Source organism: Panthera tigris, chromosome A1 (genome assembly GCF_018350195.1).
Source record: "Panthera tigris isolate Pti1 chromosome A1, P.tigris_Pti1_mat1.1, whole genome shotgun sequence".
NCBI classification, from domain to species: domain Eukaryota; kingdom Metazoa; phylum Chordata; class Mammalia; order Carnivora; family Felidae; genus Panthera; species Panthera tigris.
The window spans coordinates 1,298,807-1,521,359 of record NC_056660.1 but is presented as its reverse complement, the minus strand read 5'-3'; the positions used below and the strand labels follow the sequence as shown (position 1 = coordinate 1,521,359).

At 44.5% G+C, this 222,553-nt stretch overlaps 1 protein-coding gene across 6 annotated transcripts; it reads left to right on the top strand.

Annotated features, from left to right (window-relative positions):
• Positions 1 to 18,512: 18,512 nt before the first annotated feature.
• CRYL1 (crystallin lambda 1) lies at positions 18,513 to 150,986 on the top strand. 6 transcript variants are annotated; one of them, XM_042977609.1, is made up of 8 exons: positions 18,513 to 18,560; positions 37,566 to 37,673; positions 53,496 to 53,622; positions 117,726 to 117,887; positions 125,031 to 125,225; positions 142,307 to 142,412; positions 149,994 to 150,100; positions 150,480 to 150,986. In XM_042977609.1, the coding sequence occupies exons 2-8, from the start codon at positions 37,591 to 37,593 to the stop codon at positions 150,591 to 150,593; spliced, it is 894 nt and encodes a 297-aa protein (XP_042833543.1). In that variant the 5' UTR covers positions 18,513 to 18,560; positions 37,566 to 37,590; the 3' UTR covers positions 150,594 to 150,986. The 6 variants fall into 6 exon arrangements, with proteins under 6 accessions (XP_042833543.1, XP_042833315.1, XP_042833453.1 ...); XM_042977381.1 differs by lacking the exon at positions 18,513 to 18,560 and adding an exon at positions 18,991 to 19,120; XM_042977424.1 differs by lacking the exon at positions 18,513 to 18,560 and adding an exon at positions 32,372 to 32,591.
• The last annotated feature ends 71,567 nt before the right edge of the window (positions 150,987 to 222,553 follow it).

Below are 222,553 nucleotides of genomic sequence, written 5' to 3'. Positions count from 1 at the left end.
CATTTTGCCTCCAACCCCTCAGGTGGTATCACCATCGTCACCATCATCATCATACTAATGTATCATTGTAAGCTTCTGGACATGGGGGCCATGCCTTATATTTCTTGGCATCCTCCATGGATGTGTAGAATAAATTTGATTTTCATCTTAGCTTTTTCAACTATAAAAAGAAAATTGAAAGGTTTTTAAAAATATTCAAATAAAAAATTTTACTTGTAGGGGATTGCAGACAACTGAAAATTTCTGGACCTGAACATTCTTTTTTTTTTTTTAATTCTTTTTTTTTTTTTTTACACCCAAGCTAGTTAGCATATAGTGCAACGATGATTTCAGAAGTAGATTCCTTAATGCCCCTTACCCATAGCCCATCCCGCCTCCCACAACCCTTCAGTGACCCTCTGTTTTTTCTCTATATTTAAGAGTATCTCATGTTTTGTCTCCCTTCCTGTTTTTATATTATTTTTGCTTCCCTTCCCTTATGTTCATCTGTTTTGTCTCTTAAAGTCCTCATATGAGTGAAGTCATATGGTATTTGTCTTTCTCTGACTAATTTCGCTTAGCATAATACCCTCCAGTTCCATCCACGTAGTTGCAAGTGGCAAGATTTCATTCTTTTTGATTGCCAAGTAATACTCCATGGCATATATATCTGATATCACATCTTCTTTATCCATTCATCCGTCGATGGACATTTGGGCTCTTTCCATACTTTGGCTACTGTTGATAGTGTTGCTATAAACATGGGGGTGCCTGTGTCCCTTCGGAACAGCACCCCTGTATCCCTTGGATAAATACCTAGTAGTGCAATTACTGGGTCATAGGTTAGTTCTATTTTTAGTTTTTTGAGGAACCTCCATCCTGTTTTCCAGAGTGGCTGCACCAGCTTGCATTGCCACCAACAATGCAAAAGAGATCCTCTTTCTCCGCATCCTCGCCAACATCTGCTATTGCCTAAGTTGTTAATGTTAGCCATTCTGACAGGTGTGAGGTGATATCTCATTGTGGTTTTGATTTGTATTTCCCTGATGATGAGTGATGTGGAGCATTTTTTCATGTTTTGGTTGGCCATCTGGATATCTTCTTTGGAGAAGTATCTATTCATGTCTTTTGCCCATTTCTTCACTGGATTTTTTGTTTTTCGGTGTTGAGAAGTTCTTTATAAAATTTGGATACTAGCCCTTTATCTGTTATGTCGTTTGCAAATATCTTCTCCCATTCTGTCAGTTGTCTTATAGGTTTGCTGATTGTTTCCTTCACTGTGCAGAAGCTTTTTATTTTGATGAGGTCCCGATTGTTTATTTTTGCTTTTGTTTCCCTTGCCTCTGAAGATATGTCGAGTAAGAAGTTGCTGTGGCCCAGGTCAAAGAGGTTTTTGCCTGCTTTCACCCTGAGGATTTTGATGGCTTCCTGTCTTACATTTAGGCCTTTCATCCATTTTGAGTTTAGTTTTGTGCATGGTGTAAGAAAGTGGTCCAGGTTCATTCTTCTGCATGTTGCTGTCCAGTTTTCCCAGCACCACTTGCTGAAGAGACTGTCTTTATTCCATTGGATATTCTTTCCTGCTTTGTCAAAGATTAGTTGGCCATATGTTTGTGGGTCCATTTCTGGGTTCTCTATTCTGTTCTATTGATGTGTCTGTTTTTATACCATACTGTCTTGCTGATTACAGCTTTGTAATACAGCTTGAAGTCTGGAATTGTGATGCCTCCAGCTTTGGTTTTCTTTTTCAAGATTGCTTTGGCTATTTGGGTCTTTTCTGGTTCCATAAAAATGTTAGGATTGTTTGTTCTAGCTCTGTGAAGAATGCTGTTGCTATTTTGATAGGTATTGCATTGAATATGTAGATTGCTTTGGGTAGTATTGACATTTTAACAATATTTGTCCTTCGTATCCAGGAGCATGGAATATTCTTCCATTTTTTTGTGACTTCTTCAATTTTTTTCATAAGCTTTCTTTAGTTTTCAATGTAAATTTGATGATATTCTTATGGGGGCTCACTTGTATGTAACAAGTTTTTCTCTTGCTGCTTTCAAGATTCTCTCCTTGTCTTTAACTTTTAGCATTTTAATTGTATTTTGTCTTGGTGTGTGTCTCTTTGGATTCCTCTTATTTAGAACTCTTTGGGCTTTCTGAATCTGAATGTCCATTTCTTTCCTCAGGTAAGGAAGTTTTCAACCATTATTTCTTCAGTTTTCTTCCCCTTCCTCTCTATTCTCCTTCTGGAATTCCTCTAATGTATAGGAATGTAGCCTGCTTGGTGTTGTCTCATAAGTCCCTTACACTATCTTTACGCTTTGTTCATCCTTTTTTTTTTTTTTTTCTTTTTGCTCCTCTGATTGGGTAAGTTCCCCTGCCTTGTCTTTGAGTTCACTGATCCTTTCTTCTGCTTCACCTAGTCTACTGTTGAACCCCTCTAGGGTATTTTTTTCAGTTCAGCTACTGTATTCTTCCATACTGTGACTTCTGTTTGGAACTTTATTATATTTTCTATTTCTTCAACACGAAGTTCTCACTGTGTTCATTCATTCTCCCAGGTTCAATGAGCATCTTTATGGACATTATTTTGAACTTTTTATCAGGTATTACTTATCTCTGTCTCATTAATGCTTTTGTTCTGACATTTTATCTTTTTCTTCCTCTGGAACATATTCCTGTATCTTCATTTTGCTTGACCTTCTGTGTTGGTTTCAATCAATTAGTTGAAACAGCCACTCTTTCCATCTTGAAAGGTAGGCTTTGTGTAGGAGCTACAAGTTATTGTTCAACCCTGCTCTGTTTGATCTTGGTTGTCTCTCAAACCTTCATGATTTTCCAAGAAACCCATTATATTCTTAACAGCCCAGTATTTGAGGGTGTGCCAAGACCAGTCAGTGTCCTCAAGGTGGGGAGGTCTCAATAGGTACCTAGATTCAGGCTGATTGGAAGCCAGACACTCAGGCAGCAGCTTTTTTTTTTTAATTTTTTTTTCAACGTTTTTTATTTATTTTTGGGACAGACAGAGACAGAGCATGAACGGGGGAGGGGCAGAGAGAGAGGGAGACACAGAATCGGAAACAGGCTCCAGGCTCCGAGCCATCAGCCCAGAGCCCGACGCGGGGCTCGAACTCACGGACCGCAAGATCGTGACCTGGCTGAAGTCGGACGCTTAACCGACTGCGCCACCCAGGCACCCCAGGCAGCAGCTTTTAAAGAATGCAAATATATACGGTCCTGTGGGACTGCAAGCATAAACCTGACTGGGTTTCAGAGCCAGATGATCTGGGGGGGTGTCTCCTGGGTGGCAGTCACAATAATCGGGACTCTGGATGAATGGACAAGCTCCTTCTGGGAGATACCAATGAGCTATAGTGGGACAGAGGGAGAATGTAAAGATGATGTCCCCTGGCCTGTGTCCCCCAGGAGCAACGCCATAGTCTCTAGATGTGTGCCAAACAGGAAGCCTGTCCCTAACTTCAGGCCCCATGACTAGCAAGCAGTTTCTTTTTCACAGAAAGCCTGGGGTATGTTTCAATCTGCTGTTCATTCAGCTTCCTGTGGCCAGCCTGCCAAGAACAGTGTCTCCGATTATTATAGTCCCTTGGGACCCAGGAATGGAAAGCCTTCGTGTCACCAGATCCAGGCAATCCAGGGGTATCCCTGGGGCAGCAGCCTTAAATATTGGGGCACCAGATAGTGGCCACGTATAAGAGTTTCCCTCTAAGAGTTGCTGGTGCTCTGGTTACGGCAAAGGGAGAATAGGAAGAATGTGCCCACTTTCTAGGGTCTCAAGAAAAGTTAGACCGCCCTTAAATGTGTGTTTAACTAGATGCCTGTGCCTCAGCTAGAAGGCTACTTTCCTTTTTTTTTTTTTTTTTAATGTTTATTTTTGAGAGAGAGAGAGAGAAAGAGAGAGAGAGAATGGGGGAGGGGTGGGGGGGGGAGCATGAGCAGGAGAGGGGCAGAGAAAGGGAGACACAGAATCCGAAGCAGGCTCCAGACTCTGAGTTGTCAGCCCAGAGCACAATGCGAGGCTCAAACTCATGAACCATGAGATCATGACCTGAGTCAAAGTCAGATGCTTAACCCACACAGCCACCCAGGCGCCCCAGGCTACTTTCACAGAAGGACTGAGCTCCTGGGTCTGCTGTTTCTTGCTGTTTAAAAGCTCTTTCTCCATTGGCTAAAGTCCCATGGAACCTGAGAGCATAAACTTGGATCCTGTGTGATATAGAGATGTCCCCTGGCAGCAGCCATAAAAATCAGGGCACTAGTCAAAGGTATAGGCTCCTTTCTGGAATGCCAGTGAACTGAAAAGAGGCCGAAGGAGAGTGCAAAGATTGTGTCCACTGGCCTCTGATCCCTGAGAGGCCCTCTGTAGGCCCCTGTAAGTGCACCAACCCAAAAGCTTGCCCTGCGGGCCAGAGCTCCTGGATGCACAAATAGGCCTCTTTCTCAGAAAGACTGGTGTCGTTCTGTTATCTGTGCAGTGCCCTGTGAGCGGTAGTCTGCCATGAAGTGTCTCTGTAATTGTTACAGTCCCATGGGACCGATGAACGCAAGGCCCCCTTGGCCTCCAGAGCCAGGCAGATCGACGGGTGTCCCCTGGGTGGCGGCTGTAAAAATGAGGTCTCCACATGTGAGTTAGAAAAGGGGGAAGAAAGGAAAAGAAAAAGAAGAAGGAGGAAAAAGAAGATTAAAGGCGCCTCCCGGCTGTCTCAAAGCAGAGGGAGAATGTGCAAGGTGGTGCTCACCGGCGTCTGGCCCTGGAGAGTATCCAGCAGGCCTCTGCTCCGCAGGCCGATGCTTTACAATGAAGAAATAGGTCTGTTTCACATGGAGTCTGGGCACTTTTCAAAGGGCTGCTTTTGTGTTGGGCCCGGGGACGGGTAAGTCTGTGGGTGGGCCTTTAAGGGCTGTTCCTCAGTTCCCACAGGCCTGTGGATCTCCCGGGCAAAGGCCTCATTCGTCTTCAAGGCCAGATGCTTTGGGGATTCATCTCTAAGGTGCTGGTTTTAAAAGTCAGGGTGCCCAGTGTGGGTGAAAACCCATCACTCCTCAGGGGAGTTCCCTCCCGATTGTGGGTAGCTACACAGGGGAGGGATTGACGGCACAGAAGTCTCTGAGCCTTTCTATCCACTTCGATGTGGTTTCTGTCGTGTTTGCCTGATGTGAAGGGGTCACTCCATCGGTTTTTAGGGTTTTTTCGGAGGAAATGGTTCCACACGTAGCTATAGATCCAGTATGTCCGTGAGCGGAGGTAAATTCGGGATGTTCCTACATCGCCATCTTGAACCAGAACCTCAAATATTATTTTATATTAACGCAAATATGGATATATTGTAAAACAGAATGTAAATGATTATACTTCCTTAAGAAAGCACTCCAAACTCCAATGAAACATTAGGTTTGGAGGAGGTGTCTTCTCTGACCCAAGGAAGCGTCTTCATTCTCTGCCATGGGGGTTCTTTGGTGAGAACAGTGGAGACATGTTGGTCATAGAAAGCTTACCTGCCTGAGTTAGGGATCCCGGCTTCTGCTTCCAGCACTGCTACGGAGCTGGTGTGTAACTCTGGGCAAGTCCCCATCTTGTCCCTTGTAAAAGGAGGAGTCGGCCTTGGCCTCTCCTAGCACTAACTGCTTCTGGGCTCCGATCTCATCCGGCTTCTTTTCACATGTCACAAGGATGACTCTGTTTCAGCTTGTTATTGCCAGCTAGTTGGACCGACGTTCACTTTGAAAGGAATTTTCACTAGTGTTGAGAAGAACTTCTTAAGTATTAATCTATATCTTTCTTCGGGTTCAAAAGTAAAATTCCCCTTTATACAGACCTCTCACTTTCAAGAACCAGTAGAGCGCCCTAGATTTAGGGTAATAAATCTGTATTCAGTGTTACAGGTGATTACTGATTAAACAGGGGAGTGGGGCAGAGAAAGAGAAGAAGTGGAAAAATACTGTCAGAAACACTGAAACAACTTTTACGGATGGAAACTGGTAAAAGGTGACCCGAAGTCCACTCTGCTGCCTACGTAGTCTTGCCTGTGCCTGGAACGAAGTGGGGCCACATGGAAGGGTTTCTTTAGAAACCAGCACACTCCTGCCCTTTCATGAGTCCCAGACACTGTGCTGTTGTTACAGCCGTGGCCTTCGTGCCCCATGAAAGCCGACTTCTAAAAGGGCCATTTGTGCAGGATATGTGCAAAGTAAATTTCCATCACTTTGGCTTTCCTTTCTCTGCTTTCAGAACTTGCTTATGAAAAGCCTGATTTCCTAGTATAACATGTCAATTTTTCCTACTTGCTTGGATCAGTAATCCAATCAGTTTCATAATAACAGATGTGAATCTAGCTTTTCCACTCAAAAGTAGGATCAGTGAAGGCTGGAATATGTTTTGAAAAAAACCCGATAACCCTCATGCAATCCAAAGTAAACTCCTAAGTCATTCATCATCCAGAACCACACACACACACACACACACACACACACACACACACCAGGAACACTCAAGTAACCAAACTTTCAGAATATTTTACAAAGATATTTGGTGACACGAAACAGTGAAACTAAGTGCATTCTCTTGTCAGCATCATATATTTTTATTGATCTGCATCTGCTATATATGGTATCTACCTATAACATGTTCATTCATTCATTCATTCATTCATAGGGGTTTCACAAACGGATAAGCCAGAAATAAAGCATTTCTGGCAGAAGGAAGATGATGTATAAGCTGCACTGTCTAGTAGGGCAACAATTAGCCACAGGTGACTATTTAAGATGAAATTTAAACTAAAATGAAAAGAAAAACGGAAAAAAATAAAGTAATTAAAATAAAATCAAAATGAAAATTCAGGGGTGCCTGGGTGGCTCAGTCGGTTAAGCATCCGACTCTTGATTTCAGCTCAGGTCATGATCTTACAGTCCATGAGATCCAGCCCCACGGTGGGCTCTGTGCTGACAGTGCAGAGCCTGCTTGGGATTCTCTCTCTCCGTCTCTCTGGCCCTCCCCCAGTCGTGCTTGCTCTCGTGCACACAAGCTCTCTCACTCTCTCAAAATAAATAAACACACATTTAAAAAATAAAAACGAAATGCAGTTCCTTAATCTCACTAACCACCCTTCGAGGACTCAACAGCCAGACACGGCTGGTGACTGCTGTGTTGGAGAGGACACAGGGAGACCATTCCAGCATCACAGGAAGTTCTATTAGACAGCACCGGGAGGGTGGAGAGAATATTAAAATCACCTGATTGCACCATTTAAAAATAATTTTGAATAAACTCTATTTGCTCGTGAGCCCCAAGCATGGTCCAAAGAACATTAGTGACCTGATAGTGTTTTCTAAACTCTTTTAACTATCTATACAGATATACAATATATAATACATACACAACACAGAACACTGAGGAACGAATTTGTTTCATTGACACGTGCTCTGCAAAACTCTCCTTAGGAAGAACTAGAGGTCCCTTCACTGACACATGTTAGTCTTCCCATTCCTTTGGTTTGTGTTTGGGTGAGTTTAATGCCACCGGAAAGTGAGAGTGGCTTAGAAAGATGGGAGGTTTTGTCTTTCCGAGGTGGCTTGTATATAAAATTGCTGAACTGTGCCAAAAGGCCAAGAGAATCTTTCTTTTTCATGCAAATGTGGCTCTATCCCTAACGACTTTGACCCTGAGGCCCCAACAAAGAAAATCAAGGGTCACTTGGGGTGGAGATCTTAATTGTCCTGTTTGCTTAAGGCTGCATGCTTGTTGATTTAAGCTCTTGTGCTTGGCATGCTTTTCAAATCAAGGATCTCCACCACCCATTCTCTTGTTCTGCTTCCTACCACTCCAGAATCCTACGGCTAGACAAAGATAAAGTCCATGAGTGACATCTTCTCTGAGTGAGTTCAGAAATCATTTGGAGAGAAGCCACATTTAATTATAACAGTGATGAAATCCTTAGTTTCTGACAAGGAGCTACAATCTATTAGGACACAGTTATATTCAAGCACATGAATTTCCCTAGACAATATTATTCTCATCACAACCTCTGCCACATATGGTTGTATAGGTTGTGCATTGCACAAGCGAGACACATCCAAGGAAGTGTTATTTACATTATGGATATCATAGATTTGGTACGTATAACAATGATAAAAACAATTTTCCAGAAGAGGGCAGTAAAGTATCTTATCTCAAAATCAATACAGTATGATTATTTTCAGCAGATGGGAAATATAAGTGTCTTGAGGAAGAAGTGCTTGTTGAAAATGCATGCAAAGGCATGATTTTGATTATCACTTGCTCTAGGTCCTGTATAAAATCAAATCTCTGTTATTAGTGAAAGTGAACCAGTGCAGTTTAACAGGTAAAGAAAAGCAAAAAGAATTATCAATGTTAGGTACTGAAGTTCCAGCTTCCAAAATGCGGACTCTTTGTTAAAATAATAATATCAAGATGGGGGCGCCTGGGTGGCTCAGTGGGTTGAGCGTCCGACTTCAGCTCAGGTCACGATCTCGTGGTCCGTGAGTTCGAGCCCCGCGTCGGGCTCTGGGCGGATGGCTCAGAGCCTGGAGCCTGCTTCCGATTCTGTGTCTCCCTCTCTCTCTGCCCCTCCCCCGTTCATGCTCTGTCTCTCTCTGTCTCAAAAATAAATAAACATTAAAAATATTTAAAAAAAATAATATCAAGATGAGACACCTGGGTGACTCAGTCGGTTAGGCATCTGACTTGATTTTTGGCTCAGGTCATGATCTCATGGTTGGTGAGATCAAACCCCACATTGGGCTCTGTGCTGATAGCATGGAGCCTGCTTGAAATTTCTCTCTCTCTACCTGTCTCTACCCGTCTCCTGCTCATGTTCTCTCTCTCAAAATAAATAAACATTAAAAAAATAGTATCAAGGGGCGCCTGGGTGGCTCAGTCGGTGAAGCGTCCGACTTCAGCTCAGGCCACGATCTCGCGGTCCGCGAGTTCGCCCCGCGTCGGGCTCTGGGCTGACGGCTCGGAGCCTGGAGCCTGCTTCCGATTCTGTGTCTCCCTCTCTCTCTGCCCCTCCCCCGTTCATGCTCTGTCTCTCCCTGTCTCAGAAATAAATAAACCTTAAAAAAAATTAAAAAAAATAGTATCAATATATTATATGAGGTATATAGTATAAATAATATACACCTCCTGGGAGTGTGGGTACAAATATGATTCATGTAAATAAATAGGAACTCTTCCATTTTGAGGAACATCTGTCTCCCCAAAAGTGTCCCCTACATATACAGTCTTTAGTCTTTGGTTCTGCAAAAGAAAATTAACCAAAACTATTGTGATACTAAGGAGGAAAAGGCAGCACAGGAAAAAAAGTTCCTGATTCACTTTGTGGTGTGTTTAAATCCTTTTGCTGTCATTCAGAACTATGGTCTTTTTGGGTAACAGTGAATGATCACGAAACCCCTATTTCTTGTGGAGCAGTTTTATCGTGAACTGTGAGATCACCCAGGTACCCCTAAAAAAGAACAGGAAAGAAAATGGGGAGAATGATGTGTTTTTTCTCTTGCTTTTGGAAATAGGCAGAAGAGAGCTTTTAGAAGCATAATTAAAGAGTATACCTATTAAGTGCTTAGTAAGGAAAACTGGGGCATAGTCCTTAACCTGAAGAAGGTTACAATTTAGCAGAAGACTAAACATTAAGCATCACTTAACACAGTGGATTGTACAATAAAAAACAGAGTGAATGAATGACTAAAAGTTACTGTAATGCTCACAGTAAGCTTAGTTTGCTCAGAGAAAAGAGCAGTCATCCCTCACAGGGGGAAGCAGTCATAACTTCAAAAGGAAGTGGGCACTGGCTTTGTAAAAGAAAAAGAAATTTTGGATAATTTGGATAATTTGGGGGGTCCTTATCTGTCTTGTTCACCATTGCCTCCAATACCATAGAACTGACCTAATACAGTAACCACCGACTACCTGTGGCTATTTAATGTAAGTTAGAATGAACCAAAATTAAATGAAATGTAGATTTCCTCAGCCACATTAGCCAAGTGTCCTTGTGTGACTAGTGACTACCATATTGGACAGTGAAGATATTGAACATTTCTACTGCTACAGAAAGTTCTGCTGGACAGTACTGAGTCACAATAGTGACTGGCACGTAGGATGTGCTCAGTATTTAATGAACGAGGTGAAATAAATGAAAGTTGCTGAACTTGCCTCTTAGAGCCTCTTGTTTTCTCATCTTACAGGTGAAGAAAACAACAATTAAAAGATTGTGAGGATCGAGTGAGACAATGAAGCGAAATTACTCCATGCACTAGGAGAACAACACTAATGTGAATTTTCGTAATTCAAGCTTCCTGGAACTGTGGGTACAATGGGATTATGTAGATAGGAAGGACTCAAATTTCACTGGCACTTGCCCTTGCCTACCTAATACACATGGGTTCTCTCATGAGGCCCCTCCTGATGTCTCAGAGCCCCTCGCTGGCCATTCCTGCCAGTGACCACTAGCTTGACAATATTGATAACGGAGACACGGGTCTGTCTCCAGAAGCATTCAGATTCACAATTAAAGAAAAATCTACAGGTCAAACAACAACAATAATAAGTTTGTGAGTTAGATTCACCCAATATCAAAGTGTTTACGATCCCCCAGAAGCCTGCTTGATTATCCAGTCTTCATGGAGTTTTGCATCTTCCACACCAACTGGGAGGCATGTTCCTTTCCCCAAGACCTCTTGTTCTCCAGCTTTGCCAGTGGGCACCAAAGGACACCTGCATGTAGCCCTCCGCCCCACGGAGTCCTTACAAACACAGTCCCGTCAGCTTCTGCCTGCCTGCGTCCTTTCTTGCCAAGATCCAGACAGATGGTAAAAGAAGGGTCACCAGGCTGAGTCCTTCATGCCCCCATTCCTACCTCAGGCTCCCTTTCACAAGCCTCCTTGATGTCCCTTTTTACCTACGCAAATTATTCACAGAAGTAGGTATTTACAGGCTGCAGACTCCATCAGTTAATCGGACGCAGCCAGGCCAATTGGCTTCAGTAACAGTTCATCTCACCAGGGTCTCCCCTGTTTTGTGCAGTGAAGTGTGTCTAGTCCCTAGGCTGAGGCCCCTATCCTTCCCCACAACTTCTTGGAGGGTACAGTAGATGGCTGTTAACTCATTTCTTTGGATTCTCATCTTGGGCTTGGATTCTCGTCTTGCCTTCATTTCCAGTTGTGCTGATTTGTGTGAGTTTAATGACTTTCAGCTGCCTGGACCCGGCCCTGACTGTCCTGAACTGGGGAGGCAGCCTAGACCCCAGTTCAAGGCCTGCATCATGTGTACAAGGTCTTGACACTTTGACCTGGCCTTTTCTGTCTATCTCTGCTTCCTTTAGACTGGAGGACTGGGGCTGTGGCAGGCACTTCTTTTTCCTTCAAGCATTCTGTGATCAAGGAGGTTTGCACCTGTCTCTATCTCAAAGTCAATCCTTAGGATCTGAGGCTTTATCTTCTGGAAGTATCCTAGTTTTCCACCATTGATAGGAGTTTTTGGGTTGTTTTAGAATACAGAAAAGATGATCCAAATATTTACTTTTTTTTTTGACATTTAAAAACCTCTCTTTAATTGGTATTAGTCCAAAGATCAATAAAGTCATAGAAAATCTAAAAACATTACCAACTATCTTGATGTTGATATTTATACATTACACCCTAAAACTGAAGAATAAACATTCTTTACAAGTGCACATGGCATGTTTACTAATATAGACAATATTCTTGGCATATAACAAGCCATAATAAATTTATAAGGTTTGAAGCCATATAGAAGCCATATAAAGTGTTCTCTTAACACGATGGAATTAAATTAGAAGTCCATAACAATAAGGGATCTAGAAAATCCCCAAATATTGGAAATTAATTGACATACTTCTAAGTACTCCATGGATCAAAAAAGGATTACAAGAAAATTAGAATGAATATATATATTTCAAATATATAAAAATATACATATTTCAAGTTTGATCAGGTTCTACTTTTAGGTACCTTTTTGCCCTCGGTTTCTTTTTTCTTTTTTTGTCTTTTATTTTTTTAATTTATTTTTTAATTTACATCCAAATTAGTTAGCATAGAGTGCAACAATGATTTCAGGAGTAGATTCCATAGTGCCCCTACCCATTTAGCCCATCCCCCCTCCCACACCCCCTCCAGTAACCCTCAGTTTGTTCTCCATATTTATGAGTCTCTTATGCTTTGTCCCCCTCCCTGTTTTTATATTACTTTTGTTTCCCTTCCCTTATGTTCATCTGTTTTGTCTCTTAAAGTCCTCATATGAGTGAAGTCATATGGTATTTGTCTTTCTCTGACTAACTTCACTTAGCATAATACCCTCTAGTTCCATCCACGTAGTTGCAAATGGCAAGATCTCATTCTTTTTGATTGCCGAGTAATACTCCATGGCATATATATCTGATATCACATCTTCTTTATCCATTCATCTGTCGATGGACATTTGGGCTCTTTCCATACTATGGCTACTGTTGATAGTGTTGCTATAAACATGGGGGTGCATGTGTCCCTTCGAAACAGCACACCTGTATCCTGTGGATAAATGCCTAGTAGTGCAATTGCTGGTCGTAGGGTAGTTCTATTTTTAGTTTTTTGAGGAACCTCCATCCTGTTTTCCATAGTGGCTGCACCAGCTTGCATTCCCACCAAATGTTCACTTTTTATTTCTTAAACTTCTTAGATCTTGACAGCCAGTTTGCTTGTCTTTAAAAAAAAATACATCAAAATTTTAAACACTTAAAAAAATTTTTTTTAATGTTTATTGATTTTTGAGACAGAAAGAGACAGAGAATGAGCAGGGAAGGGCAGAGAGAGAGGGAGACACAGAATCCAAAGCAGGCTCCAGGCTTTGAGCTGTCAGCACAGAGCCTAACACGGGGCTTGAACTCACAAACTGTGGAATCATGACCTGAGCTGAAGTCAGAGGCTTAACCAACTGAGTCCCCCAGCTGCCCCTGGGATTTTTCTTCTCATAAATTTGAGATTAATTTGCTTTTCTTTTTCTAGTTTCTTAGGGTGGAATTTTTAATCACAGATTTGAATTCTTCTCTTCTAATATTGACATTTAATGGTATATTAAGAACTGAACAGTTGTATCTCATAATTTAATTTTTAATTTTTATTTACTTTAAAATTCACATACAATTCTGAGAGTTTTGTCAAATGAATAGAGTATGCTCTGGATTCAGAACAGTTCTATCTCCCCTATCCCTCAATTCCCTCTTGATGCTCCTTTTCATTCGACCCCTCACCATCCCCCACACCCTGGCAATCACGGATCTATTCTCTATCCCAATCGGTTTGCCATTTCCAGAATTTCAAATAAATAGAAGTACACAGCATACAGTCTTTTGAGTCTGGCTTCTGTTGTTTAGCATACTTTATTTGGATTTATCTACATTGTGGACATTAATAGTCATTCCTTTTTATTGCTGAGTTTGTTCCTTTTATTGTCCATTGTATAGATGTATCACAGATCATTTTTCTATTTACCAGTTGAAAGGTTATTTACAGTTGGGTTATTTGCAGTTATTTACAGTTTGCGGATTTGAACAAAGCAGACACACATGTTTGCCTATAGGTTTTCATGTGAACTGAGTATTCATTTCATTTGGGTAAATACCTCAGAATAGGAATTCTGGCACTTTGTGGAAACTGGCAGAAATTCTACATAAGAATTTATGTATGCTATGCATATGTTTAAGTTTATAGGACGCTGTCAAACTTTTTCTAAATGGGTTGTACCGTTTTGCATTCCCACTGGCAAATATATGAGAGTCTCAGTTGTTCCATATCTTCACCAGCACCTGGAGTTGTCAGTTTCCTTATCTATCTATTTTAATTTTAGCCATTCTATTAAGTATGTGTTGGTTCCTCACTACAGTTTTGATGAGCACTTCCCTAATGACTAGTGATATTTGCATCTTGTCATGTGCTTATTTGCCAGCCATACATCTTCTTTCATGAAATGTCTTTTTAAATCTTTAGGCCATTTAAAAAAGCTGTGATAAAGTATACACAACATAAAACTTATCACTTTAACTATTTTTAAAAAACGTTTGTTTATTTTTGAGAGAGAGAGAGAAGTGCAAATATGGAAGGGACAGAGAGAGAGGAAGACACAGAATCTAAAGCAGCTTCAGGCTCTGAGCTGTCAGCACAGAGACGGGCTTGGGGCTCGAACCCAGGAGCTGTGAGATCATGACCTAAGCCGAGGTCAGATGCTTAACCTACTGAGCCATCCAGGAGCTTCTCACTTTAACCATTAAAAAAAATTTTTTTTAATTTTTTTTAAAGTTTATTTATTTTTGAGACAGAGAGAGACAGAGCATGAACGGGGGAGGGTCAGAGAGAGGGAGACACAGAATCCGAAATAGGCTCCAGGCTCCGAGCTGTCAGCACAGGGCCCAACGCGGGGCTCGAACTCACGGACCACGAGATCATGACCTGAGCCGAAGTCGGCCGCTCAACCGACTGAGCCTCAACCAGGCGCCCCTAAAAAATTTTTCAAAAAAATATTTATTCATTTTTGATAGTGAGAGAGACAGAGCATGAGCAGGGGAGGGGCAGAGAGAGAGGGAGACACAGAATCCAAGGTAGGCTCCAGGTTCGGAGCTGTCAGCACAGGGCCTGACGCGGGGCTCGAACTCACAGACTGAGAGATCATGACCTGAGCTAAAGTAGGACGCTTAACCTACTGAGCCACCCAGGCACCCCTCACTTTAACCATTTTTAAAGTGTACATTCAAGGGCACCTGGGTGGCTCGGTTGGTTGAGTGACTTTGGCTCAGGTCACAATCTCACGGTTTGTGAGTTTGAGCCTCACATCAGGCTCGCTGCTGTCAGCAGAGAGCCTGCTTTGGATCCTCTGTCCCCCTCTTTCTGCCCCTCCCCCGCCTTGTGCTGTCTCAAAAATAAATAAACATTAAAAAAAATAAAGTGCATATTCAGTAGTGTTAAGTACATTTATGTTGTTGTGCATCCACTCTCCAGAACTCTTCATTTTGCACAATTGAAACTATTCCATCAAACAAAAAAGTTTAAAAACTTAAAAAAATATATTGTGCTAAAATATACATAACATAAAATGTATCATACCATTTTAAAGTGTCCCGTTCTGTAACATCAACTATATTCCCATCGTTGTACAACCATCACCTCCATCCATCTCCAGAACTTTTTCATCTTCTCAAACTGAGATCATCCCCATTAAACAACAGCTCCTCACTTCCCCCCTCCAGGAAGCTCCTGGAAACCAAAATTTTATTTTGTCTCTATGAATTTGACAACTCTAGTTACCTCATATATGTGGAATCATAAAATATTTCTTCTTTGTGACTTAGTTCTCTTAGCATAAAATCTTCAAGGTTCATCCATGTTGTAGTGTGTCTCAGAATTTCCTTCCTTTTTAAGGCTGAATAATATTCCATTGCACGTGTATGCTATATTTTGCTCACCTATTCATCTATTGATGGGCACTTAGATTGCTTCCACATTTTGGCTATTGTGAATAACGATGCTGTGAGCTCATAGCCATACAAATATCTGTTTAATACCTACTTTCAATTCTTCTGTGTATATACCTAGAAGTAGGATTTCTGGATCATATGAAATTCTGTTTTTTAACTTTTGAGGAAGTGCCATGCTGTTTTCTTCAGTGGTTGCACCAGTTTACATTCCCACCAGCAATGCATATGGATTCTAATTTCTCCACATCCCCACCAACACTTGTTATTTTTTTTTAAGTTTATTTTGAGAGAGAGAGAGAGAGAGAGAGGGAGAGAGAGGAGTGGGGGAGGGGCATAGAGGGGGGGGGACAGAGGATCTGAAGCAGGCTCTGTGCTGATAGCAGAGAGCCTGATGCAGAGCTTGAACTCATGCACCATGAGATCGTGACCTGAGCTGAAGTCGGACTTAACCTACTGAGCCACCCAGGCACCCCCCCTCTCTTTTTCTTTCTTTCTTTCTTTCTTTCTTTCTTTCTTTCTTTCTTTCTTTCTTTCTTCCTCTTTCTTTCTTTCTTCCTTCCTTTTTCTTTTTCTTTCTTTCTTTCTTTCTTTCTCTCTCTCTCTCTCTCTCTCTCTCTTTCTTTCTTTCTCTCTCTCTTTCAATAGTCATCCTGATTGGGTGTGACGTGGTATCTCATTGTGGTTTTGTGATTATTGATATCAAACATCTTTTCATGTACTTTTTGGCCATTTGTATATCTTCTTTGGAGAGATGTCTATCCATAAGTCTTTTGCCTTATGGTTTTTGAATTGGTTTGAATTTTGTCTCTTTTTAAACTTAAAAAAAATGATTATTGAGTTGGAGAACTCTTTATATATTTTTTACGTGAGGCCTGTAACAGATGCCTAATTTGAAAATATTTCCCCCCAGTTTGTGGCTTGTCTTTTCATTCTCTTGATACTGTTTGGAAAAAGCAGAAACTCTTAATTTTGATGAAGTCTAATTCATCAACTTTTTCTTTTGCCTGTTAACACTTTTTGTGGCATATCCAGAAATCTCTAACTCAAGGTCACAACGTTCTCTCCTATATTTCCTGTTAGCTGTTTTGTAGTTTTAGGTTTTGCATGTAGGGCTGTGATGTATTTGGAGTTAGTTGTTGTGTATATGGCGAGGGGCTATTATTGTCACTACCTTATCCACTTGTTCCAGCTCCATGTGTCGAAAAGACTATCCTTTGCCATCGAATTGCCTTTGTACCTTTATTGAAAGTCAGCAGACTGTGTACATTTATGGACTCTGGGATCACAAACCAAGACTCCCTCTTGTCTAATGTCTTAGAACATTCTCCCTGGATTTTGGCAGCAGTGGTGTGTGTGGGGGTTTCCTTCTGTTTATTGAAGGCAGGAGATTAAGTCTGGTTTCTGTTCCTCCGTCTCAGCCAGAAGTAGAAGCCCTCTGTACCATAATCTTTAAAACTGTCTCTTTGATAGTCATCATGTTTTTAATATCTATTTTAACATTAAGAATATAATATTTCCATATTTTTAAATTCTATTTCTATGCTGAAATAAATAATTTTGTCTTTGTGTCTACTGGTATTTTTTTTTATTAAAAATATATTTTTTTCACATTTATTTATTTTTGAGAGAGAGAGGCAGAGAGAGAGACACAGAATGCAAAGCAGGCTCCAGGTTCCACGCCGTCAGCACAGAGGCTGACTCGGGGCTCAACACCACGAACCGTGAGACTATGACCTGAGCCGAAACCAAGAGTCGTACTCTTAATCAACCGAGCCACCCAGGCACCCCTTCACTTGTATTTCTGTGTAACAGACATCTAGACTGGAATTTGCTAAGCCAAAGTACATACCTTTTAAATTCTGGCGCGTCTAGAACCGGGAGGGGTCTGAGATTGTCACCGTATTGCAAACTAACAGGTCAGCTTGCCGCACTTTTGTGGAAGCTGCCCAAGACACAAGACTCACGGATGAGACATACAAGACCTTACTACCCACCGCAAAAGCAGTAGCCAGAGCGTCAGCATGGTAGCACCAGTGCTTGGAGCCCCATTTCCAACAGGGTCACGGGGAGGGCCAGATGACCCCAGCATCTGCAAAGGGCCGAGGGACCAGCACTTTTTCAGCACAGGGCACAGCACACAAGCCAGTCCCCTTCCAGCCCAGAGATGAGCAGTTACGGGGTACTCACTCGGCGGGAGCCTTGGCCTACTAGCTGCCTGTGTGCGCAGCTGCAGAAAGCACTTAGCATCAGGAGATGGAGACGTCTTACAGTCTATTCTGGTCAGTAAGGAAGTGCAGCAATGCTCAGGGCTCATGGCTGGCTGCTCTCCCGGCAGCATTTCTATCCAGAAAGGCTGTGTCCGTATAAGCCCGCCCTCGGTTGTGTATTAAAGAGTTGTATGTCGGAAACACGTCACTGCCAACATGGGTATCTTATCAATCTTTGTAATTTTAGACAATGGATCCGTAAAAGGTGAGTTATCTTTCTTGTGTTAACTTTTCATTTACCGTCCCTTGAGTTGCGCACCTGTTTCAAATGTCCATTGACGGTTTGTGAAATTATTCTTTAAAGCCTACTTCTCCCTGTGACATTCCTCCTTCCGCGCTCTGAGTGGGGAAAACAAAGGAGGAGCTCCGTTGCTCGTCCGCGTTGCACACGTTTTCCGCTTTCTAATCATCTTGAACTGGATGGCTGGTATTCCCCTTCAGCTTGCGCTGTGTGGACACGAACTGTCTGGCCACGTATGATGATCCACCCTCTTGGTCTGCTCGTCCCTGGGATCCGAAAAGAGCCGGGTGTCAGGCACTGGGACATCTCCTTCCTGTCACACACAAACAGACTCTGCCTCTTGAAGGAGGAAATACAGTTCAACCCGGCCCCACTCCTGACAGTCCCCTTAGCACAGTGCAGTGGAATTAAACACGGCTTCCAGGTTCACAGATTATTAATACATTTGGAGCTTTCCTTTTCCGCTTTCCCGAGACTCCCGGGTCTCAATTCTCATCTGTGGAGAAAGGCAGCGAGGATCTTTCTAGAAACGAATCATGAGCGTGAACTCAGCAATAACCACTCTCATCATAAACGCCTGAGCTGGTATGTATTGAAGAGGTGCTGATATTTTCAGACAAGAAATTCTAGCAGTTTCTTTGGGGTCCTTTAGCGGTCAAGCCTTGCGCCAGCACGGAAGTGTCCCCTTCTACGTACACTGATTTTGGGGTGCGCATTTGGAAACTAAAGTATGGGAAAATGAATTACTGCAGTCCGCAGGGTCGGGTCTTCGCGCTTTCCCTCCGGCGTTGCCCTCCGGCCGGTCCTCCTGCGGACCTGCCCCGCCCGCGCCCCTTAGCACGGGGTCGGCGCCTGGGTGTCCGGGTGGAGGTTCCGCCTGCCACGCGCACCCAATGGGGGCCGAGGCGGCGGGCCCGCCTCCCGGCCCTCCCGCAGCCTATCGGGACCCGCGTGCCCGCCCCCGACTCGAGCGCCCAGCCAATGGGCGCGGGTCACGCCCCGCCCGGCGCGGGGATCTGGCGCCGCGCGCGGCGTCCGGGAGCCCCGTAGCCCACTGCTCTTCGCACTTGCGGTGCGGCTCCCGGGCCACCCGGGCGTCGGGCCATGGCGTCCCCAGCGGCAGGCGTGGTGGTGATCGTTGGCAGGTAAACGGCCCCGACCCGCCGCCCACTTGCCACGGCGCTGGGGGAGACCCGGACCCCGCGGTGCGCCCGAGCATGGGGCCCGCCCGTCGTCGCCGCGGCTTGGGCGCCCAGGTCGCCGTCACCTTCCAGAGCTGGAAGCGGCGTGGTGGAACGCCGGCCTCCAGCCCTCGAGGGCGCAGTGCGTCCTTGCAGCCCTCCACGCAAGCGGCCGGGCGGGGAGAGTCGCCCGGTAGCGGCGTGGCTTTGCAGGTTGAAGCGCCCTGTAGAGTGCTATTTTGTTTCACTTCGGGCTGATGTGCAAGGTTCGGGAAGCTGACGGCGCAGGCTGCGGTGGAAATGCGGTTTGTGGGATTAGTTGGATGATGCCAGGCCTCCCGGCTAATACAAATAGACGTGCTGGGCGTTAGATATGGACGAAATGGAAGTCTGGGAAAGATTCTGCAGGACTGTATTCTTAACTTCCCATTTTACGGATGAGAAAATGGACATTAAGCAGTTTGCCCCTGGTCGCAGTTAAGTGACAGACATGGGACTGCCCCAGCAAAGAGGTCCATTAGCACACCTGTGGACAGGGCTGCCTGCAGGGCGTAGGAATGTGCATGTTTTTGTCCCCAGGGGTGTCTCTGGGCGGCAGCAGGTGTTTGGCGAATACACGGGGCAATTCATTCCTGATGGCTGATTCGTGGGGAAAGCGCCGAGGAACCCTGGAGGCCAAAGACTTTTCTAGGGTGTGTCAGTTTAACAGCCTAAATTCTATGCAAATTTTTGTTTGTGCCCCAGCCGCTCTTTTAAACTCCTGCTATTTTCATTAAAAAAAAAAAAAAAAAAAAGCATTTTTGTGTACCTTTGCTTTGATAGGGTATCATAGCAATCTGTAGGCCTGGTAATACTTGCTGTTTATAACTAGAAGCACCTTTTTAGGGGTGACTTTGTGTCTGTTTTTGCCGCCGAGGTGTTGGCATACCTGACCCTCCCCTCAGCGACAATTGCAGTGTCAGGGTTTTTCCCTTTAGAACCAATTGGAAGAAGGAATCAGGATGCTTTTTGCCAGCTTCCTTTTGCTCACAGCTGTGGAATTCACTGAGCCTTTGGCCTTTACAGGCACGCGAATGTGTGGCTGCCCTGTGAGGGAATATAAAAATATATTTTCAAAGTGTCCTCTGTACTGGATACAGTGACCATGCTTGCTTTGCGTTTCAGTTGTCCAGGGTCAAGGGCTAGAGTTTTGTGTCTCTCACAGCATGCTTTGGAGTGGGGTTCTGCTGGCGCCTAATAAATGCTAAGTGAAGCTTGGAATTGATGGTGCTCCGACCTGGCTCTGGTTCTTGGGTGAGGGAGCACAGTCTCTCAAGAAGGAGCAGGGATTGGCGAGTCCGTTTATTTCTGCTTTCCTTGAGGGAGTTTGACAAGGAATTAAATAGAGTTGGCAAACTTTAATGACCACAGGAATTAGCACAGGGTAGGAAGCCCTTCCTGTCTGTCCCTACACCATCAGCACCTCAAAACACACCCATCTCTGCTTCTAGAGTAGTGCTGTTCCCCTCCCCTGCATTCCTCTCTGTTCCCTCCCTCTCTCCCCTCCTCACCGCTCCTCTCCCTTCCTCCCCCTTCCTCGCCCCCTCCTCTTTTCCTCTCTTTCCCAGCCCCCTGGGTGATTCCGAGGAACATCCGTTTATTTACCAAATGGGGCTGGGAATGTAAGTGAATTCGCTAAAACCTGGTTGAGTTTCATTCTTGGATTTCGACAGACAAAAGTGTCCGTATTTCAATTTCAGGGACATGTTGGACCATTGTTTTTCCATCTTTTCCTAGTAAGTACCAGACTCGTTGAAAGTCGCTGCTAGAAATATAGTCCCTATTTAATTCTTTTCCATTCATTTTTTTTTTTTTTTCCTGAAGGCCACTCATCCTCATGGCTTTTTCCTGCAAGCATCCGGGGCGGGTCCCTTCAGAATGGTGGGCTTGACCCAACAGGAGTGTGCTTTTGAAGAATTAAGAAAGAGAAAAAAAAAAAAAAAAGCCTCTTGTATCTAGGGCTGTGGGAACATACAGAAGGGAAATATGGTAATGGCAGCTTTAAAAAATGGGGTAAAAGTGGGAGTCCTGAACACATTTGACTGGTGTTCTCCACCAGTATGTTAGCCCTAGAAGCCTGCAGAGGAACTTACCTCTACGTAATACGGTGTTTCTAAATAACTGAAATGTGAATTCTGTATCCGTATACATACTGCATTGTGTTTACCCACATGTTAGGCCCTGAGCTTGTTCAAATAGGAACCAATCTGGGGGAGAAATGTCCCTGGTGCCTCCTGTGCCTCTTTACTGAGCACAGTGCTTCAGGACTGAGTGCAGGGGCCCATCTGCTTCAGGAAAAGTTCTGCTTCCCCTTTGGGTGGAAACTGTATCATCGCCAGCTGTATATCCATCATGCCTGGTCCTAGTAGACAGATGTTTGAGCTTTTATAACAGAGATTGCATTTTTTTTTTTTTTTTTTTTTTTTTTTACTGAAAAAAAAGCCTGAAGGGCTTGCTAGGATGCTAAGATGTTGGTTTTTTTTTTTTCCTGTTTTTTTTTTTTAATTGAAGTAAAATTGGTATATAACCTTATATGGAATTCAGGTGTACAACATTATAATTTGATATTTGTATACACTACAGAGTGATCACCACCACGAATCTAGTTATCATTCATCAGCCATACAATTGAACCCCTTCCCCAATTTTTCCCGTTGGAACCCCTTCCCCTCTGGTAACCACCAGTCTGTTTTCTGTATCTATGAGTTTGGATCAGTTGAGTTTAGTTTGTTTTTCAGATTCTACATAACAGTGCAATCATACGGTATTTGTCTTTGTCTGACTTCTTTCACTTACTATAATACCTTCAAGATCCATCCATGTTGTCACAAATGACAAGATATTCCTTTTTTTTTTTTAAATGTTTATTTATTTTTGAGAGGGAGACAGAGTGCGAGCGGGGGAGAGGGAGAGGGAGACACAGAATCCGAGGCAGGCTCCAGGCTCCGAGCTGTCAGCACAGAGCCTGATGTGGGGCTCGAACCCACAAACCACGAGATCATGACCTGAGCCAAAGTTGGATGCTTAACTGACTGAGCCACCCAGACACCCCATAAGATATTCCTTTTTAAAGCTGAGTAGTATTCCATCGTCTGTGTGTGTGTGTGTGTGTGTGTGTGTGTGTGTGTGTGTTTATACACCATGTCTATCCATTCATTCATAGGTGAACACTTAGGTTGTTTTCATATCTTGGCTGTTGTAAGTAGTGCTTCAATGAACGTAGGGGTGCATATATCCTTTCAAATTAGTGTTTTTGTATTCTCTGGTAAATAACCAAAAATGAAACTGCTGGATTGTATGGTATTTCTATTTTTAATTTTTTGAGTAGTCTCGATACAGTTTTCCATAATGGCTGTACCAGTTTACAGTCTCATTAGCAGTGCACACAGGTTCCCTTCACACCCTCGCCAACACTTGATGTTTCCTGAGTTTTTGAGTTTAGCCATTCTGACAGGTTTGAGGTGTTACCTCACCGTGGTTTTAATTTGCATTTCCCTGATTGTGATATTGAACTTCTTCTCACATGTCTGTTGGCCATTTGTATGTTTTCTTTGGGAAAAAATATATTTAGATCCTCTGGGTTGTTTTTTGTTATTGAGTTGTAGTTCCTTATATGTTTTGGATATTAACCCCTTATTGGATATGTCATTTGCAAAGGTCTTCTCGCATTCACCTTTTCATTTTCTTGATGGTTTCCTTTGCTATGCAGATGCTTTTTAGTTTTCTGTGGTCCTATTTGTTTATTTAAAAAAATTTTTTTTAATGTTTTTATTTATTTTTGAAGGAGAGAGAGAGACAGAGCATGAGCAGGGGAGGAGCAGAGAGAGGGAGACACAGAATCCGAAACAGGCTCCAGGCTCTAAGCTGTCAGCACAGAGCTGGATGTGGGGCTCGAACCCACGAACTGTGAGATCATGACCTGAGCTGAAGTCAGACATTTAACTGACTGAGCCACCCAGGCGCCCCCCTCCTTACTCTTTTCAATCTCTTCTTTTTTTTTTTTTTTAATGTTTATTTTTGAGAGAGCAGGACAGAGCGCCAGCAGGGGAGGGGCAGAGAGAGAGGGAGACACAGAATCCGAAGCAGGCTCCAGCAGCCCAGAGCCAGACTCAGAGCTCAGTGTGGGGCTCCCTAAGGGGCTCAACTCACCAAGGGTGGGATTATGACCTGAGCTGAAGTCAGACACTTAACTGACTGAGCCACGCAGGCGCCCCTCCATTTGTTTATTTTTGCTTTTGTTTCCCTTGCCTTTGGTGCCAGATCAAAAAAATATTGCTAAGACATGTGTCAGGGAGCTTACCACCTATGTTTTCTTCTAGGAGTTTTATAGTTTCAGGTCTTAAGTTCAAGTCTTTAATTCATTTTGACTTTTGAGATATTTTTTGTGCATGTATAAGATAGTGGTCCATTTTCATTCTTTTGCATGACTGTCCATTTTTCCCAGTACTATCTGTTGAAGAGGCTATCCTTTCCCAATTGTATATTCTTGTTTCCTTTGTCAAAATTAACTGACCAGATATGTGTAGGTTTATTTATGGACTCTATTCTGTTCTGCTGATCTGTTTGTCCGTTTTTACACTAATACCGTAGCGTTTCAATTACTATACTTTTGTAGTATAGGTTGAAACCAGGGCATGATACCTTCAGCTTTGTTCTTCTTTCTCAAGATCCTTTGAGCTTTTTTTGACTTATTTTGAATTATTTGTTATAGTTCTGTGATAAATGCCATTAGGATTTCGATAGGATTGCATTTGGGTAGTATGGACATTTATTTATTTATTTATTTATTTACGTATTTATTTATTTGTGTTTATTTTTGAGAGAGACAGAGCATGAGTGGGGTAGGGGCAGAGAGAGAGAGGGAGACATAGAATCTGAAGCAGGCTCTAGGCTTTGAGCTGTCAGCACAGAGCCTGACGTGGGGCTCGAACCAATAAGCTGTGATATCATGACCTGAGTGAAGTCAGATGCTTAACTGACTGAGCCGCCCAGGTGCCCCAGTATGGATATTTTAACAATGTTAATTCTTTCAATCCATGAGCATGGAATATGTTTACATTCATTTATACCTTTAATTTCTTTCATCAGTGTGTTAAAGTTTTATGTCTTAAAGTGTACAGGTCTTTTACCCCCCTTGGTTAAATTTATTCTTGTACACTTTGAAGTCTCTTTTGTCTGATACAAGTATAGCTATGCAGCTTTGGTTTCCATTTGCATAGAATATCTTTTCTTTTTCATCCCTTCATTTTCAGTCTGTGTGTGTCCTCATATCTGAAGTGAGTCTGTTGTAGACAACATATAGACCTTATTTTTTATCTGTTCAGCCACTCTTTTGATTGGAGAATTTAGTCCATTTACATTTAAAGTAATTATTGATAGGTATGAGCTTATGGCCATTTGTCAGTTGTTTTATGGCTGTTTTTGTACTTCCTTTCTGTTCTTTTCTTCTTCTCTTACTCTCTTCCCTTGTAGTTGAGTGATTTTCCTTAGTGTTTTGTTTAGATTCCTTTCTCATTGTCTTTGTGTGTCTGGTGTAGATTTTTGCCTGTGGTTACTTTGAGGTTCATGTAACAACTCTCTATATAACAGTATACTTTAAGTTTATAGAGTCTTATATTTGAATTCATTCTAGAAACTGTACGTTTTTACCCCCTCACACGTTCTGTTTTTGATGTCATATTTTACATCTTCTTATTTTATTTATTTCTTAATAATTATTAAAAGTTAATTGTACCACTTTTGTGTTTTACTCTTCATATTAGTTTTATAAGCAGTTAATCTACTGTGTTTACAATATACTTGCATTTACCAGTGAGATCTTTACTTTCCTATGTTTTCTTGTTACTTGGTAGACCCTTTTCTATTCAGCTTTAAGAAGTCCCTTGAACATTTCTTGTAAGGCTGGTTTAGTGGTGATGAACTTGGTTAGTTTTTGTTTATCTGGAAAATTCTTTTCTTTCTTTCTTTCTTTCTTTCTTTCTTTCTTTCTTTCTTTCTTTCTTCCAAGTTTATTTGAGGGGGAAGGGGCAGAGAGAGGGGGAGAGAGAGAATCAACTCAGGGCTTGATCTCACAAACTGTGAAATCATAACTTGAGCTGAAATCAAGAGTTGGATGCTTGACCAACTGAGCCATCCAGGCACCCCTCTCCTTCAATTCTGAATCATAACCTTGCCAGGTAGAGTATTCTTGGTTGGAATTTTGTTTTTTTCCTTTCAGTATTTTGAATATACCTTGCCACTCCCTTCTGGCCTGCAAACGTTGTGCTGAAAAATAAGGTCATAATCTTATGGGGTTTCCTGTGTATCTACCAAGTTGTTTTCTTCTTGTGCTTTTAATAGTCTCTGTCTTTAATTTTTGACATCTTAATTATAATGTATCTTGGTGTGGTGTCTTTGGGTTCATCTTTTTTATAAATTTTTTTTAATGTGTATTTATTTTTGAGAGAGAGAGAGACAGACAGAGTGTGACCAAGGGAGGGGCAGAGAGAGAGGGAAGCACAGAATCTGAAGTAGGCTCCAGCTCTGAGCTGTCAGCACAGAGCCCAGTGTGGGGCTCTGAACTCACGAGTGGTGAGATTGTAACCTGAGCCAACTGAGCCCTGGGTGCCCCTGTCTTTGGGTTTATGTTATTTGGAATATGTTTTGCTTCTTGGAGCTGGCTGTCTGTTTCCTTCCCCAGTCTAGGAAGTTTTCAGCCATTATTTCTTCAGATAAGTTTTCTACCCATTGATCTCTCTTTTCTCCTTTTGGGACTGTTATAATGTGGATATTATTCCACTTGATATTGTCCCATAGATCAACAGCTATCTTTGCTTTTTGAAATTTTTTCTTTTTGTTGCGCTGAACGGGAGAGTTCCACTGCCTTGTCTTCCAGGTTGCTGATCATTTCTTCTGCTTCATCTAGTCTGCTGTTGAACCCCTCTAGGGTATTTTTCAGTTTATCTATTATGTTCTTCAATTCTGTGACTTCTCTTTGGAACTTTTTTATGTTTTCTGCCTCTTTGTTGAAGTTTTCACTATGTTCATCCATTCTCCTGAGTTCAGTGTACATCTTTATGACCACTACTTTGAACTCATTATCAGGTAGATTAGTTATCTTTATTTCATTAAGGTCTTTTCTGAGGTGGTGTCACATGCTTTCATTTGGAACGTATTTCTCTGTCTTCTTATATTGCTTGATTTTGTGTATTTGTTTCTTTGTATTCTGTGAAACAGCTACTTCTCCCAGTCTTGAAAAGTTGGCCTTGTGTTGGAGATGAACCTTATAGTTCAGCCTTGCTCTAGCTTGTTGTTTATCGGAACTTTGTGAAAGCACCCTGCTTTGTTCTCCATAGGTTGCAGTTGTTGAGAGTATGCCAAGACCTGTCAGTGTTTCAAAAGGAGGGATCTCCGACAGTGCCTCGTTTTAGGCTGATTGTAAGCCAGATCCTCAAGCAACAGCTTCTAAGGTGCATAAAAATATATAGTCTTATATATATAATTGTAAACCCTGATGACTTCCAGACCAGGTGATCTGGAGGTGACCCCTGGGCAATAGTTGCAAAAATCGTGGCTTTAGACAGGTGTGTAAACTCCTTTCTGGGCAGTATCAGCAAACAGTGGCTGGGTCAAGGTAGAGCACTAATATGGTGTCTCCCTGCCCATGTTCCCAGGGGGCACTGCTTTGGCCTCTGATTATGTGGCAAGCCTAAAGCCTGCCTTTTAGACTGAAGCTTCAGAACACGAAAACAGGCCTTGTCACATGAAGACTGGGAGTGTGTTTCTGCCTTCTGTTGTGCAGTGCCCGGGGTTGATGGCCTGCCAGGGAGTGTTTGATTGTTTCCGACCTGTGGGGCCCAGAAACACAATCCCCTCTGGCCACCAGAGCCAGGCAGGCCTCCTGTGTGGGCTGTGGGTGCCTGTTGGCCGTGGCAGGGCAGGCCAAGCCAGTATTTTGTAGAGGTGGGGATGGGGCACTCCCACCTAAGATAGTAGGCTGGGGGGTGTATAAAACTGGTGCTTGCTAAAGCTGGCACCAACAAGGCAGAAGGAGAACACAAAAATGGCACCCACAAGCGCTTCCATCTCCCGAGAGAGTCCCAACAAGTTCCTGCCTCTCCTCAGATGCTTTAAGATTAACAAGTGAGGGGCACCTCGGGGCTCAGTTGGTTGAGTGTCCAACTCTTGATTTTGGCTCAGGTCATGATCTTGTGGTTCATGGGATTGAGCCCTGCCTAGGGCTCTGTGCTGGTAGTGTGGAGCCTGCTTGGTATTCTGTCTCTCTTCTCTCTCTCTGCCCTTCTCCCCTGCTCACACTCCCCATCTCTCCCAAAATGAATAAAGAAGCTCAAAAAAGAAAAGATTAACAAGTGAGTCTCCTTTGCATATGCTAGGTGCCTTTCAAATTGTTGCTTTTGCGCTAGGCCCCAGGGTCTGTGGGCCCTTTAAGAGTGGATTATTTAAAAAAAATTTTTTTTAATGTTTATTTATTTTTGAGAGACAGAGAGAGACACAGCATAAGTGGGGTAGGGGCAGAGAGAGAGAAGGAGACACAGAATCCGAAGCAGGCTCCAGGCTCTGAGCTGTCAGCACAGAGCCCAACACAGGGCTCAAACTCACAAGCCGTGAGATCATGACCTGAGCCGAAGTCAGATGCTTAACCGACTGAGCCACCCAGGCACTCCAAGAGTGGATTTTAAAAAAATTATTTATTTTTTAAATTTACATCCAAGTTAGTTAGCATATAGTGCAACAATGATTTCAGGAGCAAATTCCTTAATGCCCCTTACCCATTTAGCCCATCTCCCCTCCCACAAGCCCTCCAGCAATCCTCTGTTTGTTCTCTATATTTAAGAGTCTCTTATGTTTTGTCCCCCGTCCTGTTTTTATAATATTTTGCTTCCCTTCCCTTACGTTCATCTGTTTTGTAGCTTAAATTCCTCACATGAGTGAAGTCATATGATACTTGTCTTTCTCTGACTGATTTCGCTTAGCATAATATTCTCTGGTTCCATCCACATAGTTGCAAATGGCAAGATTTCATTCTTTTTGATTGTTCTGTTTGTTATGGAACCAGGCTGGAATGCCAGTGGAAAAACCAAGCGTCACTCGGAGATCTTGGTGGATTGGAGTTTTATTTAACACCGAATGCAAGTGGGGAGGGTAATCTATAGTCATCAGCTTCCATATCTGTGGGGGTTTTCACGCAGGCAGCAAACAAAGGAAGAAGAACCCGGAGGAGGGGTCTCTAAGCTAGAGACCAGAGTCTGTTTTTGCCCCATAGGCCATCTTTGGCGTACTGTGTTCACTTCTCCAACATGTTGATTGCTTCATTCTTTTAATACTCCATTGTCTACATACCACATCTTCTTTTTTTTTTAATATTAAATTTATTGTCAAATTGGTTTCCATACAACACCCAGTGCTCATCCCAGCAGGTGCCCTCCTCAATACCCATCACCCCCCCCCCCCCCCTCCCCCCCCCCCCCCCATCAACCCTCAGTTTGTTCTCAGTTTCTAAGAGTCTCTTATGTTTTGGCTCCCTCCCTCTCTAACCTCTTTTTTTTTTTCCTTCCCCTCCTCCATGGTCTTCTGTTAAGTTTCTCAGGATCCACATAAGAGTGAAAACATATGGTATCTGCCTTTCTCTGTATGACTACTTTCACTTAGGATAACACTCTCCAGTTCCATCCACGTTGCTACAAAAGGCCATATTTCATTCTTTCTCATTGCCACGTAGTATTCCATTGTGTATATAAACCACAATTTCTTTATCCATTCATCAGTTGATGGACATTTAGGTTCTTTCCATAATTTGGCTATTGTTGAGAGTGCTGCTATAAACATTGGGGTACAAGTGCCCCTATGCATCAGCACTCCCGTATCCCTTGGGTAAATTCCTAGCAGTGCTATTGCTAGGTCATAAGGTAGATCTATTTTTAATTTTTTGAGGAACCTCCACACTGTTTTCCAGAGCGGCTGCACCACTTTGCATTCCCACTAGCAGTGCAAGAGGGTTCCCGTTTCTCTACATCCTCGCCAGCATCTGTAGTCTCCTGATTTGTTCATTTTAGCCACTCTGACTGGCGGGAGGTGGTATCTCAGTGTGGTTTTGATTTCACATCTTCTTTATCCATTCATCCATCGATGGACATTTGGGCTCTTTCCATACTTTGGCTATTGTTGGTAGTGCGGTTATAAACATGGGGGTGCCTGTGTCCCTTCGAAACAGCACACCTGTATCCCGTGGGTAAATGCCTAGTAGTGCAATTGCTGGGTTGTAGGGTAGTTCTATTTTTAGTTTTTTGAGGAATGTCCATACTGTTTTCCAGAGTGGCTGCACCAGCTTCCATTCCCAAGTTTGATAAGTTCTTTATAGATTTTGGATACTAACCCTTTATCTGATATGTTGTTTGCAAATATCTTCTCCCATTCCATCGGTTGCCTTTTAGTTTTGCTGATTGTTTCCTTCACTGTGCAGAAGCTTTTTATCTTGATGATGTCCCAATAGTTCATTTTTGGTTTTGTTTCCCTTGCCTCTGGAGATGTGTCAAGTAAGAAGTTGCTGTGGCCAATGTCAAAGAGGTTTTTGCCTGCTTTCTCCTCGAGGATTCTGATGGCTTCCTGTCTTACATTTAGGTCTTTATCCATTTTGAGTTTATTTTTATGTATGGTGTAAGAAAGTGGTCCAAGTTCATTCTTCTGCATGTTGCTGTCCAGTTTTCACCATTTGCTGAGGAGACTGTCTTCATTCCATTGACTATTCTTTGCTGCTTTGTCAAAGTTTAGTTGGCCATATGCTTGTGGGTCCATTTCTGGGTTCTCTATTCTGTTCCATTGATCTGTGTGTCTGTTTTTGTGCCAGTACCATACTGTCTTGATGATTACAGCTTTGTAATACAGTTTGAAGTCTGGGATTGTGATGCTTCCAGCTTTGGTTTTCTTTTTCAGGATTGCTTTGGCTATTCGGGGTCTTTTCTGGTTCCATACAAATTTTAGGACTGTTTGTTTAGTTCTATGAAGACTACTGGTGTTATTTTGGTAGGGATTGCAAGAGTGGATTTCTTGTTACCTATAGCCCTATGGTTCTCCTGGAATTAAGCCCTTTGATTGTCAAGATCAAACACTTTGGGGGGCTTGTTTCTCTGGTGTAGTTCTTTAGGGTTGGGGTGCCTAATGTGGGACACAAATCCCTTGGTCATTGGGAACAAAATCTGTATTATGATGAGACTATGGGTGTAACAGAATAAATGTCTACCTGCGGTAGTTTTTTTGAAGGACTAATTCGGAATTATGAGTTGAGAAGCTTTTAAGCATATCAGAATAGACAGAATGGTAGGGACCCATTGCATGGTCCTCAGGTGTCTAGGAGTTCAGAAAAAGTTAATAGGATGTTACAGGCTGTAAGGGCAGGAAGCTAATTGTATTTGGGTCCAAGGTAAAGTCGTACTGGGAACTAGAGAGCTGGCAGAACTCTCATTCTGGGCTGTGCAGTCTGATCCCCACCGTCCATGATCTCTGATCAGCCACGTTAGCCTGCTGTGTAGATTCCCTCCACCTGCACCTGCTCGCGTCCCCCGTCTCCTCTGCTTCTTTTTCTTGCACACTGCTGCCAACCCCAGTGTTACAATCTTTCAGCTCCAGGACCTGTTACTTATAGTTTCTATATTTTAGGTCCAATTTTCAGGAGAGGAAATCTGATCGGATTAAGTCCTCTGTGCAGGTGATACTACTGACAGCATAGGGTGCTGGTAGGCTAGTTGATTGGCTGCTTCGGGTCAGATGTCCATGTCACGTCCAATCATGAACGAGTGTGCGTGAAGGAGCAGGGGTGCCAGCAGGCTCCCGGGAGTTGACTTCCTGCTCTTGGTGCTTCCTCTGGAGGACTATGGACAATACAGGCCAGGAAACTATTATAATAAGGAGAAATTGGCGTGGGCTTACTATCTACTGTATGGAATATAATTTTTCCCCCAATTTTATGAAAATTCTCAAATACACAGAAAAGTAGAAATTATGGAAAAAAGGATACACTGATAACCACTTTTCTATTCAACAAATGTTTAAAAGTTTCCTGTAGTTGCTTCATCTGTATATTTTATTTAGCCAATGCTGAATATTAGAGAGTTAACGTTTACTTTTTTGCTAATATAAAATTTTTTTAATGTTTATACATTTCTGAGAGAGAGAGAGAGAGAGAGACAGAGTGTGAGTGGGGGAGGGGCAGAGAGAGAGAGGGAGACACAGAATCTGAAGCAGGCTCCGGGCTCCGAGCTGTCGGCACAGAGCCTGACAGGGGGCTGGAACCCATGAACCGTGAGATCATGACCTGAGTCAAAGTCAGATGCTCAACTGACTGAGCCACCCAGGCGCCGTACTTTTTTGCTGATATAAATTCTACTTTAAATGAGTGTGTGTGTGTTGACCACATTAACATAACCTAAGATAAATTCTGGAAGTAAAATTCCCAGCTCAAATACTAGAAACACCCAATTTTGATACAGGCTGTGAGAGTGCCTCCAGATGCTTTGCACCAGTTTTTTTTCCCCCTCAGTGGTTTGTGATTGTCCATTTCCCCATAACTTCACCAGCACTAAGCACGGTCGGTTTTTTAAATTTCTGCCATTCTGGTATATATTTTATTTGCTATTGTGGGAGTAAAGTACTAGAAAATGTTTTCAAGTTAGCTTGTACACATACTTTATATAGCTTTCCCTTCCTCTTGTGTTTGGTGTGTTTATCTCTTACTGCTGGGCTTATAGGAACTTTTGTATATTTATTTGTTATAAATATTGCTTCTTTTTGGACATTTGTATTATGTTGAGGGCTTTTTTTGGGGGGGTCATAAACAGAGTTATTAAGATCAGTTAATATTTATTTGGCAACCAAATCCTCCATGAGGACCATGGTGGCTTAGATTATTGTAAAAATGTCTTTTTTTTCCCTTTATTTTGAGGGAAAGCGTGCACAAGCAGGGTAGGGACAGAGAGAGGAGAGAGAGAGAGAGAGAGAGAGGAGAGAGAGAGAGAGGAGAGAGAGGAGAGAGAGGAGAGAGAGAGAAAATCCCAAGCAGGCTCCGTAGTGTCAGAGCAAGCCCTACGTGGGGCTCGAACTCTGAACTGTGAGATCATGACTTGAGCCGAAGTCAAGCGTTGGGCACCACCCAGGTGCCCCATAGAGACGGTTTTGATAGAAAGGTTGAAAGCTGCTTACTGCTCCGGAGCGAATGCTGCCCCAGCCCCGAGTGCATTTGGAGAGGAAGCAGCCCTCTGGGGCACGTGACCTCTCGAGGACTGTGGTGGTTTCGTAGTTGGGGGTGGAACTGGGTGTCCAGACACCAAGCAGCTGCCGAGATAAATGACTGAATTGTGATACCAGGCAATCGTTGAAGCCACTGTGAGCCACAAGTGCAAGCCACGTATGTAATGCCATTTTCCAGGAGCTACATTGAGAAAAAGGTGAAATGAATTTCAGTCTGTCTTATTTAAGGTATTTTTCTCAGCGCTGATGTTTCAACAAGTAATTGGTACAGAGTATTACTGGTGAGAGCGTTTACGTTCTTTCCTGGGAGGCACAGACTTCAAAACCCAGCGCGTCTTCTCTGCCGGCAGCGCGGCCCCCGTGGCCCCGGCCGCTTTCCCGGCCCGCGTGGCCGGGGCGGGTTGCGGCCGCGGTGGGACCTGGGGGAGTGGAGACAGCCCGGCTCCAGAAGGCTCCAGAAGGTTCCTTCCGCCCCTTTCTTGCGCCTCACCTGCCGCGCCGGCTCGTCCAGGAGGCGCTTCCAACTCCGTCTGGAAAAGGCGAGTCGGGTTGTGCGGGCGGGTTCGCTTCGTGAGATGCGTCTTGTGTGCTCGTCCGCGGAAGGTCTTTTCCGTAAGGGCAGCCGGAGCGCTTCGGCCTTGGGTTGGAAGCCGGCCGGCAGCCCTCGTCCTCGCGCCTGCGCGCTGCACGGCCTTCGAGCCTCGCCGAGGCCTGAGCTCCTTGGCGTCCGCGCCCGTCCTCTCCTCGCGGCCGAATTCGCCGCGTGCGGGCGCAGGACGCGGGGGCCTTAGCCGAGGGAGGGGTCTGCGGCCCACGCGGCCTGGAGGCCCCGTGGAGCTCCCACCCCCGCGGGCGGCAGCCCGGCCGGCGGGGGGCGAAGGTTTCAGGCGGGCGAGTCGCTCCGGAGGGTTGTGTAGTTTCTCAAACCGCAGAGGGCACAGAAAGAGCGCTCTCGGCCTGAAAAATACGTTTCTGAAGCGTGGCGTCCGTGCAGCGAGTGCAGCAGTCATTCGGGCACGGAGTGGACGCGCGCTGTGAACGCTGCCGCGGGAGTATCCCTGCTAGACCTGGGCTGCAAGCAGGCCTTCCTTTCTGGCTGAATAAATCACCGCATACCGCAAACATTGTGATACTGGCAGTGGGACGAGGAGTTTAAGGCCAGTGGCTGGTCCCGTGGGATCATGTGCACGAACGTTACTTGGCCTTTTAACTTCCTGCCTTGCAGCTCTGGAGAGAGCGAGAGAGCGAGAACACGTCTGTAAGGAAGAGAAGGAAGTCTTTTCTGGAGAGCGCGAGCGCGAGCGTGTGTCTGTAAAGAAGAGAAGTCTTTATGCAGGGACGGTCTCCTTCAGACTCTGGCTTGTGGCGGATAATCTCGGGCGACAGCTCTGTTAATAGAACTTCCTGCAAAGAGGGAAATGTTCTACTTACGCCCTTGCTGTCCAGGCCGGTGGCCACTGTCACAGGTGGCTGTTGAATACTTGAGATGTGACCTGATTTTTAAAATTTATTTCAGTTCAATTAATTTAAATAGCAGCATGTGGCTAGAGTCGACCGTATTCGTGCAGGTCTAGAGCATTGAGGGCTTAATAAAACTTTATATATACATAATATGTAAATTTTACATTAGTTATAAAAGATTTTAATATTGCAGAAGAATACGGAGTAAAATCCGTATAATCCTGCGCCCTTTCCAGAAGTTGAGCACAGGTCGTTTTAGTTGTTTCCGCTGCGTTTTTCAACCAATGCCTTTGCATAATATACCTTGTAACAAGATAGGAGCCCCTCTCAGTCGCCCTTTGTGTGTGTTAAGGGCTCAGCTCAAGTGAGCGTTGCGCGAGGGCTTTGAAGCCTGGATAGCACTTGTGTGGCATTAACAGGATTTTCAGGTCAATTGGAGGCAAGCCGCGCTCTTCCCTTCCATCGCTTGGGCCCAAGCCCCACAGAAGGGGGGCTTTGTGGCTGTGTGGGGCACTCCCTGGACTCAGAGTCGGAACTGTAGATGAGCTGAATTAGGAGGCGGAGCGGGGGGAGACCCAGTAGGGACGATAACGTCTCGGAGCCCATCCTTGGCCTCGACTGTTCTTCTAGCCCCGCTCCCGCCAAGCAGCTCACGTGGGCGCCGCGGTGAAACAACACCACGTCTGAGACCAGCGCGTCCCACTGCGTGTTCTGCCCACTTGCAAGCTAGTAATTCAGCGTGTTGCTCTTTCCTGAACGCTGGCAGAGGACACGAGACTCACGGGTCAGAGACAGAGAGCTTTCTTAATCGTAGCAGGGCAGGCGGTGTGAGCTTCCTGCTTACCATTTGTCCCCTTGCCGTGGGGGTGGATGTGCACCTCCCAGGTGCGTGCCTGCACATTCAGTGAGCGTGTTCCAGTGTGGGAACGTGGAGCTTGGGGAAGCCACTGTTTATAGGAAGGGGTAAGCGAGCCTGCTGTTGTCTTCAAGGGACGCATTTTCCTCCCCTTGAGGTGGTGGCTCACCGCGTAGGAACTCCGGAAATGGTCGGGCGAGGAACAGCCAGGCCGTACGTTCTTGGCACGCCTGGCGAGGCTGCAAGTGCTCGCAGAGAAGTGCCCCCACCGCTTCATGCTCTGCTTTGTCCACACGCCCCTTCGGGACCCTCTAAAATGGGAAATACGTTGCTGCTGACATTTGCACCGCATTTTAAAAAGCTTCTCGTTTAGAGGAAACCCAGAGAGGGTTGTTGATTTGTTTTTAAATTGTATAGAGTAGAAATTGTAAGGACAGTTTGTGGACGGGATGCAACTTGCGTTTGACATTCTAAGTGGCATTGGAAGATCTCAAGGCTGGAAGAAAAATGGAGCGTAGTCCAGCTGCCTATCCGATATTTGGTGCTAAGTGGTTACCTGCCTCTGTTCAGACACCCTCAGTTCCAAGGCTTTTCCACTTGCTTGATCACTGGGGCTGCCTTTTCCTGAGTAACATTAAGCAAGTGTCAGGATGACCGAAGCGGTGGCAATAGGTACGGTGGCCTCAGAGCTCAGTGCTGGGTTGTCTGCGGGAAATCCCACTCTACAGCATGTAAACATGGTATTTCTTCCAGCCTAATAGTATCCCCAACTTGACCGCATTTCTCCTTTCAGTAACTGCCACATTTTCCCTTAAATCTCAATGAAATCGTCTATTGTGTCTCTAATTCCTTTGTCCCCATCCATATTCTTTATATTATGGAAAAGTTTCAAATCATATTAAAGTTGGGAGAATAGTACAGTGAAAACTTGTGTACCCCTTCTACCCCAGTTTCAACAATTATTAACACAGGGCTAATCTAGTTTCATTTATATTCCCTTCTGTAGATTAATTTGAAACAAATCCCAGACATTGTGTCCTTTCACCTACAGATATGGCAGCGTATATACCTAAAGGATCAGGGCTACAGTTGACCCTTGAACAATGCAGGGATCAAGGGTGCCAGACTTCCCCACACAGTTGGAAATCCGTGTATAACTTTGATTCCCCCCAAAGCAAAAGCCTTATTGATAATATGAACAGTCAACTGACACATATTTTTTATGTGATACATATTAAATACTGTGTTCTTGCAATAAAGTAAGCTAGAGAAGAGATGCTAAGAAAATCATAAGGAAGAGAAATATATTTACAGTACTGTACTGTAAAAAATCTGCATATGAGTGGACACGCATAGATCAAACCCTTGTTCAGGGGTCAACTGTATTTATTTTTTTAATTATTATTTTTTAATGTTTATTTTTGACAGAGAGAGATAGAGCGTGAGCAGGGGACAGAGAGAGAGGGAGACACAGAATCTGAAGCAGGCTCCAGGCTCTGAGCTGTCAGCACAGAGCCCGACACGGGGCTCAAACTCCTGAGCTGAAGTCGGATGCTTAACTGACTGAGCCACCCAGGCACCCCCAAGGATCAACTGTATTTTAAAAATATAGAACTGTGATACCACCATCATGTATAAAACATTAACAGAATTCCTTGCTATCATCACATAATGTCTTTAGATATCCAGTCAGCATTCAAAATTTACCTGATTACCTAAAAACTTTTTGATACTTGGTTTGAGGGTCCAAGTAAGGCCCACACGTTATATTTATAGTTGATATACCCTTCTTTCAATCTATAGGTTTCTCCATCCCTCTTTTTTTTTTTTTTTTTTTTTAATTTTCTTGCAGTTTCCTTGTTGAAGAACACAGTCATTTGTCCTGTGAAATTTCCTACATTCTGGATTTTGCTGCATGTATCCATGTGGCATCCTTTAATGTACTTGTTCCCCTGTCCCTCCATTTCTAGAACTGGTAGTTAGATCTAGAGGCTCATTTCTCTTAAACGCAGGCAGGCTTTCTTCCGTACCGGTATGTCAGAACTGCTCTTATCACTGTCCCCACCCCCATTCATCTTGCTAACCCCAGTGGCCAGCCCTCAGTTTCGATGTCACCTGGCACCTAATATATGCTCAAATGCTGGTGGTGGTAGCAGTTAGTATTTTCCCCCATCTTCCTCAAATAAGTAACATCTCTGTTCTTCACATTAAGTGACTTGCCTAAAACAGTGGTCAAATGGGGGTTCACATAGGAGCCTTTTGCCTCACGACACCCTACCACCACTTTACTACTGTAATTTCTTTTTAATGTTTATCTTTGCGAGAGAGAGAGAGAGAGAGAGAGAGAGAGAGAGAGAGAGACCGAGCATGAGCAGGGGAAGGGCAGAGAGAGAGGGAGACAGAATCCGAAGCAGGCTCCGGGCTCCGAGCTGTCAGCACAGAACCAGACGCGGGGCCAGAACTCACGGACAGCAAGATCACCACCTGAGCCGCGGTCGGATGCTTGACCGACTGAGCCACCCCAGGTGCCCTGCACTACTGTAATGTTCGTTTCAGCGTGTGAACTAATGGTGACTGCCTGACATCTGGCAGTGCGCCAGGCATAATATTAATGCCGACACTGGAGTTGAGAATTCAGGGGCTCCTATACAGAGATACAACATTTTCAATGAATACAGCTATCAAAATGTGTAACTATTCTTAAGTATTTTAGAACAGGGTGCTGTATAATTTTAAAAATTTCATTCTGGGTTGGGGATGAAAAACTGTTCCATTAAGTTAACTGGAAGCCTTTCTTACTTTCTTTCTCTTTAGTGGACTCATCGGGCGAAGCTGGGCTATGTTGTTTGCCAGTGGAGGCTTCAGGGTGAAACTCTATGATATTGAACAACAGCAGGTAACAAATGCCTTGGAAAACATCAGGTACGTTAGCTGGCACCTTCTGGGAGGACTTGGCACGGCTCTTTTGCTCTCAGGAGGTCTTGGTTATCATACACTTGTGATTTTATTCTCCCCTTTGGTGGCGGTTCCAGTGCCTTGGAGCTGGTAAAGAGACCCGCAGTGGCTGAGATGTAAATTAAGACCGAAGAAGGAGCTCAGATGATGAGCAAAGGACCCTTAGGGTTGTAAAGATGTGTGATGGGAGTGGAGTCGGTGAACAGGCATCTGAGGCTTCCAGCCGGAGTGAGTGAGTGAGCTTACCTCGCTGTGTCCCACGGGGCTGGACGTCTGGGTCTCCCTGTGGTCCCCGGGCAGACAGTGGTGGCTCGCAGCACGCGGTAGCCAGAGCTGCGTGGGCATTGCGTTTTAGGAACAGGAGGTCCCGAGGTGTGTTTCGACCTATTGATCTAATGATGCCAGGACTCAAATGAACCGTGATAACTGATAGTTAAAGGCCTCAGAGTAGGTGAACTTACATAGGCTGAGTGCTAAGCTCGGGGGAGGGCTAAGTTTTGGGAATAATCACAGGGGGCAGGATAAAAACAGGAACCAAAGGAAAAAGGCCAAGAATGAGGGAGGTCAAAGATAGAGGCTCCAAACGAATGCAATGTTCCGGAAGATGAAAGGGCCCTAATTCGTGACCTCTTCACCCAACATGACCATCACCGAACACAGTTTTGACCGTCTCACACATGGTGTCGTTCAGGCAGGTATTCTCCTTCTTGGGGGATATCCGCGAACGTGCAACCTGAAGTTGTAGTCGTGTAACAAGACTGTGCTTACTTTATAGTTTATTTTTTGAAAAGACTAATATACATGGCTGCTATTTAATATTATTGGTGCCTGATTAGATTGAACTTTTAAAAGCCAGTTTGTAAGAGTTTCGCATCAAAAAAACCAAAATAATTTATTGCTGTTAGTAGTCTTATGAAAGAAAAGCACATCTGAATTCTTGCATATGTAAAACTTAAAAAGTGTACACACGGTCCTTTTCTCAATAGCAGTAGCTTTGTTTTTGTAACCCATCTACACATGACTCTGAGTTCACTTAAACATGCGGAACTGGTTGTACTTCTTTGGCAGGAAGTAGAGATCTCAGGGTGTCTTGTGACTGACTACCTTTCTCTTCTGGAATTATTACTAGCAAATAGCAGCAGGAAAATCAGGTTGAATGGTGTCATGCTGCCCTCCGAGGGAAGACTACATTTCTCGTCTTATCACCTAAGTAAAGCCAGCTGCTTCCCTTACTTACGCAAGATTTTCAGATGCTCCTTTCCTGGACACAGGGACCAGGTTAAGAGCATTGAGTCCAAACCTTATGTTTGCATATACCTTGGTCAGTAGAAGAGTTGTGAGTTTCAGTGCTTTTTCAGTCAAAAAAGGATTACTGCTGCTGCTTTCGGTAAGTCAACTGTGTCACTCGCACGCAGAGGCTGTTAGCTCACGTCAACAGCACTGGGTGTCTGGCTGTGGTCCTAGTACGTTCAGGAACCGAGACTAGAACGTCCCTGGCCACGTCTGAGGCACAAGTGTAAGGAGAGCCAACTTGACGCTTTTCGTCAAGAAGTATAAACAATGCGTCTTCCCGATTGGGTTGCGTTGACTGATGGGTCAAAATAGTTTGTGCCCACCATGCCCCCTTTTATGCCACTGGTTTATGTTCTTCATTCATCACACTAGGTTGTGAGCTCCACGGGGACTGAGAGTACGCAGTACACTCACAGTGCCTTCATTATTGAAGTGGTCTGTGATCTCTGCTAGCCGTGACGGCCGCAGAAGGAAGCCGCACGCACACCTCTTGACCCCAGAGACGGGCACCAGCTCAGTAATCGTTTTAAGTGAGTCACGGGAGCCTTTTCTAGAGTCTCAGAAAGTACTTCTTGCCGTGTCTTTTGTACACTCTCTCCCTACCATCTGTCCAACCCTTGCTGTTTGCCTCACTTCCCATGGTCCCATCCTTCCAAACATCGTATAGTGGGAAATACATGGTTGAAATCTTACCACTTCTGCATGAAAATTCTATGTTAGACTTATTAGACACTAATCTTAAACGAGTATAAATTGTACATCTTGATTCTGAAATTGTAAAAATTAACTTAAACTGGTGCAGTTGATTTTTTTTTTTTTAATTACAACATTAGAAGATGAAAGGAATTATCACGACTCATGCCATACCAAGAGATCATGGAGAATTAAAAAAAAAATTAAAAAGATGTCACGCAAGACTAATTGTTTTCTAAGAGTGGTAAAATGAGAAACTTAAAACTTATTTAAATCTCAAAATAGAAAGGTAGCTTGACCTTAGAAAAACCTCGTTAGCTGCTGCTTTACCACTGCTGCTGCTTTACCAAAAGCTTTTTGGTTTCCATTGTATGCCTGATGTTCGGCATGTGTTAGGTCTCAAGAATCTGAGACTGAATGTATTTTAAGAGAAAAACAATAATCAGGTAAAAGTTATAATATGGACTCCTAGATCAGGACATGACTTTCTGAAATTTGGATCCAGCATCATTTCCATGTAGTGACAGGCCATTCTCACCATCACCAGACCAGGGCTACCTGGCATGAGCCATATTGATATCTCAGGGACCACCTCCACTCTGAGGCAGAGGACAAACTGCCTTGTTTTACATGAGTCCCAATCTGAAATCACTATCGTATTTTGATAAACCCTCTCTTTACAATTTCTGTATTGCCGTCTCTTTACTACCTGTAGATGGTCATTCTCGTATGCAAATCCCCCCAAAATGAATCTGCTTTCTACACAGATTAGGATTTAATAAACCACCAGAAGTGATCCCTGAAACCAGGTAGCTGCCCTGTACTCCTGCCTCCTGAGTAACTGAACTCCTTTTCTCTGAACTGAGGCGTTTCTAATAACTGGGTTCCTGGGGATGTGTTTAAATTGCTACCCCGACCCCTACACTTGCTTAAACATCTTGAATTCAGTTTTGAGCTGGATTCCTCTGGATTGATCTGTTCTGGTTTGAAAGGAACTTTTAGTTTTCCTGTATGGCTTTTGGCTAGAATAGCTGAGTATAATCACAAAATGCCCATAAACTGCTTCTATCCCTGTCTGCACACTTCCTTGTATTGTGACTTTGCTGCTCCCGCTGCCCGACTCTGGGTTTGGCCACAGACTTTCACTGGCCAGTGGGACAGAGAGCAAATGCGATGCAAGCAGAGGCCTGGAAAGCTCCTGTGCTTTGAGAACTTACCCTCACTTGCTGCTGGGAACCCTTCCTGCCGTCCTTCGTCCTGTCGGTCAGTTCAGTCTGGCCCCCTAGAGACACGTGGCCCAGCCGTCAGCCGGCACTAGCCAACACCAGCACCGACCCCTAGATAGATGAGTGAAGCCATCCTCGACCAACAGCCCCTAGCTAACCTGCCACATGACTGCAGCGTCACGCGTGAGCTGAGCTGACTGCAGCCAGAATTACTGATTCCCAGGATTGTGACAGTAGATTGGTAGATTACCAACATACCAAACCTTGGCCAGGTTCCTGTGCTTAGATTGCTGCCCTCTACCGATTCTAGGTTCTGAGGGGTTCTGGTTTTGTCTTTTTACAGCTTTTACAAGGGAATTCTGCTTCTATGGGAAGTGATGGAAAACTATCAGTCCCTTCGCTGTCTTACGGGAACGTACCATGAATGAACCTCTGTTGGGAAACAGCGTGCCCATTTGTTTATGTATTGTCTATGTCTGTTTTCACTCTACAACAAGTAGTTGCAACAGAGACCGAATGACCCACGAAGCCTAAAATATTGACTATCCTTTCACTCCCACCAAGGGAAATGGATCAGCAGTGTATGAGTAATAATTAACATGCCATGAGATTTCAGGAGAAGTCGAGCAGGCCTAGCTGAACTGATAGCACACGCTCTATTATCAGGTGAGATTTGAACATAGATTTTGTAGGTAAAACTCCAAGGCTGGGGAAAATATATGTCAGGCTGAAAAAAAATCAATTCTATTTCTATACATTGGCAACACATAGTTTGAAAACAGTAAAAAATTTGCTACAGAAAATGTAAGCAAACTAGGGATAAATATAAAAAGATTGTGAAATACATTCATGGAGAATTTTAAAAAAATGTTATTGAAGGACAGTTAATAAAAAGTAAATGGAGAGACATCTATCCTAGCAACAACCTGTCTTTGGTGGTTTAATTGAAACCCTCCTAGAAGTGGGGGACAGGGAGTGGGTTGACTACACCGAACTGCATGGAAAAGTTCAGAAGGGATCTGAGGTCCTGATGCTAAAAGTTCACACCAGTGGGCTATGGGTTCAGCCAGGTCATTCAACTTGACTTATCTATGTGTTCACAGATCATGCTGTCACTTGGCTGTCATTCGGACAGTTCAAATGATTGCTTCATTTCAATTATTTATTTCCCTTCCCAAACAGAAGTCGTGTTGCTTTATCTGATTTGTAAAAGGTATATATGCTAATTGTACATTCAGAACATTGGGGAGAAATAAGAATATTTCGACTGTCTCTGAATGGTAGGAATAAGAGTGAGTGTTGTTGAACATTTTGAGGACACACGCTTACACCTTGATCTGGCACGCTTCTGTGCATGTGGACACGCACGTATTAACAGTGAAAGTAGGGCTGTGAAGGCTTATTTGGTATTGGGAATGGACTCAAGAATGGTATGAATTCTGCTTTGTCTGCTCGTCCCCCTGTGAGGTTTCCAACAGTGACAAACAAAGGAAAGTACACGTGTTAACTGAGCCAAGGCTTGACACTCAAGTGTAAACTTTGGTGAAATCGACAGTACTTGAGGCTTACGTGGGTCCTCTGCTCCCCTGAGTATCTCCCCGCCCACCAAGTCCCAATGTCACCACCAGCCCGAGGGAAGAGAACTTCAGGGTGCCCAGGTGAGGGGGGAGAAGTGGGTGCAGTGACAGGGCCAGTGGAGGCAATCGGAGCCCCAGCTGTCCTGCGGGGTGAATGGGGAGAGTTCTCTTTCTTTCTGTAGTACATTTAACTTACATACTCGCTGAGAGGTCTTCAGATTCAGGTGTGCAAGGGGGTTGGGCTGGTAACCCAGGGGAGAGAGTAAAGTAGCAAAGAGGTGGATCCTTCGGCAAATTGGACCTAGTCTTTGGTGGAAGGTATTCAGGACTTAAAAACGCTGTGCTGTTGGGGCGCCTGGGTGGCTCAGTCGGTTAAGCATCCGACTTCGTCTCAGGTCATGATCTCGCGGTCCGTGAGTTCGAGCCCCACATCGGGCTCTGTGCTGACAGCCCAGAGCCTGGAGCCTGCTTCAGATTCTGTGTCTCCCCCTCTCTTTGCCCCTCCCCTGCTCATGCTCTCTCTCTCTCTCAAAAATAAATAAAAACATTAAAAAAATTAAAAAAAAAACCACTGTGCTGTCAAGCAAAAAAGGTCTGGGGCCACTCCTTAATAAATTTTTTTTGTATTCTATCCTTTTATGTCCCATTTCAAAAACATTAGGAATGATTTTTAGGGTCGACCTAGTATCCCACTGCGGAAGATGAGCTGTGCTGTTGGACATGTGTTCCTCCGTTCTCATATTGCAGTTAACTTAATACAAGAATTTTGTAGAGCTTCAACTTGATCTGCCCGCATGTAGTTAGCATGGTCCCTGGGGCACTCAGGAAGTCCAAGGTGGGCCTCCGTGCCAGGGCGGCAGAGCCTGGTTAGAGGACAGGAAGTGGCAGTGCCATGTCTAAGCATCCATGTCTGCTCGTCTCCTTTCTTGGACTCTTCAGTTTGTGCGGAAAAGAATCTGCCAGTTTCCATCTGGCATTGTTGTTCCTGATCAAAGGAAAGTGCCTGGAGGTGCGTGTGTACGTGTGTGTGTCGGGGGGGGGGGGCGGTTCTAAAGTTTGTGCGCTTTATCTTAACTCCCTGTTTTCAGCAGCATGGCGTCTCTCTCGGCCTCTACCGTGTCTCGTGAGTTCTACGAGTGGGGAGAGGAGGAGATTCATTAGCTCCCAGGCTCTTCTGACCTTCAGTACTCTTTGGCTCTTGCTCCTTACTCAGCCATCTGTCCTGTCTGGTGTGTGCAGATTCTGACCTTCGCCCGGTCTCTTGGGAGACTTGCTTCTCATTGGCTTTCCTTTCCCCACACTTAAATCTCAGCTCTCTCTACCCCATCAAGTCACTTACCCTACCACTTTGGTGTTCTTTTCCGTGTCCCACAAAATTAGATCTTTTGTCCATTGTAACTTCGTGATGTCTTTGACTTTGTGGGCTTTTATGTGTGTATCTGTGTCCGTATCTATACCGTCTGTATTGTCATCTATGTCTATATATCTGTCTATGTCTATAGATCTGTATGTATATATCTATACATATAAAAGTTTATTTATTTTGAGACAGAGGGACACTGAAAGAGTGAGTGGCTAGGGGCAGACAGAGGGACAGACAGAATCCCAAGCAGGCTCCACACCGTCAGGACAAAGCCCAATGTAGGGCTCCATCTTGAGATCATGACCTGAGATCATGATCATCAAACCTTGAGATCATGACCTGAGCCGACAAGAGTCAGATAAGTACTTAACTGATTGGGCCACCCGGGCACCCCATATAGTTTTTAAAGATTCCTTTAGTTTGGTTTTATTGAGGTTTTTGGAGGGAGCAGAGGTAAATGTGTGTTTTATCCAGTGTGTGTAATTAGAAGTCCAAGGCCTAGGTTATGACATGAATCAACTGGGACGACACTGGCTAAAATGATTTTCTAACTCCTTCTACAGAATCTACAAGCCTTTTAGTCCCTTAATCAATTTATTTCTGAGTTCTGGTTCATACGGAGTTTAGTTCTTGCATGAATTCTGCCCTCTTTTACCTTCTAGAAGAATCAAGTTCAAACACAATTTTAATGCCACAGTAATCACTTAAAAAGAAAATATATTGTTTCTATTTTTAATTATGGCAAAAAAGTAACAAAATTTACTTTTTTAAAAACCATTTTAACTGTGTATAGTTCAGTAGTGTTAAGTACATTCACATTGTTGTGCACCAAATCTCCAGAACTTTTCCTCCTCTGACGTTGAAACTCTGTACCCATTGAACAACAACTTCCCATTTTCCCTCCTCCCAGCCCCTGGCAACCACTATTTTACTTTTTTTTTCTGTGAATTTGGATACTTTAGACGTTTCACATAAGTGGAATCCTATATCTGTGTTTTTGTGACTGGTTTATTTCACTTAGCATTATGTCCTTAAGATTCATCCATATTGTAGCATGTGAAAGGATTTCCTTCCTTTTAAAGGCTGAATAATATTCCATTGTATGTACACACCACATTTTGTTTATCCTTTCATCCACTGGTGGACATTTGAATTGCTTCTACCTTTTGGCTCTTGTGAATAATGCTGCTGTAAACATGGATGTACAGATATCTCTTTTAAGTCCCTGCTTTCATTTCCTCCGAATATATACCCAGAAGGGGGATTGCTGGGTCATTCCATTTTTAATTTTTTTAGGAAGCACTATAATGTTTTCCATAGCAGCTGCACATGTTATAATCTCACTGGTAGTATACAAGGGTTCCCACTTCTCCATTGTCTTTTATCTTTTTTAATTAATAAATGCTCCTCTTGAATAGAACTTCAAAAATATAAATATGAAAAAATTAAAACCACCCATATTTTGCCGTACAGTGATAATTGTTAACACTTCGTTTTCTCCAGTTTTAAATAAAAATTTAACTTCATTGAAGTTACGATGGAAATATTTTGACTTCTGGTGCTAGGTTGACCTCTAGAGGTAGAACTGGTATGCTACAGCCACTTACTAAAGTGCTTTGAACAAAGTGCATGCTTATTTGCAACATTCTGGCATGTGTCAGGCTGCTGAAAACCCCACTGAGAGCCCTGTCTTTTCCAGCTGTTTATGTGTTAAGTTCTTCCAAAGTATTCAATGTAAAACTAGAATAACGGGGATAAAACATTGCCAATGGCTGGTTTTGATTTGTGGGCATAGTTCTTGAACTTGAAGACAATGTAAGGGATTGTCTGAGTATGTCTAAAAGCTCCTCCAATGTCTTATCTGGTTTGCTCTTGGGGTCCTGGAGTTTGCAGCCATCCAGGGGGTTAACGTGTGACCAGGTCTCTCCCCTCATGCTCCTGTCTTTTCCAGGGGCGGAAAGGGCCTTGAGGCCAAATCACTTATATGGATTCTTCACTCTGAGTCTAATCTGCATGAGGCCATTGGTGTGGCTATTCTGGCTCCTGCCTTCTGTCTCTTTTTCCTTCCTTTCTTCATAGGGGTGTCCCTGGGAATTCTACAGAACAGTAGCTCATCTAAGCGACAGGAGCCACTCTTGTAGTCCCATCTATTTGATCTAATCTGACTCCTCACATTGGGAAGAAAGGACAAAAGTTTGCTTTGGCTTACTCATGCTTAAAGCAGGTGGTTTTGAGCACGTGAGCCTCTCAAACATAATTCTCTAAATGATGAAATGGGTAATCATTATGTTTTCAGGGTTTCGCATTTAAAAATCCCATCTGAGTTCAACAGAAGAGGTTGGTGGATAAAAGAACTTCAGTGTTTTGTTTACTTAAAAAATGAAAAGCACATATGTCAGGATTGGTGGTTTTTAATTCTCAGAAATGTGGGGATGTTTATTATTATTTCCACTTTTTTTTACTTTAAAAAATAAGTTACAAAAAGAAAGTCTTTCCAGAAAAAGAACAGGGGCACTGTATTTTATTTGTCACTTGTTCCTCTGTGACAGCAAGTACATTTAAATGAAATGATTTTTTGTTGTTTGGTAGCTGTAAACAGTTTTTCAGAGATATGAACGTTTTTATTCTGGTTATATTTATGGGCAACGTAGTTAATGTTTATCAGTGTTATTGGTTTCTAGGCTTAGCCACTGCTGCAGGTCTAATTTATATAAATCATATAGTTTAAAACCAAGCAGTTTAGATATGGTATAATTTTCTTCATCCTATCTGTCAAATTTCTGAACAAAATAGATGCGAGGCCCTTTCAGTTTATAAGGATTGAGGCATCCAGATTATATCTGTTGGTGGATATTTATTGCAAGGCTCTTCAAGGAAGCAAGGGATACTGGGAACTATCTCTGCAGCTCCATCACTGTTGCACAAATGGGACATTGTTCAGGACATTGTCAGAGCTTCTGACAGTCAGACAACAGCTCTGGTAACTTTCAGCAGTTCTGGGGAGGATTGTTTCATAGCAGGTCCTTGTCTGAGGTCCTGCCTTTCTAAAACTCACCATTGCAGTGACTCTACTGTGGGCTCCACCGACCTTTGACCAACTTACTCCCTGGGTCTTCATTCAAACCGCCATGAGGGATGAGTTGATGGATGGGCCATGTACCGGTGGCACAGGCACCCAGGGGGCTGAACTCTGGAGCCGGGCCGTAGGTCAGCCTGGCACACCTGTTGGTAACGACATCCTGGAAGGAGATGGTAGGTTTGCTAGGTACACCGGGGCTCCCCGAAGGGACGATGGGAGCCCGGTAGTCTAAGTTCAAGCTCAGCAGACTGGGCCTCGGGCGTTAGCAGCATTCACGAGGGAGGGAGTGGATGCAAACTCTTCCTGTTTTCTCCAGTATATTGTTGACCTTCGATTTTCAAAATTTAAGCCAATGCACTGTGCCCATTAGTTCTACAAATAATAATTCCCACCAGACAGGGTTGTGTGTGTGTGTGTGTGTGTGTGTGTGTGTGTGTGTCTGTGTGCCATCGTGGTCTAGTAGGAGGAGTGAGGAAGAGGCAGTGGTTCCTATTCCGTGTGCTTTTGCGAGAAGGAGTCAGAAGACCGGCTTCCATCCCACATGCTGCTAGCACTTTATATCTTTGAGTGATGTAGCCAGTTTGGGCCTCAGTTTCTGAAGTATCAGAGGGAATAAGCTAGATTAAATAAAACAGAAACGTTCTTTGCGTTTTGATGCGTTTCAGAAGTATATTGTTATTTTTAAGCCTAAACTTGTTGGATTCAGGTGAATTTAGGTATTATTTATATATGTGTAAATATAGAATATTCTTATAATAACATATACATACTATTTTGTATATAAATAATATAAACATGTATATGTTTTTCCAAATGGGTAAAACTGGGAAACAGAAGAGTAGGCCTTAGCAGTGGTAACTCAAAAACATCAGTATTGTTTTTCTTTTCTATACATATGAACAAGAACCATGATGTAATCAGTTAGTGATTATGTGTTATAAATTATGTGTATAGTAGAGATCATATTCACATTGAATAACTTATTGCTGAAATGATATGGTCAGTATTTCTCCTTTCTCATGAAGTATGTAAAATGTGCCTAATACCTAAGAATATTAAATCTAAAAGAAACAGTCTAGGGTTTAGTTTCTGGCAATATGGCAACGTAAGCATCCTAGAAACCCTTTTCACTTCAAAATACTTACAAGTATTGAGTAAATGTATAGTTTATAATGCATAGCTGAGCTGGCAAGAGAGTAATGGAAATTCTCAGAGGCCAGATTGGGAGCACAGATCCCAAGAGATATGTGAGAGGCACGGCTGCTCTAAGTAAGCTACTTGCCAGTCTTGCTTTGGTTCTAGCAGCAAACCTTAGTCTGAGCAAGATGGGGATCAGATTGGAGACCCCCACGTGAAGCTGGTTTCCAGAGGTCTACATTGTTGCTGAGAGGAGTAGGAAACTAACCCACATGTGGGGGCTTGTCTCTCTTGGCCATGGTTCTGGGTGGAGGGGAGAAAGCGTTTCTCTGAGGATTTACAGCCACAGACAAGCTCTCTGAGTCGGAGCCTGAATTCATCTTCCCGTGTGGACTTAAACATTCCAGTCCAACAGTTCACATTGGTCCCTTGGTTAGTGGTGCCTTCAGTGCCTGCCCGAAGCAAATACGTCCCATCTCCAGGATAATGTACCTTAAACAAAGGCTCAGAGAATTCCCGCAGGGCTCAGTGGACATCTGCTCACAACTAAAAATCCCCAACACACAAGAGACGAGGTTTTTTATGAGCATAGTAACCCGGAAGTCAGATCTGAAGATACTGTCTGGCATGCAGTTCGGGAGACAGAGGTAATATGTGACAAGAGTAGTTAAGAAATATGGAGGATACAGAGAGAGTGTCTAACATAGATCTCCTTAGAGGTCTGAAAGGGTTAAGGAGAATAGGGAAAAACAATTTATGAAGATGTAATGATTGAGACTTCATTTCAGTTGAAGACATGGACCCTCATATTCTGGAAGAACAGAGTGTCCTAAGCAGGAGAAATAGGAAGGGTATCTATATCTACATACCTCACAGTGAAACTGTAAAACACCAAGGAACATCAGAAAAGTCTTACAGGCAGTGAGAGAGTGAAAGGAGAGACTGCCCACGAAGGAACGACGATTGACAACAGCTTTTCAACAGCCAGTGGATTTCTGAATATGGTGGAATAACGTCTGCAAAGTACAGAGAGCCAAGCATAACCTAGTTATCTGATGTGAGGCAGCTTTAATGGGCAAGTGCTCTCTGTTCTGTAAGCACAGTTTTGGACAGTAATTGTACAGGAATTCTACCTACATTACATATTCTATTCTAAAAGGTTTTTTTAAGTTTATATATTTTTGAGAGAGAGAGAGAGAGAGAGAGAGAGAGAGCAAGAAAGGAGGGGCAGAGAGAGAAGGAGACAGAATCCCAAGCAGGCTTCACCCTGTCAGTGCAGAGCCCTATGCAGGGCTCGAACCCACAAACCGTGAGATCATGACCTGAGCCAAAATCAAGAGTCTGACGCTTAACAGACTGAGCCACCCAGGTGCCCCTTGTTTGTTTCTGTTTTTGTTGTTTTGTTAATAAGTGTGGTAGTCAGAACACTGCTTCTCCCAGGTCCTCATCCCTGGAACCTGGGAATGTGTTACCTTACGTGGCAAAGAAGACCAGATGTGATTAAGTTCAGGGTATGCATGTGGGAGATTATCCAGATTGGTTCAGTGTAATCACGAGGCTCGTTCTTAGGAAAAAATAGTCAGGAGAGTCAAAGAAGGAGGTGCGATGACAGAGCAGAGGTTGGTAGTGAGATTGCAGGCTGTGAAATGGAAGAGGGCCACAAAGCCAAGGAAAGAGGTGAGGGGGGGTGTGCTCTAGGAACTAGAAGACGCATGGAACAGATTCACTTCTAGAGCTTCCAGAAGGAACTCAGCCTTGCTGATGTTTCGACGTTAGTCTACTTGAGATTTGCAGCCTTGTGGTACTTTGATGTTAGTCTACTTGAGATTTCTGACCCCTGGACTGTAAGGTAATAAATTTGTATTGTTTAAGCCACTAAGTTTGTGGTAATTTGTCACAGAAGCGACAAGAAACAAATACATCAGCTTTATCGAGATAGAATTTATATACCACACACCTGACTCTTTTAAAGTATACAGTAAATGGTTTTAGTGTATTTACAGACTTATGTAACTCTAAAACTTCCGAAAAATGGAACAGAAACATGAAGTGAAAAATAAATGATCTTTGGATCACATGGTGCTCTCCTCACTGTTGTTGTTTGAATGAAGAACACAGACTGTTCAGGGAGGTTTGGGGACACTACTGGTACATGGTCACAGGAGCAGGAGCCTCTAGAACGGGTAAATATTTACTTTTCCTTATCTTAGTAGGGTAACTTTTTCTGGTAACTCTTTATACGTTTCCCTCGATGGCGTGTAAGGTACTATTTTCTGGCATTTAAGTCCGTTTTCTTGATGTTAGCTTATCAAACTTACAAATCATAGATTTCTAACCTGTTGCTAAGAAGACACCACGCGCTATTCTATACAACGAATACAAATTTCTTGAACTGGCTAAGAAACAGACCTTGTTTTGTATATTTTCAGTAACTTTATAAACCTCTACTTCAAGGAATGTGTTGCATGTAGAAATACTTTCGAATGCCTGCTAATTGGGGGGGGGGGGTGGTCGGGGTTATTCAGTTCCCAACATTGAGTTGTTCCGAGGGGCGCCTTCCGCATGTGTGTCCTTAGGATCCTGCAGAATAAGGTAGCCATTTTCTGGCCCAATTTTAAGGTAGATTTTTTAAAGCTGATATATTACAGACCTTCCAAATTATCTGTATGCCAATCATCTCGGATTCTCCCTCTCCTTGAAACAGATTCGGGTTCAGATCCCAGGTGTGGTGATGGCCCGCCATGGCATTTTTCTGTTTGCTGACCCAGAAGCAGGAGAGACTTTGAATCTGCCGGATCATTGGTTGACTCATTTACCTTTGCCAGGAAGCTTCTTTTTGTTAATTAAAATAAAGAAATCTGTTTGCATTTCAGCGTATCTTTTTTTCCTCCCAGTAACAGTAGCAATTTGGTCCTCAATTTGTAGTTAAAACAAAATACAGGTGCATAGCTTTAAGAAAGAAAAAAAAGACAAAACAACAGAAGCACAGCCCCTGACGTCTGGAGCTGGCGGGTCCTCACGGGTAGGCCGTGGCGCTCTCCTGTTGGACATAAGGAGTCTCAAGAACACCCACCTCAGACAAGGTCACTCTTAGACCATGAGAGAACGAGACACAGCAAGACCACGTTTTAAATTTGTCTGAGCACAGACAAGAACGAGGGCACCGTGCAAAACCACAGATGCTGAGTCTTGGCTAAAATGAACGACTGTTACTTCTTTGCCCATTACAGCTTTGTCTTCCATTTAGTCTGCCCTGCAGATATTTATGTTTGTGGAGACACTCAGTCCTCACGTTGCCTTCGCTGAGTTCACAGCATCCAATCCGGTGAACTCAGACCCTCAGATCCTCTTCCGAATCCCCCGAGCCAAGCTCACGTCTGCTCTAGGTGCCCTCAGACACCCTTGCTGATACCCCACGGCTCCCCCTGGTGTGCACTCTCCCTCACTGCAGTGAGCGATGAACCTGAGCCGCCCCACTGTACGTGTGTTCCTGGTGCTCTTTGGCTGAAGACGCTGACAGCGTAAAGATAAAAACCATGATACGAAGCGATGTAAAAATTGTTTGACTCACTGGGAAAACTCACAGAAGTTTTTGGAAAGCATAAATGTTGTTCCTTACTGTGTGTGTTTGTATATGTTCTCTGTCTTTATTTAATATATCACGAATTATAAGCCAGACTGACTGCATAATTTATGAGGCTAAATGAAAATGTGGGGCCCTTTGCTTGATAGTCATTAAGAATTTTGAGACCGTGAGGGGCGCTTGGGTGGCTCAGTCTGTTAAGCATCTGACTTTGCTGCAGGTCACGGCCTCACGGTTCGGTCCGGGAGTTTGAGTCCACCACGGGGCGGGCTCAGGCCCTGCTTCAGGCAAGCTCAAGCCCCGTTGTGGGTGAACCCTGCTCCTGTCTCTCCCTCTCCCTCTCTGTCTGTCCCTCATGGGATTCTCTTTCTCCTCCCTGCCCCTTGCTCACTCGTGCTCTCTCTCTCTCTCAAAAAAAAAACCACAAACAAAAGAATTTTGAGACCGTGACGGCAGGGCATCAGACCCAGCCCAGGGCCCTTCTGAGCGCCCGTCTCTGTGACGCACAGGCCGCACCCCACGAAGCCAGCTGGTCCTGATTATGAGATACGTTCTTTCAGCCCCGTCCCCCAGGACTGAAAGAAGCGGGCGGAGAAGTAGTCTCCAGTCTTACCTCCTGTTGGCCTCGCCCCATCTCTTAAAAAAATAAAAATAAAAATAAAGGAATTGTAAAATGTACGTAACATAAAGTCTACTATCTTAATAATTTCTGAGTGTACAGTTCAGCGGTATTAAGCGCATTCTCACTGTGCAGCCGTCCGTCACCAAAAGGCCATCTTGCACAACTGAAACTCTGTGTCCCCGAAACCACGGTCACCCTCACCCAGCCCTGGCAGCCTCCATTCTACTTCTGCTCTGTGAGTTTGACTGTCCTGGGCACCACGTATAAGTGGGATCATACAGCATTCGTCTTTTTGTGACTGGCGTATTTCACTTAGCCTAACGTCCTCAAGGTCCATCCCTGTGGTTGCTGTGACAGGATTTCCGTTTTAAGGCTGAATTGCACTGATTGAATTCTGCTGTATGCACACGCCACATTTGTTTATCCATTCACCCAGGTGTGGACTTTTTGGGTTCCCATCTTTTGGTTATTGTAAACCATGGAACATGGGTGCACAAATGCGCGTTTGAGTACCTGCTTTCATTCGGTGGGGGGGGGGGGGGGTAATAACCAGAAATGGAATTGCTGGATCATTTGGTAGTTCTGTTTTTAACTTTTTGAGAAGTCCTCAAACTGCCACTGTGGCTGGCCCTTTCACATTTCCACAGGTTTTCAATTTCTCCACGTCCTCACTAACTCTTGGTTTACTTATTCAGATTCTAATGGGTGTGAAGGGGTAGATCGCTGTGGTTTTGATTTGCATTTCCCTACTAGTTAGTGATGTTTACCTTTGTTTTAATTAAAAAAAAATTTTAAATGTTTATTTTTGAGAGCGAGCAAGAGAGGGTGCGAAAAGGGAAGGGGCAGAGAGAGAGGGAGACACAGAATCGGAAGCAGGCTCCAGGTTCTGAGCCGTCAGCACAGAGCCCATCGTGGGGCTCGAACTCATGGACTGCGAGATCGTGACCTGAGCCGAAGTCGGACGCTTAACCGACCGAGCCACCCAGGCGCCCCTTTGTCTTAATTTTTTTAAAGTTTATTTATTTATTTTGAGAGAGCGCACGAGCAGGGTAAGGGCAGAGAGAGAGAGAGAGAGAAAGAATCCCATGAACCTTGAGATCGTGACCTGAGCCCAAATCAAGACTCGGACAGATGCTTAACCTACTTAGCCACCCAGGCGCCCTACCATTGCCTTTAATTTGCTCTTGAATACTCACAGGGTCACTCTTCTTTCTAGAAAAGAGATGACGTTTCTGGAGCAGTCGGGCTCTCTGAAAGGCTCTCTGGGTGCCCAAGACCAGCTGTCACTCATCAGCGGCTGTTTGAACATCCAGGAGGCAGTAGAGGGCGCCCTGCACATTCAGGTGAGTTAAGGGTCCTGCACTCAGGTCCGTAAGCTCTTGGGATGGTGTTCCAGTCCCCTTGGAAGAGCAGGGGAAGATAAAGGGCAGAGTGGGCATCATGTACCTGAAGGTCGGGGTACCTGAAGGTCGGGGTTCTGTTTTATGTGCTAGGAAACATTGTTTCAAATCATCTCCTATACAGTCTCTCTTCAAACTACTGCGTTCAGAGGAGAATCTTGAGCAGAAATACGGTTTTCTGGACAGCTAACACGTCTCTTTTTGTTTTATGTTCTTATTGAATGAGAGATCATATTCTTGTTCTGATACATAATACAGTAAAAGCTTAAAGAAATCACCTAGAATAAACCTTTTCATTTCTTGTAATATTTGCATTTAGCTTTTCCAGCGACTTCACTTTAAAAAAGAACTCCGGAAAGAACTGTTGACACAGCAGAGAAAGCTCCAGGCGAGGCTGGGGGACAGCCTCAGGGGCTGTGCGGGCAGGTTGGTGCCTGGCGGGTCAGGACCCATCCCTCCTGGAGCTCCTGTGTCTGTGGACGGCTTCTGCACCTCTTTAAGAACCGCGATGTATAAATTTGTCTTTTAAACATGTTACACTTAGTGCCGTAAGGTTTAAGCAGGTTTACCTGAACTAGCATCACTCCTGATCTCCCTCCTGGATGTTTTGTGTTCTGAGGCTGGCACATTTCCATTTATTCCATGTTGCACATTGCATTTTGTTTCTGTAACGACATTCTAGCTGAGAATTTGGGAGCAGACCGGAAAGACAGTGTGTTTTATGGTCAGCTGCTACTTTTGAGATTGAAGTCAAAGACAGGAAATCTAGGTTCTCCATCTTTGTAGCACTAAAATTTTTCTAATTCATTTAACAAATGCGTGTTGGGGTGCCTGGGTGGGTCAGTCAGTTAAGTGTCTGACTTTTTTTTTTTTTAGTTTTTTTTAATGTTTATTTATTTTTGAGCGAAAGAGACAGAGTGTGAGCAGGGAAGGGACAGAGAGAGAGGGAGAAACAAAATCTGAAGCAGACTCCAGGCTCTGAGCTGTCAGTCCAGAGCCTGGGGGGGGGGGGGGCTCCAACCCATGAACTACGAATTCATGACCTGAGCTGAAGGCAAGTCGGACGCTTAACTCACTGAGCCACCCAGGTGCCCCTAAGCATCTGACTCTTGATCTTGGCTCCGGACATGATCTCATGGTTCATGAATTTAAGTACTGTGTCAGGCTCTGTGCTGTCAGCTTGGGATTCTCTCTCCCTCTCTCAAAATAAATAAACATTAAAAAAACCACAAATGAGTGTCGAACGGAACATAGGAAGAGCACTATTTGCCAATTCCGTATCTCTTTTGAGTATTTTCATCTCTGTCTCTCATTTGGTGAAGCTTGTATCAAACTGGGGAGTCTTACGTGGGATCGGAGGGGTCCTTTAAGGAGCTTTCGAGTGCTGTCTGTTCCCACCCTTACTGCGATGCTGGGTGCTGTGAGGGTGGGGGATTCACCGTCTGAGGAGCACGGTGTGGGCTCAGCAGAGAAGGTTCTTGACGCACATCTCGTTTCTAAGGAGAGTATGTGCTTCTTATGCTGATCCTACCGGAGGAGGAGAATCAATTTACATTTTGTGGCTTCTGACACGAAAGGCCTGTGGGAGCTTCCTGCCGTGGAGGTGGTGGTTGAGGACACACACTGTAAGTCAAGCGGACTCCGCACTGAGCAGCTGCGTGCCCTTGTGAGTCTCTTCAGGTCAAAGCTGCGCTTCTTCATCCGTACAATTGACGTAATAGCCAGGGCACCGGGTGCTTGTGAAGAGAGCCGTCCGTGTTCACACCTGAGGTCACTGCCATGGAAGTCAAGTCTCCATGTTTCCAATGAGAAGATGAAAACAGTCCTTTCTGGGGTCAGTTCGATGTATAATATTGACATGATCCATAATAAAGTATTATAATTACGTATATAATGTGATCTTAAATAGGCATATCTAACACATTGCTGAAATATTTCTTTCACATTTTTTCAAAAAAAAGCCATTTCTGTTGAAACTCTTAACAAGTGTTTCAGGGCTCCCGGGTAGCTCAGTCGGTTAAACATTTGACTCTTGATCTCGGCTCAGGTCACGATCTCACAGTTCACAAGTTCGAGCCCTGCATCGGGCTCTGTGCTGACAGCTCAGATTGTGTCTCCCTCTCTCTCTGCCCCTCCCCTGCTCACACTCTGTCTCTCTCAGAAATAAATAAACATTGGGAAAAAAAAAAAAGTATCTCTGACTCCAGAGTATCTGACACAGATACTGTGTCTCCCTCTCTCTGACCCTCCCCTGTTCATGCTTTGTCTCTCTCTGCCTCAAAAAATAAATAAACGTTAAAAAAAATTAAAAAAAAATGTTTATTTATTTTAGAGAGAGAGAGTGCAAGCAGGGGAGGGGCAGAGAGAGAAGGAGACACAGAATCTGAAGCAGGCTCCAGGCTCTGAGCTATTAACACAGAGTCTGACATGGGGCTTGAACTCACAGACTGAGATCATGACCTGAGCCAAAGTCGGACACTTAACTGACTGAGCCACCCAGGTGCCTCGAGACTTTATTATTTTTACTAAATTAATTGATTTATTTTGAGAGAAAGAGACAGAGAGAGTGAATGGGGGAGAGGCAGAGAGAGAGGGAAAGAGAAAATCCCATGCAGGCTCTGTGCTGTCAGCAAGGAGCCTGACATGGGGACTCGATCCCATGAACCGTGAGATCATGACGCGAGCCAAAACCAAAGGTTGGATGCTTAACCAACTGAGCCACTCAGGCGCCCCTTGAGTCTGTTTTCTAAACAGTTTTCCACAGCACATCTCCTTTGCTTTCCTGAGATGTTGCTGTGCATCACATATGATATGGCATTGGAAGGTTTATATCCAGCCTTGACTACCAATTCTCAAAACTTTCTCTGGTGGTATAGTTGTTTCTCAACATAACAACTGTGTTGCTCTTTGTGTGTTAAAGTCATCTTTATAAAGTTTATTTACAAATTTTCCTGCGGTAGCAATTGTGAAGTCATACCCCAGGAATAATTAAAACATCTATGTTAAATTTCTTTGTCTCCTGGTCCCATTTTGAAAAATAGATTTTATCAGATGATCTCTAGGCTAGCGTGATTGAATTAGTTCAGATCAATGTGTCTTCCCCAAACAGTATATTATTTTTCAAAAAAAAAAAAAAAAAAAAAGGATAGTACTGCATAATAGGAGAACTTTACGATGACTTGAATGTAAGGTGAGTCTTCCTCTTATGGGATAGTTTTTGGGGAATATTCTGGGTTATAATGCACGTAAAATTTTTAGTCACAGCACTTAACACAGAAAATGCTTAAAAAGTTTATAAAATAAATAATTTTCTGTTGTGACCATTTGTATACAATTTTGATAGTAAACAAATGATGTGGGGAAACATGTTGTTCTATGCACAGTATTGCAAGTTGCTCTTTAAGGTCTGTCTGCAGATTGAATACATGTGACATTTACATACTGAGCAGCATTTGTTGTGCAGAACAACACTGAGTCAGTCAGTGTAAGGAAAGGAATATAGAGAAAGGTGATGTAAACTCTAGTAACTAGATTTATTTCCTATCAGAGATTATGTTCTTTGGAAATTCCTTGTACTTCTAGTTCTATGAAGAGTAATAGGGAGGAGCCCAGATCTGAGCCAGGAGGGTTTGGGAAGGTTTGATGAAGGTAGGATATGAGCCTGCTTTGGCCTTTGACAAGTGGATTTTGGGGAACGGGTGGGGACAGTGTCTCAGAAAGAAATGATCGGATGATGGGGCACCTGGGTGGCTCAGTCGGTTGGGTGTCCGACTTCGGCTCAGGTCGTGATCTCACGGCTTGAGAGTTTCAGCCCCGCATGGGGCTCTGTGCTGACAGCTCAGAGCCTGGAGCCTGCTTTGGATTCTGGGTCTCCCTCTCTCTCTGCCCCTCCCCCCCCACTCATGCTCTGACTCTCAAAAATAATAAATAAATATTAAAAAAAAAATGGGGAATGAAAGAATGAGGATGAGCGGTGCCAGTGAGTGTATTTTAGGCAACCAGAGTGGAATGGTGAGGCTGTCACAGGGCGTTTGGAGCGGTGGGAGAGGGCTGGGAGTGGAAACCAAGTGGGGAGTGCTTGAATGCCAGCCTGAAGACTTACTTAGAGGAAATGAATTAACATTTGTAAGATGCTTGGAGTAACGCATGGCATATAGGAGCGCTATTTAAGTGTTCTCTGAAAGAAATCAAGAGTTTGGGTTTTATTCTGTATCCTGATTAGAATCCTCCAAGGAAGGCGTTTAGTAGGACAGTGAAGCTAGTCAGAAGGAAGAATGGGTAAGAAAACAAAAATCAAGATTGCATTTTTTTGTCTGTTGCTTTGACTGTCTTGAGCGTGTTTACACAATTTCTTTGTATGACCCAGGGCAAACTCGATTTTGCAAATTTTGCAACTAATGCTTATTAATTTCATCTTCTGTTTATCAAACAAGTCAATAACCCTCCCAAATCAAAACCTGCCTCGTGTTCTATCATGTGTTTGTTAAATTACATGAGATTTCTAACAATCTAAGGATGTTAAAAATATGTTTTAAAGAGTAAAGAAAGAATGAAGGGAGTTTAGGAAAATCCTGTGTCGGTCCATTGTTCCAAAATGTCTTAACGTTTTGGTGTATTTGTATTTCCTTCCATTTCTTCTAGGTCTTTCCTCTCTTTCTCTAACATACTTAACATTATACCATAAATAGAATTTTGTATCATGACTTTTGTTTAAAACTTAGAACACTTCTTGCTGTGTGCTTTGCCCAAAATTGTATCGGATTTAAGTATGGTTTTTGGATTTAACATAATTGTTATGTTCATCATGTGATATCTGATCTGAGAGAACCTTCCATCTAAGAATGTTATTAAAGCTGCAGTACCAAAGCTCCATCTGTCAGGTGTCTGCTCTTCACCAGGCCTCCTGGCCCTGCCTCATCTTGGTGCCCGTGGACTTCTTGCTAGCTGTGCCCTTATCAGCTCTTACAATTCTGTTTTCCAGTTTATAAAAGGAAAGGTTCGCATCGTAGAAATATTAATCCGGGCCATTTGGAGACATTTTCTTACAAAAGGAAAATTATCATTACCTTTGGGAATTGTTCAAAAGCAGGAGACAGAGTTTGTGAATTAACAAATGAACAAAACACACTGCTTGCCACACGGTTGTTTAACTACAAACAGTCCTACTGTAGGATTTACTGAGTCCCCAAGGGTCAGAGTCCCAGGAATGTGAGTGTAACTCTCTATGGTGGATTGTCTTCTACCCAAACCCCAGAGGGTAGGAGCACGGGTCAGAAAGTTCCTTAATTGTCTGCTGAAATGTGGGAGCAGGCGAGAATGAAACCTGAATTACTAGAACTTAGTGCAATTTGGAAATCAAATCTTGCCTAGCAAGAAAATCTACTGTGCTGGAAAAGTAAGTTTATTCTGAAAAGCCTGTCTAAAGCTTTGACTGACTCTGAAAGAGCCTTAGTGCTGTGATATAGAGCCTTTATCTGATTTCTGGAATTTAAGACTTGAGATTGAAGTAGCCGGTAGGAGCCATGGGAATGGCTTATAGAATTAGGGAGTTTAAATGGAATTTACTTATACAAAATCAGGACAATTGCTGAAACCCTAGAAGTAAAAATTTCATCATCTGTGTAGATGAGCAGAATTTGCATCTGAACTTTACCTTTAAAATTTAGAAGATGCGAGTCATTTTGATGAGGACTTTCAGACACCGTCAGGAATTACAGGATGCACTATTCATAAAAACTAACATCACTTTTAAATGTGTATATTTTCTTAAAGGATGGAAACTTTTTGGACATTAGGTCTTGGTTCACCGAGACTCTGCGTAATCATTTCGGTAGGGACGGGGCTGTGGGTACGGGGCTGGGGTGCTTGCGTAGCAAAGGGCACACGGGCAGCCAACACTGAGAACATACGGGAGTATACACAGAAACTTAAATCGTACCTTTTCTGTTCCATGTGTGTTTTTTTCTTAATTTTTTAATGTTTGTTTATTTTTGAGAGTGAGAGAGACAGCTTGAGCAGGGGAGGGGCGGAGAGAGAGAGGGAGACAACAGAATCCGAAGCAGGCTCCAGGCCCCAAGCTGTCAGCACAGACCCACAAACCGTGAGATCATGCTCTGAGCTGCAGTCAGAGGTTTAACTGACTGAGCCACCAAGGCACCCCTCCGTGTGTTTTTTTAAAGAAAAATTTATAAGATCAAGTTTACGCAACTATAGCTTACATACGATAAAATTCACCATTTTTAGTGATCAGTTCTTGTGTTTTGACAAATGCGTATAATCGTGTAGTCACCATCACATTCAGACTTGAGAACGTTTCCATTACCACCCAGAGTGCCCTCCTTCCCCTGTTCTCAGTCTCCTCCCTCCCCTTAGGCCCTAGCAAACAGTCATCTGTTTTTGTTTTTGTTTTTGTTTTTTTTCTTACCGTTTTGCCTTTTCCATAATATTCCAAATATTTTGTTTTGTTTCTTAAATTCCACATAAGAGTTATCATATGGTATTTGTTTTTCTCTGACTTGTTTTGCTTAGCATAATATTCTGTAACTCCATCCACGTCATTGCAAATGGCAAGATTTCATCTTTTTTAGGGCTGAGTAATATTCCATTGTATGCATATACCCTGTCCTCTTTATCCATTCATCAGCCAATGGACACTTGGGCTTTTTCCATAATTTGGCTATTGTAGATAATGCTGCTATAAACATTGGGGTGCATGTATTCCATTGAATTAGTATTTTTGTATTCTTTGGGTAAATACATAGTAGTGTGATTGTTGAACTGTAGGGTGCTTCCATTTTAATTTTTGAGGACGCTCCACACTGTTTTCCAAGGTGGCTGTACCAGTTCGCATTCCCACCAACAATGCAGGATGGTTCTCCTTTTGCATTCTTGCCAACCCTTGTTTCTTATGTTGTTGATTTTAGCCACTCTGACAGGTATGAGGGTGTCTACACTCATGGTAGTTTTGATTTGTATTTCCCTGATGACCAGTGATCTTGAGCACCTCTTCACGTGTCTGTAGGTCATTTGGATGTCTTCTCTATTCATATCTTCTGCCCGTTTTTGATTGTTTGTTTTTTGGGTGTGAGTTTTACAAGTTCTTTCTAGATTTTGGATACTAACCCTTTATCAGATCCATCATTTGCAAATATCCTCTCTCATTCCATTGGTTGCCTTTTAGTTTTGTTGATTGTTTCCTTTGCCGCGTGGAAACTTGTTACTTTGACTTAGTCCCCAAGCGTATTTTTGTTTTCCTTGCCTCAGGAGACATCAAGAAAAAATTTGCCGTGGCCTGATGTCAGAGAAATCACTGCCTGTGCTCTCTTCAAGAATTTTTATGGTTTCAGGTGTCACATTTAGGTCTGTAATCCATTTTGAGTTTATTCTTGTGTGGTGAAAGAGAATGTTCCAGTTTCATTCTTTTGCATGTGGCTGTCCAGTTTTCCCAACACCGTTTGTTGAAGAGACAGTGTTTTTCCCATTGCATATCCTTTCCTGCTTTGTCGAAATTAATTGACCATATAACCATGGGTTCATGTCTGTGTTTTATATTCTGTTCCATTGATGTATGTGTCTGTTTTTGGGCCAATTCCATACTGTCTTGGTCACTACAGCTCTGTAATATGGCTTGAAATCTGGAATTGTGATGCCTCCAGCTTTGCTTTTCTTTTTCAAGATTGCTTTGGCTCTTCGGGGTCTTTTCTGGTTCCATACAAATGTTAGGATTGTTTGTTCTAGCTCTGTGAAAAATGCCATTGGTGTTTTGATAGGGATTGCATTACATGTGTAGATTGCTTTGAGTCATATAGACATTTTAATAATATTTCTTCTTCCTGTCCATGAGCAAAGAATGTCTTTCCATTGCTTGTGTTGTCTTCAGTTTCTTCCATCAGAGTTTTATAGTTTTCAGAGTATAGTTCTTTACCTTTTTGGTTAGGTTTATTCCTAGGCATCTTATTATTTTTGGTGTATTTGTAAATGGGATTAATTCCTTAATTTGTCTTTCTGCTGCTTCATTATGGGTGTATAGAAAGAAATGCAGCAGATATCTGTATGTTGATTTTGTGACCTGTGACTTTACTGAATTCACTTTTCAGTTCTAGTAGTTTCTTGGTGGAGTCTTTTAGGTGTTCTGTACAGAGTATTATGTCATGTGCAAATAACGAAAGTTTTACTTCTTTGCCAGTTTGGATGCCTTTTATTTCTTTTTGTTGTCTGATTGCTGTGGCCAGGACTTCCAGTACTATGTTGAAGAAAAGTGGTGCTGGGTTTCCTGGGTGGCTCAGTTAAGTGACCCTTGATTGTGGCTCAGGTCATGATCTCGCAGGCCATGAGACTGAGTCCCTCATTGGGCTCCATGCTGGGAGTCCAGATCTCTCTCTCCCTCTCTCTTTCTCCCTCTGCCCCTCCCCTACTCACATGTGTGCCTGCACTCAAAATAAATTAAATGAATGAATGAATGAATGAATGTTTAAAAAAAAGTGGCAAGAGTGGACATTCCTGTCTTGGTCCTGACTGTAGAGGAAAAGCTGTCAGTTTTTCCCCATTTAGGATATTAGCTGTGGGTTTTTCATATATGGGTTTTATTGTGTTGAGGTATATTTCCTCTAAGCCTACCTTGTTGAGGATTTTTATCATGCATGGATGTACTTTGTCAAATGCTTTTCTGCATCTATTGAAATAATCATATGGTTCTTAGTCTTTCTCTTATTAATGTAATGTATCATGTTGACTGATTTGCAAATGTTGAACCACCCTTGCAACCCAGGAATAAATCCCATTTGATCGTCCTGGATGGTCTTTTAAATGTATTGTTGGATTTAGTTTGCTGGTGTTTTGTTGAGGACTTTTGCATCTGTATTCATTAGAGATATTGGCTTACAGTTCTCTTTTTTAGTGCTGTCTTTATCTGATGTTGGTATCAGGGTAATGCTGACCTCATAGAACGAGTTTGGAAGTTTTCCTTCCTTTTCTATGTTTTGGAATAGTTTGAGAAGAGTACTTATTAACTCTACTTTAAATGTTTGGTAGAACTCACCTGTGAAGCCATCTGGTCCAGGACTTTTGTTTGTTGGGAGGTTTTGATTACTGACTCAATTTCTTTGCCGGTTATCGGTCTATTCAAATTTTCTATTTTTTCTTGTTTCAGTTTTGGTAATTTATATGTTTCTGGGAATTTATCCATTTCTTCTAGGTCGTCCAATTTGTCGGCATCTAGTTTTTCATAATTTCTTGTAATTGTATTTCTGTGGTCTTGGTTGTTACTTGTTTTCTCTCATTTGTGACTTTATTTGGGTCCTTTTTTTTCTTTTTGATAAGTCTGGCTAGAGGTTTATCAATTTTATTAATTTTGTAAAAATCAGCTCCTGGTTTCATTGATCTGTTATTTATATCATTTATTTCTGCTTTGATCCTTATTATTTCCTTCCTTCTGCTAGTTTTAGGTTCTGTTTGTTCTTTTTCTAGCCTCTTTAGGTTAAGCATAGGTTATTTATTTGAAATTTTTCTTATTTCTTGAGGTAGGCCTGTATTGTTATAAGCTTCTCTCTTAGAATTGCTTTTGCTGCATCCCAAAGATTTTGGACCCTTGTACTTTCATTTGCATGCACTTTTTTATTTCTTATTTTGTGTCCTGGTTGACCCATTCATTGTTTAGTAGCATTTTATGGAACCTCCGTGTATTTGTGGCCTTCAGGTTTTTTCTTGTGGGTAACTTCCAGTTCCATAGTGTTGTGGTCAGAAAAGGTGCAGGGTATGACTTTGATCTTCTTGAATTGGTTGAGGCCTGTGTTGTAGCCTAATGTGTGACCTCTTATTCCACGTGCACTTGATAATAATTTGTGTTCTGCTGTTTTAGGTTGGAATGTTCTGAATATCTCTGTTAAATCCATCTGTTCCAGTATGTTATTCAAAGCCGTTGTTCCCTTGGTGATTTTCTGTTGAGATGATCTGTCCATTGATGTAAGTGGGGTGTTAAAGCCCCCTACTATTATTGTAGTATTATCAATGAGTTCCTTTATGTTTCTTATTGTTTTACGTATTTGGGTGCTTCATGTTGGGTGCATAAATATTTACAATTGTTACATCTTATTTTGGGTCGTTCCCTTTATTGTTTTATAATGCCCTTCTTTGTCTCTTGTTACAGTATTTGTTTTAAAGTCTAGTTTGTCCCATGTAAGTATTGCTACTCCAGCTTCCTTTTGACATCCATTTATATTATAGATGTTTCTCTATCCCTTCTCTTTTAATCTGCAGGTATTTTTAGGTCTAAAATGAGTCTGTCTGTCTTGATTGATTGATTGATTGAGAGTGCAAGGAGGGGAGGGGCAGAGAGAGAGAGAGAGAGAGAGAGAGAGAGAGATCCGAAGTGGGCTTTGTGCTAACAGCAGCGAGCCCAGTGTGGGGCTTGAACCCATGAACTGTGAGATCATGACCTGAGCTGAAGTTGGATGTTCAACTGACTGAGCCACCCAGGTGCCCCTAAAGCAAGTCTTTTGTAGGCAGCATATAGATGGGTCTTTTAAAAATCATTATTATCCATTCTGACACCCTATGTCTTTTGATTGGAGCATTTAGTCCGGTTTGAATTATACATTCAAAGTAATTATTGATATTTGTATTTGTTGCTTTGTAGTTGTTTCTGGAGATTTTCTCTGATCCTTTGTTATCTTTCTTTCATGGTATGCTGATTTTCTTTAGTGATATGTTTGGATTTCTTTTTCTTTATTCTTTGCATACTTATCAATAGGTTTGATTTGTGGTTACTATTAGGTTTGTATATAGCATCTTCTACATATAACAGTCTGTATAAAATTGATGGTTGTTTAAGCTTCAACCCATTCTTTACACCTGCCCTCTCCACGTTTCAGCTGTATGGTGTCATATTTTATATCCTTTTGTGAGTTCCTTGACTGATTTCTTTTTTAGTTTATTTTTTTATTTATTTGTATTTGTTTAAAAAAAATTTTAAGTTTATTTATGTATTTAGAGAGAGAGAGAGAACAGGGGCGGGGCAGAGAGAGAGAGAGAGAGAGAGAGAGAGAGAGAGAGAATCCCACCAGGCTCCGCACTGCTAGCACAGAGCCTGATTCAGGGGTTGGAACTCATGAATTGAGATCATGACCTGAGCTGAAACCAAGATCTGATGCTTAACTGACTGAACCACCTAGACGCCCCTGATTTCTTTTTTATTTTAAGTTTACTCATTTATTTTGAGAGAGAGAGAGACAGACAGAGAGTGGTGGAGGGGCAGAGAGAGAGAATTCCAAGCAGGCTTTTGCTGTCAGTGTGGAGCCCTGCTCAGGGCTTGAACCCACGAACTGTGAGGTCATGACTTGAGCTGAAATGAGGAGTTGGGCGCTTAACCAACTGAGCCATCCAGGCACTCCCTTAACTGATTTCTTATAGAAACATTCATTTTTCTGCTTTTGTGTTTCCTATGTTCATACTGTCACTTTGGTTTTTCTTTTCCATTCACAGAGTCCCCTTCAGTATTTCTTGTGGGACTGGTTTAATGGTCGTGAACTCCTTTAATTTTTGTTTATCTGTGAAGCTTTTTATTTCTCCTATTTTGAATAGCCTGGAGGATAGAGCATTCTTGGCTGCAGATTTTTCCCACCCAGCACTTTGAATATATCATGACAGTCCTTTCTGCCTTGGAGAGTTTCTGCTAAAAAATCTGCTTATGGGTTTTCACTTATAAGTAACTGTCTTCTTTTGTATGCGTGCTTTTAAGATTTTTTCCTTATCACTATATTTTGCCAGTTTAATTATAATATGTCTTGGTGTGGATCTATTTTTGTTGATTTTGTTGGGGGTTTCTCTGTGCCTCCTGGGTCTGAATATCTGCTTCATTCCCCAAATTAGGAAAGTTTTCATGTATTATTTCTTCAAATAAATTTTCTGCCGCCTTTTCTCTTTCTTTTTCTACTGGGATTCCTATAATACAAATGTTATTACGTTTGATGGAGTCACTGAGTTTCCTAAGTCTATTCTCATTTTGTAGGATTTTTCTTTCTCTCTTTTGTTCAGCTTTATTGTTTTCCATTACTTTGTCTTCTAGGTCATTAAATCTTTCCTCTGCTTTTCTTCTAGTCTGCAGTTGATTGCATCATCTAATCTCATTTATTACACTCTTCATCTGTGAATGATTCTTTTTTAACTCTTTTTATCCCTGTTGTAAGGGTCTCCCTGTTGTCTTCAATTTTTTTGCTCAAGCCCAGTGAGTATCCTTATGATCGATGCTTTAAATTCTCCATCAGGCATGTTACTTACATCCGTTTTGCTTAGATCTCTGCCTATGGCCTTGTCTTGGTTTTTCATTTGGGCTAAGTTCCTCTGTCTTCTCATTTTGAGAGAAGTCTAAGTTTCTGCCTGCTTCTGTATGTTAGAAAGTCCAGTTATGTCTCCTGCTCCTGAAAGTAATAGAAGAAGAGGTCATGTGCCCAGGGCCTGGCCCTTCAGGGAGTGCCTCTAGTGTGTGCTGTGTGCATTCTGCTGTTATGTTCTGGCTGGTCTATCCTTCAGACTGGTTGTCTGCAAAGGCTCTCCTTGCCTTCTGTGGGCAGTGTTTGGTCTCTGGCCTGAATGTGGTGAGTTTTAACTAGTTGTGTTCTGGACTACTTATAAAATGAGCAAGTCACCACCTCCGCTGTACCAAGGTCCTGTAACACTCTCTAGTTGGGAGACACGGTGTGGTCTTGGGTTTGTGCTGGTCTTCTGCGGGAGGGACTCACTGTGCTGGGATTGAGGCAAACATGACTGAGAAGGGCAGTCTCACCAGAGTGTGTGTGTGGGGTGGGGGGAAGTGGGGGTGGGGCTTGGTATAAGCAAGTTAGGCAGCCATTGTCCATGCTGTCTGTTTCTTGCAGGTGGCTCTGTGTTTATACTGAGGGGTAGGGGAGAGAAAGTGCACTGGCCAGCTAATTTGTTCATGGAGAGGTCTTTCTCTGAATGCTGCCTCTCCGGGGCATGCTTTGAGAAGGACAAATAATCTCCCCACTGTGCTGTTCAGATCACTGTTTCCATGCTGTATGTCCCTGGGTTGTTGGCCTGCTTCCTCTCCAAGAGCAGTCACATTGCTTCTGGACTCTTCTGGAGCCTGGCCCATTGGCACTTAGAACTCCAGGCTTTAAGGCCCTCTACTTGCAAGAACTGATGAAATTCAGCTCCTTTTGCTTTCCAAGCCAATGGCTATGGGGAAATATTCTCCTCGTATGTTCCCTTGTATACTCCTCTTTCTCTCTTGCCCTTTTCTTCAGTCATGGCTGCCTTCCCTCGACAACACTTATGATCCGTTTCTCCCGTAAGCCTCATCTCCACACTTCCTGCCTTCTTCAATGTGCCCTCTTGTCTATCTTTAGTTGTGGAGTTCATTTCGCCAACATTCAGGTTGATTTCTGGGGTATTTAGGATGATTTGATAGTTACCTAGTTGTATTTGTGGGATGAGGCCAGCCTCGGGTCTTCTTCCTCCATTGTTTTCTTCCCCCCTCCCCTCCATTTGTTCCATTTGGTTTTTGTTCTCCTCTGCCACCATCCTTTTAGCTGCCTTTTGGATTGAGTATTTTTTATCATTCCATTTTATTTCCATGATCGGCTCTTGATTTATAACTCTCGAAAATCTATTTTGGTGATCACCACAGGATTTATGATATTCTTTTAAAATTAGCCTTCCTGTGCCGTGTAAGGACCTTACAATAACATGTACTCCCAGTTCCTTCCATCTTTTGTGTAATAGCTATAGATTCTTCTTTTGCACATGCCGAAACCACGACTACAGTGCCGCCACTTTCTCTTCATACATTCAACTGACATTTAGAGCAATTAAATTAAACCTTGTACTTATCTTCATTTCCGCTATTCCAGCATTATTCCTTTTCTTGTGTCTATAAATCCAGATTTCTCCTGGACTCATGTACCTTTTGTCTGAAAGACTTCCTTTAAGGTTCCTTAGAGCACAAGTCTGCTGGTAAAGAATTCTCTCAGCTTTTTCAGAGAAAGACTTCATTTTCTCTCCCATTTTTAAAGTAACTTTTTTTCTTGGTATAGAATTTTGTGTTGACAGTTTTTCTTTAGTTCTTTAAATATGTCACTTCATAATCTTCTGGCTTGCATAGTTTCTGACAAGTCTGCTTTATTTCTTTGTATGTATGCTTATTTCTCTGTATGTAATAAGTCTTTTTTCTTTGCCTCACATTAATATTTTTCATATCTTTGGTTTTTAGCAGCTCGAATATGAGGTGTCTAGGAGTGTGTGTGTGTGTGTGTGTGTGTGTGTGTGTGTGTGTATTTGCTATCTTTCCTATTTGGTGTTCTGAGCTTCTTGGATCTTTTTTTTTTTTTTTTTTTTTTTTTTTTTTTTTTTTTTTTTTAATTTTTTTTTTTCAACGTTTTTTATTTATTTTTGGGACAGAGAGAGACAGAGCATGAACGGGGGAGGGGCAGAGAGAGAGGGAGACACAGAATCGGAAACAGGCTCCAGGCTCCGAGCCATCAGCCCAGAGCCTGACGCGGGGCTCGAACTCATGGACCGCGAGATCGTGACCTGGCTGAAGTCGGATGCTTAACCGACTGCGCCACCCAGGCGCCCCCTGAGCTTCTTGGATCTATGAGTTTCTGTTCATTTTGGAAATATCTTGGTCATTTTCTCTTCAACTTTTTTTGCCCCCTTCTCTCTCCTTCTGGAATTATAATTACGTGTATGTTAAAGTACTTCATACTGTTCCACACCTTTTGGATGCTCTGTTCTGTGCCCTCCCCGCCCCCCCCCCCCCCGCCAACTTGTGTGTGTGTGTGTGTGTGTGTGTGTGTGTGTGTTTTAGTTTGGGTAATTTTTACTGACCTTTCATTTCATGGAATATTTTTCATCATTGTAGAGTGTTCTAATGATACTATCTGTATTAGTTACCTATTGTGTCACAAATTACCCCAAAACTGACTAGCTTAAAACAACAATAAACCAATATTATCTTGGGAGTACCTTGGTTGAGTGATTCTTCCTTAGGGCTTCTCTTGATGTTTCAGTTAAGACTTTGGCCAGGGTTGCTATTATCTAAGACTTGGTGAAGCTGGAAGGTTCATTTTCAAGATGCATCGTTCACATAGTTTTGCAAATTAATTGCCAGGAGACTGTGGTTCCTTCCCCTGTAGACCTCTCTATAGGTTTGCTTGAATGTTCTCATGAGCTGACATTTGGCTTCCCCAGATGAGTGATCTCTGAGATGGTGAAAGCTGCAATAACTTTTATGACCTAACCTAAGAAGCCACATATAGTCATTTTTATAGTATCCTATAGGTACACAGGTCAGGCCTATTAGTGTGGGTGGGGACTACATTAGGGCATGCATACAAGGAAGCAGGGATCTTTGGGGGCTGTCTTAGAGGCTGGCTACTACACTGTCAAAGGCAGCTTTTATTTTTGTCATTGTCATTTTCATTTCTTGCATTTCTGTTACTCTTTTCTTTTTAACCTTCCAGCTCCCTGCTGAAAGTCCTCGTTTGTTCACTTAGCCATTAGAGCATTTAACATATTGAATCATAGTTACTTTAAGTTCCCTGTCTGCTAGTTCAAATATGTGGATTATCTCTGAGTCTAATTCTGTTGATTGCTTTGTCTCTTGACAAAGTGTAGTTTCCCTTGCCTTTTTGTGTTTCTTGTAATTTTTCACTGAATGTTGACATTGTGTGCAGGAAATGAGAAATTGAGATCAAGCACTATTTATGCCTAGAAGTGGATATGCCCTTTTTCTGCTAAATTGTTGGTAGAAATGGAGTCAATCTAGTGAAGAATTTATTTCCGTGGTTACTTTCAGTTCACCACCAGCCCTCACATTCCTCCAGCATCGTCTTGTGCTTGGGGGCAGCTGGGTTGTTCCAGAGTGGTTTGCAGTGTTCTTGCTCTACTCTCAGCTTTTAACCTTTTGCCCGTCCCAGCTCCATAGAGGGGATTTTACTTCCTGCCCTTGCCCCTCCCCCAGAGGTGGACTGCTGTCATTTGTTCAGCTTCGGTCGTAGGCAGGCTTTGTGTACCTCGATTTCTGGGGTAGAGCTTTCTCACTGATCCCACCCCTCCTCACCATGGCAGCCAGATTCTACCTTGTATGTTTGCTGAGTCTTACACAGGAGGGTTTTCTGCTCCTTCCTCAGCAGAACTTCTCAACTATGCTGCTGCTGACATTTGGGGCTGGATAATTCTTTGTTTGGTGGCCGTTTTATACATTGTAGAATATTTAGCCGCATCCCTGACCTTTACCCACAAGATGCCAGTAGCATCCTCCCTCCAGTTTTGATAAGCAGAAGTGTCTCTTGACGTTGTCAAATAACCCCTGGATGAGAACCACTATTCTAATGGCACGGAGATAGAATCCTTGACCTAGGATACTTCTTCATTCCTCCTTCAGGGTGGACAGTTTTTTCTTTCTACCGATTGCCCCCCGATTGCAGTAGGCCTTTAGAGTTTACTCTCCCTTACCCAGAATTCCCTGTGGCTTAAGGCTTTTATTCTGTAAGGGAATCAGGGCTGGTGGGCTTTGTAGCTTTTTCTGCAGCAGCAGACGCTTCCCCCTTCCAGGCCTGCACCATTGAGGAAGCGTCTCTCTGCTCTCCTACCTGTTCCCAGTCTTTCTTGGGAGGACCTGGTATAGGATCACAAAGAACCTATGAGTGGATATGACCTCTGCTTTGTGTCTGCGTTTCCTGGTGGTTTTTATACCCGAATGCTAGCTCACACTTAGCCTTCAGCAATTTGTTAAACATTTGAGCTGACTTCTTACCTACTTGTGTGGTGCCTACTGTCTTCCTCCCATGCTCTGCCACAGGTGACCTAATCTCCAGTTTCTCCTCGGAAGGGTGAGGCTTTCCTTGGATTTCAGGCTGTTTCATTACCTTGTAATCTCAGCTAGGTTCAAGAAAAGTTATGATTTTATAATTTATCTGGCTTTTTCTTGCTTTTAGGGTGGAAGCAAAGTTCTACCCTGCTTTCACATCCTAGGCAGAAGTGGAAACCCATAGCTTCTTTATTATCCTTATTTTTATAGACAGAAACATAACGTTTGTATTTAAAATAGAAAAAGCATTTATTTGAACATTTTACTGTTGTCCTAAGAGTTTAAACATGGTTCCTGCTCGTTGGAAAATAATGAGAACCATAAAGATGGATATAAAGTAAAAAGTGAAATTTCTTTTTCCTTCATCGCCCAATCCTTAGGGATGAACATTGTGACTCTGGAGTCCTCCAAGAATTCTTGTAATCCTATATTACAGACTTAACATTTTAATAATAGGAATCCATTATAATATAGTGTTCTACAACTTGGATTTTGTACTTAATAATATATTATGACCATTTTTTCCATGTCCTTACATGCTGATCTGCCTAACAACGTATTTTCAGTAGCTTGGGAAATCATTTGTGAGTACACTGTTCAATTATTAGCTAAATAATATGTTTTCACAGTTGAACACATTGAAATTATCTTTACAGTTTGAAGAAGAGAAAAAAAGGGAAATAGATATACTTAGTATTTTGTTGGTCTCTAAAAGTTTGTATGCTCATAAAGCATACTGTAATACCAGGGTCAGCAAATTCTTTATATAAAAGGCCAGGTAATAAATATTTTAGGCTCTGAGGGCTGGGTAAAGCCTCTATTGCATATTTAATAGTTCTTCAAAAAAGTAAAAAACAATTTGGCTTGTGGGCCATGGAAAAATAAGCCATGGACTGAATTTGACCCAAGAGTCACAGTTCGCTGACCCTGGCTCTAATGTGTTGGAAATGCTTTCTTTCTCCACCATTCTCTCCACTCTGCCATACCCCTTGACACCCTTCCCTAATCCACCACGTTGAGTATTGCTTGGTTGCTGGAAGTATAAGCTCTGAAATTCAGATGTCGGCTCTACCACTGAATAGTGAAACTTCTCTGTCCTTCAGTTTTACCCACTGCACGATTGGGATAACAGTGCCTACCTCATTGTGACTTGCGAGAATTATGCTGTTACTCGGCAGATGGTATCTTGAGAACCTGTTACATGCCTGGCACTGTTTAGGGCTAGGAAGTCCTTGGCCTCATGAAGCTTACAGTCCAGTGGGAGATTCTGTGTTGATCAGGATACTTTTGGTTGCAGGTGACAGAAAACACAGTTTAAAATGGCTTAGGGAAAAAGTAAGTTTTTTGTTTGTTGTTGTTGCTTTTTTTTGGTTTGTGTTTTGGCTTATGTAATTGAAAATTACAGACCTAGGCCTGGCTTCAGCTATACCTGGATTCAGTACTGGTCTACCTGGAATCTCTTTCCATTTCATGGCTCTGCTTTTCTCTCAGGGATGTTCGCACTGTGAGGTGGACAGAATGCCACTGGCAACTCCAAATCTTCATTCTCTTGGCTCATTAAGCCCGCTAGGGAGGGGTTTTTCCTTCTAATGACCACAGAGGAGTCCTGGGATTGACTGTACACTCCAACTTGTCTTGTGCTGCCATCCCTGTAGCCCAGAGGATAGAAGACTTTGGTTGGCCAGGGTGAGTCTGATGCCCATCTCTGGGAACAGGGTTAGCCCCACTTGAACTTTCTAGACTGAATTAGAAGGGGAAGCTGGGTAATAAGCAAAAATATGTTCACTAGCGACCTCCAATGTATGTAAACCCTACAACTGTATAATTATTAACTATAGTAATTGCAACAAAGGTAAGTGCTGTGATGGTGTTCAGTGGGATGGTCCGATCCTGCTGGGTGGTAGTCAGGGAAAGAGACTTCGGCCTGAGCTGAGAAGGAAGTGAAGCCATTAACTAGGCAAAAGGACTAGGGTGGGTGTGGTAGGATAAGGAGAAAAACATGTGCCAAGGACCTCTGGTGGGTGATTCCATGAGAAGTCTTGTATGCTTAGAATGGAAAGAGGGAGAAGGAAGTAAGAGAACTGGGAGATAGCGCCTGAGAGGTGTGTTTAAGGTTTGATCTTTATGTGAAAGTCATATTAAATGAGATTGAATGAGATAATAAACACAGGTTTTTAGAACAGAGCCAAACCTAATAATGTGGCCTTTCAATAATCTGACTAATTATCTACGAAAACACTGCTGGCATAGATACTACCCCTTCTTTTGTAAACATGTACTTAAATTTATGTGTTTATTTATACTTATTCTTAAAAATTGAGATAAAATCCACATAACATAAAACTAACCATTTAAAACATACAATTCAATGGCATTGAGTATGTTCATAGTGTTGTGCAACCATCACCTCTGTCTATGTCCAAAGCATCTCATCACTCCTGAAGGAGACCCCACATCTGTTATCAGTCACTCTTCAGTCTCTCCTTCTTCCCAGCCCTGGCTACCACAAATCTGCTTTCTGACCCTACTCTGAATATCTCATATAAATGGAATCATGTAATGTGGGACCTTTGTGTTTGGCTTCTTTCTTTTAGCATAATGTTTTTTGCGGTTCACCCAAGTTGTAGCATGATTCAGTTCTTCATTTCTTTTTATGGCTGACAAATATTCATTCTGTGTATATATACCACATTTTGTTTATTCATTTATCCACTGATGGACCTTGAGTTGTCTCCACCTTTTGGCTCTTGTGAATAGTGCTGCCATGAACATTCAGGTAGCAGTGTTTGTTTGAATCCTGTTGTGTTCAGCTGAATATTCCTGCAAGTTAGTTACTTTGGGTATTCTTGGAAGTGGAATTGCTGCTCATATGACAATTCTGTTTAACTTTTTAAAAAACTGCCAACAGCTTTTCCCAGCAGCTGCACCATTTTGCATTCCCACCAGCAATGTGTGAGCACTTCAGTTTCTCCACGTCCTTGCCAACACTTGTTAGTTTCCTTTTTTTTTTTTCTTTTATAGCCATCCTAGTGGGTCTGTAGTGGTGTCTCTTTGTGGTTTTGATTTGCATTTCCCTAATGACTAGTGATATTGAATGTTCTTTTCATGTGCTTGTTGGCCATTTGTGTATCTTTGAAGAATTATCTATTCAGAATCTTTGCCCATAAAAAATGTTGGTTGTTGAGTTGTAAGAGTTTTTTTATGTATTCTGGATATTAGACATTGTTCATATGTATATGATTTATAAATATTTTCTTCTAGCCTGTAGGTTGTCTTTTCATTTTCTTGACAGTTTTTTGATGCATAAAGTTTTTAATTTTCAAGAGTTCCAGTTTCTGTATTTTTTTTCTTTTGTTGATTGTACTTTTGGTGCTATATCTAAGAATCCATAGCCAAATCCAAGGTTGTGAAGGTTTACCGCTCTGTTCTTATGAATGTTTTATATTTTTAGCTCTTCTGTTTAGGTCTTTGATCCATCTTGAGTTAACTTTTGTATAAGGTGTGAGGATGGGTTTAACTTAGTGTTTTTTTGCATGTGGATATCCAGTTTTCTCAGTGCTGTCAGGAGACTCTCCTTTCTTCCCTGAACGTCTTGGCGCTCTTGTGGGCACTCAGTTGACCATAGATGCATGAATGATAGCCTCATTTAAAATAAAGTAACTCTGGGGCGCCTGGGTGGCTCAGTCGGTTAAGTGTCCGACTTCAGCTCAGGTCATGATCTCACGGTCCAAGAGTTCGAGTCCCATGTTGGGCTCTCTGCTGACAGCTCAGAGCCTGGAGCCTGCTTTGGATTCTGTGTCTCCCTCTCTCTCTGATCCTCCCCCATTCATGCTCTGTCTCTCTCTGTCTCAAAAATAAATAAACATTTAAAAAAATTAAAAATAAAATAAAATAAAATAAATTAACTGTAAGGAAGTAAACCTACAACATTAATTGGCATGCAATTTTATTAGTTTATTTCATAGGTCTTTACACTTTAAGGGTAAGAACATTACTAGGGTTGAATATGTTGTGGTAAATCAGAAAATGCACTAATTAGTAAGGAGGAAACAGTGAGCAAAGCACTTTAACCTCCTCCGGATCCTCAGTTTGCTCACTTGTATAATAGGAGGTTTGGACTTAAATGGTCTCCAGGACCTGTCCCAGCTCTCTAATGTGCTTTTCTTTGATAAATATTTACTGACTGAGTTGTGGGCCAGGTGTTGTGCAAGGGGCTGGGGACACAGCTGTGAGCAAGACAGGTGAGGACTTGTGGCCACTTGGAAAAACAACCCATGGTCTTTAGGCTTTGTCTCTACAAAAGAAGATAATCGATCCCTAAACAAAGCTTACTAGGTAAATAGATGAAAGGATAGTGATTAGGGTTGCAGTCTGAAAACTCTGAGCATGGAGTAGAGGAGTCCGAGTGCCGTCACATCCCGTGGTTCCGTGTGTGTGGGAGGAGAAGGGGTTGCTGTGGGCTGATAGCGGAGAGCCTCGTGGCACACTGGACCGGCCAACAAAGCATCCTTGTGTTCTGATACTTGTTTTTCTGTTGGCCTAGTAATTAGCCTAATACTTTGATCATACTCAGACCTATTCTCTTGAGAGATTCATTTTTGCAAAACACTTCAGGATGGATCTGTGACCTCTTTTAGCTTTGAAGATTTCTTTATTATGTGTTAAATCATGTAATCTATAGACCAGTGCATCTCAGCCAGGGGATATTTGGCAATGTGCGGCGGCACTTTCTTGTCCCCGTGACAGGTAGTGGTGCACCATTGTCCTTTAAGGAGGGAAGGGATAAGGATGATGAATGGCCTGCACAACGAAGAAACGTCCTGAACACAGTGCTAGCGGGGCCTCTGCTGAGAGGCATCCCGTGGACGAAGGATACTCACCACCCACAGGAGGCAAAATGTAATATGTTACATTATCCTATGTGATATCTACCATACAGCGGCAGCAGGTAAGTTGCTTTCTCATTGACGTATGGTAGCGTTTCATAGCTACTTTTTAGGAATCGTACATCTGGAAGGACAGGAGTACTCTTATTTTGGCTACAGGATCCCTGCGTTAAGCCCAAGTCAAGTTAAAAGGAGTGATTCTGCTTGGAAAGAAATGGTGCAGCAAACCCAGTGTAAAACCTCAACTCTTCCTCTCTTTCACAATAATCTGATGATAAGAAACCAAATATGGTATTCTTCATGGAAACGGTTAAATTTTGGTTGTAAAACTATGTACTTTGGTCTGGTAAATGTTTTGGGAAAGGACTAATTTCCTTCTTCGAATGAAAAATATAAAAATATAAGAACTTTTATAACCATTTGACTTTTTAGGAAGGCTATTCCGTCCTACAGGGATTGGTGATCATGCCTATAGAGTAACTTTGCTTTGTTATTTTTAGACAAATCCATAACAGGGAAGAAGAGAACCATCATTCTTTACGTTACTAAATAATGTAATTTAATTAGAACATCACACACAAAGCACAAAATACCTTTCCCACCCTACCCTCCTCTGAGTTCTTTACGTGAAATTTTCATCCTATGAGGTCATTTTAGTTACTGGGTAAAGACTTAACTTTTAGCCATTGTCCTTTCGGTGTTAATAAGAGGGAAATAAATATACCACTTCTTTGACCCTCCTGAATTTTGTTCCCTCCAGGTTTAGAAGCGAGTAGTTAACCCAATGTCTGATTAACAGAGACCTTAGTTGGCGGGATGTGTGCTAGGAGCGAGGAGTGCATTGTTATGGCCAGAAGGCAGAGAAGGTGGTGTGGGCCCAAATTGTGTGCAGAGGGCTCGGGAGTTGGGACATCAACTGTTATAGGTAATGGATGGGAGGTGTCCGAGGTCTATCATAGCAAAAGCCGCTTTGGGGGAAGGTTCATTTGTCTGTCGTGCCTCGTAGCTTTGGAAGTAAAGTAGGGTTACTTTGGGCTTGCGTTGTGCTGCGGCGGTAGGCCTATAGGGGAGGTGGTGGTGGAAAGAGAGCCATTTGTTGGCCGCTCCCGGCTCCTGGAGCAGTAGCGTCTCGGAACCTTGCCAGGCACCTGCCGGGGCCCAAGTGCCGGGTCCTAAGGAGTGTGTCCTTCCCATGGTCTAGGTACGAGCCTGTTTCACAAAGCCACGGGCCATTTGGAAGTACGCTGCTTCAGTGTCTTTACTTGCCAGGTACGAGAGACATTCTGTCCTCCTCTTCTTACTTTGGGCCACAACTCTTGCTTTTCTCACAGTTCACTCCTGTCATGTTCCGGTAGTGTGCCCGTCGAGCTGGGCCCGAGGTCCCGTGTTTTGTTCTAGTGTACCTGTGTCGTCTTTACTTACTATTATTTTTTAAAGTTGATTTATTTTTGAGAGAGAGCACAAGCAGGGGAGGGGCAGAGAGAGAAGGAGAGAGAGAGAGAATCCCAAGCAGGTTGTGCACTGCCAGCATGGAGCCCGACACCGGGCTTGAGCCCACGAACCGCGAGATCATGACCTGAGTTGGATGTTTGACTGAGCCATCCAGGCACCCTGGTTTACTTATTATTATTTTTGTAGTGTTTATTTATTTATTTTGAGAGAGACAGAGCATGAGTGAGGGAGGGGCAGAGAGAGAGGGAGACACAGAATCCAAAACGGGCTCCAGGCTCCGAGCTGTCAGCACAGAGCCTGACGTGGGGCTCGAACCCACGAACCGTGAGATCATGACCTCCGCCGAAGTTGGACGCTCAACCGACTGAGCCACCCAGGCGCCCCTCGTATGAATAGCTTTAAAGATGCAACATGAGCAAGGAATGAAAACTGTTATCGTCTGCATTCGAGAGTCCAGCAAGTTTTACTCTTAATCTGAAATTATGTCTCTGGCTTCTTCCAGTGACCAAATAGGATTTGAGAAAGTGATTAATTAAAACATAGGAAGACTGAAATGAAGAAATAGAAGGGGAGGGCATCTTCACTGCATTCACTCTGGTTGTGGCAGGGACTGCAAGTGACCAGCCTTATACATCGGTCCCCCATAGTGTCCAAGAAAGTTCAGGTGTTGGCGCGGTTCGTGGGCCCACAGGCCCCTGTGGTGATGAGTGAGCCCGTGGCCTCAACTGTGTGCCAGACACTGAGGGCTCTGTAAGGTCATTAGGAAGATATTCCACGGTCATCTTGGACCTTTAAATTATGGACTTGAGTATGAAGTTAAATGTGCTGGGGCAGAGTGTTAAAAGGCTCTAGACTTTGACGTTAGCCACCAGGTGTTGGCCTTAGCTTAGTGTCAGTCTGAATTTCCACACCACCTTCCGATTTGGGACGTCAGCATTTTTTCCTTCACACCAGATGGTACAGAGTGAATTTTTTTCAGAGTTAACACTTACCTTCTTTTCTGATGTCTTTAAGTCTGGGAGGCTGGGTCGAGCTGTGTTACGACTTGGAGTTAGGTTTAGGGTGTTACTGCTAGTGTGGACCTGACTCGTAAGGAGTGCACAGTGAGGTGACGTGTTTTGTTGGAGCGGTACGGGGAAGACGCAGTTAGTTGTTGGTGACGGATGGCTGTGGCCTGTGACTTACCGATGAGCTAGGTGATGATGGGAAAGCACGTGGCCTAGCGCCATCCACTGCTGTATCCAGGGGGCAGCGCCAGCACACCCGTCTCATTTCTGAACGGAGTCTCCTAGGGGAGAGAGGTAGGCGAGTGCTCGCGTGGGCTGTGGTGGGGGCGCGCCTCACGGGGGATTGCGTGTTGCAGGTTCCACAACAAAGCATTTGGTGAGGAAGGGCTGATAAATTGCTGTCGAAGGCTGTGCTTTGTCCCCAAGTCTGTGCACGCCAGCGTTCCTTCCAGGGTGCTTTAGCACACGAGCCATCCCGGTAAAAGGTGTTACTTGTAAATCCTAACGATATTTGAATACTAGAAAGGGGAAAACCTGCCTAATTTAATTATCCCGGTACGCATTTGTTACATTTTTGTGTTACCCTCCAGTCTTCTTTCATGTATAATTTTTATAGGGTAATTATAGTGTCTGTATATATATACTGTTTCATGTTCTGCCTATATTAATCAACATCTAACACTTTTCTGTTTATTAGAGTCTGCAGTTTTTCTGGTCGCTGTGTAAGAATCCATTGAGTGGCTCCATCAACTAAATCAAATACCATTTATCCATTTACGTTAAAGTAATTACCGCTAGGGAAAGACTTACCCTTCATACTATTTTGTTGTTTCCTGTGTGTCTTCTAGTTATTTTATCTCTTTTCCCTCTCTTGCTGTCTTCCTCTTTTGTTCCCTTGACTTTGTTCATTTGTTTTGCTTTTTGCTTTGACTCCTTTCTCATTTTCTTGTGTGCGTCTTCTTTGTAGGTAGTTTCTTCCTGGTTACCATGAGGAGTTACATAAAACATAGAAATTTATTTTAAACTGTAACAACTTAGTTCAACTGTATACAAAAACTACTCCTATGCATGTCCCTCCCGCTTTATGTTATTGGTGTCACAAATTACATAGTTTTGTGTTTTTTTACATTAACATAGTTTTGCAGTTATAGCTATTTTTTACGCTTTTTATCTTTTAAATTCTGGACCAGAATTAAAAATGGGCAATGCACCCCCATTATGGTGTTCAGGACTCTCTATTTTTCTACATATTTACCTTTACCAGAAAGCTTTATATTTAAAAAAGTTTTTTGTAATGTTTGTTTATTTTTGAGACAATGCGAGAGACAGAGTGCAAGCAGTGGAGGGGCAGACAGACGGAGACACAGAATCTGAAGCGGGCTCCAGGCTCTAGGCTCTGAGCTGTCAGCACAGAGCCCGACGCGGGGCTCAAACTCATGAACCGTGAGATCATGACCTGAGCCGAACTCAGATGCTCAACCGACTGAGCCACCCAGGCGCCCCACCAGAAAGCTTTATATTTTTAGAAATACTCTTGTTGCTATTTAGCATTTCAATTTGAAGGATTTCCTTTAGCAACTCTTAATGATGAAGTCCCTCAGCTTTTGCTTTTCTAGGAAGGTTTTTATTTCTCCTTCATTTTTGAAGGACAGTTTTACCAGGTGCAGTATTTTTAGTTGTCAACTTTTTCTTTTCACCACTTTGTTGTTTTTTTTTTTAATATTTTTATTTATTTTTGAGACAGAGAGAGACAGAGCATGAGCAGGGGAGGGGCAGAGAGAGAGGGAGACACAGAATCCAAAGCAGGCTCCAGGCCCTGAGCTGTCAGCACAGATCCTGACACGGGGCTGGAACTCACAGACTGTGTGATCATGACCTGAGCTGAAGTCGGACGCTTAACCAACTGAGCCACCCAGGTGCCCCTCTTTTCACCACTTTGAGTAGATTGCTCCACTACCTTCTGGCCTGTAACATTTTGGCTGAGAAATCTGCTGATAATTTCGTGGGAGCTCCCTTGAATGTGACGAGTACTTTCTCTTGCTGCTTTCAAGATTCTTTCTTTGTCCTTGACTTGACAGTTTGATGATGGGTCTTGGTGTAGGCTTCTTTGGCTTCCTCCTTGTTGGAGTCTTTTGAACTTTTTGAATGTGGATGTACATTTCTTCCTCAGATTTTGGAAGTTTGTGGCCATTATTTCTTCACATAAGCTGTCTACCTCATTCTTTCTCTGTTCTCCTTCTGAGACTCCCATAACACACGTATTGATTTAGTCAATGGTATCCCATAATTTTCTTAGCTTTCTTCACTTTTCTTTGCTCTTTTTCCTTTTTATTCCTCTGACTTAATAATTTCAAGTGGCTTGTCTTTGAGTTTGCTGATTCTTCTGATTGGTCAAGTCTGCTGCTGATCCACTGTACTAAATATTTTAATTCAGTTATTATATTCTTCAGCCCCCGAATTTGTTTGTCTCTCTCTGTTGACATTTTTATTTTGTTCATGCATTGTTTTCTTATTTTATTTAGTTGTCTGTGTTCTCTTGTAGCACACTGAGCTTCTTAAGATAGTTATTTTGAATTATTTTTAGGTAATTCATAGATCTTTGTTTCTTTAGTGTTGGTTTCTGGAAATTTATTTTGTTCCTTTAATATAATATATAAATTAAGTGTTATTCAATATAAATTAAGTGTTATTCAGAAAACAATGATCTTATTGCTAGTTCTAGTACTTTGCTGTTGGTCAGTCACTCCTGTATATCATTCTCTACTTTGAGTTACCTGTATAAAGCCACATTTATTTAAAGTGGAATTATTAGGTAGAAGCACCTTTGTGGCTCCTCATAACATTTGACTGAGTGGCAGTGTAAATGCCCTTTATTCATTTAAGAGCAACCAATTAAGACAGTTTGATTTTAAGCTTGCCAGTATTAGGTATATTAATCTTTAAAATCCTTATTAAACTGAAAAATGAAAGCAGATACTTCATTATCAGACTTTATAATGATAAACGTGTCGTTGTAACAGTGGCATTCTTTTTTTTTTATTAAAAAATTTAAAAATCTTTATTTTTGAGAGAGAGAAAGAGAGAGACAGACAGACAGAGTATGAGCGGGGGAGGAACAGAGAGAGAGGGAGACACAGAATCCAAAGCAGGCTCTAGGCTCTGACCTGTCAGCACAGAACCTGATACAGGGCTCGAACTCATGAACTTCAAGTTCATGACCTGAGCCAAAGTCAGATGCTTAACTGACTGAGCCACCCAGGCACCCCCTAACATTGGCGTTCTTAATTTGGTTTCTAAAATTACTGTAAAACTGAGTGAGCAACCCTCCTTTTCTCTAAACTTAGAAAAATAGAAACTCAAATCTCTGTTTTTAAAGGACACTGCAGAGGGGCAGCTGGGTGGCTCAGTTGGTTAAGAGTCCAACTCTTGAGCTCAGGTCATGATCTCATGGTTTGTGAGGTCAAGCCCTGTGCCAGGCTCTGTGCTAACAGCACAGAGCCTGCTTGGGATTCTCTCTCTCCCTTTGTCCCTCTTTCTCCTTTTCCCTCTCCCTCTCTCCACCTCTCTCCCACACTCTTTGCCCCTCCCCTGTTCAGGCACACACACATTCTCTCTCTCTCTCTCTCTCTCTCTTTCAAAAATAAATTAGAAAAAAATAAAGGACACTGCAGAGCTCTTTTGGAAAGATGGGGATGATACTTTAATAAAAACTTGAGAGTTGACGAAATGCTGATTATATATGATATAGATACAGATATGGGGGACTCTCTTACACTGCTGGTGGGAATGCAAACTGGTGCAGCCACTCTGGAAAACAGTATGGAGGTTCCTCAAAAAGTTAAAAACAGAACTACCCTACGACCCAGCAATTGCACTACTAGGTATATATCCAAAGGATACAAAAATATAGATTTGAAGAGGTTACATGCACCCTGATATTTATAGCAGCACTATCAACAATAGCCAAACTAAGGAAGAGCCCCAGTGTCCCCATCGACTGATGAATGGATAAAGAAGATTTGGTACACACACACACACACACACACACACACACACACACACACACACACACACATATACACACACTGGAATATCACTCAGCTATCGAAAAGAATGAAATCTTGCCATTTGCAGTGATGTAGATGGAGCTAGAATGTATTATGCTATGCGAAATAAGTTAATCAGAGAAAGACAAATACCATGTGATTTCACTTATGTGTAATTTGGGAAACAAAACAGATGAACATAGGGGAAGGGGATAAAAAAAGAGGGAAGCAAACCATGAGAGACTGTTAATGATAGAGAACAAACTGAGAGTTGATGGAGGTGGGTGGGGGATGGGCTAGATGGGTGATGGGTATTAAGGAGGGCACCTGTTGTGAGGAGCACTGGGTGTTATGTGTAAGTGATGAATCACTAAATTCTGCTCCTGAAACCAATATTGCACTATATGTTAACTAATTAAAATTTGAATAAAATTTTAGAAAAAAAATAAAGTTTATTAAATGGAAAAAAATGTAGATATAGATGTAAATCTAGATCTCTATCTGAACCTACATTTCTATAGACAGAAACTTAATTGTCCCTTATGCCTTGGAAGTTGTATGTTGTTAGGGGCACCTGGGTGGCTCAGTCAGTAGGCATTCAACTTCGGTTCAGGTCGTTATCTCATGGTTTGTGAGTTCGAGCTCCGCGTTGGGCTCTGTGCTGACAGCTCGGAGCTTGGAGCCTGCTTTGGATTCTGTGTCTCCCTCTCTCTCTGCTCCTAATCCACTTGCATTCTGTCTCTGTCTCTCTCAAAAATAAACATTTTTTAAAAATTAAAAAAGAAGTTGTATGTTGTTAAATTAATGTCCAAAGTAAAAATAAGCAAGTGTCTAATATAAACATTTTCATTTTGTGAAATCTGTTAAATGAAATATGTAAATACCAAGTAAGGAAAGAATTTTTTGATCTTAATCACTCCGTTGCAAATATGATAAGTCCACGTGAAAGTAGCCAGGGCATGCATATTTAATGTTTGGAAAATAGGAAATGCTTTTGCAATTGTAATATTGGTCTCTAGTTTTTTCACTTGGCTGTTGACGGTGGGTGATCATTATTTACCAAGAGCATCAGATACCACGTGCTACACAGAACATGTACAGTCCTGTCTTTTAAAGAGGTTTGTTATAAGGCATATGAGGGAATCTGGGAATTTAATCTTAGTAGAAAGGAACACCTGGGACAGAACTCATGCTGGTAGAAGTCCCGTGGACCCCAACATTCAGGAGCGGTGCTGTGTAAGCATCCTGGATAGTTTGTTTGCTTTTCCTCCTGCTCTTGGCTTCCTACTGCTTGCCGAGTGGCGTAGGCACCCTGGGATTCATATCTGCTTACTCTGAACCTCCTTGGTTGTGTTTATTTTCATTTAAAAGTCAGCATTCAAAGACTTGTTGCCCAGTATATGTGTTTGAACAAGTGGGGCGGGGGGGAGTCAAAAGGTTTCTTTCAAGTTGGTGACTTGCACCTTTTAGGAGTTGGGTTGTGCTGGGCCAGTCCCAGTTGCCCGGGGGACATCTTCCCGTCATTCAGAAGCCCTGGTCATTAGCACACATTGAATTGCACATTTGTGTGAGGGAATGCATCTCGGATACTTGAGTAGCTGTTACTGCTGTTTGGGCTGAGGAGGTGGCTTCGCCCGTTCCCTTTGACTGAAATAAGTGTTCTGAGTGTGGGTGGGAGAGGAAGAAAGATGTGCACACCTGCTCGCCTGCCTTAGCATTGCCCTGAGCACGGTGCACAGGACAGGGCATGTGCGGCCTTCCTGGAGTATACCTTACTTCCTTTCACGCTGAGAAAACATACATGAGCCTCCCCTTAATAAAGAACCTTTTCCTGCTGTTGATTATGTTACACGGACTTGTCTTGGGAGTCTTCTGCATTTTCTTGTGTTGCTTACAAGTTCAAATGAGCTACTACTTATTGTACGAAGTTTTGGAGTGACGGTGGGGTGGTCCTGAGCCGACGACAAAGAGAGAATTCTCAAAGACATCTTTGGTGCAAAAAGGTGATTTTATGAAAGCACGGGGTCAAGGCCCATGGGCAGGAAGAGCTGTACTAGGGTTGTGACGGGTAACTCATTATATACCCTCAGGTTGAGAGGGGTCAGGGATAGAGTAAGTCTCCAAGGAATTTTGGAAGCAAGGTTTCCAGGACCTTGAGGGGCTAGCTGTGGCTAGGGAAGCGCCATTTATTACCATTTCATAAAACCTCAGTCATGAGACCCTTTAGATGTGTATCAGGGGCCATAAGCTCGGAGTATGATGGCCACCACATATCTTGGGGCAGTTGAGATAAAGGAAGTTGACTTACAGGATCCTCCAAGTTGGGATCATGTGAAGCTAAGGTTCTCTTTTGTCCCCAGCAAAGTGTCATCCTTAGGCAGCCGAGCTCCTTAAGGGAGGTCGCTCTGCCGGTCTCAAGGACTTTCAATGGGCTGTAGGCAGTAACGGAATTTAATTTTTCGTTTGCTTTAGTTTCCCACATTGCCACGGCCAGCACTTAAACCCCTTTCCTTTGTCTGTTCTTGGGTGGCCAGGAGTGTCTGAGGAATAACACACGTTTTCCACCTGGGGAGAGGGGGCGGGTACCAGCCTGTGCTTCGCCCTCAGCTTGCCCCAAGCTCCCTCATCACTTGTCTGGCCACAGAAGTTGGTAGGTGGTGGGTGGAACTCTCCTCCCTCCAAGGGTCCTGGGTTCCTTCTCATGACTCTGAGCATTTGCCAGAGCAAGCCCTGCAGCACCGAATGACTCTCCTGACTCTCCCCCTCACCGCGCCCAGGGCGCCCTGAGGCCACGCGTGGCTCTTCTTTCCTCTTGGCCAGTTTTGGCCAGTATCGACCCACTCTTAGCAGTAAGTACTGTATGTCGATCCCTCATCCTTTACCGGGTTGTGTCTTGCCCTTTACACATAACCCAGCGCAGCCCTCGCAGTGACCCTGTGAGGTGGGCACTGTTGTGTATTCTGTGCCTGTCTCCCCCACTCCCCCGTTCATTGTGACCTCCATACCTGGGGGATACTTGTGCTGCTTTCATTTATTGCTGTATCCCCGGCATCCCAAAAGGTTACTGGTTCATGGCAGACGCTTAATATTGACATTTGTTAATTCATTTGTTAAACTCGGCGGATTACCGCTTCACAAATGAGACGTTAAAGAGCTTGCCTGAGAGCCCACGGGCAGTGAGTGGCAGGGGCGCATTTGGATTCAGGTCTCATAACCATGGTGCTCTCCTGCCCCTTGGGGGGGGGGGGAAGGAGGGACGTGAGGGAGGGAGTGCAGCCGGGCCTGGGAGTGCGGACAGAGCCTTTCCCCAGCACTCCTGGGCAGTTCAGCCTCCTCTCCCTTCTTGTGTAGGTCGCTGCCCCTTTACCACACCCTTAACCTAGCTCTGACCGTCCTGCAGGCCAGACAGAACTTTTTACTTTTCACTCCTGGAAGGAGACACAGCGAGAGGACTTTGCTGCCTGCTGCCTCCTTTCCTTGTGGGGGTTGGAGAAGCGAGGGTGAACTCCAGGGCCAAGGAAGGCATGGAATATTCGGCTGACTGCACAAGGGTCCGGACACTAGCCTGTTAGAAGCCGGAGAAGACAGACCAGGTGTTGGAGTCGGCTTGACCTTAGACGAGTGGCCTTATCCCTGGTCTTCTGGAAGCCGAAAAACCCAAAGTTGAGAGGAGCAAGGTTGCTAAGCTGTCCCCTTCCTCAGCTGGAAGTAAAGGAGATTGGGGCAAGCCCAGGCAGGCAGCTGGTGGGTGAAGGGCAAAGGCAGGAAAGGATCCCTCCAGCAGATCGCTCTGGGCTGGGGTATTAGCTCTAAACCATGTGGGAGGGGAGAGGCAAGTGCCATGTGTCCCCTGCGGGCACAGCTGGCCCCAGGTACCCTGGTCTAAGCTGTGTAGGGGCCAAGGAGCCTGGGGGCCCTGCTGCAGCTGAGAGGCCCAGAGTACGTTATTTCTTCCTCAGGTTTTTGCTCATTCTTTCCTCAAGCTGACCCTTGAAATGTTTTGTTTGGCTGTGGGAAAATATTACCAGTGACAGTCAATGCTGTGAATGGAATTCTGTGCAGTAATTATTCACTTTGTCAGGTATGGGCTGGGCTAGCTTTTGGTAAGTCTTCGATTGCAACACAAAGCTGTATGTGTTTTTAGCTTTATTCATTAATTTGTTGCTTGTGGAAGATGGCCCTCTCTTTGTAAGCGAGAGATTCGAGAGAAGACCACTTCCCATCTCCCGTGCAGCCTGGGGCGGGGGGGAGGGGGTGCACTGCGAGGGCCCCGCTGCGGGAACTGGTGTTGGGCTTGGAGCGTGCTCTGAGGACTGTAAGGACACAAAGCCACTGCGATGCCGGGAAGGGTTAAGGAAATATGGAAAATGTGGTGTCTCTACCTTGCAACTCCTACTGCTGCGCCCTGGCATGGAGCAGTTTTCGGCAGCTGTTAAGATCTGAGCGCTATTCTTTGTGGGCACCTGTGCTCTCCTGCTTGGACCCAGACATTTTAAGTAAACGTCTGCTCTCTCCCTAACCCGAAGTAGGAAATCCCCTTCTTTAGGGGTTAAGAGGTGGAAACTGATGCCTTTTATTAATAGCATTATGGGTAATCCACAACTAAATTGCCCTGTTATTTAGACCTAATTAATTTGATATGTTTTTGGTACTTTCCTGACACCTTGTTCCTGAAACGTTACAATAGGTGAGAATCGTTGTTTTGATATATAGCCAATGCTTAAAAATGAGAAATGAAAAATGAGTTACCTTGAGTCATGCTATTCTCACAAATTACCTTTTTTTCCCCCTGTTTTCTTTTGATCCCTGCAAAATTTTATGTACAATTCTGTATTGTACTTCCCTGCCTCCACCTTGACCCGGGTCTTGTCTTTGATTATATTTGTCCTTCTGTAGTAGAGCCCTGTTGTTTGTGACAGCCGGGAAGCTGGGCTGTGTGGGCCACCTCGGGAGAGACCTTGGCAGTGGGCTTGGTCCCTGTGCTACGTGGTCCCCCACCTGCCGTCCCAGGACCCCTCCAGTCCTTCTAGCGTAGGGGCAGTTCAGAGGCTTCAGGCTGGTACCCAAAGGCTAAATCTGGCCATCTACAGTTTTAAAAATAATTCTTTTGTTTGAATGACTCACTCAGCTTTGAAAGTCAGGAAATTTCCACATAAAATGTAGATTTCTAGTTGCACTCTAAAATCTGATTGTCTGCTAAGATGCCTCCTCTCCCTCCAGCCACCCAGCGCCCACATATGGTACTGGCTCTTTGGGAACTGGTGGACTGGGAAAGCGTTACGATGGGATTTCCCATGGAAGGTCTTCCCGTGGAGCAACTTCTGCTTCTTTGTCCTCACTGATGGTCTGCCCTAGTGATCCATTTCCGGGACTTGGAGGGCCCTCACTGTCCTCAGCCCCATCCGAATTCCCCTTTTTTAGAGGTGAAAGCGGTGGCAGGAGGCAGAAGTAGCCACCACCCCAGCTGGCCACCCCCTTGTCCCCACTGAGGAAGGACAGCACGGCCAACAATTGCACAGGAAGTGTCGGAAGCAGGCTTGCTCGTCTGTGACGTGGAGATGGTAATAGAAACTACCTGAGAAGGCTCTAGTGATTTGGAAGTGGGCTAATGCAAGCAAAGTGTTGAGAAAGTACCTTGCATGCAGTATTAGCTACTGTTACGTTATCGTTATTATTAATGGTGGTGGTGGTGGGCAGGAGCATCCATAAATTTAGTTTCCTACGTGAGCAACACTGTCCGTTTGGATCTCTTCTGCTTTCTCCATACACGTTTTGTTATAGCACACATTGGACATGGAGGTCGAATGAATTGCCCACAATTATGCAGTATTCGGTGGGGGAGTGGGGGCCACACCGGTTTCTGTGACTCCCTGTTCAGTTTTTTGTTGAGTTCCAAGCTATTTCGTGCTGTGAAACTGTGTTTATCTGAGCTTTAGGTCACTTGTGGAGATGCTTAGTCAGTAGTTGGGATATTAAGAAGTCTGATATCCCCTAATCTGTAGATATGGTCCAGCCTTAAAATGTCCGTAAGGGACTGCCAGCGAAACTGTGCTGCTTCTCTGCGTGAGCCACTGAGTTGCTAAAAACAAGAACAACCTGGGACGCCCGGGGGGCTCAGTCGGTTAAGCATCTGACTTTGGCTCAGGTCATGATCTCCCAGTTCGTGGGTTCGAGCCCCGTGTCGGGCTGTGTGCTGACAGCTCTGAGCCTGGAGCCTGCTTCAGATTCTGTGTCTCCCTCTCTCTCTGCCCCTCCCCTGCTCACGCTCTGTCTCTCTCTCTCTCAAAAATAAATAAAAACTAAAAAAGTTAAAACAAACAAACAAGAACAACCTGAATCTGAAAAACACTGTCAATCTTTTTGACTGACTAAACGAGCCCTATCAAGGGACTTCCTGGTCAGAAAGCATTATCAAAGTTGCTTTGAGAAAGACGGAGAGGTTTCTTGCCCGGCTGTGGTGAAGGTGGCCACGTGCAGGACATTTTTGTCCTGAAGGAGTGTTTTTATATTCTTGAAAGCTGTAAAGGCTTTCCTAAGCATGAAATGGATTCTGAAGCAACACTGATGAATCTACATTAGATAAATACTTATGTGAGGCACACGTAGTGAACAAAATCCACAGAATAGGAGAACATACACAGCAGTGAAAAAAAAAATGTCTTTAGGAGGCTAATGTACAAAGAACTGCCATAAATCAAGAAATACATAAGAAACCTTGTGGTAAAATGGTCAAATATGAACTGCTGATTTACACACAAAAATATATACAAAGACAAATAAAAGTGTGAAAATCTAAGTCTTTTTCCCCCCATCTAATTGGAAAAATCAAAGATTGACAAGACACTATGGTGAGTATATTCTTGTCCGCTTTGGTGGATTTGGGGGGATTAGGGGTGATTCCCTAGGGCTGCCATTACAAATGGCCGCAAACTTGGTGACTTAAAACAGCAGGTTTATTTTCTCACGGTTCTGGAGGTGAGTGGGGAGCTGGCCACTTTCGGAAGACTCACGGGGAAGCGCCTGTCCTTGCTCGTCCTTCCTCCATCACCACACAGGCTTCGTCCCCGTGTGTCTCCTTTGTGTCTGCGTCCACATCTCCCTTCCCTTTCTATTATGAAGACACCAGTCATTGGATTTAGAGTCCTCACTAATCCAGTGTGACCTCATCTTAACTTGGTTATGTCTGCATAGGCCCTCTTTCCAAATAGGGTCACACTCACAGGTACCTGGGTAAGGACTCGACTGTATTTTTGGGGGGGGGGGGCACAATTCAACCTGCAAAGCCTCATTGTTTTTAAATGGGCACATGCTAGAATTTCATCCCTATGAAATTCTGCCCTATGAAAATAGTCTCCGCTTGCACAAAAGTGTATATTCAAGGCTGTTTATCACAGCACTGTTTGTAATAATAGTAAACTCAAAACAACCTAACCATCTTTCAAAAGGAGAGTAGAAAACCACAGGATGTTTATGTAATGAGAAATTACACAACTTTTAAGAAGGAGGTAGCACCATCTACACTGATCTCGAAGTTCATCACTTTTAAGTCCAGAGAGCAAGCCATAGCTCCCCATCTCTGTCTTTGTATCTGTGTACCTGGCCGATGGCTGTTTTTAAGGGTGGCCTAAGCTGCGTGCACACGTGTATATGACATGTCTGTGTTATGTTTAAGCACAGAAAAAATCATGCAGCATTCCCATACTACCCTGTTGGCAACAGTTCTCCCAAAATAGATTGAGAAATGAGGAGCGTCTCTTTTCATAGTGTGAACGGCTTTTTATTCTGGTGTCCTTCACAGGCTTTGTATTGTTAGGTGGCTTTGTAGAATATATTGAGAAGTTTAAGATTTTTTTCTGTGCTTTGAAATACTGATATTACATGGGAATTGTGTGTTCTTGAAGGTATATTAGTACTCATTCACAAACACTCTACTATCTTATTTTTCCATCAATTATGAAAAAAATTTAAAAATAGAAAAGTATGGAGAATGCACTCACCCACCACCATGAACTAACAACACCGAACATTTTGTTCCTCTTGTTCTTTGCTTAGAAAGAAAAAAATCTTTTTAAATTGTTTATTTATTTATTTTGAGAGAGAGAGCATAAGTGGAGGAGGGGCGGAGAGAGAGAGAGAGAGAGAGAGAGAGAGAGAGAGAGAGAATCCCAGGCAGGCTCTGCACTGTCAGTGTGGAGCCCAGCGCGGGGTTCGATCCCACAAACTGTGAAATCATGACCTGAGCCAAAACCAAGAGTCAGATGCTTAACTGACTGAGCCACCCAGGTGCCCCTAAAATTAAGCAACTTTTAGTAGGTTGTTGGTCAGTTGGGTTTTCCCTGCTGCCAATCACCTGTTCATTCATATCCTTTGGCCATTTTTCTATTGGATTGTTCATCTCCTTATTAATGAGTGCTGTTTTAGGGACATTGGTTTCTTTTCCGCTAACCCCTGTCCCCAGTAACTGTACCACACACACACACACACACACACACACACACACACACACTCACACACACCCAGTACTGATTTTGGTAACATTTTTTTAGTCTATTGTGGATAAACTTTTGGCCTAAAGTTAGACTATAAAGTTTAGTTTATTTTGGATAAATAGTTGGCCTAGAGTTACACACAGTACAGAAACAGTGTTCAAATCTGCAGTGACACTCTCATGTCCTGTTGCCAACAGTATGAACTCTGACCAGTTTGCTCCACTGATTTCCTTGATGTCTCCCTCTGTGCGCTGTCCTTCACGGCGAGGCTGTGTGCACACGGAGGCACGCAGAGACCGTTTTGGAAGTCTCAGTGTGCGGTGTCCTCGTAGGCACGAAAGTGTGCTGCAAGATGCAGGGAAGCTCTTCTCCTTTCAGCTCGTTAGGATTCAGTCCGCTGAGTACTGGCGAATCTTTCCGTGAAAAGGCCAGTTTTCCACTCCTGGGCCATAACTCTCATATGAAGAAGAGTATGGCCACGTCACTCTGGAAACTCTTCTGAGCTGCATCTCCTGTCTGAGGTAGGAGATGACCGGGGACGCAGAGGGAGCATATCTGCTCAAGTTCTTCTAGGAAAGTGCAGGCAAGGCTCTCGGTTTGGCCAGTGCCTGGGTCAGTTTTGCCTTCGGGAAGCGTCCACTTCCCCCGGGAAGTAAGTAGGATTTGAAGTAAATTTAACACATAGCTCAGAAAGGGGATGGTAAAATTTGTCCAGCCTGTCGAGGACGAGGGAAAAAGCTCGTATGTAAGACATATTATTGAAATCTTGATAATAGCTTCTCTGAGAGTGACTTACAAGGAGGAGGAGTCTTCTTAAGATTTATTCCTGAGTAAAATCAAGCCCTGTGCGTCTTAACTAAACTTCTTCATGCTACAATGATGGGGAAATAGGAGCTTGCAGACCAGTGTGCACAGTGATCAGAGTTATTGAAAAATGCTGGGGAGAAAACACCAGTGTCCCTAATGATTATCTCCTGGCGTTGCAGTCTGAATGTTTGTCTTGTCCCTCGGTCGTATTTAGAATTTTTTCAACAGTGAACAATTTTGTAAAAGTAAACGCATGCTTGTTTTTTAAAGGGCCTCACAGGTGGGGTCCTCTGGTAGAGGCGAGGTTTCCAGGTCACCACTGCACGCGCTTCTTTGATGGGGAGCTGAGTGTGCAGCAGTCAAGACCTTAGTAGATGCACAGGCCTGGGGCCCTGGGACCCTGGGGCCCTGGGGCCCTGGGGCCCTGGGGCCAGTCCCGTGCCTGTCTCCGGCCAGCCATGTGAGCTTTGGCAGGTGAATCACCTGTGTGTGAGGCAGATGTCCCATTTACAAAGCATAGATAATATAAATGCATGATTGTCCTGAGAATTAAATGAAAAGGTACAGAAAGTGCTTACCATGTACCAGGGACTGTTTGAAATGCTTGGTAAATGTTAGTATGCTAATGACCTACCTTTAGAGTTTTTTTTTTTTAAAGTTTTTTTAATGTTTATTTTTGAGTGAGAGAGAGAGAGAGAGAGAGAGGCAGTGTAAGCGGGGGAGAGGCAGAGAGAGACGGAGACACAAAATTTGAAGCAGGCTCCAGGCTCTGAGCCTGACATGAGGCTTGAGCTTATGAGCTGTGAGATCATGATCCGAGCAGAAGTAGGACGCTTAATGGACTGAGCCACCCAGGCGCCCCTAGAGTTTCTTTTGCCAACAGTTTTACCTACGCTTTTTTTTTTTTCTTTTCAGTATTTCTTTTTTGTTGTTGTTTTAGCAGAGGACAAATGAGGAAAAACAGAATTGAATCCCCTAGGATGTAGTCATGTCAGAGCCTCAGTGACAGTGAAGAGGTGATCACTTTTTTTTTTCTTTTAGGTATTTCTTTTTTTTTTAATTTTAGCATGTGACAAACAGGGAGGAAAAGCAGGAATTGAATTACCCAGAAGTCATGTGGTTCTGTTTCTCACTGGTTACAGTGAAGAGGTGAATGACTTTTTTTTATTGAGGTACAATGGATATACAGCATAATAAACATTATATTAGACTCAGCTGTAGAACATAATGATTCGATATTTGTATGTGTTGTGAAATACCACAGTAAGTCGAGTTAACACCTGTTATCTTACATAGTTACATTCTTTTCCTTGTGATGAGTGCCTATGCTTTTTTATATCTGAGTTCAGTATGGGCAACTTTGGCTGTATTTCTGATTATGAAAGCTGTGTAAATGTACATTTCCTGCAAGTATTAGAAAAACTGCATCATATGCCTATTACTTTAGGAAGGAATAAACTCAGTAGCCTCCTCCCCTGTAGTTAACCAGAATCAGGTGAACTGCCAAACCAGGGGTCCCGCCCCGCTCTCCCTGCACAGAACCTTGGCTTTAGGCAGTAGCCACAGACCCGCACAAAGCCAAGTGGGTGAACCTTGTGATCTTTTCTTGAAAATGTGGCTACGAGTGAAACTACTTAGTTATTATTTCAAATGTAGGCTGCAAAGTGGCTTACGCTGTGTGATGGCATCCCGGCTAATGGAGGCTGCCAGCGAAATACCCACATTGCCAAAGCCGTGGAAATATCACTGTCTTCTTTAGAGGCCTGGCTGGATTCCAGAACCCTCTTCCTGGCAGTGCTCAAACCTGTCCTAGTTTGTTTTGTTGCTCTGTTTTCAGGCAACAGATTTGGTCATTGCTGTTACTGTATGAGTGCTGAAAGGGTGTCCTAAATATCCACCTACTCCAAAGATCGTCATCTGTGTCAAGATTCCCTGGAGATTGCCACTGGCATCACCATCTGCCGACCCCCGAGCCAGAAGCCCGGGAGCCCTTCTCACCTCATCGTCTTCCGACCTCCCACTCTCAGACTCCCCACGTCCAGCAGATGATTCCACTTCTGTAATAGTTCTGGAATCCATCTTTTCTTGCTCTCGTTTGCCCTCGCTTTCGATTCTTTCTAAGTGGCCATTCGGTCGGTCATTTTAAACCCTGCAGTCATTTCCCGCTGGCAACGGGAGAGAAGCTGAGCTCCTTGGCACGGTCTGCAAGCCTCCTGTGGCGTGTTCCCTGCCCTTCCACCCTCTTCTCTGCCAAACTGAGCTCTTCAGAGGCCCGCGAACACACCCGTGCTTGGGGGAAAGTCCTGTTCCCTTATGCGACAGACCGCAAGGCTTTCGGCGAGGCCCTTCTGAAATGACTCTTTCTCTCCCTCGCCCCCTCTGCTTCTACCAGAATCACTCAGGTTTTATCCCCCCACTGAGCCACTTAAGGATTTTAGTACAGGATGAATCAGGCCACGTTGTGGTAGTTTATTTGGGTGTTTCTCTTCTTGGTTAAGACCCACTTGAGGGCAAGACCGCGTCAGCTTGATACTTGTAATGCCAGTATTTACCCTGGTGCTCAGGTCTGTGGCCTAAAGAAAGAGTGGCTTGTGGAACTGACATCTTTTCAATAAAGACTAGCACAGTTTACTATATGCTATATGTAAAAATAAATAAAAATAAGCATGTGATGGATTAAATAAATATTTTTAAAATGCTAAGATGGGGGCGCCTGGGTGGCTCAGTCAGTTAAGCATCCCGCTCTTGATTTTGGCTCAGGTCACCATGTCGAGGTTTGTGGGTTGAGCCCTGTGTTGGGCTCTGTGCTGACAGTGGGGAGTCTCCTTGGGAATCCTGTCTCTGTCTCTCTCTGCCCCTCCCCTGCTCATGCATGCATTCTCTCTCTCTCTCAAAATAAGTAAACATGAAAAATTTTTTTTTAAATGCTAAGATGTTTTAGAAGATAGTACAGGTCCTATAACATTGGGATAAGAGGGGCTTTCAAAGTGAGCTATGAAACCTAGGGTCCGATAGGACCTAGGGACTTCTGTTAGACAAAGTCCCTATTTGTTCTGTGAACAAAATCAAAAGATAAGTAGCAGACGAGGAAAAAGTATTTGCAGTGTCCACATCATATTAAAAGAAATCTAAATAAATAAGGGACCAAGAACCCGATATAGAAATGGGCAGAGGATAGGAACACGAAATTTACCCAAAGGAAAACCAAATAGTAAATGTATGAAAAGATGATAGCATTCAGGGAATGTTGGTATTCAGGGAAATGCAAAATAAAGCAGCTGGCTGTGGAAGTCAAGGCAGCCCCTACCCTTGGGACGCCCTCCTGCAACCGGGCAGGGGAGAGTTTCAGTGTTTCTTTTGCGAAAACTCAGACGGCCACACGCTTGTTATGTGTGCCTTTCCCGCGTGTATGTTACTCTCCCGTACGTTATTTACTTACTGAGCTCTCAGAAAAGAAGAGCTGCCCTGTCTTTGCCTCTGAAAGAGGATCCAGTGCCGATGAGGGTGTGGTGAACTGGGTGTTCTCCATCGTCCCTGGGTGTGGTACCACCGCTGCCTTGGTGCCTCCTTTTGGGAAGGATTGTTTGTCAGCTAGTCCTTAAAAATAAACTGATCGCTCCAGTGCCTTAGTAATTCTATTTCTAGGGATGTGCACGATGTCATGCAGAGACTTCATCCCACGTTGCTACTGATAATGAAAAACAGGAAACACTCTGTGTCTACAGATAGAGAAGTGGTGAAGGTCGGGCACGTCCATCTGTGGGGCCCGTGTGGCTCTTAGAGGCACTTATGAAATGTTAAGGGAGGGGGAATTGCTGGCCAGTATATACAGTAGGGACTATTTTTGTTAAAAAAAACAGAAAGAAAGAAAGAATCCAAATCATTTGTATGTAAGTTTGTATAAACTAGAAAAGAATTCAAAAGTCTTTTAACAGTGAAGGATGGATTGGAAGGGGTTGAAACCTCCCTTTCTACATCTGATTTTGTTGCATAGTTTTGAATATGTTCTAAAAGGGTGGGATTGAACAGTTTTTTAAAAAGAGCTTTTGAGAGATTTCTACTGTAGCTTTGGTGGTAACTGCTGGTAAAGTGGGTGCTGGTGAAAACTTCGGCCACAGACTTGCACTGGGCACGAGGCTGCTGCGGGAACTGGGTCCAAAGTTGCACCATTCAGCACGGCAGCCGCAGGCCCCACGTGATTCTCGAGTGCCTGAAGCTCACCGGCCAGAAGCGAGATATGTCAAGTGTAAGATCCCCGGTGGATTTCACTTGCTATGGAGAAAAGAATGTAATATATCTCAGTAATTTTTAATATCGGTTATACATTGAAATGGCAATATTCGCACATATGGAGGAAAATAAAATGTTATTAAAACTAAATTCATGTACTTCTTTCTACTTTTTAAAACCGTGGCTTCTGGTAAATTAAGAATTGCGGACGCGACTCAAGTTCCATTTCTGTCGGGTAGCCGGTCTGGGGTTTGAGACCTCGGAGGGCTCCCTGGCCCGGAACTGGGCCCGTCGTGGCTGGTACTCTCCTCCTTGGGTGGACCTGCCCTCTCGGTTACTGTGTACATGAGCAAAACCTGTGTGCACTTGACCAGCTGTCCGCCCAGAGCAGCTGTTGTCATTCTGCCAGCACGTTTGCTTTCAAACTTCTGGGAGTATTCTGAGCGTGTGCTGTCTTACTCATATCGAAAATGCTGTTGATTGTGAGATATCTTCTAATTTCAGAAACATCAGGGGAAAGGCGTGCAAATTAGAATAGATGGCATACGGTATTTTCTAACCCTTAACCTGTTTGGTGGTCAGGATTTCTTCCTCTGGTTAATTAGTAAACGACTAAAACCATGTATTTTCTGTAACTTTTTGCAAAGACCTTTGGGGTTGGTTGAATCTGTATTCAGGGTCTGGCTTTGGAGGCCGATGTCCTGGCTCACCTTTCACTTCTGCCACTTGTTACCTGGGTGGCCCGAGCCACCAGCTTGGACCACCTCTGTGTGCTTCCGTTTCATCCTCTGTGCAGTGATAATAATAACTGTCCCCATGACCATCCGGCGGTCACGACAGTCGAGTGAGTAAATAAACGTGTGCCAAATGAGCTCATCCGTGTACGGCATTCGGAAAGGTGCCTGGCACAGAGTTGGCCCGAACACATGGCCTCACTTGCAGGCCCTTGGTGGGGGGGGTGTGATCCCCGTTTTACAGACTAGGGAGCTCAGTTGACTGAGGTTGTGTATTTAGTAAGTCGTCCGTCAGCCAAGATTTATCTTCCGTTTTCATATTTTTTTCCTGAGCTAAAAGTAAATTTAAGATTTCTGGTTAAGTAAAGGCCATAGTTCTAGTGACGTATTTTTGCGTTGTCATCCTGAAATTGGCTGGATGTTGCGTTTCGTCTGAACTAATTTCCACATCGGCCAACCTCACAAATTTAGAGAGACCATTCGGAGTAGCCCAAAGTTTTGTGGGTTGAGTTTTGAGAACTGTTTTGGGTGCGGCAGGGGTTGTTTCAGGCCCAGGAGGCCAAAGAACACGCCGGGTCCTCCGTGTTAGTCAGAGCCCTGCGAGGAGACAAAACCACATTGGCATTCGAACAGGGAAAATTTAATAGAAGAAATTACTAACTAGTGATAGGGGATTACCTTCTAAGAGAGGATCAAAGAGAACATTAAAGAACACCCTTGGGCTGAGGGAGAATGCCAGGAAAGGAACAAACTTGGAATGTGTCCCCAGCTTAGGGCTGAGACGCAGACCTTGCTGGAGGTGTGGCTGTGGCCCAGCGGTTGAAGGACATGCTCTCATTCCCTGGGATGCCCTGGTCTATAGCTGGTCTGTAGCTGCGGGGGGAGGCTGGCAGGCAGGAGTGGCAGAGGCTAGTTAGGCAGGAAATCTTGAGCGGGGACTGGGAGCAGGAAGCCTCTAGCCAGGGTGCCGGCAGGCTAAGGCGGAGAGCTGCGATCTTGCTGGAGGGTGAGCCACCCTGGATGTTGTGCACACATCCCACTGGCAGCCTATGCGGGAAGAGCCAGAAGAAGGGAGCCCCCTAACCAGGCAGAGGAGCCCCTTCCCCCCAGAGTATTGCAGAGAAGGGCAAAGAGTGTGGGTTTGCAGCAAAGGCAGCACATTGACAACGGCACGCCCCCCTTTTCATCTGCCTACCTTCTGTTGCTCTGGCTTCTCCCCCCACATCTGTTCTTTCCCAGAGCCCCTCACCTGTCCATCCTCCATGAGAATGGTTTTCCTGTCCTGGGTTACAGAAGAGGTTGTAGAAAGGCCATGGGGAGTGTGGGGTGGCACAGAGGAACGTAGCAGGAGAGTAGCTGGTTAAGAAGGCAAGGGGGGCCCGGGATAGGAAGGAAAGATCTTCTGAGAGGTAAATACGTCTACAGTGGGTGAATTTTGAAGAGAAGAGAGGGAATAACACGTTGCATCATGGGAGAGAGGCTGAGAGGTGAAGGTAAGGTGAACAGGAAGTGTAACACACGTTTTTTAAACAGAGGGTGGGGAAGCGGGACAGGGAGAAGTCAGGAGGTGAATAGGCAGTGAGCTGCAGAAACCTTTCTTTGATGAAAACGGTACTCACATATGTGTGATGAGAAGTTTTCATTTTCAGTAGACCTCTTAGGGATATTTTAAATCCTATATATAGGTTGATTGGGATTCTCTTCAGCAGGAGTAACTCTAATTGATTCCCATACACATTGATTCCCTTTGCTTAGAGCAGGGATGGAAACTTAAATCCTACAGGGGCCTGACTGGGGACGTGAGGGTGACTTGGTCAGGTTGAGCAGCAGGGAACTAGTGGCCCTTCCAAAAGGCCCAGTGGCACTCGTCCCCAGGAAGATCACCTGGTATTGGCTGGATCTCTCGATTTTTCACACTAGCCAACCAGGCGAGAAACCAGAAATTTTATTTCTAATTTTTAGATTGTGGCTCAAATTTTCTTAATCACGATGTGATTATGTGTGACCTGAGGTCATAGTGTGGTCTAAATATTTAATTCTTGTTTTGAGAGTTATAGTTCCCTTTGAGAACCTTTATATCTTCTTATCCACTTTTGTTTTTACTTCCTTCAAAGACTGTTTCTCTGTTCTCTGGGGTTGGTAGCACATTCTTGTTATATAATATATATATATATAACAAGATACAACAATATATATATAATGCTATATGTATATGTATATAATAGGTTGCTGTTTTGACCATGATGTAGGGAGTGTTAGTTTTATGTCTGGTCTTGATCGCAAAAACACATTTTAGGTAGGAAGAGGATGTATAAGAAAGACGTGACAAACATAACCCGTGTTACCGCCCAGAGAAACTTATGGTTCGTGTTTTGTTGTATCCTATTCTAATCATTTTTCCAGATCTACGTAACATGAGCAGTCACAAAAATGGAAGTACATGGTATATATTGTAAACTTCAGAAAATGTTCAGTTTCAAATGAGAATATGCATTGGAAAAAAAAAAAAGCAGGCACAGCAATGGTTGGTCGTGGGAGTATGAGCATTTTTCGTCCTTATTAACGTGTCCTATATCTATCTTCCTATCTTCCTATCTTCTAACAATGACCCTACAACATTCTTTTGAAAAAATTAGTGTAAAGAATTCATTTTACTCTTTAGGCATGGTTTGGGAAGTAAAATATTTGTTTTTTAAAGGGGATGGTTTTTATCACTGCTCAGAAGACTAGCTCAGCCAGCACCCGGAGGGAGGATGCAAAGCCAGAGAGCAAACCAGGTCCGAATTGGGAGGGAAGAGGCTGCAGGCCCTGCTGACTCAGAAAGCAAGACGCCTGCTCCGTGTGTCCCCTGCCGCCCGGACGCTCCCCTCGGTGGCTGGAGCTAGGAAATACGTGCATGCTAACCCATACCTGCATAATACGTGCATGTACACACATACCTGTTTTCGTGTCTGTATGTGTCTCCCCATAGATGCGTATTAAAAAACAAAAACAAAACTCACAGGTTCATATGTTCATGCCTCCGAAGTCCATCCGGCTAGCTCTACAGGGTTCATCCTAGCCTCCCCGCCTTTTTTATTTATCCTTTCTTTATTTGTACTTTGACAGTGAAACACTGGCTCTCATTATCTACGACGCATTTGTTTATTTGTTCAACCCTGTATGTTTCAAAACTGCTAACCCATACCTCTTGTGAAAAACAAACCTACCAGCTCCAGCACAGTGACTCTGCACAGTTCTTGTCTTTTCCTTTAAAGCTGTCAAGGGTGCCTGGATGGTTCAGTCAGTTAAGCATCTGACTTTGGCTCAGGTCTTGATCTCATGGCTTGTGGGTTCGAGCCCCGCGTTGGGCTCAGTGCTGACAGCTCAGAGCCTGGAGCCTGCTTCAGATTCTGTCTCTGTCTCTTGCTGTCCTTCCCCTGCTTGTGCTCTCTCTCTTTCAAATATAAATAAACATTAAAAAACATTTTAAAGCAGGAAAAGCGCCGTTTTCCAAAGTCAGGCCAGCTCCTTTCTTACCTACTCATCTCAGGGCAATCATGTAATTCATTTGTAAAATAGTTGGGTTCATTTGCCATAGCCTGAAATTCATTTTGGACTCCCCCATACCCTGGATGATTTTTTACAAAAAAATTTCACTCAAAAAATTCATTCATTGGCGTGTACAGTGCTGTGGGTTTTGACTCGTGTAGAGTTTTGTGTCTACCCCACAGCTCCTTCCAGAACAGTTCCGTCACCCCAAATGACGTCATTTTATAGTCAAGGCTACAACTGACCTGTTTTCTATCCCTATGATTTCCCTCCCTCTTCTCTGTGCCAAGATTTTGTAAATGAAATCATGTAATCTGTAACCTTTTGGGTTTGGCTTCTGTCCTTTAGCAAAATGGGTTTAAGTTTCAATCGTGTTGTTGTGTTGACCAGCAGACTTCTTTTTGTTGATGAGGAGTAATCCATTGTAAGGTTGTACAGTGTTGTTTATCTGTTCATCAGTTGAAAGACAGCCGATTTGTTTCCACTTTTGGGTCATTTTTAATAAAGATACTATAAACCTCACATATAGGTTTTTGTATGCACATAAATTTTACTTCTGTTAGGTAAATAGATTGTGCACATGTATAAAATTTATAAGAAACTGCAAACCTGTTTTCCAAAATGACTGTGTAATTTTGCATTCCCACTAGCGCTAAGGAGGGTTCCAGGTGTTCTGACTCCTTGTCAGCACTTGGTGTTGTCTTTTTCCTTTTCCATTCTAATCGAAACGTAACAGTATGTCATTGTGGCTTTGATTTGCCTTTGCCTAGTCACTGATGGTGTTGAGGATCATTTCATGTGCTTGTTTTCCACCCATATCTTCCTTCACAAAGTATCTATTTAGATCTTTTGCCTATTTTTTAAAAGCTTCGGTTTTCTTATGTCAAGATTTGGGAGGTCTTTATATATTCTGGATACAAGTTTTTTTCTCAGAAATATGATTTGCAAATATTTTCTCCTAGGTTGTAATTTATTGCTTCAGTTTTTTTTTTACAGTCCCACAGTGAAAGTTTTTAGTTTCAAAAAAATATTTTAGTGTTTATTTTTGAGAGAGAGATTGCACGCACGCATGTACAAGTTGGGCAGGGGCAGAGAGAGGGAGACACAGAATCTGAAGTAGGCTCCAGGCTCTGAGCTGTCAGCACAGAGCACGACGTGGGGCTTGAACCCACAAACTGTGAGATCATGACCTAAGCCGAAGTTGGATGCTCAACCGACTGAGCCACCCGGGTGCCCCTGACCTTCTAGAATTTTTGTTAGGATTTTGTTGAGTCAGTAGATCAAATTGAGGCAAAGTAGGAACACTGTTGAGTCTTCTAATTCATGAGTGTGGTATATCACTCCATTTTATTCATATCTTCTTTGGTTTATTTTGTCAGCGTTTTATAGTTTTTGTCATACAGATACTTCATGTATTTTGTTAGATTTATGGCTAAGTAATTCTTTTTTGTGTGCTATTGTAAGCGATATTTAATTTTTAAAAAAATTTCAATGCTTTATTGCTACTGTATAAAAACAGTGATTTTTTAAATGTTGACTTGATTGATCTATATCCTACTATGTTGCTGAGCTCATTTACTAGTTTTAGGAGCTTTTTATAGATTCTTTGGGATCTCCGATGTAAACATTCATGTGTTACTTACGGACAGTTTCATTTCTTCAATCTCTATGCCTTTTATGTCTTTTTCTTGCCTTGTTACACTGGCTGGGCCTGCCAATGTGATGTGTAATGGTGGCAAGAAGCAGTGAGAAAAGACATTCTTGCCTTCTTGATCTTAAGATCTTACCATTAAGTATGTTGCTACTGTAGGATTTTGTAGTTTCCCTTTTGTATGTTAAAGAAGCTTTCTTCTATTCATAATTTGCTGAGAAGTTTCTTTCTTGTTTTTTTTTTAGTATCAATAATGGATGTTGAATTTTGTCAGATTTTTTTCCTACATCTTCTACGTGATCACCTACGTTTTATTTGTTCTGTTTTACTAGTTTGTGTCTTTCAAATAGTTAGTCCATTTGATCTAAGTATAAGGATTTCTTGGCATTAAGAATTGTTTATAATATTCTTTTACTGTTCTTCTAATGACTGTAGGACCCGTAGTGATGTACCCTCTTTCATCCGTGATACTGGAAATTTGTGTATTCTCTCTGTTTTTTCAGTTGGTTAGTCAGCCTTGAAGTTTATCAATTCTATTTTTTTTCCAAAAAAATACCAAGCTTTGATTACATTGATTTTCTTTATTGTTTTTCTGTTTTCAATTTCATTGATTTCTCCTCCTATTTTTATTATTTCTCTCCTTCTACTTTCTTTGGATTTAATTTGCTCTTATTCTACTCTCTTTTTTTTTTTTTTAACGTTTATTTATTCTTGAGACAGAGACAGAGCGTGAACAGGGGAAGGGCTGAGACAGAGGGAGACACAGAATCTGAAACAGGCTCTGAGCTGTCAGCACAGAGCCCGACGTGGGGCTCGAACCCATGAACTGTGAGATCATGACCTGAGCCAAAGTCAGATGCTTAACCGACTGAGCCACCCAGGCACTCCTCTTATTCTACTGTCTTAAGGTAGAGACTTGGATTAAAGTTTTGAAACCTTTCTTCTTTATAAATGTAAACTTTTTATGCTATAAATTTTACTCTCAGCTCTGCTTTAGTTGAATCTAATGAATTTCAAATATTGGATTTTCATTTTCAACAAATATGAAATATTTTCTAATTCCTCATGAGAATTCTGCTTCAATGTATGGATTATTTAGAAGTACTTGTTTAATTCCCAAACATCTGGGACATTTCCCATATATTCTTCTGTTATTGATTTCTACTTTACTTCAACTATGGTCAGAAACCATATTTGTATGATTTTTATTCTTTTAAATTTAATATTTGTTTCATGGCCCAAAATAGATCTATCTTGGTGGATACTCCATGTGCATCAGAAAAAAAGTATATATTCTGCTGTTTTGTAGGTGGATTGGTCTGTAAAAGTCAAGTAGATCAAGTGGATTGATAATATTATTCAGGTCTGCTAAAACCTTATTGATTTTCTGTCTACTTGTTCTGAGAGCGAACTATTGAGGTCTCCAGTAACAATTGTGCATTTGTCTATATTTCCTTTCAGTTTTTACCTCATGTATTTTGTAGCTCTGTTCTTAAGTACATAAACATTTAGGATTGTTATATTTTCTTGAAACATTGACCTCTTTATCATTATAAATTGCCTACCTTTATTCCGGATAGTATTTCTTGTTGTTAGATCTGCTTTTCTGGATATTAATAGAGCAAATACCAGTTTCTTTCATTAGTGTTTGCAGGAGATAGGTTTCCTTCTTTTATTTTTAGCCTAAGTATATATATTTAAAGTAGCTTCTGGATATCTTAGAGTTGGGCCTTGCTTTTTAATCCAACCTGACAGTCTCTGACTTTTAATTGGTGTGTTTAGACCATTCACATGTAATGTGATTGCTAATACAGGTTACTTAAAATATTCTGTTTTCTTTGCTGTTTTCTTCCACTTTTTTTTTTTTATTTTTCCTGTTCTTGTGTTAAGTGAATATTTCTTTGATTCTATTTCATCTCCATTATTGATTTATTACTTATAGTGGCCAAAGGGTTTAAGCCTTTAATCAAAGGCTACCTTTTAATATTATTATGTTGCTTCACATTCCTTGTACAATTATTAGCCTACCTTTACTTTTACATGCTCATTTATAGTGCATTGCTAGGACTTCCAGGCTTGGAAGTTGCCATTCTATCCTAACAAGTAAAAAGCTGAACAGACTGAAAAATCAACATTCTTCTTGGATCTATAAGAGAAAGGAAAACACAGGGAAAACTGCAGCCCTCAAAATTGGAGAAACAGACAAATACGGGGATTCGTGGCTTATGAGCAGAGACTCATGAGCAGAAACCACCATGTGAACCATGCTGAAATGGAAAAAAAACTGTATTTGCCAATTGCTGGTGGCTTAGTGTGGAGAACTCTGAGAGTTAAAAAGTCCAGGGAGACCCGGCCATAGAGAGCCCCCACAATTACATGAGATTTACCTTCAGGAGCTCAACTAGCTTCTTACAGTAAATAGAGGAGAAAAATATCCTGGGACTTCTGGAAGGAGGATGGGGAAAGGAATGATTTCAGAATAAGCCAGAGTACTCTGTTCTTAACAATTCCTGCTCTCAGGAAGCTTATTAACCAGAGCCTGATCTGCTGGGGTTATCAGAGCCTAATTTTACATCTAAAGATACACATAGATTAACAGTAAATGGATGGAGAAAAATGTATCATGCTAACACTAATCAAAAGAAAGCAGGAGTAGCTATATTAATTTCAGATAGAGCAGATTTCTCAGCAGGGCAAATTGTTAGGGATAGAGGGGGCATAACATAGTGATAAAGGGGTCATTTCTCCAAGAAGATGTGCAATTCTTAATATGTATGTGCCTAAAAACAGAGTGTCAAATTATATGGGACAAAAACTGCTAGAACTCCAAGGAGAAATAGATGCACTACTGTAGTTAGAGTCTTGAACACTTGTCTCTCAGAAATGCATGGATGCAGCAGGCAGAAAATCAGTAAGGACATAGTTGAACTCACAATGCCACGATCAACTGGGTATAATTGACATCTGTAAACTGCTTCATCTAACAACAGTAGGATACACATGTTTCTCAAGCTCACATGGAAAATTCGTCAGGGCAGACCACATGATGGGCCAGAAAACACACTTTAACACAAGTAAAAGAATAGAAACCATGGAATGTCTGCTGTCATATCACAGTGAAATTAAACAAGAAATCAGTAACAGAAAGATAACTGGAAAATCCATAAATACATGGAGATTAAACAGTATGTTTCTAAATAACACATTGATCCAGGAAGAAATTTCAAGGGAAATTCTGAAATATTTTGAACCAGAGTGCCTGGGTGGCGCAGTCAGTTGAGCATCCAACTTAGGCCCAGGTCGTGACCTTGAATTCTGTGAGTTTGAGCTCACGTTGGGCTCATTGTTGTCATCCTGTCAGCACAGAGCCCACTTCAGATCATCTGTCCCTCTCTCTCTGCCCCTCCCCCACTTATGCGTGGTCTCTCTCTCTCTCTCTCTCTCAAAAAATAAATAAAACATTAAAAAAGTATTTTGAACAAAATGAAAATGAAAACACAACTTATTAAAATTTGTGGGGGCCACCTGGGTGGCTTAGTCAGTTTGGCTCAGGTCATGATCTCATTGTAAGTTCAAGCCACACATTGGGTTCTGTGCTGACAGTGTGGAGCCTGCTTGAGATTTTTTCTCACTCTTTCTCTTTCTTCTCTCCCATGCACACTTGCTTGCACTCTCTCTCCCCCTCAAAATAAATAAACTTAAAAAAATATATATGTGGTATGCAGTGAAAGCAGTGATCAGAGGGAAATTTATAGCACTGAATGCATGTATTAGAAAAGGAGAAATATCTAAAATCAATAATAAAAGCTTTCACCTTAAGAAATTAGAAGAAATAGATACAATTAAATCCAAAATAAGCAGAAGAAAAGAAATAATAATTAGAGCAGAAGTCAATGAAAATGAAAATAGGAAGTCCATAGAGAAAATCAACAAAACCAAAAGCTGTTTCTTTGAAAAGACCAGTAAAATTGATATGCCTCTAGCTGGCTAACTAAGGAAAAACAGAAAGAGGACACAAATTGCTAATATCAGAAATGAAAGAGATCTGTAGATCATATAGACATTAAAATGGATAATGAAGGAATACCGTGAACAGCTCTATTCCCACAAACCAGAAAACTTAGGTGAAATGGACCAATTACTTGGAAGACAAAAGTCTGCCAAAACTCATGCAAGAAGTAGATGATCTGAATAAGCCTATGTATGATAAAGAAATAATTGATAATCTTCTTAAAAAGAAACACCAGGCTGAGGTGGTTTCACTGGTGAATTCTACCAACCATTTGGGGAGGAAAGTATATCAGTTCTTTATAACCTCAGGAGACAGAAGCAGAGGGAAGACTTCCCAACTCATTCTGAGAGGCCAGCATTACCACAATATCAAAACTAGATGAAGACATTACGATAAAAGGAAAGTATAGACCAATACTTCTCATGAACATAGATACAAAAATCTATAATACAAAATCAACAAATCAAATCCAAAACGGTAGAAAAAGAATTATTTACCATGACCGAGTGGGATTTATCCCACACACTCAAGGCTTATTCAATATTTGAAAATCAATTAATGCATTTCATTACAATGCATTGTAAATTTTTTGGATTTTTTTTTTTTTTTTTTTTTTTTTTTTTTTTTGCTTTGGCTATTCAGTTATACTTCAGAGGAATTGAAAGCAAGAAAACATTTTTTTTATCTTATTTATTCCATTCCACTGTTCTTCATTTCTTTGTGTGGATCCAGTTTTCTGTCTGGTTTCTTCTTTTCCTTCTGTCGGCAGACTTTTCATAAGACTAGGTCTTATGGGAATGAATTCCCTGAGTTGTTTTCTCAGTAAAGTTTTTTTTCCTTTTTTGAAAGATAATTTTACTGGGTATAGAACTCTAGGTTGACAGGTTTTTTTCTTTCAGCACTTAAAGATGTTACTCCATTATCTTGTATCTTGTATTTGGTCTCTCACAAAGTCTTGCAATTTTACCTTTGTTCTTGTGTGTATTATGTAACTTTCTTCTGACTACCTTCAGTATTTTTGTCTTCAGTAAGTTTAGCAATTTGAATATCATATATCTAGATTTGTGGGAGTTTTAGGGTAAGGAGGTTTATTTATCCTGCAGTGTGTTTTCTGAGCTTCTTGGTCATATGACTTAGTGATTTTTATTAGTTTTGGAATAGTCTCAGCCATCATTTCTTTCATATTTTTTTCCTGTCTCTTCTGGGATTCCAGTTACACAAGCGTTCCATCATTTGATATTTTTCCTACAGGCCTTGGATGCTCTGTATGTTCTTCTCGGTGTTTTTGCTCTTTGTTTCTTCATTTTGGATAATTTCCTTTGACTCATCTTTAAGTTCACTGATTCTTTCCTCAGCTGTTTTGAGTCTCCTGATGAACTGGTCAAAGATGTTCTCTGTTACTCATTCATTTTTTAATATTCTCTTTGGTACTTTTTTTAAATCGTTTCCATCGATCTGCTAAAAATTACCCATGTGATTTCATACTTTCCATTAGAGCTCTTAACATATTAATTGTAGTTACTTTAAATTCACTGTCAGATCGTGACACCATCTGAATCACTTGGAGTCCGGTCCTGATGATCACTTTGTCTCTTGGGTGTGTACTTTTTTGTATGCCTCACAATGATTTGTTTTTGAAAGCCAGACGTCTTGAGTAGGAGAGTATTACTGAGGTAAACAGTTTTTACGCCTGGGATTTGGCATGCGTTTTCTTCTGTGAGGCTTTTACAGTGGGGATTTGAGTTAATGTACTTAGGAGTTGGTCGAGGTTTAGGTTTGTAATTGCTGTGGTCATTCTTGGTGCACTACAGTTTCAAATTCTTCCAGTAATACCTTGTGAATAAAACCAAGACTGGTTGGCCAGAAGTTTTTTCCCCCTCAATATCTTCACCTTCAGCTTTCAGTCTTCCTTTGCACGCCCTCAGAGAGGATCTCTTTCCATATTACCATTCGGTCCCTCTCCCAGAAGTATTCTCCTGTTACTTGTTACCTTACACTTGTCAGCCTGGCGATGGGAGCAGTGAAGGGGCTTTTCTTGTAGTTCGGGTCAGACCTTAGTCTTAGGCAGGCACTGTGTCCCTGGGAGCTTAGGGATGTGGCTTCCGTAGTGCCCTTCGCTCTCTCCCAGCATCTCTGCCTGCTCGTCCCCTAGGGATAAGGGTTTTTATTTCAGTTCCCTCCCCGCAATTACGATGGGTTTTCAGCAATGGTAGGTTTTTGTGCTGTTGTCTCCAGTCACTTAAGTGAATTGAAATGTATTTGTATTCACATATTGAACAAGTCATTTGTCAGATCACAGTTGTTTCCAATGATTTCCCTTAGATTTTTCCTATGGACATTTGAACTTCGAGAACTTTATATCTACTGGTTGTAGTCCTAAGCGGATTGGAAAGTGAATGGGTCTCATCGTGCACTAGTAGACTTGTCTGTCAGCTCTCCTTCACAGGAGTAAGCCTATCCATCTGTTCTTAAATCTTTTTGGCATAAATATGGACTTAAATGATTGCTAAAATTTCCAAAAACTGGATTATAAAATCGTTTTGCCACAAAGGAAGGACTTTTTGTTTGTTTGTTTTTATTATTTAGTAAGTAATATTTAGCTGTCCTGTCACAGGAGTAACAAGGAATTTTCCTGATTTTGGATTAAACCGTGGGTAGATGTGCAGACTTTATTATCCAGTTAGTCGGTCCTATCTTTGAGCTGGCTTCTTAAAGGTGTTTAACCAGCCAAGAACATTGTCTAAGTTAATGCAATAGTGAGACACAAGAAGCTATATGCTACATTGCTTTGAAGCTATATACAAGGTTAGAACGGCTGTTTTCTTATACCAAAACTGGTAAATATTTTTTTTTAAACAATCCTTAGTGGGCTAGTTTGAGTGACATAGAGAGCAGTAAAATGAGAGGAAGAGACTCCCTCTGCTTGGTACTCTCACTGTCCTTGTATGCATTTGGATGAAGAGGAGAATCTTCTTCCTTGAGGGAAGTGGAGAGAGCAGAAAGGGTAAAACTAGCCAGACCAGCAGATCACCTGATGACCAGTAGGATGACAAAAGCTGCTGACAGCTCGTCCTTATGCACAGTTCTTAAAATAGGGTTCATTCTCTTTTAGTTTAAACTAAAAGGCTATGACTCATGGCTTCAGTCATGGGTTTATTTTGTTGCTGTCTTTTTTTTTTTTTTTTTTTTTTTTTAATCGGGAAGGATTGCGACTTTGTTAATCTAAATTTTTTTTTTGTTAATGTTTATTTCTGAAGGAGAGAGAGAGTGTGAGTGGCAGGGGTGCAGAGAGAGAGGGAGACACAGAATCTGAAGCAGGCTTCAGGCTCTGAGCTATCAGCACAGAGCCCGACGCGGGGCTAGAACCCACAAACCACGAGATCATGACCTGAGCCAAAGTCGGATGCTCGACTGAGCCACCCAGGCGCCCCCCGACTTTGTTAATCTAGAGACTCTGACTAAACACATACCTGTTGGTAGGGTGTGTGTTCTCATTAACTGTTTTACCAAGATGAGTTTTGCATTGATTAGAGTCTTTAATTTTGGGATAGTTTGTGCTTCAAAATCCTCAGTTGGAAGAGAACTTTTCCTTTCTTAGCACATGGGGCTCTGCGCTGACAGCATGGAGCCTGCTTGGGATTCTCTCTCTCCCTCTGTCTCTGCCCCTTCCCCGCTCATACTCTCTCTCAAAATAAATAAATAAACATTTAAAAATAAAAGTCTTCATTGTATTTTTAAGTTGTTGAATTTCCATTTGATTCTTTTTATAGTTTCTAGTTATATGCTAAAATTTTTCATTATCATTCATTCTTAAACATATTAATAATAGTTACTTCAAAGTTGATGTCTGATAACACCATGCTCTGGATATCCTATGGGTCTATTTCTAAAGTCTGTTTTTTCTCTTGATTTTCAATCAGGTCTTTGTGCTACCTGTTTCATTTCTTTGTTTGAGTGTGAGACATTGCTTACAAACAATCAAGGCTCTGGTTATGCTTTTGTCCTTCAGAGAAGCCAGGAGCTCATGTCTTTAATTTAATCATGGGCTGAGATGAGTTGGGACGTATGAGGACTGGTCACTGTTACTCTAAGGTATAGCCCTTGAGGGTCCCGGCTAGAAGCCTAGAGCAGTTACCAGGCCCCGAGCTCCAGTTTTCTCTCGACAATCTGCATCTGCCAGAAGCCGTGATTATTGTTTCCGCCCTCTTGTCTGTGCTTTTGAAATAAGCAATTGCCTTGAGGATAAACGAGGAGCCATATATATAAGGCTGATGTCTCCAAGTTTCCCTACTGCCCTAATCTCGGCCCTGCTGTTCTTCACTGTTTCAGACAGATTCTTCTTTGTATGCTTTCAGCTTTTTTAGTTGTTCTCAGCAGGATTGTCCATAACAATCTAGTGTACCGTTCCTAAAAGTGGAATGCTCTCTACAAGTAGTTTGTTCTTACAGCTCCTTCTGTGCCCAGTGGTAGGCCCTGGGGTATGGTTGGCAAATAAGACCTTTGGAGATCACATAAAAACATTTTTATGTTCCTTCTGTTGTTACCAATGATTTCCCCCCACTGATTGTACTTCAGAGCAGCTTGTGGTGGGGCGCCTGGGTGACTCAGTCAGATAAGCGTCCGACTTCGGCTCAGGTCATGATCTCGCAGTTTGTGAGTTCGAGCCCCGTGTCGGGCTCTGTGCTGACAGCTCGGAGCCTGGACCATGCTTTGGATTCTGTGTCTCCCCCTCTCTCTGTTCCTTCCCCGCTTGAACTTTGACTCTCTCTTTCTCAAAAATAAAGATTTAAAAAATTGTATAAAAAAAATTAAAAAAAAAAGAGAGCAATTTGTGGTACTAGATTAGTATTCCTATTTGACCAGTAGTATCTGTAATCCTCAAGTCTGACCAGGTGGGTGTGGCCTTCTGGCTTGGTGCCGTATCGTCATTTTGCTTACTTTTGTTACAGTGCGTATTATCTGCTCTGTTGTAGCTACTTGCATGGATATCTATTTTTTTTTAGTTTATTTTTTTGAGAGAGACCAAGACAGCGCGAGTGGGGGAGGGACACAGACAGAGGTGGAGAGAAAGAATCCCAAGCAGTCTCAGCGGTGCCGTCAGAGTGGAGCCCGACATGGGGCTAGAACCCATGAAACTGTGAGATCATGACCTGAGCTGAAACCAAGAGTCACCGCTGGCTGAGCCACCCAGGTGCCCCGTGGGTGTCTGTCTTCTTATCTGCTTCTTAAAACATGTGCTTCTTGAAAAGCAGGGACTATATCTTATTCTGAGTGGGAAAGTTCCTTGCATAAACTAGTTCCTCGTCAGAAATGTCTTTTAGGGGCGCCTGGGTGGCGCAGTCGGTTAAGCGTCCGACTTCAGCCAGGTCACGATCTCGCGGTCTGTGAGTTCGAGCCCCGCGTCAGGCTCTGGGCTGATGGCTCGGAGCCTGGAGCCTGTTTCCGATTCTGTGTCTCCCCCTCTCTCTTTTTTCCCCCCCACCCCCCCGTTCATGCTCTGTCTCTCTCTGTCCCAAAAATAAAAAAATAAAAAAAAATAAAAAAAAAAAAACGTTGAAAAGAAATGTCTTTTAATTCAGATGTTGATGCCAACATTTACAACTTGTCAGTCAGTGTTCGACTTCCATCTTCTCAAGGTTCCCTCAATTGATCCACTTTGTGTAATAGCCTTCTTCAAGATTCCAGAAGACCAGTACACAATACCTATACCAAGAGGAGCTTCTGTGGGATGTGGCATAATGTTAAGATTTATACTGTAAATTAAATGGGAGTCATTGCACTAGATACCGGTGACAGAATTTTTTCTACTAAAAAAAATTCTAGAGGGGTGTCTGGGTGGCTCAGTTGGTTGAGCGTCCAACTCTTGATTTCGGCTCAGGTCGTGATCCCAGGCTAAGGGGATCGAGCCCCACATCGGACTCTGTGCTAAGCGTGGAGCCTGCTTAAGATTCTCTCTCTCTTCTCTCTCGCTTTCACTCGCTCTCGTTCTCCCCACCCCTCTTCCTCTGCCCCTCTTCCCTGCTTGTGCTCTCTCTCTCTAATTAAAAAAAAAAAAATGAAAAATTAAAAAAATACTGGAGGTTGTTTTTACCATGGAGTACTATCCGTGGGATTAGCAACATGACTCGTAGCTGAGTAACGGGCGGGGCATTAGCAGCAGCAGCATCCGCTTATGCAACATGCAACACGTTGCAGTAGCTGAGAGTCCATCCATCACATGTTATACTGAAAGGAGACAGAGCCGTTCACCCTCAGGGCTTCATGCTGTTGCAGAAATTGGGGAAGAAGGACAGGGAAACACTGCCCGGACTTTCAATGGAGTATTTTCCTCAGTCAGAAAAAGTGCTTAGTAAAAGAGGACAGGGTTTTAGTCCATGGCAGATAGGCGTCTGTTTTGAACGTGTAGGTCCAGAAATGTCTAGGATTGCCACATCGGCTGCCAGAAGGCAGGGAGGTACCTGATGTTTGTTCCTTCAGCCTTTAGACATTTCCTCTAAAATAATGTAATGATAATATATGTATTCAGTGAGCTTGGGGAGGCATTGTATGAAATTGACTACTATGTCACAGAAGTTTTCGTTAGTTAATTTATCAATTCAGCAAATGTTTCCTGAATACCTGCTATTTGTCACACATTGTTCTTGGAGCTGGGAATACAGCAATAAACTGAAAAAAATTCTTGCTTTTTTGCTTCCAATTCTGTTTTACAGTATTGATGTTTGTTTAAATGTAGCCATTTCCTTTTCTTTTAATATTTTTCTTTTTTTAATGTTTATTGATTTTTAAGAGAGCACAAGTGGGGGAGGGACAGAAAGAGAAGGGGGGACAGAGGATCCGAAGCAGGCTCCACGCTGACAGCAGAGAGCCCGACATAGGATTTGAACCCACGAACCATGAGATCGTGACCTGAGCTGAAGTCAGATGCTCAACCAACTGAGCCACGCAGGCTCCCCAATGCTAGGAGTCTTTTTAAAGACCTAATGGTGGTATTCATTCTCTATATTTGCCTTATATTCTATTTTATTGGTTTCTGCTATGTTCTGCTATTATCTTTTAATTTTTCTTTGGATTTATTGTGTTCTATTTCGGCTTCTTAAATTGGATGCTTGGCTTGTTAATATTTTGGGCTTTCTTTTATTAAAAAAGATTTGAAGGATAAATAAGAACTGTTTTAATTACACCTACAAATTTTGACTTTTTGGTTTATCCTCTGGACAGATGGAGTCAAAATATGGATAGCTGTTGCCTTGATGATGCTGTTCCCGTTGAGAGTACTATAAAATTATTTTATAGTCAAACATATACGTGGTTGCAAATGAAACTAGTTTATGGTACTATAAAACCTGAGTTTTCAAAAATGAGAATGTTTTCATAAAACAATGGTTGTCATCCAACAAAATATGTTGAGTGCAATTTGTTGTTTCACTCATTGCGATAACAAAGGGTTTGGGCTAAAAATACATAGTCCAATTATTATTAGCAAAAGCATTGTGTTTAAATTTCTGTGTTTCCCCCCTGCCCCCAAACCTCACAAATAGACCTCTCCCTGTCCTCGGCTGCTTTGAGAAGTGCTGCTTTATAAAGAGAGATCACTGGTGGAAATGCTTACACATGCGTCTGACACAGAGGCAAAAAGAAAGTCATGTAAAAAGGTAATACACGTAGTCTTCTCGAATTTGTCACCTGGAATTCAAACACAGTCCTCCCTGGTAACAAATGGTCTCAGTGATTGATGTGATAGCCTTCATATCAACTTACTTGTTTTTTATTTGTCTTGAAAATTCATGCCCATGCCTTGCTTTAATCCTTCTCCAGTTTTGTGTTTCATGCTCTTCCCAGCACTTTGTATTAAAAATCCCAAGTCTTCCTCATGAGAACTATTAGAAACGCACTGTCTGCTAATTGCAGGCTTAAAAAAAATAATTTTAATTGTAATTTTTTCCTGGCAGGCATTCTAACCCAATTCTAAATAAATGATTTCATAAAAGGTCCCAGAAATAACCTTGGAATGAGGGTGGGAATAGACTCATCATCGGGACAGCAAGTGGTGCAGGTGCCATTTCAGCCTCTTCTCCGTCCCCTGTGGTTACCCGTAGAAAGGGCTGCTGTTTAAAGCAAACAACAGGAGTGCCTGGGTGGCTCAGTGGGGAAAGCTTCTGACTTGGGCTCAGGTCATGATCTCACGTCTCGTGGGTTCGAGCCCCGGGTCGGGCTCTGTGCCGACAGCTCGGAGCCTGGAGCCTGCTTCCCGTTCTGTGTCTCCTCTCTCTCTGCCCCTCCCCTGCTTGCAGTCTGTCTCTCACTCTCTGTCTCTCAAAAATAAACAGATGTAGGGGCGCCTGGGTGGCTCAGTCGGTTAAGCGTCCGACTTCGGCTCAGGTCATGATCTCTCACTCTGTGAGTTCGAGCCCCGCGTCGGGCTCTGTGCTGACAGCTCAGAGCCTGGAGCCTGTTTCAGATTCTGTGTCTCCCTCTCTCTGACCCTCCCCCGTTCATGCTCTGTCTCTCTCTGTCTCAAAAATAAATAAACGTTAAAAAAAAAAATTAAAAAAAAAAAAACAGATGTAAAGCAAACAATGCAGGTAACCTTAACACCTAATCCCCAGGAAGTAATGTTCCTAAATCTGTGGCCTACACTGGTTTTTACTTTGGAAAGGTCTCTCTAGAGTGGATACAATTTGTTCTAGATTATCATGGAACTCTGTTTAGTATTTGTAATATGCTTTAAAAATGTTTTTTATTTTTATTTCAAGGGAAAAAACGAGCCTCTGGTTCGGGCTTAGTGCAGTTTATGGCCTGTGGCAATAAAACTTGACAAGATACAATTAGTGCTAACAGATTTTATAATGTGGATCACTTCCATCTTTAGTTTGAGAGAGAATTTCCTTCTGCCATGATTGAAGTGAGGTTTTAGCTCACCTTTTTCTTGCCATGTCCTTCCCCTACAATTGGCTAAGAGGACTTCTTTGCATGTAAAATATTTTGAGTACTAAAGTCTTCTAATCTAGTTTTGCTCTCTTTCTGGAAGGCACATTGAAGATTGCTTCCAAATCTTTTGCATTAACAAATGTAGATTTTCTAGCAACAGGACGCCTATCTAAAATGCCTGAACTGATTTTTTTAAAAAAATTAATGAAATTTCATTTTCCCCATGAAAATATTTGTTTTGGAAGATGTGTATTGTTGTACAGCGAGTGAGTAAACTTCGGAAGTGAGTTCCTAGGTAGGACTCCCTTTGCCTGGGAATTATCCAATGCTCTGACTTGCCATGGCCGTGTTGCCTTTCTAGAACATTCCTAATGAGTTGAATGCTGTCACAGGTAACTCTGACTAATCACAAAACACCAAAGTCTATACATGATTTGTCCTTTAAAATATAAGTAAGTTATGGGGCGCCTGGGTGGCTCAGTCGGTTAAGCAGCTGACTTCGGCTCAGGTCATGATCTCGCAGTCAGTGAGTTCAAGCCCCGCATCGGGCTCTGTGCTGACAGCTCAGAGCCTGGAGCCTGTTTCAGATTCTGTGTCTCCCTCTCTCTGACTCTCCCCCGTTCATGCTCTGTCTCTCTCTGTCTCAAAAATAAATAAACGTTAAAAAAAAAAATTTAAAATATAAGTAAGTTAGAGAGAATTAAAAGTTATGCCTATAATAATGCCAACATTCAGTTTCTTGCTTTCAAGAAGACAAGGGAAAAAGGAGTGTTTAAACTTAACCTCACTTTTTAACTATTTGATACTTCCTGAGATGAGTAAACTTCTGATGTACCAGGAAAGGTTGTGATTCTTGGGAAGTTACTCTGTGCTCTCTTTACTTGTCTCCAGAGTTTTGTTTTGTTTGTTGAAACCTGAGCATAGTGGTTGTGCGACAATATCATTTATTATGTGTTGTGCGTGAGAATATCATTTATTATGTGTTGTGTCTCCCTCCCGCTTCAAAACAAACAAAACACAAACATAATAATCATTGCTTCCAAAATGCTGTCAGAGTGTAATTAAGCAAAGTCAAGCTCATTACTTTGAATAGTGATAGAATGTTTGCTAACACTTCCCATTTTCTCTAGAAAGGACCCCTGAAAAACACTACTGAGTTCAGAAGGCAAGGCTGGATTCTCACCTGGTCACATTGCTATAGTTTAGAGAGAGTGAGGCCGCGTTGCAGCTGGGTTCTCAGTTGTCTCATTGTTTGGGACTTTTCTCTGCCCTTCCTCCCAGCCCCTTTAGGGCAAAGAGAATGACCGTTGCCTCTCTTAGCTTTGCAGTCAACCACAAGTGATGATTAATCCTGATTAATAGCGTTTCATACTCTTTCTCAGGCAAGGAGTATCGGCTCCCCAATGAATAGCAAGGAAATGAACTCAAGGCTTGACATGGACAGAGGCAGTGTAACCCTGGCCCAGCAAATTGAACACAGTTGTTGCTATCCTCATCAACAACAACAAAACTTCAAGCAAATGTGCCGTTAAAAACCCTTACATAATTGTAGCAGGTTTGGGTTTCCTCTGGTTCAAGTTTTCTTGCCTCTTTGATAATCAGACGATCTGAAGAAGGCATAGCATTTCAGGGGCGAATCTGTGTGACAGACTCACAATAAGGCTGTTCACAAGGACTCTTTTATTAGCTTAAACAGTATCTGCATCATTCTTAGTCTCTGGCTTTACTACAAGGCTCCATTTAAACTTAACCCAACTTGCAGACTTAACTGATCCAGGAATTACTCAATACAACCAGCCAGCTACTGTAGCTTTTTTCCCCTTTGTGATAAGGGGATTTAATACAATGGGCTTTACAGTTCTTAAATGACTCCATTTTTTCCCTTGTCTTTGAGATGTGGCGCTTATATGACCTTTTGTTCTTAATAAAAATTTCACATGGTTTGATTATATTTTTTAAAAGTATAAACAAACACAATGTTGACTCCCTACCCTCAGAGTAAAACTTTTTAAACTTTGTAGATGATTACAGAAACAGAATTCGGGTCATAATATTTACACAGCTGATTTCAATATACTATTAGATTTCATGATTAATGATTCAATATTATTAAATCAAACCTGAAAACCTTTATTTTTGAGGGGTGATTCTCATATAATTACCAGTGGCCCTTCAGCATTGCACGTTTGCCTTCACGCACCTCTGGTCGTCTGCTGGTGTTTATACCGTTTCTGCTGCCACGATGCCGCTACACTAGTCAGGGCATCCTTGGTGGGTCCCTGCATAGCTCGGGGAGGAGGGGAGGACAGAACTCTGACATCGGACTGGAGAGTCTTGAGGGTGTGTTTGGTAGCGTGCCACACTGAGAGTACAGAAGACCTACACCCCGAGTAGTGGGTCTCAGACTTCAGCAGGAACAAAAATCATCAGACTGTTTGATTAAAATGCAAATATCAGGACCCTACCCTCACGAGGGACTGAGAATTTGCATTTTTAACAAGCACCCAGTTTATTCTGATGCTGATGGTTACCGGACCATACTGAGGCCATTGTCCTATAAATTCTCCAGGGAACCTTGGGAGTTCTTGATGCCTCCCCTGCCGGGCCTATGGCCTCGGGGTAAGCTGGGACCCGTCTCGGGCAGGAGCGACCGCTGTGTGATTTCCCAGAGGAGTCGGTGGCAGGAGGGAAGGGGTTGGAGCAGCCCGAGTGTCCTCTCCCCTTCTGCTTCCATCCGCAGCAGGGCGGTATCCGCCGTGTTCCCAGGAACAGGCCTCACCTGTGGCCCCACACTTGGCTGTTTGAGAATGCCCTCTCACTCCACCCGGCTCTGTGCACGATTAGGATTTCAGAGTGGTGTTATCTGCAGTACTTAATCCAAATTTGCTCCTCTGTCCTCCTCCCACACCCCATTAAAGTAATTTTAGATTTGTAGAAACAAAGGTCCTTTTCAAAAGGATTTCCAATTAGAAATGAATTCTCAAGAAGCTCTTCGGGAATTATGGATGTAACGTGTTTGTTCGTTTCACGAAGATAAGATTTTTCCTTGAAGATAAGTTGCTCTGATGGTCAGAACAGATGGGGGAAATAAGTGGTGATGACTGCTGTGGATGTTTGTAGCGCCTCTCTGGAGGTGCTGTTCTGTGTTCTGTCGTGGAGTCAACCCTCATGTGCTCGGCAGACTTTTTTATCCTGCGAGTTTTCAGGCCTATGCAAAGCTAGAAAGTTCAGCTCCCACATACACGCCCCCCAGTTTCCGGAGACTTGCCATGTTCTTCAGCGGCTTTTTGGTTTGCTCTTAAATATTGCTGGTAGTTTTCTAATTGGTTCATTGATTTTTTTTTTTTTTTTTTTTTTTTTTTTTTTTAGGAATGAATCAGACACGAGCTGCTTTGCTTGAGGCCTGAGTGCAGTATCATCCATAGTAATTTGAATATGTTCTTTTCAGGAATGTGTTCCAGAAAACCTGGAGCTGAAGAAGAAGATTTTTGCTCGGTTAGATCAAATCATCGATGACCAAGTTGTCTTAAGCAGCTCCACCTCTTGCCTCCTGCCTTCCCAGTTGTTTGCTGGCCTCGCACACGTGCAGCAGTGCCTCGTGGCCCATCCTGTGAGTGCCTCTACCCGCCAGCACGGTGGCCTCTCATTCCGGTTTTCCGGGGCGGTACGCCTTGGCTAATCCGCTGGTATTTTGTAGCTGCTTTATTGAGGTGTAATTCGCATGCCACACAATTAAAGCTGGATAATTTAATGTGATTCAGCGTATTTAGAAGAGTTGTGCAATCCCGGCAGTTTTAAAGAGAATTTTATCCAAAAATGTCTTGAATTGTATCTGTGTACCTGACGCACGATGGGATAGAATCCACGCTGTCTCCCTCACCTACGTAACTCACTGTCTAGCTGAAGAGAGAGAGTACTAACCAAATAATCCTACTGTCAGGGAGTCATTTTTAGTAGGATTTTGTAGCCATTTTACTGCGCCGTGTGGTTTCCTCAACACAATTCGGAGTAGGATCAGTTTTACTAAAATGCAAATTCTTGGTCCTGCTCCTGAGATTCTGGTTCAGTAGGTTGACTTTAAGCCTCCTACCCCTTTTTTGTGTTCCCTTGCACCCCTCTGTTGTAATTAACTGGGCAGACTTACACAGTGGGGGGGCATGATGAGGCCTGTTGGACAGTGAGTACAAGTTGTCGTGCAAGCACTCAGTAAGTCTTTTTGAGATTAATGTATTAATGTGAGGAAAGGAGAATCAGGAGATCCAAGGTTGAGTAACAGCTGTGAGCTCAGTGTGACCTTGGGAAACTGGGGACAGCTTGTTAGGACAGAAAAGCTAACTTAGCTCCAGCCATAATAAATGTGATAGTAGATGACGATGGCCACACCCTCAGCACCAGCAGGCCATCAGAGGTGAAGGCTGGGGAAGGGCTGCATGGAGGAGCCTGGGCCAGGCTGGGCAGGATCTGGGCTGACCAGGGAGGAGAGAGTGTGAGGGTGGGAAACAAGATAAACAGAGACCCTTGGCCAAGAGCAAGCACGGGGCATGCAGAATTGTGAGGAGGCCAGCCTGATCGGAAAGACACACGCACCTCACGTACTTGGGGAGCAGGAGGAAAGAGCCAGAAGGCTTGGGAATGGTTGGGTTATACAAAATCATGAGCGTTACTCCGAAGAAATGGGACTGGTTTAGACACAGGGCAACCCTGCGATGTGGTGGAAGTGCTGCCTTTGGAGGGTGATCAGAAGGTTCCTTCTATATTGAAGATGGCTCAGAGAGGGGGACAGCTACTCCACAGAACTGGGGCAGGATTCCTAGTATGAGCCACCAGGGCCGTGGTGAGGCTGAGGGTCCTAGACTGAGAGCAGGGAAAGTCCTCCTGCTGAGAAAGAGTAGCTTAGAGTGTGGGGGTGGGGAGGCTAAGGGGCTTGCTCAGGGAGGTGAGGAAGAAGGGCAGGTCAGAGATGCCTCCTGGGTTCTGCGTGCTGACAGGAGGGATGGCTTGGACCACCATTCACATGACTGTACGGTTCTGGATGTCCGGATATCCTCCTACTGAAGTACAAGGGAAAGTGGAGAGTGGTCGTAAAATATGGAGACTCAGACCCACAGAATATAGAAGAAAACCAGTCATGTTTAGCTACCACTCAGATACGGGAAATTAGCACCAAGAGGGACCTTAGTTGAAGCATCCAGTTACCAAGTGCCACAAAACATGACATGTATTTGCTTTTATGACATTTACATGTCCGTAAAAAGGACTCCTAGAAACTGTAAACTGTTGATTAGATTGTTAATCTTGCTTGGAAACTTCCAACTTCTAGCCAGTAATTGTACTTCTAAGTCAGGTGGGAAAAAAAGGAAAAACAGCTAAGTCAGATTGTTTAGAAAATGCCTCCTAAGTCCTTTATCAAGACTTTTACCCATGTCTCTTAATTTTGAACTACCTGATGGATGAGACCACACCTCCTTCACTTTCCTGTCACACCTAACAAGTACCTCTGACTAGTAGTTCAGCCACTCACTGTTGAGTAATGATATTTCTCATACCATTTTAGGATTGCTCGCTTTTACTTCTTTAATCAAGGTCAAATAGCATAACCAAAGTAAGTCCAGACCTTATTTCACAAATCAATCTCTTCTTACTTTTGGAAATCATTTTATACCTAAGCCAACATTAATTTAAGCAAATGCAATCACCCAAGCCGGCCGTCTTTGGAATTTTATCCTTTCTTTCTCCTGCGCTGATATTGCCCACCGATCTCCTGCCCAGATGATTCCACTGAGCTCAGTGGGGAAAAGGCGTGCTGAACAATTCAACCCAACCTGGATGGGCAGTCCCAAATATTCCAGAACCATTTATGGTCTCTGAGGAGCTTGTTTCCCTTCGGCCCGGAGCATCGGCTCGCACGCCACCGCCTCAACATTCTGCCCCAGGCACCCACAGTTCTTTGCCCAGACAGGAAATAGGACAAAGGAAAAGGAAGCCCCTTCTTCGTGCCTCTGAAAGGCTGTGGCGAGAGTGGATAGTCAGCAGTTGCGAAAGATTGCCGCCTCCAGCCCTCCATAGAAGAGCCGGCAGCCAGCGAGTTTCGACATCACGTGTTGTCTTTTGGGCAAACACATGTTGTCTCGCTGGGGGTGGGGGTGGGGGGTGGGGAGGAGCTCTGGGTCATCTGAGCACTGGGGGGGGAGCGGAGGTCACTACGGGGTGGGCGTGTTCTCTCAGCACACAGGTAGTTTGGGATTTTCAGGTGGGCTTCATAGACTAGAGCCAGGAGGCGACGGGCTCAGGAAGAGGGGTGTTAATGTGTCCCTGACATTCTTCCTCTCAAATGTTTCTTATGTTGCGTTTCCTTGTCTGCCTCATCTCCCTGAGGGAGTGTAGAGGGGCTCGGGAATGGGCATCTGGTGGCTGGGAGACGTTCGCTGATGATGATCTCAAAGTTGAGTTTGGTCGCAGTCTCTCTTGGTGCCTGGATCTATGTTAGCAATCAGTCAAAACGGTTTCAGCCACACTTTACAGCCTTACTTCAGTTGGGGACGTGGTGGTCCCATGGAGCTGGTGGGGGCTGCTTTAGCCCATCGGATGCTCCTGGCTCCCCTCTTATGGATGCTCTGTGGATGAGGCTGCCTGGGAAGCATGCACATGGTTCAGGGATTCCAGTGTGGAGTGGAGACAGGTCCTGAACACTCGTCTACTCATCTCCCACGTTGGTTACTTGTCAGCCACGGAGCTATAACACAGCCTGGAATTAAACTGGGCACTGCTCACATAAGGTGCCCAGAATGTTCCCATCTGAGCACCTTGCCTACGCTTGCCACCTTTGTTACTCACTCTCCCGCCTGACCCTGGAACCACTTGCCCTCGTGTTGGTGGTAATTTGAACGTCCGTCCCGGAGCTTGCTGTTTCTGGAGAGCGTATGTGTGTGCGTGTGTAGGCGGTGCCCGTTTCAGATTGTCAGCTGCTGCCCGTCAGAGGGGCAGCCTTCCCCCCTCTGTCTGTGGAGGGTTCAGGAAGGTGGGGTGGGATGGGCTGTCACTCATGAAAGGACTTTACTCTGAAAATTATCAACATGGTGGGGGATTAGGCCTCTCGGCCTGCTGTAAGCAAGCCGCTCCTTCATTTTTACTTCCACTCCTCTTGTAAAGAAGAGGAGTTCGCCTGGTCGGGAGTGCCCCCTCCGCGGAGCTGTGCCAATGAATTGCAGATCGCCGCGGCTGTCTTCTGGGAGAAGGGGCCGGCTGCCTTTCCTCGGAGTTTAACTCTGTTTCATCTGCTGCAGAGAAAATAAACGAAGCCTCTGTGTTGGGCGCGCTGTGCTATCTCCGCGATCACATGCCTCCCAGGCTCTGGTCCAGGTTCTGGGCAGGCTTTTCACGAGGTGAATGGAGAATGCCCCCCTCGTACCGCCCGGCCCCACCTGAGCTCTCAAAGAGCCTCACCGGCCAGGCCCTCCGTCGCGCCTCCGGCACAGCGCTGCCCGCTCTGGAGAGCCCGTGGACCGGCTCCTGTAACCTTTAGAGACACTGCCTCCTTTTCCCCTCGTTTGTTTTGTTTTTCCCATTTCTTCAAGGCGTGATTCTCAGTCTAACTCACAGACCCCGATCCCGGAAGGCCCAGGCGTTCCGGGGAACACAGCCGTTCCTTTCCTTTTGAGAGAGTCGCTTCTTTGCTTATTTCCGTGGCCCCTCCCGTCCCTCCTCCCTCCTCTCATCTCTCCACCTGATTGTCCCGTCCCTCTCCCAGCCTGCAGTTGGCATCAGTGTCCCTGTCACAGGACTGAGGTGCCGTGGCAAGAACCACCCCCCCTGCGGGCCCTCAGACTCCGGGAGGTCCTCTCCCAGCAGCTGCCTGGCTCGAGCGCGTGGACACAAAGCGTGAACGCGGCCTGTTTCAGGAAGCACGAGGAGCTGGACCGTGCAGCTGGGTTTCCGCGGGTGCTGGGGAATCAGGGTCCTGCAGGGCTTTGAGCTGGGGGTGGTGCAGTCGGCATCCTGTTTTTAAGTTTTAAAAAAACGTTAATTGTGATGAAACACGTGTAAGGCTGGAAACTGTGTACAGTTCAGCGGCAGCGAGCACGTTCACACGGCCGTGCAGCCCTCGCACAGAACTCCATCCGCAGAAGTCTTTCTTGGGAAGCTGAGACTCCGCCCCCAGGGAGCAGCAGCTCTCCGGGCCCGGCAGCCTCGTTCTCCCTTCTGCCTCTGGATCTGACAGGCCCCTGCCTGATAAAGGCTCACCCTGGCGGTGGCGAGAGGATGGGCCTGGAGAGAGAGGCCAGGGAGGAGAGTGCCGGCATCTGAGCGGGAGGCGACGGCCGGAGCCAAGTGTGCATGTGCGGTGGCAGGAATGGGTTTTTCCAGAGACGTGAATAGAACCGACAGGGTCACCGATGGGAAGTGGGACGGGCCAGGGAGAGGCGGGCACTGAGGATACTTCTCACGGTGCTGACTTGGGCGTTGGGTGTTGGGGTGATGGTGTTCTCGCCAAGATGGGGCGCCAGGAAGAGGACTCTGTGTGGGGGCGGGAGGGACGGGAGTTTGATTCGTGACAGGTCGAGTGTCTGCTCGTTAGGTGTCCTAGGAGTGTGTCTGGAATGGGGGGTGAGCTCCAAGTGAGATCTCGGGGTTTGGGGTGGGGGAGACACCCTGGGAGCCACCCAGCTCTGCCCAGAGCCTGGGAGTGGGCACAGAGGGAGGCCAGCGGTGGCAGCCGGGAGAACCGCCACTTAGGGAGGATGCGGGCCGGGGAGCACGTTGTGCGTGCAGATCCTCTGTAGCCGGTGTCTCGGTCTGGGATTGTGCCGCCCGTGAGGCTTGCGGCATTGAAAGACCCCAAGCCCCAAAGACGGTCTTCGTCTTACAGGAAGATAAAATCCATCTAAGTAGACAGGCTTCCAGTTCTTATAATTCTGATCTTCGAATAGGCCAGAAGTTAGACATTTTTATGAGCTTGATGATCATAGGCAGGAGACAAGTGATTCAGTTGAGGCACTGATTTATAATTTATTTATCTGAAAACAGATGCCGTCCTCTTTAGCTTTCTAAGAGGGCTGAGCGTGACCAGGGCAGGCCGAGAGCACAGGGAACCTCCGAAGCTAAGCTGTTTGTGGACCAGAGGCCCCTCCTAAGCAGAGTCCTAGGAGAAGGAAGGTTTTCTTTCCCTTTTCTGTAGAAGTCATTGTATGTATGTATGTATGTATGTATGTATGTATGTATGTATTTTTAAATTTTTAAAAAAGGTTTATTTGAGACACACACACACACAGAAACAGTGTGAGCAGGGGAGGGGCAGAGAGAGAGGGAGACACAGAGTCAGAAGCAGGCTCCAGGCTCTGAGCGGTCAGCACAGAGCCCAACATGGGGCTTGAACTCATGAACCGTGAGATCATGACCTGAGCCGAAGTTGGGATGCTTAACCGACTGAGCCACCCAGGCACCCCTGTAGAAGTCATTTTATTTATTTATTTTTTTATTTAAAAAAAATTTTTTTTTTAACGCTTATTTATTTTTGAGACAGAGAGAGACAGAGCATGAATGGGGGAGGGTCAGAGAGAGAGGGAGACACAGAATCGGAAGCAGGCTCCAGGCTCCGAGCTGTCAGCACAGAGCCCAACGCGGGGCTCGAACTCACGGACCGTGAGATCATGACCTGAGCCGAAGTCGGACGCTCAACCCACTGAGCCACCCAGGCGCCCCTATAGAAGTCATTTTAAAATGGATGCTTCTTGGACTTCCTGGTGGCTCAGTCAGTTAAGCATCTGACTCTTGATCTCAGCTCAGGTCTTGATCTTGGGTATGGAGCCTACTTTAAAAAATAAAAAAAAAAAAAAAGATGCTTCTTGTAGTTACTTAGTGACTGTAAGATTCTATCAATTTTCCTCTATATATTGGGGAAAAATTACTTAAAAGTATTTGGCATACAGTTTACTGCAGTGCATTTGGCTTTTAATGGTGAGGTTAATCTGGTTCTACGAAGCAGCCTTTTCTTTGGACCGAGGATAATCCTCTTTGGGACTCTTCAAGAACAGTTTCTCAAACGAAGAAACAAACAAAAGACAAAAATAAAAAAATAAACCAAGAAACCCAGAGCACAAAGTGTAAATGCTGGGCTAGGCAGGCATTTCCATCTGGGCCCACTCATCGTGGACCAGCCCTTCCCACCTTAGGCCGTGTCACGACGTCAAGGCTGCGGTAGTGTTCTGATGCTGCGTGACCTCTGTGTAGGTGAGATTTGATTGGCGGGACACGTTTGGGGCTCAACATGGACACGTTAAGGAAATACCAAGTTTTGGGAAGATGCTCTCAATTTTTAACCCTGACACAGTGAATAGCAAGACCCCGCAGTGAGGGTTTTGGAAGGTGGGTCTGGAGGAGGGCTGGGGCTAGGCGAAAGCCCATGAAGTCTAGACAGCGGGTAGCTGAGAAATGCTGGGGGAGGCCAGGGGTCTGGAGATTAGCCCTGAAAGTATAGGATGGTCATCTGCACCTCCAAATTTCAACCTCATATGCTAGTTACGATTTTTCAATAAATGAAACACACAGATTTTTGTGCTCAGGTTTTTTCTTTCCCTCCTTTGTGGACTACTTTATATTTCAAGTTTCTTGTCACCAGATGCTGAATCTAAAGTGGCCCTTCCCCAGACAAATCTGTACCATCTGACCGTTCAGGATAGGCAAGCAGTCTGCCAGAACAGCACCCCGGCTCCAGGGCTGTCTCCTGACTCTTCTCCCCTCCTGTCTCTCTCGTAAGGTAAATCCACCATATTACGTGCCATTGGTTGAGCTGGTCCCACACCCAGAGACGGCCCCTGCGACGGTGGACAGAACCCACGCCCTGATGCGGAAGATCGGACAGTCCCCAGTCAGAGTCTTGAAGGAGATGGATGGCTTTGTCCTGAATCGCCTCCAGTATGCCGTCATCAGCGAGGCCTGGCGGCTGGTGGAGGTGCGTGGGCCGCTTCCAGCCTCTGGCTGTTGGAGGGGAAGGGTAGCCGCATGTCCTGGGGCCGCATGGCGGGGTGGGAAAGTCAGCGCTCAGTCCTGCCTGTTCTGTTCTGGGGACTGAGGGCAAGCTCTTCTCTCAGGTTCAGTCAACAGGCAAGGAAAATAAAACGTAATGTGGCAGTTCATTGTATGTTTCAGAGATTCCTCTGTTACAGTAAGTCATTTGATATTCACACCTGATGATAGACTTCTCTGCTTCCTGCCCTTTCGTATCATTACCACATAATTATCTCTGTGTGACAATACTGCATTTTCTCACAGGGTCAGGTTTTCCCCCAGTGTTATAATTTTTCAAGAGGGAAAAACTAAATTTTGAGTAAACTTGTATCCTCTAAAGGAACCCAGTTTATTTCAAGAGCTTGAGGAAGAAACAATGGGTAATCCTTAGACTTGTTAGTGCTATGCTTATCTTAAATATAAATAGGAAGTTATGCACACACACTTAACCCTGTCCTTTCATTAAAAGATTTTACATGTGACTTTATTTATTTATTTTTAATTTTTTTAATGTTTATTTTTGAGAGAGAGACAGAGTGTGAGCAGGGGAGGGGGCAGAGAGAGAGGGAGACACAGAATCCAAAGCAGGCTCCCGGCTCCGAGCTGTCAGCACAGAGCCTGATGCAGGGCTTGAACTCACGGACTGCGAGATTATGGCCTGAGTCAAAGTCAGACGCTTAACCGACTAAGCCACCCAGATGCCCCAAAAGACAGATGCCCCAAAAGATTTTACGTGTGATTTTAGAAATCACCTCGCTGCATACATCTGTACAAAGCTCTACACCTCGCTTCTACATTTGTATGAAGGACCCGGTTCCAGGCAGGATAGACCTTGGAGCAGCCCCAGGACTTGCAGTGAAGAGTCCAGGGGTCTTGGGCTCAGACTGTCTGTTTTCCATCCACTTGCTTGTTGATGCTTCCTCAGCTTCTACATGGGTGAACAACACTGTCCACACTCATGTTGCAGAAACATGGTGGAGCGAGCGAGGGTCTTATCCGGGTACACAAGGCAAGGGGAATGAAGCTTGGGCTGAGTTGTCTGTTCCTGGAATAGGCCCAGAGCTCCTGTGGGAGCCCGCCAATCCCAGCCTGACACGGGAACAAGGGGGCCGGCCTGTGGGCATTGTATTTTAGCTGCCCAGCGCGTGATGTATGTGACCCTCCTGCATTCTGCCCCGTCCCTGTTAGATTCATCATCTGTCCTGCCTGCCGTGTCCAGTTGCCACACAGTAGCTGCAATTCTGTGTCCTTGTTGGGATTTTCACTGTTAAGTTCGTAGTTTTAACTTCCTAATAATTGTAGAATGTTCTTTGAGTATCAGTAGTAGAATATTTAAAGACACACTGAACTGAAAGCACTTCCTCGGAGCTGTTTTTACATTATTTCCTCTTGTCTGGAAACTTCAATAGACCACCAGAAAAGTTCAGTGTTACAGTGAAACACAGAGAGGTTTTAAGGCAGTTTTTGCCTTTTTTATAAAGTAACGTAGGCCCAAGGGGGTAAAGAAAAGCCCTGAGCTGAATCTTGCTTTCTCCAGTCAGAAGGGTGTGAGCCAGCTCAAGGGAAAACCTGGAGGTTCTGGGGCAGAGGAATTAGGTGGGAGTCACACACAGAGGATCCTCTCTGTGTTGACCCCAAAGCAGAACCGGGGGTGGTTGGGAAGCTCCCAAGTCTGGCAGGCCGGTGGAGGGTTGCAGCGCTCCCCTTGGAGGAGCCGTGGAGGATTCCAGTTCTCCCCTTTACTGGCCAGACACGGAGGGAGGGCGGGAGGAGTTACTGACTGTGGCCGCTGTACCGCCTCATTTCGTCCGCCCTCCTTTAGATTGTCCCGTCTGTGGCGGCTGATGGCGGACTGGGCGTGATCATGTTACCGACTTGCAGGAACGTTCTCACTCTTGGGTCTCATGCCGGAGAGTCCCGCGTGTGTCTGTCGTTGGCTGCAGTGGCACTCACGTACCTGGAGTCTCCACGAGGCACCATGTGCTACAATCCAGCAGGATAGAGTTTGTGACAAATTGCCAAGAGGCTACAGACATGACAAAGTGTGAATAGAACCTCAAGAATTTTCCTTGGTGAATGTCTAGGAGATCAGTCCATTTTAGAAAATAAAGATGATCTGCAGACAGAATTAAGGGAGGTCTAGAAACTATAGGTCCCTCTCTCCAGGTTGTGAATAGGGTGACGGGCATCCCTGAGCTCTGTGGTGACAGGTGAAGTGGTCCAGGTGTGGGACAGGGGCTCGCAGAGGGAACACCGAGGGGGTGGGGTCGCCCGTGTTGTACCTGCTCTTAACCGTTGCCGCCCAGAGACCGCTACTTTGTCGGCCTCCCACACGTGGGAGTGCCAGTAGCACACCGGCCGTGCGTCCACTCCTGAAGTAGTTACTTCTGAGGGCAGAGGAGCCACGGGCGTGGGCTCTGAACACCCCGCAGGAGCCCTGCTTTCCTTAGGCTCTGGGCTTAGCAGAGTCAGAGCCATGCCGTGAGAGAACTCCCCCCCGGCCACATAAGCAGCCACGGGATCCTCCGCTGGGTTCTCAACGGTGCACCCCAGCAGACACACAAAAGGCACGTTTTTCCTGCCTCCTCCTGGGATTAGTGGATCAATATTTGTGCCCATTAGGTGGGGTGGTCTGAGTAGTCTTGACTTGATCACATGAATTTCTTGAAAGAAAACCTGTGCCGCCTGTCGTCTGTTTCCACCTAAGATCCTGAGGGGCAGACAAGGCGAGCAAACCCCTCCCGAGCCCCACCTTCACCTGTGCAAATCTGCACGCGTGTGCTGGGCCCCGTCAGGGCTGGGGCCAAATGACGCCCCTTTGACTCACCACGTCAGAGCCAGTTGAACTTGAATTTAGATTTTAGGGTGTTCCAAGTGTACTTCAAAACATTTAAGGGCAACTTTGGTATAAAAAGCAGATCAATTGGGGAAGTGTTACAGTGAAAACTGGAGATTTTTATACATTTTAAGTTCGAAAGATCCAAAGGCCTTGCAGAGTTTTTCTTTCAAAGACGTTCTCTCCCGGGAGTGGGTTTCACACGTGGGCCGGGGCCCCAGCCTTCTGGTAGCGAACACAGTGAGCGCAGACGAGCAGGGCCGCCTTACTCAAGGACACTATGGCTGCTTCAGTCTCGTGCCTTCTGCATTCGCAGAGCGAGTTGAAATTTGGCAGAGCTAGGGCTGATTGCTTTAGGTCCGAGAGCTGTAAGGTGACTTGGCTGCAGAGCACTAGGACGCCTTGCGTAGACGTGGGCCCGGATGCTGCCGTCCTGGCTTCCGGGGTGCTGCGTCAGCGGGCGGGTCGAGGAATACTGTTCCTTGTTGTCTGTGTGTCAACAGCTCTGCACAAGTCAGATCCAAGTGTGAATTTCCAGGGGTCCTACCCACAAGTTGGGGTGTGAGCTAGAGTGGGACAGGCAGGGCACCTGGCCAGAAGGATGGCTCGCATTTCCACTTAGCCATGGCGGTGCCTTAATGTGGATGTCAGGGGAGCAGAAGGGTGCTGTTCCGCCACTTGCTAATTTTGTCGACCTGGTAGGTTACATCGGTTGATTTTCCCATGTTGGACCAGCCTTGCAGACCTAGAATAAATACCACTAGGTGTGTAATTCTTTCTAGACGTTGCTGGGGTCAGTTTGCTTACGTTTTGTTGCATCTAAGTTCAGAGGAAACATTAGTTTGTAGTTTTCCTTTTTCTCTCTATTTTACTTGATATCAAGGTAACACTTTATTAGATAACAAGGTAATAATGCATAAAATGGGAAGTTTTCTCTCCGTCTCTTTTCTGGAAGAGATTATAACATTTTGTTAATTCTTCTTTAAATGTTTGGTAGAATTCTCCAGTGAAACCACCTGGGCCTGGAGAAAAACCTCTTTTCCAGGAGGTTTTTATTTATTTATTTATTATTTATTTATTTATTTGTTTGTTTATTTATTTATTTATTTACTGTACTTGCAAGAGTGCGGGGAGAGAGAGAATCTCAAGCAGGCTTCACCCTGAGCTTGGAACCCGATGCCGGGCTCGATCCCACAACCCTGGGATTGTGACCTGAGACAAAATTAAGAGGCGGGCGCTCAACTGACTGAGCCACCGAGGCATCCCTCCAGGAGGTTTTTAATTACAAGTTCAGCTTCTTTAATGGTTATAAGAACCATTCAGCCTGTCTGTTTCATCTTGGTTGAGTTTGGTGGTTTGTGGTTTTTAAGAAATTGTTCCCGTTTCTTCTGAGTTGTTGAGTTCGTGAGCATAAAGTTGTTGGCAGGGTCTGTAGTGATATACCTGGTTTTGTTCCTGATGTGGGGCATCTGTGTCCACTCTCTTTGTATCCTTGTCAGTCTTGCTAGAGCTTTGTTAATTTTACTGATTATTTTGAAGAAGCCACTTTTTGTTTCGTGGATTTTCTTTATAGTGTTCCCGTTTTCAGTTTCATTCACCAACTGGAGGGCATATTTTACTACTTGTAGCCGAGCATGGAGGAGAAATTCTAAGAAAGGTGGGGCGGAAAAAGGTAAGGGAGGCTCCTGTGGAGGCCTGTCCATTCGAGAAGGGGGAGAGGAGCTGCAGGCACCATTTCCAGGTCAGAAAGAGAAAGTGCTGGGAATAAGACACACCTTGTCTTCACGGCAGCCTAGATCATGACATACTGTCCTGTCATCGCCTGTGATTTTGTCTGTCCCCACACAGCCATGTATGCTCGGCAAGGACAAGGGCTGTCTGGGAGCAAGACGGGAGCGAGGTATATAAGGGAACAAGGTTGCTGGGTTCTGTTGAATTGTCTCACAGACGCCCACCCCATTCTTCCCCTTCCAGTTTGGCTCAGAATTGGGGGGGAGCAGCCCGCGTAGGCTTGGAACTGCCAGAAGGACAAATCCGGCTATAGTCTAGTAGCCCAAGATTAGGTCACTGGGGGACAAGATCCTGTTGGCCAGGAATGTGAGTTCAAGTCAATACTCTTAAGCTAATAATCACAATAAAGGAAGTTGTGTTGTGATGATAAACCCTCTCCCAGACAATAGCTGAGCTTGTACTGCCCATAAATTCTTGCCCCATCCAGGTAGGGTAGGTGGAGGTGAGCTGGAGTGAATCACGAAGCCATCAGCAGATTCTCAGCCTGTTGGAATGTGTTGGTAATGAGCTTTGGAAATTGCTTATCTTGGGTTTTATTCACGCTTCTGAGCAATGTAATCGTGAGGCTGAATTTCTGTTCCTCATGCACTGGGCTGCAAAAATTCAGTTCTTGTTTTCTTGCCAGGTAGGTGTAGTTTATGGGATCTGAATCTAATTCCTGTTATGAAGAATTGTTCAGTTAATAAAGTATATCTCAGATCTCATGTAGTAAAATTAACAGAGGAAACTTTTTGTGATAAACGCATTGAGGGTTTTCTGTGGAATTTAATTATTGAGACTCTAACACAGGAATTAGGAGTCAGTACAGCGAACCCCTGAGGATCATTTACTCATCAGTGACTTCAGTTTGTATGGTATTTAAAAGTTTACAAAGCACTTTCCTGTATATTTTTCATGGTTCACAGATATTTTCAGATCGTCCCATCTTAAAACGATGAGAGGTGCATTGTTATTTTTGCCCTTACAGATTAAGACACTGGCTCAAGAGGTTAGGTGATTTGATCCACATTCCGCAGTCTGGTGGGGATTCACAGCTGTGTCACTTCTGTGCTTCAGTGTCTGCACCTGTAAGTGAATCTGTTTCTCATCAGGATGTGATGAGGATTGGATGGGGTTATGTATGTAAAGGGCTTAGAACATGCCTGGCATATGGTAATGGTTTAGTAAGTGCTATGGGTTGTTGTGACAGTAACGATGACAGAGTTTTCTGATTCCCTGAATCCGGTGTAATTTTTTTGGACGCCACAGCTGCCACCAGTGTGTTAGCTCTGAGCTGAAAAACTCACATCCTGGCTACACAAGTGGGGCTCCCGGAAGGCAGCAGGGCCTCACCCGGGAGCCTGTTAGGAATGCACCATCTGAGATCCCACTCCGGACCTGCAGAACCAGACTCTGTATTTTAATAAACTCTGCAGACCTTCGTAAGCTGCCCAAAGTCGGAGAAGCCGTCGCTCCCTCCCAGGGAGACCCTGGCCTCACAGTCTTGATGGGTTGTATTTCATCTGTTTTAAGATGAACTTTTTATCTTAAGATGTTTACATTTTAACATCTTAGTTTTATGGGCGGCATTTTTCTTCCTTAACAGAACATTAAATACTAATTTAACTTTCAGTTGATGCAGTCTTAATTTTAGGGAGAAATCATGTCGTTTTTATTTGTCTTTTCTCCTTCCGTGTTTTTCTGTGTCTGATGCTCTATATCTGACTCAGGCTCACGGTAGATAAACATGCAGCTTCTGCTTAGTGGAGAGACTGTCACCTGGTCACTTTATAAGTTATGATTTCCAGTCCTAGTTTTGTGACAGTGAATACCTCTGGTTATCCCAGAAGTTATGTGAAAGTCAACTTAAGAAAAGGATTTAATTCACTTTTAATGAAAACACACACACATCGGAGGAAAAGAATGCTGGGCCGTGACTGCCTGGGAGTTGGAAGTCGTCATTCCAGATCGAAGCCGGCCTTCCCTGTGGCTCAGGCATGGATGTCCAGATGGAGTCATCCTTGTGCTGGCCACACACGTAGCATCCGCACCGTCCTGTAGCCTTTTGATTTCCGGAGCAGGGATGCAAACTGTGGCCAGGTTTTCCTCTTATTAGTCATGGGCCTGTGTGAACAGAGGCATGTCTCTCCAGGAGTGACACCGAATTGAGCAGCATCCTGGTGTTTGCAAATCAGGTGCACCCCGTGACCTGTGCTCCTGGTCTTGTGTTGTCGGCCAGCTGAACGAGCAGCCTGCCTTGTCGTGAACTGCTTCGTGGAGAACGTACAGCAAGCTTTTTCTACGGAATGAGAGACACACAGGGGAACTAATGGGGAAAGATGGCCCCAGATCATAAGTGTTCTACTATAACTACCTCGTACATGTCTCACATGTGCTGTGATCATGGGGAAGTGGCCAGTCATCGGATTTCTGCTCTCCTTTTATAGACCAGTATTAGTGTAGGTTCCGTTCTCCAAGTTCACATTAATTCTCAGGAACTTTACTTCCCACACGTCCAGCATTCTGCGTGGGAAGCCATATATCCGTGGCCTATAGTTTCTTGGCAGCCTGGGGACACCCGTAGTTTCACTGATGGCTCTTTTCCATAAATGTCCCCCCGTGACCAAGTATGTTCATTCCCTGCCAATCCCTCAGCCTTCTCTCTGGAAGAAAAGCGGTACAAGACAGGGAAGTAAGGCCGAAAAGAAGAAAAGAGAGCAGAATCAGGCTGTCACTTGTTCCACAGGCTCTGGGACCAGGAAAGGCAACCGTAGTCTTGTGGCTTGAGAGGCTTGACAAGAGAAAGCATGTTCAAAGCAGTCGCTTCCAGGCAGTTGGAAGGTGGGGTTGTGTGAGCGATTTTTCTTTGGAGGGAAGGTGTTGGAAATGCTGTGGACTGCTCCAGGCTACGGCTCACCTGGAATGTGTCCAGCAGGAAAAAGCTGAGGCTTGATTGAGCAAAATATTACGGTTCAGACATTGACAACATCTGCCTATGTACCTGGCAAGAAGAGTCACGTAGAAGGCGGTCATGCAAAGGGAAACTAAAGGAGCCCAGAAAGACCCAGGGTTCTGCCCTCTGTGCCACACCCTCAACCATAGGGCTTTCTACATCGTAGGTGTTTTAAAATTCAAACTGAAAATTTTAGTTTTTTTTTAAATTAAAGAGATAATGGATAAAGAGTCTGACTGAACCTCCTTGTGGTTGAAAGGAACCGGCCTGCAGCAGTCCTGTTGGCTGAGTGTGGGGTCCGGGAACTTCTGCCTCCTGCCCTGGGCCTCGTGTCCTTCCAGAAGGGACACCACCTCTCTCCGCCTAGTTCATTCCTGGCCTGGGCCTCCCTTCAGCATCCAGCCTTGGGCTGGTCTCCTGGCCTCACACAGGAAGGTTCCCTCTCATTTCCTGTCCTGCCCTGGGTCTTGCCATGCCCTCGCCTGCCTCACATTGTCCTTCCTTCTTTTGTGCTCATCCACTCGGCTTCAGGCACAGCGTGCATGGGGTCCTCCAGCTTCCCTTCCGCAGTGTGGCCTGTTCTGTGCATTTCTTTTAACTTTCTCACCAGGGCAAAATTTGCCCAGCAGAACTTTTTCTCAAGACATTTTTCTGCCATTTCTGCATTTTTGTTCGACCTCTTGCGAATAGAGCCCAGACCTCGGTATTGATGAGGCTGAAGGAACGGTCTCCCACCCCTCCAGCACCTGAAGCACGCTCACCTTTCCACCTCATTCGCACGCCCTGGGTCCACTGTCCCTGTGGCCTCCTGGCCTATCTTTTTGCCTTCCAGAGCCTCTCCGTGGCAGCAAGCTCGTCACCCAAAGACATTGAACAGCTCTCTTGGCTTTCTCTTACCTCTTGTACCCCGTAAAGTTTTCCCAAAGGCAGTCACGGATCTGTCACAACTGTCATTTTCTTGGGCTCCGTTCCCTTTCTCAGTGGGACTTGCTGGCACGTATTGGGAGTGCAGGGCCTTTGGAGCATGTGCGTCACCTCCTTTACCAGGACCATTTTCCAGATTGGTTGAGACGTGCTTTCACCTTGGCTTAAATTCAGAGAGCTTCCTAGCAGTGGCTTGTTCAGAGATCCCAGGAGAAGGCAGTGCTTTCCATCCATGTTGCAGCCCTCAAAGGACACTAAGGCTATGCCCCAGGACTGTACCAGAAGCCACACCCATGACTCAGCAAGTGTTTGTTTGTTTGTTTGTTTGTTTACTTAAGAGAGAGAGAGAGAGAGAGAACACGAGGGTGTGTGTGCAAGGGGGGAGGGGCAGAGGGAGAAGGAGAGAACCTCAAGCAGGCCCCAGTGCAGAGCCCAATGCAGGGCGACATCTCGGAGCACATGGGAGTGGGGGGCCGCGGGCCCCCCTGTGCGTGGAGCTCCGGCCGTCTCCACTCTCCCGAGCTTCTGTCTGACATCATGAGCGTCTCGGAGTCAGCCGTGGACACACTGAAGAAGCTTCGTAGGTTGGGATGCCTTCTCTCCAGAGCAGTCCAGGGAAGACGGAAGCCACTGAGGAAACTGGAGTTTTCTTGCCTCTGAAAGCTTTATTTGCTGGCTGGGACTCATCAGTTAATTAGAATTCCTTCTAGTCGCGATGGTCTGTAAGAAGTCGACGGTTTTTATGATAGGATTTATTTACTGTTTTATGGGAGGTTGCTTTGAGCAGCCACATTGGCAAGCAGCAGAGCCCTAATGAAAGGAGAGCTCCCACTCATTTACTTTAGAGACACCTCCAGACCTATTAACAGACAAACATAATGAAAACATCAACCCATACTCCATTTTTTAACAACCTGCTTGGCATGCCTGGATTACTTTAATAGTGTTTAAAGTAAAAGCTTCAATGCTAGTACTTTAACAACCCTTAAAAAAAACTCAACTAAAATGCTCTTACCCTACTTATCGTCGCCATCAGGCAATCAGTCAGGACACGTGCTGGATCTCAGCTCCACCAGTGTGAGCTGGAAAGGTAACAGGCAGTGGAACAGAGGGGAGAGTGGAGGAGAGAAGCGGGGAGGGGGACCCCAAGAGAAAAGGTGGAGAAGGGAGGATGCAGGTGACAAATTGTGCAGCCTTGTCACCTGGCCTCCTTCGTGAGGGGCAGGCAGACGCTGGGCAGGAGGCCAGCCTGTGACCGGGGACATGGGAGCAGGAAACTGCTGGAATTGCAAAGGAGGGGCGGGCAGAGCCGGGCCTGGGCTGTGCTTCTGGTCCTGGATGGGGCACTTACACTCCTCTGTGTTCACAAACCTCTTTGTGAACACTTTTTCCCCTGAGGACCACTGCCCTTGCACACTTAACGTTTGCACAGAAGGGGGGATTCCTTCTGCTGTGTTTGTTCTCAGGTCAAGTCTCTTCCTTTTCTTTCAGAATCTTTAATACTATTGACGGGGCGCCTGGGTGGCTCAGTCGGTTAAGTGTCCGACTTTGGCTCAGGTCATGACCTTGCAGTTTGTGAGTTTGACCCCAGGTCGGGCTCTGTGCCGACAGCTCAGAGCCTGGAGCCTGCTTCGGATTCTGTGTCTCCTTCTCTCTCTCTGCCCCTCTCCTGCTCTTGCTCTGTCTCTGTCTCAAAGATAAATAACAATTAAAATAAATAAATAAATAAACAAACATTAAAAAAATACTACTGTTTTTCTTCCTGAAAGCATTGTTATAAGCACGGCACAGTAGGAAAAGACACACCAGGGAATTATTACTCCCTGGGGCCTAAAGAGTCCTTCAGCATCCCTTGTATTAGGACAAAGTCTTTCCTGTCTTTCTCTTTCCTGTTTTTTGTTTGGTTCCATTTAAACACTTGAATTTGAAGAATATTCAAAGGGCAAAAATACCACTTACGTTTCCCCTACCCTAAAGCAGTCAACTGCTTTTATTTTTCTGTGTTCCTGTCTAGTTTCTATTAAGAGTACTTCTTGGGTTTCCATTTTTAATGGCTTCCTGACATTTCATTAAAAAATTTTTTTAACGTTCATTCATTTTTCAGAGATGGAGAGAGATAGACTACGAGTGGGGGAAGGGCAGAGGGAGGGAGACACAGAACCGAAGCAGGCTCCAGGCTCCGAGCCGTCGGCACAGAGCCCGACGCGGGGCTCGACCTCACAAACTTACCTGGTTTGTGAGGCGGTAACCTGTCACCACCTACCCGGTATGGTCCGCCTTGTCCCCCTCATCTCCTTTCCCCTGAGCACCCTCTCAGCAGGCTCTGGACACTGGGTGTTTTATGAATCAGCGTCCTATTGCATCAGCCAGATGTGGTGTTCGGTCGGCTCTCCCGCGAGTTAGCAAAATTTGCCCGAGTCATTCTGCAGGAATGTTTATGCCTCGCTTCCAAGAAAACTTGTAGGTTGTGGCAAGAGGCCGAGTAGCTCACAAAGCTGGCTACGAGCCTTTGAGTAGCAGTGGGACCACACTTAGCAGGCTTTTGTTTCTCAGCACTTACAATCTTGCATTTGCCTCGCCTTCTCTCTGGAAGGTTGCTCTGGTGGGGATGGTTAGAGCCAGGTTCGTGTCGCATGAAGGAGAAGTAATGCCTGTCAAAGAGTGTAGAAAACCAAAGTATATACGTGTCTGTGGACGGAGGGAACTAACTCATGGTTCTAGGTCATTTCTCATGAGAAAAACTGTGAACCAGCATGATAGTTCTTAATTTACACTTCAAAATCTGTATTACTTTCTCTAGCAGTCACCAGGACTTGAGTTGGAGGTTTCTAAAAAAAGAGAGTCCAGAACCCCTCGCTCCTACTTGAGTTATTTCCACGTCAGTGAGTATTCTCGTGTAGCCCATCTCCAAAACGTCTTTGCAGGCGGGGAGCTCACTGAGGTTTACCTCTGTTCCGTCCTTCCTCTAATTAGAGATTGAGGTGGGCTCTCTTTCTGTAACCCCTGCTCCTTGGCCTCTCTGACCAGAGTCGTGGTAAAATAAAAGAAGCCCACTGGCCCCTTCGTGCCCTTTTTTGTTGCTTTTCACTATGACATTTTCCTAAGATAAACCTTTTTTCTGGCTCTTGGTTTTCAGTTGAGACAGTGGATGGAAGCCTCAACAGCTCTGATTGGGAGGGGCAGAAGGACTTGTGCATGACCTAGCGCGGGTTCCTCCGTAGCGTATCTGTGTTCCTGGTGGTGATGGTGGCGGCAGCCAAGTTAAAGCAGTGTTTGCACAAGAAAAACCTGAAAATTCAGGTCTGGGTATGGTGAAAAGTAGAGCAACACAAAACAGAAGAAAAGCAGAAGCTGGAGATTAGTGAAAAAAGAAGTGGACAAGGAAAGATGGCATGAAGAAAAATGAGAAAAGTAAATGAAAGTGAGGGCGTGCAAAAAATACGTGAATCCAGTCAAAATTTAATATGATAATGGGACGATCAGAGAGAAGGAAAAATAACTGTGTGTAGCTGCTAATCAGTAGGGGAAGTCGTCCCAGGAGATTCATGCCTCAGTACTGCCAGACCCCTTCTTCTTCCTTGTCCAGAAAACCAGATCACCCTTTGGCCTACGGCGGGCCATTCGATGTGTCTTCTCTCCTTTCCCCGCCTCACAAACAAAGGCTAGATCCAAGCCATCTGAAGGTGAGGACCATGCCTTGAACTTGTGTCCACTGGTGAGGGCCATGTTGGCTGGGCCAGAGTGCCCACATATTCAGTCAAACATAGGCTAGATGTTGCTATAAAGATATTTTGTAAATGTGATTAGTTTAACTTCTATAATCCGTTGGCTTTAAGTACAGGAGATTTTTCTCAATCCCCTGGGAAGGCTTCATCCAATCAATTGAAAGCCCTTAACAGCAGAACTGAGGTTCCCACCCTTAGCTCCTGCTGCAGATTTCAGACGTATCAGCGCCCTCAATCACACAGGCCTGTCCCTCAAAATAAATGTCTTTACATGTATATAACCTATGAGGTCTCTCTCTGGTGGGATCCTGCCTGATGCATCCCCAAAACTTTACTTGTACTTACAGTTTGTATCATGGTATCTTGCGTTTTCTTTCTTTTTTTTTTTTTTTTTTTTACTTTTTTTTAACGTTTATTTTTTTGGGGAGAGAGAGAGACACAGAGACAGAGTGTGAGCAGAGGAGGGGCAGAGAGAGAGAGGGAGACACAGAATCCGCAGCAGGTTCCAGGCTCCGAGCTGTAGGCACAGAGCCCGACGTGGGGGATCAAACCCATGAACAATGAGATCATGACCTGAACCGAAGTCAGACGCTTAACTGACTGAGCCCCCCAGGTGCTCCTGTGGTTTAATTTGAGAGAGAGAGAGAGAGAGGAAAAGAGCAAGCGGGGGGGGGGGGGGGGGGGGGGGGGGGAGAGAGAAAATCCCAAGCGGTCTCCACACTCAGCTCAGAGCTGGACACGGGGCTCGGTCCCATGATCCTGAGATCATGACCTGAGCCGAAATCAAGAATCAGATGCTCGGGGCGCCTGGGTGGCGCAGTCGGTTAAGCGTCCGACTTCAGCCAGGTCACGATCTCGCGGTCCGTGAGTTCGAGCCCCGCGTCAGGCTCTGGGCTGATGGCTCGGAGCCTGGAGCCTGTTTCCGATTCTGTGTCTCCCTCTCTCTCTGCCCCTCCCCGTTCATGCTCTGTCTCTCTCTGTCCCAAAAATAAATAAAAAACGTTGAAAAAAAAAAAAAAAAGAATCAGATGCTCAACAGGTTGAGCCCCCCAGGTGCCCGCAAACCAGATTTTAAACTAACAGGGGTCTAGTGTTTGTTGCTCTGTATGAGTTTTTGGAATCTTTCAACCACTCGGGGCTTTTCTTTGTCCGTGTGACTTGAGAATTTCGCCACAGAATGGAGGAAGTGCTGATGGCTGTACTGACGAATGTTCGTTGAGGCACGGACACGCCGGAGTGGGGCAGGCTTTCACTCTTCCAACGGGCGTGCAGCTTACCACCTGTTCCCAAGGAACTGATTGTCAGCTCAGTATGACCAACTCAAGCACCTCTTTCTGCCACTGTGATTATCAGTTGTAATTGTTATTGAGAATATTAGCATCAAGACCACAGATGTCACTAAGGACCCGGGTGGAGTGGAGCTTAACCACAAAATTAAGCACTCTGAGCTGCAAAATGCCCTCGTGTGAACCTTTGGCTCAGTGCTGAGTGCAGCTGAATGACTGCTTAGGACCATTTGTTTTCTCTGGTTTCGGCTTCTGGGTAAAGACTCAAACTTAGAGAATCTACCTCAGAAAATCCAGATGGGGCAGAGAGAAGGATTTAGGAAGAGAAGATACTAAAACTCTTTCCCTCTTCCCATTTGTTCAACTAATGAAGAGTAAGTGATGAGACACAGATGGTCATTTTGGAGAACAGGTGGGAATTGGAGGAGAGTGTGGCTGCCCCCGCCCCCCGTGTGGTACCATAGTGTGGAGAATCCTTCTAAGGCTTTATTTAGTCGGAGTCACTGTTAGCTCACATACTTACAGATCAAAAATTACTACTCGTGGGTGGCTCACTTTTGGGGTATTTTGAAGCCCTTCAGAAGTCAGCTGAACACAGTATTTAGAGGAAGACAGCAGAGGCGAAAAGCATTGCAAGTGGCAGGTAGCGTCCATATTTGCATCCTTTACAGTCTGAGTGCTGTAGGGACACAGCACTCCTTGTCCCTTGACAAGCACTCCTTGAGGCTGTTTGGGATGTTGACCTGGACCCCGGGGGAGGGCGAAGGAGAGTCTGCAGAGCTCTCGCCTGGCTGCCTTGCACAGCATTCCTGAGCTCACAGGGTGCAGGAATGCTACAGCAAATGCTTTTAGGCAGCCTGGGGAGGGGACCCAAAGCCACCCTTCCGGCCCTGAGAGCTGGGTGAGGAGGGAGAGGAAGGCGGGGGAGTCCTTTCAACAACCGGTTTCTTGACAGTTCCGGACATTACTCTGGACCTTTTGTGTAGCGTTGCCTCCTTGTTGCTGCCCCCTCCCCACTTAAAAGCTTTGCTACCAGAAGCGAAGAGGGGTAAAACTTGTTGGCATTTGAGTAAACTGAATCAGTTAATTTGGTCTCCTTAGCAGTCCAGCTGAACATTTGGTAGGATGATTTCAAACGGATAGGAAACCTGGTGAGACAGCGGGATAGCCCAGCAGACTAGCGGCGCCTTGCAAGGGTGACACCATCAAGTGTTGGAGAGGTTGCCGAGAGCGACGGGGACCCACATACACTGCCGGAGGCAATGAGCACGGGTACAACCGCCCTGGAAAGCACCTAGCATCATCCAGTCGAGTCGAAGCTCTGTGTGCCGTAGGACAGCCGCTCTCCTCTTGGATGCGTGCCCCACGGGCCAGGAACAAGAATGTTCCCAAATATTTGTGAGCAGTAGGTTGGATTAGTAAACTGTGATTTTATATGTCAACAGGGGAGGCCAGACCGCAGCTGCACACAACACAGGTAAAGCTCAAAAGCATCGAGTGGAGCAAAGGAAGCAAGTCACAAAAGAATGCACAGCGTGAGTTTGTTTTGAAGAGGAAGATAGGCAAAACGCAGCTCTGCTTCAGGAACATAAACATAGATGGCAAATCTTAAAAGTAGAGAAATAGTTACTACAAAAGTCTGGATGTTTGCCTCCAGGAGGGAGGGAGGAGGACGCAGCCAGGAAGACCAGCATGGTAGTGTTGGCAGGTGGGGGCGAGGTGTGCTTTGTAATTCTCTAAACCACGTGTGTAGGTTCATGCACATCTTTGTTTGTCTACCGCCCCCCCCTGCCCCCCCCCCCCCCCCACAAAACTAGATGGAAAGCAGTTCTTTCAAACAGAGTTCCTCAGGCATGCCTAAATGGTACTTGCCCTTCGTGGGTGGCTCTTTTTGGTTCTTTGGCCCCAGCCCCTTTCTGGTCCCTTCCCCAGCACCGCCGTGGTGGTCCAAGCACCCCTAGGGACCTGAGATACCGGTGTTTTCTCCCTCAGCAGCTGATGCAGTGATGGAGGTAGAGGAAACAAATCTGCTTCCTCGCTCAACCTTGTGGGTGACTCTGAAGTCTGGAAAGTAGCGATGTTGCAGAGTCCCTGGAGGAGGAGGAGGAGGAAGGACAGCAGGGGCGGGCTCTAGCCTCCAGTTCCTGAGCGGGGAGAGCCTAGCCCAGACCTCCCGGGGCTGCCTAGAGGCCAAACAAGCCTCCTCCTTGGCCAGAGGGCCTGGCGAAGCCCTGTGATGAAAGCTTTCCTCTGCCACAGGGACATCCTCTCAACAGGACAACAGACAGTCCTTCCAAGGGAAGGACAGGATTTGCTCCAGAGCAAAAGAGGTGGGGTAGGGTGGGCCACTTGTGTGAGCCTGTTCCTGGGGGCCGGGTGGGTGCACGTGCCTGGTGTGCCTCTGGGCGTGTGGGCAGGACTGCGATTTCCGCAGCAGAGCGCTCCGTCCTCCCCTCCGGCTGGGGACTGGGGGCCAGCAAGGCTGCCCAGGGAAGGGGTGTGAGCCATGCAGGCGCACTCGGCGGCTTCTTAACGGAAGGTAGACGTGGCCTAGCTGTCAGGCAGGAGCATCTGTCTTCACTGTGCTCTGTGTGAAAGAAACCAGTCAGGAAAAAGGAACTGGAGACTTCACAGTAATTCTAGCAGTCTGACCAGCAAAGACCCAGGGGGAAATCTGACGGCCTTCCCCCTCCCCCACCCCCCCCCCACCCCCATCTGCCTTCTGACAGCTGAATTGCCCAAGGTGAAGATATCCTGGGATGGAGACTCAACTGGCCGTGGCCTCTTGGATCACGCACGCATGTGCTTATGCGTCCCTGCTCATTCCAAAAGCCGTGAGAGGTCGAGGCTGTGCAAAGAAAGGCCAAGTAACGCAGATGGCCAATCTGACGTCTGACCTGAACGCACGAGAGCTTGCCTCTTGCTTTGCAGTCCACATTTGCAGAAGATTCCAGGGCCCCACCTTGCAAACAACACCGGTTCTAAGCTGCATTTCATCAAAGGATGTCATTTTTATGAACTCATTAAAAGCTGGACAGGGCTGGGCTTGCAGGCGGGCAAAGCTTGGAGGATGACTCTTCAGTTCTTTTCATGGCTCCAGTCTTAGCGTCCAGATCTCAGGCTAATATGTGGAAGGTCCTTCTTGTGCTTTCCCACCAATGCCCTGCTCGCTCTTCTCTCCCTTCCCTTCACCCTGTCCCCCTTCTCCAAAGCTACGAGTGACACATAGCTTTTAGGGTAGGGAACGGAAGACAGTGGAGATTGACGCATAACATGGGAGCTTGATTGCAGCTCTGGAAAAAGCGAGTTGGTATTTGACCCTCTCACAAAATACTCTCTTTTCAGGATCTGTTTATATGTTACAGTTTTGTCACGCAAAACCTGTGAAACACATGTAGAATGAAAATACTATTCTGGAGCTTTGGAGAGTACTTTGGGATTGTGCTCCAAAGGAGTCAGCTTGAAAGTGATGGCAAGAACGTTGTTTCTCCAGAGGACTCATCTGTGTGCTGCCCCATTTTCTCCATTTAGGAAGGAATAGTGTCTCCGAGCGACCTTGACCTTGTCATGTCAGATGGCCTGGGCATGCGGTATGCGTTCATCGGACCCCTAGAAACTATGCATCTCAATGCAGAAGGTACGCTTTGCTTCCGTAGGGGCTAAGATGGGAGTTCTGTGCTGTTTAGCGTTCTTAGGGGTTTTGTAAACAGTACAGTTTTGCCTTTTTGTTTTTAAACAACTGGATAGAAACAGTATCATATGAAGGAGACGGCGGCCAGCCCTGGTAATTCACAGACGGGGGCTGCGACAGATCGTAGTGTCCTGAGATGTCAGTCCACATGGTATCCATGAACCCCAGGGCTCTGCGCGGCAGAGGGCACTCAGGCGGGAAGGAAGAGAAAGACAGATGCGTGTGGTCATGGAGACTTTGCCACGTTACCCAGAAAGTTGTGTTCTCCTGAGAAAGATGATGCGGCTGTTTACAGAGGCAAGGAGAACAGATAGGGAAATGCCGCACGTCTCTCCTGCCTAAATCTGAGCAACTTCTAAGTGTGACATTTGGAGCTGGAAGTTTCCCACCAGGAGGCTGGGAAGCCAGGGGGGAGGCGCCTCTGCAGGGGAGGGGGCTGCGCTGGGCACGGGCGGTGCTCAGGCCAGGCCAGTCACCCTGACTTCAGAAGCCGACTGAAGCCGACTGAAGCCGACTTCAGAGGGTCTGGGGAAGTAGGGCCGAGCCCACGATCTAGTGACTCTTAACAGGAAGATAGATTGAGAACGGTGAGAAGCTTCCAAGAATGAAACTGTCAGCCACACTTCAAGTCAATCAGAAACAAGACGCCATTCAGAAAACAAGCACTGAAACCTACACTAGACTGAAACAAAATAAGTTTAAAATGCTATGAATAAAAATCTAGGCAAATATCACCTAAATGTCATCAGTACCTGCTATCTCTTAGTGTTGAAATTACAGGTAACTTTTATTACCTCTTTGCCTTTCTGTGTTGTTATAGTTTTCATACATAATTATTGCCATGTTATTTTAATATTTATATTATACCTGTAAAACGTATGTAGGGAGAGAAAGGAAGTGTTGTATTTAGCTCCAACGGTCCACACTTAATTGAAATACTGAGAAACTGGAACTTATCCAGAAGAAGGTGAGCGGAGAAGTGTGTGTGTACGTGCGTGGGTGTCTTTTGTGGGCGTGGACGTGGCAGACAGACAGGTTTGGGCTCAGCACATGGCAGGAAGTTTCTAGTTCCTGGGGCTGACGTTGAGGGAGAGGGCCATGCTGCGCATGGTGAATAGAGCAGTTGGGGCTGGTTGCCCACCTGGCAGGATGTTTAGATACTGAGCAGAGATGCCTGTAATGAAGCTGGAAATCAGGAGTCTGTTTGAGGTTTTGTGATTCCACGATGTTTTGGTAATGCTTCAGTTTTCACCACCGTAATTTTTGTTTTTATAAGCCTCTAGCTTTTATTTATTTTTTATTTTATTATTTTTTTTATTTTTTTTTTCAATATATGAAATTTATTGTCAAATTGGTTTCCATACAACACCCAGTGCTCATCCCAAAAGATGCCCTCCTCAATACTCATCACCCACCCTCCCCTCCCTCCCACCCCCCATCAACCCTCAGTTTGTTCTCAGTTTTTTGGAGTCTCTTATGCTTTCGCTCTCTCCCACTCTAACCTCCTTTTTTTTTTCCTTCCCCTTCCCCATGGGTTTCTGTTAAGTTTCTCAGGATCCACGTAAGAGTGAAAACATATGGTATCTGTCTTTCTCTGTATGGCTTATTTCACTTAGCATCACACTCTCCAGTTCCATCCACGTTGCTACCACCGTAATTAATGAAGTATGACTTCCAGTGAATATGTTGGGGCAGTTTCGCCAGACGTAATCTTGCAGGTGCGCATACGGTGCCTTGCGGGTCGTGCAGATGGGGTTCAATAGCTGACTTGACTCTTCCTTAAATGAGCGTGGCTGAGAGCCGCTGCAGGAACAGGGAACTCTGTCCTAGCACGAGCATCTTTCTTTTGTGGCAGGAGGACAGTTGAACACAGGAGGATAATGTAAAGAAAGAGGCCTCTTTCTTTAAAAGTGAAACGAGGGTTTTGAAGTATCATTAAAATAAAGTCTGGGAGAATTTCAAATGCTTTTTCAGCCGGCACCTTAAAGGTGGCAAACATATTTAAACACTTGGCATGCGTATCAACACGGCTTGATAACTGCCATGTTTTTCTCTGTAATTTTCTTTTCTTCAGAATAATAAGATAACTCAGGTATCATGAGAAATCAATAGGGAGACAGCTGAGAACAGCTTTGACTCTCAGACAAATAGAAACAGAAGCCAATGAAACCAGAAACTCAAGAACCAAATAGTGTGGCAGACAGGAAGGAGGCCCGTAACAATTTTTCAAACAAAGCAGATATGATAAGAAAACCTAATTGGCTTAATATGATAATGGTGGACGGATGTAGTTTTCAACTTCAGAGCATTCCAAAGACCAGAGTTAGAGTGTTATAAGATCTGGCTTGTAACCAATGGAAATGTTCGTTATTCTTCATAGTGTCATCCAGAATATATCAAGATTGGACGGAGAGGGTTCTTTTTTTCTGATGTCGTTTTCCTAAAGCCAGCATCTCAGGTTAAGGCTGGTTATTAGTCTTAAAGCTACAGTTTATCTAGAAGTGGTAAAAATATTTTAGGATTTGTCTTTAATAGCACCTAAAAAATAGGAGGCCACCTTGCCTACTTTGCCTTTTGGCTGAATTTTAAAAGCCACCCTCAGCAAGGACAGACTCTCTGAAGAGGGGGTCTGGTCAGCGGAGCCAGTCAGCCTGGGTTCCTACCTGATTTCTCAGCTAACTAGCCTAGGGGCACCTGGGTGGCTCAGTCAGTTAAGCATCAGCTCAGGTCATGATCTCGCGGTTTGTGAGTTCGAGCCCCACGTCGGGCTCTGTGCTGACAGCTCAGAGCCTGGAGCCGGCTTCGGATTCTGTGTCTCCCTCTCTCTCTGCCCTTTCCCCGCTAAGCACTCTGACAGTCTTTCTCTCTCAAAAATTAAACAAAACAAAACACCATTAAGCTAACCAGCCTCTTGCAAGCGAGTACCCCCCCCCCCCCCCCCCCCCCCCCCCCCCCCCCGCCAATCAAATGGGCCTGGCAGCAGGGACTCCTTTCAAGGGTGCTGTGAGGATGAAGCCAGATGGAAATGTTTGTCTCGATGGCTGACACAGATGAGGTCCCTTAATCAGTATTCTGCTCATACGGTGTTTTGTCTTGTTTTTTTTTTTTTTTTTTTTTAATTTTTTTTTCCAACGTTTTTTATTTATTTTTGGGACAGAGAGAGACAGAGCATGAACGGGGGAGGGGCAGAGAGAGAGGGAGACACAGAATTGGAAACAGGCTCCAGGCTCCGAGCCATCAGCCCAGAGCCTGACGCGGGGCTCGAACTCACAGACCGCGAGATCGTGACCTGGCTGAAGTCGGACGCTTAACCGACTGCGCCACCCAGGCGCCCCTGTCTTGTTTTTTAATTCACTACTCTTCCAGGTTTTTTTTCCCTTTTTAACTCTCCCCAAAAGATTCACAAGTGCATGAGGAAAAAATACAGAATGAATACAGATTAGGGCATTTTTGCAATAGAATAGTGACATCTCCAGACTTCAACCGTTTGGTTGGTTTCTTTGCTAAGCTTTCAGACTACTGGGTCAGCGAAGAGAACTGCCCCATTTGATAGCAGCTTTTTGGGCGCCTCATGACTTTACTTCTACCTGGAGAATGACTGTCTGAGAATCGGCAGGCCCCAGAAATCACCTCCAGTTGAAGCCAATGTTTACCATCCTGCCTTGTAAAATTTCCTGCTGTGTAGAGATGCTTGTCTTTTTTTTTAATTTATTATTTTTTTTAAATTTTTTTTTTCAACGTTTTTAATTTATTTTTGGGACAGAGAGAGACAGAGCATGAACGGGGGAGGGGCAGAGAGAGAGGGAGACACAGAATCGGAAACGGGCTCCAGGCTCTGAGCCGTCAGCACAGAGCCCCACGCAGGGCTCGAACTCACGGACTGCGAGATCGTGACCTGGCTGAAGTCGGACGCTTAACCGACTGCGCCACCCAGGCGCCCCAAAATTTATTATTTTTTTAATTGAGGTGCTTACTTGCTGGGTTTGGCTCATTTACACAGGGCTGTTAGTTTCAGTGAAACAGGTGAACTGCTGGAGTTAAGGGGCCCCAGGTAGGTTTCTGTCTCCACCCGCCTCCCTGACCTCAGGTGAGGTCTCACTCAGGTGGGAGTTAGATGATGTTGCTCTGTGCTTTGGGGCCTTTTTGATCTTCCTTAATAAGGTCTGTGAAACTCTGCCTCTTAAAAGCAGGTGAATTCACGTAGGTGTGGGTTCATACGTCGGTGCGGGTTCATACGCTGTGTGAAAACCAGACTCCTCTGGTGTGGGTAGCGGTCAGGGCTCTCCAAGAAACTGAACACCCAGAGGCCGTCTCAGTAGCTGCCGCCGCGGGTGACAGTAGGACCGTGTGCCTGCTGGCTGTTGCATAAATGCAAACAGAGGAAGGCGCTCTCTCTCTCCACCCACCTTGGCTTATGTTGAAGGTTCAAGAAAGCACCTTGTCTTGCCCTTGTGGGCTCACAGCTGAAGAATTCCAACTTAGAAAGCAGCAAGCCACGCTGACTCTAATCTCATGAGAATCACGTCTTTCCCCCACTTTTTCTTATTCCATATAAGCATCTCTTAAGAAATCAGGTTCAAAATCCTCTAAAAAGCTAAGCTCGAGAGAGTTTGGGGAAGTATATTGTTGAACAGGACAGAGGGCAAGGACGTGGAGGAGAGAAAATGCAGGCGAAGGCCCGAGTTCGTAGTAATGTAAGGGAAGGCTGGACTAGAAGGACAGAAGGTGAAATGGTTTCTTTGCCTCCCCATTTCCAGTGAAATTAGTGTTATGGGATAATTGCCACGCACCTCCTTTCATAGTGTAGAGAAGCCAAAGTTATTGGTGGAAATGGAGTAAAAACGCTCCTTTTAATACTTGTGTCGTAGAAGAGGACAGATTGCAAATAACAGTAGCAATGATCAGTGTCCTGGGACGCTGCAGGTCGTGACTGTAAGTCACCACGAACTTGCATCTTGGGTAAGGGGGCGAGCCCTCCCAGGGGTGTCCAGCTTCTCTGCAGGTGGTGGGGGACGGTCTGCAGGCACGCGCCCTATTCGGTCCTTACCTTCACCACAAACAACGGGGCTGTTTGTCCCAAGAGCCCGAGGGCCTGTTACAGAAAGCATTTTTATGTTAGTAAGAGTGAAATTTTCAGTGGTTTCCTGAACAGTACGGAGGAAGTTATGAATTGTGCGACAAGGATTTTTACTATCTTGTATTCTAGTTTGAAGAAATAAATGCCCTTTAAAACGACAGATTTTACAAAAGGGAGAGGGAAAAAAGTTCTAGAAAGCCCTTGGGAGACTAAAATGACTTCGCAGGGACAGGGAAAGGTGAACACTTATTCAGCAGATGTAAAGTAATCCAGACGTGAGGCACAGTATGTGCACTGGGCCCTGTGGGTTACTGCTCACACAGGGTGGGGGGTGGAATTGGCCCCTGAGAGCCTCTGCTTTCATTCCAGGCGGGCAGTCCTCAGCTACAGGAATTTTTCCCGTTTTCTTCTCATTTGGTATCTTTACACCTGACTTGATTCTAGTGTCTCTGCCCCACCAAAAGGAACACACTGTATTCGCGTCTAGATTTTATCACCTTTAGTTCGAGTAAATAAACAAATGGATAAAGTGAAGGAGATATTTAATTTTCAAAAGGAAATAAATGCACGGGTTGTTTTCTGTGTTCCAGAAATGCCATGCCATTCAAGATGGCTAGCCAGTGTAGGACATTTAGGAGCCTCCCTGAATCCCGACTGTCAAGTTATGCTTACGTCAAAGGAAACAAAACTCCTTATTTTTATTCGAAACCCCTTATTTTGCAACGACAGTATCTACCACTTAATTATAGGTGCTAATGTCAGAAAAGTTGGTATGCTTGAAATGTGTACCCTTGAAAACAGCTTCTCTTCTAAGAGCAAATTGGGTTTAACTTTAGCTGTCTGAAAGAGAAAGGAAACCATTTGAGCCAAGATGGACCCCCAGTGAATTGAGGCTTTCACGTCAGTGTAGCCGCACCAAAACCAGACCCCCAAGGAAGCTGTTAAGAGTGTCGGGCGGTGGTCATTTTTATTTGAACTTAATCAGACACACTTTTCGTGGCGTGGGTGGGAGCCACGCTCTGGGATCTCTGCAAAATCCACAGTTGCATCTGTTCCCTTGCTCTGTCTTTCGCCTGACTCGCCGACCACTGAGTCTGCTTCTGGAAAATGTCGGAAATGGGCCAGAGGCGGAATAGCAGGCGGCTCAGCGCCTGGCCTCAGCGGGGCCCGGGCCGGGGAGACGCCTCCCGGTCCACGTACCTGGGACCGGCCTGGGACCTGACGCGTGTCCCGGCGCACGTCCCCGCACCGGCCCGGCCGCAGGTGCCCGCGGGGCGGGGCGCGGGCCGAGCTGGCCGTTTGCCTGCAGCTCGCCGCCGCCGCCGCCGCCGCCGCCGGGCAGAGCGCAGAGCGGGTCCCGGCAAGCCCGCCCCGTGTCGGGAGGCCGCGCAGCTTGCCCGGGGCTTCCTCCCGGGGCCCCTCTGCCTCTGACGGGAAATGGCAGCTGCGGCCTCAGCCAGCCCGCGCTGCTTCTCCCTCTCCCCTCCGGGATAAGCCTCTTCTTCCTGGGTTTCTCCACCAGAATCCCAGGGTCGCGTCTTAGCCCCTGAGACCCAGGCTTCCCGAGGGCCCCGGAGCCGCAGGAGCAGGTGCAGAGCAGCGCCGCCAGGGGACAGATGCCGCCCGGGGCTCGGGGTGGCCGGGCGCCCGTCCACTGGCCAGAGCGGAAGCGGGTGCGCCCGCGGAGCCTGCCGCTCAGGTCGATGCAGCCTGTGCCCAAGAACCCGCCACCTTGCAGACTCCCAGCAAAGTGGTAACTAGAACTCAGGGAGTAAGTGCGAGACGAGACGGGGGCGGATTTAGGGAGCGTTGACACCTTTGGTTCCTAGAAAATGAATTCGAGGGGCGCCTGGGGGGCCCAGTCGGTTGAGCGTCCGACTTCGGCTCAGGTCGTGATCTCACGGTCCGTGGGTTCGAGCCCCGCGTCGGGCTCTGTGCTGATGCCTCGGAGCCTGGAGCCCGTTTCGGATTCTGTGTCTCCCTCTCTCTGCCCCTCCCCCACTCATGCTCCGTCTCTCTCTGTCTCTCACTGATAACAAATAAACGTCAAAAAATTTTTTTAAATGCATTCGAGCCATTCACAGAAGTAACCTTACAGACACATTGTTGGAGACCTTTTTGGTGACAATGGAACTGAACGTGATATTCTACAAATCAGTGCAGGAGCACAGGCCAACCCAAAAGTCTGTAAGAGGCGCTGACAGAGGCCCGAGGGCCCCGTCACTTTTCAGGGTTTTAAGATCTGATGGAAAGCTTGAATAGTGACATCGGTGAGGACGCTCGTTCCCCAGGGCCAGCTGACTGCGGTGGGCGTCCCCCTGCACCTTTTCTTCATCCACAGGAGGAGAAGAACCTAAGCCTGAGCTAGGGTGAGACCCTCTGAATAGATTTCATTTGGAGTTTTATAGTGTTCTTGCTGATATTGTGGGTTCTTGCTTTCGTGATTTCAGGTATGTTAAGCTACTGTGACAGATACAGTGAAGGCATGAAACATGTCCTAAAGACTTTTGGACCCATTCCAGAGTTTTCCGGGGCCACTGTTGAGAAAGTTAACCAGGTACGTAGACCCCTTGTAGAGACTCGTGCAGGCCGAGAGGAAGCTCTGTGCCACAGGTGAGGTTTTATTTGTAGCCAGGCTTGGCCTTGGATCCTGGTGGTTCCTCACTCCTGACTTGGCGTCCACGGTCCCGTCGCGGTCACGGGAGACCTTAGAGCAGTGTGACCGATGAACTGGTGGCTCATCTGAATGGTCTCAGAGGAGCTGCAGGCCTCTGTGGATTCGGAAAGTTTATGTTAATTGAGGGGTTACTAAGCTGCTTTTGTTTTTAAGAGCAAATGCTCAGTTTGAATAACTAGGAACCGTTACTCTCCTGGTACGTTAGTTCCTCTGCACGCTCTGGGATTTTTTGTCTTGTCTTCTCTCTTCCTATTCCCAGGCCATGTGTCTGAAGGTTCCCGCGGATCCGGAGCATTTAGCTGCCAGACGGCGGTGGAGGGACGAATGTCTTCAGAGACTCGCCAAGCTGAAAAGGCAGATGCCGTCCCAGTAAGAGCTTCCTGTGAAGCCACCGGCCTTCCTTACCGGGAGTCCCGTTCGGTGGAGTCACCAGCACCCAACCCCACCGGTCAGGACCAGTGGGGAGCCGGGCAGTCTTCGTGGAGACCCGGGGCCTGGCCACAGCAGCGGGGCTGATCGCGTCCCCGCCTTGGGTTGCCGGCACACTGGGCCCGAGGGCTGGTCACTCCCGGCCACCTGGGCAAGCAAGAGAGCAAATCGTCTGAGGATCTTCACCTTTTATTTTTAGTGTGATTCCGTATTTTAATCTGTAGCAAAGTATTTTCGTAATTATCGTCAAATCTGCTTCTGAGTACTCCATGGCCCTGAGGCAACTGCCTTCATTTTGCTAGTGCTTATTCTGAATAAAGGTTTTTGATTGCATAAAGACGTCTTTTTTCTTCCGGTCTTTCTGAGAAAGACCAGTGTTTGATTCTAAAACGATTGGCTTATTTCTTAGTGACCATGACGAGTGAGTAAGCAAACACTTTGTCGTGGTGCCTTCGTCAGCCACTCAGTAAAAATCCACCATCTGGGGCCAGTGTTTCCCAAAGTGGATTTACGGTGAGTGCCCTGGGGCTCTATGGTGAGATGTGTTTGGGAAACTCCTCCGACTGCCCCACCCTTGGGCACTCACAGGTCTATAGGACACTAAAGTCTCCAAAATTCTACAGTAAATACAGCTGTTTCACCCAACACTCCATTATCTTCTTTGATGTGGAGTCTTGTTCTAGCACCAGTTCCCCAAGTACTCTAGCAAATAGCAGTCCAAGTACCCCCCACCCTGCATGAGGCCAGCACATCACAATAACTTGGATCACAGGATGCCACTGCAGGGCTCCCCGGCAGCTCCCCACCCGGTGACCCTCCAGCCTTTCAAGTTCGGGTGACCAGCTTCCCAGCTTCACCTGGGAAGTAGGGAGACACCTTTTCAAGGCTGGGGTGGTATTCGAACCAGCGTCCCCAATCAGGAACCGTGTGGGAGTTGTTCTTCTGGCTCGGGGTGGACAGACACCGGTCACGTTCGTTTATGTCATAACGTCTTTTGAGCAGCCGTGAGGCTTCGGGCATCAGGCAGGTAGTGTCTGCCTTGCAGAAGTTTACTGTGAGACAGCAAGATGCTAGAATGAAATAGGATAGGGCCAGAGGATCATATACAAAGGACATCGTAACTAATTGCCTCCCGCTGTACCCTGGAAGGCCTCGCAGGAGACAGCCTCTGAGTCCGGTCTTGAGTAGCAAGGAAGAGTCAGCTAGCCTTCCTGGGAGAGGCGGCAGGGTGGAGAAGGGTGCTGGGTGCCCCAGGAAGGTGGGATGGTTCCCTGAAGCCTGAAAGAGCTCTGGGGAGAGGAGCTGGGGCTGGGGCCGGATCCACATGGGAAAGAGTGCCGAGCTCAAAGCAATGTGTGGACCTCCCCTAAAGCAACACAGAGCCTAAGCGGTCTGTAGGTTCTGAGTGGCCCTGTCATATTGGGATTTCAGAAAGTCCCACCTGACAACAGAAGGGACTGAGCTGCAGGTGGGGCCTGTTGTGGTCTAGGTGGGGGCTGACAAGGCAGTGAATTCGGAAGGTCTCCTGGGGGTGGGACTGACGATCATCAGTGATGCCCTGAGAAAGACGATACCGGACTTCCTGAGTCGTCCGCTCTGGCAACTGTGCAGATTTTGATGCCGTCGTAGAAGATGAGGAAATTAGGAAGGAGGGGCAGGAGATCTGAATGTTCCAGATATTGAACTTCACTGAAAAAGGGAATGTGGCAAGACACGGAGGAAGTCTTCAACTTGGAAAAGGCTCGTTCTCTTCATCTGATTAAGTTTTAGGTACTCGTCAAACCCTGATGACTCAACCCCTCACTCTGTGACCCACTGGCAGGTTGTTTCGTTGAGCAAGTCAAGGCCCTGCTTCTTCCTACAGCTTCTGGCTCCCGCTCCTTTCCCTTCCACACGCTCCACCGTCTCGTCTTCTCGGAATTGCTGCGCTATTATCAGGGCCAGCCTGGTTCCTTCTCTCATGAGCCCATGGAGGCCGCCATGGTCTCTGGACCCAGGTTTGGGATCCCTGCTAAGAAGATGACGTCGCTGGGGGTGTGGGGTGTCGGTGGATGTCATACACGGCCTGTTGGTTTCACGGCATCGATGGGCCGTCGCAATTTCAGAAAAACGGACCCAGGGAGGCCATGCAGCCTAATGGTGCGGGCCAGTACGAGGGAGCGAGGCCGGAGCTTCCTGGTGGTCCCCATGGTGGTTTGGGCGTGGAAGACGCAAGTGGGGGCGGTGTGGGGGCACGTTCACGTATGTGTTTCAATTCTGTTTTCCCACGTGTGCTGTTCTTGGGACACGTGCAGCAGAAGTACACCCGGCCCAGGCCTGTAGCTGTCACAGTGCGCAATGTATGGCGAGGAGGGTCAACGCGAGAGACTGGTCGCGACAGCGTCGAGAGAGCCAGTGTGTCGATTCCCACGTGAGGGCTGAAAACGTTACAATTTCCAAATTGAGAGCAGCGGAGAGCGTGCTTGCGGTCTGGGAGGAAGGCAGGAAGGCAGGCCTGGAAACCGCGGACGGAGCTAGGACTTGATCCGAAGGGGAACCGAAGGGACGACCCGGTATGTGAGCACAAGCCAAGCCCTCCGGCCTCTCAGGGAGACATTGTAGGGCTTCCAAACGAGCAGCCTCTGCCTTTCAGTTTGTCGTCGTGGGGGCCGGCTTCCAAGAGGCTCGCTCGCTTTGGCGAGGTTGGCAAGTGCGTAATTCAGGTACCAGTCTGCCCGTGAACGTCCTCTGAGACACCACATTCATTCAGTCGCCTCTGGTCTGTGACAGTTTCTCAGTCTGGCCTTGCTGTTCGTGACCACGACAGAGCCCTGGCCAGGTCTTCTGCACAGTATCCCCAGTCCGGGTGTGCCTGGTGTTCTCGAGGTGAGACGGGTTGGGTTTTGGAAAGAATACCCCGGAGGTGAAGTGCTCTTCTCACATCCTGTCAGGGGCCACATGATAGCCACATGACGTCACTGGGGATGTTTGCTTTCACCGGCTGTGTTTGCCAGGTTTCTGCACTGTGGGTTATCCATTAGAAAATAAGAAATTAATTGGAAGGACTAGCCCAAGCAGCTATTGTCTTGAGTGGTTTCTGAGTCATCTTCTGAGAACTGCAAAGCCGTTGATCTCCATCGACAGTACAAAGGTTCCCTTTTCGTTGGTCTCTGCCTCCAGGGGCCTTCCTTCCCAAAGGCCCAGTATGCATCCGTGCACACAAGGATCCAGATGATCTCCTTGTTCCTCAAGTTTTAGTTTAGCAGCTTAGCACGCTTGCAGGACTCAGAGGAGGTGCCAGCTGCCCAAGGAATAGAGATCATATATTGTTCCCGTGGGAGTCCCAGAGATGCCAGGGACAGGACTAGCAGTGGAGTCCCTACAATTCCTGTCTGGTCCTTGCTTGGTTTGTTAGTGCATCTGTAACCGATGAATTAGAAGATGATTTTTCTCATGCTCATAAGACTCACAAGACGAAAGTAAAAGCCGGAAAGCCAGTTTCATTGACTTTCAGTTGATTTATCTATCAAACACTTACTGAGCATCTACTGTGTGCCAGGCGCTGTTCCAAGGGTCAGGGATGCACTAGAACATGGAACAGGCAAACAGCACCTGCTGGTGTGCAGTGGTTCTAGTGGGAGAGAACAGACACAAACCAACCGATAGGCAAATTATAGAACACGTCAGAAGGGGATCGCCTATGTAGCTGAAAATAAAGCAGAGGAAGGTGATGGGGAGGACAGGTAGTACGTGTGTGCGTGCTTGCACGCGTGCAGCTTTAGAGCAGTAATCAGGGGAGGGTTGATGAGAAGACAGCATTGGAGCAGGAAGTGAGGGTTAGAACCATGGAGAGATCCAGAAAAGAAGGACCCCCCAGGGAGAAGGAACAAAAGCGCAAAGGCCATGAAGTGGAAGCTGAACTTGTACACCTAAGGAGCAGCCAGGGGTCTGTGTGGCTCAGTGGGGGGAGGGGGTGGGGGTGTGGGAGGGTGTCGGGGGGAGCTGTAAGAGATGAGGCAGGGTGGTGAGGGTGGAGCCTTAATGGCCAATATGAAGACCGGCTTTTGCTTTGCACAAGGTGGGAAGCCAGAAAGTTGGGTTTTGTTTTTTTTGTTTTTGTTTTTTTGTCATAAGCGTATCAACATTGGATCTACCTTCCTAAACTTAAAACAAAAGTTTTTTTTAATGTTTATTTATTTTTGAGACAGAGCGCGAATGGGGGGAGGGCAGAGAGAGAGGGAGACACAGAATCTGAAGCAGGCTCCGGGCTCCGAGCCGTCAGCACAGAGCCTGATGCGGGGCTCGAACCCACAAGCTGTGAGATCATGACCTGAGCTAAGGTCCGACGCTCAACCAGCTGAGCCACCCAGGTGCCCCTACCTTCCTAAACGTCTAAGCACATAGTATAGTTAACTCTAGGCACCGTGTTGTACAGAGATCTCTAGAATTTATTCATCTTGCATAACTGAAACTTTACACCCATCGAACAGCAACACCCCATTTCTCCCTCCTGCAGCTCCTTGCAATTGCATTTTCTCTGCTTCTATGTGTTTGAGTATTGTTGATACCTCATGTAAGTGGAATTATGACGTATTTGTCTTTGTGACTGGCTTGTTTCACTTAGTATAATGTCCTTAGTATAATGTCCTCAAGCTTCACCCACATTGTAGTATATTCGCAGTATTTCCTTCTTTTTTTAAAAAAAATGTTTATTTATTTATTTGGAAAGAAAAAGTGTGTGTGTGCACACACAAGCAGGGGAGGGGCAGAGAGAAAGGGAGAGAATCCCAAGTAGGCTCCATGCTGATAGTTCAGGGCCCAATGCAGGGCTCAAACCTATGAACCTGTGAGAACACAACGTGAGCCAAAACCTAGAGTCAAATACTTAACCGACTGAGCCACCCAGGTGCCCTCAGATTTCCTTCTTTTTAAGAATGAGTAATATTCTGACATATGTATGTACCACATTTTCTTTCCATTCACCTGTCAGTAGATATTTGTTTCCAAATCATGGCTATTATGAATGAAGCTGCAATGAACACAGGGATGCAAATATCTCTTCAAGATTCTGATTTCATTTCTTTAGACAAATGCCCAGAAGTGGGACTGCTGGATCATACAGTACTTTTATTTTTCGTTTTTTGAGGAAACTATGCTGTTTTTCATCCTTTTCCTTATAAGGAAAGGATGCCTGCACCATTTTACATTCCCACCAATAGTGCACAAACGTTCTAATTTCTCCACACTTCTGCCAATACTTGTCTTTTTTTTTTTTTCTTGGTGATAGCCATTCTAACAGGAATGAGGGGAGATCTCATTGTGGTTTTGATTCACGTTTCCCTGATGATTAGTGATGTTGAGCATCTTTTCAAATACCTGTTGGCCATCTCTGTGTCTTTGGAGACATGTCTATTTAGTTCCTCTACCCATTTTAAAATCAGATTGTTTGTACTGAGTTGTATGTGTTTCTTACATTTTTGGATATTAATTCCTTACCAGATATATGGTTTGCAAACATTTTCTCCCATTCTATCGGCTACCTTTTCACTCTGTTGTTTCATTTGCTGTGCAGAAGCTGTTAGTTTGATGTAGTCCCCCTTGCCAATTTTTGCTTTTGTTGCCTGTGCTTTTGGTGTCCTATCCATGAAATCATTGCCAAGAGCTATGTTATGAAGTTTCCCCTTATGCTTTCTTCTAGAAGTTCTATAGTCTCAGGCTTTTTCCGAATATTTAAGTTCTCAGGGGTGCCCGGGCAGATCAGTTGGTTGAGCATTGGAATCTTGATTTTGGCTCAGGTCATGATCCCAGGGTCTGGGATGGAGCCCCACATCCAGCTCTGTGCTGAGTGTGGAACCTGTTTAAGATCCTATCTGCCTCTCCCTCTGCTCCTCCCCTGCTCACTTTCCCACCCTTTCTCTCTCAAAAAAAAATTAAGTTCTCAATCCATTTCAAGTTGATTTTTGTGTGATAAGGATCCAGTTTCATTCTTTTGCATATGGATGTCCCGTTTGCCCAATACCATTTGTTGAAGAGATCGTCCTTTCCCCATTGTGTGGTCTTGGCATCCTCACTGAGGATCAGATGACCATATATATGTCAGTTTATTTCTGGACTCTATTTTACTCCATTAGTCTGTATGTCATCTTTATGCCAGTACCATACTGTTTTAAATGCTGTAGTTTTGTGATATGTATTGGAATCAGGAAGTATGATTTCTCCAGCTTTGTTCTTCAAGATTGTTTTGGCTCTTCAGGGTGGGTTCCTTATGGTTCCATAATAATTTTAGTATTTTTTTTCCCATTTCTGTAAAAAAAAAGTTCCATTGACATTTTGATAAGAGATTGCATTGAATCTGTATATTATTTTGGATAGAATGGACATTTTATCAATATTAAGTCTTCCAATCCATGAACACAGGCCACCTTTTCATTTATTTGTGTCTTCTTAAACTTCTTTCATCAATATTTTTTAGTTTTCAGTGTATAAGTCTTTCATTTTCTTGATTAAGTTTATTTCTAAGTATATTATTCTTTTTGATACTATTATAAAGGAGATTATTACCTTAATTTTTTTTTCAGATAGTTCATTGTTAGTGTTTAGAAATACAACTGATTTTGATATGTTGGTTTTATATCCTGCGACTTTACTGAACTTGCTTATTATATTAGTTCTAATAGTTTTTTTGCGGAATCTTTAGGGTTGTTTTTGTTTGTTTGTTTGTTTGTTTTTTTACATATAAGATCATGTCATCTGTATAACTTATGGGATCCAGTAAAAGCAGTCAGTATTAGGTCGGAGGTTTATGGCAATAAATACCACCCTTAAAAAAAAGAGAGAAAGAAAAATCTCAAATTAACTTTACACCTCAAGGAACTCAAAAAAGAACAAACTAAGCCCAAAGTTAGCACAAGGAAGGAAATAATGATGAGTAGAGCAGAAATAAATGAAATAGAGACTAGAAAAAACGATAGAAAAAAACAACAAAACTAAGAGTTGGTTTTCTGAAAAGATTAACAAAATTGATAAACCGTTAGCTAGAGTAAGAAAAAAGGAGAGAGGGACATCACCCAAGCGAAGCCTGCTTGGGATTCTCTCTCCCCTTCTCTCTCTGCCACTTCCCCACTTGCACATGTTCTCTGTCTCTCTCAAAATAAATAAACATTAAAAAAAAAAGAAAACAAAATTAGAAATGAAAGAGGAGACAATCAAAGTCATACCCATTCTGCAATGCATGTAGAAAAGTGTTTAAAAACACTTGTAATAAAGATGTTTCTAAGAAAAGAAAACAAAACAAAACTGATGTTACAGTATTACAAAGGATCATAAGGGACTACTGTGAACAATCATAGGCCAACAAATTGGATGATGCAGAATAACTGGATAAATTCCTACAAACATACAACCTATCAGGACTAAATCATGATAAAATAGAAAATCTGAACAGACCTACAACTAGTAAGGAGATTGACTCAGTAATGAAAAACTTCCCAACAAACAAAAGCCCACAACCAGATGCCTTCACTGGTGATTTCTACCAAACATTTAAAGAGTTGACACCAATTCTTTTTAAATTCTTCCTAAAAATTGAAGAGGAGGGGACACTTTCTTTTTTTTTTTTTAACGTTTATTTATTTTTGAGACAGAGAGAGACAGAGCATGAATGGGAGAGCGGCAGAGAGAGAGGGAGACACAGAACTGGAAGCAGGCTCCAGGCTCTGAGCCATCAGCCCAGAGCCTGATGCGGGGCTCGAACTCACGGTCCGTGAGATCGTGACCTGAGCTGAAGTCGGATGCTCAACCGACTGAGCCACCCAGGCGCCCCCGAGGGGACACTTTCAAACTCACTTTAAGAGGCCAGCATTACTCTGATAGCAAAAGACAAAGACACTACAAGAAAAGAAAACTACAGTCCAATATCCCTGATGAACATAGATGCAAAAATCCTCAACAAAATACTAGCAGACCAAATTCAACATTAAAAGGTATGTGACCTTTTATGCTATATGGCCATTCGTGATATATGACCAGGTGGGATTTATTCCTGTGACACAAGGATGGTTAAGTATATATAAGTCAATTAATGGTATATGCCAAATTAATAGAACAAAGAATTTAAAAATCCCATGATCGTTTCATTAGATTCAGAAAAAGAGTTTGACAAATTTTGGCATCTTGCATGACAAAAACACTCAACAAACTAGGAATAGAAGGAACATACCTCAACATAGTAAAGGCCATATGTGAAAATCCCATATCTAACATCATACCCAATGGTGAAAAACTGAAAACTCTCCCTCTAAGATCAGGAACAGGGAAAGGATGCCTACTCTTATCACTTATCTTCAACACAGTACTAGAAGTCCTAGCCAGAGGAATTAGGCAAGAAAAAAATAAAAGGCATTCAAATTTCAGAGGAGCCTTTGAAGAGAGGAGCGGCACCATCTGACTTAGGTTTTTCCAGGCTTCCTCTGGCTTGTGCTGAGAAGAGACTATCTGGACACAAGAGAGGAAGTGGGGAGGGCCATCAGGGTACTCCTGCAATTGTGTCGGTCAGAGATGGTGGCAGAGGTTTGAAGGAGGGAGGCGGCAGTGGCAGTGGTGAGAAGCAGCCAGATTCTGGAGATATCTTGGAGGTAAAGCTAACAGGATGTGCTGACAGATTGGATGTGGGTTATGAGAGAAAGGAACTGGTCCAGGATGACTCCCAGGTTTGTGGATAGGGCAACAGGAAGGATGACGTTGTCACTTGTTGCGACGGGGAAGATGGGGCAGGGGAGGAACAAATGACAACTAGAAAGCTGCCTGGTAGCTTGGAATCTGAGCAAGGGGATGGTGGGTGGTGCTTTTTTGGGAGCAACTACTGTGTATTTAGGTGTAGTATAGGGGTCTGAGGCTATAGAAGTGAATTTAGCTTGACCATTACAAGTTCACAGCTTAGTGGAGAAAATGGACACATGAAGAGAAAAGCATAAAGTTACAAGTGCAGTAAGAGAACTGTCACAGGGGGCTCCTGGGTGTCTCAGTCGGTTAAGCCTCTGACTCTTGATTTTGGCTCGGTCATGATCTCACGGTTCGTGAGACAGCCTCGCATCGGGCTCTGCGCAGACAGCGTGGAGCCTGCTTAGGATTCTCTCTCTCTGCCCCTCCCCCGCTGTCTCTCTAAATAAATAAATAAACTTCAAATTAAAAAATCAGAGAGAACACGGGGAGTTATAGGAGCCTACAGGAAGGGCCTGAAGGTAAGCCTAGTATGGGGACAAGGAGGCTACAGCAAGTGGTCCCTAAGGAAGGAGGGTCTGAGTTGAAAATCTTGAGAACTGAGAATAAATGAGCCCAGCAAAGGTCACTTGCTATCAATCAGAATAGCATCGGGCACAGCAGAAGGCACGAAGTGAATAATTGTTGGAAGAAAGAATGAGTGAAAGGGCTTGGAGAGGCGAGGGGCAGGGGCAGGAACACCTGGACACCCAGCCAGTCCTCTCTGTACATGTTTGGAAGATGTCCTGCCCCGCAGGACTTGTCCAGTCGGTTGACCTCCATCACGTGTTCATGTCACTGGCTCCACTCTGAAGGTGGGCTTAACTCTACGTTCAAGGGGCAGTGACGACATCCCCAAGCCATGTGGCCATCAAGCATTTTCTAGTTCTATTGGCTTCCTCCTAACCTGTCTGACATCCACAGAGTTTAGTGCAGAGTGGGTCAAACGGAAAGGAGGGTTTAGTACCTGTCAGCACAGCATCGCCTCTTTAGCTTTTTCTCTGCACCATTTTGCTTCTGTTGCCCCAACCTTTTTAAAAAACAAAAGCTAGAAACTACTGTAAACACAGGGCAAAATGCTGTCGTTGGTGACACTTACGCACGTGGCCAAGACATCTAGAGAAGACCAAGCGATCTAAACGCAGTGTTCCGGAGCACTGAACATCAGGCTCAAAAGCTGGCAGACACCGGTGCAGGAACTCTGCGTCTCTCCTCCTTGAGTCCCTGACACCCAAGCCTTGAGTGTGGCTGGCATGTAGCAGGCCCTCAGCAGCGTGCACATGAGGCCAGGGAGATGAGTGGGGTCTCGGGGAAAGGGAGTTGGTATCCCTTCCCCAGGATTGGTGGGCACAGAGGCGGAACTTGTGGCCCCGCGGAACTGAGGGCAGGAGTATTTTCTCAAACAGTGGAGTTTGGTAAGGCTGGAGCTTCTTACTGAGGGAAGACATGTCACATCAGTGTCTGGAAACCTCTAAGAGAGGTCAATCTAGATCTATCTAATACAGACAGCCTTGATCTATCGAGGACGGAAAACAGGTCATTAGCTCACGTAAAGATATTTACATAGAGGGGCACCTGGGTGGCTCAGTGGTTAAGTGTCCCACTCTTGATTTCGGCTCAGGTCGCGATCTCACGGTTTGTGAGTTTGAGCCCCATGGGGGGCTCTGCGCTGACACTGCAGAGCCTGCTTGGGATTCTGTCTCCCTCCTCTGCCCTTTCCCTGCTCTCTCTCTCTCTCTCTCAAAATAAATAAACATTAAAAAAAAAAGATATTTACATAGAAAACGCCTTGAAGGAAATATACCAAAATTCTGAGCTTGGTTATTTGTGGATGGTTTTAAATTTCTTCTTTATGGTTTTGTTTATGCCATGACTTTTAAAGCATGATGCTGCTGGCATGAGTTGTCTGCTATGAGGACTTCTATGTGACCCTCAAGACCAGAGCATGGGACAGATGAGCTCTGGTGCCCACCCATCTGGTTTCACATGTGGACAGGCCCACATGTGGACAGTTTCCCGTGTGGACCGCGTTTGTAAGTTGTCGGATGGTCCCGCGGAGTCAGAGCTGGCTGTCCACCGTGGAGAGCCCAAGCCCAGTGATGAGCAGGGATGGCCTCTCTGTACAGAGCTGTGTGGTCCCCCAACCACAGAGGACTGGCTGTGAGAAACCAGGCTTCGCACACTGTTGTCATCACCTGCTCTTCGACAGCCTCCGAGATTCTACCGTCCGGTGGATACAGCTCAAACTGAGACCGGGTCCCTGCTTCCATGGAGCTTATGTTCCAAATGAGGGAGGCAGTTAAAAAAGAATAAGTAAGTGGATCAACAGGTGAAATACCAGATGGTGGCGAGTGCCGAGCGGCGAATGAAGCCAAGTGATGGGATACTGTGTGCCCAGTGTCTGCTTCTTGCCGGATGCTTGGAAGACCTATCCAAGACCTGGACAGCAGGAAGGAGTGTTTCAATCTGGGAAGGAGCGGCAGGGCCGAAAGCACAGTTGGAGCCCAGGCCTGGAAGTGAAGGGCGGAGCAGGCGAGCAGGGGGGCCGTGGGCGGGCGTGTGGCGGGAGAGGGAGTGGGTGGAGGGAAGAACAGAGAGCGGGGTAGGGTATCAGGTTAGGTCAGAGTTTAACTTAAGTGCAGTGGGAGGCTCTCGGAGTGCTGTGATCTCGTGGCTTTGCCTTTTGAAAAGCCCCGTGGAGTCGTCGGTCAGCCAACGTCTCCTGTAAAGGGTCGCGCGGTGCCCGTGGGAATCTATTACAGCTAGTTCACACGCTGCCTGGTGGCCAGAAAGCAGGTAGGTGAAAGGAAATGAGGAAGTGTGGCTATATTCCAATACAACTTGTTTACGGACATTTGACGTCTGAAGTTCATGTGATTTTCGTACGTGAGGAAATGTCATTCTTTTGATTTTTTTCCCCTACCGTTTCAATGTTGACCCCGTGCTTAGCGCACACGACGTGCCAAGGCTGTGGCCGGTGGGATGAGACCCTGGGAGGGACTGGGGAAGGCAGGCCCGGCTCAGGGAGGAAGCTGGAGGCCCCGCAGTAACACAGCGGGCAGTGCTGGCGAGGGCCGAGGACTGAGAAGGGAGCACGAGAGGAAGGGGAGAGACTTGGGTGCCCCTTTGTGAGTAGTCAGCAGGACTTGGTCGGGCGCGGACTAGAAAGCCTTGTAGCACCTTTGCCACCCAAGGTGCAGGCCAGACCTGCTTGGTGCCTATGGTTCGGCCTTTGGGGAGGCTGAAGGCTGAAACTGACGTCCCGATCTCTGTGACAGAAAAGAGCTTGGGGACTGCAGGGGGTAGAAGGCCAGGGCTTACCGCAGGACCCCCGGGGTGGCGGGCCTGGGGCTGGTTGCGGTTGGACGGTCGGACCTCAGCTCTCAGTGCCTCGGCTCGCGACTGGTCACACACCCTGTGAAGGCCGGTGAAAGGACACGGCCCAGCCGCTCACTTCTCGGAGGTGAGGGACAGAGCACCATTCACTCTACTGGGGTGCAAGAGCCTCGGCCCTTCTGAAGGTGGGAAGGGTCAGGCTGCAGGAGAGCACGACAGCGAGCACACAATGACACTGGTTGAAAATAAATATTGCAGTTTCCCAGCGGCTCAGTTGGCTCTTTGAGAAGGAACAGAGCGCAGCGATCAGGAGCTCAGGCTCTGGGGCCAGACTGCCCCGAGTTCAGGTTGTGGTGTGGCCGTGTGGAGTGGGGCGGCCTCGGGCAAGGTACATAGTCGCATGACTGTCTCACTTTCCTCACGGGATATGTTCTGTCGCTGTGGCGTCTTGCTGTGGTGTTTGAGATGATAGATGCTGCCTTTGCTGTAGACTCTGGGCACAGGATCAACACTGGGTCGCTGGCAGCTGTAGTAAATGGAGGAGAAAAGCTAGACGGTTGCTAGACAGGGAAGCGGTGGCGGAGGGCACGCGTGGCGACACGAGCGTCCTCTCCCACAATTCTCCGCCGCCTGGGAGTCGTGGCTGCTTACTACCATGACAGATGCCCTCACGGCGCTCATCGTGCACACCCGCCCCTGCTTCCTGGCCTATCCCCCTGACGGCGGGAGCAAGGAGCACATGTGATGTCTGTGTCCCTCACGGCTCAGCGTGTGCTGCTAGAAAGCGAGTGTGACTCAGGTCAAGGGGTGCCGTGTTAGTCAGCGTTCTCCAGAGAAAAAGAACCAACAGGGTATGTAGAGAAATGTAGAAATGGTTATTATGGCAATCGGCTCACGTGACTGTGGAGACTGAGAAGTCCCTCGATCTGCTGTCTGCAAGCTGGAGGCCCGGGAGAATTGGTCCGCAATCCTGTCCGAGCCTGAAGGCCCGAGACCCGGGAGACCCCGTGTCTAAGGGTGGGGGCAGTTGGATGTCCCAGCTCAGAAAGAAAGCAAATTTGCTCTTCCTCCGCCTTTTTGTTCTATTCAGTCCCTCAATGGATTGGATGATGTCCGACTGCGTTCAGAGCCTCTTCTTTACTCAGTCTACCCACTCAAGTGACAATCTCCTGAAACACCCTCACAGGCACAGACACCCGGAAATAACAGCTTACCAGCTATCTGAGCATCCTTTAGCCCAGTCCAGTTGATGCATGCAATTAACCATCACAGCCCCCTACCCCGCCTCTGCACGGTGTAGAGAGCCTAACTCGGGGACAAAAGGAATCGAAAAGGAAAAGAAATTCTGATTGTTACTCTCACCTGTTATATTAGTCTACTTGGGCTGTCATGATATAATGCCACAGACTGAGTGGTCTGGACAACAGACATTTGTTTCTCACAGTTCTGGGGGCTGGAGGTCCAAGATCAGGGTGCCAGCACGATCAGGTTCTGGTGATGGCTCTCCTCCTGGCTTGCAGATGGCTGACTTCTCACTTTGTCCTCACGTGGCCTTTCTTGCTTGTGCGTGGGAGAGAGAGTGAGATCTCTCTCTCTTCTTTATGAGGCCACTGATCCTACTGGGTTAGGACTTCACCCTTACGATCTCATTGAACCTTAATTCCCTCCTTACAGATCCTATCTCTAAATATAATCACTCTGGGGGTTAGAGTTTCAACATAGAAATGGGGGGGGGGGGATCGGTGCACAGTTCAGTCCATAGCAACTACCAAAGAACATTAAGAAGAGTCCATGGCGATATTTTGGGACCGCTTCCAACTTGTCTGGTCACAGCTGCTCTGCCTTATCAGTCCTCCTGGATCTTTTCCTAAATCTTCTCCAAATTCCACCTTATTTACTTGTGGTTGTGCCCTTCCAGGCAGGCAGGAAGGCAAAACTGGGCAGAGATCCCATCCTCCCAGGTAAACAGAGCAGGGAAAGAAGGGCAGGAAGGGGTGGACACAATGATCCTTCCTCACTGAATATGGACATTATTCAGGGGGCTCCTGTGCACACTCTGTCTTAGAGCTTTCCGCTCGTCTTCTCCTGTGATCCTTACACAGGCGTCAAGTAGGAGACCGAGGAGTTCACAGAGCCAGGAAGTGGTGAAGCCAGAATCTGAATTCAGGCAATCTATATCCAGAGGCCACACTCCTTCATGCGATATCTAGACAAGATTACAGGCCAGGAGGTCTCTGGGCCCCAGAAGTTTCTCCCTGGTGGTGCCGTGGGAGTTCAGTTGGCACATGACTGGAAGCTCCCCACTGGCCATGCTTTGGGCTGGAGTGGGGAGAGGTTCAGAATTCTTGGGATAGATTTAGGTTGAAAATAGATGAGGAGAGAGGGTGTGGGACTAAGAGGAAGGTCCCAGAACAGTGGAGTTCTGCACAGGGACATTCTGCCGTGGTTCAAGTGCATGTGAGTGGACTGGGGCTTGGATGTCCCTGTTCAAGCACTTATGGGCGACTCACCATGCACTGGTTCTCACGGAATGCACGACATCCATCAGGAGCCACCCGCTGTGTGAGTGCTGTGGGAGAGGAGATGTGTGCTGTGACAGCCCAAGTCACAGAGTGCTTTGATTAGGGTCCTTTGTGTGTTCGTGTACTGGGGTGTTGCCGAGGATGGCTTCCCTAAGGAAATGCTGTTTGAACTGAGATGGGAACACTAACTAGAAGCTTCCCAGGCTAATGGACCAAAGCTGGGGAGAGAGCATTCCTGTTTGTGCCCCTGTAACGTGAAATGATAGAACTTACCTCAGAACTGCTGCGTGAGGACTAAATAATGTGGGAAATGCTCAGAGGGCCTGGCCCTAGCAGACCTGCCTGTGTTCTGCCCACAGGCCCCGGGAACTTGTATGTATGTGCAGAAAGCAGTGTACGTGTGAGTACCTGTGATTCTCTGACGGTTTTCTTCTGGCTGCGGGAGCCTGCCCGACCCACAGGTAAGGCAGGCCGGAGAGCTGATCCCGTAGAAGCAGCTCCCACAAGGACAGACAGGATGTGGGTAAATAGCTGCCTCCCCCCTCCCCAAGTTGGGCAGAGTCCCTGGTTGACGTAAGCTGCATATCTGCTCACGGCGGTTCAGCAGAGTTCGGTAGAGTGCCATAAATGCTAGCTTTGCCACAGAGATGGACACAGAAATGGACTATCTGGAATATTCTCTGGGAGGGAAAGACAGCAGAACTCGGTGGTGGGTGAGGGATGGGGTTGGAGAGGGGGAGATGGCCTCCAGTGTCAGGCTTGCATGGTTGGCGTGGAGACCTGCCTTGAGGTAAGGACCCAGAGAGGGCCGTGGGTGAGGAGAAGTCCTCAGTTTACCTCTGGCCATACTGCCTTTGAGATGCCCATGAGATTCGAGTGAGGTCTCAGGGAGGGGGAGAGATGGATGAGGGTGGAAATGAGAAAGGGAGTCTGGGCTGGAGACAAACTTGGAAGTCGTAAGCATCTACCTGATAAGCGAAACCACGGGCATAGTTGAAATTATATAGGGAGACGGCGTGACATCTGAAGGTGAGAGGCAGGGAAGTGAACCTAAGCGGGGGTGGAGGGGGGTGGGGGAAGCAGTGACCACTGAGGGGCACAGAGAACCAGGAGGGAGGAAGGAGGAAAATCACTGAGCGGGGAGTCACCGAAGCCTGGGGAGGAAGGGCCCCCCAGGGCGCAGTGCCCATTTTGTGTCCAGCCTTTCCCTCAAGGCTGCCTGGCACTGTGGCACAGTTTCCCCATCTGGGGGATGCGCTGGTGATCCCGCCCCCTCTCCTCCGTTTCCTGAGCCAATCCCAAGCAGGGAGGAGGGGCCGGAGACCCCCCTTCTCAGCCCTGGGAGTCAGGAGTGGGCCCTGTCACCACAGGCCTGGGAAGAAGCGGGCTGTAATGTGCCCCCTTGGCTTCAGTTGCCCCTACCTCTCCCCAGGGCTGCCCAGCCTGAGGCTGCTACCTCAGTTTCCTTGACCGACCCCTGGGGACCCTCCCCAGGCCTGGACTCCATTCAGTCTGGGACCCACCTTTTCCACCCTTCCTTCCCTACTGCTGGGATCCTGCTCCCGCGTGGGCATCCCACTAGGACCACAGCTCAGCTTCTAGAAGAAGCTGTCAGTTCTGGACTGTCTCAAGGAGCATTGGACCCCTCTTTTGCACTGCTCTTAATTCTCGCAGCCCCTGCCGTCACCCCACCATAGGGCCACCGATTCTGCAAAGGCCGCGGCCAGTTTGGTGCGGTGTAGCCGGCACTGTCCCTGCTCCACCAGCTCTGCACCCCCCTCTTCCTGCTCTGGGCCTGTGCTGACCACGAGGGAGATGCCTCCTTCAGCACTCGTGCAGGCCCGACCCCGGGGCCCCCATTGACCAAAGGAGGGCTGGGCTGCACGGGTATGTGCTTCCCCGTTCCTTCCCTGGGCGATTCTGAATCACTAGTCTCCTCAGAAGGTTCTGTGGGTGGAGCACAGGGCACCTCCCTCCCCTTTCATGCTTTGGGTCCTCCTGCCCCTGTGATCTCTGCTCACTGCAAGGGCTCATTTGGTCCTGGCGTCTCTGCACTTTTTTCGATCTCTGGGCCCAAGACTTTTGAGTCACTGCCCCTTCCCCTAACACACCCACACAAAACTCACTTCTCCTGTTAGAATTCCAAGCTCTAACTTCTAAGCAAATTTCCTGCTTAGAAGCCTTGGGCCCCACTGAGACTGAGAGCTTTCTTACCCTCGTCCCTTCTCCGCTCCTCTCCACACAGCAGCCAGGGTGACTTTTAATAGTGCCCATCAAATGCCACACTGCTTAAAACCTTCCGGCACCTCTCCCTTAGCACTGAAAATAAAATCCAGACTCCGTACCTTGGCTTGTGAAACCCTACAGACCTGTCTCTGCTCCCTTGCCTCTCCTGGCCACGCAGGCTCTGTGCTGATCTTTCTCCCCAGAACATTGTTTTCCAGGCTGTTCACGTGGATGGCTCCTTCTTGTCCTTTACCTTTCAACATTCACCTGTCCAGGTGGCTCTGGATGGGTAGGACCCCCAATGTCACAAGGATTCCTGGCACTGTGCCTGAAAATCCCTCCTGTTCTTTAAAGGGCACCGCGTCACCACTGTAGCACCAAGGGGGGTAGAGGGACAGAGGTAGGGGGAAGAAAGGGAAGGTCTGTGGTTCCTAAGGCATCCTGCGAGTTAAAGGTGGTGATCTTTTATTTCCTTCCTTGGTGGAAAGGTCAGCCCCCTGAGCGAAATGTGGTTTGTGTTAGTCTGAGGCAAGGGCTCGTTTGGTCCTGGCGTCTCTGCATTTTTTGCGATCTCTGGGCCCAAGACTTTTGAGTCACTGCCCCTTCCCCTAACACACCCACACAAAACTCACTTCTCCCGTTAGAATTCCAGCTCGTCTTCCCCCTCAGTACCTCCTGGCCCCACAGCTCCCTCATGAGCCGGAACCACAGGCCACACAAAGTCAACATGGCCTTTCCCGGGGCTTCTGTGCTCTGGGGCGCCTGGCCAGCCAGCCCCGTGGGTGCCGGGGTCTCTGCCCAGTCTCATGCTAAGGGCTGATGCTCTCCTTTCTTATTTCCATGAGGATTTGAGATGATCCCTTTACCGTTTCGGGAAAACTGCCTTTGAATTTTGGGTCCTTAGATACACTGTGCTGCTGGTTCTTTTCTCCTTCTCCTTCTTTTTTTGTTTGGTTTGCTTTCGTTGAACCTGAAAATTCCAAAACTGGGTTCACTTCCACTGTCTCTTTCATTCCAGAAGTTGGCTGTAGAAAAATATATCAAAGTTTGGCTCCCAACCCTCAGGCCTCTGGTGAGGATTAGTGTACGAAGCTCCACACAGAGGTAATCGTGAACATAAAGTTTCCTCTGTTGCTCTTTGCATTTTTATGCAGAAGCTTGATTAATTGTGCACATGGTGGGATACTAGAATAGAGGCCACCAGGTGAGGGTCGAGAATCCCTTCTTGGAGGCAGTCCCTCGTTTGCAATGACTTGGGACGGCTCTCGTGGGGTGTCAGGAGGCCGGCCGCCGGCATGTAGTCCTCGAAAGTTCCCGGCAGTGTCTGCCGAGCTGAGGGAGCAGCCACAACTAGCGGTGGAGAAGTTAGCGCATCCCCCATTTCAGCATGGCCAGTCCCGCTCGAGCTTCCTCCTTGAAGGCCTCCCTGACTGTGTACCAGTTCCCTCATAATCTGCTTGAACTTGCAAAGTATCACTTCTTCGTTCTGCACAGCAGCCTTGGTGCCCATACTTCTGACTCCTTGGCCAGCTGCAAATTCTTTGAGGGTAGAAAGTGTCTCTGATTTATCTACTTCTTCCCCTTCTTCGAGTTATGTGGTAGGTTCTCAAAAAGCACTGGTTAAATGAACAAATGAATTTGATATGACGAGGTCAGGTCACTTCTGGTAACGACTGTCTGGGTGATTCTGAGGACAAACAAAAAGCAAATATGCAACAATCTTCTTAAAAGCATGGACGAACTAAAACAAGATCGCCTTGGACCACAATCCGAAAAACAAACAAACAGGGAAGGCATACTATTAAGCAAGGAAGCTCCCCAAACCCCTGGGGCGGTGTTAAAACCACTCCAGAGCCAACAGCGAGGGGTCCTCACTCTGCACCAATAAGAAAAATAACTGCAATGTTTTAAAACACAACTAATATGTCAAAATCTGTGAGTTAACAACCAATAAAACCAATAAAACCTCGTCAGTCCCCTTTGGACCTAATACAGACAGACTCATTGTTCTGAAAAATGACAAAGGAAAGGACTCAAACCTGTGTCAACAGCCTCACCCTCAGCCCAATTCTGCTTTTCACGTTGGGTTATGATAGTAACTTATACCCCCTACACTTGGATACACACATATGGCACCACAAGCCCACCAGGAGCTGGGTGCACAAAGTGGTGGCGTGCAGGAACACAGAGCTCTCCTCTCTTCTCCAAACCCCGCCGGGGAGCTACGCTGGCTCAGCGGTGGGTTGGAGCCAGCTCATCCCGGCCCACGTATGCTGACTGTGGGCGTCTCTTCCCAGCCCTGTGTTCACTGATGTCATGTCGACAGCTTGGAATTGGTCATGATGTACATTACAGTGTGTATACATGTATGGACATCCAGAATTTGGCAAGACGAAGAAATCTGGGCTACTTATTTATTATTTTTGGTGGTGGTGGTTAAACATTCACCAGCACGCCTCAGGTTGGCATCAACCTGATGAGTCCTGCCCTGTTGCCTGGCCTCACTGGTCGCTCAGCTGGGCTCCCACTGTCCTGGATGACACAGTGCCTTTGAGATGGGCCTGTTTGGCTCATCCCCACCAGTTATTAACCACCCAGCCCAGCCTTCAACACCCTCCAAACCTTTCTGCTGTGAGAAACCAAGGACAAGAAAAATATGAACCAAGTGTTTGGAACTATCAGAGAGTGAACTGGGATCCGTGCAGGGCACTTGTTAAAAACACAGATTCCCTATCTCCCAGACCTATGGAATCAGAATCTCTAGAGGTAGGGCCCGGGAATTTGTATTTTAAACAGGAACCCTAGGCAATTTTAGGGAGCAGCCGGCAAACACTCTCTCATGTAACCACCCACCTAATACCTCTCCTGGTATCTCAGCAGAGGCAAGCTCTTCCCCCCTCCCAGGGCATCTGCCTATTTGATCTTTGGATAACTTTGACCTAAGCCAGTCTTTCTTATGTTGAGTCGAATCTGCTCCCTGGAGCCTTCAATCCTCAGTTCCCAGAAGAAACTTTGGCTCCTTCCCGGTCCTGTCAAGTCTTCTGTTCCCCCGTCCTTCCCAGTATTCCTTGCACAACAGACTTGAAGGTTTTCCTCGTGCAATTTTGTGATTTTCCTCACACAATTGGAAGGGCAACTATGTCTCAAGAAAATGGTGCTTTCTATCAGGAAGAAAAAGGGAATTCTCCAAATATGTGGGATACTAGTAAATTGAGCTCTTTTGAAAACATTCATTCATGTCATGTTAAATTTGCCATGAAAGCCTTATTCAACTGGATCTCATTCAAAATTTGATATTTACAAAGTTTAGATCACCTGCCACTCTGCGACATGACCTTAGGAGGAAGTAGGGTAAAGAAGTATTTCTTTATTAGTCCAGGGTCTGGAAACCAGTGTCCATGTGCCATGCTAAGAGAATGGTCTTGACAAAGTGAAAAAGGTCACTTTTCCTAAGAAAAGCTTAATTTTGATATTAGTTAACCTTTCAAAATTGAACCAATAATTCTTCTACAATGCTAAGGATTGGGAAAGCTGTTTCTGATATGATGTGGGAAAATCAAGCCACCTGAAGTAGGCATCTTTTCAAGTATTAGGACCACTGTTATCATTGTGCTGAATATAGTACCTCCTTTACAAAAACACGTAGTCCACTCAAATATTCTCTACAGCTGATTAAACTACTTGCTGAGCACTTGGGTGAGATGATTAACTCTTTCAGGCAGATGGTGACATCCAATTTTATCAATAATTGAATATTGCTAAACATATATATTATATATTCTTTCTGTCTCTCTCTATATACCTCTCTATATACATATTATGTGTAACTCTATATAACATATTTTCTCTCTATATAATATATATATTATATATAACTATATGTATTTTTCCTATATATATTGATATATCTATATATATTATTATATAACTGTATAAAAACACTGTGTGTGTGTGTGTGTGTGTGTGTGTGTGTGTGTGATATCCTCTTTCTCTTCAACAGCTTCAGAAGTAGTTAGATCAATAGAACCACTTTACCTTATTTTAAACCCATAATGGGGAAAGTTGCTTGCTTGTAATGAGAGGGTATTTGTCGGATTGAAAAAACATAATATTTTGATGGTGCTTGACATTTTCTACAAGAAAATTTGGGGTTTTCAAAATAAACACGTAGAGTATCTTTACATCATATTACCCAAACCCATGATAAGTACTGGTTTTGGGGGCTTAACGGAGTTTTACTTCCACTATAACACTAGCTTTGATCCTAAAATATAGTGTTGTCTTATCTTCGTCTACAATGGAAAACCCACTGGCATGTTATAGAAGACATGGGGCTCAACATTAACATTCTTACTTTGAAAATAATATCTGAATTGCTGTGGCAACTGAGCTCTTTTTGTGGTCAAACCTTCTCATCTTGTTCCATACCACAGTACAACTGAGATCGCCCCTTTATTAATAAATTATAGACTGCTGGACTCAGATGAAACTTTATGATATATACTGCTTCCAGCTTTATCATCTATGATCTAATTTGTCTTCACCATTATTATTCCCACTTTACAGATGGAACTAAGATATTGAATCACAGAAGTAGTACGTGGTAGAGATGGGTCTAATCTCTGGTTTCCTTGACTCCACATAATAATATCTACCATTATGTTGAGCACCTACTATGTTCCTGGTACTGGGATGGGCACTTGATGTTTATTACCTTTGATTCATAAAACAGCCCTGGAAGGAAACCCTCCATTATCCATTGTCTGGCTTCAAAGCCTGTTCTTTTGCCCTGGCCATTTCCGAGATTTTACTTTACGTGTTTCCATTACGCATGCCTAGGCAACCTTGCTGGGGGGCTAACAGTAAAGAGTTGGAGGAACCAAAGTGGTGTCCAACATTGTCTTCCATTTGTCTTACAAATGAACTATTCATCAGTTGGCTTCTCCATTGTATTTTTGTGAAGGAATTCTTTTCCAGGGACAGGTAACACCACAGCCTAATTCACAGGAATTATTCTCAGGAATTCAGCATCTATTTTGCTGTAGAACTGTCTAATCCAGATTCCTAAAATCAAGCATTTTTAAGTAAAAGACAGTGAGGAAGGGAAAGGCTTGACCTTTGGAACAAGAATTTGTTCCAATAAGGCTACTTCAAAGATTACTTCTCGTTGATTTGAGTCTTTGCTGTAGACCTTTAAAAAATCACCTTGGGGATAAACATTTGTAGAATTCATGTTCCTACTCTGGAAATTGTCTGTTCTCTGTTTTACTAGGACCGTATACTTCAGTTCCCATTGATGCATAGATTAACTTAAAAGGCAACACTCTCAACAGCCTGGGGATAATAGTTAGGAGGATGAATTAGATCATAGATTACAAAACTGGAAAGCACTGTTTATCTTAAGATTACTAGCATCATAGCTTTCTTGGGGACCGGGCATCATCGTGATTATAAGGATGAACAGTGTGACTTTGTGGGCAAAGCCTCAGAGAAAACTATTCCCGTGGGTGGTATTGTTTGCGTCTTACTGTAGGCAAAGTGTCCCTGATAGATTCTGTAGTTTACACAGTCCTGGGTATAATTACATATAATTGGTGCTCGACCAAATGAAAGTTTGATAAGACAGTTTGAGCTTGGTAGGGCAGTTCACTCTCCAAATTTGAGTCTTCCAGCGAGGCATACATAACACTGGATGTGCTGTGGCTATGACGGATGAGAAAATGGGTGCTCTGGTTCTAAATGACTTTGTGTTTTGGGAAAGAGAGCACCACATGAAATCCTTGATGGGTTAGGTGAGGGGTAGGAGGAGAGAATGGCAGGGTTTAAACCCAAGGGCTTTTGTACCTATATTAGTTTCCTAGGGTTGCTACTCTAATAAATTGCCACAAACTAGGTAACATAAAACATCAGAAATTTATTCTCTCATAGTTTTGGAGGGTGGAAGTTCAAAATCAAGATGCTGACAGGGCCACACTCCCTCCAAAGTCTCCAGGGAGACCCCCTCCTTGCCTCTCCCAGCGTCTCCTGGCTCCTAGCATTCTTTGGCTGTGGCCACACCACTCTCCTCTCTGTCTCTGTCTGTACATGGCCTTTCCCCCGTGTCCCTGACTCTCTAATCTCCTCTGCCTCACTCTCATACCTGCCATTGAATTTAGGACCCACCAAGTAATCCAGGATGATCTCATCTTGAGATCCTTAGCTTAACTGACAACTGCAAAGACTCTTTTCCAAGTAAGGGTTACATTCCTGGGCTCTGGGGCTTAAGACATGGCATGTTTCTGAGGGGACACTACTTGGTAAATTGTGTGACTATTAATTTACTAAATGTTATCACCCTCTCTAGAGCATCTCAGTTTCCCTATGTGTGAAATGGAGCTACGGACAGTATCTGTTTCACAGAACTGCATGAAGAGCATATCAGATGAGGCACATTGGGCACTAGTGTGTATTTTAGCAGTTGCTATTATTATTACACGACTTGTATGCTATTTGTATGCAAAGACGTTTTACTTTAAAATTTTAATAAGTGGAACTGACTGATCACCTATTAATTGCCAGGTGTCTGGCAATTTATCTGCATTTCCCCCTAACTGTCCTATCAACCTATCAGAGTAGTTAACATTAGTCTTGTTTTTTGATGGGGAAGCTGAAGCTCAGAGAGTTTGAGTAATTTGTCAGAATCTAGAAGAACAGGACCTTGGTATGTTCACTTTCAAGTCAACAGTGACTTGAAGCCACTGAGGAGAGAAAGTCAGGAAACGAATTCTGAAGCTATGCCCACCCGGACCCCCTTTCTGGTGCTGGGGCAGAAAGTGCACCCAGAAAGATCTCCACGGTATGAGGAGAGTCTTCTCTGCCTCCGAAGCACCCCACCCAGGGCACACTGTCATGGCCTCTGGATGATCCTAGCACAGATCTGGGGTATTGGGCCTTTGCACAAAGAATAAAGGGGGACCAAGGTCCTCACTCTTGGGCTGGATCAGATCAAGATTGGCCTGTGGGTGTCAAGAGAGGATTTTGGGCCCCATGATATTCAGACATCAAGTGAGTGACCTATAGGTAATTAGGAGTTGTTTGCATAAAAATTCGATATCAATGTTCATTGTTTTTCTCTGATTCTATACTCCATGTTCATTATAGAAAATCTGGAATTTTCTTTTCATAGAAGAAAGTATGAAAAGCATAAAGGAAAATGCAAATGAAAAAAGAATCACTTACAATCTTACTGCTCTACAATAACCAATGTTTATATGGTACGTTTCTTTCTGGTCTGTGTGTGTGTGTGTGTGTGTGCGTATAATACACACAGATACATACATATTTTTCTTTTAGAAACTAAAATAATGCTCTGTTAAAATATTTTTTGTAACCTAACAGTATATTTGAGCATATTCTTTGGTTGGTCACTCACTCATTCAATCATTCACTTATTCAGCAAAATAGATACAAGGTGACTCTTGTGTAGTTTCTCTGACACACTCAGAGGAGTGTGAGCCCTGTTGGTGGGAAGAGACCACTAGACCAATGGCTAAACCATAGGCCATGAGCTCAGCAACCTCAGACCTGAGTAGGAAGTGCCACAGAGCACATGGAGATGGGACCAGAAGAGCACAAGCCCAGGGCTCCTTCTACAAGGACACAGGTGTATCAGCTCCTGTTGCACACTTCACAAGACATACCTGGAGAGGAACAGAACTCCAACAGACGAATCCACTTAACTGAGTCATCAAAGCAGAGACTGAGTTATCTAAGGAGTGGTTTAAGTTATGGGCTTGGGGTGAGGTTACCAGATGGACTAAAATAAAGGTCTTTCTCCACACTGCTCTTTCCATAGCTATGTAGAAGGCAGGCACTTATGAGGAAGTCCAGCTCGCTTACAGACAAAGCAAATGGTGTTTTCTTTGCACATCTGAATTTATGATCCTCAGTACATATTCATTCATTCAAGTAAGTGTTTCATATAGGCCATTCCAATAACTAATAATTGCTCTGTGCCAGGCAATGCCCTGGGAGTCTGAACGATAGTAGAAGAGACACGACCTGTGTTCTCGTACAGCTTGCACGGCAGTGTTGGTGATAGATCTAACTCAAGGAACAACACAAATAAATATACTATTACAAATCGACAAGTGCTCTGAAAGAAAAGGAAGGACAGGGCGCTGAGCAAATGCATGATGGAGGGTTCACCCACTTTGCGGAAATGAGGAATGAAATCCCTGGAGAAATGAATATGACCAGAGATCTTACACATGAGTCAGCTGTGTGATGGGGTGGGAAGGGGAAGAATGGTCCAGGCATTGGAAGCCTCATTAGTGGTGGCCGGAGTGGGGGAGGGCCTGAATTACGAAGACTGAGACTGAAGAGTGGGGCACAAGGAGCGCATGCACGACTTTGTGGCCTTTGTAAGGACCGTGCAAGTGGTTGACAGGCTATAAGCCAAGGTCAGAGCTGCATGTTTAAAAGTTTACTTTGCTGGGATCAAGAAGAGATTGCCGTAGGCAAGAATAACCGGAGCAGGGAGCCTGGGAAAGGTTCTAAAGTGGTGGCCGGGAAAGAGCAGGTGTCTTCGACTTAGGGTGGTGGTGGGGGTGGGCAGATGTGAAAGATTAGAAAGATACTTAGAGGAATTCTTACAGGGCTTGGTGGTTGATTAGATGGACAGGGTGATGGGAAAGATGGTGTCCGGGTGTCTGCTGAGAGCAGTTCTTAGGCTTCTTATACAGCAGAGTCATTTAGGAGATATATTTTTTAATGCACGTGGGACTAAACAAAAGTGGAATCAAATTTCTGTTCTGCCATCGATCAGGTTTATGGTCTTGCTAAACTTACAGTTTTCTGATTTGCTCTAGGTGTCTGTAAATAGATATATTAACCGCTACTTCTTTTTATCTTCAATGTATAATTGAGGTATATTTTATTTTTTTATTTTAATTTTATTATTTTTACTTTTATTTTTATTCCAGTGTACTTCACATACAGTGTTAGATTAGTTTCAGGTGTACAATATAGTGACTCAACAATTCTCTACATTACTCAGTGCTCATCAAGGTAAATGTGCTCTTAATCCCCCTCACTTATTTCCCCATCCCCCCCCCCCACCTCCCCTCCCCTCCGGTAACCATCTGTTTGCTCTCTATAGTCAAGAGTCTGTTTTTTTGGTTTGTCTCTTTTTTTCCCTTTGCTCATTTGTTTTGTTTCTTTAATTTCACATATGAATGAAATCCTATGGTATTTGTCTTTCTCTGACCGGCTTATTTCACTTAGCGTTATACTATTATACTCTCTAGCTCCATCCATGTTTTTGCAAATACAAGACTTCACTCTTTTTTATGGTTGAACAATATGCCGTTGTATGTATGTAGCACATCTTCTTTATCCATTCATCAGTCAGTGAACACTTGGGCTTTTTCCATAATTTGGCTACTGCAGATAATGCTGCTATAAACTAATAAACTAATTTGAATTAGTATTTTTGCATTCTTTGAGTAAGTACCTAGGAGTGTAATTGCTGGGATATAAGGTAGTTCTATTTTTAACTTCTTGAGGAATCTCCATGGTGTTTTCCAGAGTGGCTGCACCAGTTTGCAATCCCACCAACAGTGCAAGAGGGTTCCCCTTTCTCCAAATCTTCACCAATACCTGTTGTTTCTTGTGTTCTTAATTTTAGCCATTCTGACAGGTGTAAGGTGGTATCTCATTGTGGTTTTGATTTGCATTTCTCTGATGATGAATGATGTTGGACATCTTTTCATGTGTCTGCTGGTCATCTGTATGTCTTCTTTAGAGAAATGTCTGTCCATGTCTTCTGCCTATTTTTTAGTTGGATTATTTGGGTTTTGGTGTTGCGTTGTATAAGTTCCATGTGAGTTCTGTACTTCCAACTCATCTGGTCTGCTGTTGAGCCCTCTAGTGCACTCTTCAGTTCAGTTGATGTGTTCTCCACCTCTATGACTTCTCTTTGGTATTTTCTTCTATTTTCAGTCTCTTTGTTGACATTCTCGCTGTGTTCATCCATTCTTCTCCCAACTTTGGTGAACATTTTTATTACCACTACTTGAACTCCTTATCAGGAAAATTACTTAATTCCATTTCACTAAGGTTTTTTCTTCCTGAAGTTTTATCTTGTTCTTTCATTTGGAAAATATTCCTCTGTCTCCTCATTTTGCTGAACTTTCTGTGTTTGTTTCTATGTATTAAGTGAAACAGCTATCTCTCCCATTCTTGAAGAAGTGGCCTTGTGTAGGAAATGAACTTTATCTCTCAACCTTGCCCTAGCTCTTGGTTGTCTCTCAGATCTTTGTGGCTGTCTAAGGAGCATTGATTTATTCTTGATAGGACCCCGTTGTTGAAGGTGTGCCAAGTCCTATGAGTGTTCCTGAGGGAGAGATCTCAGTCAGTCCATAGTTTCAGGCAGGAGCTTTTAAGGTACGCAAACATATACAGTCCCGCAGGACCACAATCATCAATTTTGCTGGCCTCCAAATCAGGCAATCTGGAGATGTCCCTTTGGCAACAGTTGCAAATTTCGGGGTGCCAGACAAGTGTATGACCTCCTGTCTGGGAGGCACCAAAGAGCTATTGCCAGGCCAAGGGAGAGAGAAATCATGGTGCCAGTATCTCCCCCACCCCCCACCTATGTTCCCTGAGATCATTCCTGTAGCCTCCAGACGTGTGGGAATCCTGAAGCGGAGCCTTTCAGACTCAAACTGTAGGATAAGTACATAGGCCTTTTCTCACAGGAAAACTGGGGATGTGTCTTAGTCTGCTGTCAGTGCAGTGCCCTGGGAGGGCAGTAGTCTGACAAGAACTAATTGCTTCAGACCTGTGGAGCCCAGAAATGCATTCCTCCCCGGCCACCAGAGCCAAGTACTCAAGGAGAATCCCCTGGGTGGGCTGCATGCCCCTGCCAGGTGTCAGGGCACAAGGCAGTGTGGGGGTGGGACGCTTGACCCCATGGCTCTGGGAGGGCCATAGTGCAGTGCAGGAGTGGGGCGTGGCCACTGGCACTCGCAAGGAACAGGGAGAACCCAAAATTGGCTCCCTCCAGCACCTGTGTCCCTGGAGAGAGTCCTGACAGGCTCCTGACCCTCTGGCAGATGCTTTCAGATTAGCAAATGAATCTCCTTCAGATACGGTCTAGATGATTTTCAAACTGCTCCTTTCGTGCCAGGTCCCAGGGCGAAGAAGCAGCGTGTGAGCCTCCGAAGAGTGAACTCCTCATTCCCTATGGTTCTCCTGGACATAAGCCTTTTGGTTTTCAAACCCAGATGTTTTGGGGATTTGTCTCTGGTGTGGGTCCCAGGAGTTGAGGTGACTGATGAGCACAAACCCCTCGCTCCTCAGGGAGAAACCCCATATTTGTGACAGCCTCTTGATTGTGGGTTGCCTTGCCAGGGGTAGGGTTTGGGGCTGTGTTTCTGACTCTCCTACCCATCTCAGTGTGACCCTTTCTACCCTTTGTTGCAGAAGAGCTGTTAAGCTAGTTTTCAGGTCTTTTTCAGAGGGAATTATTTCATATGCAACTGTAGATTTGTTGTGTATAGGAGGAGGTGAATTCGGGATATTTCCACATGCTGTCTCCTCTGGTGGGAAAGTTTATGATGAAAAGTTAAATTTCTTTAATAAGAAAATGGCTATTCAAGCTGTTTGTTTCTTTTTGTGTTAGCTCTTGCAGTTTGTGTCTTTTAAGTGATTTATTCACTTCAACCAATTTATCCATTTCTCTAATTGACAGAAAATTATTTATATATTTCCTTATTATTATGGAAAGTTCTCTAGAATATATAGTAATATCACTTTTCTAATTCCTGCTGTTATAATTTGCATCTTCTCTCTTTTTTAATGGGTTGTTCTAGCTAGAGGTTTAGCAGGGTTTTTTTTTCAATATATGAAATTTATTGTCAAATTGGTTTCCATACAACACCCAGTGCTCATCCCAAAAGGTGCCCTCCTCAATACCCATCACCCACCCTCCCCTCCCTCCCACCCCCCATCAACCCTCAGTTTGTTCTCAGTTTTTAAGAGTCTCTTATGCTTTGGCTCTCTCCCACTCTAACCTCTTTTTTTTTTTTTTCCTTCCCCTCCCCCATGGGTTTCTGTTAAGTTTCTCAGGATCCACATAAGAGTGAAAATATATGGTATCTGTCTTTCTCTGTATGGTTTATTTCACTTAGCATAACACTCTCCAGTTCCATCCACGTTGCTACAAAGGGCCATATTTCATTCGAGGTTTAGCAGTTTTTATTGACTTTATTAAATAACAAGCTTCTGGTTTCATTCTTTATTCTCTTTAATTTTTCTTTTTTCTTATGTTATTGATTTCCACCCTGAGTTCTATTATTTCTATTTTTTCTATTATTTCCTTTTTCCCACTTACTTTGGGTTTAATTTGGTTTTCTATTTTCCTAAAGGTGAATGTCACCTTTAAAAAAAAAAATTTAATGTTTTATTTATTCTTGAGAGAGAGAGAAAGAGAGAGAGAGCATCAGCTGGGGAGAGGCAGAGTGAGAGAGGGACACAGAATCTGAAGCAGGCTCCAGGCTCTGAGCTGTTAGCACAGAGCCCAATGCAGGGCTTGAACTCACAAGCTGTGAGATCACGACCTGAGCCGAAGTCAGACGCCCATCTGACTGAGCCACCCAGGTGCCTCTAAATGTCACGTTTAAAGACTATCTTCTACTGTATGAAGGTCTTGACCTTGACCATCTCCCAGGCCTATGTAATCTCTGAGAATGAGTTTTTGGCTCCCTGTGCTTTGGTCATTTTTCTTTGCCTGGCCTCATTCAGTTTAGTATTCAGCCCAATATTAAGGGGTCCTCTGTGTAGATTTGTACATCTGAGTGCTTTCCTCATCTTTGATGTGCTGCCCTGCAATTCGCTTGCCTCTGAACTCCAATTTCTGTCTTCTCAGTTCAGCAAGACCACCACACTCCACTTGGGTTCCTTGTGCTTGCGTCACACTCTGAAATGTGCTGTCAGGCAGAAGCCTTCAGGAATCTTCTTTGCTTCTCCTCTCCCAGAGATCACAGGCTTGTGCTGTCTGTCACCCAATGTGTAAAGGCAGTTTTTGTATGATTTGTACAGTATGATTTGTACAGTTTTCTCATTGTTTGTGCCAGAACAGCAAGTTGTAAAACTCACTCCACCATAGTTGGAAGCGGAAGTTCAGATACTTTATGTTTAGTGATAGGATTAGTGATAGGATTGATAGGATTGAATGTAAGTCTACCTTCTCTCTATTTGTTCCCAATTTGTCCTACCAGTTTGTTCCTCATTTCCTGCCTTCTTTTGGTTTCCTTGAAAGTAACTTTTAGTATTCTATTTTCTTAATTGACTTTAAACTTAAATCTGTTCACCAAAAACCATAAGATATCTAGGAATAAACTTAACCAAAAAGGTAAAAGATCTGTACTCTGAAAGCTATAGAACACTTACAAAAGAAATCGAAGAGGACACAAAGAAATGGAAAAACATCCCATGCTCATGGATTGAAAGAACAAATATTGTTAAAAAGTCTATACTACCCAAAACAATCTATATGTATAATGCAATCCCTATCGAAATACCACCAGCATTTTTCACAGAGCTAGAACAAACAATTCTAAAATTTATATGGAACCACAAAAGACCCAAATAGCCAAAGCAATTTTTCAAGATTGCCAGAAAACCAAAACTGGAGGCATCACAATTCCAGACTTCAAGCTATATTACAAACCTGTAATCATCAAGACAGTATGGTACAAAAACAGACACGTCAATGGAACAGAATAGAGAATCCAGAAATGGACCCACAAACATATGCCCAACTAATCTTTGACAAAGCAGGAAAGAATACCCAATAGAAAAAAGACAGTCTCTTCAACAAATGGTGTTGGGAAAACTGGACAGCGACATACAGAAGAATGAACCTGGACCACTTTTTTACACCAGACACAAAATAAACTCAAAATGGATGAAAGACCTAAATGTTAGATAGGAAACCATCAAATTCCTAGAGGAAAACACAGGCAGCAACCTGTTTTACATCAGCTGCAGCAACTTTTTACTAAACACGTTGCTGGAGGCAAGGGAAACAAAAGCAAAAATGAACTATTGGGACCTCATCAAGATAAAAAGCTTCTGCATAGCAAAGGAAACCATCAGCAAATCTAAAAGGCAACCGACAGAATGGGAGAAGATATTTGTAAATGACATATCAGATAAAGGGTTAGTATCCAAAATCTATAAAGAACTTACCAAACTCAACACCCAGAAAACAAATAATCCAGTGAAGAAATGGGCAGAAGACATGAATAGACACTTTTCCAAAGAAGACATCCAGATGGCTAACAGACACATGAAAAGATGCTCAACATCCCTCATCATCAGGGAAATACAAATCAAAACCACAACGAGATACCACCTCACACCTGTCAGAATGGCTAAAATTAACAACACAGGCAACAGCAGGTATTGGCGAAGATTTGGAGAAAGGGGAACCCTCTTGGCACTGTTGGTGAGAATGCAAACTGGTGCAGCTGCTCTGGAAAACAGTATGGAGGTTTCTCAAAAAGTTAAAAACAGAACTATCCTATGTTCCAACAATTGCCCTACTATGTATCCCAAAGGATACAAAAATACTGATGCAAAGTGGCACATACACACTAATGTTAATAGCACTATCAACAATAGCCAAATTGTGGAAAGAGCTCAAGTATCCATCGACTGATGAATGGATAAAGAAGATGTGGTATGCAGACACACACACACACACACACACACACACCATGGAATATTACTCAGCCACCAAAAGGAATGAAATCTTGCCATTTGCAACCATGTAGATGGAGCTAGAGTGTATTATGCTACGTGACATAAGTCAAACAGAGAAAGACAAGTACCATAACATTTCACTCATTTCTGGAATTTAAGAAACAAAACAGATGAACACAGGGGAAGGAGGGGGCAGAGGGAGGCAAAGCATAAGAGACTCTTAACTATAGAGAACGAACTGAAAGCTTCTGGAAGGGAGGTGGGTGGGAGATGAACTTAATAGGTAATAGGTATTAAGGAGGGCACTTGTGATGAGCTCTGGGCATTATATGTAAGTAATGAATCACTAAATAGTATTCTTGAAACCAACATAATCTTTGTTAACTAAGTAGAATTTTAATAATTTTTTTAAAAACTTCAAAAAAATAAAGTTAAATCTCTTTAACATATTTTAGTGGTTGCTGTAGAGATTTCACTATACATTCTCTACCAGAAACTTTAGTGGCTCCTGGATGGTTCAGGCGGTTAAGCATCCCACTCTTGATATCGGCTCAGGTCATCATCTCACGGTTTATGATTCAGCTTGCGATTCTGCCCCTCCCTCTCTCTCTGCCCCTCCCCTGCTTGCTCTGTCTCAAAACAAATAAATAAACATTAAAAAATTAAAAAACTAAACCTTAAATTAATATTATGCCACTTCACATACAATGCAAGAACCTTATAACATTATAATTCCATTTATATCTCTAGACCTTCATGCTGTATTGTCATACATTTTATTTCTACTTACATATAAATAATGCAATAAATACATTTTTATTATTTTCACATTTTACAGACAATATACTTTTAGGGAACTTAAAAATAGTTTTTTATATGTACCCATAGATTTATCATTTGTGGTGATTTTTGTTCTTTCTTGCAGATTCAAGTTTATATCTAGGATAATTCCCTTCAGCCTCAAGAACTTGCTTTAGCATGCAATGAAGATTCGCTAGCAATTAATTCTTTCAGTTTTTGTTTGTCTGCAAAGTCTTTATTTTGCCTACATTTTCTTTAAAAAAAGTTTTTTTTAATGTTTATTTATTTTTGAAAGACAGATCATGAGCGGGAGAGGGGCAGAGAGAGAGAGGAAGACACAGAATTTGAAGCAGGCTCCAGGCTCTGAGCTGTCAGCACAGAGCCCAGTGGGGGCTCAAACCCACGAACCGTGAGATCATGACCTGAGCCAAAGTCGGACGACCAACTGACTGAACCACCCAGGCGTCCCTTGCCTACAACAAAAGAGATTTGTTGCTCTACATAGCTTTCTAGGTTGGCATTTTGTCCTTTCAGTTATTAGGAGATGATTTTGGGGGCACCTAAGTGGCTCAGTCAGTTGAGTGTCCGCCTTCGGCTCAAGTCACGAACTCATGGATCATGAGTTCAAGCCCTGAGTCGGGCTCTGTGCTGACAGCTCAGAGCCTGGAGCCTGCTTTGGATCCTGTGTCTCCTTATCTCTCTGTTGCTGCCCCGCTTTCTCTCTCTCTGTCTCTGTCTCTCTCTCTCTCTCTCTCAACAATAAATAAAGATTAAAAAAATTTTTTTAAAAAGATGATTTTCAATATCCTCTGACTTCTATTCCTTCTGTTGAGATGTCCACCATCATTAACTTTGTCATTCCCTTGAATTTAATGTGTCCTTTTTACTGGTTAGTTGTTTCCAAAGACTTTCCTCTTTATTTTCATTTTTCAAAAATTTGACTATAATGTCTTTTGTATTTATCGTGCTTGAGGACTACTCCTTGGAACTGTGCGTTGTCTTCCATCAGTTTTGGGGAGGAAATGATGATTATCTCACTAAAATTTATTTTGCCCCACTCTCTCTGTCCTCTTCTTCTAGGCTTCAACTGCATATATATTAGACCAATCATTTGCTATTCTTCCTGAGGACTCTTTTTCTCCTTGTGCTATGGGAAGCGAATATTATCTGTTGACTTATTGTCAAGTTCTTAATTTTTCTTCAGCTATGGGGAGTCTTTAATGAAATCTATCCAGTGAATTTTAATTTCAGCACTATATTTCTCAATGCTAGAATTTTTATTTGTTTTCTTTCTAAAGAAAATGTTTCTCTGCTGAGATTCTTTATCTCTTTGCCCTTATTATCTTTCTTGTAAATGCTTTAGCATATTTATAATAGCTATTTTAAATTGCTTGTCTGTTAAATTCAACCTGTAAGTTATCTATAGGCCTATTTCTATTATCTTGATATGGCCCCATTTTCAGGCTTTTTAATTGTCTTGTGTCTTTAAAAAAATCATTATTGTTTGGGGCACCTGGGTGGCTCAGTCGGTTAAGCAGCCATCTTCGGACCAGGTCATGATCTCCAGGTCCATGAGTCTGATTCCCGCATCAGGCTCTGTGCTGACAGCTCAGAGCCTGGAGACTGTTTTGGATTCTGTGTCTCCCTCTCTCTCTCCCTGACCCTCCGCTGCTCTCTCTTTTTCTCTCTATCAAAAATAAATAAACATTAAAAAAATGTTTTTCAAAACCATTATTGTTTGGGAATGATAAGTTGTAGAGACTCCGAATCATCTTCCTCTAAAGTGTGTTGTTTTGATCTGGAAGGCATTTAAATTACTGGTGGATCACCTCAATCCTGTGAAAGCTTGGTTTTGGGCTTTGCCATTAATCTAGGGCATAGCATTTTGTCTTGGGATGTGATTCTTACTCCTAGGGTGTGGTCCTTCTAGTTTTTCAGGAACAGCCCGTCTGCCGAGCCCTATCTAATTAGGTGGGACGTAAACTCAGAACTCTCCAAGCACTCAGAACCTGCTGAGATACAGCTCGAACTCGCTAAGTTGCTGCTTTCTGCTGGATTCCTGGGTGTCTCTTTATGCACATGCCTAGTTTATAAGCTATCGAGGATCTTAAGGAAAGTTTACAGTGATCTGTGAACCCCCCCTTCATTCATTCTGCTCTCTGGGACGCTTCTCTTCCATTTTCAGCCGCCACGGCAGCTCTGAACTTGAAGCTGTGTCTGTCGGGTCCACTGCCTATTTTGGTTTCCATTGAGGCCACTGGACAGTGCCCTCAGTGGAAAAGCTGGTTAAATGTGGAGTTCATCAGTGTGCCTCCCTTCTCTCAAGGAAGAAGGCTCTGCCTGCTCTCGATCGGCTCTTGCTCCTGTGTGCTCAAACTGTCGGTGCTTCTATTCTGACCAGAGTTTGCAATTGTTGTTAGCAGAATGGGTAGTCCAATACAAGCTCTTCCTGCATGACTAGAATTAGAGGATGGAAGGAACTTGAGGAACTTTGAAAAACGTGGATGTTGAGTCCACATCCCAAACCAACTACATCAGAATTTCTGGGTATAGAACCCAAGCGTCAGTGTTTTTAAGGTACCTCAGGCGGCTTCTGATAGTAACCAAAGTTACTAAAATGTGTATCAAGTTACCAGAAACATGTATTAAGCCCAGTTCTTTTTATTAATTATTTTTCTTATTTTGATGGTAACCTTATTATTTGTATAGAAGGAAACTGGGTCTTAGATAAGTAAATATTCCAGGGTCACACAGAATGTTCCAAAGCTGGGATTTGAACGTAGCCTATCTGCCTTCGGACATACAAGTTTAACCCTATGCTTTACTGCAATGCATGAGAGAGGACGGGCTTAGAGGGGAATACCATAAGTTAATTTTTGAATGAATAGTATTTCATCATATTACCATCATTTATTTTTGAATTTCCCCAATGTAGGATAGTTAGAATACAGTCAATAGTTTTACTGTTATGAATTGTTATGCATAGACTCTTTTGTATGTAAAGCTAGGTACATCTAATTGTTTGCTTAGAATGACCTATTAGAAGAATAATCAGGTGGCCAATAGACAGGGACTTTTCAAAGTCTTGGTGCGTGTTGCCAAAGATCCCCAACAATAATGTATACGAATGCTGGGGATACCATAGCTGTGAGTAAATTTTTTACTGGGAAACAATGGGATTGTATGTTATCTTAACTCGTCCATCTGGACTTGGATATTTGATTTCTAGTATATCCTTCTTGTCAAGCTTTACATTTATCCATCGGCATATCACATCTATCTATCGGAATGCGTGTTCCAGTTGCTTGATGGGCTTCCTGGTAAGATGGAGTTGCTACGAAAGGATGAAAGAGGGCTGTCCCTGTCACAGCACACCAACACGTCTATTGTGGAGTCAGGCAGGTAGTTCTACAAGTGAGTCACAGCCACAGACACTTGTCTCTTAAGCCACCTAAGAATTTCCTTGCTATAGTTACCTTTTTGCCATTGCCTTTTCATAATTCCTTGCTATATTTATCTTTGGGTTGACAGAGGGTTGATGAAGTAATAGGATGATATTTAAAAAAACTTGTTACGCCCTTTCTGGAATGACTACCTTCTTGTATGATGGTGAAAGGGCAGGGAAGGGAAGGAGAGCGGATGACAGGATGTGCCCGAGTCTGATTTGACTAGGGCATGACCAAGAGAATGGATTGATAATCTTCATTTTTTCTTTTTTAAAAAGCATGCTTATGACAGACCGATAACATGGCATTTATAGATATTTTGAAGACATTGTTTCAAACAGAAAATATGTTGTAAACTGAGGTAAAATTTTAACACGCACAACTCTAGCTTCAATTTTTCTTCTTTTTTTTTAAATGCGCTTTTTTCTGGAAAACTGTAAAACAGAATCAGCAGTTTCTCCAAGACATAGCAGTGCTACACGAAAAATTTAAAGTCAGGCTTAAAAGCATGCTTTTCAGGTTAAATCTGGAATGTGCTGAGAAATCAAAGCAACTCTTTGACTTACAATACGAGTGTCCTAAAACCAGATAAAAATAAGTCCTGTTCAATATTCGTATGAGGGTCACTAACTATCAGAACTAATTTCCATCATGTCCGCATGAAAAGCTGCCAACCTGAAAGAGGTAGAGCTTCCACAGATGACTAGTTCTGAAGAAGTCTGCTGTTGTTGTTAATCAACTTCATGTAAGTATAATTTACAGGCAATAAAATGTGCACATTGTAAGTACACAGTTTGGTGAATCTTGACAAATGTGTACGTCCCTGTAACTGCTATCCCAAGCCGGGTATAGAACGTTTCTCCCACCGATCACATTAAGTTCCCTTGTACCCTTTGCAGTCAATCCTCCTCCAACTCCTTGCCCCAGGCAACTACTCATGTGATTTCTGTCACTAGAGATTTGTTCCGCCAGTCGAGAGCTTCACATAAATGTATTCAGACAGTGTGAGCTCTTTGTGTCCGGCTTTTTTGCTCTCAGGATGTTTTTGAGAGGCATCCATGTCATCGTGTGTGTCAGGAGTTCATCTTTCTTATTGCTGAGCAGTAAAGTTGCCATTGTATGGACATACCATACCATACCATATGTCCATGTATGGACATACCATAATTGGTCCATTCACCATAGCTGTCCATTCAACAACAAGGGCAACAGCTGTCCACTCAGAGACAACTTTGTTGTTGTTGTTTTCCCCATGTTTTGGCTTTTAGGAATAAAGCTTCGATAAACGTTTGTTTACGAGGGTTTTTGTGAAAATGTCTTTATTTCTATTTCTAGAAAAGGGGCTGACGAATCATATTGCAAGCCTAAGCTCAAGTATAAGAAATGGCCGATCTGTTTTTTGAAGGGGCTGCACCAGTTTACGTTCCTACCAGCAACGTATGAGAGTTTCTCTTGTTCTGCATCTTTGTCAACAATTCAGCTAGGTGGTCTTTTCATTTTAGCCATTCTAGTGAGTGTGAATGTACTTTAATGTGGGTTTCATTCTCTGACAATGACATTGAGGATGTGTTCGTGCGCTTTTTGACCCGACATGTATCTTCTTCTGTGAAAGTCTATTGAAGTCATTCTATTTCCAATGGCCTGTTGTCATGCATTTGTAGGCATTCCTTAGGTATTTTGGAATGAAATTTTTTGGAAGATAATGTGTACTGCAAATATTTTCTCCTAGTCTGTGGCCTATGTCATCATTTTCTTTTTTTTTTTTAATTTTTAATGTTTATTTATTTTTGACAGAGAGAAGCAGAGTGCGAGTGGGGGAGGGGCAGAGGGAGAGGGAGACGCAGAATCCGAAGCAGGTTCCAGACTCTGGGCTGTCAGTACAGAGCCTGATGCGGGGCTCGAACCCACAAACCGTGAGGTCATGACCTGAGCCGAAGTCCAGCGCTTAACCGACTGAGCCACCCAGGCGTCCCTCATCATTTTCTTAACAGTTTCTGGAAGAGTCTTTCTCCCTCTCTTTCATATAAATTTATGTGGATTTCCTCTTTTTTTTTTTTTTTTCTTGTCAACTATGGCAACATCAGCACTTTCAGGAAGTATTGTTCCTTCTACAAAAGACATAGTATTCAGACAATCTTAGCCTTTTCCTATCACAGCTTGCCATTTAAAACAGTCTGTAGGGCTTCAGAAGCCCAACACTGCGTTATGGATGATGTGTTTCATTACGTGAAGGTCAGGGAAACAACTCTTTTCATGCTTTAAGGCAGCTGAAGATTTGTATCAAATCCCCGCTTTCAGGCTTGTGTCTCATCTGCGACTGTTTGGCAAGTACCAGCACTAAAAAGTACATGAGGATGGGGAGGCAAAAAAGGATGTGACCCAGATGAGAAATGAAAATGCACTTTAATGGAAAGTCATCAACTTTCTCCTTCATACCAAGCTCCCCAGCCAGTGGAGAAGGCTGAAATTGCCAGATGACCATTTTATGACTCAATTATAATTAATCTTTTCCAGTACAAAGCTGACTGTGTTGGGCACCATATGTCCTAAACTTCCATCAGTATCCATAGGCAGAAATTTTTGGCATGGAACATTTTTTAAAATGACCAAACCCTGTGTATCCTCGAGGCTCACTCTTACATCTCAAAGACCAGAACTAAGTGGATCACTGAGCATCCTGTATCATTTCTCTAAAAAACTGTCATCTTCTGAGCCAGAGTTGTTTCTTGGAATGGCCATTCAAAAATTGTCGGCAACGACTTTCTGGTCACCGTCTGTCCTTTAGATCTTAATATTCAGAGCCACCAATGTGGTCTTTCATAATATTTTGCTGCAATTCACCAGATACGGGGCCTGGAAAACAATGATGATATTTACTACAAATAAGATTTTGTACAGAAAAGACAGGAATGACCAAGTAATAGAAGCAGGCTTAAGAAAAGTTGCCTGTTCCAGCTTAAATTCATGCGGAATCACAATTTTGTCCTAATAAATACAGATCAGTGGTGACAAAATGGAAAAGGGCCCGTGGATCTGGTACCCCACTTGTATTCAGGGTCTGCGGTTAGAACCCAGACTAAGGTACCAAATTCTCTCAAACTTCCGTTGTCTTATCAGACTCACTCCAAATGTATCTGTGACTTTTTATTCTGCGTATTTCAGTTGCGCTGTCTGAAGCAACACCACATCGATTTTTCCGGGCACGATATTTTTTGTTGGAAGATGCACAGCAGATTTAAAGGATTTTAAGTGAGTTAGGGTTTGTGTTGGAGATGGGTGTCTGCAAATCACTGAAAACCAGTTTGCCTTCTTTTTCTTTTCACGGGGGTGAGGAGAGTGATCTAGGGAAACTAGTGAAGGCTCCCCATGTTTTCTCTTCTCTCCCATCTGAAGCCAGTGCCAGCCCTTCTGTGAGGCGGACCTGTCCTCGAAACTCACGTGGAGTAACCGGGAGAGACCAAGGCCTGGTGAGTCCCACTGTTTCTGTGAACCGGTCAGGACTGTCTCCACCCAGACTGACCACCTTTGCGGCTGCTGTAGGAACCTCCCTGGAGAGGAAGAAGAGGAGAACCCGGCTTCAAAGTCTCGAGGGCTGGCCTTCTTACTCAATTCCGTTTGTTTTGGAGAAGGGCGAAAACGAGGAGTCTGCCTCTGTGCCAACTATAATTAATGCCTGAAGTAAAGCCCAGACCGCATGCCGGGCGTCTCACCCCGTCTTCTGTCTTCATGCTTCACTTGAGCTGCTTTACCTGAGACAGGCAGACTGGTCATGTCTCCACCGGGCAGAGGAGCCCTGTAAGACCCGAGACCCAAGCTCCACGAGCCAAGTTCTCAGACTCATTTGCAGTGTGGTTTGGGAATAAAAGCAGATTCCCCTCAGCAGCAGTAATAGGGAAGGCCACAGTGCCTTTTCCTGTACATCACCTCTCTTGATCTGAATCCAACCACACACCCAGGGAGAGGTGAAGCTGGCATCGTTATCCCCTTTAACAACGTAGTAAACAAGACTTATCAGAGGATAGGAATTGAGTGGCCTTTGTGTTTCAGCACTGAGCTACAAAAACTGTTAGGAATACAGACTCAGGCCCGGTTCTTTCTACGGGGGTTCATCTAATCGGAGGTTTGAGATTATCACACAGGAATTAATGACAGGGCGATCAGGGGCCTCACACACTAAGGTTCCACGGATGCTAAGTGGTGTGGAGGAAACTGTCAAGCATAGTACCCAGGGAGAGGGAGAACTCGCAAGGACAGAGTAGTTAGGTCTTCACCGAAGACTTGAACTGTATTTTCAAGGCTGGAGAAGACTCATGTGAGCAGATAGAAGGGGGAGGGAAACCAGGCTGGGCGCATGATAGCAGCAGAACGCAGATGTCCCATCGTATAGCTTGTAGGAGATGGAGAGAAGACCCGCCTGCCCAGACCAAAGGCTGGGGGAGGCATTATAGGGAGACGGGATTTCCCTGCTTCCTGAGTCTGGCAATGGGTTTGAGTGCCTATCCTCTCCCTACCTCACGAAGGGCTCTGTGTGGAGATGCGCCCTGGTGTTTGGTCTTTTCTGCGTTGCAGAAAAGGAACAGGAGATTCTCCATTTCCAGCCAGTTGGGATCCGAGTCTGATTTGCGTTGAGCAGATCAGACCCTCTCCGGCCGGCGCTGGAGCCTAAGTGATGCAGAACCGCGACTCTGCTCCTCTGGCAGGCACGGCTGGGAGGGTGTTCGTTCAGTGGAGAGCCCAGGACGAGCCAATAGCTAGGAGGAAGTCAAGAGGCGGGCCCCGGGGCAGATCACGACAGTGTAGTCTGGGTCTGGGGCCGGGGGAGACGGTGTGGCTTCTGAACCAGATGGAGGCAGAAGAGAGGTGTTCTGGGCTGGTAGCAGTTTCCTTGGTGGCCTGGTCCCGAGGTGTGGTTTGGGGAGTCATTTCTAAACCTTGAGTCTTTTTCTTCGACCCTTTCATAACACCGTAGGCTGTTGACTACCCTATACTGAACCTCTTCCTGCTAAAAGTAAGCTACCGTGGACTTGCTCTCTGCAGCTGAACCCTCACTGATCACGCCAGTTCCTGGTCTTACACATTGTGAGCAACAGTGCACACTTCGAGCAACTGAAGAGAAAGCCATATACGAAGCATGCTTCTCCCCTTGTTAAAGAGAAGGAAGTTCTGTTGTGATAGCTCCCAGCTGAATTCACTATGGGAGCCTGTTATGCCCAGAATTCATGATCCCCAAATACCGCCAGGGAGCCGAGTCCGATGTAAAAGCAAAAGAGCCTTTATTCGAGCTAGCTCGAGCTCAATCCCCTACCTGCACCGACGCAGCGGTGAGATACCAGGGAGAGCGCGAGTTTTCAAAGCCCAAAGGTTTTCTTGGGGCCTAGGGGCAGTTGGTGAGGTAATAGCTATGGCCTCAGCCGATTGGCTGGGGAAGGGTCCGAGTTCTGTTGGGCAGGTGGGGGAGGGTGTTGCTCAAGGGGAGCACCAACTCCCCTAATGGCAGTTGGTGAGGTCCGAGTTCTGTTAGGCAGGTGGGGGAGGGGGTGGCTCAAGGGGAGGAGGTGTGGTCAAGGTGAAGGACACAGAACAAGATGGAGTCGGCTGGCGTAGGCCCGCCCTTTCAAGCGGAAGCCTCATGCTGCTGGGCCAGAACCACAGCTGCCCCAACAGCCCGTTAGGTGCATAACCAGGACCTTGTGTAGATTCAACACAACCATCCTCCCACTCTTGGGTTCTCATGGCTGGTTTGGTGCCAAGGCAATTACATGCTTCCCAGAAGGCACTCTCCTCGGAAAGAGGGAAAATGAATCTTCATGGGATAAGCGATCATCTCTCTGGCATCTAATCTAATCACCAAAGAAAGTTCTCCCACCTTTTTTTTTTTTTTTTTTTTTTTTCAATCAACCCACGGGTTTACCTGTCTGGACCTCTGTGGGGAGCCCTCAAATTCTGAACACAAGGAGGGTGACTGGTGACCAAGGTCTGTGTTGGGCAGCAAATGGGCCTCCTGCTGGGTGAGAGAGAAAGGAGGAGAATCAGGGGTGGGGGGGGGCAGGCAAGCATGCCCTAGTTCTTTTTTTTTTTTTTTTTTAGGGGAAACCCCCTAAAATTATTTAAATTTTTTTAACGTTTATTTATTTTTGAGACAGAGAGAGAGAGAGAGAGAGAGACAGAGCATGAGTGGGGGAGGGGCAGAGAGAGAGGGAGACACGAATCCGAAGCAGGCTCCGGGCTCCGAGCCATCAGCACAGACCCCACGTGGGTCCCGAAGGCACGAACCACGAGATCACAACCCGAGGGGAAGTCAACCGACTTCGCTCAACCAGTGACCGCTCAACGGACCGGGCCCCCCGGGCGCCCCAGCGCGCGCCCTGTCCCCGTCCCCGCAGGCCTCGGGCACGCGCACGCGGTGTGCACACCCCCTCCCGGCACGTGGTGTTCCTAGTGCGGGAGCGACGCGGGTGACGAGGAAATCGCACCGTTTCCGGAACGGCTTACGGCGGCGCCGAGAGCACCGGGGGAGCCTTCGGGTCCCCGCCAGGCTGTGCCCGCCACGCCTGCCACTTGGCGCGGGGCGGGTGCTCAGCTGTGGCCGAACGCGCCCCGTGGGGAGCTCCCTCCGCCGCAAGCTCTGGCCTAGCCGAGCCCCCGGCGACCTCTCCGGGTCGGCTTTACCGCCGTGGCCCTCGCTGTCGCCAGCGCCCCGGCCTGCCCTGTCCCGAGCGCGGGGTTCGTCAGCCACTCACTCCTCTGCCGGCGGCGGAGGTGGCCCCCCTCCTCCCCACCCCCTTCCCTGCTGCACCCCCCCCGCCCGCCCCACTGCAAACACCCGCGCACCCCAGCTGCACTGCCGATCGTCTTGCTCCCGCGCCTGCCCTCCACCCGCCTGGGTGAGAGGCTCCCACAGCCACCTGTTCAAGACCCAGCTCAAGGCGGGTCCTGCGTCTCCGAAACCTCCCCGGCGCTCCCCCGGCCGGCCTCTTCCCGCCTCCGGTCTGCTCCTTAGACTCGGCTTCCCCCCTCCCTTGGAACGCTCTTTCTGGCTGCTCTGTAGACTCGTCACTTGGCGGGTCTGTCTGTGCCCTTAGGCTGTGAGCTCCCTAGAGTCAAGGTCCCCATTGCCCTTCAGACCTCTTGCAAGGAGGAGCTGGCCCCTGAGAGAAGAGAAGTGAGCTCCCCATCGCCCCAGCTGGGAGGGCCGCGAGCTGGGAAGTCAGGTTAAGGGCAATTTTCATCTGAACTTCAAAAGACTCACTGTTGTTTTTGTTTGCTTGTTTTTCAAACCGTGGCACTCCATAGTGGAAAAATCTACCTTCCCTCCCCAAAGAGTGACTTCGCTGCCTCAGGATTGGGGCTGTGACGGCGGTCCGTCTGTCCTGGGTGTTATGACAGGAGCCCTCAGCCCCCATCCTGCGATGTCACAGCTGCTCCGTGTTCTTGGTGGCCCACAATCCAGAGGGGGCACCAGCCAGAGACTCCTGCTCTGTGAGCTTAGTCCCCAGGCTCTCCAGTCTTTGCTAAGCATTTAAAAAATCCCCCAGGGAACTGAAAAACCCTTGAAGCCCCATGGATGGGGGCCAGGCTTCCGTATTTTTTTTAAGACCGCCAGGTGATTCTGTTGCGCAGCAAAGCTCCCAGACCCCTGGGCCCTCAGCCCGATGGTAGAGGCCTCCTGGGGCCACCTGTGTTCTGTGGAGTCAGAAGTATGAACAGCTAGACCCGGACCCAGGCTGCCGCTTTCTGGGGTCAGCATATTTCAGAGATCAGAGGGCCCTGGCACCCATGTCCAGAAGGGACAAGCAGGCCTGTGTGCGCTTTGGTCAGTGCAGGAAGGACGTTCGAGGATTTGCTGAGGGGGGAGGGGACCACCGGGAAAACAGACCCGTTCAAGCCTGGGGGCCGCTGAACGTCAGCACCTCAGGTATCTGAGTGTGGCTGTTAGCCGCTCGGGTTCCTTCTCTGTGCATTAGGATCCTTCTGTTTGCTATTAGGAAAACACGATGCTGGCTCAGGAAACGGCCCCCAGAAACTCAGTCCGTGTCAACTGGGCCAGAGCCTCAGCGATGCCCAGGTGGGAGTCTTTGGAATCTGACCCTGGGAGTGCATTCCCACCAGGAAGCCAGGCCCTGTCAGTGTCTTGGGGTTGACTGGGCAGCGTATGATGTCAAGCTGCGCTGCAGGAGGGAGGTAGAGAGAATCATTCGGGTCTTGTAGAGGACACAGGTAGAATGACATCGACACTAAGCACTTCTGTTCTGAAAAAATTCCCATGTTCCTCCCCATTAATTTATTACTCTTTATGCAACCTTTTCTTGTGTGTCAAAAAAAATTAAATGTTTGAGGGGTGTCCGGGTGGCTCAGTTGGTTAAACATCCGACTTTGGATCAGGTCATGATCTCACAGTTTGTGAGTTCGAGCCCCGCGTCAGGCTCTGTGCTGACAGCTCGGAGCCTGGAACCTGCTTCGGATTCTGTGTCTCCCTCTCTGTCTGCCCCTTCCCCCTCTTTCAAAAATAAATAAACATTCGTTTTAAAAAATTAAATGTTTGAAACTTTTCAAAACATTTATGGGAATGGAAAGTATAAGTCACATCATTTTTCCCTTGCTGATAGTAATATCCCATAATGACCTTGCAACCAAATATGGTCATTTTCTTTATCCAGAGGCATAGAAAACTCATCAGTCGAATGTAGTTTTGAATATAGAAATGGGTGAGGAGGCTGACCCTGCAAATTCCCTATTGGGAAATACCAGAAGCAGACATGGATAAAAAATGAAACTACTTGCAAAACCCTTGTCAGAGTGTGCCCATTACTGCCTCTCAAGGGCCTTCTAGAGGACCCCCCCAGCCACATCCACTCAGGCTCTGACCTTCCCCCTATCTACTTGCAGCCAGGTGTTTGGAGAAGGGTTAGCTACTCCCTTAAACTTGGGCCCTAGACCATCGCCAGTTATACAATTTTTTGAGAATGTAACTTTGTAAATAAGGCTCAGCCCAGCCTGAAGGCCAAGATGAGTTTTATTAAAATCCTAGCACTGTGGAACTTCTTCTTCCCTGAAGCCTGACTGTGATGGATGTATGAAGAACAGAGGTATTTCAAGGAAGACACACAACAGGGGCCAAAGCAGCTCTGGAATGTGGCCAAGCCCATGGCCAAAGGCTAAGTAAAACAAGACTTCCAGGTGCCATTTAAACGATGTGTGGTGGTAGCCATACAATAAGAAGTAAATTATGTCAAGTTTGAAGACTAGTCTAAATTTACACTTTGAAACTAAAGATACTTACAAAAACAAAAAAATGAATGGTGAAGCTGGTTTTGATCTTTTGAGGGCATCTGTTAAAATTAAAAATGCCCTGCGTTAGGGGGTTGGGGGAGAATGAATAGGAGGAGGACAGGGGATCTTTAGGGCAGTGAAACTATTCTGTATGATTCAGTAATGGCGGATGCTAGTCATTTCACACTTGTCAAAACCCACAGAATGCACAACACGAAGAGAGAAAACTGTAAACTGTGCAAACTGTGGACTTTAGTGAATAATAAGGTGGCAATATTGGCTCCTCAATCGTAACAAATTATCACACTAATGCAAGATGTCAAGGGGAAACCATGTGCAGGAGGGGAGGGGACATTTGTATTTTCTTTGTATTTTCTCCTCAAGTTTTCTGTAAACCTAAAACTGCTTTAAAATAAAGTCTATTAATTAAAAAAAAATAAACTCTGGTGAGATGTAGTGATTTAACTCTTTTAGAAATAATTAGTTATGTAGGATGGGATCTTTTTGTAAACAAAGATACTGGGAGAGGAAGACTGAGACAAGGTAGAGAACCAACCAGACTTTCTGTAAGAGTTTTGCTTTGGTGAGAGAGATGGGCACTTGTATAGGGCACCAAAATAAACAGCTGTAATTCCCACACACTTACAAGTACAAGCAAATTCTCTTTGGGCATTTTAGTTGGCAGACATCTGCATCAGGTGTAGTAGGAATTAAATAGTGCAAATCCTGAGCCCATTCTGAAATCCGCTAACGTGGGACTAGGTCTCAGAAGTCTGCATTAAAAAATTTTTTTTTGATGTTTATCTATTTTTGAGAGACAGAGAGAGACAGAGCGTGAGCAGGGGAGAGGAAGAGAGAGAGGGAGACACAGAATCCGAAGCAGGCTCCAGGCTCTGAGCTGTCAGCACAAAGCCTGACGCGGGGCTCGAACTCACAAACCATGAGATCATGACCTGAGCCAAAGCCAGATGCTCAACTGACTGAGCCACCCAGATGCCCCCAGAAGTCTGCAGTTTTAACCAACACTATAGGTAATTGTTATGTACGTTAAAGTTTGAGAAACACGGCAGTATTATTTCCAGCACAGAGCCCAGTGTTTGCCCTCGGTAGGTGCTCAATACAGAAGTGAATTTATGGAAGAAGCACAGAACTCCAAGCCACTGAAGAGAATTATTAGACATGTTTAGGCACTATGACTTTTTTTATGATCTAAAACTACCTATAGTTTATGCAAGTATGGAAGTAGGAAGATTGTGTGCTTTGTCAACACCCATGGGAAAGCACACAGAATGATCTAGAGTTTTGCAATCTGGTTAAATTCATTGGAGGAATCAGGGAAAATACTCAGGACTAAAGCAACTTTCTAGCACTCAAGAGAGTATGGAGCATACTTCCCTCTAGAACGAGACATTTAGTTTCAGTTGCAAACCTGATGTTTTCTCCAGTACTCCAGGCCAGGCTAGCTTTAGGGAAGCAGGAGCAAGGTGCTGGCTGGCCACAGGTTTTCTAGAATCACTCACTGTGGTGAAATATTCGTAAGAGAATAACGTGGACTTGACAACAAAGAGCTCAAAGAAAAATCTAACAAGGGAGTGTTAACCACAATTCACAATTGACAGCTTACTTCATGTCTGTGTGTTTACTCAAAGTGTTTATTGAGCAACTATATGTCTCAGGCATTAGGGACATACCTGGAAATAAGACAGACAAGGTCTCTGTTCTCATGGAACTTACAGATGGAAGACGGAAAATAAACAACCAAATGAATTAGTACCTTTGAATAGTGAAAAGTGCTCTGAAGAAAATGAAACAGGAATCATGATAGCAAGTAGAAATGCTACTTATATAAGGAGGTCAGAGCAGGCTCCTTTGGGAAGGTAATTTTGAACTGAGATCTGAGCAACACAAGATGGAGAGCGGTGGCATCACTAGGCCATATTCTAGAAACAGAAAGAAGGTCAATGTGATTGAAACATGGGCAAAGGGATTTTGGAGAAGTAGGGATCAGGATTGTGTTCCAAGTGTAATGGGAAGCCATTAGAGATTTTAAGCAGAAAGTATATTCAGATCTAATTTTCGTAAGAACAGTGTGCTAATTCTTCAGTTGGCTAATAGGCTGAAAGTGTTATTTTATTATCGCAGTTCATAAACTATAAAACATAATATATATAACATTGATAATATAGAATATTTTTTAAAAGTTTATTCATTTTGAGAGAGAGAGTGCGCACACACAAGTGGGGGAGGGGCAGAGAGAAAGAGCAGAGGAAAAAGAGAATCCCAAGCAGACTCTGCACTGACAGCACAGAGCCTGATGCGGGTGTTGAACTCATGAACCGTGAGATCGTGACCTGAGCCAAAACCAAGAGTCGGACACTTAACTGACTGAGCCACCCAAGAGAATATTTTATAATTAAAATCACTCTGTCTTCTGTATGGAGAATAGTTTATAAAGGAGTAGAAGAGAGGCATCAGGGGATCTTCAGAGGGATCAATTAGAGAACTTGAGGAGGGTTTGGATTGAACAGGGATGGTAGCAATGGAGCTAGAAACAGATTCATAAGGTGTTTTGCAATAAAATGACAAGACTCACTGATTGATTGGATGTGGAGGAATGGTGAAAAAAAATGAGAAGAACCAAGGAGGACTCTGGTTTTTGGCTTGAGCAACTGAGTACATGGTGATGGTATTTACTCAAATGAGGAAGACTGAGATGGAAGAAAACTCGGGAACATGTTTAGGGGACAAATGAACACTTATGTTTTGAACATATTAAGTTTGAAATGCCTATTACTCTTCCAAAAGGAAATGTTAAGTGCGAGCCTGGATATAGAAGTCTGTTATACAATGTTGAGATCAGGGCTAGAGACATAAATATGAAAGTCATTGGGATACATATGGTAAGTGTATAGACTTAGAATCTCTGTTTTTTAACTGGTGAGTTTAGTCCATTGATATTTATTACTACTGCTGATACATTTGGATTTATTTGTACATTCTTATTTTGAGCTCTTTTTACTGTGCCTTTTCTCTTTTTCCTTTATTCTGTAAGGATAATTTTATTTCCTGTTTGTTCCCCTTTATTGGTTTGAAAATCATATATTTTATGTTTTCAATGATTACCCTTAAATTTTTCTGGTGATTTTTTTATTGTGGTAAAATATACAAGACATAAACTTACCATTTTAACCATTTTTAAGTGTACAATTCAGTGGCATCCACATTGCTGTGCAGCCATCACCTCTATTTCCACAACTTGTTTATCATCCCAAACAGAAACTCTGTAACCATTAATTAATGATGCCCCACTTCCTCACCCTCCAGTTCCTGATAACAGTTATTCTATTTTCTGTCTTTATGAATTTAATGATTCTAAGTACTCATATAAGTGGAATCATATGGTATTTGTCTTTTTCTGTTTAGTATATTTCCCTTAACATAATGTGTTCAAGGTTCATTCATGTTGGAGTATATATCAGAGTTTCCTTCCTTTTTATAACTGAATATGTATAAACACATTTTGCTCATTCATTCATCATTCATGGACATTTGGGTTGTTTCTATCTTCTGGCTATTATGCATAGTGCTACAATAAACATTGGCATACAAAAATCTGTTCAATTTTGGGGGGTACACCTAGAGGGAACTGCTAGATCATATGGCAATTCTATTTTTAATTTTTTGAGGAATTATTGGACTGTTTTTGTTTTTGTTTTTGCAATAGCTGCACCATGTTACTTTCCTATCAACAGTAGACAAAGTTTCCAATTTCTCCACATCCTCATCAACACTTATAATTTTGTTTTTGTTTTTTTTTTAATAATACCCGGTCTAATGGATGTGAAGTGATATCTCATTGCAGTTTTGATTTTAATTTCCCTAATGGCTAATAATATTGAGCATCTTTCTATACATTTATTGGCCATTTATATATGATTTTTTTGAGAAATGTCTATTCAAGTTCTTTGTCCATTTTTTAATTGGGTTGTTTGGTTTTTTATTATTGAATTGTATGTGTCCTTTATATATTCTGGGTATTAATCCCTTATCAGATATGATTTGAAAATGTTTTCTCCCATTCTGCAGGTTGTCTTTCACTCTCTCAATGTACACAATTTTCAGTTTTGATAAAATACAATTTATCTATTTTTTTCTCTTATTGCCTGTGCTTTTGGTCTTATATCCAATCATTGATAAGTCCAATGTCATGAATATTTCCTTCTAAAAAATTTTATAGTTTTAGCTCTTATATTTATATCTTTGATCCATTTTGAGTTATTTTTTGTATACAGTATAAAGTAAATGTTACCTTTAAATTTAAACATGAATTTTTGACCAACCCAAATCTAATCATAACCAGTATTAGTAAAGAAATTAAATTGCTACTCTTATACCCAATTACCTTATTTTATCTTATTTTTGTTTAGCTTGTTAGCTTCACCTTGGTTTTACATCGCTGATTTCAAATTATTATTTTCTCTCATTTCTTTACATTTACTCAAACTTTATCTTTTCTGTGCTCACTATTGCTTGCTAAAGCATATTACTCTTTCCTTTTCAGCTCAATTGATTATAATTCTAGAATTTCAACTGGAATTTCAACTTCTTTATTTACATTCTTAATCATTTTAAACACACTTATTTTGAAGTCTTTTTTGTCTCCCAGACTCCTTTATCATCTTCCTTTGTGTATTTTTCTGAGTAACCTTTTCATTGTTACCCACATAAGATTTTAACATCCTGTCTTATTTGGGTGTACTGTCTCTTAGCCCATTCCCACATAAGTATTAAAACTTAAGCCCCTAGGTACCAAGAAACCTCACCTACTTCTCAGCCCCATCCAAATTAGCAAAATAATTATAAATCATGAAGCCTTAGAGAGCCTTGGTCCATGAAGCCAGGACCGAACCCAAGGGGTACTCCAGAATTTAGAAGTCAGGCTTGGGAAGGGATGAAAGCAAAAGAGGTCAAGAAGGAGTGATAAGTAGAAAAGAAAACCGGGAAAATGTGATGTCACAGAAACAAAAACAAAAGAGTGTATCAAGAAAGACTGAGCAGCCAACTGTACCAAATAGCACTAGGAGGTCAAATAAAATGAAGACATCATGACTGGAAATAGCAAGAATGGGAGGGGAAGAAGTGGAGGCCGTGATTACAGACAGTTCTTTTTAGACTACCTATGAAGGAGAAAGAGAAATAAAATAGGAGAGATAAAGGATTGGGATCAAGGGGAAATTTGAAAATAAAGGAGGCACTATACTCCAGAGCATATTCATGTGCTCTTAAGGATAATCCCGAGAGAAGGAGAGGGGTGTGTTTACTGCAGGTGCAGCTCCTTGGGAACGTGGGAGGGATGCGGATGCCTGGGTGGCTCAGTCTGTTGAGTGGTCAGCTCTTGATTTCAGCTCAGGTCATGATCCCAGAGCCATGGGATTGAGCCTCCCATTGGACTCCTCGCTGAGCATGGAGCCTGCTTAAGATTCTCTCTCTCTCCCTCTGCTTCTCTCCCCTGCTCATGTGTGCTCTGTCTCTCTCTCTAAAACAAAACAGAACAAAACAAAAAACAAAACATAAGAATGTGGGAGGGATGCATTCTCTGCCTAGAGCCATGACCTGCCACCGACCATAACAGGAAGGATGAAGAGTAGGGGCAACACGGCGGGGAGCTGACAGATTGGAGAAACATTTCCAGTCAACAATTGCAAATTAAGGTCATTGGTCAAGAGTAGGGGCAGGGCTGGAAGTCTTGGAATTGTGAGGAAAGGCCAGGTCTGAAGTGGTCATTTGTAAAGTGGGCAATGTTAGCGGCCTTTAGTGACTCTCAGCATGAAATTAAAATTCTCTTCGCTTCCACCAGACTTCCAGGTCCTAGAGAAGTGTTGCTGTGTTTGGGTGCATTGGCTTTTCTGAGGATTATTTCCCTGATTTGCTTTTCTGATTCTGGCTACAGATTATAGTTGCATCTTGGAATCATCCTAAGCTGCAGGCACTTAAGAGCCTGTTATGGCTTAGAATGTCAACTGTTCCTGGTGTATCCCAATTGGCTATGGGCTGGACACAGAAGAACTAAGGCAACAGCTATGCTTGTTGTGAGGCCCTTGGACATTCTCTCTCGTGCCCATTTGGCCCCCTGAGGAAAGAAATAGAAAGGTGTGAAGTTCTGGGACCCCACACCCTTGACCATGTCTAACACCCCCACGTTTGACCAAGTTGATAAGTCTGAGATATAATGTAAGATACTTAGTTTTCCAAAACTAAAAATAAAAGAGTTGATTCAAAGATGTCCCCCCTGATACATTAAATGGATTGTTTTAAATGGGTCTGTATATATAGCAAAACTACACAGGTTTTTTTTTTTTTTTTTCTCTCTCCCTGTCCCCTGCCCCAGGAAACACTAATTTACTTTCAGTCTCTATGGACTTGCTAAGTCTGGACATTGCATATAAATGGAATGGTATAATATGTGGCCTTTTGTGCCTGACTTCTTTCACTTAGCATGATGTTTCTGAGGTCCACTCATGCTGTAGCATGTCTCAACACTTCATGCCCTTTTATGGTCAAATGATATTCTATTATATAAACATTTTATTTGTTCATTCACCAGTAGATGGCCATTTGGATTGTCTCCACTTTCAGATGACAGCAGTTTTTTAAAAAACTCAGAATACCATTTCTCAACTCACTGTTCCAGTGGGAAAAAGCACTCCAGATTCACTTTGGTTCAAACCTGAGTTCATGGCTAGTGTTGACAGGAGCCTAGCATACCTGCTCTTCCTGTGACCTCAGGCCACAGCAGGGTCAATGATTAGGAATAATGTTCAATTAAGACCACAACTGAATTGAAAGTGAGCCTAACTTTTCTTGACATACTTGTCAATTTACCTTCAACATCTACTCTGAGAAAATGACAAGCAAACCAGACAGGCCATAATCTAGCTTCAGTTGGATTTAGTTTTTTAAAAAGACATGACTCAATGTTGCCCCATTGTGCAACATTTTCTAATTTGATATAAATTGACCTTCCTTGTATGATCAGATAATGACATGAAAAGTATTGATTTTGGTTAAAGTTTATAGGGGCATCTCAGAACCATCTTAGTACTGGGTACGGGAGATAAAATTTATTTAACATCAGTTTAGGGCAAGTTTCCCCTGAAGATGTAATGAAGTTCATCAGCATTCCAGGGGTCCCCGTGGACCCTCAATGTGTTCTCTTGTTTCTCTACTTTATCTCCTGCTGTTGGGGGCCCAGGCAGAGAAGATCGCTGGAAAGCAGACTGTTGCCCAAAGATCAGCAGGCTTAAGCCCTGACTTTCCCAACCTTGGGCAATGTGAAGATAAAGTTACTGCCAGGGTGAAGACTCAATCCACTGGAAAAAGAAAAACAGAAGTGATTGTGTTCTCTGGAAGGCAAGGCTCTGAGCGTAGAGTATCTCATGTTTTCAAAGCAGGAAAGTGTCCACAGCTAATATTTGGATGGGCCCACAGTGCTTGTCTTTCTCACCGATGCCTGGGCCTGTCCCATCAGAGACAAAAGGCCCTTGCTGTGCACCTGTGGAGAGGAGAGCTTCGCTGAAGGGAGGCAGGGCCAGCCCCTTTATGCTCTTATTGTTTTAAGCAGAGTTTTGCAAGGGGAGTGGTTCTGGAAGTGAAGCAGAGCTTGGAGTGTCTGAGCCTCAAGTGTTTTGAAACACATCTGCTCTTGAGACCCTCTGTCACCAGGCTTTCCATGTACTCTCATTCCCCATTTCTCCACCCAGGACTGCTGACCCTTCCATCCTCTGCCAAGGACAACACCGGCCAGTGGAAATGAAGTATTTGCTGACCTACGAGTTTAGGCGACATGAAGCTTTCACTAGTAGGGAAGGTGAGGGAAAAACAAAAGGAAAATGCTTGAAATGGGAACCTCTGTAAAAGTTTCTCCTAAAGGCTCCAGCCTAGGATGACAAATGCCACAAAGGCATCAGGACTGTGCTATGCAGTGGGCATCTCTCAGGGAGCTTCCAGACAGCAGTGGGGTCAGAACAGGGCTGGAATCCAACGTGTGTGCCACAGTGGATATGCAAACAAGTACAGAAATAGAAATGGGACGGGGGTGAACTGGGTGTAGGGAAATGAGGAAAGCGCCAAAGCGATGACATCAGTTAGGTTTTTAAAGGACAAGAAATCACCCGGAAGACAACACAGGGGTACGGAAGAGGATTAGGAAATGAGGTGCCACATCCCCGTAGAGGAAATAGGACGGGCAGAGGCACAGGGCCGGTAACAGTGTGATGTATGTGAGCGTGTGAATGAGTGTGTGTGGGTGTGTAAGCATGAGTGAGCATGCTTCGTGATGTATCATTTATGATTATACAAATGATTTGGTGATCTGGTCTGCAAAGTCCTGTGGACATTGTAACACTTCCCCATCAACACTCATTACATTTTATTGCAATTCTTTAAAAATTTTTCAACCTTCTCACTAGATTGTAAAAGTCATGTCTATCTTGGTTAATCTTAAGAAGACCTGAATAAATGGAGAGGCATATTTCATGTTCCTAATTGAAAAAACCTAATTTTGCGAAAATGTAAACATTCCAAAGTAAACTATAAAATTTTTAATGTGATCCCAATCAAAATCCCAATGGGATGCTTTTCTAATGCTATTCTAGATTTAAATTCCATCTTCATGAGTAAATACAAGAATATTTAAGCTAAAGTTTTAAGTGAAGAATCACATTTCAATCATATCTTAAAACTGTGATAATAAAGCAGATAATGCTCATGTGAAAATAAGCTAGATCAACACACCAGAGTAAGAAATTTAGGGGCAAAATCAGGTATATATGGTAATTCAGTTATTATACAGCAAACATATTGGAATAACTGACTTGTCATTTGGAAAACAATTCACCCAATGGCTGGTCAAGTGTTCCAGTCAAACTCAAGGCCCAAGTGGCAAATCCATCTGTGAGTTTGTTCACAAGCACAGTGATCTCTCACAGCCAGGGGACATCAGTGCACAAGAGGGAGTAAAGTGTGTCTTCTGAGTATTGTTCTGCCCATCTGACCATTTCATGCAAGAATCTTGTGTCCTATTGAGGACATCTTGTGTCATCTGCATGGCAGTTATGTTACTCGAGAGATGTTTTGGAGTACATGGGGTAAGGAGGAAAAATGTCTGCCCTCCAACAGCTGAATTTATAGTGGGGACACCTGGTCCTTCTTCCATGAGAGAAAAGAAATCAACCAATGGCCCGATGCAAGTGAAGAGCAACTTACAATGAATTCATTGCTGGACTTGTTTGAAAGGTTTCAAAATGAAGGATTGTGCATTCAACAATCCAATGATAAATACCTTCCATTACGGTTAGTTGAGTGCCTAGAAAGGAGGAAGAAAAAGACAGGAAGGGCCTTTTAAAAGAAAATGATGAAAAAGCTTTGGAGATGGATGGAGGTGATGGTTGTTCAACAATGTGAATGTGCTTAATGTCACTAAACTGTATACTTAACATGGGTAGAATGGTAAGTTTTATGATGTGTATATTTTAGCACATTGAGAGAGAGAGAGAGAGAGAGAGAGAGAGAGAGAGAGAGAGAGAGAGAAGAAAGCTCCAAGGCAAGCAGGGATGGTGGGGAGATGCCTACGATCCTCTCTCCCAGGATGCACTCCCCCTCTGGAATTTTGGTGGGCTGCCCAGGGCTGATGATCTCCATTCAAGACTTTTCCTGCTCCTGGGCTATGCCAGGACATGGCAGGTTTACATCTGTTCGTGTGCCAGGAACTCAGCTTAGGAAACATTATTTTCTCTTTCTCTGTCAACTCAGAAACTCAGGTTGCTACCCTGAGTAACTTGTTTGGGTCTCCGGAAAAGCCTTCTTAGACATGGGCCATCACCTGTCAATGGGGACTTCAGATGTTTGTACAATGGGATCAATTGTCATATCTACCCCTATAAGTGCTGTTGAGAGTGTAGGGAGTGCGGGGAGGAATCCTAGTGGAAGTGGGGACTTGAGAGACCTGGGGACCATCCTCCCAGGTGGCACACCTGATGCCCTTTGGCTGCTCTCTCCCCGGTGCTCACCATTGCCTTCTTAGAGCACAGGCTGTTGCCTCTCTTGGACCCTCTCCTTTGGCTGCCTCTGACTTGTTGCCATTGTCATCTCATCCCCCCACCCCAACCACTACTATTTCCTCACCCCCATTCCTCCTCCCTCTGCCCTGGGCCAGACACCTCTGTTGTGCACTCCTGTTGTCTCCCCCCGTGAGAATGTGTATCATGTATGAAAGTGCCTGAGTCGTGACTTTGTTCCATTCAACTTGAACCTCCTTGAGAGCAGAGACCAAATTATTTGACTATACCCTCATCCCCACAGATGCCTCACACGGAGAATGCACCCCAATTCTTGCCGAAAGAATAAGTGAAATCTGAACCTCTTCATTGTACTGTTATTATCGCTGAGGCTCAGAGCCCTTAAGTATCTCAGGTAAGGAGTGACGGAATAGGGCCAGAGCCACACCTGCTGACCTGGGGCCCAGGCTTCTTGCCCTCAATGCCCAGTGATGACACAGCTGCTCCCAGGAGTCCAGGTAACCTGCAGGCTGAAGGTGAGGGCGAAAGCTGCACACAGCTGGACAGACTTGTTTGGGAAGGCACTTCTGAGCAGGAAACGTTGAGGATCTAGTTCTCCTTAGCATTTCTACAGTCATCCACGGCTCAGCCCTGTGATGGAATGCTAGTTAGCCTTTCCAAAGGGCCCGACTGACCATTTATGGGGTCTACACACATGAATCATTTTCACCCACTCTGTAAGTCCTCCAAGTCCCCTTGGAGGGGTCCCAGGAATCTGTCCAGGTTCACTGTGGGCCATCTCTCCCTGGAGTCCTATGTAAAGACTAGGGCACAGAGGCACTTTGCTCTCTCGCCCTTTTAGGGGTTTGGGGCACATGGCCCCTCCAGTGAGACCCACGGATGTACACTAGGAAAGAACGCTACCACAATGAGTTCTTTGTGTCAAATCCTTGAAAAAGTTCTGTTCTCTCCTACGACAGCTCCAGAACACGGACTCGCTGAGCAAAAGGGTGAAGGCATGCACATATCAAACTGCTCCGCAGAGAACACCAACCTAATTCCCACCCCCGAGCTGTGGAAGCACCTGCCCACAGCACCCTGGTAGGTGAGATCACTCGTTACATTCTTTCTTAAACAGAGAGGTGATTTTATCCGCTGCCTATGAGCTTCATCTCTTTCGGTTAGATGACTGGCTTTGAGAACAAAGCATGTACAACCAGGACGGGAGGATCTGGAGCCTAGCTTCCTCATCCCCAAAAGAGGGCTAAGGGACTAGAAGTGCCCTGCAGGAATGAGAGCAGAGGCAGGTAGCAGGGACGCCGACTCAGGGAACACCTCAGAGAATCAAACCTACTCGTAGGACGGCCGGCCCCGTCCCCAAACCAGGACAGACAGTCCTACACCAGAAAGGCAGCCTGACTCTTCAGAGCTGTCCCTTTGCTGGACTCAGGTGGCCACCCCAACCCAAAGGCTCCATCCTGTCCTCCTGTTTTCAATAACAACATCGCCTGCTTTCCCTTGATTACACCTCAGTGCAGCACGTAAGCAGTGAAAAGACCTCCTAGCACCACTGTGGCCTGCACTGTTTACCATATGATTTGTGGTGGTTTATTGAAAACTGGTTTTCCTGTGTAGCAGTTTCCCTTCTGCCCTTTTTCCTGGTGTCCCGGCCAGATCCAAAGGGCTCCGGAGACCTGTTTATCCCTACAAATCCAAGTGCTAACCACCTCCACCACTAACACACACACACACACACACACACACACACACACACACATGAGTGCTCCAAGTAGTTTTAACTCCAGTGTTTTTTGGTGTGTAACATTTTGAAGTAATGTTTTGTGACATGATTTCCTTTTTGTAGAGAGGAGGAAACTAGCCCTTTCTGGGTCCCTGTGATGCACAGGAGCTGTAACAGGTACCGTACAGGTACTTTCTTTCTCATAACTGTCCTTATTACCCCCCATTTTACTCACGAGGGAACTAAGCCACATGGCTAACAAATGGAAAAACCGAGACTGAAAAGTCAGATCTAAGCCTAGTATGTTTTCTGCTGTGGAAAGTTGCTGCTTCCAAGAATGCTATCTTAAAGCGTTTGCACATTCGAAAGCGTGGTTCTGTGCCAGGTGACAAATCACTCCCCGGGGACCACAGAGATGGTTTGACCTTCAAAGTGGCTAATAATTACTTATTAGCATACTTAATAGATGTTTCCTCATAACATCTCTTAAGCATAAAGGAACACGGAGTGGAAAGAATACGGAAGTTGTCGGGCTTGTTCCGCTAGGGCTCCTACAGAAACGAGTTTCCCCGGGATGAGAGGCATGGTGGTGCCTTCCACGGGAGCAGCAGCGAGCCCATCACTTTGGCCAGGATGGGGGGTTCACAAGGGATGGAGGAGAATAAGCAGACGAGGTACTGAGGCGGGCCTTGTAAGTGCACTGACTTAGCTAGGACTCGTTTTACCAGGAAAGAAAGCATGAGTGAGTCACGTGACCTACATATACGCCTAGACCTACAAATGACCTAAGGCAGATAATTCTACCTTTTGTGACTCAGATTCTGTCTTTATAAAATGGAAGAAATAAAACCGTGCTAAGCAATGCACTCCCTTTACTTCCCAGAGATGTTGGAGGGACTTCTAGAGAGCTTTCTTCACCCATCAACTCCGGTTATGGGCCAATGTACAGCTCTCTAAGTCTTTATTCTGACATCACAGAACCCCAGGAAAAGAAGCTTTCTGGCATAAAACAGAAATTACACAGAGGCACCTGAGTTAATTCTAAAATTCTGTTTCTACCAAACCCAGTTAGGGTTTATAGATTCATCAAAACTAACCCAGCTCGGTTTATAGATTCATAAAACTAAAAGGTCTTAGAGATGACAGTGCAGTGAGGGCACCTGCACCCTCTGAGTGCAGCCCCAGGTAGACACTACGTTCCATCCTGGTACCATCCCTGGAACCTGACCACAGCCTCAGAACCCTCCTCGCCCAGCACCCCCAGCAGCCACCACCGGCTGACTGCAGCTGGCATTTGAAGGGAAACCTCCTTGCCATCTCTGATCTAGTGCAACCCTTTCCTTCTCTAGAGGAAGAACCAGAAGCTTGGCGTGATTGAATGATGAAACAGAAAGAAACTACGATCTTACAGCCAGTAAGCAGCAGAGCCAGGAGTGAAATCAAGGCCTCTGATTTCTAGCTCCACACCCATATTTTTTAAATATCTTTGAGGCCAATGAGACCCAGCTCTAGCACATAATTCAATAGTTACTGAGAACCTACTACATACCAAGCATTACACCCAGATAAACGACTAATCCCCCTTCGTCCAGCTGGTGAGGAAATGCATAAACCATAGGTCTTTTTTCACTCAGCATAAGTTGGATCACAATTCAACTAGATGGATGGATGGATGGATGGATGGATGGATGGATGGATAAATAGATAATTATGATATCACATTTTTCATGGACTTTTAGAAATACCTCTCAAAAAGAAGTTTACAAAATTAATTATAATGCAATAATTAGTGACTGTTACCAGCTACATCTTCTTGTTTGTGTATTTTCTATGTCTTCTTCTGGTCATCTTTTCCTGAGCATTGTGCTATAAGAATATATATAAAGAACATGACTATATTTAGTTTTGATGGAAAAATTATTATAGAAGAAAAAATAAAGAGAAGACTTCCTTCACGTCTTCTATCAAGGTTGAGAAGAGAAAAAATGTGTAATCATCATAGGTCTAGGTCACATTTACATTAGCAACCGTGAATAAAATGTCAGCTGAAGGAAATATGCTATTTCCTTTGGTTATATTATAGAGATAATACCATTGAACCAAGTATCAGAAGACTAAGTTCTAGTTTTGTTCCTCCGCAGGCATTTGTGACACCAAATGAATCACTTCAATATCGCTGAAACTCTCCACTTATAAAATGACTTTGTGCCCTGCCTGCCTCCGAAGGCTGTTATTAGCATTAATAATAATAATAAAAGCTCCCACTGCTATTGTGATTTGCCATTTGCAATACTCTTTCATAACAACCCTGAGAAGTGGGTAGGACAGTCATAATTACCCACAATTAAAGATGAGAAACCCACAGCTCAGAGAAGTGAAGTAACTTTCTCAGGGTCACCCAGCTAGAAAGTGGTGGTGATTGGAATGAGCTTTCCGTTTTCTTGTGTGGGCCATCTCCCCCACCACCTCCGTTCTGCTTCTCCAAGGGAGGCAGGGTGCCCAGAAGCCTTTCCCTACACCGTGGTGTTGTGGGTGCATGGGGGGGAGCCAGCTCTCTAGGCAGCTCTCGGGAGCTTGGAAATATCTAAGTGGCTCTTGGCAGGTCTTCTACTTGTGGAAACTAGGACAGGATGTTTTCAGTGAGAAGTTTCTCTGCTGTGCTCACAGACTCCTTATCTGTTTGTTCTAGCCTGCTCCATTTCTCTACCACGTTAGTAGCTATCTCCATGTGTGTCCTCAGTTGTGTCCTCTGAAAGGCACAACACACACACACACACACACACACACACACACACACACACTGCACCACTTAATTACACACAAATTTCAGTGGAATAGTCCTATATCAAAATTCTTAGCATTGTAAACAACAGCCTTAAATATGGGTCTTAAATATGGATTCTTGCAGCCCAGAGCCCAGGAAAACATGCACCCAGTTGACTGGCACTCTTTCTGTGCCTGACTGGCTCTCCAGTGCTGGGAGGCATGGTGGATAGGACAGGGCAGCAGCAGGGACCATCACAGCCATCTCCTTGACCCTTTGGGAGTCTCTACCCTGTGTACCTTTCCCCAGTGCAGATGCCCTTCCCCTTGTGCTTATTACAGAAGTCACTGTGCACTTACCACCTCCTGTACTGGGCCAAGGGGAGAGCTTTCAACAGACCCAACACATGGTGACTCTCCTCACCCTTGACTTTATCGGTAGCTCTAGAGAAGACACTTGCCAACTTTAAAAATGTCAGTGTGTGTGTGTGCAACAAAAACCAATACCCCACGTGTCAGCTACTTTCGGATTTCCTAGATTATTCTGTTTATATAAATGAAATGCTGGTTGCAACCTAATGTGTTGATTTTATGACCTACCAATAGGTTGTGACCCACTACATGAAGTAGCATCTTTCAGAGGGTGATCTCATAGCCTCCTGCATACCAGAGGGCAGACTCCCATTGCACAGGAGTGAGACCATGCTCAGAGCAGTGAAATGATTGGCCCAAACACTGTGTCCTGAAGCCACTCACACCTTCCGTGTCCTTCCAGACTCTTCTATTCATGTACTTCCGTCAAGTCCAGCCTCCTAACAAGACTCCCTGCCTCCAGATGGGTTCCTCTACATCTCATCCTCCACCACAGCCAGAATGATTTTCTGAAATAGACATCTGGCCCTTTCACACCTTTCTGAAAACATGACCACCCCCAGCCCTATCATCTAAAGGAGGAGCTTTAAACTCCTCAGATGGTTGATGAGCCCCCCATGTCCCCAGCCCTACCTCCCCAGTCTCAACCTCTACACTCCTTCCCTCTCCCCTTGTATTCCCACCATAGTGGTTGTACCTGCCCCACAGCACATGCCATCTTGTGTCTCCATGCCTCTTCTCCCCCAGACCTGCTGTGGATAAAATAGCACCTCCTCCAGGAAGTAGACTCTGACCCATCTGTGTGCACCTATTTTGCATGATCCGTGGTCCTCTCGACACACCCTTTTTGAGCGCCTGCTCTGGTATTGTCCCCCGCTGAACAAGTGTGTAGGTGGCAGGAGGGGTGGGACCCTGGGCAGGATGAAAGAAGCTGTTGCTTGCTCCTGTACTGTAGCGTAGAGATGAGGGAAGTGACTTAACAAGCAGCATGTTGGGGGAGAAAATGAAATCAAAGCCAGAGACTGACCAAACTGAGTCATCAGTATAATAGGTTTGGCTGAGAGAAGAGTCCAGGTACAGGGCAATAAGATTCCCCAAGGAACCCCTATGACCAAAAATGACTGAACATAGAAGCTGAGCAGTCCAGTGCATGTCCTGGCTACTCAAAGTGTGGTCCACGGACCAGCACTTCTGGCAATTTGTTACAGGTACCCTAGCCTAGATTGGAGAAGCGATAGCCTGAAGGAGCTTTCCTGAGCTGAAGAGAGCAAGTGTTCCGGCTTTCTAACTGCCTGGCTACCCTGAGTGCTCCCTGGGCTGTGCTGAAGTTTTCTGTCTACAGGTTTGTCCATCTGAGAATAGAGACTACATCTTGTGTGTCTTTGTGTCCTCAGTACCCAATCTGCCCCCATCATATCATGTGGGCCTATCAGCATTCCTGCATGGTGTGGTTCAGAAATACTTCCCACAGATCTTCCTAATTGACTTACATGGGAAGGAGCACTCTCGGTCAACTTAATTCCATTTCTGCTACTTAAAGTTGTTATGAAATCGAGACATGATCATCATGGATGTCTTAGAAAATAAAGACAAGATTTAAAAATTCATCTATACACTCACAATACAGGGACAACCACTCCTACAGTTTTACAGTGTTTCTGTTTTCTAATCCGTATGGGTGTTTATTATTCCTTCTAAGCAGCTCACATCACATTCATGTAACAGGTTTAACTTATCATTGGTGACAGTGGCCCTAAGACAGTGGCTCTGACATTTCCACAGTCTACAGTAAGTACAGTTCTGTGGCAGCAAGTACATTCACATCCTTGTGCCACTGCCATCACCAACCACCTCCAGAATGCTTTCTTCTTCCCCAACACAAAGTCCATACTCATTACACATTAACTCTCCTTTTTCCCCCTCCCCTCAGCCGCTCACAACCATCATTCTCCTTATGACTCAGCATAAGTTGATAACCCTAGGAATGTAACATAAGAGGAATCATACAATATTTGTCCTTTTATGACGGGCTTATTTCATTCATCATAATGTCTTTAAGTCTCACCCATATTGTACATATGACAATTCTCCTTTCTTTTTAATACTGCAGTGGCGGGGCGCCTGGGTGGCTCAGTCGGTTAAGCGTCCGACTTTGGCTCAGGTCACGATCTCGCGGTCCGGGAGTTCGAGCCCCGTGTCGGGCTCTGTGCTGACAGCTCAGAGCCTGGAGCCTGCTTCCGATTCTGTGTCTCCCTCTCTCTGACCCTCCCCCGTTCATGCTCTGTCTCTGTCTCAAAAATAAATAAATGTTAAAAAAAAATTTTTTTTAAAAATACTGCAGTGGCAAAGGGTAATCTTTTGTAAGTGGCTGGAGGTGTCTCCTGGGGTTAAGCAGTTCACCCAGGTCTTGGACCACCAAAGAACTACTAGCTTCTTGAGCTGGCCGGAAAGTACAGACCAGAGACAAAGCAAGAGAAGCAGCGATTGTTGGCCTGGGCTGAGAAGAAAACTGCCCAGCAAAGGGAACGTCCTCACGGAGAGTCCACTGTCCTTTGAGCAGAGGTTAATATGCCACCGCCTTGGTGGCGAACAAGAAGGCCATACTGGCAGTGACTGCCGATGTCATGGATCCTACCAAGCTGGCTGCCTTCTTGCCCGTCCTATGTCATAAGGTGGAGCTCCTCTACTGCGCTGTCAACGGGAAGGCCAGGGTGGGGCATCTGGCCCAGAGAAGAGCTGCACCACACGGCTCACCTTCACAAAGGTTAATTTGGAAAACCGAGGGGTTCTGGCGAATATGCCGAAAGCCATCAGGAGACAAACTCAGTGACAGGTTTGATGAAACCCACCATCACTGGGAGGCAGCATCAGGGGTCCAAAATCTATGGCTCTCATTACCAAGTTGGAAAAGGCAAAGGCAACAGAACTTGCCACCAAACTGGGTTAAATGCACATTGTCGAGTTTTCTGCACATAAAAATAATAAAAACTGTCCTTCCAAAAAAAGCTTAAATTCTCTCAAGTACTTTGCCCTCCCCTTTTCTTACTTCTGCCTGGAGTGCTATCTGGTTGGGGATGTAGGATGAGGAAGCAGCTGTAATGAATTTACCCTATACGTGTGTGTGACTGACTGAAGTTTATTTCTTGTTCATATCAAGCCCTAAACATGCGTTTTTGATTGGCAGGCGATCTTTTCCACAAGATAATTCAGGGCAGATGGCTCTGCCTTTCTGTAGGAACTTGTTATCATCTGTTCAACTGTGTGTGGGTAGAACCTGTGTATGGCAGGGCACACCTGCTTCTAAAACGCCTTGACCTGGAAACGCAAACACCGATGCTGCTCACATTCTAGTCCTCTGCTAGCCACATCCAACTGAGAGCAAGCCTGGGAAGTCCAGTCCTCTCTGGAAGAAGAGCAAATGATTTTCGGTAAATAGCACAAGTCCCCGGCACTCCCAGAGACTGGGAGGAGAGACCTACCACGTGCTGACCCCAATCATCTCTGGCCTCGCTGAAATGTCTCCATCCACTTGTCCCTGCTGGTCTCTGTCCCTGCTTCAGCCATTTTGAGATGGCTGGCCTGGTCTGGCCTTTGGGCACATGCCATTCAGATCAGCCCCGGCATGGGCTCAATCCTGCAGCCTTTACTCTGTGCTCACTTCTCACACCCCTAGGACACCTTTGCCGCTAAGCACAGGGAGACTTTGTCTCCCCCAAAACAGTGCAGGGTGTGAGGGACTAGTGGGCACTGTCTCAGGCTCCCCTCTACCTAGATATACACCTTACTAACCAGCCCATGTTGAGTGAAAGGCTTTCACAAGGCGGAGTCATCTCAGAGAAGTAATATTGTTCAAATGATACTTAATCTTTTCCTGGGGTATTTACATTCCTCTTCTCCCATTGTTTTCCCCCAAAGAGGAGGCAACTTAAGGCCTTAAGCTTATTTAAAACAACCTCTCCCTTTTTCTTTCCACAGTTCTCTCCTGAATCTTGAAAATAAAAAGCTCTTTGATTCCAGACTGTTGTGCCCATTACCAGTTTAATCCATTCAGTGCTTCAAATGCCCTTATTTTGGGGGGAGGGACAATATGTTCTTCCTTTCCTCCAGTCCTTGAATGCCAGTGAGCCAATGGGTAGAAACCAGACGGGCAAAAGAATAATCGTGAGACAGAAATTTTGTTTCAAAGCCTCCTGATACTGTCCTACCATGTTCAGCTTCGAGTTTTGTTTTTTTCTACCTACCAATTATGCCATGAGACTCTTCCCATGCCTGTTGAGAATTATTTGAAAATGCAATTTTGTCACAATAAGAAACAAGCAGAACAAACTGAAAATCACAACTCTTCCTGGTGCCATCGGAGAACTGAGATCACAGGGCAAACCACTGCTCTGAAAATACGAGCGAGAGAAAGACACAAAGAGCCACAGCTTACCAAGTGCAGAAGTCCACAGCTGGAGCCAGTAATTGGTAAGAACACAACTAAAACTGATGAATTCTGAAGGTTCAATGTGGATGCACTTGAGAGTTAATTCTGGGTCCAATCTTAGTGGACCTTCCACACTTTGATGAGTTTTACCTCCAGGAGTTCTGCCAGGTTCTCAGGGTGTAGATTGAAGAAAAATCCCCTCAAACTTCCAGCAGGGGGAGGATAAAAGTAACCATTTTGAAATGCATCTGCCTTCAAGGGAAACTTTCACCAGAGGCTAACCAGCTTAGGTTGTGGTACAGCCCAGCCAATGTGGGTGAAGGGAAATGCCCAACTCCAGCCCCCACCAGCCTTCCTGTCTCACCTATGGGAGGAGGAGTAAAGGTGAGGAGCATCTGTGAAGGTCCCAGCCCAGGGCTCACCAACAGACTGAGCCTTAATCAAAAGACTAGGGAGCACGTACCTTCCCCCACACCTCACCACACCCATCGATAGGGCTTCTGTATAATAAATAACAGGGGATCATAGCTAAGAAAAAAAAAAAACAGCAAAGTTCAGACCCTATTTAAGGAGTCTCTATGGGAATCCAAAGACAACAGGGAAGATGAAAAAAAGAATGCTAGAGGAACTTTAAGCCTCCAATACCTACAGCTTCAGCAGTCAACATAGCTTAACTCCTAGCCAGATAACCATAAAATCTCACACAAAAGATCTATTTACTGCAATTCCTATTACCTGGAACATTATTTCCACCTTCAACAAAAAATTACAAAGCATACTCAATGCCAAAAACATAGTTTAAAAAGACAGAACAAGTATCAGAACCAGACTCACATATGGCAGAGATGTTGGAAGTATCAGACTGGGAATTTAATAGAACTATGACTGATACGGTATGGGCTCCAATGGGAAAGTGGACAATATGAAAAACAGATGGATAACATAAACAGAGAGCCGGAAACTCTAAGAAAGTATCAAAAGAAAATTCTAGAAAAAAACCCACATTGTAACAGAAATGAAAAATGCCTCTGATGGGATTATCAGTAGACTAGACATGGCCAAGGAAAGAATCAGTGAGTCCGAAGATATGTCAAAACAATTTCAATCGCTTTGTATTTTGTATTAGCTGTTTGTAGTTCCTTTTCTTTAAATTATCTGCTTTTTCCTGACAATTTAAACTCTATGTCAAATCATTTCTCTTCTTTGGATCAATATTTGATCCTGAGAGAAAAATTCATTAATATGTATGATTGATGGAGGCAGATAAACAGTCACATGCAGAATAAAAATAATGTAAGGAAGAGAAAAAATAATTAGAAATCAGACTAATAAAGTGTTAGAAGATATGGAGACCAATTGCAAAAGAGAAAAAAATAAATCAGAAATATCAACCTACAAATGGATCAAAGATCAGCAATGATACTGAAAAAAAAAAAACAAAACCTAAAGAGTCAGAGTACCCATAAGTCACATAGATCAAATAAAAAATAGGATCATTAGAATTGATACTCAAGGTTGCAGGGAAATACATATAAATACACAGAGTAAGTGTAATAAAAAATGCACCTGAAATTTTAATGCGGGTCTGGAGATAGGCAGTATGATGTAGTAGAAAGAACAAGGCTCCTGAGTTAACTGTTAAATTAGATTCTTTAGTGCAGATGCATGAACTCTGTTAAGTAAATTAACTGCTGTGCCCATTTCTCCAACTCTCAAATGGGATTAATAACAGTATCTACCTCAAACCATTGTTGAGACTTGAGTCAGAGCACCTAAAAGTACCTAAAAGAATACTTGACATATAATATTTTAGCTTTTATTATTACTACAATACAGTTGTTTAGAATGCAAGATTCTGGAAAACAAGGGCCATGTCTTGGTCATTTTTATATTTCACCCGCATACTGGCTGGCACATACTAAGCACTCATCAAATGCATACTGCTAAGAGCAAATATAGCCTTAAGACTATTACTAACACGATGACTTTGAATTCCATAGTAGAATAAGAGCTGCTTTTCTTAAAGACATGATTATAACCCTGGAGAAAGTTTTCACGTAACCTCAGAATTTCCATTGTTCGTTTTATCCAGCCAAGGCAGAGAAGGCTAAGTGGTTTGACATTTACCTTAGATGGTAGGCAGACTAATTTGATTTCAGCTGAGATTCTAAAAGATAAGATATTTCTACATGGTGCAAAAATACTAAAACACTTAGTTCTTGCTGCAATTGTAATTTATATGATTGAGGATTAAAAGGAGGGAAATAAACACAAAATTTCCACGATACTCTCTGACAAGGTAAAATTTTAAAGGGTTTTACATGTGAGAATGATGTGAAGTGGTAAGAATGGCTTCAAATCCGTGGAATCTAAAATTATGGCTGCAAAAAAGCTAAAATACAATACAGAGAACAATAAAGAGAGAAGTCTCTTGCTTATTTGTTTATTGTTGCTTGCGGCTGGTGGTAGGACATTGATAGAACACATACAGGAAGTGAAATTTATTATCTTCTAACTTGAGTCTGTCTCCCATGTTAAGGAGAAGCATTTTTAGATTGAAAGTGTAGAAAGAACTAAGTAAGGAAAGTTGAAACCCAGTGTCGGTAAAGAGAGTAGAAGAGATTTCATGAAACCTCAGGAGAGAAATGAGAGCTGCAGGGTTATTGCAAAACTTTGCACTACACCGGCTGAGCTCTCTGCCTCTGTTGGCTGGTCCCTCAACTGGAAAGAGCACAGAGCACCCAGACCTCGGACTTCTAGCTGAGAAGGAAAGCGCCTGGGAGGCAGTGAAGTCACTCCCACTCTATTAGGTATGCAAGGTATGAGTCACATAGTGATGACTGACAGGGAAGTTCTGCTAGTGTTTCAACAAACAAGAAGGAAGGAAAGGGGGGGGTGGTAACAAAGAGGAAAGAAACCAAAGAGACAGAGAGACCAACCTAAGAGAGAACACGACTTCAAGGAACAGAAGCAAATTCCTTCCAATTGTTTCACTTCCACCACATCATTTAAAAGAATATGAAGTCGGGGCGCCTGGGTGGCTCAGTCGGTTGAGCGTCTGGCTTCGGCTCAAGTCACGATCACACGGTTCGTGGGTTCGAGCCCCGTGTCGGGCTCCATGCTGACAGCTCAGAGCCTGGAGCCTGCTTCGGATTCTGTGTCTCCCTCTCTCTCTCTGCTCCTCTCCCGCTCTGTCTCTCTGTGCTCTGTCTGTCTGTCTGTCTGTCTCTCTCTCTCAAAAAATAAATAAATAAACATTAAAAAAATAATAAAAGAATATGAAGTCAACAGAAATGGTCAAAATGGAAAACGATTTTAGGGAGAGATTGAAAGGAAGTTGCAGGACAGAGTCAACCCGCTGAGGATCAGAATCTCACTGTTAATTAACAAATGGATTACAGAAGCGATGAAGTCTTGGGGTGATGGGAGGTTCATGGGGTGATCCTGAGCCGACGACGAAGAAAGGATTCTCAAAGACGTCTTTGGTGCAAAAAAGGGTGATTTTATGAAAGCACAGGGTCAAGACCCATGGTCAGGAAGAGCTGTACTAGGGTTGTGACGGGTAACTCATCACATACCCTCAGGTTGGGAGGGGTCAGGGATAGAGTAAGTCTCCAAGGAATTTTGGAAGCAAGGTTTCCAGGACCTTGAGGGGCTAGCTGTGGCTAGGGAAGCGCCATTTATTACCATTTCATAAAACCTCAGTCATGAGACCCTTTAGATGTGTATCAGGGGCCATAAGCTTGGAGTATGATGGCCACCACATATCTTGGGGCAGTTGAGATAAAGGAAGTTGACTTACAGGATCCTCGAAGTTGGGATCATGTGAAGCTAAGGTTCTCTTTTGTCCCCAGCAAAGTGTCATCCTTAGGCAGCCGAGCTCCTTAAGGGAGGTCACTCTGCCGGTCTCAAGGACTTTCAATGGGCTGTAGGCAGTAAGGGAATTTAATTTTTCGTTTGCCTTAGTTTCCCACATTGCCACGGCCAGCACTTAAACCCCTTTCCTTTGTCTGTTCTTGGGTGGCCGGGAGTGTCCCAGGAATATCACACAGATCCCACCTGGGGCGGGGAGAGGTGCGTGCCAGCCTGTACTTCGCCCTCAGCTTGCCTCAGTCTCCCTCGTCAGAAGCAAGGGGTGGAACTAAACACTGATGGAAACTGAATTACCACAAAGTTGGACAGGTTGGGTATAGTCCTGGAGAAAGACGATGAAAACAGCAAGAAAATTAAACTGGAAGGAAGCTAATAGATAGAAGTGACAAAGACAATCCACACAGGGGCTGAGGTAGAGAACTCACAAACGAAACAGAAGATGCATTCAAAGACAGAATGCAAGAGCATTTTCCAGAAAAAGAACAGAACTTTGTATCAAGACAGCTCACCACATTTCCGGAAATTTTGATAGCGAACCTCAGGCATAGTTAGGCTGTTGAATTTTGAGGCAAAGAACAAATTCGTAAGACATCAGACAGAAAAGCCAATAGACCTACTAGAACCTCGCCCCCGCCCCCCAAATAAAAACCCAATTCAGTCTGATCGCCAGCTTGCCCACAGCAACACTGAGCACCAGAGGCAACGGGACAGCCCCTGGGCTTTCTGGAAAGAAGTCTGAGCCCAGGGCTTGGGCCAGCAAAGGCCTCGGGAGGGGACAGGTGGCAGGTGGCCACCCTCACGTGGAAGGACCATCGGGCAGAGAAGCTGAAAGGATTGCTTGTGAGCTAATACAAAACAAGCGTGGTTGCCAAAGAATCCCAAAGTTACAAACTGGCGTGTAATGAAATCAAAACGTGAGTAGAAGAAACAGGGAGGCTGGACAGGGGGTAAGGGCGGAAAGAGGAAAGATTTACTGTTATCCTGAAAGCCAAGAGTTTCAACAAACACTCAAAAACTGAAACAATGCTTTGAAAAGGCAACAACGGTGACCCTGTCCTTTAACCGTTTCTCACAGTTTCTCTGTTTAAATTGAAGGTGATTTTTAGGAATAACATCCTTTGCCGTGAAGAAACTTTTGAGTTTCAAAGCTTCCTTCAGTTTAATTTTTGTCTGTGAAATTCGAGTGAAAACAAATTTAATACTTTTTATGAATAATGGTATTTTAGTATGATCACATTTTTGTAAACTTATTTCTTTCCCTGTGTCCTTCTGTCTTTATGCAGAGGGAGATACCACATGCAATGTTTACCTTAACACTAGGTGTGGACCTGGGGGGGTTAGAAACCTTTCTATTTAACTGACATTTTTGTACTTTATATCATAAACCTTTTTTTATAAGATACTTATAAAAACAATGGAGCGAATTTTCTTTAAAAGACAAAAACACGGGGCACCCAGGTGGCTCGGTCGGTTAAGCTTCTGACTCTTGATTTCAATTCAGGTCATGATCTCACGGTTCATGAGATCGAGCCCCATGTTGGGCTCTGTGCTGACAGCACGGAGCCTGCTTGGGATTCTCTCTATCCCTCTCTCTCTCTCTGCCTCTCCTCTACTCAACACTTACTCACACTCTCTTTCTTTCTCTCTCTCTTTAAAAATAAGTAAACATTTTTTTTTAATGTTTGAAAAGATGATAAGAAAACCAGAAGCAAAATATGCCAAAATGGTACTAATGGCTAAATCCTTTTCTTAAAATTTTTTAAGGTTTATTTATTTTTGAGAGAGAGACAGAAACAGAGTGTGAGTGGGGGAGGGGCAGGGAGAAAGGGAGACACAGAATCTGAAACAGGCTCCAAGCTCTGAGCTGTCAGCACAGAGCCCAAGGCAGGGCTCGAACTTGGGAATGGTGAGATCATGACCTAGGTAGAAGTTGGACACTTAGCCAACTGAGCCACCCAGGTGCCCCAATAGTGGCTAAATCTGATGGGAGTGTGTAATATTAGTATATTTTTTTAAATTTTCATTTTAAAAAGGTGTTTTAAAGAGGTTTTAATAGAGTTCAAAACCACTTTAAGACCGTTAAAGTCTCGTAGAGTTTCTCATATTCTGGATTTTGCTGATTGCATTGCTGTGCATCATTTAATGTGGTCACTGATCTCTCTATGTCCTGTAAACTGGTAGTTAGATATGAAGTCTTGGTCCTATTCAGGTTTGATGTTTTGGGCAAGCTTACTTCAGATGTGTGTTGTAAACTACTCATTGTGTGAAAGCAAGAAACACATAACTGATGACTGATTGTCTCCCTTGTTGTGGCCTTAGGGATAATCAGTGGGTTTAGGTGTTTTGAGTCTGTTTCATCTATTATGAATTTCCCCATCAGCGTTTCACCTAATTTTTGCAGTCATCAATGATGACTGCCTAGATCTATTATTACATTAAGGATTGTCAAATAGTGAAATTTATTACCTTTTCTTTGTTAATTGGCTGGAGTACTTCTGTATTTTGTCTATAAAGACCAAAAACACCTTTTCCCTATCAACTGTTTGTTTTCTTTGAGGTGCAGTTCATATAGAAAAGTCAGAATAAGTGGTTGAGTATTTTATTTATCGGTTTTTGGAGTGAGGGGGTGGATCCTTAGAATCTTCCAGAGGCAACTGATGAGGGATTTTTTTCCCCCTTTGACAGTATGGAGGAACTAATGGAGTTTTAACATATTTGACATGTTACAACCTACTACAGTTGTTCTTCTTTTCGATGTTCAAGTTATTCTGTTACTGACAAGTGTTAGCTTCTTCAAGTTGGCTCCTAAAGTCTTTTGACATGAGTACAGCGAACTACGATGGCTTCCTTGTTTCTGCTATGACAAAATGTTTCTGGCTTATGTGTTTCCTGCCTGATATCCGCAATCAAGACAAATAATCAAATCTCTTCAACAAATAAAGTGCAGTGGGGAAAAAGTTAAGGAGAACTCATAGATTAAAAGAAACTTCCACTTATCAACTAAATGTAGACTTTGGATCCTGGATCAGACAAAACAAATGTCAAAAAACAAAACAACTATGATTTTTAAAAATAAATTTGTATAGAAACTGGATGTTTGATGATATTAAGGAATTTTTATAGATGTGATCATGATGTTGTGGTTTTATTTTTAAGGAACATGAGGCCATATCTGTTAGAGACACAAACTGAAGCATTTACAGATTAAAATGGTAGAATGTCTGGGATGTGCTTTGTAACAACACATTTGGGGAAAAGGTAGTCAGCAGTAGTATAGATGAAGCAAGATGGGCCATGTGTCGATACGACGTGATGGGTGCGTAGGGATGGGTTATACTGTTCACTCTGCATTGTGCTGTTCACTCTGTGTATGAACTTTTCCATAGTAAAATATTCTCAGTATAAAAGAAAATAAAACAGTTGGAGTCTCCTGATGAGGAGTCACCGTAGCCAAGATAACTCAGTGAATACAAATTTTCAGAGACAAGCATAGAAAATAAGAAAGGGCTGGAAGGACCAGAGTTTGGAAAATGTTGATGTAATTTTCAAAAAGAGGGAGGAAATGGATCTTTCAGGCTCTAGTCTG

Excerpts from the sequence above, each read along its gene's own strand:
- CRYL1 (XM_042977381.1), top strand. The coding sequence starts at position 19,080 with ATGGCGTCCCCAGCGGCAGGCGTGGTGGTGATCGTTGGCAG. Across the intron at positions 117,888-125,030 it reads AGTGCCTCGTGGCCCATCCT|GTAAATCCACCATATTACGT; the intron begins GTGAGTGCCTCT and ends CTCTCTCGTAAG. Across the intron at positions 142,413-149,993 it reads TATGCATCTCAATGCAGAAG|GTATGTTAAGCTACTGTGAC; the intron begins GTACGCTTTGCT and ends TCGTGATTTCAG.